Below are 271,435 nucleotides of genomic sequence, written 5' to 3'. Positions count from 1 at the left end.
AATTATGATAAAGAGTCCTGCCTGCCTCTATTTGAGTTATTAAGCACTGAGCGAATAGAGCCTAGGCTGCCCTAGGCTGAAGTGTCCTGTGTACCTAAAAATCACTATATCTGGGTAACTTAACTGCCTTGCCTTCCTTCTCTTGGGAGGCCTGCCCCAGCCTCTGGCTCAACTAGCAAAAAGTTCATTCGTATCTTTTTATGGCCCAGAATACTACCTCGCCTGCCTTTTTTGCCTTGGCACTGTTTTCAGTTTAAAATACCATCAGCCCTATCAGTCTTTTAAATGATTTGTCGGTCTCAAAGTAAAATATAACTAACATCAATCACAGACAGTACTCATCCTGCTATAAATAGTTGTCTGAATCATCAAACTTATAGCTCAAGAGGCTGTTCTGGGATATTTGAATAATTGACGCCAGAAAAAATTATTTCAGAATTATGAAGAATCTAAAGTGACAAGCCTCCAAGAATTATAATTGTGAAGCAATACATTTGCCAGAATATTCAACAACGGAGGTCTCCTGCTTGGAGCACAGTCCTTTTCATTCAGGAAAGCATCAGAAGTATTTTAGAAGCAGGAAGTTGTTAAATTCCTTTCTCTTGTACAATGATAAAACTTCTAAGCAAGCGGTAAAGTTTTTGGGTTTTTTTATATTTGTTTTTGTTTTAAATATACGGTGTTCATAGGCTGCACACCAGGAGACAAAAAAATTCGCAGTCATTTGGCAACTCATAATCCTCCTTGCCCAGTGTCCAGTAGAATCCTTTCCTATACTCTGAAGCAGTTTCTGCAATTGTTTTGCTTCACAAGGAAACTACAGACTCAGCTAATGTTGCTTTTCTGGCCTCCCAATCTCACACTGAGTGGACTGGTGCTCTTACTCAAAGCACTACCCCTTTCTTATACTATGAAACTCTAATAGTTCGATAATAATAGTAAACATACTTCTCTAGCTCCTACATGTGCCAGTTGCTGTGCTAAGTGATTTGGAAATCACAATTCCTTTATTCTTCATAGTAAACCCATGCAGTAGGAGCTATTTTACCATTTTATGGTTGAGGAAACAGACTTAATGAGGTTAAGTAACTTGTTCAGAGTGAGACATCTTTTAGAACTCTAGCACTGGTTATCTATGACTATACCAGTTTTCTTCCTACTCATGTTCTTTGTAAAGGCTTATTGAGGTAAATATAGGAAACACAACAAAGATTTAAAAGTCGACTAGAGTCATTCACTATTGATATTGTGGAATACTTCCTTCTACTCCAGTGTTTTTGTTATATAGAAGCACTGAATCTGGTTGTGCCTTTTTTAACTGTAAGTTTAACCAGCCTTTCCCAAACTGTGTTCCACTGGACGGTATTCTGGGAGATATTAAGTTCATATTACCATTTTAAAGGCTCTGAAGAATCCTGTAGAAAACCTGTTTAACTTTTTATAACCAATAATACAAATATAAGCAATACTGGGTTAAGAAAACAGTAGAGACACAATTTTGTATCCTCCTTTTTTCACACATTTTTCTAACCATAATGCTCTTGGGATTTAAAAAAGAAAAAACATAAACTGCCTTTGCAGTTCACTTTTAACAACAAATAGGCTGAAATCCCAGAGTCGTGCTCAACTCCTCTCAAACTGTCTGCTTACATAGTAGCACCATGATCTCATCTCATTCTGAGATCCTTTCCCAAAGCCCCATTTTTTGCCCATATTCGGGCTGATTACATTTTGCATATGGCCTGCAACATCACTAACGCACCTAGCCCTTTCCCTCTTTATGATTTTAAAGCATTGGGTGAACTGTACACATTTCAGGCCACCCAGCCTGGTAGGTGCATAAGAACGTAACCCCTTCATCTAGGGCCTTTGATCACCACCACATTCCCTGGTCTGACGCACAGCCTTCTTATCCACCCTTTCCATCCTGTCCTCACCTAGCCCCAGACTAGGCCTTCTTCCACCTCTAGCAGCTGACATTTCAACTCCACCCCAATGTCCTGCTTGCTGATCTGATCTACTGAGAGCAGAAACGTGACTGACCTGCTAAGCCCAGCTCTGCTCTGGCTTGTCCCATTCTCAAGTGTGAAAAGAGTCCCCAGGGAGCTATCCTTTCTTGGTAGCAGCTGCCACCTAGTTTTCACATTTTTCCTTTTATCTATCAAATTCGTCAGGACTCTTTGTATCCTGTGCTGGTTTTCCTTAAGCTAAAGTACAACTCATTTGTCTCAGGACAGAATGCTCTCTGTTTCTTGCTCTAAGACATTAAAGACAATGATTTTAAAAGGCCCTGCAGCCCCTGGTAATAACTCACTTTTTAGGTTTCCTGATTAAAGAGGACTCTGATGTGAATAGTTGTAATTTGATAGAGGATTAGTGTTACTATGAACAGCTTCAAGTTCATGTGGCGTTCTGCCCATATATTGCTTCACAACCAAAAGAGGACCATTTATTTCTTGTTGACATGTAGTTAATGTTCAAAGGAAATGTGAGTTCAGAATCTAAATATATCGCAAACGATTACAGTTGGACACTTTTACACCAGCAGTGCAAGCCCTAACTCAGAATAGGATAACTAACAACATGTTTTCCTGGGAATGGCATGGGAATCCTCCTCCCTATGGAAAAGGGCAACAGAAGCAGGCTGAAACAAGTAAGACAACCTGTGCTCAGTGGAAACAGAAGAAAGTCTTACAAACGAGACAAAGGCCAAGCATCATCATAGACAACGGCCTGACATCATCCAGAAAGAGCTTCCACTGTGGAATATTATGAAGCAAAAAGCATAATCAGCGCTTTCTGTAGCTCTTGAAATGCTTTGAAAGAATGAGTTACTCAGGAGAGAAGAGAAATGTGGTTAATAAATATTTTTCTTCAAAGCTGAATGATGGTCCCCTTAGGAATACTGCTTAGTCTATTTTCTGATATTTCCACCAAAGGCAAAATTTTGTTTTTGAAGGAAGATGAAGAGCAGTGACCCAAAAGATTCCAGCTGAATATCTCATTGAGTTCACTACCCTGGGCCCATGAACAGAGCCTGAGATATCTTTGTTTATTCCAATAGCATTAGCACACATTGTGATTAGTCAGGAAGATGTAGCACATCCATATTTGGCCTGCCTATCCTACCCGTGAATTAGAAGATATTCAGGGCCACACCTGCACTAGAGGCTCTCTGGTGGCTTCTCTCAAATGTTCTTTCTTCGGGCTACTCATCTAAAAGTGAAATCCCCTTTCACAGTAAGGGGAACACAATAACAATCTGACATTTCCCTGTGAATGAGTATAAAGTACAACCACATGATTGAGAGGAAGTTCATGAATGAACTATGACATGCAATACAAAGATAAGAAGGAAAGCTGCAGTGGGGAGGGAAAATGGCAAAAGCAAACCTCACCCACTTTACAATTTTACTGAAGGAGCTGGTTATGTTCTATATAATCCAGTTAAGCTAGGCTTGTTTTGGAGATGAGTTCTGAACATAGTTTAACATCAACCACAGAGCCTTTTTTAAAAAATGGAAAGTTAAATGACAGCATACCAAATTTTTCTGAAGATCCCACCATGGGCTAAATCAGTTTACTATACTCTAATTCGTAACCACCAGGAAAAGCTTAAGATGGAACCAAAAAATAGTCAGGCCTTTGAAGACCATGACCTGATTATAGAAGACAGGGTATCTGGCCCAACCGTCTCTCTTCCAGATGCATCATTATTCTTCATTTCTTTGGGTCTGGTCTGGTCAGGTATTAATTAGCTCAGTGTTTAGGGCTCCATGGAGTAACTTAAAGGGGACTCGATGTGAAATTGCAAGCCAATTTGCAAAGGGACTATTAATTTTTAAATTTATAAGTTCAATTGTGGGTTTGTGGACATGAGACACATAACATAAGGAGAGAGAATGTCTGTGGACCCTTCCTGAAGAAAGAAGGAAATAATTTAGAAGATAGAGAAAGAAGATACAGAGCAGAAAACAGAGTGAAGATCAGTGTGTACATGGTTCATTTTCGAAGACTGCTCATTGTGTTTCTACCTGGCAGTTAAAACCCTATAAAACACCAGCCTTGAACTTCTGGGAAGGTCATTTTCAGAAACAAGCCATTCTTCTTGTCCTGCTGCACACAGGTATCTGCAGCCAGCATGCCAGTCTCTGGGGACCCCATAGCATGAGAAGGAGAAGGAGGTGGTTCAGCCTTAGCGCAAGGGGAATGGCCTAAGAAAGAGTAGAGTGGGAAGTGAGTCTCTCCTCCTCTCTCTTCCCCTCTCACCCTCCCCCAGTAGCTCTCTTTCTCTGTCTCAGTATCTCTTTCTCTCCCTGTCTCTTTCCATATACATACACATACACACACACGCATATAGTCACTTACACATGTGCGTACAGACAGTGCTCACCATTTACTTGCTTTCACTTTCCTTGGGTTATGTCTTTCTCTAGGATTTCCAGTGGACTTTCCTAAAGCATGCAAAACGTATTCACCACAACATTTGAGAATTGCTGCAACTTGTGAAGCAAGACCTACCCGTTGCCACTCCTCTGTGATGAGCACCTCTCTTAACTAAAGGTGTGGTTGCTGGCAGCAACAGCCATAACCATCCTGTCAGAACTGCAAGAGGGAACACAGTGTAAAGAAGCAGTAATAATTAGAACTGTAATACCAGCACCAGAAAAGACAGAGACAATTGAGTGCAACAGGAACAAGACAAACCCGAATATGAGAATTTAGTGTCTGATACATGGCATTTCAAACTAGTGGGAGAAGGAGGTGATTTGAGACATTAACTAATCATTTGGGCAAAAAACTTAGATACCCACTCAAGCCATGTGCAAGAATATATAAACCAAATATTTAAAGGTGTACAAATTAAATTTCAAAAATAAAACCCTATACTATAATTACAGGAAAATAAAGGTAGATATATATATATATATATTTATATACACACAGAGTGATCTTTTGTATGCATAATACCAAAAGGTAATAACAATAAAAGCAAGATAGAAAAATTAAAGCAAAAAAGGCCATAAACAAAATGAAGGGCAATGAAATGAAATAACAAAGTAAGGAAAAGTTATCCAAAATTTGGAAATAAGGCAAAAAGATAACTGGTTGCTCTTTCAATACCATAATAAACATTGTCTAACAAGCTCACCTAAGGGTCACAATTCTCTAGGAAGATATAACTTTGTTTGACTTGACATTTTCTATTGATAAGGGCTTAAACTCTGTAAAATTAGATGTTAGCCTGGAGGAGATTGTGATGGTTTGAAACTGTTACATACCCCAGAAAAGATCGTGTTCTTACATTTAGAATCGGTGATTAGGACCCACTAGTGAGAACAAAAAAGTGCTAAGTGCTAACTTAAGCACACCCTTAAGAAAACTGCCTGTTAATTGAAGCCAGCCTACTCCCCAAGAGGGTAGGCAGAAACAGCCTAGAGATTTCCAGTCCATCATACCCCCAACCCCAATTCCAGCCCCAACCACTTCATCCCTCTAATCTCTGTAGGAGTAACTGGGAAGGAGAGGCAGACAGTGATTTGCCTTGTGGAGGGTGCAGAATGATTTCCTGGTGAGAATTTTCTTCTAATAGGAGACAGGTGGAAAGTATTTTCTCTCCAGGGCACACAAGTCAGAGAGAAGGCTTCTGCAAAGATAAGAGATACATGCAAGCAACTTAGGTCTGCATTTTAGGTCTTCGTTGGCCATCTGCTGAGCCAGTGGACTTACCGGTTTCCCCCTTGGAGCAAAGGAGAGACAAATATGAACAAAAGAAAAGAGAACTGAGAGAACTGTCTATAAGAAGGGACCAAGAGAGGAAGGAGGTCTGGAATGATAAGGAAATGTAGATATGCCCTGGATTTGCTGCATACTGAGATACGTAGCTGAGCTAGGATGTCTCCGGACCTTACCCAAGAACGCTACTGGCTAGGAGAGGGGACTCCTGCAATAAGAGGCAGGAGTTGAGAAGGAATGATCAAGCTAGAGCTGTGTTCTCCCTCATCAGAAAATTATGGAGTATGAGGCCTCATGGGGGAGAGGGATCTCTAAGGAATCTTATACTGGATACCTGCCATACAGGGGATGTTAACACAGAGACCCTTCAATAGTGACTAGAAAAATATGAACATGTAAAAAAGGAAGCGTTATCATATGCAGGCATGCATGAAACTTCCAGCCAAAATATCTTAATTAGCATAGTTTCTCTATACACCAGATTTTTCTATCTGTCCATACACTGGCTGCCCCTCAGGTCTGAATGTACATACCTCAGACCCAGCCTTGTGTGGGGATGAGAACTGAAGACTTTCTATTATCATATAAAAATCCCAGGTAAGAGACCCTGATTGGCCTACTTTGAATCAAGTGGCAACCCTGTTCAGTCAAGGGTGGCTGGGGAGACAGGGTCACCATTACTCAGTTCTCAGAAGACTGTCATCCTTAGCTAGAAGGACACTCCAAAGGATGGCCACAGTGTTGATGGAATGGGAGACGATGTTGTGGACCAGAATATCGGTGGGTTGAAGAATCCAGATAGGCCTGTAACAGCTTTGGAATAAACATCATCTCTATGTGTGTGTGAGTGCTACAGAGGAGGTCAGTTACTACACCTCATTCCAGAGGTTTCTTTCCTCTTTCCAGAGAGTTTCACAAGGTGATGCAAAGGTCCTGTGGGCTTTTGGAAGGGACAGAGGGGTGCTGATCTGAAAGGAAGTGAGGGAGGTCATTGAGTACCAAGGAGAGAGATCGGTGATGTCACCTCTGATGTGATGACTTATACTATAGCCTTGAGTTAGTAAAATCATGAAACAGTTGATGTGATGGAAATTCTTATGAATGCCAGTACAAGTGATGTGGGTTCATGTCCAGGTATGGCCTGGGACACGAACAGAGACAAAGAAGCCTAAGGGAAATTAAATCAGTAAATGTGGAGAATAGTCTTTGAGTTACCCCAGGCCCTGGATTTTGGAGCCAAAGGTGACATTTAGGTTGCAATTTGCATGGCAAAAAAATTGAAAAAATCACTTAGATTCCACCAATAGGAGCTTGATTAAATAATCAGTGATTAAATTAAATGCAACTAACTATAAGATACAATCCTGCTCCTTCACAGGAGAGGGTTTTTGTGCTCTGTTTTTGTCTGATGACAAAACATCAGTTGGGCTGATGAAAGATGAGGAGTTTAGTTTCAAAGTCTTCTGTGTCCTTTAGACTCTAAAATATCTGGTCTAGTGCTCTCTTCAGCAGCATGGGTACTAAAATTGAAACGATACAGAGAAGATTAGCATGGCCCCTGTGCAATGATGACACGCAAATTTGTAAAGTGTTCCATATTTTTACATGCCTCTAAGGCAACAAAAAATCATAAAGTACATGAAGATACAGACAGATATAGCCCAACCTCACGACCAAATTAAAACACTGGAAGAGACACAGACTTTGGAAAAACTAATCAAGGATGTTCATACGACTTTAATAATAATTCAACAAATTGGCTAATGATATAAATGAGGTCAAGAAGATACTAGAAGACCACAAAGAAGAATTTGAAAGACTAGAAAGAAAAATAGCAGATATAACAGAGATGAAAAATACTGTAGCCCAAATCAAAAATATACTAGAGACACACAACAGCAGATTTAAAGAGGCAGAAGAAAGAATAAGCAAACTAAAGGATAGAACAATTGAAGATTGTTCTTTGGAGATAAAGAAGGATAACACCCCTGGGGGAGGGAGCATCATGAAACTTGAAGACGGGAGAGAAGGCTGGCAGCCACTGCCATGTTCACCATGTACCTTTCCAGTTGAGAGAGAAACCCTGAACGTCATTGGCCTCCTTGAACAAAGGCTCTGGATGCTTTAGTTGAACATTTCTATAGACTTGCTTTAATTTGGACATTTTCATGGCATTAGAACATGTAAACTTGAAACTTAATAAATTCCCCTTTTAAAAGCCATTCCATTTCTGGTATGTCACATTCTGGCAGCTTGCAAACTACAACAGAGGGAAAAGAATATATAGATCTGACAAATAAAATTAAGGGCTAAGAAGGTAGATTCAAGAACTGCCCTTACAGTAATAACTTTGAATTTAACAGAATAAGCTCACTAATTAAAAGATATAGATTGGCAGAATGGATTAAAAAATATGATCCAGCTATATGCTGCTTACAAGAGACTCATCTTAGACCCAAGGATATAAATAGATTGGAAGTGAGATGAGAGATGGGTCATTACCATGATGAAATTTTTAAAAAATGAAAAGAGGATACTGTGAACAACTACATACCAACAAACTAGACAACTTAGATGCAATGGACAAATTCCCAGAAACACACAAAATACCTACACTGATTTAAGAAGAATTAGGAGATCTCAAAAAACCAATCACAATTCAATCAGTCATCAAAAATCTTCCTAAAAAGAAAGCCCAGGGCCAGATGGCTTCTCAGGGGAATTTTATCAAACATTTCAAAAAGAACTAACAGGGATCCTCTCAAAAACTTCAAAAAAAAATGTGGAAAAAGGAGCACTGCCTAACTCATTTTATGGAGCTAACATCACTCTAACACTAAAGCTAGGCAAAAGTACTATAAGGAAGGAAAACTATGGGCTAATCTCTCTAATAAATATAGATGGAAAAAATCTCAACAAAATACTTGCAAATCAAATCCAATGATACGTTAAAAGAATAATACAGATACGTTAAAAGAATAATACACCACCACCGAGTGGGGTTTATACCAGGGATGCAAGGCTGATTCAACACAAGAAAATCAATGTAATACAGCATGTTAACAAATTGAGAGGGAAAAAATCACACAATCATGTCTATTGATGCTGAAGAAGCATTTGACAAAGTCAACATCCTTTTCGAATAAAAACACTTCAGAAGGTAGGAATCAAAGGAAACTTCCTCAATATGATAAAGGACACAGTATCATACTCAATGGTGAGAGACTAAAAGCCTACCCCATAAAATGAGTGGATAAACACAGTGTAGTATATACATATGATAGAATGTTATGCAGCAGCTAAGACAAAATGACATCCTGAAGCAGATGACAAGATGGATGAAACTTGAGGACATAATACTGAGTGAAATAAGCCAGACACGAAAGGATAAGATACTGTATGATTTTACTCTCATGACCTCGGCAAAGGTGAGCTCAGAAACTTATAATGCGGAATATAGGGGATCTAGAGATACACAGAACCTAGAACAGTTAACTAATGAGGTTGAACTTAAATGTAAGGGGACATATAGATGTGAAGGCAGTTCATTAGTGGGTCTGTAAGTAATACTGCCATATTGAAGGTGAACATGATTGAAAGGGGCTGTATAGAGCCATGTATCCCAAGGAATAATGCTACAAATATAAATAAGCTCTTGCATGAACTACTTGAAAGGTATGAATCTTACACAAAGAGTTTATAATATCGGGTTATAGGGGGAAACTACTATTGCATGCTATGGGCTGTGTTTAACAGGAAGACATCAACAGTACCACAGCAATACCAGGGGTAAAAAATGGGGTGGGGGGAACAAGAGTTAAGGAGAGGTTTGGATTTTCTATTTGGTGAAGGAGTCTTTATTGGTTATTTTTCTCTTAGGAGCAATGAAAATTATCTAGAATTGAGAGCGTTGATGATTATACCACTAAGTAGGAATAACGTGAGACATGGATGATTGACTTTGGACATTAAACATGATGCCCAACAGATGAAGGTGGCTGAAGAATATCCTGACTGAGAAGTAGAATGGCAAACTGTGGTGTATACATATGATCGAATACTGTGCTGCTACAGAAAGGAACAACATTGTGAGGCATGCAATGTGAATGACCCTGCGGGACGTTATGTGATGCAAAATCAGCCAGAAACAAAAGAGCAAATATTGTATAGTCTCATTTAGAAAATACTTACTAGAAAACTGGGACCTAGATTGTAAGCTCTTAAACAGTCACCCTTAGTCTGGAGCTGCAATTGCTTTTTTCTAGATTTTGAAAGGCTGTATTATCTGTATATAACCTGGTATTTTCCTGGAACTTTGAGTACCTATGTGTCACCTAAGACTCAGAGTAGGAGTTCTGGAGGTATGAAAGTCAGTATTGCCGCATACAACAACTGGTAAAGAAATTGAAAAAGAGATTAGGTTTCAATCAGAGATAAGAACAAAACCGATCAGGCTGGCTGGGACTATGATAAACCAGAATACAGGGGTATTATGTCCCTCTCTGGCATAGGCGCGTTAACCTCTCTAACATGTACTCTCTCTAAATTTTTAATAAACTTCTCTTTTAATAAACTTTACTACTTATGCCCACTGGCCTTCTCATCTCTAAATTCTATTAGTTTCAAGACTATTGAACCTGAATTGGGGCTCAGCTGGCACCATTGCCAGCAGGGCACTGGTTATATATTCTTGGGAGCCAGCCAGGAGTGATTTCAAAAGATGCCAGGAGAATAGCATCTTCCACGTAAGACACAGGCCCTCAAGATCTGCATTTCAATAATAGGCAGTGCTTCCAGCATCCCGATGGATAGGCCCCTTGGCTGTACCCTGAAAAATTGGAATAATCTGCTCACCACTGAATTGAGGGGGAAAAAAAAGAAGAGAAGAAAGTAGATATTTTAAATGACCCATTGATAGCTAAATCTCCAAAGTCTGAAACCTCAAAAAGACTTAAAGGAAGAGACCTCCACGCTCACTGCACCTCATCCTTATTCAAGTCTGGCAGGACACACTCACAGTGGAGCCCTCACCCCCCCCCCCACACACACACCCCAGAGAAGGGAAAAAGGACCTCCAAAGGCAATGGAATTGTTTGCAGTAAACTGCAAATCAGAAACTCATTTTCAGCAAAAAGAAACATTAAAAAGGAGCAAGGCGGGGGGGGGGGGAGCACAGTGGCTCAGCAGGCAGAGTTCTCACCTGCCATGCCAGAGACCTGGGTTCAGTTCCCAGTGCCTCCCATGCGAAAAAAAAAAGAAACAAGAGGACCTCTAAGCAGGGCCTGCCTATCTGTGACATGTGTTTGGAACAGCTCAATCTGGATAATTCCTAAAGGTGGCATCCTGGGCACCAGAACTCCTGATTCAACTGCCCACCAGCACAGTTTGCTATTGTTATTAATGCTATTAATAAATAGCATTAAACAATGCTATTGTTTTCTCATTTCTCAGCCTCGCAAGTTGTAAGCCTGTAACCTCCCGTTCCCACACTCAGGGACTAATGCAGAAGAAGTGGCAGAAAGATTGTAAGAGTGGTGGGATAGGGTGGGTTGTAACATAATAATGTTTTTGCATTTTCCCATATTCCCAACTCTTCCAACACTGTTAGCAATTATGCATATTCCTGCATGTACTCTGTCAATTCTATGAAAATATCAAAAATGTATCCCTCAACCTCCCTTTAAGATTAGAGGGATTGAACTCTTTCGGGGAGGGGGGAGTGGATTGAAGCAGGATAAAATAGGACAACTGTAAGTCCCTGATTTCCTATTCAGCTCTGAAAGAGTTAACAGACAACTCCAAGTCCCTTGTTTCTTATCTAGCTCCAAAGGAAGGAATACAGAGCTGCAAACTTCAGCTGCAAACTTCCTGGGACAAAAAATTCCCGAAAGCCTCCAAACTTCCCCAAACCATTGAAACCTCCCAAACCATAAATGCTTGTAAAATTGTAGGCCCAAAGCAAACTCTTAGTTAATAATAGGAAACATAGACTCATAAAGCTTGTTAAGCATTTGCCCAAAGACAAATTTCAGGTATGTGATAAAAAACTATGAATTCTGCTATCTCCTCTTAGAACAAAGAAGACACATAGTATTCAAAGGTTACTATGGAAACCTGCTACCAACAAAACTTTCCTATAAAACAAGCTGGCCCACTCCACTCAGTATGTGTCCCTCTCTAATGTATACTCTCTTTTTAATAAACTTCCCAACTTATGGCTAAAAAAAAAAAAAAAAAACAGAATATGAGGGTAAGGAGGGCATTGTCTGTATTTTAGAACTTCACCTACCCTATGAAACCAAAGAAAGAGAGACTTATTTTGTCTGAAACCTAAATTTTCTGTAGCGCATAATATAACTCTACCTGTCTGGATAGATCGTTTAAACAACCCAAACACTGGGAGCCCAGAATGGGAATGAGGGCTTGTAATGCTCTATAGCTTAATGTGATACCTGGCTACATGCCAGAGTATATTAAACAGATAAACAAAAAGCAGATAATTAAAAGTTCTTTGAAGGATGGGGAAAAAAATTAGAACTATTGAACTTTATCACCAGAGAAACCCCTGATACTGTCTTAAACATTAGGGACTCCCAAATCAATAGGCCAAGCCCTTGGTCTTGAGGCTTGCTCTTGTGAAACTTATTTCTGCAGCAGAGAACCTAAGCCTACTTATGGTTATGCCTGGGAGTTGTATCCAGAGAACCTCTTTTGTTGCTCTTTTGTTGCCAGCTGTCCTAGCTGACAGAGGTTTTCCAGACCTATTGGCTTTTCTTGAGCTAAGGTATTTTTCCTGAGATACCTTAGTTTGGACATTTTTATAGGTTTAGGACTGTAAACTTTTAACTTATTAGATTCCATTTTTAAAAGTCATTCCATTTCTGGAATGTTGCATTCTGGCAGCTTCACAAACTAATACAGATTTTGGTACCACAGCAGTGGGGTGCTGTGGTTTGCTAATAGCCAACATGTGGGAAGAGCGTTTTAAGTGCATAGGGCAAGATTCTGGAAGAGTTATGAGGATCTTGATAAAGAAGGCATAGAATGCTTTGAAGAGACTTAGTAAAAATGTGGACTCTAAGGACACTTCTGACAAGACTTTAAACAGAAATGATGAGTGTCCCATTGCAAACTGGAAGGAAAGTGTTCTTTGTGGATGGAAGGCAGAATTTGAGAGTGATGAACTTGGATATTTAGCAGAAGAAATTTCCAAGCTAAATGTGGAAAATGCAGTCTGGCTGCTCCTTGAAGCTTATAGTAAAACATGACTGGAAAGAGATAAGTTGAGAACTGAACTCTTGTGTATAAAGAAAACAGAAATTGGGGGTCTGGAAAATTCTGGGCTTCCAGGAAATGAGACGCCATTAAACAAGGTCCCATGTGAGGATTTAGCCATAAAGAGAAGTAGTTATCCATTACAGGACAAGCCAGGATTGGAGATGGAGTTATCCAGAAAGGATTTGTGGAAAGCCCTATTGTCTGATGGTTATGATCCCAGAATACTGCATGGAAAATAAACAAGAGTGCTGTGGGATCTGTATAATTTAGTCCCACTACCAGTTGGGACTAAAAGGGACACAAAAGGGACAAATTGAAGGAAAAATTACTTAAGAGGCAGAACCATGGAAACTAGGGTCTGGAGCCAAGAAATCTTGGCCCAAAAGAATGGACCCACCCATACACATGGAGAGGGTGAGTTTGCCCTGGAAGCAGAAGGTGAGGCTTCTGTTTCATTGCTCAGGAAGAGTTGTGCCACTTCAGGCCTCCAGACAGATGAGCACATAAACTGTGGTTGCGGGGAGTCTGGCTTCCACCTCATCGTTCTTGAGGGGTTGAGTATGTGCCCCAGTGCTGTCCTGAAGTTTACAGAGAGTGAGCCAAGAGAAAGGGCATCCCGCTAATCCGCCCCAGTGTTGCAACTCACCCCAGCCTTTGGAGAGAGAGCAGGGCTGCTGCATAGGCCCTTGGAAAGGGTGGGACTGTCACTTTCTAAAGTCCTGAGGATAAATAACTCTCAGACTTTGAAATCCAATGGAGTTTGCCTGCAGGTTTTCAGAACTGTTTGGGTCCAGTGATCCCTGTTTACTTTTCCATTTCTCCCTATGACAATGGGAACATATATCCTATGACTGTCTCTCCTTTGTATGTTAGCAGTAGATAACTTGTTTTAAGTTTCACAGGTCCAAACTTAAAGGAGAAATTTTGCCTTAGAACAGACCATACGTAGACTCTGATGATATTTTGTACTGTTTTTTACTTTGAATGGTATTTGTATTGTTACTGAAGTGGTTTAAGTATTTTGTGATTTTGTGAAGTGAATGTACTTTGTATATGGAAAGAATGTCTGTTTTGCACTCCAGACGGCAGAATGTTCTGGTTGGAAAGTATTATGTACCCAGAAAAGCCATGTTTTAATCCTGATTCAATCTTGTGGAGGCAGCCATTTCGTTTGATCCGGTTTCAATATTGTACAGTAGAAAAATTTTATTAAATTATCTCCATGGAGATGTGGCACACTCAATTATGGATGTGACATTTTGATTAGATACAGATATGACTCCCCCCATTCTGGATGGGTTTTGATAGCTGGATTATTTGCTTATTGGAGTCCTTTAAAAGAAGAAACAGTTTAGAGAGAGCTCAGAGCTGACACAAAATGCCAGAATGTGAAGAGAAGAAATCTCTGGTCCCAGCAGATGCTCAGCTAAGAGATGAAAACCAGAGTTTTATCCTGGAGCAACTAAGTGAAGGCCCACAGTCACTTAAAGAGGAAACAACTGGCATCCGAAGCTGGAAGCAATGGAACCAGGAACAAGGACCAGCCAATGCCAGCCACATGCCTTGCAAGCTGACAAAGGTTTTCCATACCGGTCCAGCCTTTTTTGAATTAAAGTATCTTTCCTGAGATGCCTTAGTTTGGACATTTTTAGAGGCTTAGAACTGTAAACTTGTAACTTAATAAATTCCCTTTTTAAAAGCTATTCCATTGCATTCTGGCAGCTTAACTAAGGAATATATGGTCCTAACTACCTAGAGATGCCCTGCTTCTGATATCCGCCAGTATCCATCCCTTAAGTTCTCTTATTTTCAAAGCTCATTTTTGTTTGAATTCTGTCACTTGGAACCGGAAGAGCCCTAACTAAAAAGCAGCCACATTTAAAACTCACCATGGAAGTTGCATGTGGGGAGACAGCACAATAGGGAGCTCCAGGACTCAGTCCTTTCACCAGCAAAACTATTAAACAGGAAGGAAATGTCTGAAATAAATATTTTGAAATTCCAGAGGCCAGAAGAACACTGCACAGCTTCCAGGGAAGAGCAAGAGAAAGAGGATGATAAGTGATAGCAGCAAAGAGTGGGAGAAAGAGGATGATAAATTATAGTAAAGAACAGGGTCCAGCCCCTGGATACCTCACATAAAAATAAGGTGATAGAAAGGGACATAAAAGTAATCTTCCCCAAGAGCAGGAGTGTGCATAGCTGAGCACTGATCATGGCTTATGATTAATGACTTCCAATTGTTAGGGGCCCGACTCTGAGGGCAGACACTGGTTCGAGACAAAGAAGCTGCGCTTCAAGAGGCCTGCATGGGAAAGCTAGTTGAAGGGCTGCATTTGCTGGGTAGGCCCAGAAAGCCCAACTTTGGGAATCATGAAAAACGCACATGGCGTCCTTCCTGAACCCATCCCCAGGGTACTTTGGGTCCCATCTGCCCCACTTTGTGGGTCCCTGGCCCAATTTCAGCTAGGAAATACTTGCCTTGGGAAACCCTTCTCAGATGTGCCACCTATCCCAGAATTTCCCCTCTACACAAAAGCAGCTTGAGACAAGGAAAAGAGTCTAAAAAACTACAGTGGCAGAGAGTATGGGGCAAAACTTCCCAGCTTCATATACCTGGGAGAGGGAAGCCTGTCTCCTGGGAAACAGAGGGGACAACTAAACTCCCGAGAACAGGAAAGCCAGGACGGGACACGGGCCCAGAAAGACACAAATGCTATTTACTGCATTAGCCGTGGGCAGAGATTCTGATAGGAGCTGAAAACTCTTGTTTTATCACAGTTGGTTAAAAAAATCAGGAAACAGACATCTCAAGAAATAAATTCCAGCATCAACATTAAAAATATTAAGGGTGGGCCACAGTGGCTCAGCAGGCAGAGTTCTCGTCTGCCATGCCGGAGACCCGGGTTCGATTCCCAGTGCCTGCCCATGCAAGGGAAAAAAAAAAAATTAAAAGGTACAGTGTGCAACAAAACAACACAGTACAAATAAAGAAACAATAAATTATGATCCATCCAAAAGAAGAGGATAAAAATCCCAAAAATGACAACAAAAAGATCAGAATGTGGACATGCCAAGCAAAGACTTTAAAAATATATATCTCATAATGGAAAGACTGGAGGGAACTGCCTGAAAATGCAGAGCTGTGTTCCAGTAGCCGTGTTTCTTGAAGATGATTGTATAATGATATGGCTTTTGCAATGTGACTGTGTGATTGTGAAAGCCTTGTGTTTGATGTTCCTTTTATCTACCTTATGGGCAGATGAGTAAAACATATGGATTAAAAATAAATAAATAATAGGGGGAACAAATGTTAAAATAAATTTAGTAGACTGAAATGCTAGTGATCAATAAAAGGGGGGTAAAGGGTATGGTATGTATGAATTTTTTTCTGTTTTCTTTTTATTTCTTTTTCCGAATTGATGCAAATGTTCGAAGAAATTATCATGATGAAGAATATACAACTATGTGATGATATTATGAGTTATTGATTATGTATCAATTATATATCAAGAATGGAATGATCATATGGTAAGAATGTTTGGGTTTGTATGTGGTTATGTTTAATAAATAGATAAATAAATAAATGAAAAAAATCTTAAAAATGGTCAAGGAGATGAAGGAAAATACAAAGAAAGAGCTAAAGGATATCAGGAAAACAATCAATGAGCAATATTAGAATCTTATAAAGAGAGAAAATTTCCAAACTGAACTAATGGAGTTGAAGACCACAATAATTGAAATTAAAAATGCCCAGGAGGGTTTCAGCAACAGATTGAAGCTGGCAGAAAAAAGCATCAGTAAGCTCAAAGACAAGGCAATTGAAATGAGTCAGGCTGAGGAGCAGAAGGAAAACAGAATTACGAAAAGTGAAAATAGCCTAAGACACCTGTGGGACACCATCAAGCACACATTACACACATTACGGGAGTCCAAGAAGAAGAAACAAAGTAGCAGAAGACATACTCAAAGAAATCATGACAAAGAATGTCCCAAACTAATAAAAGGTGTGAATATGCACATTCGAGAAACCCAGAGAATAGCAAACAGGATAAACATGAAGAGTCCACCCTGTCATATATATTGATCCCATTATTGAATGTAAAGGACAAGGAAAGTTCTGACAGATGCAAGAGAAAAGCAACACGTTAAGTACAACGGAGCCCCAACTAGAGTAAGAGATGATTCCCATCAGAAATCGTAGAGGCAAGAAAGTAGTGGGTTGAAATTCTTAAAGTGCTAAAAGAAAACAACTGCCAGCCAAGAACTTTATAGCTGGCCAGACTTCCTTTCAAAAATGAGGCGGAGATTAAGACATTCCCAGATAAACAAAACCTGAGGGACTTCATCACAACTCAACTGGCCCTTGTGAGAAATGCTAAAGGGAATTCTTCAGGTCAAAAGGAAATGACACTAGACAGTTGTTCAAAGTGGCCTAAAGAAATAAAGACCAACAATAACAGTAATTATATGGGCATTAGTCTAAATGTCAGTATTATTGTAGTGTGTTGTTTGGTATATAACTCCATTTCTAACATCCTACAGGTACTAAAATGCAAATGCATAAGATATAATGAGAAATCTATGGTTTCAGACATAACAATGTATAAAGATATAAGTGGTGATAGGTATTAAAAAAATGAGGGGAGAGAAGAGATAAATATTTGTGTATGCTACTGAAGTCAATGTGGTATCAAACCAAATATGATTGTTATATATTTAGGATGTTAAATTTTAACCCCATGGTAACCACAAGGAAAACAGATGAAAAATATATCTAGATAGAAAAGAGAAGTCACTCAATATGGTACAACACACAAAAAAAGCAAATAAATATAATAAAAGGCATTAATGGAAGAATTGAGGGACAAAAAAATTTAAGACTTACAAAGGCTAAATAGCAAAATGGCAGAAGAAAGCCTTGCATTATCATTAGTGACTTTAAATGTAAATGGATTAAACTCTCCAGCCAACAGGCAGAGGTTACCAGAATGGGTAAAAACATGACCCAACTATATGCTGTCTGCAAGAGACTCATTGTAAATCCAAAGACACAAGTAGGTTGAAAGTGAAAGGATAGAAAAATAATAACCAAAAGAGAGCTGGGTTAGATATACTAAAACCAGATAAAATAAACTTTAAGTCAAATACAGTTACATGGAATAGAGATGGTCATTATATACTAATAAAGGAATTAATTCAATAAGAAGAAATAACAAGTATAAATATAAATGTACTGAATAGCAGGACCCGAAATTATAGGAAGCAAAATACTGACAGATTTGAAGGGAGAAATTAATGGTTCTACATTAATAGTAGGAGATTTTAATACACCATTCTCAATAATGGATAGAACATCTAGTCAAAATTTCAAAAAAGAAATAGAAGGATCTTGAAGGATCCTCTAAACCGAACAGAGTTAATAGACGACAGAATACACATTTTACTCAAGAGCATGGGGATCATTCTCCAGGGTAAACCACGTATTCGGTCACAAAACAAGTCTCAACACATTAAAAAAATATTGAAATCATACAATGTATGTTCTCCAACCACAATGGAATGGAGCTAGAGATTAATGACAGAGGGATAAATGGAAAATTCAGAAAAATGTGGAATATACACAAAATATTTTGGGGGGGTCTTCAAGGATTTTTATTTTTAAATGCAATGTGAGTTACCAATATATCCACACCCTCAAAGTTTTTCTTTATTCTTTTACCTTGTAATTCTAAGTTTGAAAGTCTAATCTGTGAAATCATACAAATGCCAAACAACTAACAGAAAACTTTGAGCTGATGGCAGAGAGTAGAGAGGAAGGGAGGAGAGGAGGAGCTATGGTTTACTGTGAAATCCCTGTCAAGACACAGGAGACCCATGTGTGTGCTCCTTTTGTCATGCGTGGTCTCAGCAGGTGCTCGGTGTCTGCCGTGCAGTGGAATAACACCGGACAATTTCCATTCAATGTCTCTAAGTCTTACCATAACTGCGTGAAGTGTTTAGTACTGTTTCTACTTTGCAGCTGATGAAAGTGCGGCTCAGGTAGTGAAGTTAATTTTTTAATAAACTTTTTAGTGAAATATAACCTATATGTGTAGAGAGAGGTGTACATACCATATGGGAAAACCTTGATGGGTTATCACGACGTGACCACATCTGTTGGCCACTAGCAGCAACAAGGGACAGAACATCATTGGTCCCCCCAAAATGCCCCCTTGTGCTCTCCCAGGGGCTACCCCCACCCCACTCCCCAAGGTTCACCATCATCCTGACTGCTAATAAAAACTCACAGTGTGAGTTAAGGGACTAGCACCTTTGCTACTACCACATCCTGTAATGTGAGCCCAAGCATGGGCAATGTTCTTGACAGGACAGGGACGAGAGAGACAGGGCCGGCTCCACAATTGCAACGCATCCTGGAACTGACCTGGCTAGGTGTAGGCGTGGAAGTCCATGTGTCTGGGAAGAAGGTCATGGATGTTTCAGCAGCCAGGTTATCTTTATCTGCTCCACCCAGCCTGGGTTATAGGTGCATGTGCGCGCGCGCACACAAACACACACACACACACACACACACACACACACTCTTTTGATTTAGCTCCAGAATGACGGCTGGTTGCTACTGCAAACCTTTCTAACAGGTCCCTGACCTCTCCTGGAAAGCTGTTGTGAACTCAGTGGAAGGAAAGCTTTTAAAATGACCCTCCATTTAAGCTCTGAGTCAAAACCTTGTGTGTTTTCTTTTCTTTTCTTAACTGGAAGGTTAACACAAAATATTTTAAACGACCAATGGATTAAAGAGGAAATCACAAACAAAATTAGGAAATATTTTGAGGGGAATTAAAATGATAATACAACACACCAAAATTTATGGGATACAGCAAAGGCAGTGCTAAAAGGAAAATCTATGGGTGTAAATACTTATGTTAAAGAGGAAGAAAGATGCTATTACTCCACATCCTTGCCAACTTTTGTGTTGTCAGTGTTTTGTATTTTAGTCATTCTGACTGGTATGTAGTGGTATATCATAGTGGTTCTAATTTGCAATTCTCTAATAATATGACATTAAGAACATTTTCATTTGCTTATTTTCCATCTGGATAATATCTTTGATGAGGTATCTGTTGAGATCTTTTCTTTATTTTGTAATTGGGTTGTTTGTTTTCTTGTTGAGTTTTAAAAAATCTTTTTGTTTTTGATACAAGTATGTTGTGAGATATGTATTTGCAAATATTTTCTTCCAGTATGTGGCTAGTACATTCCTTCTCTTATATGTTTATTTTCATCTCTAAAATTTTCTTCCTTTTTCTAATTTAAATGTCAACGCATAAAACAAGAGTAAAATTGTGCTGCTGAATTATATAAATATGTAAATTATATGACAAAATATCTCAAAGAATAAAGGTAACAGAATTACATGGGGCAAAGATTTATTTAGTATTAAAATTAAATTGTTATTCATTTGAATTAGTTTGTTACAAGTTATAATTTAATTTTAATAAATTTAGAATGATTAAAAAAATAATAAAAAGAAGAGAAAAGACTGATCAGTGACCTAACCTCAAAACTGGAAGAATTGGAAAAAAAAACAAAAAAAACAGACTAAACACAAGGTGAGCAGAAGAAAGGAAATACCAAAGATTATAGTGAATGTAAATTAAATAGGAAAAAAGATATAGGAATAGTAAATTAAGTAGGAAAAAATAGAACCAACAAAACCAAAAGTTGGTTCTTTGTAAAGATCAATATAGTTGACAAACCTTTAGTTAAACTGACAAAGAAAAAAGAGAGAAGATACGAATAATGAAAATTAGAAATGAAAAGTGGGATATTACTACCAACCTCACCATAATTAAAAGGACCAGAGGATGATATATCAACAACTGTATGCCAAAGAATTAGATAACCTATATGAAATGGAAAAATTCTTAGAAATACACAAACTAACTACAATGACTCAAGAAGAAATAGAAGATCTCAACAACTGATTCCTTATAAAGAGATTTTATCATAGTCAAAAGCCTCTCAAAAAAGAAAATCCGAGGACCACACGGCTTCACAGGGAATTCTACCAAATGTTCCAAGTAGACTTAATTCCAGTTCTCCCTAAATTCTTCCAAATTGAAGGGAAGGGAATACCCTACAAGGCCAACATCACCCTCATACCAAAGCCAGACAGATATACCACAAGAAAAGAAAATTACAGACCAATATCTCTTAGGTGTAAATATCTTCAACAAAATACTAGCAAACTGAATCCAACAGCACATTAAAAGAATTATACACCATGATCAAGTGGGCTTTAACCTTGGTATGCAAGGTTGGTTCAAAGTAAGAATATCAATTAATGTAATATATCACACAATGAAGGAAAAAAAAACATGATGATGGGTGGGCAATGGTGGCGCAGTGGCAGAGTTCTCACCTGCTATGCCGGAGACCCAGCTTCAATTCCTGGTGCCTGCCCATGTTAAAAAAAAAAAAAAAGCATGATTATCTTAGTTGATGCAAAAAAAAAGGCATTTAACAAAATCTGGCAGCCCTTCTTCTTTTTTTTTTTTTTTTAGTTCTTTCTTAGGATTTTTTTTGGCAGCTTCTTGACAAAAATACTTAGAGCCGTAGGAATATAAGGAAACTTCATCAATATGATAAAGGAAATATATGAAAATCCTAATATCCTACTTAATGGTAAAAGTATGAAAGCTTTCCTTCTAAGATCAGGAAAAAGACAAGGAAACCCACTGCACCACTGTTATTTAAGATTGTACTAAAAGTTCTAGCCAGAGCAATTAGGCAAGAAAGGGAAACAAAAAGCACCCAAACTTGAAAGGATGAAGAAAATTTCCCTATGTGCAAATGACATAATCCTATATACAGAAAATCCTGAAAAACACACAACAAAGCTTCTAGAGCTAAATAAATGAATTCAGTAAATTGGTGGGGTACACGATCAATATCTGAAAATGAGCAGTGTTTGTATACACAATGAATAATCAGAAGAAAAAATCAAGAAAAAAAATTCTATTTCCAATAGCAACTAAAAGAATCAAATATCTAAGAATAAATCTAATCAAGGATGCAAAGGATTTACACACAGAAAATTACAAAACATTGCTAAAAGAAATTTTGAAAAGACCTAAGTAATTGGAAGGACATTCCATGTTCATGGATTGGAATACTAAATATTATTAAGATATCAATCCTGTCCAAAGCAATTTATAGATTCAACCAATCTCGATCAAAATTCCGTACAGTCTTCTTTGCAGAAATGGAAAAGACAATCATCAGATGTATGTGGAAGGCTATGGGGCTCTGAATACCCAAAGATACCTTGTAAAAGAAGAATGAGGTTGGAGGACTCACAGTTTCTGATCTTAAAACTCATAAGAAAGCCACAGTAGTCAAAACAGCCTGGTACTGACACTAGGACAGATATATAGATTAATGGAATTGAATTGAGTGTTAAGAAATCAACCCTCACATCTATGACCAGTTGATTTTTTACAAGAGGGCAGAGACTACTGTACCTGTTTGAAACTGTTGTATACCCCAGAAAAGCCATATTCTTAAATCTTCATTCGATATTACTGGGTGGGATCTTTTTTATTGTTTCCATGGAGATGTGACCCACCTAGTTGTGGGAGATAACTTTTGATTAGATGGTTTCCATGGAGATGTGTCTCCACCCATTCAAGATGAGGTTGATTACTGGAGACCTGTAAGAGGAAACCATTTTGGAAAAAGCTCCAGTGCCAAAAGAGCCCACACAGCCAGAGATCTTTGGAGATGCAGAAGGAAAACCTTTTGAAATGAGGAGAGAAAGCTAGCAGACATCACATTGAGCCTTCTCAGCTGACAGAGGTGTTCTGGACCCATCGGCCTTTCTTGAATCAAGTATTTGTCCCGGGATGCCTTAGTTTGGACATTTTCATAGCCTTAGAACTGTAAACTTGCAACTTAATACATTCCCCCTTTTTAAAGCCATTCTGTTTCCGGTATATTGCATTCCAGCAGCTTTAACAAACTTAAACAACTACTTAACTGGGGAAAGAATATTTCCTCAATGAATGGTGCTGGGAAAACTGGATCTCCATCTGCAAAAAAAAGGAGGGCTCCTACCTCAAACCTTATACAAAAAGCAATGCAAAATGGATCAAAGGCATAAATATAAGAGCCAGAACTATCAAACTCCTAGGAAACTGTCAAACTCTGGAAAAAATAGGGAAACATCTTTCCAATGTTGTGTCAGGCAACGGTTTTTTAGACTTTACACCCAAATCACAAGCAACAAAAGAAAACAATTGATAAATGGGACCTCATCAAAAATGAAAAAATTTGGTCCTCAAAGAACTGTATCATTTGACAACCTACACAATGGGAGAAAATATTTGGAAACCACATAAAGTTTTAGTATTCAGAATCTATAAAGAAATCGTTCAACTTAACAACAAAAAGACAAAAATCTCCATTTAGAAATGGAAAAAATCTTTAATAGACATCTCTCCAAAGAAGATACAAAAATGACCAAAGAGCACATGAAAAGGTGCTCAATATCATTAGCCATCAGGGAAGTACAAATCAAAACCACAATGAGATACCATTTCACACCAATTACAATGATTACTATGTAGGACAAATAGTTTCATTTGTTGAAACCTTGCTTCCCTTGTTTGATATGGCTTATTTCTCCCTTCGTTCCTGTGGGAACAAAGAAATGCCCAATCCATTATTAATCTTCTTTGAACAGGGAGTTTTGAGTGCATAGAGCAAGACTGGTACACAAGGCTAATCCGAAAGAAAGATAGGGCAAGGGCAGCCATGTGAATCAGATGTAAAAACCCAATCTTGTGGCTTTGGGGAAAAATGTTAAGACTATAGGAAAGACCTTGAGAAAGAATGTTAAGAAAGGCTATACACATTCCATGAATACCTCCCAAGTCCTATGATTTTTATGCTCCAGGCATTGTGCCTTCTTTTTTTCCTCTTCTCACATGTACTGCTGCATATCCCCACTTGAATAACAGAGGGCTACTTTGGGCCCTGCTGTTGCCCCGGACTATATCTCTTGTATGTAAGTTTACCTAAATAAATGTTTGTATGATTTGTCTGTGACTTCCCAAGGCATTCTTTGGGCTCCAGAGCAAGGGACTGACACCCTGAGACCAGATGCTGTAATTTTACAGCAGCACATACTGTTAAAGAAACGGAAAATTATAAGTGTTGGGGGGGATGTGGAGAAATAGGAATACTCATTCATTGCTGATGGCAATGTAAAATGGTGCAGCCACTCTGAAAGACAATTTGGCTGTTTCTCAGAAAGTTGTGTACAGACAATACCATATGACCTGGCAATCCCACTAGAAGATATTACACCCAAAGGAAATAAAAGCAGGGACTCAAACAGATATTTGTGCACTGATGTTCATAGGCATTATTCACAATTGGCAAAAGATGGAAGCAACTCAAATGTCCATTAACCAATGAACAGATAAACATCATAGGACACAAATAAAATGGAATATTATTCAGCCATAAAAAGGAATGACATTTCCCCAAGTGGAGAATTCTTGATATTCTCACAAGCAGTGGGGACAACCAAAGCAATAGGCTGAGTCCCCAATCTTGGGGTTTGTTCATATGAAACTTAATCCCACAAAGGATAGGTCAAGCCTACTTAAAATTAGGTCTAAGAGTCATCTCCAAGAGAAACTCTTTTGTTGCTCAGATGTGGCCTCTTTCTCCAGCCAACACAACAAGCAAACTCACCTCCCTCCCCCTGTCTACATGGGACATGACTTCCAGGGGTGTAAACCTTCCTGGCAATGTGGGACAGAAATCCTAGAACAAGCTGGGACTCAGCATCAAGAGATTGAGAAAACCTTCTCTACCAAAAGAGGGAAGAGCCAAATGAGACAAAATAAAGTGTCAATGGCTGAGAGATTTCAAACAGTCGAGAGGTTATCCTGGAGGTTATTCATATGCATTAAATAGACATCAACTTTTTAGTCAAAATGTAACAGAGAGGCTGGAGGGAACTGCCTGAAACTGTAGAGCTGTGTTCTAGTAGCCATGTTTCTTGAAGATAATTGTATAATGATACAGCTTTCACAATGTGACTGAGTGATTGTGAACACCTTGTGTCTGATGCTCTTTTTATCTACCTTATCAACAGATGAGTAAAACATACAGAATAAAAATAAATAATAGGGGGAACAAATGTTAAAATAAATTTAGATTGAAAAGCTAGTGATCAATGAAAGGGAGGGGTAAGGGGTATGGTATGTATGAATTTTTTTCTGTTTTCTTTTTATTTCTTTTTCTAAATTGATGTAAATATTCTAAGAAATGATCATGATGATGACTATGCAACTGTGTGATGATATTGTGAATTACTGATTATATATATAGAACAGAATGATCAAAAGTTAAGAATTTTTGTTTGTTGTTAAATTTTTAAAAAAATAAAAAAATTAATAAAAAGAAAGGAATGAAATTATGATACATGCAATCACATGGATGAACCTTGAAGACATCATGTTGAGTGGGATAAGCCAGACACAAAAGGACAAGTATTGTATGATTTCACTGATTTTAAACTATTACAATAAGCAAATCCATAGTCAGATTCTAGAATATAGGTTGCCAGGAGATGAGGTGAGGGTAGGGAAAGGGAAGTTAAGGCTTAAAATGTTAAGGGGTCCTATATGAAATAATGGAAATGTTTTGGTAATGGATGGTGGATGGTAGTTCAACATTGTGAACATAATTAACAGCATTGAGATATATATCTGAATGTGATTAAAAGGGGTAAATGTTAGATTTTATGCATAGTAATAAAATAAAAATATTTTTTAAAAATCCATGGAACTGCACAAAACAGTGAATTCCACATTAAACCGTGGACTATAGTTAATAATATGGTTATGAAAATGTGCTATCATCAGTTATAACAAATGTTCCACACCAGTGAAAGTTGTTAGTAATAGGGTGGTATATGGCAGTCCTGTTTTTTATGCATGTTTTTTCTGTAAACAACTAAATTCGCTAATAAAGAAAAATAAATATAATTAAGTAATTAATTTATAAATCTAACTCTGCAGGTGCAATCTGTATCTTCTCTGGGCCTTGGCTAAATCTAACATATCAGTGCTTTAGTTCCTTCATTTGTATCAGAGGAATAAGTTCTACCTCTGGTCATAAAGTCAAGAATCTGTTGGGGGCAAGTTGCAGAAACCCAACATGCACTATCTTAATCAAAGAGTAATTTACTAGAAGAAGCTATGATAACTCAGGGAATCAAAGGGAAAGATAGGTGACTTTGGGAGGTCTTTTTTTCTCTGTCTCTCATCTCTGCTTCTTTCAACATGTCAACTTCCTTCTTTCCTACTGCAGACAAATTTATATCCCCTGAGGGAACGAGCAACTCTCGGACTCACAACCACTCAGCTTTGTGATCTCTGCACGAAGCAATGCCACAGCAAAATGGTGCATGAGGACCCAAGACTGAGAAGCCCAAGCAGCTATGCCTGAAGATAAGAGAACTTGACACAATCTTTAAATATTCATTTTTCAGACCCTCTTAGAAAATGAAAATAACTGAGAGATGCAGCTCCTATCCCATTCCAGGGAGCTTCAAGCAACACACTCACCCTCAAGCCTAAGGTCTTTGGATCATCTTTTAATTTGGAGAACCAGAGCCTCAAACCCAAGGAGGCCCAAGATGCCCTCCCACAATCCCCTTGGACAGCAGCTCCTCTTTTCAAAACAAATGGTCTGTCTCCTTTGACTTTCTCCCTTATGTAGCTAAAAGTCAAGTTGTCCTATACTATTAAAGGAGAATACTCTTTTTTGGTGTATGCAAAGTTATATGAAGGGAGAATCCACATTTAATTTTGTACCAGGGCTCAATTTTACCAGTTACAACATTGAGGTTTCCTGAATAATTACAATAACTAGTTGCAAAACATAAAGATGCAACTCTTCTTCCAACATATGCTTTTTATATCCATCCCTCCCCTCCCCAGTTCTTTAAGACATCATACATAAGACACTTTGGGGAGATTTTTCAAAATAAATAAATTAATCTGCTTAGGACCAGTAAAGTGTTCATTCATTCTTGCCAAATGGAAATTACTTGCATTTTTTCACATGTGTTTTTAATTTTCCAGTTTCTACCAATTAAAGTTTACAAAACATTAATGTCTGAATTTTAAGTTGGGCCCTCTGGACAAAGCTGAGAGTCCCTCGAATCTATGGGCCTCAGTAAGAAACAGCTACAATACATTAGCTTAGAATTGCCAACTGAAAAAGCAAGTAATTGTATTTTTATTTTGTGCCTGGCCCCTGTGTTGTACACTCTAGGAGGTCTGAGTTAATTCTCATAGTCTTTGGAGATGTGCACATCCAAATCATCGCAAACATTGTCATTTGCTTCCTTCTTTTGATTTGTTTTATCTCATTCTGTCTCATGCCTCTTTCCATCGTTATAATAAACTTTCTTTTTTTTAATGCACTTTCTTTTAAAGTTAGCTGACAATTGAAGTAGATCTCAATATTGTTTTATGGAAAACTTAAAACTTTGAAAATAAAGTTCTTCCAGAAGAATAAATGTCTAAGAACAATACAGAAAATTAAGGAAAAAGAAGGATTCGTTAGGAGGAATTTGCCTTTTTTAATGAAATTTCATTGAAATATATTCACACATATATAATCACCCAAACAGTACAATCAGTGTCTCACAGTATCATCATATAGCTGTGCATTTATCATCACAATAGATTTTTGAACATTTTCATTACTCAAAAAATAAAACAATAAAAATAAGACAAAAATAAAAATTAGAAAGAAGACCTAAAACATCCCTTATCCCCATTTCCCCCTATTATTTATATTTTTTGCCTTTTTTTTTTCTTACTTGTCTATCCACACACTGGAAAAAGGAAGAGTCAATCACAAGTTTTCACGATCACATGGTCACACCTTAAAAGCTCTGCAGTTATTCAGTCATCTTCAAGAATCAAGGATGGTAGATTACAGTTCAACAGTTTCAGGTATTTCCCTCTAGCTACTCCAATACACTAAAAACTGAAATGGGATGTCTATATATTACATAAGAATAAGCTCTAGGATAACCTAAAGCAAGAGCACTGAAGAAATAAATAAATAAATGGGAGCTCCTCAAAATTAAACACTTTTGTCCATCAAAGAGGATCCTGTTTTTTAATCCATTCTGCCAGTCTATGTCTTTTGATTGGGGAGTTCAATCCATTAACATTTAGCATTATTACTGTTTGGGTGGTACTTTCCTCTACCATTTTGCCTTTTGTATTTTATATGTCATATCTAATTTTCCTTCTTTCTACACTCTTCTCTACACCTCTCTCTTCTGTCTTTTCGTATCTGTCTCTAGTGCTCCCTTTAGTATTTCTTGCAGAGCTGGTCTCTCGGTCACAAATTCTCTCAGTGATTTTTTTGTCTGAAAATGTTTTAACTTCTCCCTCATTTTTGAAGGACAATTTTGCTGGGTATAGAATTCTTGGTTGGCAGTTTCTCTCTTTTAGTAATTTAAATATATCATCCCACTGTCTTCTCGCCTCCATGGTTTCTGCTGAGAAATCTACACATAGTCTTATTGGGTCTCCCTTGTATGTGATGGATTGCTTTTCTCTTGCTGCTTTCAAGATCATCTCTTTCTCTTGGACCTCTGACATTCTGACTAGTAAGTGTCTTGGAGAACATCTATTTGGATCTATTCTCTTTGGGGTGACTTCTTGGATCTGTAATTTTAGGTCTTTCATAAGAGTTGGGAAATTTTCAGTGATAATTTCTTCCATTAGTTTTTCTCCTCCTTTTCCCTTCTCGTCTCCTTCCGGGACCCTGACAACACGTATATTTGTGCGCTTCATATTATCATTCAGTTCCCTGAGTCCCTGCTCATATTTTTCTATCTTTTTGCTTATAGTTTCTGTATCTTGTTGGATTTTAGGTGTTCCGTCCTCCTGTTCACTAATCCTAACCTCTGTCTCTTGAAATCTACCATTGTAGGTTTCCATTGTCTTTTTCATCTCTTCTACTGTACCTTTCATCCCCGTAAGTTCTGTGATTTGTTTTTTCAGACTTTCCATTTCTTCTTTTTGTTCGTTCCTTGCCTTCTTCATATCCTCCCTCAATTCATTGATTTGGTTTTTGATGAGGTTTTCCATGTCTGTTCGCATATTCTGAATTAGTTGTTTCAGCTGTTCTATCTCATTTGAACTATTGGTTTGTTCCTTTGACTGGGCCATATCTTCAATTTTCCTGGTGTGATTTGTTATTTTTGCTGGTGTCTAGACATTTAATTACCTTAATTAGTTTATTCTGGTGATTGCTTTCACTTCTCTTACCTAGGGTTTTCTTGCTAGACGAATTTGTTGTCTATCTGTCCTTTGACCTTCAGTTCAGCTTTTTCTGGACCTCTAGCTTAGGTTTTGTTTAACAGAGGATAATTTTTCAGTTCTTGTTTTCTTGTTTCTTGCCCTGCTTGTATGGTGCCTTTTCCTTCCCCACCCTTAGGAGGGTCTACGTAGGTATTATAGACTCCAGCCAGGTTTTCCCGGACTACACTGGCCTCCTATCAGGGGGAAGGAGTCACTTGAGTCAGTTTTCCCTGAGGGTGAGACCCAGCAGGTTAAAAGACTGTCCTGTGAAGTCTCTGGGTTCTGTTTTTCTTATCCTGCCCAGTATGTGACGCGTCTGCCTGTGGGTCGCACCAGCAAAAGATGTTGCGGCACTTTTAACTTTGGAAGACTCTCCCTGCTGGAGGCGTGGTGGAGACAGAGGAGAGGTTGTAGGCTGGTTTTAATGGCTTCAAATTGCCAAGCCCTGGGGTCTGAATTCCTTGAGAGAGGGATTCCACCTGAGTTGGGCTACACCCCTCCCCTGGGGAAGGCACAGGTAGGAGACAGCCCTGAAAGCAGCCCGTTTCTGCCAATGCCTGGGGCAGTTGCAGCCCAAGAAGTCCCGCCACTGAATCCAGAGGCTGCCAAGTGTCCGTAGAAACACAGCCACTAAAACCTCCGTTTCCTCCCCTTTTGTCTTTTTTCCGTGAGCCCAATGAGCGAACTCCGCCTTGACCAGGTTTAGAGTCTCTTTCCTTTCCCTCTGGGAAGCCGCCTGTGGGGGAGGGGCACCGGCCACCATGGCTTGGGGAACTCACGGTTTTGGGGAGGCTTGTAGCCGGTCCAGCTGGTCCAGACTGGTGTATGCTGTGTGTCTGGTCACTGACGTGGCTCCGGGAGCTGTTCTGTACTGTTTCTGGTTATTTAGTAGTTGTTCTGCAGGAAGAACTAAAATGCGCACATAAATAAGCCCCCATCTTGGCCCCTCATAAGCCTACTTCTAATGATGCCAAAGAATCACCCTCAGAGGGCCTCTTTTGTTTCTCAAGTGTGGCCTCTCTTTCTCTCTAAGGCAACTTGGCAGGTGAACTCATTGCCCTCCGTCCTATGTGGGACATGACCTTCAGGCGTGTATAGTTCCCTGGCAATGTGGGACATGATTCCTGGAAATGAACCAGGACCAAGCATACTGGGATTGAGAAAACCTTCTTGAACAAAAGGAGGAAGAGAGAAATGAGACAAAATAAACTTTCAGTGGCTGAAAGATTTCCAACAGAGTCAAGAGGTTATCCTGGGGGGGTTTCTTATGCATTATATAGATATCCCTTTTTAGTTTACGGTGTATTGGAGTGGGTAGAGGGAAGTACCTGAAACTGTTGAACTGTATTCCAGTAGCCTTGATTCTTGAAGACAATTGTACAACTATAGAGCTTTTAAGGTGTGACTAGGTGATTGTGAAAACCTTGTGGCTGATGCTCCTTTTATCCAGGGTATGTACAGATGAGTGAAAAAAAATAAGGACAATAAATAAATAAATAATAGAGGAGGATAAGGGGTAAAAAAAATTGTGTAGTTTGCAATACCTGTGGCCAGTGATAGGGTAGCGTAAGGGAAATGGACTGTATGGGTTTATCCTTTGTCTTTCTATTTCTTTTTCTGGAGCGATGCAAATGTTCTAAAAATGAGCATGATGATGAATACACAACATATGTTTATATTGTGAACCACTGATTGTATACTTTGGATGGATTGTATGGTGCATGATGATACCAAAATAAAAATATTTAAAAAAAACATTGGATGGGTACTACCACAAATAGATCATTGGAAGAAAGAAGAATGCACAAACATACTAATTTGTGTATATTTAGTATATGACACGGTGGCATTTCAAACCAATAGAGAAGAAGCAGATTATTTATTAAACGATGTTCCAATAAAGTAAAAATTAGGATTAAGTATATAATCATAAAAACAAAGCTGTATATCAATTACAATTTAAGAATTACAGTAAAATAAAGAAAATATTTCTAAAATAATTTTGAACATAAAAGCGAAATCAAGGACTCCGTAAACAAAAAGATTGTCAAATATGACTATATAACAATTTACTGCATCCTGTTTTTTTTTTTTGGCTGCTAAGCAAATTACCATGCAATGATTCATCTTAAACAATGGGAATTTATTTGATCATGGTTTTGAGGCTAAGAGAAAGTTCAAAGTATGCCATCATCAAGGCAATGCTTTCTTCCAAAGAATGCACTCTGGGGTTGCCTGATGGCCATCCTTCCTCCTTAGCTTTTCGGTCACATGGCAATGCACTTGGCTGCCTCTCCTTTCTCTTCTTTGTTCCATCGCTTTCAGCCTCTGACTGCTCCCTCTGTGTCTTTTTTTCTGTCTGAATTTCATTCAGCTTATCAAGGACTCCAATAATAGGATCCTGATGGAGGTGGGTCATCCTTTAACAGAAATAACCTCATCAAATGTCCTACTTACAAAGGGTTCACACCCAGAGGAACGGATTAAGTTTAATCTATTTTCCACTTTTTCTAGGATACTTAAAGCTCCAAAACACCACTCTCCTTTTGGGTAAATGATCACAAAGTTAAAGGACAACAGACAAATATTTGTAATATACAAAACAAAGGATTTATAAGTAAAATATTTAGCTTTTACACATCAATATGAAAAGAATAAAAATCCAATAGAAAAATAAGTTAAAAATGTTACCAATCATGAAAAAAGTATAATCTATGACGATCATATGAAAGGTACTTAACCTCATCAATATATCACATTGACTTACTAGATAGGTAAATGTTTAAACAGTTTGACCATTCGCTATTCTCCGGAGGGAACAGGTTTGGATATAACTAAATTAAAGTCCAATCTGGTAATATCTATCAAAATTAGAAGTGCATATATCCTTTTATGCAATTCCACTTCTAGAAAGTCTTCTTACAGTAACACTTGAGTTAAGTGCTTGTGGGGGCCCAGGGACCAGGTCCCCTCCTAAAAGGCATGTAGCTGGTCTGCTTTACCTAAGAGCAAAGGTCAAGAAAGTAAACAATCTCCCTAGAGGGGGCAGACATGTAACCAGAGACGTAAACGGTATAGATTGTATCTGAGTCTTAAACACTAATCTTAGTAAAACATCAGGTCCTACGTCCTTTAAAGATTATACTAGGGAGACGCTAATGTCCTCATACTATATGGAATGTCGTTGTCTAAACTCAAACACGCATTGCCATCCCCCACCCCCGCACTCCTATTCCTAGCCAGGCACTATCACTCTGGACCGGCTGCCACTGGAGAATCTTTTCTGTTCATAAGTGCCAATAAATCTGTATCTACTTCTGTGCCAGGCATGTTTTTCGGTCTCACAGCAGCACCAGCTCATGCTTTGCCTGAACTGGGTCTGGGTGGGAACAGTGTTTAAAGATCTATTAATTCTATCATTGTGGTAAATGACCCAATTGTACATCAATAGAGTACTGGTTGGATAAATTGTGCAGTAGATATGTAATCCATACAATACATAAAAAGAGTGAATTAGATCTATATTGTTGATATGGGAAAGATGCCCATAAATCATTGAGGAATGAAAAAAGCTATCCTAACAACAGAAACGTAGTAAGATTCCAATTTTTAATTAATAAAATAGGCTCAAAGGTCACATCATCAGAGACCTTCCCTAATTCCCATAGCTAATCACTCTTTATCCCCTTACTCTAAATTATTTATCCTTAGAATATTCATAAGCTCATTGGAAATAGCCTTCTTGGGCTTGTTCATTGTCTGACGAAAGCACCATGTGTACAAGGATTTTATTTGTTTAGTGTCCTAGTCCCTGCTCTTACAACATTTTAGGTCTCAAATAAGTATTAATTGAAATAAATATTAATGGGAGACGGAGAAACACGTATGTATATGCAAATTTATATGTTTTAAAGAATCTGGAATTAAAGAATAATCTCTCCATAGTCTGACATTAAACGTAGGTGCAGCTAAAATATCCCAAAATAATATTTGTATAACCCTTTTCCAGGTAAAATCATATAGTCTCATCTGATCCTTTTGGCATCCCTGTGAAATGCATAAAAATAAAAATAATTAACACGTTTACACTTTACGGTTCGCTAAAGTCATTCTTTTTTGATGCTCACATTCCTGTTTAATTCTTTCCTTCCTATTTTACTCTGCAGGGTCTTCCAGTTTTCTGAAAACTGAATACTCTTTCATTCTTTTTTGTCTTTGTATAGAAATAGAGTACTCCTTCCAGAATGTTCTTCCCTGCCTTACCTACCCAATATATGTGTACTCATCCCTCAAAACCCTGTTCAGGCCCAGAAGAGGGCCTCACTTATCTTCCTCAAATCAAAGGACCCACGCAAGAGGGGCTTCCGCACCGCGCACCGACCCCCGCCCACCCTGTCTACACTTGGAATCTGCCGTCTGGCTCCGCCCAGGTCCCTGCCGCCGGATCAGAAGGCCCCGCCCCTCCTGAGAAGTTTCCCAAGACCCCGCGCGGCTGTCCGGAGCTGCGCTAAGATGGCGACTCCCATGCATCGGCTCATAGCCCGGAGACAGGCGTAAGTGAGGGCCCGAATTCCGCGACAGGGCGGGCTGGGGGCGGGGAGACTCGCGTCAACCGGCCGGTGAGCGGGCGCTGAGTTTGGAGGCCGGACTTGGATCCCCAGTGGGGAGCGGGGGAGTGTAGTCGTTTCTGTATAGGGCGCCTGCCCCCAGAGAGCTCCGGCCAGTTGGTTTGGTTCCCGTGGGCTGGCGATTTCCGAGGACGTAAGGTACGCGGTGCTGGACACAGTGTTGAGGAGAGCCGCGGTGTTTGGTTCCCTCTAAGGGAACGCTTAGCAGTTGGTCACTAAGTGGTGTCTTGACCGTCACCCTCCGCTCACCCCGTCGCCCACCCCACGCGCGCCCAGATGAGGCCTGAATCCCTGTTCGCACAGTCCACTCCCACCTGGTAAACCTTCAACCCTCCTGAATAGCTTCCAATCTAGCTGGCTTTTCCCACGCTTTCCCAAAGAGGAAGCAGCCTGTTTACAACGCCAACTCTTCCCCCAATTTCTGCCAGAGATTCTGTCCTCCCATGAGTGTTAATTTATTCAGGACCTACCGCTCTCTATCAGAATCTGGGTATAAAGAAAAGGCGGTGTTCAAGACAGAATCCCTGCTTTCACAAAGTTTACATCCTAGTGGTGGAAATATTGGTAAACTAAACAAATTAGTAAACACAGTTGGTGAAAAGTGTTTTGATGGAAAGGGAGAAAAGACTACTTCGGGTTGGGTGAACTGGAAAGTCATCTCTGAAAAGGTGGTACAAAGTGAGACTGAAAAGGTAAGATAGGAGCCAGTTGTGAAAGATTTGAGAGAAAAATAACCAGACAGTGGCACAGTTGATCTGAAGCTGGAAGTAATTTAGTTTTAAGAACTATGAAAGGCCATTTGGGCTAATGAGCAAGAGTGGCACAAGCTGAGTTTACAGAGGTTTACCGCTTCTTGTGAAGCCTTTCTTCTGCCTACTTGCAGACCCGAACAGTGTCTGCCACTTTTTCACTCTCTCCGCATTTCATGCCTTCACCGTTGGCACACCTATAGTCTCATATAGCTCATAGTCTGCTATACTATATATGCATAAATATGCTTGTATTTGTTTAAATTTATTTCCAGAACCCTGTTCTTTTCTCTCCTCCAACTGAGTCCAGCCCAGGTGCCCAATTAAAGCGAGTTCCTTGAACATAAGGTTATTGGGTGCTGGTGTAGTAAAGTTGGTGGTAAAGGGCTTTGAAGTTAGTTCTGAGGTAAAGAATGAGGTGATAGTAATACTTAATAGGAGTGCTAAGTGATGTCGTCAGGGTCTCATTTCTTCCTCTTTCCCAGGTTTGCTCTTTTGGGTGACCTCACACTTGGATAGACTCTCTCCTTTGGTCTCAAGATGGCTGCATTATCTAGGGTTCATTATACCCTCTCAGCTTCAAGTTGTTTGCATCTCATTGGTCTAGATTGGATTACATGCCAAACCCTGAACCATGTGTAGGAGATTGTGAAGCCCTGATTGACTTAAATAGCATTCTTCTCCCAGCACAATTCAGATGCTCACCATCAAGCAAATTGATGAGCTGGGTGGGTAGATAAAAGGTGGTAAGTGAATGCTGGATTGGCAAAAACAATCAATGTCTACTGTAAGTGTGAGGTGAAAAATAAGACTTTTAGCATCTAAAGAAATTTGCTATTACTTTTTTCGTATGTATCATGAAGTTAGTTTAAACAGATGTTCCATTTCTATAGTGTGCCTGTATTTGGTACATGAGTACACAGAAGTAAAAACAAATCTTTACTTTTAGGAGCTTCTGGTCTTATTGAAGGAAACGTGGTATATGATAAAAGATGTCATGGTATACAGACTGTACGTTCCTCAGGGATTCAGACCCGTTCATCTATCCCTGAAAAAAAAACAAAGAAAAAAAAGAAAAAAATTCAACAAATGGTGCTGCAATAACCAGAAACTCACACAGAAAAAGAATGACATGTGAGCCCCAGCATACCAAAAAAAACAACTAGTGGAGTCCAGGAGTCTGGAGTGTATGTTTGTGGGGAAAGCAGGAGAGGAGCTTTCCTCTCTTTTACTTCTCGTTTTATATTCATCAAAAGGGTTTAATCATACCTGTAAGGGGTATATATCACTTCCATAATAACAAGTGTAAAACTTTTAAAATTAGTTATAAAAAGTGAGAAAGTATCTGGATTAATAGAGAAAACAGGGAAATAAAAGGGAAAAAAGCAAGCCTAAATTTGCACTCCCCATGCAGTATATCTCAGTCGATCTCCTTTAAATCAATTGGAATGAAATTATTTCCCATCTTATAAATTGTAATATATCTGCCATTATGTAAATAGATTTTCCAGGGGCATTTCTTCTACTATACCCTCTACTGGCTTCAACTTCTCTCTTTTCAGTATCCAGAGCAGTTATCTACCCTTGGTCTGAAGACCTTCTGTAACAACAAACTTACTCTCCTAAAGTGGCCTTAACACTTAGATTTTTCAAATCTAACAAGAAAAGTTATCTTCATGTTGAGCAGAAAAGAAAATAATATTTATGAAGCCAGAGCCTGCTTCCTTCTACCTTCTCTGCTTTTGGCTCAAGCTGTGATTTCAGTTTTTTCCTTTTCCACATGAATTGCTGTCAAGGCAGAGCTTCTCTATCTTGTATTTGCATTGAGTATCTGGATTTAAGTGTCAGACTTACCTTTATCTTTGTTAAATTTCAAGTTGAGTCAACGCAGAGTTTCAGGCTGTCAAGATCTTTTTGGATCCTGACTCAGTCATCCTCTTTGGTTTGTGTTAATTGCAGATTTGGTAACTATGTACAACTGTGTTCTTTTCTGAGTCATTGATAAAAATGTTGCAAGACCACACTGAGGACCAAACCCTGCAGGCCACCACTGTTCCTTTGTATATATTTGCTCTGACCCATTAAGCAACGCTCTTGGTCTGTGATGTTCCATTAATTGTAAATATAGATCATACTGTGTCCTGTTCAAAAGGATATTGTGAGACTTTCTAGATGGCTTTATGAAGTACAAATACCCAAAGACAATAAAGGTATTATTAGTCTATGATTTGATACCTAGTGATCGCGGCCTCTCTTTCTGAGTGGATTTTATAAATCTGGCCAGAATTTTGCCTGATATGGGTGTCAAATTCACTGGTCTAGTTTGTGAAATCTACCCTTTCCCCCTCTTTCAGAGTCAAAGAGCATTTGCCCACCCCCAGTCTTTCAGTAGCACTTCTGTTGCCAGGGTTCCTCAGATTACCAGTGGCAGTACAGCAGTCTTACCTGGAAAATCTTTTGTGTGTGTAAGGAAGTAATTCATCTGGGCCATGTCACTTGATCAGCTAAGAGCTCAGTTACTGGCTCCTCAGGTGTATTGGGCTTCATTTCTACTCTTTTTAATCTGCAAATAATTGTGTTTGAATGTTAAGATTGAAACATAGTAAAAATAGACCTGCTTTGAGCATTACCAAAACAATAAAATAAAAGTTCTTAATGTTCTTGATATTTTTCATTAGACTCTGTTTATTTTACAAAGGGTTTCAGATAGTTCTCTTATAGACTATGACCATGCTTCTGTACTCCTTAATTATGTGTTCCTTTAAAAAATTATTTTATAACTTAACATATAATCCATGTTCATTGTAGAAAAGTTTAGAAAATATGGATAAGAAAAAAGTATATAATCCCACCCCAAAGATAATCATTGTTTACATTTTATTTTATAAGCTTTTTGAACATTTATAATATCTTAAAATGGCCTCAGTATTCTCTGCATGGATATACTGTAACCTTTTGGCCAGTTCCTGTGCTGTTGGATAGTTAGGTTTATTATTTTTTTTCATGGGCAGGCACCAGGAATCAAACCTGGATCTCTGCCATGGCAGGTGAGCCCTCTGCCACTGAGCCACCGTGGCCCTCCCTGTTAGGTTTATTTTTATAAACTATATTGTACTCCTTTTTGTTTGTTTGTTTTTATAGTTTTATTAACCCTCATGTGAAAAATCTGCGCAGGCATGGATCAAATCCCTGAAGGGTCTTTACTCCTTTTTTGCCAACACCAACATGGCCTTTGCAGTATCCCTGACTTTCTTCATTCTGCTCTTGCATTCCTTTCACTGTTTCCTTGAGGTCTTTTTCTTCTCACATAGGCCATATCTTTAAAGTCTGTGTTTGGGTTCATTTTTCTTTGCATAATCTCAAGGAATAGTAAATCATGTCAAAGACAGTCATCTTGCCGCCAAAAGCAAGCGAGGTTCCGAATCCAAAGACAAAGTTGACATCTGGTGTAGTCTTGTACATTTTTGCTATTTTTTTCCCAAATTTCTGTCTTAAGTACCTCTGTCTTTCCAGGGTGAAAGACATTGATGACTGTTTGTTTCCACTGACATAGTTGGTTGGTCATGAACTTCCTGGTCCAGATGGTTACCATGTCTTTCATGATGGTGGCTAATCCTCAGGCATCCAGGGAGGGGGAACATATATATATATAAAATAATACTTTTAAAGGATATTTCTGTAATTAAAACTTTGCATACAACCATTATTATTTCTAGGTTAAATGCTATGGCCATTTTTTTAAAGTCAGTCTTATTGAAGTGTAATTTGCATGCAGTAAAATTCATCCATTTTAATGTGTAGTTCTAGGAATTTTGACAAATACATATAGTTATGTAACCACTGCCTAAACTTGTCTCATTCCTCTTTGTAATAAACCTTCAGCCCATCCTGATCCTCTAGTAACCACTGATCTGTTTTCTGTCCTTATATTTTAGTTTTATCAGAATGTTCTTTGACTAGAATCATCCTTCTTTCATTAAGGTAATGGCTTTGAGATCCTTCAAGTCCTTCCATGTAATGGTTGCATTCTTTTTTTTCTCATTGTCAGTGGGATTCTATTGTATGGATGTACTTGTTTATTTATCTACCAGTTGAGTGACATTTGAATTGTTTCCATTTATGGGTTATTAAGAATAAAACTTCTAGAAACATTAGTGGGTAGGCTTTTGTGTTAACATACGTTTTCATTTCTCTTGAGCAAATACCTAAAAGTAGGGTTGCTGGGTATATTCTAAGTATATATTTAACTTAGAAAGTAACTGTCAAGCTGTTTTCCAGAGTTCTTTTTTTTTTTTAATAGTCATTCTGTTGTTCCTGTATAACAATATCGATAGCTGAAAAGACTGTCCTTTCTCCACTGGAACCCTGGTACCTTTATCAATAACAATTGTCTATACATATGTACAATCTATTTCTGAACTCTGTTCTGTTTCATTGACTTATTTATTGATCTTTATGCCAGATACTACATTATCATGGTAACTTTGCCTACAAGCTTTGTAATAAGTCTTGAAATCAAGTAGTGTTAGTCCTCTAACTTTGTTCTTTTTTCAGAGTTGTTTGATTATTCTAAATAGGTCGAATTTTAATCAATTTCTACAAAAGAGCCTGCTGGGATTTCACTTATGGTTCATTGAATCTGTAGAGCAATCAAATTGCCCTTCAAAGAGTTTGTGCCATTATTCATTCTTTCCAGCAGTCAGAGAGTCAGAGTGCTCATTCTCCATCTCTGCCAACAATAGACATTAAAAACAACTTAGTCCCCTTTGGGGAATGGTGAGAACCAGGGAAAACTCAACTTCCCCAAGTTGAATTCTTGATATTCTCACAAGCAGTGTGGACAACCAAAGCTATAGGCTGAGCCCCCAGTCTTGGGGTTTGTTCATATGAAACTTAATCCCACAGGGGATAGGTCAAGCCTACTTAAAATTAAGCCTAAGAGACTTCCGGAGAAGATGGCGGCTTAGTAAGATGCGCGGGTCTTAGTTCCTCCTCCAGAACAGCAACTAAAGAAACAGAAACAATACGAAACAGCTCCCGGAGCCACGACAGAGACCAAAAAGACAGCGTACCCCATTCTGGAACGGCTGAACGGGCAGGGAGAATCTGCTGCGGTGAGATACCCGAGGGGCGTGTGCTTTCCTGGGCCGGGGCGGCTGGCAACCGGGGTTCCTTCCACACACGTGGCTTCCCGGTCCGACTGGGAACGTTGGATAGCGGGGCCCTCCTGCCACGCTTGGTGTCTCGGGCCAGCTGGGCAATTTGGACCGGTACTCCCCCAAGCCACGGTGGCCGGCGACCCCCCTCCACGCGCAGTTTCCCGGGCCGACTGCGAGATTTGGATTGGCAAGTTAAAGGAGCCACAGCATCTTTTACTGGTGGGACCTGCAGACAGACGAGCACCACGAGCGCCACCTACTGGGCAGGAAAAGAAAAACAGAGCCCAGAGATTTCACAGAAAAACCTTTCAACCAGCCGGGTCCCACACCCAGGGAAATCTGATCAAATGCCCAGACACCAGCAGAAAATAATGGATCACGCTCGGAAAATTGAAGATATGGCCCAGTCAAAGGAACAAACCAATAGTTCAAATGAGATACAGGAGCTGAATATACGAACAGAAATGGAAAACCTCTTCAAAAACCAAATCAATAAATTGAGGGAGGACATGAAGAAGACATGGGCTGAACAAAAAGAAGAAATAGAAAATCTGAAAAAACAAATCACAGAACTTATGGGAGTGAAGGACAAAGTAGAAAAGATGGAAAAAAACAACGGATACCTACAATGGTAGATTTAAAGAGACAGAAGCTACAATTAGTGAACTGGAGGATGGAACATCTAAATCCCAAAAAGAAACAGAAACTATAGGGAAAAGAATGGAAAAACTTGAGCAGGGGATCAGGGAACTGAGTGACAATATGAAGCGCGCAAATATACGTGTTGTGGGTGTCCCAGAAGGAGAAGAGAAGGGAAAAGGAGGAGAAAAACTAATGGAAGAAATTATCACTGAAAATTTCCCAACTCTTATGAAAGACCTAAAATTACAGATCCAAGAAGTGCAGCGCACCCCAAAGAGAATAGACCCAAATGGCATTCTCCAAGACACTTACTAGTTAGAATGTCAGAGGTCAAAGAGAAAGAGAGGATCTTGAAAGCAGCAAGAGAAAAACAATCTGTCACATACAAGGGAAACCCAATAAGACTATGTGTAGATTTCTCAGCAGAAACCATGGAAGCTAGAAGACAGTGGGATGATATATTTAAAATACTAAAAGAGAAAAACTGCCAACCAAGACTCCTATATCCAGCAAAATTGTCCTTCAAAAATGAAGGAGAAATTAAAACATTTATAGACAAAAAGTCACTGAGAGAATTTGTGACCAAGAGACCAGCTCTGCAAGAAATACTAAAGGGAGCACTAGAGTCAGATACGAAAAGACAGAAGAGAGAGGTATGGAGTAAAGTGTAGAAAGAAGGAAAATCAGATATGATATATATAATACAAAAGCCAAAATGGTAGAGGAAAATATTATCCAAACAGTAATAACACTAAAAGTTAATGGACTGAATTCCCCAATCAAAAGACATAGACTGGCAGAATGGATTACGACCCAGCAATACCATTGCTAGGTATCTACTCAAAGGACTTAAGGGCAAAGACACAGACGGACATTTGCACACCAGTGTTTATAGTAGCATTGCTTACAGTTGCAAAGAGATGGAGACGGCCAAAGTGTCCGTCGACGGACGAATGGCTAAGCGAACTGTGGTGTGAACCTACGATGGAATATTATGCAGATTTAAGACAGACTAAACTTATGAAGCATGTAATAACATGGATGGACCTAGAGAACATTATGCTGAGTGAGTCTAGCCAAAAACTAAAGGACAAATACTGTATGGTCCCACTGATGTGAACCGACATTCGAGAATCAACTTGGAATATATCATTGGTAACAGAGACCAGCAGGAGTTAGAAACAGGGTAAGATAATGGGTAATTGAAGCTGAAGGGATACAGACTGGGCAACAGGACTAGATACAAAAACTCAAAAATGGGCAGCACAATAATACCTAATTGTAATGTAACCATGTTAAAACACTGAATGAAGCTGCACCTGAACTATAGTTTTTTTGTTTGTTTGTTTGTTTGTATCTTTTGTTTTTGTTTTTTCTTTTTCTTTTTATATATATATATTTTTATTATTATTATTTTTATTTTCTTCTCTATATTGACATTCTATATCTTTTTCTGCTGTTTTGCTAGTTCTTTTCCTAAATCGATGCAAATGTACTAGGAAATGATGATCATGCATCTATGTGATGATACTAAGAATTACTGAGTGCATATGTAGAATGGAATGATTTCTAAATGTTGTGTTAATTTCTTTTCTTTTTTTTAATTAATAAAAAAAAATACACACACACACACACACGCAAAAAAATTAAGCCTAAGAGTCACCCCCAAGAGAACCTCTTTTGTTGCTCAGATGTGGTCTCTCTCTCCAGCCAACACAACAAGCAGACTCTCCACCCTCCCCCTGTCTACGTGGAACATGACTACCAGGGATATGAACCTTCCTGGCAGCGTGGGACAGAAATCCCAGAATGAGCTGAGATTCAGCATCAAGGGATTGAGAAAAACCCTAGAATGAGCTGAGACCCAGCATCAAGGGATTGAGAAAACCTTCTTGACCAAAAGGGGGAAGAGTGAAATGAGACAAAGTGTCAATAGCTGAGAGATTCCAAACAGAGTGGAGAGATTATCCTGGAGGTTATTCTTATGCATTAAGTAGATATCACCTTGTTATCCAAGATGTAATGGAGAGGCTGGAGGGAACTGCCTGAAAATGTAGAGCTGTGTTCCAGTAGCCATGTTTCTTGATGATGATTGTATAATGATATAGCTTTCACAATGTGCCTGTGTGATTGTGAAAACCTTGTGTCTGATGCTCCTTTTATCTACCTTGTCAACAGATGAGAGGAACATATGGAATAAAAATAAATAATAGGGGGAACAAATGTTAAAATAGATTTAGTTTGAAATGCTAATGATCAATGAAAGGGATGTAAAATGGCCTGTAAAATTTTTTTTTTCTGTTGTCTTTTTATTTCTTTTTCTGAATTGATGCTAATGTTCTGGGAAATGATCATGATGATGAATATGCAACTATGTGATGATATCGTGAATTGCTGAGTGTATGTGTTGGGAATGTTTGTTTCTTGTAATTTTTTTAAATTAATAAAATTAAAAAAAGATAAAAAACTTTTAAAATATGAAAAAGAAAAAACAACTTAGCCAATATGGTAGGTATATCCTAATATTTTGGGGATCAAAGAAGGCTATTTCTCATAAAAAGGCTTAGTTTAGGGTACAGAAATGAAATATTATTTGAATAGGCAATCCATTTGGATTGAAAAAATACAAATCTTGTTTATTTTGATGTAGGTCTATCTAATATAGCAATCTATTTGGCAGGTAGTATTTTTAGGGGTGATTTCTTAGTGTTTAAACATACATTATAAGGATGTTAATCATAGATGGATTTTAGACATTTGTTAATATTCTGTTTATGACAAAATGCTAACTCTACAATATTTGATGCAATGTACCATTATATATATATATATAATTTTTTTGTATGCTGTATGGCAGGGGTCTTATTTCATTCTTTTTCCATGTGAGTATCCCCTTATTGCAGCACCATCTGCTGAATTTTTTTATTTCTTTTTTTGCTTGTTTGCTTTTTTGAGAAGTGCATGGGCTGGAAATCGAACTTGGGTCTCCCAAATGATAGGTGAGAATTGTACCGCTGAACTACCCTTGCAATCCCTGTAACATAATATTTTTAATGGCTGGGATCTCAAGTTATGAGTTTGTTAGTTTTGGGAAAACAATCTGTGAATTGGAAAGGAATATTTTATTTCCTGGATTCTGAAAGGCTTTTTTTTTTTCATGTTTCCATTGTTAAGAAAGGTTGTGAAAATCTTCACTAAGTAATGGAAGTCTTAAAAATAACCTCTGGATTCTACTTGAAATCTGTCAGCCATTGAAACTTAATTTTTTCTCATTTCTCTCTTCCCCCGTTTGGTCAAGAAGGTTTTCTCAATCCCTTGATGCTGGGTCTCAGCTCATCCCAGGAGTTCTGTTCCATGTTGCCAGGGAGAGTTACACCCTGGGAGTCATGTCCCATGTAGTGGGGAGGGCAGTGAGTTCACTTGCCAAGTTGGTTTAAGGAGAGAGGTCACATCTGAGCAACAAAAGAGTTCTCTGGAGGTGACTCTTAGGCATAATTATATGAAGCCTAGCCTCTCCTTTTTTAATTAATTTTTAAATTTTTCTAAAAATATAACAAACAAACATTCTTAACTTAATGATCATTCCATTCTACATATATAATCAGTAATTCACAATATCATCACATACTTGCATATTCATCATCATGATCATTTCCTTAGCCTCTCCTTTTCAGGAGAAGTTTCATAGGGTCGAAATCCAAAATCAGGGGCTCAGCTGATTGATTTGGTTGTCCCCACTGTTTGCTAGAATATCAGAAATTCTCCAAATGGGGAAGTGGAATATTTCCCTCTTTCTCCCCAGTCCCCCAAAGAGACTTTGCAAATACTTCTTTATTCATTGCCCACATTACTCTGAAATATATTGGGGCATCACAATAATGTGGACAAACCTACAAAACCTCACGTCCTATTCAAAATTCCATGTACTAATGGTGTTCAACTAAACTGACTGTACAAGTTAAATTAGGTAATGCACTACCCAAAATATAAATTTTCACCAAATGTACATATCTTCCTTTGGCCTCACACAGAAATTGAAGTTTTAAAATATGGACAATATCCTTTACCTGTATTCTGAATCTACCTTAATCCCATCCAGGTCAGCTTCGATCATATCTTCATATCATACTCAAAGTCTGATCTCTTTTTCAACTTTTTAAATGGTTCCTGTATGAGGTACTACTGACTTTCATAGCTTCAGAGTTCTAACTCTGAGTCTCAGGTGTCACATGAAGACCCAAAGTCTCTGGGAATGACCAAGTTATATGCAAACAGCTTAGTATCTCATAATTTAGAAATAACAGTTAAACTCCTGAATATGTGACTACTGTAAGAGCTTACAATCTAGGAGCCTTTACAATAGGCCCCAACCTGATAACCCATGTTCTTGACTTCAGTTCACTTAGTTTTTATATTATAGTTAGTCCATATTATTGAGGCATGATAATATTTACCTTTTTGTTCCTGCCGTTTCATTCAACATATAGTCCTTAAGGCTCATACACTTAGTTGCATGCCTCACAACTTAATTCTTTCTTTTGCCCATTCAGTAGTCCATTGTATGTAGAGACAGTGTTCCCCTTTCCATTCCTCAGTGGTTGAGACCTTTGGCCACCTCCGTCCATTGTGAATCATGAACACTACCACCATAAACACCAGTGTGCAAACATCCATTCCTGTTCCCACACTCAGTTCCTCCAGGTATATACTGAGCAACGGGCTTTCAGGATCATATGGGAAACCCACCGCTAGCCTCCTGTGGAACCACCACACTGACCTCCAAATGGCTGCACCTCTCAGTTTCCCTACCAGCAGTGTATAGGTGCGTCTCTTTCTCCACATTTTCTCTATCACTTGTTTCTCTTTGTTCATTTTTAAACAATTTTATTCATGCATCATACAATCCAACCTAAGTATATAGACATGTTTTCACCACCATAATCTATATGAAGACATTTATTTTTCTTCCACAAAGACTCCATATAGCCCTCCCCTATGCCCACCTGTTGACAGTTTTGGAATAATGGCTTTGTTACCTTCAGTGGAAGCATATTACAATGTTATTGTTAACTGTAGACCCTGGCTTGCATTGATTGTACTTTTTCCTGTATACCATCCATTTTCAACACCTTGCATATTGACATTCATTTGTTCTCCCTCATGCAAAAAATGTTTTTTTATTTGTACATTTAATCACCATCATTGTCCACTGTAGGCTTTCCTATAAGTTACACTGTCTCAGTTTTTATCCTGTCTTTCCTGCTGGTTTCATATGTGCCCCCAGCCCTTCCTCAGTTACTCACATTCAGCTTCATTCGGTGTAATTATATTATTGTGCTACAATCAGATAGTATTATATTACCCATTTCTGAATTTTTACAGTCAGACCTGTCACACAGTCTGTATTCCTTCAGCACCAAATTCCCAATTTCTGCTGTTTCTATCTCCTGATAACCTGTGTTCTTAACTTCAACTCCCAAAGTTCACTCATAGTTCATATTAGGGAGACCATACAGTATTTGTCCTTTTGTTTCTGGCTAACTTCACTCAAAATGATACGTTATTTTTAGCTAATATCCATAGTTTACATTAAAATTCATTTTTTCTATTTTTGGTTCTGTGGGTTTTTGACAAATGCAAAATGTCGTCTTTACCATTACAGTATCATATGGAATAGTTCCTCTGCCCTAAAAATTCCCTGTCATCTGTCTATTCATCCCTTTCCCTGACCCTTTGAACTCTGGCAACCACTGTTTTCTTTTCTCTGTAATTTTGCCTTTTCCAGAATCTCATATAGTTGAAATTATATAGTACATAGCTTTTTCAGACTGGCTTCTTTCATTTAGTAATATGCATTTAAGGTCCTTCCATGTCTTTTTGTAGCTTGATAGCTCATTTCCTTTTGTTCCTTAATAATACTCCATTTTATGGATGAAACAGTTTGTTTATCTGTTCATCTTTTGAAGGGCATTTTGTCTGCTCCCAAGTTTTGGCAGATATGAATAAAGCTGCTATAAATATTCGTGTGCAAGTTTTTGTGTAAACATAAGTTTCTATTTCATCTGGGTAAATATCTGGGAGCACAATCACTGGCTTGAATAGTAAGCCTATGTTTAGCTTTGTAAGAATCTACCAAATTGTGTTCCAGAGTGAATTGCAAAAATTTTTTATTATAATAAAAAGCATGAAATTTCCCATTTTAGCCACTTTCATATTACAATTCACTGGTATTAAATAAATTTCTAATATTGTGCTACCATTACTGCCGTATATTACCAAAAAATTTTCCTTACCACAGACAGAAACTCTGTACTCACTGAACGGTAACTCACCATCCACCTTTTCCCCTCTAGCTCCTGTAACCTGTAATCTACTTTTTGTCTCTATGAATTTGAATAGCATGTTTTAAACTTTTCATTTTTAACTTTTATTTTATAGAAGCTCAATATTTGTATTGACCTTTTAAAAAATATATTCACCTTACTAATACAGGGTTTAGTAAACCGTAGCCTGCCAAATCCTGCCTGCTGCCTGATTTTGTAGACTTGCAAGCTCAGAATGGTATTAACATACGGAGATATGCAGTCGATTTGGTGATGGGGAACACTTTGAATCTCACCTGAGTGACATGTTAACCTGAAAAAAGAATTCCATTCTTCTTATTGGTAGACCCATATTATCAAAAATTGACACTCAGTTATTACTAAATTTTAAATCTCATCAAAATATTTGTGGAAATTTGTTACCTAAGTGCCTACAAATTAGCAGCTTCAGTTCTTCCTCTTGGTCTGTAAACTTTAAAATATCTGCCATCTGGGCCTGAAAGAAAAAAGTTTACTGACCCTTAATCTAAAGCTGTTAAACTCACTCATTAATTCTCCCGATTTCAAAATACTTTATCCATTGATTCTTTTGGATTTACCAATTATGTAATATATCATCAGTGAGGAACCACAATTTTATTTCTTCCTTTCCCATTCTTTCACCTGTTTTTCTTCCCTTTCACGTTTTAATCTAATTTTAGGCATGGAGATTTTTGTTGATCTCCTTGATGACTAAAAGCTGGGTTTGCCAACTGAGTAAAGCTTTATTTATTTTTAGGGTACAACCACCAGTGTCCTACCTCTGAATACAAAATCTGTCTTCCTTATTAGTAATAAGTGCTACTTAGCCTCCTGAGATGGTTAAACACTTCTCAAGACAAGAATTGACTTAAATACAGGAATGACCACTCTGGATTTCTACCTTCTCTCAAATCTTGGCTTAGTTGTTCTCTTGTTAGTTCTCTTATGCCTTGAGCAGATTCTTAAAAATGTTTTGACTAAATTTTCTAGTTCTGAGCTAGAGGATTGGTCTGAAATAGGATTGAGGAACAAAGATTTGAACTCAATCCTATCTAACTCCAAGGTCCATTCTTGTAACCTCTTACTATACTTAATGCCTTATAATTAAATCTGATCATATTAGTGTCCTAATATATTTCATGGGTTAGTCCTTAATAATAAACATCACTTTGCACTTTATATTGTTTATGCTTTTCAGGGCAAAAATGTCACAAGTCAAAATTTTAAGACTTTATTCTATTTTTTTGCTTTATAGGGAAGCAAATAAGCAACATGTAAGATGTCAGAAATGCTTAGAATTTGGACATTGGACTTATGAATGCACAGGAAAAAGAAAATACCTGCATCGTCCTTCAAGAACAGCAGAACTAAAGAAAGCTCTGAAAGAAAAAGAAAATAGATTATTATTACAACAAAGGTACGTTTACATGTGATAGCCAAGGAAATATTTTTTGTTTATATTTATAGACTTGATTAAGGAACTAAATGTCTCACGGTGGCTCAGCAGGCAAGGATGCTTGCCTGCCATACCAGAGGACCCGGGTTCGATTCCCGGTGCCTGCCCATGTAAAAAAAAGAAAGAAAAAAAAATGTCTCATGGTGGTTCTCCAGATTTAAATTATAATGCTAGCTAAAGTTTAATGAATGCTTACTATGTGCCATGCACTGTACTACTCTTAAAAGTAAGCTTATTTAAGCCTCATAACTATAGTATTAAGGTAGACACTGTTATTATCCCCATTTTACACATGAAGAAACTGAGGCACAGAGGGGTTCAGTAACTTGCTCAGTGTTACAAAGTTAAGTTTTAAACCAACCTGTCTTTCTTCATAATCCATGCTCTTAATCATTTTGCCTTAATGCCTCAATTACCTTTGAAATGACAGCAGAATACTATAAAGCAAATAATATGAGCTGATACAGAAAGATCTCTAAGACACATTAGGTGTCAAAGCAAGGTAAAGAACCAGTATATATAATACACTGTGTTTAATAAAAGAGGAAAAAAAGAATAATGGAATATTTTTGGAAATATAAACTATTGAGAATAAGAATAGAGAAAGATAGAGACTGAAATATTAGTACTTACTTTTTTACGTCCTTTGAATAAAATTAATCCCTTTGAAATAAGTAAGTATACAGTTTTTAAAGAAATTGAAGAGTGAAGGTCTTGGGTTTGCTTAGTACTACAGATGAGAAGTGGCGACTTCATAAGGACCGTAACTCGAATGATAGTGTCTTAAACATCTGGACTTCCAAGGCAGCAGTATTTGCAAACATGAATCCTCTTCAGTGGTTATGCAGGAATGAATAGATAATCAGTATTTATGTCATTGCATTCATATATACTCTTTCCAAAAATATATCTGTGTAAGAACTTACTTACTGGTTTCTCTTTTCTACTTCCCCTTTCTCAACAACTCATTTCACACAAAAGTGGCATACCTTTCACCCATCTCTGATCTTACCATCTGTGTTAGTTAGATTCTGTTGTCAACTTGGCCAGGTGAGCATACCTAGTTCTGTTGCTGCGGACACAAGCCAATGGTACCTGAACCTCATCTGTTGCTAATTACATCTGCAGTCGGCTAGGAGGCGTGTCTGCTGCAATGAGTGACGTTTGACTTAATTGGCTGGTGCTTAAATGAGAGAACACAACGTAGCACAGCCTAGCATCTTGGCATTTCTCATCTCAGCACTTGCAGCTCAGCCCAGGCCTTTGGAGATGGGGAAAGTTGTTGTAACCCAAGGGCCTGGAGAGAAGACCAGCAGAGACCATCTTGTGCCTTCCACGTAAGAAAGAACCTCAGTGGAAAGTTAGCTGCCTTTCCTCTGAAGAACCAACAAAATAAATCCCCTTTTATTAAAAGCCAATCCGTCTCTGGTGTGTTGCATTCCGGCAGCTAGCAAACTAGAACACCATCTCTTACCTTGGTGTATTGTCCTCATCTTTAAAATCCTTTAGTGGATTTTTCATATTGCTGGTATTTGTATTAAGAAAGTGAATGCCCATAATCGTTGGAAGCACATTCCTTTGTAAATTTCCACCCTCACCCCCAAAATTGAAGGAGAATCTTATTGAAGAGTCAAAAGACTGTAATGATAAATCACTGTGTGATTTGTGAAATATAACATAGGAAGAATTCAAACAATTGAAATGACCTTGCCGTAACAACTCTTTCTGTTCCCATCTTTCTTAGTTTAACAAGGTTTCTCATAGCTAAATCTTTAAAAATTAAAAATAGGAGTAGAATTGATACAGAACACTGCCACATTCTAGCAAGAAGAAATATTTTTATTGATACATAAAAACAAGAAAAAAAATCTACATCAAGCTGGATTTCTAGTAAAATTATTTTAATTATTAAAACAATATATTTTACATTGTTTTAATCAGTTGTGTACTAATAATACATGTAATGATAACTCAGTTCAGAATTTTTACACTTTTTTTTAAATTCAGTGTAACCATATACATTCTTACCATATGATCATTCCATTCTTGATATATAATCAGTAACACAATATCATCATGTAGTTGTATATTCATCATCATGGTCATTTCTTAGAACATTTGCATCGATTCAGAAAAAGAAATAGAAAACAGAAAAATTCATATATACCATATCCTTTACCTCTCCCTTTCATTGATCACTAGCATTTCAGTCTACTAAATTTATTTTAACATTTATTTCCCTATTATTTATTTGTAATCCATATATTTTACTCATCTGTCCATAAGGTAGATAAAAGGAATATCAGACACAAGGTTTTCACAATCATGCAGTCAAATTGCGAAAGCTGTATCATTATGCAATCATCTTCAAGAAACCTGGCTACTGGAACACAGCTCTACATTTTCAGGAATTTTCCTCCAGCCTCTCTATTACACCTTAATTAAAAAGGTGATATCTATGTAATGTAAGCAGAATTTTTGCTTTTGAAACCTTATCACAGGAAGTTAAAAAATTCAAATTATGTGTATATTTTTATTCTAGAGAACTATCATAAATGATCAGTAAAATATTCAGGCATAAAAGTATATTAGAATATTTTTGTAACTGTTCTGTAAGTTTAAAGTGTTTAAAATTAAATATATATAAGGCCTAAGAGTCACCCCCAAGAGAGCCTCTTTTGTTGCCCGGATGTGGCCTCTCTCTCCAGACAACATCACAAGCAAACTCACTACCCTCCCCCTGTCTACGTGGGACATGATTCCCAGGGATGTGGACCTTCCTGGTAACGTGGGACAGAAATTCTGGAATGAGCTGAGACTCAGCATCAAGGAATTGAGAAAACTTTCTCCACCAAAAGGGGGAGGACAGAAATGAGACAAAGTATCAATGGCTGAGAGATTCCAGACAGAGTCCAGAGGTTGTCCTGGAGGTTACTCTTACGCATTAAGTAGATATCATCTTATTATTCAAGATGTAATGGAGAGGCTAGAGGGAACTGCCTGAAAATGTAGAGCTGTGTTCCAGTAGCCATGTTTCTTGAAGATGATTGTATAATGATATAGCTTTCACAGTGTGACTGTGTGATTGTGAAAACCTTGTGTCTGATGCTCCTTTTATCTACTTTGTCAACAGATAAGTAGAACATATGGAATAAAAATAAATAATAGGGGGAACAAATGTTAAAATAAATTTAGTTTGAAATGCTAGTGATAAGTGAAAGCGAGGGGTAAGGGGTATGGAATGTATAATCTTTTTTTTTCTCTGTTATCATTTTATTTCTTTTTCTGTTGTCTTTTTATTTCTTTTTCTGAATTGATGCAAATGTCCTAAGAAATGATGAATATGCAACTATGTGATGATATGGAGAATTACTGATTATATATGTAGAACGGAATGATATGTTAATATTTTTGTTCTTAATTTTTTTAATAAATTAATTTTAAAAAATTAAATATATATATATATAGGAATACATTCTATGGGGAAAGTAGAATTAAAATACAGGTTGAGAGCAGTGCAGCAGTGGCCATACTGGAGACCTGGTTCAATTCCCAGTGCCTGCCCATGCAAAGAAAAATAAAATACAGGTTGAAAAAGTAAAGGACAGTGTAAATTACCAAGGTTCAAGATAACCTTGTTCATATGTTCATATATTTTTAAAGTGAATGATGGTAGGTATCAAATTACTGTGGCATTTAATTTCCAGTGAATATATTTATAAGAATAACATTATAAGAGTTGTGAATAACTCCATCCTAACATTTACTTTTGTTTTTCTACCTTACTTATATCACACAAGTATCTTTACTTGTGTATTTTTTAAAGATACTTTAAAAAAAAGTATATTTAAGACTTAAATATTTTTAAGACTGCATGAAATTTAGACCTGGATCCATTAAATAAAGACTGTTGATTTTTGCTTCAATGATAAAATGATGGATATGTGTAAATTTCAGTGGTCATGAAATTTTTGTGATCTGAATTAATAAATATACTTCTCCCACTTATTTTATACCCAAAATGACAATTCAGTAGGTAATTCCATTGTCTGAGGCAACTTTACATATATATACATATATATATATAATTGCGTTTGAAAATTCAGGAACTAAGAATATAAGTATTTCCTGGTAAATATTTCCTGGTAAATGCAGAAAATAGAAATATTCAATGTATAGGGCGGGGTAGAGTGATAAAAAGTACTGTAATTTGCAAACCTTATTTAGTGTGCATGTTGTTTGACAGAGAGAGAGCAGCAAGCCATTCACACATTTCATTACAAAATCATCAGACTTGTTCTTTGTAAGTAATCTGAGTTTAAAGTATTAGGTGTCTACTTTTTAAACAGTTTACAGCTGAACATTTGGGATACAGGCAGAAAAATAAGTGGTTATTATTATGTTTTTCATCACATAGTTGTATATTCATCATCAAGATCATTTTTTAGAACATTTACACCAATTCAGAAAAAGAAATAAAAAGATAACAGAAAAAAAATCATACATACCATACCCCTTACCTCTCCCTTTCATTGATCACTAGCATTTCAGTCTACTAAATTTATTTTAACATTTGTTCCCCTATTATTTTTAATCCATATGTTTTACTCATCTGTCCATAAGGTAGATATAAGGAGCATGAGACACAAGGTTTTCATAATCACACAGTCCTCAGAGGATAGTGACACTGATGAAAGTTCTTCTAGTCCCTCATCTTCAGCTTCCTCTACAAGCTCTTCCTCCTCCTCTGATTCAGACTCAGATTCCAGCTCCTCCAGTAGCATAGCACCAGTACAAAATAGCAATAGCACAGCACATTGCAAAAGTTATATCATTATACAATCATCTTCAAGAAACATGGCTATTAGAACACAGCTCTACATTTTCAGGCGGTTCCCTCCAGCCTCTCTGTTATGCCTTAACTAAAAAGGTGATATCTATTTAATGCATAAGAATAACCTCCAGGATAACCTCTCGATTCTGTTTGAAATTTCTCAGTCATTGATACTTTATTTTGTCTCTTTTCTCTCTTCCCCCTTTTGGTCGAGAAGGTTTTCTCAATCCCTTGATGCTGAGTCCCAGCTCACTCTAGGATTTCTGTCCCATGTTGCCAGGAAGGTCCACACCCCTTGGAGTCATGTCCCACGTAGATAGGGAGAGGGCAGTGAGTTTGCTTGTTGTGTTGGCTGAGAGAGAGAGGCCACATCTGAGCAACAAAAGAGGTTCTCTTGGGGGTGACTCTTAGGCCTAATTTTAAGTAGGCTTAGCCTGTCCTTTGCGGGGTTAAGTTTCATATGAGCAAATCCCAAGACTGGGGGCTCAGCCTGTTGCTTTGGTTGTCCCCACTGCTTGTGAGAATATCAAGAATTCTCCACTTGGAGAAGTTGAATTTTCCCCCTTTCTCACCATTCCCCCAAGGGGACTTTGCAAATACTTTTTAATTCACTGTTCAAATCACTCAGGGATTTATCAGGGCATTACTCTGGGCAAACCTACAAAATCTCATGTCGTACTCAATGTTCCATGTAGTAAGTGGTTATTTTAAATTAAAAGACTGGCTGTTCTATTTATATGAAATGACCATTTATAATATGAATGTGGAAATTCAGAGTTATTGTTGGGCTATTGTTTGCTTTGTTCTGTTGTTCAATAAGTGGTTGATTTAGCCATATCAAACTGAGTTCCAAACTAGCAAGAGTCAAATTGGTACATAAGTCATCTTAACTACTAACTTTCCTGGTTTTTAAGGCACAAATGATAAAATCTGTCTTACTTAAGTGCTGGGTAAATTGGTATATACAGCCTACAATAGGAGACTTTCCACTTGGTTATAACAAGAAATACTGTACTTGTTATAAAAGCCAAAGTGTTTTTCTAGTGTAAAACTGTTTTGCGATAACAGAAGGATTTGTCTGAGCTGTGTATACAATCAACTTATTAACAGGAGCTTTTTTCCCCTTCTCATGTTTATCAGCATTGGAGAAACCAATGTAGAAAAAAAGACCAAGAAAAAAAGGTATGTGTGACTTCAGGAGTATTATACACTTAATATCTAATATCATAGGAGGGAGGGGAATATTTTTTTAAAATAATAGTTACTCTTGCGTCTCAGTTTTCTCACCTCTGCTTTGTGAGAGTGCCCACATGTCCTCTCACGTGTCCTCAATAAATTTTCTACCTGTTAACTCTAAAATAAAATGAAATGAAATAAAATAATAGTTATTTTTATAAGATTTGGAATAAGGTTTATTGTTAAAAATTTGTGATTAAATGTTATCCTGTTTTTTGTTTTTCCCCATCTGAAATTTATTGCTTTCACTTCTCCCTTTTCGTCAACTGTCCAGAATACTCCTACATGGAAGTTGTTAACAATTGTTGTCGTCTCTTGGCTTAGAATAGAAAATAATTAGATTAGTAAGAATTATAGGTTAACTATGCCTGGTCTGAAGTAGTTAAAATAATGATGAAGAAACATTTACCACTCTGTATGAGGTTTAAATAAACCCAGGTGTTATGTTGCAACTTTAACGTTATTTACTCTGGAGCATGATATACTAGTATTCTTATTTACTCTGAAACATAATATACTAGTATTCTTATCTTCAACTCTATCCAAAAGAGTTAAAATGCTGTAAGACAAAGACCTTTTAAATGGGAGGTTACAACAATAAGGCAATCTCACAAGCATCAAATCTAGGAACAGCATGTTAACAAAGCTTCAGTATATATATATATATATATATAGAGAGAGAGAGAGAGAATGCTTTTAAACATTTTATTAAATGTCAGATTCTTATGCACATTGCTGTTTGTTGTCTAATAGGTCTAAGAGTGTAACCAGTTCTAGCAGCAGTAGCAGTGACAGTTCAGCCAGTGATTCTTCATCAGAAAGTGAAGAAACATCTACCTCGTCCTCCTCAGAGGATAGTGACACTGATGAAAGTTCTTCCAGTCCATCATCTTCAGCTTCCTCCACAAGCTCTTCCTCCTCCTCTGACTCAGACTCAGATTCCAGCTCCTCCAGTAGCAGTAGCACCAGCACAGATAGCAGCTCTGAGGATGAACCACCAAAGAAGAAGAAAAAGAAATAGAATTGCTCCATCCATATTGGACTGATAGACTGAAATCATTAAAGTGATTCTCTAAAGGGAATTTACAATATGTTAAGGCCAAAAAGACTAACTGGTCAAACTTTCTACAGTTCAGATGTTTCTAAATGTTTTACGTTGTAAGAGCATAAAAAGTATTAATAATGGATTACCTATATAAAGACTTCTATTTTAAGGGGAATTTTGTTTTGCTTTTTTATCTTTAAAAATATATCTCTAAAATTTAATCAGAGCTAAAATCCAAATCTCTTTTTGTAATGAAACTTATCTTTTTTTTCCTGTGAAATAAATGCGTATTTTGTTATATGTTAATGGTATGTATCTATCATATGTTTTCAGAATAATGCATCAGAATATCAGACAATGAATTTCTAATGCTTTTGGCTATGTTATTCTGTAAGATTAAATACACTGTTACTGTAAGGTTATGAATTTTCCTACTGTTGATAAATGTGCTCTGTTTTTATGTTTACATTCAGAAAGTTTTTCTGACTTCTTGCCCTAAATGGAAAGTTCAAGGAACTTATTAATATATTTACACCTTTTGAATGGTACATGTTTCACATTGCTTGTTGTATCATTCATTCTGGTTCCTTATGTTCTTAGAGCCACATTTATCTGAGGAAAATCATTCTAGAGGAACCTAAAAAGGGGGAAAAAATCAGAAACTACTTCAGAGTTTAATCTTGGTGCCTTTTAATAAATTCAGTGTATCAGAGAAGAAGAAAACCATGTAAAAGCCTATCTTAAGTAAAAGTGATATAAATATCTTTTAAATGTCTTTGCTGAATGACATGCTTTAAAAGGTACCATTAAAGAGAGAAAAGGTAGGAAGAAGAGGTGAGTTTTGCAGAAAATTAGGGCAATGTTGGTTGCCTATTTTAAAGACTTTTTTTTTTTGTCTTTCATAAAGATTGCTTTTTACCATGTCTGCAATTACTGTATGATAGTGGATATGGTAACTGGTCTCATATGAAAGTCTACTGCGTAAAAATGAATGATTTGGATTAAATCTGTATGTTTACATAATGTAGAAACAATTGAAATCTAGCATAAAAGTCAGGGTTAAAAGCAAATACTGCACAATATTTCTTAAAAGCAAAATAGTTTGTAGTGATAGACTATTTGGTTTAACATCACATTATTCTGTGATGTCTTAAACTTTTTGGAAAGTGATTTCATTTGTGAAAAAAATGTTGGTTTAGGTTCAATATTGTAAAAACTATGACTGCTAAGTCTTTTTTATATTTTTATGAAAAAGTAGAAAATTACTTTTGAAGAAAATGGGCTTCTATTTCATCTTGAAATATATATATGTTGTGAGTTTAAGGAGTCTGTGATTACTTGTAAGGTTTACAGAACCATCTGCTTCCAATGATTATAAATAAACTCTCAAAATATCATTTCATAGACTCCTTACAGAATGTATCAATTGACAGGTAACTAATAAATTATTAAACACATTTTACAGTATTTTTAGTCCGTAAAGGTAATTTTGGCATTTAAAGAAATTGGAAGAGAAGAAAATATGTACATACCTTGCAGTACTTGCAGTTAATAAAGCTCAAAGTTTGTGCTCACTAGCTTAAGCTTCTGTTGTCCCTTTCCCAACTTATTTAATGCTTGTTATTCATTCCTTTTGAGGTTGGGGCATTTAGACAAATTATAATTTTAAATTTTTACTTACTACAACCATTAAAAGTTGTATATGGAGTATAGCGTGTCGGAGACTCTATTCTGTTCTCATCACAAGCAGAATGGATGTGAAAGAAGAAACTAACTTCCAAAGATTTCCCCCATCCTTTCTAAAGGTAGCAGTGTGGAAGATGAGTCCCCACCAAATGTATTCTTTCTCAACTACAACTATATCAAAAGGAGTCACTAAATCACAGGCTTCCATTCCACACAACATTTCATATGAGTATATAAAGTGGTAATTTTTGTCTTAGAATCAAGATAGTACATTAGGCCTCAAGTTAGCACTGAAAATGATTTTTTTTTAAGTGCAGAGAAGGTGACCTTTAAAATGGATAACAATTTTAGCATGCTTTTTTCTATTCATATTTATTTAATTTTATTTTGTACTGATTATAGATGTACAAGAATTGAAAAAATAGTACAGTTTCCACATATACCTCAACTAGCTTCCTCTAGTGTTAACATATAACCATTGTACAATGAACAGAACCAAAAAATTAACACTTGGTGCAATATTATTAAATAAAACTTTTGAGTTTCACCAATTTTCCCCACTGATCTTTATCTCTTCTAGAATACTATCCAAGAAAATCCTACTGCATTTAACTGTTACTTTTCCTTAGTGTCCTATAGTCTAACAGTTCCTCAAGTGTTTCCCTGTCTTTAATGCCCTATCACTTTCAAAGAATATTGATCAATTATTTTGTCTAATGCCCCTCAATTTGAATTTGATGTTTACTTGTGATTGAACTGAGATTATGCTTTTTGGCAGAAATATTACATAATTGAAATTGTGTCCTTGGTTCATTATATCTCAGGATTCATAATGTTGATATGTCTCACTGGTTACTGGATATGTTGACCTTGATCATTTAGATAAAGTTCCTGTCAACTTTCACCAACATAAAGTTGTCTTTCTTATTTTAGTAGATAAATATCTTGGAGATGCTTTGAAACTGAAAATTGTTTTTCCTCAGCTCGCCCACTAAATTTAGTGGATCAGTGGAACTTGTCCGAAACAATTATTACTGTGATGTCTTCTTAATAGTAATTTTCTGTTTCCCCTCTTCTACATTTATTAATTGGCATTTTGTAAGAGAAAGCTAAGAGAGAGAGATGATGACAGAGTAGGAACTTTCAGATATCAATCCCTTCACCAAAACAACAATTGAACTGACAGGAATGTCTGAATCAACTAGTTTGGAACTCTGGAGTCTAATGGAACACTTGCAGCATTTAGGGGAGAGCTGTGTGAAGAGACTGGTAGATTATGGGAACTGTTGTTGAATTTTACATTCCTTGTAGCAGCAACCAACCCCCAGGCCCCAAATACTGGCAGGCATTGTATGGACTGCAGCCCTCATTCCTGGTGCAGCTTGCTGGTGCTAGGATGGGCAAGAAAGAAAGCCATAGAACATTGCTGAAAGAAAGATGATCTAAAAAGGAAATTCCATGTTCACGGATTGAAAAACTATTGTTATTTTTAGTATGGATTGCATTGTCAATCCCATGGTGCCAGGGCCAGGTTCAACCCTGGGAGTCCTGTCCCCCACTGTCAGGGAGAGATTTCATCCCTGAATGTCATGGCCCATGTAGGGGGTGGGCAATAATTTTCCGAGACTCTACAGAAGTTTCATGTACTAAGTTTACTTTCCTATAGCTTATAACCTTTAGAGGGTTCCAAGGCCAGATACATCCTGAAACTCAGAGGGGCCAGCCTCTCCAAGATCATCAATTAATTCCATCCCCCATCCTATATTATTGACACCCCTTTTCAACATGAAAAAAATAGAATGGGGGTAGCCCAAAGACCCCTATAGATTGGGTATAGGAACACAGGAAAGGAAGGAAATATAACAGAGAAGTTAAAATTTAACAAATGAGTAAGATTGCTGAATCACTATAATATTACTTTTAGCTTCCAGTGTTTTGGAGCAGCTAGAAGGAAAAATCTGAAAATGTGGACTAGTAACCCATATGAAACTTTATAATCTGTCCTATAACTACTTATTAAAATGTACTTTGAAAATTAAAAAAAAGCTATTGTTAGGATGTTAATTCTACCCACAACGATTTGCAAATTCAATGCAATACCAATCAGAATGCCAACAGCTTTTGCTGAATGGAAAAGCCAATCATCAAATTCATATGGAAGGATAAGGAGCCCTGAACAGGCAAAGCCATGTTGGAAAAAATAGAACAAAGTTGGAAGACTCACCTTTCCCAATCTTAAAACTTATTACAAAGCATTGTACTGGCACAAGGACAGATGCAGACCAGTGGAATTGAATTGAGAGTTCAGAAATTAACCCTCACATCTTTGGCTTACTGATTTTTAAAAAGGGTACCAAAAGGCTTCACAGGTATCTCTAACAACCTGCTGAGTCTCATCCCCAGGAGAATTTGATACAGATTACACCCTCCTCTTGAGACCTGGGCCTGTCTTGTCTGGGAAAATCTGACTGGGGTTGATGATATCTGGGGAAACCTTCTTTAAAAAATAAATACATAAAAAGTTTCCATTTAGGCAGGGCAAGCAACAAGAACTGAAAAATTCTGAACAGTTAAATAGAAACTATGCTAGAGATCTAGAATAAGTTGAACTGAATAATAATAATAAAAAAAGCAGAGAATGAAGCCAATCAACAAGAAAACCCTAGGTAAAAGTGAAAATGACCTCCAGAATAAACTAATGAAGGAAATCAGATGCCAAGACACCAACAAAAAATTAGAAGTCATAGTAGGAAAAACGAAGATATGGTCCAGTCAAAGGTACAAAGAAACACTTCAAATGAGATACAGGGGTTTGAAACAACTAATCAATGTTAAATCAAACAAGCCAAATCAAGTCAAAAATCAAATCATCAAGTTAAGAGAAGATATGGCAAAAGAGATGAAGAATGTAAAGAAGATATTGGGTAACCATGAATAAGAACTTGAAAGCTTCAAAAACAAATGACAGAACTTATGGAAATGAAAGGCACAATAGAAGAAATGAAAAACACAATGGCTGCTTACAGTAGCAGATTTGAAGAGGCAGAAGAAAGGATTAGTGACCTAGAGGACAGAACATCTGAAATCCTACACAAAAGAAAAGATAGGAAAAATATGAGCAGGGTCTCAGAAATTAAATGACAATATTATGCACATGAATATGCGTGTTATGGGTGTCCCAGAAGGAGAAGAGAAGCGAAAAGGGGCAGAAGGAATAATAGAGGAAATAATAACTGAAAATTTCCCATCTCTTATGAAACACTTAAAATTACCTTCTAAGAAGCACAGTGTAGCCCCAACAGAATAAATCTGTGTATATCTATTCCAAGATACTTACTAATCAGGTAGTCAAATGTCAAAGACAAAAAGAGAATTGTGAATGCAGCAAGCAATCCATCACATGCAAAGGAAGCTTGATAAGATTATGTGCAGATTTCTCAGCAGAAACCATGGAGATGAAAAGGCAATGATACATTTTATATCTTTTTCAGAAAGAGGAAAACTGCAAACCAAGAATTCTGTACCTGGCAAAACTGTCCTCAAAAATGAGGGAGAGTTTTAAATATTCTCATGCAGACAGAGAGTTTGTGACTAAGAGATCAGATCTCCAAGAAATAATACTAAAGGGGGCACTACAGACAGATGGGAAAAGACAGGAGAGAGAGGTCTGGAGAAGAGTGTAGAAATGAAGACTATCGGTATGGGTAAAAAGAGAAAACAAATAGGATATTACACATAAAATCCAGAAGACAAAATGATAGAAGAAAGTACAGTCTTTATAGTAATAACATTAAATATTAATGGATTAAACTCCCCAATCAAAACATAGATGGGCAGAATGGATTGAAAAACAGGACTCATCTATGAGCTGCCTACAAGAGACTCACTTTAGACCCAAGGACAAAAACAGATTGAAAGTGAAAGGTTGGAAAAAGATATTTCATGCAAACAACAACCAGAAAAGAGGGGTGTAGCTATGCTAATATCTAACAAATCAGACTTCAAATGTAAAACAATTAAAGAGACAAAGAAGGATACTATGTATTAATAAAAGGGACAATTCACCAAGAAGACATAACAATCATAAATATTTATGCACCAAGCCAGAGTGCCCCAAAATATATGAAGCATACATTGTCAACACTGAAAGAAGTAGACACTTCTACAATAATAGTTGGAGACTTCAATACACTTTTTTTCATCAATGGATAGAACATCTAGTCAGAAGATCAATCAGGAAACAGAGATTTTGAATAATACAATAAATGAACTAGACTTAACAGACATTTGCAGAACATTACACCCTACAACAGCAGGATACACATTTTTCTCAAGTGTTCATGGATCAGTCAAGGATAGACGACACAAAGCAAGTCTTAATAAATTTAAAAACACTAAATTATACAAAACACTTTCTCTGATCATAATGAATGAAGTTGGAAATCAGCAACAGAAAAATTCATAAATACATGGAGGTTAAACAACACAATTCGAAAAAGGAATCTCTTCAACAAATTATGCTGGGAACTCGATCTCCATTTGTATAAAAAGAAAGAAGACCCCTACTTCATACCTTATCCAAAATCCAATGCAAAATGGATCAAAGACATAAATATAAGAGCAAGAACTATCAAGAAATTAAATACAGGGAAGAAAATACAGGGAAGCATCTTCAGGACCCTATGTCAGGCAATGGTTTCTTAGACTTTACACCCAAAACACAAGCAACAAAAGAAAAAACAGATAAATCGGACCTCATCAAAATTAAAGACTTTTGGTCCTCAACAAAAGGCAAAAAATAAAACAAAAAAACATTGAAAAACGGGAAAAGATGAATAGCCATCTCTACAAAGAAGATATTCAAACGGCCAGAGGACACACGAAAAGATGTTCAACATCATTAGCCATTTGGGAAATGCAAACAAAAACCACAATGACATATCGTCTCATACCTATTAGAATAGTCTCTGTTTAAGAAAAAAAACAACACAGAAAATCACAAATTTGAGGAGGACATGGAGAAATAGGAACAGTCATTCATTGCTGGGGGAAATGTAAAATGCTGCAGCCCTTATAGAAGACAGTTTGTTTCTCAGAAAGCTAAGTTAGAATTATCGTATGAACCGGCAATTCTACTTCTAGGTATATGCTCAAAAGAGTTGAAAGCAGGGACTCAAACAGATATTTGCACACTGATTTTCATAGGCATTGTTCACAACTGGCAAAAAATGGAATCAACCCAACTGTCCATCAACCGATTAGTGGCTAAACAAAATGTGGCATATACATACAATGGAATTTTATTTGCCATAAAGAGGAATGAAGTTCTGATATATATGTCCATATGGATGAACCTGAAAGACATTATATTGAGTGAAATAAGTATGACAAAAAAGAACAATTATTGTTTGATCTCACTGATGTGAAACAATTAGAATAAGCAAATTCATAGTGTCAGAATCTAGAAAATAGTTTACCAAGGAACAGGGTAGGGATAGGGAATGGGAAGTTAAGGCATAAAATATATAGAATTTCTATTTGAATTGGTGGAAAACTTTTGGTAACAGATGGTAGTGATGGTAAAACAACATTGTGAACATAATTAGCAGCACTGAAATATTTATCTGAATGTGGTCAAAAAAAGAATTGTTAGATTGTTTATATGGTAATAGAATAATAATTATAAAGCAAGCCATGGAACTTCACTACACAGTGAATCCTAAGTTAAATTGTGGACTATTATGTTAATAGTGTAATTATAAAAAAAATGCTTTCATTAATGGAAACAAACGTACCACACCAATGGAAATTGTTAATAAAAGGATGGTGTGGTAGTTAGATTCAGTTGTCAGCTTGGCCAGGTGACGGCACCTAGTTCTGTTGCTGTGGACATGAGCCAATGGTACGTGAACCTCATCTGTTGCTGATTAACATCTGCAGTCGGCTAGGAGGCGTGCCTGCTGCAATGAATGATGTTTGACGTAATTGGCTGGTGCTTAAATGAGAGCGCTCAATGTAGCACAGCCCAAGCAGCTCAGTATCCCTCATCTCAGCACTCGCAGCTCAGCCCTGGCCTTTGGAGATGCAGAAAGAAATCACCCCAGGGAAAGTTGTTGGAACCCAGAGGCCTGGGGAGAAGGCCAGCAGAGAGCATCCTGTGCCTTCCCACATAAGAAAGAACCTCAGTGGAAAGTTAGCTGCCTTTTCTCTGAAGAGCTAACAAAATAAATCCCCTTTTATTAAAAGCCAATCTGTCTCTGGTGCGTTGCATTCTGGCAGCTAGAAAACTAGAACAGACTGCATATGAAATTTCTATATTTCACACATGATTGTTCTGTAAACCCACAAATAACCAAAGCAGGAATCAGAGAGGTGACATTGCTATAGATTCTACAGATGTTTTAAAAAATGGTAAGTACAACTTTTCTCATTCAATAAATTAGATGAAATGGACATGTTCCTTGAAAGACCAAACTACCAGAGCTCAAAAATAAATGTCTTTATGTGTGGTTGTGAGAGCCTTGTGCCTGATGCTCCTTTTGTCTACCTTATCGATGGACAAGTAAAACATATGGATTAAAAATAAATAAACTATAGGGGGAACAAATGTTAAAATAAATTTAGTAGATTTTTTGAAATGCTGGTGATCAATGAAGGGGAGGGGTAAGGGGTATGGTATGTATGAATTTTTTTCTGTCTTCTTTTTATTGCTTTTTCTGAATTAAGAAATGATCATGATGACGGATATACAACCATGTGATGATAGTGTGAATTATTGATTATATAACAAGAATGGAGTGATCATATGATAGGAATATTTGTGTTTTTATGTGGTTATGTATCATAGATATAAAATAAATTAATTAAAAAAAGAAAGGGAGGGGTAAGGGGTATGGTATGTATGAGTTTTTTTCTATTGTCTTTTTCTTTTTCTGAATTGATGCAAATGTTCTAAGAAATGATCATGATGATGAACATACAACCATGTGATGATATTGTAAACTACTGATTATATATGTAGAACGGAATGATCATATGTTAAGAATGTTTGTGTTTTTTTGTTGTCATATTTTTTTAATTTTAAAAATTAATTTAAAAATAAAAAAAATAAAAATAAATGTCTTTAAAAAGATTTCCACCAACAGAACTCAATTTAAAAAGATGTGGGTTTTTTTTTTGTTATTCTTTATAGTGAAAACTTTTATTAATAAGCTAAAAGAGAATAAACTACAACTGGGAGTATTATATACACTGGTATGTCAACAATAATTGGAAATGAAATTGGACCAATATTGAAAAATCAGACATTAGTGTTTTTGTTTCCTATACAAAGTGCTTAAAATCATTGCAAATATTGTGAGAGGAAGGTATGATTTGGATTGTGAAAATCAGCCTTCCAGGTGGCGCCCAATGATCTTCACTTCCTTTTAGGCCCTTGGGCAGTCCACACACACACACACACACACACTGAATCACCGCTAAGCTAAGTGACCAATAGAATAGTGCACAAGTGGCAGTAAGTGACTTCAGAGCTAGGTCACAGAAGGCATTACTGATTTGGTCTTGTATCTCGAAGTTCTGACTGTGGGGACAACCAGCCTCCATGCCATGAGGACATTCAAGTAGCTTTGCAGAGAGGCCCAAATGAAGGAGTAAGACCTCCTACAACTAGCATCAAAACCTCCATGATATCCGTGAACCACCTAGGAAGCAGATCCTTCCTCTCCAGTCAAGCCTTCACATCACTGCAACCTACTGAGAGATGCCAAGCCACAACCACCTTGTAAAGCCACACCTGAATTTCTGACCTACAGAAATTGAGACTGAATAAATGGTTATGGTTGTTTTAAGCCACTAAGTTCTGGGCAATTTTTATGCAGTGATAAAGAACAAATGCTCAAATGTTTTAAAGGTAACATTTATTATTAGACTTTATTCAAGTTTCTGCTGACAGTTTTTCTCGTCTGAGAGGTTTTCCCTGGCCACAGGAGCTAAGACAGCCCCCATATACATTATATCTCTTTACCTTGCTTCTTCTTTGCATTTATAGCTGACAGTATATTGTATTATTTTGTGTGTGCGCGTGCACGGGCATGTCTATCTTTCTTCTCCACTAGAATGGAAGCTCCATGAGGGCAAGTACTTTATTTGTTCACTACTGCCTCTAAAGGTTAGAATGCATGGAATGGTAACAGGCACCATAATTGTTGAGAACCTGAATAAATGAATTATAGTAAAAATTAACATTCACATTTGCTTTAGGTATATATATATATATATTTTACATAAGCAGGCACCAGGAATTGAATCCAGGTCTCTGGCATGGCAGGCGAGAACTCTGCCTGCTGAGCCACGGTGGCCTGCCCAGGTATATTTTGATTTTTACTGGGGGGTGGGGGGTGGGAAGTATGGAAGTTATGGGCCATGTGTGAATTTGTACTAACCACTTTTTTAAATGTTTGTGCTGGAATCATTACAACAAAATCATTGTTTAGGAAGTGAAAAGGAAAGGTGATACCTGAATTTTTGTTGATTCACTTTTCTTTACATTGTTGGTTTGTTTGAAGAGCATTGTGCTAACTAGTCTCTGAAATAACCTCTACTGATCCCTTCCTGATGGTATCTGTGCTCTTGTGTAGTCCTTTTCCACACAGAGAAGGGCTGACCTGCCAACCAATAGGATATTACACAAATGACAGAGTGCTACTTCTGAAGCTAGGTTGTAGGAAACATTGCAGCTTCCACCTCACTACCTTGGATTCACTCTGGGAAAGTCAGTTGCCATGTAATAAGGGGACCCAGTTATCTCTAGGTTCACGAGGCAAGGAATTAAGCCTCTTACCAACAGCCTTGTAAGTGAACCATATTTGAACCAGCCCCATTCAAGTCTTCTGATGACTGCACCCCTGGCTGACATCTTGATTTTACTCTCATGAGTTATCCTGAGTCAGAATCACCCAGCTAAGCTATTTCTGAATTCCTGATTCACAGAAACTGAGATAATAGATTTTTTTTTTCTTCAAGGGACTAAGTTCTTGCTATTTATATAGCAATAGATAACTAACAAAAACATCATATAGATTTTCAATTAAACTAGTTTTGACAGGAAAAGAAAAGCAACCCTTCTGAAATTAAAACATTGATAACCTATGGCCCATGGGCCAAACCTGGTTTTGCAGTATCTGAGAGATAAGGATGGTTTTTCTATTTTTAAAGGGTTGAAAAAGCTTCAAAAAAAGAGTAACATATTGTGACATGTGAAAATTACATGAATTTCAAATTTTATTGTCCACAAATGAAGTTTTATGAAGTATTGCTCACTTGTTTATATATCTATTGTCTGTGGTTGCTTTCATGCTATGACAGTAGAGTTTCATAGCTGCAGTAGAGGCCATAGGCAGGGCTCTTATTGCTGGTTGGGGCACTACAAATCTCAATCACACAGTTATAACTTCACAGCTTTGCAAGTACTATTATGTTTTATTACCAGTGCACACCTATCACGTCAAAACAAGAAAATAATAGAAAAGTGGATTTTAAAAGTCATGCTTTTAATTCTCACCTATCATGCAGAAAACCCAGGTTCGATTCCCAGTGCCTGCCCCCCCCCCCCCAAAAAAAGTCATGCTTTTAAGGCACAGTAAATTGTGGAGCATTTTGTTATCAAATTAGATGGCAAAACATTCAGTTTATTATGTAATGGCACACTGTAACTGAACTAAAGTAATGCAATGTATGTCAACATTACCGAACTAAGCACTCATTATAATATGCCCAACTCACAGGAAAGCAGTGGTCAGAAACAGAAAATTTAAAGCGGAATATCTTATTACAGCTGAAGTTCACACAAGAATAAAAAATGAAAAGAAGCCTGCTACCCAAGTAAGCTTCCAAGTGACTCATTGTTAGCCAAGCAAGGAAAGTCAATAAGTGGTAAGTGACTTAATTAAATCATGTTTGATTGTAGCAGCCAAGGAGATATTTCCAGGGAAAATAACGTTCTTTAAGATTAGTCTTTCAGAGGAAAGAGTTGCTTGGAATTGAGGACATTGGGAGCAGCATCAGTAGTCCACTAAGAGTGGATTTCCTCCACTCTTCTTTAAAATAATAGCTCTATTGAGATAGCTCTATTTATATATCTATTGCCTGTGGTTGCTTTCATGCTATGACAGTAGAGTTTCACAGCTGCAGTAGAGGCCATAGGCAGGGCTCTTATTGCTGGTTGGGGCACTACAAATCTCAATCACACAGTTATAACTTCGCAGCTTTGCAAGTACTATTATGTTGAGATGTTTCGTTGATCTTTATGTCTTTGATTCTTGATGAGTTGACAGATGTTTAATGATACTGCTCAGTTGTTTGTTCAAGAAGTCAATGTCAAACTTGGAGTGACAAAAAAAAATTCGTCTCAAGAATAGTCCATGTGGAACTACGTTTACAAAGAAGTTGGGAAAACACTATTTCAGTATAACTGAAAGTAGAATCATATAAGACGTGTTATAATTGATGATGGTACCAAGATGCATGGAGTAGAGAAAGCCTGGTTGGACAAATTTATAAAGCGTGTGACAATGTAAGTTGTTTAAAGCCCTATGGAAAATACATTGACTTATGTGTTATTGAAACAATAGTATCAACAGTGAACATCATTTGTTTTTGTTGCCTTAACTATTATGTGTTCCATGAATTTTTGATAGAAATAAAACTGAATATCCTGACTTGCCCTACCACACAGCAGCTTGAAGCTTAACATTAGTTAGGTTTTTTCATGATTGTTTGAGTTCAAGACTGAAATGGAAATTGTCAGGCATGAGAAAAACTGCCCTCAACTACTATTATTGAACAATAAATGGTTTGGAAATTAGCTTTAGCTGCAGATTTTTTGTTTCTTAGTGAATTTAACCGAAATTACAAGACAAAACTTTATATGTGAAACTTCTATGCAGTAAAGTCATTTTGACAACAACTAACAATAACTCATAATTTAATTTGTTTGAAAAATAAGTAATTCAAGCTTTAAACACTTCCAGCACTGTCAAAAGTTAAAACAAAAAATGAGATCTCCATTCCCACACAAATTTGCAGCAGATGTATTTTCTGAGCTCAAACTATGGTTCCCACAGTCTTTTTCAGACCTCAATGCAAGTGCAAAGGAAGTTTTCATATTTCAAAGTCCATTTAACTGTACAATTGAGAAGCTTCTACCTAATCTTTGGTTGGAAATATATCAATGTAATGATATGCTCAAAAGGCATACATCCAGAGAATAATCTAGTAGATCTCTATAAATTCTTTCTAAGTGATGAATATTCTCAATTATCATCACATGCCACTGGATGACAGGCCAATGGAATGATATCAGTATTCGACATCAGATCTCTAGTAAATAAGGCTGAGAAGCAGCAGCCAGAGAGGGGAGAGGGAAACTAGGAGAGTGGGCCTTCTTGGACACCCAAGAGAGGAATATGTTTCAAAAGAGATAATAGTTAATTGGATTGAAGGGCTCTAAGATAGAGACAGACACATGATTTTTGGATTTGACAGGGTGGGGATTGTGCATAATGTTGGTACTGCTGGGAAAGCCAGAGTGGAAAGAATCAAGAAGGTTAAATATTACGTGTAAAGTGTTTATCACAGTGCCTGGCACTGATGTTCAGCCCTTACCCCCTCACCCATACCATTTCAGGGAAAACCAGTCTTACTTTCACCATGCAGGTATTCCTGTTTTCATTTGCCTAAGAACTTTCTTTGGCTGCTGGAATTAGCCCTGATCACATGCCATATGCTGGAGCTGAAGAATTAATATCCCACAAGCAGCGCTTGACAATGACCAATTGGAGTTGATGCGTACATACTCCGGCTCCTTTGCCCCTCATGTGGGATAATGCTGAGCTGAGATCACCTGTTTAGTCAAGGTGTAATGGAGAGACTGGAGGGAACTGCCTGAAAATGTAGAGCTGTGCTCCAGTAGTCATGTTTCTTGAAGATGATTGTATAATGATACAGCTTTCGCAATGTGACTGTGTGATTGTGAAAGCCTTGTATCTGATGTTCCTTTTATCTACCTTATGGACAGATGAGTAAAGCATATGATTTAAAAACAAATAAATAATAGGGGGAACAAATGTTAAAATAAATTTAGTAGATTGAAATGCTAGTGATCAATGAAAGGGAGGGGTAAGGGGTATGGTATTATGAATTTTTTTCTGTTTTCTTTTTATTTCTTTTTCCGAATTGATGCAAATGTTCTAAGAAATTATCATAACGATGAATATACAACTATGTGATGATATTGTGAGTTATTGATTATACATCAAGAATGGAATGATCATATGGTAAGAGTGTGTGTCTGTATGCAGTTACGTTTCACAAAAACAAAAAAACAACAACCATAACTCTTGTCTTAAGTCCCTTGAAGGATGGAGGAAAAATGGAATTATTAAACTTTACCACTGAGGAAACCCCTGATACTGTGTTACATATTAGGGACTCCCAAGTCAATAGGCCAAGCCCTTGATCTTGAGGCTTGTGAAGCTTATGTATGTACCAGAGAAGGTTAGCCTACCTATAGGTATGCCTAAGAGTTGCTTCCAACTTTGCAAGTGAAATCATTGCCCTCCCCCCTACATGGAACTTAACATCCAGGGGTGAAAGTCTCCCTGGCAGCATGGGAGATGACTCCCAGGGATGAGCCTGGCCCTGGCTCCATGGGATCAACAATGCCATCCTGACCAAAAGAGGGAAAGTAAATGTAACAGATAAAGTATCAGTGGCTGAGAGAGTTCAAATAGAGCTGAGAGGCTACTCTTGGGGGTCACACTTATGCGAGCTTCAGTTAGACATTGTTACTATCATAACTTTCCAAACCCCAATCAAAACCATTCCAGCCAATCCTAAAGAACACCTAGGGCAAGAGATAAGATTCTACAAAGATTCCATGAACTAGGGTAACTTTCCAGAAACCTACAGCCTTTGGATGTGTCCCTCTATCAGTTAAGACCTAAAACCTAGAGTAGTCAGCCTCTCCAGAACATCAACTAATTCCATCCTCCTATCCCATATTATCGAGAGCCCCTTCCAACAAGAAGAAGTTAGGATGGGCATAGTCCTAATACCCCTAAAGAATGGGAGAAAGATCAAAGGTGATGGCAGAGTTCTACAGAGAAAGTAGGGTTTGACAAATGAGTGCTGAATCATTATATTGCTATTTCTTTTAATCTCTAGTATCTTAGAGCAGCTAGAAGTAAAAACTTAAATGATGGAACTGTAATCCATACCAAACTCTGAAATCTGTTCTACAAGTGATTGTTGCGATGTACTTGAAGTTTATTGCTGTTTTGTAGTTATTTTTCACAAAAAAGAAAAAAAAAAGTCGACTGTGATGATAAACGGACAACTATGTGACGATATTGTGAACCATTGCTTGTACACTTTGGATGATTACATGGTATGTGACTATATAATATATATCAATAAAAAATAAGTAATTGAAAAAAAAATCCTTGCCTTGAACACGACTCACGTGGCAGTGCACAGGTTGCCCATTGGCCTGAGTGGCACTCCCAGCCCTGCTCCCTCTGTGCCACGTGGCTACTTGGCTTGTGGTAGGTATTGCTGTAGGTGCTCAGGCCTCCTGCCCGGGGCCTAGAAACACTTTATGGGCTTTCTAAACCCAAACGGTTGAGGCTGCACTCTAGTCCTGTTTTATACCCCTTGGTGCAGATTTTCTGCCAGTTTAGCCCCTTATTTTAATTCTTTTCAAGGGGCATTTCCAGTTTTTCATTTTTTTTGGCATTGGATACATCTCAGCACAGCAGCCTTTCTACTAGATTTGGCACTGTAGCTGTTCCTAACATTTTGTTATTTCACGGCACTAAACCAATGGCTAGATTTAATCACACAGACCGAATATTAGAAATGAAAAATCTTAATTTTTAATCAGACAGGTTTAGAAGCCAAGAAAATGTGGTAACTCAAGATGACTATATAGGCCCTCTTCTCAGCACATTGATAAAAAGTATGGCCCAGTTGTTTGTATTTCCTTATTCTTTTAAATTAGTTTTATTATTTATGCTACCATTTGAACTGATAGTATTCGGTGGCTAATTCCAAGACAAGAGAAGAAACATGCAGAGTAGTGATGGCCTGAATGGAGAAGTTGAAAAAAAGAATTTCAGTCCTTCATTTCAGATATTAATGCTGTGATTTCATACATTTTCTGCAGTGCAGTGTTGAGTTGCAGCTTCACTCAGCTTAAAAGAATCATGCATTTGTTCAACTAGTGAGTGTGTAAAAAGAAATTCTAAATTAGTGTTTAACTAGTATTGTAATAAGCAAATGCAATATTCAATAGAATTCTCTGTTCTTGTTTTTACAACTTGAATATAATACAATATTTTAAGGAAGTAGCCAGTTTAATATGTGAAGACTTTTTCTGGTGGGATGGTTAGAGTAGAATGATAATATGCTTACTGTACAAAAGGCAGAAATAGGACTTTAAATTATAATTTTAGAAACTCTTGATATCCCATATGTCGAAGAAGGTTGGTTTTCTCTTCTTTTGCAATTTTTCTTCCAGAGTTCATCAGCAGGAATGTGCTCTGCTAGGGGAAGAGCAACTAGAATGAATAAGTGTGAGCTCACAAGTAGCAACTGCTACTTGCTGTCTTTGTTGACAGGGAGATGAGAATCAAATACCAAAAAGCAAATAAACAACAACAAAATCTTGCCTTGCTGTCCACCAATCCTAACCTATTATAACATGAACCCTATTCATGGGATCATATCCTAATTAAGTCAATTGAATTGAGAACCCCCTTAAACTAGATCCCCCAAAACTCATAAATATCCTGATTTTGCCCTTCACTCCCCCAGACGCTACAAAGACTCTGTCGAGGCAGTGATCTCTTTTATTGCAGTAAGCAATAAACTCAGCTTTGCCTTCTGGATGGGTTGTTTTGACAGCATTTCCACGGAGTCAGCATTTGACAATTATTTGAACTCCTGTGCCTAGAATATACCTGCTATCTAGTAGGCACTTAATATTTGATAAATAATGAATAAATTATATGATTTTCTGAAAGAATATGGAATAATATATATGAATATAGTTGTGACTTTTTATTTCCATTTTAATCTATATGTGGCTTTCAGGAAAATACTGGTGGAAATCATTTTAAAGCTTGAATGAAAACTTGTGCCTGGATGTTTATTATTCATAATCATTAAAAATTGGGGGGGGCCGCGGTGGCTCAGCGGGCAAAGTGCTTGCCTGCTATGCCGGAGGACCTCGGTTCGATTCCCGGCCCCAGCCCATGTAACAAAAACGGAGAAACAGAATACAATAAAACAAGAAAATGTTTCCCTTTCTTCCTTCTTTCCTTCCTTCTATCCTTCCTTCCTTCTCTCTGTCTTTAAAAAAAAAAAAAAAAAAAATTGGAAGCAATCCATATGTCCTCTAATTGATGAATGGCTAAACAAGCTATGTTATATCCATGTAATAGGATAAAATAGAATAGAATAAAAATAAATAAATACTGAAATAAGTAACAACATGGATGAGTCTCGAAGACATAATGCTAAATGAAAGAAATATTCAAAAGGCTCTAGGAGATAAAACTATAGGGTCAGAAAACAGATCGGCGGTTGCCAGGGTCTGGGCTTGAGGTGAGATTCACTGCAAAGGGGCATGATGGAATGTTTTGTGGTGATGGAAATGTTCTGTATCTTGATTGTTGGTGGTGGTTACACAGTTATATGTATTTATCAGAACTCTTAGTACTGTACGTTAAAAATGTTGAATTTAACTTTTAGTGAATTATATCTCAAAAAACCTGACAAAAGAAAATACTGCAAACTACAGTAAGAATTGCTACTCTAACAATATACATTGAATCCCTTGATTTTCTCATTTGTTCTGGTTTGAAACTGTCGTGAATCCCAGAAAAGCCATGCTCTTTAATACTGATTCAATATTGTAGGGTGGAACCTTTGATTAGATTGTTTCCATGGAGATTGACCCATTCAATTGTGGATGTGGCCTTTTTGATTAGATGGAGATGTAACTCTGCCCATTCAAGATGGGACTTGGTTAGTTTACTAGAGGCCTTTAAAAAGGGGAGAGATTTTGGAAAAAACACATATGCTTCAGAGCTAGCAGAGACACAGACATTTGGAGATGCTTGGAATGCCAACAGACAGCCTGGGTGCTAAGCAAGGACTCACAGAAATAAACAGAACTTGAAGAGAAGAAATCTCTGGCCCTGGGAGATGCTAAACTAAGAGATGAAACCCAGAGTTTTACCCTGGAGCAGCTACATCAGGACCCACAGAAACTTAGAAAGGAAGCCACTGGAATCAGAAGCTGGAGGGAATGGAACTGGGAACAAGGACCAGCAGATACCGGCCACATGCTTTCCCATGTGACAAACATATGCCTTTCTTCTTGAGTCAAAGTATCTTTCTATGCATGCCTTAGTTTGGACATTTTTATGGCCTTAGAACTGTAATCAAATAAATCCCCTTTATAAAAGCCAACCCCTTTCTGGTGTATTGCTTTCAAGGAGTTTTAGTAAACTAAAACACCAGGTAATAAAACAATCATATTTTTCTTATATATTTTTCTCTTATAGTTTTATGGTTCATCGTTTTTGCTATTCCTCCATTCTGTGCAGTAGCCTTAAATTGTTTCAGAATATGAAGTTAGAGAGAGAAAATTCACTGGGTTAAAATGGATGCACCAGATTAAATAAAATGATGGAGTATTGAAATGTTATGAATTGAGAAGTAAATTTAGGAAATTTTTTCTCTCCTTTGCTGAAAGTAAAAGAAATTCTTACATTTGCTGAAAAATGCCTAGAAAAGTCCTTATTTGTACCCTCTGCCTTCCCCTTATTGCCCCTTCTCTAAGCTGGTTCTTTTTGTTTGTTTATAATTATAAATACAATTGCACCCAATCGCACAGCCCCAACATTTATGAACCAAATCCTGTGACAGATTTGAAGGGAGAAATTGAAAGTTGTACGTTAGTAGTAGGAGACTTTAAAACATCACTTTCAATTATGGGTAAAAAATCTAGACAGAAAATTAATAAGAATATAGAAGACTTGAATGATACTCTAATCCAGCTAGGTCCAGCAGACTTATGTAGAACACTTCACCCAACAGCAACAAAACACATATTCTTCTTGAGTGCACATGGATCATTCTCCAGGGTAGACCATATCTTAGATCACAGGACAAGTCCTAATAAAAAAAATATTGAAATCATACAGTATATCTTCTCTGACCACAATGGAATGAAGCTAGAATCCAAATTGGTTCTTATGCAAGGTCTTATTTTGTATTGAAAAATCAGCATAATCCTTCATGGAGCAAAGAGAACATTATCATTTCTGTTAGCCAAGTAACATTATTTGAAAATAAGCAAAAGCATCATCTTAGCAAAAAAAGATTGCTTTTTGCATTTTAATACTTCTTTAATTAAAATTATCGTGTAAAATGACAATAACTTTTTTTTTGTTGCCACTCTTTCCTCCCCAGTATAGCCTTGTAAATCTTCCTAGGTAGATTTTCAAGGAAAGCAAATGAAATTGGTACAATTTTGTGAAAGACAAATCAGAGTCAAGTTTTTTTAAATGCAATTTTATGAGCTATATCATATATTCACATATCATATAATCATCCAGATTGTACAACTAGTGGTTCACAGTATCATCATATGGCTGCGCATTTGTCATCACAATGGATTTTGAACATTTTCATTACTCCCACAGAGTTGAGTTTACAGACTACTAGCATTTTATTAGGAAACTGAAGTTTTGTTGCAGCAAAGGAAGCCAGGATGGAAGCAGCTTCAGGGTTCTAGGGATGGAAAAGAAGTTTTTGGTTTTTTTGGAAAAGGATTATTTATAGACATAGAAAGGCAATTAGCTTGGTGCCTATTGATTAGACAGGGTTTGTCCATTTTGTAGGGGCGGGTTTAGAGCAGGTGGGCTGTATTTTGTACTTGGTCAAAGGTAATGAACTAGGGTCAACTGCCTTGGTGGGGGTTTCAAATTTCAATGTCCATCTGTAGGAGACTAATTAAATAAATCACCATATTTGCACACAATGGAATATACTGCCTGTAGGAAGAAAGAAGCAGTTCTGTACGTACTGATGTGGAAGAATTTCCAACATATTTTAAGTGAAAAAAGGAAAGAACTGAACGTTATATATAGTGTCATATCTTTTGTACAAAAAGAAGTCTCTCTCTCTCTCTGCATACATATATGTGTATATATATTTACTGAAAGTCTATATTTTAACACATTTTATATGTTGGGAAGAATACATTAGAAAATTAGTGGTTGTTTCTGGGAATGTGATAGCTGAAGGACAGGGATGGGAACAGCAATTATCTCTCGCTCTACTCTGTCATAATTTATTTTGAGTGTTTCCTCATTTTATGCACACACACACACACATACATAATGAAAACTGATTGAAGTTTAAAAGAAATAGTGTGGAGGCAGTTAAGAATTTTAAGAAAAACGAAAAATTCTGTACGTGTTTGAAATCTTATGATTACTGGTTTTGATGGCTGATAAAAAAATCTTCATAATAATCTATTACAAAGCACCTCAAAACCCTTTTATTTTATGAAAAACAATCTTTAAAATGTTTGCTTAAAAATTAGAACATAAACAGAACTTCACGAATTTTCTTCAAACAAAAAAAAAACCAGGTAAGAAGCAGATGTTAAGGAACTGTCTTTCACATCATGAACTAAAGGTGGTCTCTGGACAATTACCGCACCAGGTTCTATGGGATTCTTTGAAAATCCTTTCCGGTTTATACTTAACTCTCAAATTACGCCTTGTTCTGACCAATAAAATGTGAAGAGGTGGATGACAAAAGTGTGCAAAATGATATTCTGAAGAACTAGTGACAGAAAACACTCAGACGACGAAGTACGAGGGATGGCTTGGGCTCGTGGGGTCGCTGGGCTATCTACAGATGACAGGGATAAGTTCAAGCGCGTTTCTAAGCTGAATAATGGCACAAGTTTCCTGCCACTTTCAGCTTTCTCAGGAATTCGGTATCAGCTCCGGGAAGCAGGCCTGGAGGGAGCTGCAGGGTTCGGCGGGTTCCGGAGGCGAGCGCTGCCCCCGGCACGACCACAGCCGCGCGGCCCCAGGGGCCGGGCCCTATTCAGTTGAGCCCCCAAACCGGCAGCTCCGGCTCGGTATGGCTCCGCCTTTCCGAACTACACTAATGGGCTAAGCGAAGGAGGGTGTGAGCGCCGGGACGTGCAGGCCGGGTCCTGCCCAGCCCATCCTGCCTGACGCGGCCGCCAAGCCCCGGGGATCCGGCCTAGGCCGCCTCGCCACAACGCTGGTCCCCAAGGAGCACCTCCGGATTCTGCAGGCCCACAGCTCCAGTCTCTCCCGGCCGAGAGGGGCACGTCATCGTCACGTGACGCCCCGCCCCCGCCCGGCCCTGGTCACGTGGGTGGCGCGGCCACTGCGTCAGTCACAGTCAGGGCTGCGGGAGTTCAGTCGCCGCCGCCGTCGCCATCGCAGCCAAGCGGACGGGGCAGGGATCCCGGTGCCAGGTCTCCGCCAGCCCGCCCCCGCCTGCTCCGTCAGCCATCCTGGAATCGGCCTGACAGTCATGGAGCGGGCCCGGGCCGCCGCCTGTTCTGCGTGAGGCGCGTCGCTGCCGCCGCCGCCTTCGCTTCCCGAGGCCTCCTCGTCGCCGCCGCCGCCGCCGCCCGGAGCCCCTCGCCCTTGGCAGCCCGTCGCCGCCCACTCGGCGGGTTCGAATGCGCGTCCAGTGAAGGTGCAGGCCCAGCACTGCCGCTGCCGCAGCCGGGAAATGGTTCGGGCCTAGCGGAGCCGGGACTGGAGGTGAGACGGGCCGTGGTATTGACTGACGGGGGGTGAGACGGGCTGTCGTACTGACTGACTGTGGGCCCGGCTCGGGCCCGAACCCCAGTCCGGGGATGAGAGAGCCCTCGTGGAGGTCGGGAGAGACCCACCGGGTTACGACTGCTTAATTCGGCTTCGCCCCTCTTCTTGGCGTTCCATCCCCTCCCTCCGCAAAAGAAAAAAAAAAAGGCTAACCCAACCCTTATAAAAATTCCCAGAAATTAATCTTTTCGGGATTTCGCCTTTCCTCTTTCGTGGCTTCATCCGGTCCATCCTTTACAATTCGATCGGCCGATAATGGTACTTTTTAATGCCGTCCACAATCTCAAATTATTTCTAGTTAAAGAAAAAATAGGCCCAGATTCTGGCTATCATTACTCAACTAGTTCTCGCTTTCCTTCTCGCGATCCTGCGCACCCCCCCTTCCCTCCCCTTCTTTGCGGAAAAAAAAAAAAAGGGAAAAATTTCCACCTTCGGCTGGCGAAGAGGGTTGACTAATAATGGGGGTGAGGAGGGAGTGTAATACCTGAATGCCCCCTACAACTTCTGAATAGGTATGTTAGCTAGTTATCCCGATAGCTTATTTTCGGGTTTTGATGTTTAGGCCTTTACTCCAGCTGCCTGTGCTCGGGGTTAATCTCGTAATTGACGTCAGTGCTTTGTTCCTTCCACTTTGCTGCTCCTTTCACTCTTTGAAGATGGATCATGGAGTATAGGAGTTTGGGGAGTATCCTTATTGCCTATTCATTCACAAACGACATCATATGTAGAGGGTCTAAAGTGCAAATTGGAAATGCCTGTGTATGGAGTTCAAAATAAGACGAAGAGGTCGGTTTAGGGTTCTCGTAGTTTTGTCAGTTGTAATTCAGAATTGTGTTGTTTATATGTTGGCCATATGGAGATAAAACCAGTCCGTTTTTACAGCGATCAGTATTTTTTCTTGAAGGAATTTAAACTATAGGTGCCTGTGAATAAGCTGTTTGTAAACGTGACATTTAAAATGTGTGCTCTTTTTGGGGACTCATGTTAAAAGCTCAAAACTTTATTTCCTTATTGATTCTGCGAAGTTTTGTAAATTGTCTCCTTTATTTAAATGTCCTTGAACTCGTCAAAACTGAAATATTTATGAGAACTTTATTAATTTGGGATTTGATAAAGAGCCTTGGTGACCTATAAGTATGCCTAGAATCATCTTTCTTCCTGTGTGCATAAAGAAGTGTTGGCAAGTGGCCACTGGGTTTTCCACAAAGCTGGCTTCTTTAAATTTATCACTTTTCAGTCACCAAACATCAAAAACGCCACAATTATTTTTTATTAACTTATTGAAAACCTGGACACTCAAAATTTTTTTCTACTAGCATTCGGTTTGTGGTCATTGGCAGGCTTATGACTGGTTTTTGTTAGCTCTGTAGGAACAGTAGGTAAACTTTAAAATTTTAAAACTTTGCTTCAAGAGGGGACAAGATAGGGTGGCTGTGAATGACCAGACCCTTTCTGTTTGGTTAAAAAAAAAGAACAAAAAAACCTTACTTGTGGTAATTGACAGGTGGTGTGCAATTTGGGGGGAGAGGGGCAGTAGGTAGTGTGTAGTGAAGTGTAATTAAGTATCCTTAAAGATAGAATCTTTTTGTTCAGATTCACTTTTTAGTTTTCAGATGACTACATTCTTTCTTTCTGCTCTTGAGTTATTGTACTCCCTTTGCAACAGTTATTACATTCCATTTTGTATTATAGTTTTCATTCAGGTCTGTTGTAGTGTTTTTATTTAAAAAAAATTTTTTTGACAAATCTTCACAGACATACGTTCCATATATGGTGTACAATCAGTGGCTCACAATATCTTCACATAGTTTGTATTCATTACCATGATCATTTTTTTTAGAACATTTGCATCACTCCAGAAAAAGAAATAAAAAGGAAAAAGAAAAAACTCATACATACCATACCCCTTACTTGGCCCTCTCATTGACCACTAGTATTTCCATCTGTTTTAGTGTCTTTAGAGCAAGGACCATATCATACTCATTCCTCTTTATATACTCCCCAGTATTTTATAAAATTTTATACATTTATGTGATAATGTTTTGAAACTGAAATTATTACTGTCAAGTTATTTCACAAAAGGGTAATCTAAAGAAAGCTGCAAGAGCAAATGGTTAGTATTTGAAGGGGAAAGAAGTGAGTATCAATTAGAACATGACAGAAGATGACGTCTTGTAAAAGTTATTTATCTTACTTTATTTTGAGGGGCTAAGGCAAATGCAGTGGTTTTACATGTACTTGAGAGAAACAAAGAAAACAGGTATTTCTTCTTTTGTGGCCATCTACTGATCCAAAATGTATGAGGCTTTCCCTTTTCTTTGTAGTATTTTTAATAAAATCAAAGAGGAGTTTAGTATTGAGGACATACCTGGATAATGACCCAGAAGTGCAGTATGTATTTTAAAAATTATTGGCTTAGATTTTATTTTTATATTAGTTCTGTTACATAGATATCTGCCTTACTATAAAAACTTTCCTATGTAATATAAAAATTTCCAGCTTTTGAAACCCCAAGCCTCATTATGTTTTATCCATTCCTTTTTTTCATTTTCTCTGATTAGTTGGAACAATTGTATTTGATTTCTGGGAGGGTGTTTGCCAGTCTCAGTTATTGTGAAATAATGTGTAGTCAATGACTAAAGACTGCTTAAAGCTAACCTGATCTGTTACCTTGCTGCATTTTCTTTTAGGGTAAGAAAAACACCTCTGCTTGTAGTAACTCTGCCCATCTTGGTTATTTGAAGTGATATTCTAAGTTCAAGGAAGAGGGCAGTAAGAAACATTGTAGTTACTGTGTTTGGGCTGATCATCTGCATTTCTGTTTGTCTTGAGATTCATTTTCACTGATATAATCTGAAATTTTTAGAAGTTCAGAAATATTAGAACTATAGATTCATCTCTGAAATATTCCAAAACAGTTTCATATTGAGACTACATATTAATCCTATGTTTTGAGGGAAGAATATTATTTACGGTCTACCTGATTTATAAGCTTTACCTTATTTAAAAATCTGTAACCTGAGGAAAGTTCTAAGAGAAGGCACTTCAAGTAACTTTATCCCTCTTGGAGTACCTTATGAACCATGGTGGTGGCTTTTAGGCAGAGAGACGCAGCTTGTTAGTGGATAGTAAAAACTGATTATTTTTGATCATTGTTTTGTAGTACAGGTAAAAGAACGACTTTTCTCACAGTTGTGTAGGGAAATAAAAATTAGGGACTGATTTGAATATGTTGTCCTGTAAGTTAGTATGGTTTCTCAATCCAGAGGTTATTACCATCTGTTTTGGAACCGGGCTCCTTGGCTTGGGGCTGCTTTAGGCTGGGATGGCACTCTGAGGCCTTTGCCAATTTAGAGCTGCCTTTTTACTTTTACTTCTCATTTTATCAGTGGGAAAGGAACAATTTTATGAAGAGGTGAGTACAGATCAATATTCTGCATAGATAGGCCTTCCTGTCTCATTGTCATTGCTGCCTTTTCTTCCATTTTTTTTCTCTTGCTCCCTCTCTGTCAAAATTTCACTGTCTTTTGAGGTCCAGTGCAAATGCCATTGCCTTTCTAAAATTTTGTCTAATTTCCCACCTTACCCCAACTGTGACCTCCCTCCTTTGAATCCCTGCATCACTTTGTATCTCTTTAAATTATTTATTATGCAGCTAATATGTGACTATATAGCCTGTTGGGTGACATGGAGCATAATGTATCAGGGAACACTGACTAATAAAAGAAAGACTGTTACATATTTTATTATATGTCTCTAAAAGATAAGGATTAAAACAATCATAATATTTTATGCTAAAATAGTAACACTAATTCCGTACTGTCAAATATTCAGTGTTCAAAATTTCCCCAAGTACGGTTTTTGTTTTGTCTTTACAATATATGTGAATCAGGTTCCAAAATAAGTCCCATACAATGCATTGGTCGATTTCAGTGTTTTTTCTCTCTCTCTTTTAACCCTCTTTTCTTTTTTTTATCATATTTTTATTGTAACGATTTAACATACAGACGTTATTGACATACAAACATTCCATACATGGTGTACAATCAATGGTGCACAATATCATCACGTAGTATATTCATTACCATGATCATTTTTTTGAACATTTGCATTGCTCTAGAAAAAGAAAGAAAAAAGGAAAAATTCATACATACCATATTCCTAACGACCCTCTCCTTGACAACTAATATTTTAATCTACTCAATTTATTTTCACCTTTGTTCCCCCTGTTATTTGTTTTTTTAATCCATGTCTTGTACTCATCTGTCCATACCCTAGATAAAAGGAGCATCAGACACAAGGTTTTCACAATCACACAGTCACATTGTAAAAGCTATATCATTATACAGTCATCTTCAAGAAACAAGGCTGCTGGAACACAGCTCTACATTTTCAGGTACTTCCCTCTGGCCACTCCAATACCATAAACTGAAAAGGGGATGTCTGTATAATGCGTAAGAATAACCTCCAGGATAACCTCTTGACTCTGAAATCTCTCAGCCACTGGAACTTTATTTTGTCTCATTTCTCTCTTTCTCCTTTTGGTTGAGGAGATTTTCTCAATCCTTTGATGCCGGGTTCTGGCTCATCCCGGGAGTTCTGTCCCATGTTGCCGTGGAGATTTACACCCCTGAGAGTCCTGTCCCATGTAGAAGGGGGAAGGCAGTGAGTTCATGTGTCATGTTGACTTAGAGAGAGAGAGAGAGGCCACATCTGAGCAACAAAAGAGGTTCTCTTCGGGTGACACTTAGGCATACTTTTAAGTTGGCTTAACCTATCCTTTGCAAGGATAAGTTTTATAGGGGCAAACCCCAAGATCAAGGGCTATGCCTATTGATTTGGTTGTCTCCACTGCTTGCGAGAATATCAGAAATTCTTCAGATGGGGAAGTTGACTATTACTCCCTTTCTCCCTATTCCCCCAAGGGGATTTTGCAATTAAACTGACCATACAAGTTAAATTAGGAAATGCACTACCCAAAAAATACATTTTGCGCCAAGTACATATCTCTCCCTTTAGTCTCACACAGAAGTTGAAGTTTTTCAGCAGCTCAGTAGTCCATTGCATGTGTACACTGTAGTTCCTGTTTCCATTCCTCAGTCATTGAACCCTTAGGCCGCCTCCTTTTATTGTGGATCATGAACACTGCCAGCAGAAACACTAGTGTGCAAATGTCCATTTTTGTCCCCACACTCAGCTCCTCCAGGTATATACTGAGCAACAGGGTTTAAGGATCTTGTAACAAACTCACCCCTAGCCTCTTGTAGAACCACCACACTGCCCTCCAAGGGGTTGCACCTCTCATTTCCCTACTGACAGTGAACAGATGCATCTCTTTCTCCACATTTTCTCTAGCACTTGTTTCTCCCTGTTCATTGTTAAATAGCTGTATTCACACATGATACAATCCAGCCTAAGTATATTGACATGCCTTTGCCACCATATTCTATCCGAAGACATTTCCTTTTCTTCTATAAAGAATCCATACCCCTTTCCGAGTCCCTCCTCTTGTTGAGGTTTAGTTTTGGCATACTGCCTTTGTTACATTCAGTGGTAGCGTATTACAATGTTACCATTGACTATAGACTCTAGCTTGCATTGTGTGTATATTTTCCCATATACCATCTATTTTCAACACCCTGTAATACTGACATTCCTTTGTTCTTCCTCATGCAAAAACATTTTTTAATTTGTACATTTAATCACTATCATTGTACACTCTAGGCATTCCTAAATTATACCACGTCAGTCTTTATCCTCTGTATTTCCTTCTGGTTTCCTACATGCCCCCAGCCCCTCTCCTATCATGCTCACATTCAGCTATATTTAGTATAATTATATTATTGTGATACAGTCAGGTGGTATTGTGCTATCCGTTTCTGAATTTTTACAGTTAGTCCTGTTGCACAGTCTATATCCCTTCAGAATCAAATACTCGATCTCCACCCTATTTTTATCTCCTGATAACCTGTGTTCTAAACTGAAATTCTTCAGGTTCACTCATTAATATTAGTTCATGTTAGTGAGACCACACAGTATTTGTCCTTTTGTTTAACTCTCTTTTAATCTCTGGATTCTGCTCCATTTTTTTGTTATTGTGGCTCCCATGCACTTGGTTGATGAAACCCAGGTCTTTTGACCTATGGGATTACTCACAGTCTGGATTGTGTTGATTGTATCCCTGAGGTTTCATTTAGTATGTTCCTTTGTCCCCTGTATTTCTTATAAACTAATGATTATATCTAAAAGTTTGCTTCTATTCATGCTTTGGTTTTTTTTTTTTTGTTAGTTTGTTTAATGGCAATAATATGTTATAGGTATTACTGTGTACTTTCTATTCACTTTTAAACTGTCAGCCTGGTTTTTTAATCCCACTTGCTCATTTTCTTTTTTCTTTTGTGTTTTTACTGACAAGTCTTCATATACATACAGTCTATACATGGTATACAATCAGTGGCTTACAATATCATCACATAGTGTGTATTCATCACCATGCTCATTTTAAAAATATTTGCATCATTCCAGAAAAAGAAAAAAGAAAAAAACTCATAAATACCATACCCTTTACCCCTCCTTCTCATTGGCCACTAGTATTTCAATCTGTCCAATTTATTTTACTCCCTCTCCCCCTATTATTTATGCATACTTTTTTTTTTAACTTTTTAAGTATATAATATAACATATATACAAAGCAAAGAAAGAAAAAAGCAATAATTTTCAAAGCACTTTTCAACAGGTGGTTACAGGGCAGATCCCAGAGTTTGTCATGAGTACCATATGATCCTTTCAGATTTTTCCTTCTAGCTGCTACAGAATATAGGAGGCTAGAAGGAAGAAATTTTTTTTCTCATCACGATTGACTTTTTTTTCTTTTTTGTGAAAAATAACTGTTCTAGTTTGCTAGCTGCCAGAATGCAATATACGAGAAATCGAATGGCTTTTAAAAAAGGGAATTTAAAAAGTTCCTGGTTTACAGTTCTAAAGCCAAGAAAATGTCCCAATTAAACAAGTCTATAGAAATGTCCAGTCACAGGCTTCCAGGAAAGATACCTTGATTCAAGAAGGCCGATCTCTCTCTCAAGTGAGAAGGCACATGGTGAACACAGTCAGGGCTTCTTTCTCAGCTGAAACGGCACATGGAGAACATGGCATCATCTGCTATCTTTCTCTCCTGGCTTCCGGTTTCTTGAAGCTCCCCGGGAGGCATTTTCCTTCTTCATCTCCAAAGGTCTCTGGCTCGTGGACTCTCTGCTTCATGTTGCTGCAGCATTCTCTGCTCTCTCCGAATCTCCTTCATTCTCCAAAATGTTTCCTTTTTTATAGGACTCCAGAAATTTATCAGGACCCACCCAAATGGGTGGAGACATGTTGTCACCTAATCCAGTTTAACAACCACTCTCGATTGGGTTACATCTCCAGGGAGAACATCTAATTACAGATCCAAATATACAGTATTGAATAGGGATTATTCTACTTTTATGAAATGGGATTTTGATTAAAATATGGCTTTTCTAGGGGACATACATCCTTTCATACCAGCTCAATAACATATATACAAAAAAGCAGTACATTTCAAAGCACAGCACCACAATTAGTTATAGACCAGATTTCAGAGTTTGGCATGAGCTACAATTCCACAATTTTAGGTTTGCTTCCAGCTGCTCTGAGATACTGAAGACTAGAAGAGATATCAATTTAAGGATTCAGCAATCATTCATTTGTTAAATCCTGTCTTCTCTGTATAACTCCACCATCACCTTTGATCTTTCTATCCCTCACTTTAGGGGTGTTAGGGAGATGAAACTAGCTAATGTTCTGGAGAGCCTGGGCCCTCTAGGTTTCAGCATTTGTCTGGTTCAAGGACTCATCTGGAGATTATAGGTTTCTGGAAAGTTACTCTAGTGCATGGATCCCTTGTGGAGTCTTACATATTGTCCTAGGTGTTCTTTAGGATTGGCTGGAATGGTTCTGGTTGGGATTTGGCAAGTTATGATAGGTTGCAAGGTCTAACTGAAGCTTGTATAAGAGCATCCTCCAGAGTAGCATCTCGACTCTATTTGAACTCTCTCTGTCACTGATACTTTATTAATTACACTTTTTCCCCCTTTGGTCAGGATGAAATTGTTGATCTCCTGGTGCCAGGTCTGGATTCATCCCTGGGAGTCATCTCCTACATTGCCAGGAAGACTTTCACCCCTGGATATCATGTCTCACGTAGTGGGGAGGGCAATGATTTCACTTACAAAGTTGGGCTTAGAGAGAGAGCCCACATCTGAGCAACAACAGAGGTCCTCCAGAAGTAACTCTTAGGCATGCCTATAGGTAGTCTAAGCTTCTCCACTACCTACATAAGCTTCACAAGAGTAGGCCTCACGATCAAGGGCATGACCTATAGATTTGAGTGTCCCTAAAATTTGACACAGTATCAGGGGGATTCCCTGATGGTAAATTTAATAGTTCCATATTTTTTTTTCTCCCATTCCTCAAGGGACTTTGCCAATACTTTTTTTTTTGGGGGGGGGGTATGTGGTATGGTAGATATATGAGTAGCCCGTTATTGCAGCACCATTTGTTGAATTTGGTGGGTGTGTGGGAGTGCATGGGCTGGGAATCGAACCCGGGTGTCTGGCATGGCAGGTGAGAATTCTGCCACTGAGCCACCATCGCACCACTCCCTGCCAGTACTTTTTGATTATCTACTTAATATGCTGTGGGATGTATCCAGGTATTACATTAAGCTGTACTGATTAAAGCCCTCATTCTTATTCTGGGCTCAGCAGTTACTGGTACTTCCTCCAGCCACTTCAACACACCACAAACTAAAAACGCATATCTATGTAATACATAAGAATAACTTCCAGGTTAATCTCTTGACTTTGTTTGAAATCTCTTAGCCACTGAAACTTTATTTTGTCTCGTTTCTGTCTTCTCCCTTTTGGTCAGGAAGTCTCTCTCAATCCCATGATGCTGGGTCCTGACTCATCCTGGGATTTCTGTCCCACATTTCCAGAGACAGGGATTTCTGTCCCACATTTCCAGGGAGTCATGTGCCATGTAGGGGGAGAGCAGTGTGTTCACCTGCGGAGTTGGCTTAGGAAGAGATGCCACATCTGAGCCACAAAAGAGGTTTTCTGGGGTGACTCTTAAGCATCATTTTAAGTAGGCTTAACCTGTCCTTTGCAGGAATAAGTTTACTAAAGATCGAGGGCTCAGTCTATTAATTTGGTTGACTCTCCTGCTTGAGAGAATATCAGAAATTCTTCAAATGGGCAGGTTGAATATTTTCTCCTTTCTCCTAGTCCCCCAAGGGGACTTTGCAAATATTTCTTTATTCACTGCCCAAATTACTCTGGGATATATCAGAGCATCACACTAACCTGGACAAGCCAACAGGATCTCACGCTCTATTCAAGATTCCCTGTACTTAGGGTGTTCAACTAAACAGACCATACGAGTTAAATTAGGTAATCCGCTACCCATAATATAAATTTTGCACCAACTAAACATCTCTCCCTTTGATCTCACACAGAAGTTGAAGTTTTAAAATATGGATGATATTGTCCTTTACCCTGTATTTTTTTTTTTCTATATTGAGAAGTGAGGCAGGATGGAACACAATAAGGTACTATAATTTTAATTTAGTAAGTTTTGTTGTCCTTGGCAACTTGTGATTGTTATCCGTTTGTCTGGAAGTACTTTGTGATTATTCTTGGCTATAAATGCAGCAGTTTTCCTATGTTCAAAAGCAAGGATTGTAGTGTAATTAGGGCTCCATCAGGGGAGGAGCTTTTGTTTTGTTGTGTTTCTTTGGACTATCTTCTGACTGTAGTTGGGTTTATTGTACTCTATTTTCTTTTAATTGTTCATTGTAATCCTGCTGAATTTATTTTTTGATGTATTTTATCTATAGCAATTCATGAGTTTCTTCTGTGCATATTCTGTGCTGCTATTTTATAAAATAGCCTTAATGTGTTAATTGTTCTTTTACTTTAGCTTTTTCTTGTACATTTTTTCAACTAGTGTTTACCAGTGACCTTCCTTAGTGACTTAGGGGTATGTATAATTTTTTTTTCTGCTTTCAATTTATTTATTTTTCTGTTGTCTTTTTGTTTCTTTTTCTGAATTGATGCAAATGTTCTGAGAAATGATCATGATGATGAATATGCAACTATGTGTTGATATTGTGAATTATTGATTATATGTGTAGAACGGAATGATCAAAATAGGAATGTTTGTGTTTATTTGGGTTTTTTCGTATTAAAAAAATAAGTTAATTAAAAAATTAAAAAAATAAAATAATAAAAAAAAGGTTCTCAATCCTACATCAGGATAACCTGTAAAACTTCAAAAAAATATATAGATTCACAGGTCCTACACTTACAGATTATGAATTCATTAGGTCTGATCTGGAGCCTAGATATCTACATTTTTTTTACAAGTTCCCCAGAATCTTCTGCTTGGAGTCAGGAATAAAACCCACTGCCTTATCCTCCTCTACATCCTTCAATACCTAGGAAAGTAGGCCCTCAAATAGGATAGAGCCAGAGTACCCAGATCCATAATTTCATTTCCCAAGAGAACAGAGGCCTAACAAGGATAGACTGACTAGTCAAAAGCTACGAAGATAGTAAGTAGCAAAGCCCAACCTAAAACTCATATTCATTGCTCTCAATCAAGGAATCCTTCCATTAGAGTATGCATAAATAAATGAAAGTAATAAAGTCCACAACTCATAGATATGAGTGATTATCTAATACAGTGATTACCTAATACTTGACACCAGTGATTTGCAGAGTCCAAGCTCTAAGACAGTACATATTAACTTCTGTATGCTTGAAAAATGTGAACAAACGAACTCACTTTTATCTACCTTGTCAACAGGCGAGTAGAGCATATGGAATAAAAATAAATAATAGGGGGAATAAATGTTAAAATAAATTTAGTTTGAAATGCTAGTGATCAATGAAAGGGAGGGGTAAGGGGTATGGTACCTGGTATTCTGAATCTACCTTAGTCCTAACTAGATCAGCTTCATTTCATATCTCTAATTGAAATCTTATCACTTTTCAACTTTTTAAACAATCCTGTATGGGGTACTGCTGACTTTCATAGTTTCAGAGCTCTAACTCTGAGTCTCAGGTGTCACATAAATAACCAAAGTTTCTATCCCATTTGCTCTGACCAAGGCTACCTGTGTCTTCCATATTGCCAAATAATTGAATGGTTATTGCTTGGTCCTTTACCTCTACAATCGCTACTGTTTTCACCTCGATGTTGTTTTCTTCCTTGACCATTCTGACTCACCATCTTTCCAGGCTTTTTTCCTATTTGATGCTCCTTTGCAGACTCTATTTACTCTGCTAATCCCTTGATATTGGTAGTTTCTGGATTTTAGCCTAGGCCTTCTCATTTCACTCTTTTGGGTGATCTCATCCATTTGGCATTTCCTTAGCTACCATCACTAAGTGTTTCATGAACACCAGGACTCTACATCCAACTGAATACCTCCTTTAGATTATCTGATAGGCATTTTGTTTTTCTTAGAAGAGTAACACACACATAACTTAAGCAGAAAAGGAATTTATGGGAACATGAATTCCAAGAACGAGTTTACCAGTCAAGCCACGGGAGGAGAGCTAGAACTCAGGAACAGCTGGATCAAGAGGCTCAAATGTGGTTAGGAGTATCTCTGTCTCTCATCTGAGATACTGTTTGTGTGTTCAGTTAGTTCTCTTGCTGCAGACCAACTTCAGCACTTGATAATATCTCCTGAGTTTTTTTTTTTTTTTTTTTTTTTTTTTTTTTTGTTGAATTTTTTTTTAATTAATTAAAAAAAGAATTAACAAAACAATTAGAAATCATTCCAATCTACATGTACAATCAGTAATTCTTAATAACATCACATAGTTGCATATTCATCATTTCTTAGTACATTTGCATCAATTTAGAAAAAGAAATAAAAAGACAACAGAATAAGAATTAAAACAATAATAGAAAGAAAAAAAAACAAAAAAAACAAAAGCAAAAAACCTATACCTCACATGCAGCTTCATTCAGTGTTTTAACATAATTGCATTACAATTGGGTAGTATTGTGCTGTCCATTTCTGAGTTTTTATATCCAGTCCCGTTGTACAGTCTGTATCCCTTCATCTCCAATTATCCCTTCTCTCTTTTTTTTTTTTAATTAACGGAAAAAAAGAAATTAACCCAACATTTAGAGATCATACCATTCTACACATGCAATCATTAATTCTTAACATCATCACATAGATGCATGATCATCATTTCTTAGTACATTTGCATTGGTTTAGAAGAACTAGCAACATAACCGAAAAAGATATAGAATGTTAATATAGAGAAAAAAATAAAAGTAATAATAGTAAAATCAAAACAAAACAAAACAAAACAAAACAAAAACCTATAGCTCAGATGCAGCTTCATTCAGTGTTTTAACATGATTACTTTACAATTAGGTATTATTGTGCTGTCCATTTTTGAGTTTTTGTATCTAGTCCTGTTGCACAGTCTGTATCCCTTCAGCTTCAATTACCCATTGTCTTACCCTGTTTCTAACTCCTGCTGAACTCTGTTACCAATGACATATTTCAAGTTTATTCTCGAATGTCCGTTCACATCAGTGGGACCATACAGTATTTGTCCTTTAGTTTTTGGCTGGATTCACTCAGCATAATATTCTCTAGGTCCATCCATGTTATTACATGGTTCATAAGTTTATCTTGTCTTAAAGCTGCATAATATTCCATCGTATGTATATACCACAGTTTGTTTAGCCACTCTTCTGTTGATGGAGATTTTGGCTGTTTCCATCTCTTTGCAATTGTAAATAATGCTGCTATAAACATTGGTGTGCAAATGTCCGTTTGTGTCTTTGCCCTTAAGTCCTTTGAGTAGATACCTAGCAATGGTATTGCTGGGTCGTATGGCAATTCTATATTCAGCTTTTTGAGGAACCGCCAAACTGCCTTCCACAGTGGTTGCACCCTTTGACATTCCCACCAACAGTGGATAAGTGTGCCTCTTTCTCCGCATCCTCTCCAGCACTTGTCATTTTCTGTTTTGTTGATAATGGCCATTCTGGTGGGTGTGAGATGATATCTCATTGTGGTTTTGATTTGCATTTCTCTAATGGCCAGGGACATTGAGCATCTCTTCATGTGCCTCTTGGCCATCCGTATTTCCTCTTCTGAGAGGTGTCTGTTCAAGTCTTTTTCCCATTTTGTAATTGGGTTGGCTGTCTTTTTGTTGTTGAGATGAACAATCTCTTTATAAATTCTGGATACTAGACCTTTATCTGATATATCATTTCCAAATATTGTCTCCCATTGTGAAGGCTGTCTTTCTACTTTCTTGATGAAGTTCTTTGATCTCCTGAGTTTTAAATCTAATATCTTCTGCCTTCAGAGAGAGACTATCCTTACTTTGTAGTTCCAAACCACAGGAAAGGGACTCATTAGGTTATACGTGCACTTTTGGACCTTAAACTTTCACTAGGGTTCTAAATTGTAATAACATGCCCTAGCTGGAATATCCCAGGGGAGAAGTGTAGTAAAGAGTACTCTGAAACCTAGTTACTCATCTTATTCATCACGTAGCTGTTTAGTACATAAACACACACACACACTTCTGCCTTCCCCCAAATATGTATTAAATATTTTTTGTTTGACATAATCTTAGCTATTTATAAACACCAGCAGACACTCTTACTTCTTCTAAGGGAGACAACCCGAATTCATAACTAGCTTCTACATCCAAAGAGCACTACTGTTCTCTGAGTTCAGACTTTTAAGGCCTTTGTTTCAGGCCTGGATAAACTTTTTCACAAACCTGAAAATTATAGTTTAAATACTAAATTTGATCATCCCCAACGTAACATAACAAATTGGTGGGGGAAAAAAATAACTCAAGTACAGCTCTTACCAGGGTAGGGGAGTTATCATTGTTCCAAATCATATACCATATCATACTGGACAGGCACAGTTTAAGGTAAATTATAGAACCAGTAAATTACATGGGACTTTATTTGTTGACTCACTTCTTTGCAAATGAAGTGAATTCTTTGGTTAGCCAATCTACAGATTTTCACTTCTGTCCATTGAGAGGAGTTTTTTCATCTGTAGTTTTTTTTTTTTTTTTTTTTTTTAAAGGAAAGACAGAGAGAAGGAAGGAAGGAAGGAAGAAAGGGAAACATCTTTAAACATTTTCTTGTTTTATTGTATTCTGTTTCTCCGTTTTTGTTACATGGGCTGGGGCCGGGAATCGAACCGAGGTCCTCCGGCATAGCAGGCAAGCACTTTGCCCGCTGAGCCACCGCGGCCCGCCCAATCTGTAGTTTTTTTATGTTACATGTTAAAGTTAACAAAGAGGAAATTTGGGGAGGAGTTTGGGAAGGCTAATTCTATGTTGTTGTTGTAGCACAAGATTCAGGAAACTAAAATCAGCAAGCCAAATGCAGCCTGTTTTTGTACTTCTTGCAGACTAAGAATGGTTTTTTGCATTTTTAAAAGGTAGAGGAAAAAAGAATAATATTTTATGGCATGTGAAAATGCCATGAAATTCATATTTCAATGTCCATAAATAAAGTTTTATTGAAGCAACAGACAACCACACCCATTTGTTTATGTATTGTTATCACTACTTTCACTGCTGTAAAGGGAGAGTTGAGTAGTTGTGACTCCATGGACCGCAGAGCCAGAAATATTTATTGTCTGGCACTTTACAGAAAATATTTGTTGACCCCTGCCTTATGTTTATATTTGGCTCTGGGTATTGCCTTAAGGTTTGAACAATTACAAGGTGTTTATTTAATATTTTTATTTATAGAGTATTGATATAGAATTCAGCTTTTGCAGTATATCAATGACATGTGACTAACTGGCCCAAATAGCAATCTGTTTTTCTTGCAGGGTTTTCCTCATCAGAAGTTGATAATTTTCTTACTCTTTTCTGTTTTTCGGTGAGGCTACCTGGAATGGAATGCTGTCTGACAGCATGGAATAGAATAGTACAAGAAGTAGCCAAAAGCATGATATGTTTTGCTATGCTTCTAATATTTCAGTTCTGTAGGCGCATGGTCTGAATCTTGAGGCATACGTTTTTACAAACAAGAACTGACATTTTTCCAGACCAAGACTGGGCATTCTTATTTCCTAGCTGAACTTGATTCAGCCAGTTGCCCATTTTAGGATCCATTACTACAATTCTTCTTTCCTTTCCAATTTCCGTATTACAACTCTTTTAGAGATAAATGACAGAAACCTTGTCAACAACCTGAAGCAGGAGTGGATTTATTGGAAAGATCTGGCTATACGGAATTGCCAAGTCTTGGAAGGACAAGGATTCACCAGGGATTCTGAAACACCATTGGAACGCTCTCTTTTTCGTTTTTTTCTGTAGATATGCTGCCTCTCTCGCTGTAGACCAGCTTTCTTTAAATGAAAAATATGGCTTCTATAAGCTCCCAAATTTTACGTCTTGGGGTTCTAGCTAATAGAGACTAGCCCAGTCCTTTCTTGATTCCAGGCTTAACATCCTAGACAAGGAATCTGGGTTGATGTTGGTGTAGGTAATTGTTCTAGTTTGCTAGCTGCTGGAATGCAATATATCAGAAGCAGAATGGCTTTTAAAAAGGGGAATTTAATAAGTTGCAAGTTTACAGTTCTAGCTGAGAAGATGTCCCAATTAAAATAAATCTATAGAAATGTCCAATCTAAGGCATCCAGGAAAAGATACCTTGGTTCAAGAAGGCTAATGAAGTTCAGGGTTTCTCTGTCAAGTGAGAAGACACATGGTGAACACAGTCAGGTCTTCTCTCTCAGCTGAAACGGCACGTGGAGAACATGGCATCATCTGCTGTCTTTCTCTCTGGATTCCTGTTTCATGAAGCTCCCCGGGAAGCATTTTTCTTCTTCATTTCCACAGGTTGCTGGCTCATGGACTCTCTGCTTCGTGGTGCTGCAGCATTCTCTGCTCTCTCTGAATCTCCTTCATTCTCCAAAATGTTTCCTCTTTTATAGGACTCCAGAAACTTATCAAGACCCACCCAAATGGGTGGAGACATGTTGTCATCTCATCCAGTTTAACAACCACTCTTGATTATATCACCTCTCCAGGGAGATGATCCGATTACAGTTTCAAACATACAGTATTGAATAGGGATTATTCTACCTTTATGAAATGGAATTTTGGTTAAAACATGGCTTTTCTAGGGAACATACATCCTTTCAAACCAGCACAGTGGTCTAACTGTTAAACATTCAGTTGTGTGGAGTTGAGTGGAGTTTAGGGAAGAGATAGTGATTGGCCCATCTTCCATTTGATCCTGGAGTGAATATGTTAATGGCCAACTGCTGGGATCTGGAGATGGGCCTAGCTTTAGTTAGGGATACAAACCCTACCTGTCAGTGATACCCTAAAGGTACGATCATAATATAGGATGCCTGTAACATGGCTGCTCATACAGCTGTGTGAATGGGGGAGAGAATTCCCAGAAAAGCTGGGGGCAAAATGAGGGTAGAAACTAGTGTTCAACATTTGCAGATGAACCACTCTATTATTCAGCTCCCTCACCCACAAATCCTGTTCTCTTCCTTACTCTGGTGAGTGGCAATACTCTCCAGCTCTTATTACACTTTGTAGAAACAAGTTATCCTTAATTCCTCTCTGTTTTACTTCTCCCATCTAATTGGCTCCCCAAGATTCAATACTTCCTTAAAATCTTTGAATCTAGACTGTTTCTCTCTGTTATCTACATTCCTACATTGCCTTAATTTAGGCCTTCATTTTTCATCTTGATAGTTCCAACAGTCTTCTTGTTTCTTTATTACCAGTCTAATCAACTCTACCCATTAGAGTAGAATGATTTTCCCCCATAAATCACACATCTGATTTTGTCACTTCTTTTCATAAAACTCTGTTGTCATGTTCCTTTTTCTGTGGTAATGTTTTTCTAGCTGGAAATTCTTAGGAATCCATGAGTTTTATGAAACTTCTGAAGGTCTGCTTTATAGCCAAAATATTCCCTTGGGACTTCTATTGCTGTGTTTCCATTTTGTTTATTATTGTGTCTCTTGCAAGTTATAATGCATTTACTAGTGATGATTTTATAGTGGTTCATATAGGGAAAGATACTGGCTTACAACATGGTATATGTTAGTACAGGCAGGCCAAAACCAAAAGAACCCTAGTCTTACTAGCTAGTAAGTAGATGTATCTGTGGAGCCCATGTCTGTAATTAATCAACATGAAACACCTTGCTTGCAGGATGAGTGTTTTATTGTACACTTCAGCAGTGATTATGCTAGATACATATTTTAATGTAAATTTCAATAAGGCACTTAACCACAAAGAAACAAGATAAATTGCCAGAGTTAACACACAAGGCCTCCTTAAAACTGACTTTCAAGAACTGCTAGCTGGTATCAATTCTGATTTCCCTGAACTACACATAAAGACTTGTGGTTATTAAATTCATCTAGTTTAATACATTTAAATGCATTCTCTGCATTAGTATTACTGAAGTTAAGTTGCAGAAATGATTTATAAATATAGAACCAGGCTTGAGACTACATCTGTCCATGATAAAATCCAACATCATTGGTCTAGTTTCTGCAAAGCAACACCAATGTCATATTAATGTTCTTTTAAATTGTTTTATATTTAATTTTTAAAGTTTTCTTTTGATAGTTACATAAGAGCTATAAACATATAGTGAGTTTATACCTAGTTTTTTGTTTCTAAAATTTTATTAACTGTATTAGGGTTCTCTAGAGAAACAGAATGAACAGAAAACACTCACAAATATAAAATTTATAAAAGTGTCTCACGTAACCATGGGAATGCAGAGTCCACAATCCGCAGGGCAGGCTGTGAAGCTGACAATTCCGATGGAGGGGCTGTATGAACTCTACTGGAGAGGCTCACCAGCCGAAGTAGGAAGAAAGATCGTCTCTTCTGAATCCTCCTTAAAAGGCTTCCAGTGATTAGATTAAGCATCACTCATTGCAGAAGACACTCCCCTTGGCTGATTACAAGTGGAATCAACTGTGGTTATAGCTGACGTGATCATGATTTAATTCTATAAAATGTCCTCATCACAACAGACAGGGCAGCAGTTGCCCACCAGACAAAAAAAGTACTACCACTTAGCTAAGTTGACACATGAACCTGACCATGATATTAACATTATGATAAAATAGTATTGTTTTATTAACAGGATTTGGGAGATTGTTTTTTTTGAAAAAGTGTCCTTGTATCTTTCAGGTTTGAAAAACAAACCCACAGGATCAGTTTGATTCCATATGTCTCTCCATCTTATCTTTTATTTATTTATTTATTTATTTTTGCATGGGCAGGCGCTGGTAATCAAACCCGTATCTCTGGCACGGCAGACAAGAATTCTGCCACCTAGCCACCGTCATATCACCCCTTATCTTTTATTTTGTACTTCCCTCACCTTGTTTATCAACTGCACTAATTCACCTTCAGTTCTTAGGTGTGCTGTACACTTTCCTCTTCTGGACCATGGCACATGTTTCCTCTGCCTGGAACACAATGCACACACTCACATATCCTTGGAACACAATACACATGTGCATGCATGCACACACAGGGAGAAAATAGGATAGGAAAAGATGGGTGATGTGTTCTGAGACTCAACTTTTAGTGAGTACTCCCACTCCATGCACATGCACACACACACCCTTTTCTCCAGTCAGGCTAATCATCTTGAGTGTGGGGAGAACTTTAATTTCTATATCCAAATCCTTAGCTGTTGTGCAGTGTCTGGCACAGTATATGGTTAAATAGCTGTTGCGGGAAGGACAGTGTAAAACATTGTACCTTTATATATGGTATATCCTGAAGAGGCAGATTTTAAAATTAGACTTGTAAAGCCTTAAAAATCCGTGTAATTATGTTTAAATATGTTACAAGTCTGAATTAGAAAATGTTAAGGGTGTGTTTACTCTTATAATTAGCCAAATTGATCTTTCAAAAGTAAATACTAATATCCTTTATACCGATATGTAATCCATTTGTAATTTGTAAGTTTGTATTCCTGTGATTAATGTACATTGACCTAAAACATTTTGAAAGTAGCATATTTCACATTTTAAAAGTGATATTCTTGTTTACATTTCAGTGGAACCTTATTAACAGAATTTGGAGTAATTAGGACGGGGCTGGTTTGAAGTTCATAAGCCTTGAGAATGTTTTCTTCATTCGGTACATTAGCATTTTCCCTCTAATCTTGTTTATGGTATTCTGAGGGACTAAATATATTTCAAGAAATCCAGAAATGTACTTTATTACCATTAGTTTTCTAAATATGGAAATCAAGACTAAATTAATGATATAAAATTCCTCTTTAGTGTAAGTAAACCCTAAGGAGTCTTTGCCATGCAATGCTTTTCAAGTTTTAATTTTCTGTACATTTGTCATTTATAAACTGCTTTTGTTTTAATGTGTTTTGCTGTTTACACTTGTCATTATCTCTTGCGTCGTCTGGTAGTACAAATGCAATGCTCTATTGATCATTTCTTTCTGGATGCTGTAGATCTAAAGGTTCAGTTTCACATCTTCTCAGTTTTCCAAGTATGAGTATCGGATTTTACAGTTTAGCACTTATATTTGGTCAACATTAAGAGTACAGGGTTTAAGTAAAATTGGAAATTTTCCATTTCTGTACATGTGTTTTTTCCTTTTTTTTTTGTAGATTTATAGTTTTTCCAAAATTGTTTTAAAAACAACATATTTCATTTTATATAGTTATTGCTTTTATTGGATTAATAATATATTGGAAGCAGAAAAAGATAACCTCCTCTCTTACTGTTATCAATGTAGCTAAAAGTCTTAGGGAGAAAATAGGATAGGAAAAGATGGGTGATGTGTTTTGAGACTCAACTTTTAGTGAGTACTCCCACTAGCTTTATTTGCAGTTGTTAACCCTTATCGAATTTGATTCATCAAACAATTTTGAGTATCTCTTGTATGCTAAGTATTAAGTACTGGAGGGAAGTAAAGGGCAGTTAATTGACATCTCTCTTATTCTCCAGAGGCTTGTGATGTGATAATGAGTAGGGAGGAGAGAGAGAATAACCTCAATGCCAGGCAAGTGTTAATCAGCAAAATTAGATATGCAGAAAGTGTTTTAGAAATGGGTGATCTAGTGCTGCAGAAATCTTGGAGGAGGGTGACTATTTGATGAAATTTGAAATGGTTGTATTTAGAAGTGGGAAGAAAGAAATATGTTGTAGATAAAAGGACTAGTTTTAGCAAAGGCCTGGATCTGAATGTATGTGGGTTATTTTTAGGCTTAGGTAAAGCCTGAAAGTGTTATAAAAGTAAGTGTGACTTGCACTGTGGATAGCTCTAAAAACTGGAATGAGAATTTTGGACTTTAAATTTTTTATAGAGCTTAGAGTTCTTTTAAGGAAAAGGGTGTCTTAATTAGGTATGTTTTATCAGATATGAAAGTGATTATTTTGTATATGCATTATAGAGGTTTCAAATAACATACTTTTTATTTTATAGGTATTTTTATGCTTTTAAAGTAAACTAAGCAGAGGGATTGTTTTCTTCTTTATAAAAGGAATTGTAAAACTTGATTTTTTAATCATTCTTTTCCCCAGTTATTCGTCTTTGAAGATGAAAATAAACTTCACAGTTTGACTTATTTGTCCATATGCTATTGGAGTAAGTATGGTACTGACAGCTTTGGAGATAAGCTTAAACCAATTAAATTTGGTTTATACATTTCTCAAATATTAGTAAAACCCAAAAAATATCATTTGATTTGGTATTGCTTCTGAATCAGCCACATGGTCAATAGCTGTGCAGGACCATGGAGGAGGGAACTACGATGTTTAGATATTAAATATTATAGAGAGAACATTGTTCAAGAGAGGCAGCTGGTCTTGGGTAATATGAATTCCATATTAGGTTCACCATCAAGAGTGAGCATATGTGTGTATGTAATAAGCATTTCTTCTCTTGAATTGAGACTTATATTGTCTGGGATTTTTTAAAAGAATAAATTAATCAGTTTGGTAAATGCTGTTAAAATTATTTGTTGGAAAGTTGAGTTTCTACTTAATGGCATAAACATTGATCATGATACTGTTTCTCCTCTGAAATGAGGAAATAACATTTTGCTTTGTCGGAAAAAGCTTCACAGAAGCTTTACTTCATGGAAGAAGGGAATTTTGAGTTATATTTAAAGAATAAAAGTTATATTGCTTAACAGATGAGAAAGAGATATGTTTCTGTTCTCTGAAATAATTGCAAATGTTAAGTGTTCAAATATCGAGTCTGCTTAATTAAAGTTTGTTGCAAAGTGATGTCTGATTTTAGTATAATATGAAGTGCCGATTATTTCAAGTTTGAAATATTAGTATTTTGTGATACTAGATGAAGAAAATCATGACCTCTAGGTATTGTCCCTTAGTGAATGAGAGAAGCACTCACTCCTTTCTAATAAGGCTGTGAAGTTCATTAGTTTACTCATTCAAATGATTGTCTGCTGTGTTATGGTCTAGGTATACAGTGCTGAATGAAACAAACACAGTAACTGCTTATTATGTACGGAGAGAGGAGATATTAATGAGCCTAAAAATAAGTATATATTTAGTTGTGATGAAATACTCTGAAGGAGAAAGGAATTGTCTGCGTTCATTTCTGGAAGGTGGAAAGAGTGTCTCTAGTTCAGTGAGCCTAAAAAATGGCTCTTGGTGAACTATGGAAAGGGGTGGTAGAGAGACATGAGTGGTGAGCTAAGCAGGAGCTTGTAGGCCATGTTAAGAACTTTAGAGTTTATCCTACGGTAAGTGGAAAGCTATTGAAGAATTTTAAGTAGGAATTGGATGGCATGATTTAGTTTATGTTTTAAAAAGATCACTTTGGCTGTTGTATGGAAAATGGATTAGAGAGAGACCAGAAGAAGCAGGAGTCCAGTTAGCAGGCTGTAGTGTTTGTCTAATTTGGAGATAAAATGGTGCTTGTTTAGAACATTGGCAGTGAAGAAAGCTGTGGACAGATAGATTCAAAATATCTTTTGGAGGTCTTTTGGATACAGCAAAATGACAATGCGTTGGTTGGTGGAGGGTTGGTAAGAGGAAGGTTCAGTGATGATTCCTGAATGTCAGTAAGAGCAGTTGCTTGGATGGATGCACCATTATTAAGATGAAAGGGAGAATTGCTGGAAGAGGCATGGTTGCAGGTTGGGATGAAACAATTAAGAAATCAATTTTGGATGTATTAAGTTTGAAGTTACTCAGTCAAAAGGCACGATCAAACAGGCCCCTGAATATGTGTTTCTCTATGTCAGAAGAGAGAGCCAAGAAGTATGATCTGGAGATTATTTGGATATTTGATGTTTTAAGCCATGAAATGGCAGAGACAGAATGTAGAGTGAATCAAAATAAGATCCATGGCTGAGCCCTGAGAAACATAAACTTTAAAGAAGTCTAGAAGCTAGAATTAGAGGAGCCAGAGGTGCTGGGAATACTCAGAGAGCTGGGTATTATAGAAGCCAAGAGCTCATCATGTTAGCCGTAAGTGGCTGTGAACGTATTGAATTGTAGGTCAAGTAAATAATGAAGTGTTAGTTGGATATAACAACATGGATATTACAACTTTGGCAAAATAGTAGAGTATTGGGAAGTTGCAGATAACTCAGTGTGAGTTGAATAATGATTGGTTACATTTTGGAAAGCAATTTGATTTTATCTACTAAAGTGAAAGATTCACATATCCTGCAACCCAGCAATTCCACTTCTAGGTTTTTGTTTTAGACAACCTCACTCATTGACAGCTTATACACAAGGAGAAATGCATAAGAATGTTTATTACAACATTGTTTGTAATAGCAAAAAAGGGGGAAAACTACCTAAAAATCCATTGACTGCCGAATGGATAAGCAAATTGTGTGGATACACAGCAGTGAAAGTAAATGAACTGCAGCAACGTGTGTCAACATGTATTATCCTCATAGTATAATACTGAGAATTAAAAGGTCTTACGAATCTTTAGAGTATGCCCTTTTTGTAGAGTTGAAAAATATGCAAAATAATTTTATGTCTTATTAGGGATACATACATATTCAGAAAATGTTTTTTAAAATATATGTGCTCCTGGAGACCCGGGTTAGATTCCCAGTGCCTGCCCATGTAAAAAAAAAAAAAATGCATGAGAATAATTAACACCAAAATTAGACTAGTGGCTACCTCTTATGGGGAGAACTTATAGGAGATGTGATCCAGGAAGGGTACCCAGAGACCTTCAGTTATATTAACAAAGCTTTTTTCCTAACGTGTTGGTATTGTTTCTTGTACATAGTTTTGGTAACTTTTTACAAAATCGTTTGTTACTGAGGAAGGGGAGAATCACTGAGAGTTCTTTTGAGAAGCTTGACAATGATAGGAAATAGAGAAGAGATAGGATGGTAGCTGGGAAGAAAATTAGGGTCAAGAAGACTTTTTTTTTTTAAGACCATGTTTTTATGCTGCTGGAAGGGATTCATTAGTGAGCAAGAGGTTAAAGTTGTTGGAGAGAAGCAGTAACTGATAAAGGCCCATGAGATGTCAGATGAGATCATTTTTCTTTAAAAGGAAGAGAGATACTTCTCTGTAACAAGGAAAGAAGGAGAGAATAGATGCAGATGTTTGTAGTTTGAAAGTTGATAGTAATTGATATGAAAGTTTTTCTCTGATGTCTTCTGTTTTTATTCATGTAGTAAGATGTTCATTTGTGGAATGGAAGTTAGGTTAGTGGCAGGATTATTAAAGAGAGTCATAGCTCTCTGAAATTATTAGTATTATTTTTGAACTTTTTTATTGTATAGTATAACATATATGCAAAGCAAAGAAATAAAAATGTATAGTTTTCAAAGAACTCTTCAACAAGGGGTTACAGAACAGATCCCAGATTTTGTCATGGACTACCATACAAGACTCTCGTATTTCCCTTCTAGCTGCTCCAGAATATAGGAGGCTAGAGGGCTTAAATATTTTTTTATCATTGCAATCGACTTTTTTCCTACTTTTTTTTTGTGAAAAATAACATATATACAAAAAAGCTATAAATTTCAAAGCACAGCACCACAATTAGTTGTAGAACATATTTCAGAATTTGAGATGGGTTACAATTCCACAATTTTACATTTTTACTTCTAGCTGCCCTAAGATACTGGAGACTAAAAGAGATATCAATTTAATGATTCAGCATTCGCATTCATTTGTTAAATCCTTTCTTCTATGAATAGCTGCACCATCACCTTTGATCTTTCCATCCCTCACTTTAGGGGTGTTTGGGTTATGGCCATTCTCACTTTTTCATATTGGAAGGGTCTGTCACTAATATGGGGTAGGGAGGTGGAACTACCTGATGTTCTGGACAGGCTGGGCTAGGTTTCAGGATTTATCTGGACCAGGGACCCATCTGGAGGTTGTAGGCTTCTGGAAAGTTACTCTAGTACATGGAACCCTTTTAGAATCTTATATATTGCCATAGGTGTGCTTTAGGATTGGCTGGAATGGTCCTGGTTGGGGGTTGGCAGATTATGATAGGTAGCAAGATCTATGTGAAGCTTGTGTAAGAGCAACCTCCAGAGTAGCATCTCGACTCTATTTGAACTCTCTCTGCCACTGATACTTTATTACACTTCTTTCCCCCCTTTTGATCAGCATGTAATTGTTGATCCCATGGTGACAGGTCTGGATTCATCCCTGGGAGTTATCTACCATGTTGCCAGGGAGACATTCATCCCTGGATGTCAAGTACCACATAGTGGGGAGGGCAATCATTTCACTTGCAGAGTTGGGCTTAGAGAGACTGATGCCACATCTGAGCAACAAGAGGTCCTCCAGAAGTAATTCTTAGGCATGCCTATAGGTAGTCTAAGCTTCTCCGCTACCTACGTAAGCTTCACCAGAGTATGCCTCATGATGACCTATTAATTTGGGTGTCCCCAAAGTTTGACGCCATATCAGGGAATTCCCTGATGGTAGGGTTTAATTGTTCCATATTCTTTCTCTCCTCCCTCAGGGGACTTTGCCAATACTTCTTGATTATCTGCTTAATATACTCTAGGATGTTTCCAGGCATTACAATAATCTATACAGGATTAAAGGACCTCTTTCTTATTCTGGGCTCCCTGTGTTTCAGTTGTTCAAATGAGCTATGCAAATAGGTTGAATTAGATTAAGCACTACAGGAAATTTCAGTTCCAGATCAAATAAACCTTTCTCCCGTTGGTCTCAGAGAGTGTATCTAGTTCTAAAATATAGATACTGTCTTCCTTACCCCTGTGTTTCGAATTGCTTTAACCCCGATCTGATCGACTTCGTTCTTATCTCTAAATATCAGGTTATATATATATATATAACAGCCTCGTGAAATCCAGAGATATTAATCACCATTAAGACCATTAATCCGGTCTTAATGGGTCTGCTCTAAAAGCTTATAATCTAGGCCCTATTTTCTTATAAGCATTTTCTAAAGGTGAACATACCATTGTTCTGGCTTATTTTGTCTCAACAAATATCTCACAAATTGATTCGCAGAGTGCCTCATGACTTTGTTCCTTTTTGTAGCAGCACAACCTGTGTTCATAGGTATATACCATCGTTCGCCAGTCTCCTCTGTCGGTGCATCCTTCAGCCATCTGCATTCATCAGAAATCAGGTAGAAGGCCCAAAGTGCACAGTCTACCAACATCCTCAATTTTAGATAATTTCATTGTTCCCAAGACAAAGAAAACCAATAAACACACCCTTGCCAAATAGGAAATCTAAACCTCCTCTTAACTCTTGTCTATCACTTTTTTATTTACCTCCGCTGTTGCTGCGGTAGTGCTGACGGTTTCCTTTTGAATATATCTCATAGCATGCAATAGCAGTTTTCCCCCTGTACCCTGGACTTAAACACTCTTTATACGAGAATCATATCCTTGAAGTAATTCTTACAAGAATGCCTTCACATTTCAAGTGTGAATCAGTGGGACACATAGGTCTATACAACCCCTTTCAATCTTGTTCATCTTCAATATGGCAGTATTACTTCTAGACCCACTAGAGAATCCCCTTCACTCCTATCTTTTCCCTTACATTGGAGTTCATCCTCTTTAGCTAAAGGTTCACTCATCTCTAGTTTCTATGTATCTCTAAGTCCCCTATGTTCTGTATTATAAGCCTCTGATTATATCTTTATACTGGTCATAAGAGTGTACTCATGCAGTATCTATCCTTTTGGTCTGGCTAATTTCACTTAGCATTGTGTCCTTAAGGCTCATCCATCTTGTCATGCGCTTCAGGATATCATTTCGTCTTATTGCAGCATAATATTCCTTCGTATGTATATACCATATTTTGTTGATCCACCTGTCTGTTGATGGGCATTTGGTTTGTTTCCATCTTTTGGTGACTGTGGATAATGCTGCTGTGAACATCAGTGTGCAAATAACTGTTTGCATCATTGCTTTCAGCTCTTCTGAGTATATACCAAGTAGTGCTGTTTTTGGGTCATAGGGCAACTCAACATTTAGTTTCCGAAGGAACCACCAAACCATCTTGCATAGTGGCTGCACTATTATACATTCCCACCAGCAGTGCATAAGTGTCCCAGTTTGTCCACATCCTCTCCAACATTGATAGTTTCCTGTTTAATAGTAGCCATTCTTTTAGGTGTGAGGTGGTATCTTATTGTAGTCTTGATCTGCATTTCCTGTATAGCCAGTGAAAATGAGCATCTCTTCTTATGCTTTTGAGCCATCTGTATTTGCTCTTCAGAAAAATGCCTATTCATATCTTTAGCCCATGTTATACTTGGGTTGTTTGTTCTTTTGTTGTTGAGTTGTATGATTTCTTTGTATGTACGGGAAATCAAACCTTTGTCCCATATGTGATTTCCAAATATTTTTTCCCATTGAGCTAGCTGTCTCTTCACCTTTTTGACAAAGTCTTTTGAGGTGCAGAAGCATTTGACTTTGAGAAGTTCCCATTTATCTATTTTTTCTTTTGTTGCTTGTGCTTTGGGTGTAAAGTTTACGAAACTACCTCCTATTACTAGGTCTTGAAGATGTTTCCCTACATTTTCTTCTAGAAGCTTTATGGTGGTAGTTCTTATATTTAGATGTTTGACCCACTTTGAGTTAATTTTTGTGTTGTGTGTAAAATAGGGGTCCTCTTTCTTTCTCTTGGCTATTGATAGCCAGTTCTTCCATGCCCAGTTATTAAAAAGACTATTTTGTCCCAGTTCAGAGAATTTGGGGACCTTATCAAAAATTAGTTGAGCATAGATTTGGTGATCTATTTCTACACTCTCGATTTGATTCCATTGGTCAATGCTTCTGACCTTGTGCCAATACCATGCTGTTTTGATCACTGTGCCTTTATAATAGGTTTCAAAGTCAGGGAGTGTTAAACCTCCCACTTTGTTCTTCTTTTTTAGAATGCTTTTGCTATTCAGGGTCTCTTTCCCTTCCAGATGCATATGGTAATTGGCTTTTCCAAATCTTCAAAGTAGGTTGTTGGAATTTTTAACTGACTCCTCAGCTAGGTCATTGCTCATGTATAGAAATGTTACTGATTTTTGCACATTAATTTTATATAATTAAAATGATATAATTATATAATTATAATTTTATATGCTTAAAATTACACATATAAAAGTATATATACATTTATATGTATATAAAAATTGCTGAATTTGTTTATTAGCTCAGGTAATTTTTCTGTAGATTTCTTAGGATCTTCGAAGTATAGTATCATATCACCTGCGAATAATGAGAGTTTTACTTTTTCCTTTCCAATTTGGATGCCTTTTATTTCTTTGTCCTCCCTGATTGCTCTAGCTAGAACTTCTAGCACAATGTTGAATAATAGTGGTGACAGCGGGCATCCTTGTCTTGTTCCTGATCTTAAGGGGAAGAAGCCTTTTAGTCTTTCTCTCCGTTGAGTGTGATGCTAGCTTTTGGTTTTTCATATATTCCGTTTATCATATTGAGGTAGTTATCTTTGATTCCTATCTTTTGGAGTGTTTTTATCAGAAAAGGACGCTGAATATTGTCGATTGCTTTTTTCAGCAGCAGTCGAGATGATCATGTGGTTTTTCCCTTTTGATTTATTAATGTGCTGTATTACATTGATTTTCTTGTGTGAACCATCCTTGCATTCCTGGTATAAACCCCACTTGGTCATGATGTGTAATTCTTTTAATGTGCTGTTGGATTTGATTTGCTAATACTTTATTGAGAATTTTTACATCTATGTTCATTAGGGAGATTGGCTTGTAGTTTTTCTTTCTTATAGCATCTTTACTTGGTTTTGGTATTAAAATGATACTAGCTTCATAAAGTGAGTTAGCTAGAGTTTCTTTTTCCTCAATTTTTTGGAAAAGTTTGAGAAGGATTAGTGTTAGTTCTTTCTGGAATGTTTGATGAAATTCCCCTGTGAAGCCATCTGGCCCTGGGCTTTTCTTTATAGGAAAATTTTTGATGACTGTTTGAATCCCTTTATTTGTGATTGCTTTGTTGAGATCTTCTATTTCTTCCTGGATCAGTGTAGCTTGTTTATGTGTCTCCAGGAATTTGTCAATTTCATCTAAGTTGTCTAGTTTGTTGGCATATAGTTGTTCGTAGTATCTTCTTATATTTCTTTTATTTCTTCAGGGTCTGTGGTACTGCACCCCTTCTCATTTCTGATTCTGTTTGTTTGCATCTCTCGCTCGCTCTCTTTTTGTTTTTTGTCAGTCTTGCTAGTGGCCCATCAATTTTACTGATTTTCTCAAAGGACCAACTTTTGGTTTTATTGATTCTTTCTATTGCTCTTTTGTTCTCCTGTTCATTTATTTCTGCTTTAATTTTTGTTATTTCTCTTCTCCTGTTTGCTTTGGGGTTAGTTTGCTGTTCTTTCTCAAGTTCCTCCAGGGTTGCTGTTAAGTTCTCATTTTTTGCTCTTTCTTATTTTTTAATATAGGCATTTAAGGCAGTAAATTTCCATCTCAGCATAGCCTTTGCTGCATCCCATAAGTTCTGATAAGTTTTATTCTCATTTTTATTCATTTCCAGATAGCTACTGATTTCTCTGGCATTTTTTTTGACCCACTGGTTGTTTAAGAGTGTGTTATTTAATCTCCATATATTTGTGAATGTTCTCACCCTTTGGTGGTTAGGATATCCTGCTTCATCCCATTGTGATCTGAGAAAGTGCTTTGAATAATTTCAGTATTTTAAAATTTCTAAAGACCTGTTTTGTGCCCAAGCATATGATCTATCCTGGAGAATGTTCTTTAGCACTAGAGAAGAATGTATAACCTTGTGCTGTGGGATTCAGTGACCTATATATGTCTGTTAGGTCTAATTCATTTATCAAGTTATTTAACTTCTATGTTTCGTTGTTGATCTTCTGCCTGGTTGTTCTATCTATGGAGGAGAGTGATGTCTTGAGTCTCCTACTGTTATTGTTGAAACATCTGTTGCTCCCTTCGGTTTTGCCAATGTCTGTCTCATGTACTTTGGAGCTCCTTGATTGGGAGTATAAACATTTATGATTGTTATATCTTCTTGGTGAATTGATCCTTTAATTAGTGTATAGTGTCTTTCTTTGTCTCCTATGATGTCTTTACATTTAAAGTTTATTTTGTCTGATACTAGTATGGCTACTCCTGCTTTCTTTTGATTACGACTTGTGTGGACAATCTTTTTTCATCCTTTCACTTTCAATCTATTTGTATCCTTGTGTCTAAAATGAGTCTCCTGTAAGCAGCATATTGCTGAATTATGTTTCTTAATCCATAAGAAATAAAAATTTCTGTCAATCTGTGTCTTTTAATTGGTAAGTTTCGTTCATTAATATTCAAAGTTATTACTGAAAAGGCATTTCTTGATTCCACCGTCTTATGTTTTTTTATCTTACTTGTTGGATCTTTATGTTCTTTCCCTTCTTTCTCTTTGTATTCTTTAAATTACCTTTAGTGGTACTCTTCAATTCTGTGCCTCCTCCAGACCTCCCTCATCTGTCTTTTTGTTTTCAACCAGCACAACTCCTTTTAGTATTTCTTGTAGGGCCGGTCGGTCTCTTGTTGACAAATTCTTTCAGGACTTCTTTGACTGTGAAAACATTAATCTTTCCCTCAATTTTGAAGGACAACTTGGCTGGGTACAGAATTCTTGGCTGGAAGTCTTTCTCTTTCAGCATCTTAAATATATCATACCACTGCCTTCTCATCTCCAGGGTGCTAGTTGAGTAGTCTGAACTCAGTTCTGTTTGATTTTCCTTGTATGTAGTAGATTGTTTTTCTCTTGCTGCTTTCAGGGTTTTTTGCTTCTCCTCAACATTTGACAGACTGATTAGTATGTATTTGGGGAAGGCCTATTTGAATTTATTCTATTTGAAGTTCTTTGGGCTTCTGTGACTTGTGTATTTATGTCCTTTATGAGGGTTGGAATATTTTCCCCCATTATATTCTCAACTACTCTTCCTAGCCTTTTACTCCTCTTTTCTCCTTCTGGGACACCAGTGATTCTTATATTTGTGTACTTTGTTTTGTTTATCATTTCCCTGAGTTCCCATTGAATTTTTTCCACCTTTTTTTCCATTGAGCATTTTTAACATACAAACGTTCGATGCATGTGTGCGGTTTGGCCCAACCGCTAAACTATCGGGGACCCTCTACTCCTCAGCTTCTCACTGCTTGCTAGACGACACTGCCGCACGCAGAAAAGGGGCTCGAGCTGGGGGTCTGGGTCCAAGGGGCGCGCGCAGGAGACCTCGCTGCGGGTCTAAAGGACTGGAGGCCGAGTCAATTAAGGCATGAAGCGAGGTAGCTTTATTGTTGGTAGACGCTTATGCCAGGGCTGCCAGTAGCTAAAGACCACGAGGCTTGGTGAGCCCTGGATTATATACAGTTTGAGGAGAGGCGGAGTTAGGGCGTGGCCTCCAGGGGAGGGTAGCCAATCACACAGGGAGGACAGATGAGTGACTGTGACCATAGAGATGCTGTTCCTGAGTGTACCCGTAGCAGAGGATGTTGGGTAGGTGGAGGACTAAGGAGAAGGCCAATAGGGTTAGAGAGACAAAGCTGCAGCATAACTAGTCACCGGTGAGGCCTGTAATTTAGAGGTCTAGAAGAACCGGACGTGCCAAAATGGCGAGGGAGGGAGAGAAAGAGACTAAGCTACCAGGCCAAAAATAAAATTATGCCACACATGTGTATTATTAATGGCTCACATTTCATCACATAGTAGTATATTCATCATCATGTTCATTTTTTAGAACATTTGCATTACTCCAGAAAAAGAGATAAGCAGAGAAAAGACTCATACATACCATACCCCTTATCTTTCCCTCTCATTGAACACTAGTATTTCTGTCTACTAAATATATTTTAATTTTTGTTCCCCTATTTTTTTCCTATACCCCTTAATACTCCTTTTCATTGTTCACTAGTATTTCAGTCTACTCAGTTTATGTTAACATTTGTTCCCCCTATTATATATTTATTTATTTATTTTTGCATGTGCAGGCACTGCGAATCAAACCTGGATTTCTGGCATGGCAGGCAAGAACTCTGCCGCTGAGCCCCTGTGGCCTCCCCTATTTATTTATTTTTAATCCATATTTTTTTACTCATCTGTCTATGTCGTAGATAAATGGAGCATCAGATAAAAGGTTTTCACACTCACATAGTTACATTGTGAAAGCTGTATCATTATATATTCATCTACAAGAAGCATGGCTGCTAGAACACAGCTCTCCAGTTTCAGGCACTTCCTTCTAGACTCTCTAATACAACTTAAACTAAAAAGGAGATATCTGTATAATGCGTAAGAATAACCTCCAGGGTAAGCTTTCGACTCTATTTGAAATCTCTTAGTCACTGACCCTTTATTTTGTCTCATTTGTCTCTTCCCCCTTTTGTTCGAGAAGGTTTTCTCAATCCGTTGATGCTGAGTCCCAGCTTATTCTAGGATTTCTGTCCCAGGAGTTATGTTTCCTGTAGAGAGGGGGAAGGTGGTGAGTTTGCTTGCCATGTTGGCTGAGAGAGAGATAGGCCACATCTGAGCAACAAAAGAGGTTCTCTGTGGGTGACTTTTTTTTTTTGTATTAATTAAAAATTTTTTTTAAATACCAAAAAAACACTAAACAAACGCAAACATTTCGTAACTTTTGATCATTCTGTTCTACATATATAATCAGTAATTCACAATATCATCACATAGTTGCATATTCATCATCATGATCATTTCTCGGAACATTTGCATCTATTCAGAAAAAGAAATAAAAAGAAAACAAAAAAATTCATACATACCATACCCTCCACCGGTCCCCCTCATCGATCACCAACATTTCACTCTGAATTTATTTTAACATTTGTTCCCCCTATTATTCATCTTTATTCCATATGTTTTACTCATCTGTTGATAAAGTAGATGAAAGGAGCATCAGACACAAGGTTTTCACAGTCATGCAGTCACATTGTGAAAGCTATATCATTATACAATCGTCTTCAAGAAACATGGCTACTGGAACACAGCTCCACATTTTCAGGCCATTCCCTTCAGCCTGTCCACTACATCTTGACTAACAAGGTGATATCTATTTAATGCGTAAAAATAGTCCCCAGGATAACCTCTCAACTCCATTTGGAATCTCTCAGACATTGACACTTTGTTTTGTCTCATTTCACTCTTCTCCCTTTTGGTCAAAAAGGTTTTCTTAATCCCCTGATGCTGAGTCTCAGCTCATTCTACGGGTTTTCTCAATCCCTTGATGCTGAGTCTCAGCTCATTCTAGGATTTCTGTCCCACGTTGCCAGGAAGGTCCGCACCCCTGGGAGTCATGTTGCACATAGACAAGGGGAGAATGGTGAGTTTGCTTGTTGTGTTGGCTGGAGAGAGAGGTGTGGGTAACTCTTAGGCCTAATTCTAAGTAGGCTTAGTATATCCTTTGCAGGGATCAGTTTCATATGAACAAACCCCAAGATTGAAGGCTTGGCCCATTGATTTGGTTGTCCCCACTGATTGTGAAAATATCAGGAATTCTCCAAATGAGGAAGTTGAATTTTTCCCCTTTCTTGCCATTCCCCTGTGAGGAATTTGTAAATACTTTTTTTATTCACTGTTCAGATCAATTATCTGTCTTTCCTTCTTGTTTCATTTGTGCTCCCAGCCCTCCTCCATCATTCTCACGTACAGCTTCATTGAGTGTAGTAGCATTATTGTGCTATAATTAATTGTATTGTGCTATCCATTTCTGATTTTATTTTTAATTTATCATTTCTGAATTTTTACAACCAGTCCAGTTGCACAATCTGTATCCCTTCTGCTCCAGTTCCCCAGTATCTCCTCTTTCTATCTGCTGATGACCTCTCTTCTTAACTGAAATTCTCCGAGTTCATTTCATTGAGACCATACCATATTTGTCCTTTTGTTTCTGGCTAATCTCACTCAGCATAATGTCCTCAAGGTCTATCCACATTATTACATGCTTCATGACTTTATTCTGTCTTACAGCTATGTAATATTCCATCATATGTATATGCTACAGCTTGTTTAGCCATTTGTCTGTTGATGGACATTTGGGCTGTTTCCATCTCTTAGCAGTTGTAAATAAAGCTGTATAAACATTGGTGTGCAAATGTCCATTTGTGTCCGTGCCCTCATGTCCTCTGAATAGGTACTTATTAATGGTATTGCTGGATCATAAGACAGTTCTATACTTAGCTTCCTGAGGAAGCGCCGAACTGCCTTCCACAGCGGTTGTACCATTTGACATTCCCACCAACAGTGAATAAGTGTGCCTCTTTCTCCACGTCCTTTCCAGCACTTGTCATTTTCTCTTTTATTGATATTGGCCATTCTGGTGAGTGTGAGATGATATCTTATTGTGGTTTTGATTTGCATTTCTCTAATAGCCAGGGAAGTTGAGCATCTTTTCATGTGCCTTTTGTCCATTTGTATTTCCTCTTCTGAGAATGGTCTGTTCATGTCTTTTGCCCATTTTGTAGTTGGGTTGTTTGTTTTTTGGTGAGTTGACAATCTCTTTATATATTCTGAATAGTAGAACATTATCTGATATCATTTCCAAATACTGTCTCCCATTGTGTAGGCTGCCTTTTTACTTTCTTGACAAAGTACTTTGATGTATCAAGTGTTTCATTTTGAGGAGTTCCCATTTATCTATTTCCTTCTTCAGTGCTCTTGCTTTGGGTGTAAGATCTAGGAAATTGCCTCCTTTTATAAGATATTTCCCTACATTTTCTTCTAAAAATTTTGTGGTCTTTGATCTAATATTTAGGTCTTTGATCCATTTTGAGTTAATTTTTGTATAGGGTATGATATATGGATCCTCTTTCATTCTTTTGTATGTGTATATCCGGTTCTGCAAGCACCATTGATGTTCATTTCAGTTCTTTCCACTTTTTGGTTATTATGAGCTTGCTGCTATAGACATCTGTGTACAGGTTTTTGTGTGGACATGTATTTATTTCTCTTGGTGTGCTGGTTTAAAAGGATGTATGCCCCCTAGAAAAGCCATGTTTTGATCAAAATCCCATTTCATAAAGGTAGAACAATCCCTGTTCAATACTGTATGTTTGAAATGGTAATCAGATCGTCTCCCTGGATGATGTGATTTAGCCAAGGGTGGTGGTTAAGCTGGATTAGGTGATGGCATGTCTCCACCCATTTGGTTTGGTCTTGATTGGTTTACTGGAGTCCTATAAAAGATAGGAAACATTTTGGAGAAGGAGATTCAGAGAGAACAGAGAAGAACGACATAGCCACGAGAAGCAGAGTTCACCAGCCAGCGACCTTTGGAGATGAAGAAGGAAAATGCCTCCCAGGGAGCTTCATGAAACAGGAAGCCAGGAGAAGAAGCTAACTGATGACGCCATGTTTGCCACTTGCCCTTCCAGATGAGAGAGAAACTCTGGCTGTGTTCACCATGTGCCTTCTCACTTGAGGGAGAAACCCTGAACTTCATCGGCCTTCTTGAACCATGGTATCTTTCCCTGGATGCCTTTGATTGGACATTTCTATAGACTTGTTTTAATTGGGACATTTTCTCAGCCTTAGAACTGTAAACTAGCAACTCATTAAATTCCTCCTTTTGAAAGCTATTCTGTTTCTGGTATATTGCATTCTGGCAGCTAGCAAACTAGAACACTTGGGTATGTTCCAGGGAGTCTAATTGCTGGATCATATGGTAACTATGTTTAATCTTTTGAGGAACTGACAAACTTTTCCAAGCTGCTATTTCATTTTACATTCCCACCAGCCGTAAGTGAAGGTTCTAAGTTCACCACATCCTTGTCCGCATTAGTTATTGGCTCTCTTTTCAATCATAGCCCTCTTACTGGATATAAAGTGCATTTCTCTGATAGCTAATGATTTTGAACATCTTTTCATGTGCTTTTTGGCCATTTGTATATCTTCTTTGGAGAAATAGCCATTCAGATTTTTTGCCCAGTTTTTAAAATTGGGTAATCTGGTTTTTTTTTTTTTTTTTTTTAACTGTTGCAGTGTAGTAGTTCTTTATATATTCTAGGTATAGGTGTTTTGATTTGCAAAAATGTTCTCTCATCTGTGGTTGTCATTTTACTTTCTTGATGGTATCCTCTGAAGCACAAAAGATTTTAATTTTGAGGAAGTCAAGTTTATCTACTTTTTACTCTTGTTGCTTTGACTTCTGGTGACATATCTAAGAAACCATTGCCCAGCTCAGAGTCACAAAGATTTATACCTGTGCTTTTATAGTTTTAGCTTTTATATTTAGGTCTTTGATTCATTTTGAGTTAACTTTTGTGTATGGTGTGAGGCATGGGTCCAACTTCATTCTTTTGCATGTGGACACCTAGTTGTCCAGCACCAATTGATGAAAGAATATGCTTTCCCCATTGAATAGTTTGGTACCTTTGTAAAAAATCAGTTGATCATAAATGTGAAAGGTATATTTCTGTATCTTCAATTGTTTGATTTGATCTTTTTGTTTATCATTATGTCACTGCCACACTATCTTTATTACTATAGCTTTTGTTATGAAACCAGAACCTATGTGTCCTCCTTTGCGTTTTTGCAAGATTATTTTGAATTTCCATATGAATTTTTTTTATAGTTTTTTTTATTAATTAAAAAAAGAATTAACAAAACAATTAGAAATCATTCCATTCTACATGTACAATCAGTAATTCTTAATAACATCACATAGTTGCATATTCATCATTTCTTAGTACATTTGCATCGATTTAGAAAAATAAAAAGACAACAGAATAAGAATTAAAACATTAATAGAAAGAAAAAAAAAAAAACCCTATACCTCCCATGCAGCTTCATTCAGTGTTTTAACATAATTGCATTACAATTGGGTAGTATTGTGCTGTCCATTTCTTTTTTTTTTTTATTAATTAAAAAAAGAATTAAGAAAACAATTAGAAATCATTCCAATCTAAATGTACAATCAGTAATTCTTAATAGCATCACATAGTTGCATATTCATCATTTCTTAGTACATTTGCATCGATTTAGAAAAAGAAATAAAAAGACAACAGAATAAGAATTAAAACAGTAATAGAAAGAAAAGAAAAAAAAAACAAAAACAAAAAACCTATACCTCACATGCAGCTTCATTCAGTGTTTTAACATAATTGCATTACAATTGGGTAGTATTGTGCTGTCCATTTCTGAGTTTTTATATCCAGTCCCGTTGTACAGTCTGTATCCCTTCATCTCCAATTATCCCTTCTCTTTTTTTTTTTTTTTTTTTTTTTTTTTTTTGCTGGTTATTTATATGTTTATTTATTTGGAGCTATCTTGTTAAAAAGTTCCTCAGAGGACTTTTTTTAAACATTTTTTTTTCATCATTTCTTAGTATATTTGCATCGATTTAGAAAAAGAAATAAAAAGACAACAGAATAAGAATTAAAACAATAACAGAAAGAAAAAAAAACAAAAACAAAAAACCTATACCTCACATGCAGCTTCATTCAGTGTTTTAACATAATTGCATTACAATTGGGTAGTATTGCGCTGTCCATTTCTGAGTTTTTATATCCAGTCCCGTTGTACAGTCTGTATCCCTTCATCTCCAATTATCCCTTCTCTTTTTTCTTTTTTTTTTTTAATTAACGGAAAAAAAGAAATTAACCCAACATTTAGAGATCATACCATTCTACACATGCAATCATTAATTCTTAACATCATCACATAGATGCATGATCATCATTTCTTAGTACATTTGCATTGGTTTAGAAGAACTAGCAACATAACCGAAAAAGATATAGAATGTTAATATAGAGAAAAAAATACAAGTAATAATAGTAAATTCAAAACAAAACAAAACAAAACAAAACAAAAACCTATAGCTCAGATGCAGCTTCATTCAGTGTTTTAACATGATTACTTTACAATTAGGTATTATTGTGCTGTCCATTTTTGAGTTTTTGTATCTAGTCCTGTTGCACAGTCTGTATCCCTTCAACTCCAATTGCCCATTATCTTACCCTGTTTCTACCTCCTGCTGGACTCTGTTACCAATGACATATTCCAAATTTATTCTCGAATGTCTGTTCACATCAGTGGGACCATACAGTATTTGTCCTTTAGTTTTTGGCTAGACTCACTCAGCATAATGTTCTCTAGGTCCATCCATGTTATTACATGCTTCATAAGTTTATCCTGTCTTAAAGCTGCATAGTATTCCATCGTATGTATATACCACAGTTTGTTTAGCCACTCTTCTGTTGATGGAGATTTCGGCTGTTTCCATCTCTTTGCAATTGTAAATAACGCTGCTATAAACATTGGTGTGCAAATGTCCGTTTGTGTCTTTGCCCTTAAGTCCTTTGAGTAGATGCTGGGTCGTATGGCAATTCTATATTCAGCTTTTTGAGGAACCGCCAAACTGCCTTCCACAGTGGTTGCACCTTTTGACATTCCCACCAACAGTGGATAAGTGTGCCTCTTTCTCCGCATCCTCTCCAGCACTTGTCATTTTCTGTTTTGTTGATAATGGCCATTCTGGTGGGTGTGAGATGATATCTCATTGTGGTTTTGATTTGCATTTCTCTAATGGCCAGGGACATTGAGCATCTCTTCATGTGCCTTTTGGCCATTTGTATTTCCTCTTCTGATAGGTGTCTGTTCAAGTCTTTTTCCCATTTTGTAATTGGGTTGGCTGTCTTTTTGTTGTTGAGATGACCAATCTCTTTATAAATTCTGGATATTAGACCTTTATCTGATATATCATTTCCAAATATTGTCTCCCATTGTGTAGGCTGTCTTTCTACTTTCTTGATGAAGTTCTTTGATGCACAAAAGTGTTTAATTTTGAGGAGCTCCCATTTATTTATTTCCTTCTTCAGTGTTCTTGCTTTAGGTTTAAGGTCCATAAAACCTCCTCCAGTTGTAAGATCCATAAGATATCTCCCAACATTTTCCTCTAACTGTTTTATGGTCTTAGACCTAATGTTTAGATCTTTGATCCATTTTGAGTTAACTTTTGTATAGGGTGTGAGAGATGGGTCTTCTTTCATTCTTTTGCATATGGATATCCAGTTCTCTAGGCACCATTTATTGAAGAGACTGTTCTGTCCCAGGTGAGTTGGCTTGACTGCCTTATCAAAGATCAAATGTCCATAGATGAGAGGGTCTATATTTGAGCACTCTATTCGATTCCATTGGTCGATATATCTATCTTTATGCCAATACCATGCTGTTTTGACCACTGTGGCTTCATAATATGCCTTAAAGTCCGGCATCGCTAGACCTCCAGCTTCGTTTTTTTTCCTCAAGATGTTTTTAGCAATTTGGGGCACCCTGCCCTTCCAGATAAATTTGCTTATTGGTTTTTCTATTTCTGAAAAATAAGTTGTTGGGATTTTGATTGGTATTGCATTGAATCTGTAAATCAATTTAGGTAGGATTGACATCTTAACTATATTTAGTCTTCCAATCCATGAACACGGTATGCCCTTCCATCTATTTAGGTCTTCTGTGATTTCTTTTAGCAGTTTTTTGTAGTTTTCTTTATATAGGTTTTTTGTCTCTTTAGTTAAATTTATTCCTAGGTATTTTATTCTTTTAGTTGCAATTGTAAATGGGATTCGTTTCTTGATTTCCCCCTCAGCTTGTTCATTACTAGTGCATAGAAATGCTACAGATTTTTGAATGTTGATCTTGTAACCTGCTACTTTGCTGTACTCCTTTATTAGCTCTAGTAGTTTTGTTGTGGATTTTTCCGGGTTTTCGACGTATAGTATCATATCGTCTGCAAACAGTGATAGTTTTACTTCTTCCTTTCCAAATTTGATGCCTTGTATTTCTTTTTCTTGTCTAATTGCTCTGGCTAGAACCTCCAACATAATGTTGAATAATAGTGGTGATAGTGGACATCCTTGTCTTGTTCCTGATCTTAGGGGGAAAGTTTTCAATTTTTCCCCATTGAGGATGATATTAGCTGTGGGTTTTTCATATATTCCCTCTATCATTTTAAGGAAGTTCCCTTGTATTCCTATCTTTTGAAGTGTTTTCAACAGGAAAGGATGTTGAATCTTGTCAAATGCCTTCTCTGCATCAATTGAGATGATCATGTGATTTTTCTGCTTTGATTTGTTGATATGGTGTATTACATTAATTGATTTTCTTATGTTGAAGTATCCTTGCATGCCTGGGATGAATCCTACTTGGTCATGATGTATAATTCTTTTAATGTGTTGTTGGATACGATTTGCTAGAATTTTATTGAGGATTTTTGCATCTATATTCATTAGAGAGATTAGTCTGTAGTTTTCTTTTTTTGTAATATCTTTGCCTGGTTTTGGTATGAGGGTGAGGTTGGCTTCATAGAATGAATTAGGTAGCTTTCCCTCCGCTTCGATTTTTTTGAAGAGTTTGAGGAGAATTGGTACTAATTCTTTCTGGAACGTTTGGTAGAATTCACATGTGAAGCCATCTGGTCCTGGACTTTTCTTTTCAGGAAGATTTTGAATGACTAATTCAATTTCTTTACTTGTGATTGGTTTGTTGAGGTCATCTATGTCTTCTTGAGTCAAAGCTGGTTGTTCATGTCTTTCCAGGAACCCGTCCATTTCATCTAAATTGTTGTATTTATTAGCGTAAAGTTGTTCATAGTATCCTGTTATTACCTCCTTTATTTCTGTGAGGTCAGTAGTTATGTCTCCTCTTCCATTTCTGATCTTATTTATTTGCATCCTCTCTCTTCTTCTTTTTGTCAATCTTGATAAGGGCCCATCAATCTTATTGATTTTCTCATAGAACCAACTTCTGGTCTTATTGATTTTCTTTATTGTTTTCATGTTTTCAATTTCATTTATTTCTGCTCTGATCTTTGTTATTTCTTTCCTTTTGCTTGCTTTGGGATTAGTTTGCGGTTCTTTCTCCAGTTCTTCCAAGTGAACAGTTAATTCCTGCATTTTTGCCTTTTCTTCTTTTCTGATATAGGCATTTAGGGCAATAAATTTCCCTCTTAGCACTGCCTTTGCTGCATCCCATAAGTTTTGATATGTTGTGTTTTCATTTTCATTTGCCTCGAGGTATTTACTAATTTCTCTTGCAATTTCTTCTTTGACCCACTCGTTGTTTAAGAGTGTGTTGTTGAGCCTCCACGTATTTGTGAATTTTCTGGCATTCCGCCTATTATTGATTTCCAACATCATTCCTTTATGGTCCGAGAAAGTGTTGTGTAAGATTTCAATCTTTTTAAATTTGTTAAGACTTGCTTTGTGACCCAGCATATGGTCTATCTTTGAGAATGATCCATGAGCACTTGAGAAAAAGGTGTATCCTGCTGTTGTGGGATTTAATGTCCTATAAATGTCTGTTAAGTCTAGCTCCTTTATAGTAATATTCAGATTCTCTATTTCTTTATTGATCCTCTGTCTAGATGTTCTGTCCATTGATGAGAGTGGGGAATTGAAGTCTCCAACTATTATGGTATTTGTGTCTATTTCCCTTTTCAGTGTTTGCAGTGTATTCCTCACGTATTTTGGGGCATTCTGGTTCGGTGCATAAATATTTATGATTGTTATGTCTTCTTGTTTAATTGTTCCTTTTATTAGTATATAGTGTCCTTCTTTGTCTCTTTTAACTGTTTTACATTTGAAGTCTAACTTGTTGGATATTAGTATAGCCACTCCTGCTCTTTTCTGGTTGTTATTTGCATGAAATATCTTTTCCCAACCTTTCACTTTCAACCTATGTTTATCTTTGGGTCTAAGATGTGTTTCCTGTAGACAGCATATAGAAGGATCCTGTTTTTTAATCCATTCTGCCATTCTATGTCTTTTGATTGGGGAATTCAGTCCATTAACATTTAGTGTATTATTGTTTGAATAATATTTTCCTCTACCATTTTGCCTTTTGTATTATATATATCATATCTGACTTTCCTTCTTTCTACACTCTTCTCCATACCTCTCTTTTCTGTCTTTTCGGTTCTGACTGTAGTGCTCCCTTTAGTATTTCTTGCAGAGCTGGTCTCTTGGTCACAAATTCTCTCAGTGACTTTTTGTCTGAGAATGTTTTAATTTCTCCCTCATTTTTGAAGGACAATTTTGCTGGATATAGGAGTCTTGGTTGGCAGTTTTTCTCTTTTAGTAATTTAAATATATCATCCCACTGTCTTCTAGCCTCCATGGTTTCTGCTGAGAAATCTACACAAAGTCTTATTGGGTTTCCCTTGTATGTGATGGATTGTTTTTCTCTTGCTGCTTTCAAGATCCTCTCTTTCTCTTTGACCTCTGACATTCTAACTAGTAAGTGTCTTGGAGAACGCCTATTTGGGTCTAATCTCTTTGGGGTGCGCTGCACTTCTTGGATCTGTAATTTTAGGTCTTTCATAAGAGTTGGAAAATTTTCAGTGAAAATTTCTTCCATTAGTTTTTCTCCTCCTTTTCCCTTCTCTTCTCCTTCTGGGACACCCACAACACGTATATTTGTGCGCTTCATATTGTCCTTGAGTTCCCTGATACCCTGTTCAAATTTTTCCAATCTTTTCCCGATAGTTTCTGTTTGTTTTTGGAATTCAGATGTTCCATCCTCCAAATCACTAATTCTATCTTCTGTCTCTTTGAATCTATCATTGTAAGTATCCATTGTTTTTTTCTATCTTTTCTACTTTGTCCTTCACTTCCATAAGTTCTGTGATTTGTTTTTTCAGTTTTTCTATTTCTTCTTTATGTTCAGCCCATGTCTTCTTCATGTCCTCCCTGAATTTATCGATTTCGTTTTTGAAGAGGTTTTCCATTTCTGTTCGTATATTCAGCATTAGTTGTCTCAGCTCCTGTATCTCATTTGAACTATTGGTTTGTTCCTTTGACTGGGCCATATTTTCAATTATTTGAGCGTGATCCGTTATCTTCTGTTGGCGTCTGCGCATTTAGACAGATTTCCCTGGGTATTGGATCCAAAAGTTAGGAAGATTTTTCTGTGAAATCTCTGGGTTCTGTTTTTCTTATCCTGCCCAGTAGGTGGCGCTCGTGGCACACGTTTGTCTGCGGGTCCCACCAGTAAAAGGTGCTGTGGGACCTTTAACTTTGGAAAACTCTCGCTGTCCGGGAGGTTCGCTAGCCGAAGCGGCTTGGAAGAGTTCTAGCCGGCCCGGGGACCGAACGCAGGGAGGGTTGCTGGCCGCTGCAGCCCGGGAAAGCGCCCGTCCGAATTTCCTAGTCGGCCCGGGCGACAAGCGTGGCGGGAGGGCGCCAGCGGCAGCGGCCCGCCCGGGAGAGTGCATTTTCCCGGGGAGTCACGGGTTTGGAAGGGGCCTCCCCCACCCGTCACCGTTCTCCCCGGCCTGGGGATTTCCGATCCAATTCTCTCAGTTGGTCCAGGGGGCCACGCCTGGTGTGGCCACCAGCCGCCGCGGTTTCAGGGGACCGCCTCTCCAATTCTCCCAGCCAGCCCGGGAAGGGGGAAGGGAGTTACTCTGGCCCGGGAAGGGGGAAGGGAGCGCCACCCGTGCGCCTCGGCGATCTCACCCAAGCGGCTTCTCTCAGCCAGCCAGCTGTTCCAGGATGGGGTACGCTGTCTTTTTTATCTCTGTTGCGGCTTTGGGCGCTGTTCTGTATGGTTTCTACTCCCCTAGTAGCTGTCCTGGAGAAGAAACTAAGATCCGCGCGTCTTACTAAGCCGCCATCTTCTCCGGAAGTCACTGCATATTGATTTTAATGTGCTAATCATGTAAGTGAGCTTCTTGACAATCTTCCATAGCAGAAGGGACTTTGTAAATGTGATTAAGCTGAGAATCTTCAAATGGAAGAGATTATCCTGGATTATCCTGGATATGTAACCACAAGGCTTCCTAAGGAAAAATGGAGGCAGAGAGTCAAAGATGTGAGGACGAAAGCAGAGCTCCATATGAATTTTAAGATCAGTTTGTCTTTTTGCAGAGAAGCCAATTAACTTTTTGGTAGGATTGCATTGACTCTGTAGCTCAATTTAGGTAGTATTACCATCCTAACAATAGTATGGCTTCCAGTCTATGAACATGGGATGTCCTTTCATTTATATAGGCCTTTTTTTAAATTACTATCAACACTATTTGTATGGTTTCCCTTGTATAGGTTGTATACTTCTTATGTTAAATTTATTCCTAAGTATTCTATTGCTTTTAATGCTGTTGAAAATGGAATTGTTTCTTTAATATCAGTTTTGGTTTGTTTCTTCCTACTATATAGAAATCAGTTGATTTTTGTATATTGGCCTTGTAATTTACAATCTTGCTGAACTTGTTTATTTGTCCTAATGTTTCTTAAGGGATTCTTTGGAATTTTGTACATACAAAATCATCATTTTACTTCTTTCTTTCTAATCTGGATGGCCTTTATTTCTTTTCCTTCCCTAATTGCCCTCAGTAGAACTTCAGAACAATGTTGAATAGCAGTGGTAACACAGATGTCTTTGTCTAATAAAAATTTTTTTTAAAGTATAAAAAAAGCAGATATGATTGTCTTGTTCATGATCTTCTAGGGAAACCATTCAGTCTTTAAATACATAGCTTTCTTACAGATGTTTTTTGTCAGGTTGAAGAGGAGGTTTCCTTCAATTCCTAGTTTGTTAATGTGTTTATTTTTCAATCAAGAAGGGATGTTCAAGATTCTCAGATGCTTTTCTGTGTCTATTGAGATGATCACGTGTTCTTTGTCCTTTATTCTGTTGCTATGGTTTATTACATTAATTGCTGTTTTGAATGTTAAACTAACCTTGCATTCCTGGGATACGTCTCACTTGGTCATGATATATTATTCTTTTTATGTATTGCTGGATTCTGTTTGTTAGTATTTTATTGAGGCCTTTTGCTTTTGAATTCATTAGTGATACTGATCTGTAGTTTTCTTATAGTGTCTGTCTGGTTTTGGTATCAGATTGATACTGGCTGCATGAGTTTGGAAAGTGTTCCCTCCTCACTGGTTTTTTTTTGGGAAAGTTTGTGAAGGATTGATATTGAATCTAAACATTTGGTAGAATTCCCTATTGAAATTTTTTGGTCCTAGGCTTTTCTTTGGTGGAAATTTTTTTTAAATTGTTATTATCAGTTTAATCTCTTTACTTGTTATAGGTCTGTTCTGACTTTCTTCTTTGAGGGTTAGTTGAGAGTGTTATCAATTGATATCTTTCTAGGAATTTTTTTCCATTTCTCCTAGTTTATGTAATTTGTTGGCCTACTTATTTTCTTAGCTAAGTAGAAACTCTTATAATCCTTTTTATTGTTGTAAGTTTGGTAGTAATGTACCCTCTTTCATTCCTGATTTTAGTAATTTGAGTCTTCTCTATTTTTTCTTTGGTCAGTCTAGCTAAATAAAGGTTTGCCAATTTTCTTGGTCTTTTCAAAGAAATAGCTTGATTTTGTTGATTTTCTCTATCAATTTTCTTGTCGGTTTTATTTCCACTCTAATATTTAGTATTTCCTTTCTTCTGCTTGCTTTAGCTTTAGTTGGCTCTTCTTTTTCTATTTTTTAAGGTAGAGTGTTAGATTATTGATTTACAGTCTCTATAGTCTTTTTAAATATTGGCATTTACATCTATAAATTTTTTCTAAGTGCTACTCTAACTACATCTCGTAAGTTTTCATGTTGTATTCTCATTTTCATTCATCTCAAAGTATTTCCTAATTCTCTTTGTAATTTTTTGTTTGGACTATTGTTTATTTAGGAATGTGTTGTTCAGTAATTCTACATAATTGTGCATTTCCTCCTATTGCTTCTCGTCTTTTTTATAGTTTCATTCCACTGTAGCCAGAGAACATATTTTGTATGATTTCAGCCCTTTTAAATTTATTAAGACTTGTTTTATGGGCAAACATACTGTCTGTTGTGAAGAGTGTTCTGTGTATATTCTGGTATATCCTGTTGTTGAGTGGAGTGTTCTATAGGTATCTTTTAGATGTAGTACTTTATAGTGTTGTTCAGAATCAATGCATTAAATCTCTTGAATAACACCAGATTATTTTAATGACTTAAAACTTCAGTTATTTCTGTTAGTGAAACATAGTTTAAGCAGAAGGTTATTAGCCTTCTGGGGTACAGTGATCTGAAGCCCATCAGTAAGGTCATTAGTATAAAGAAAGAATTGACAAATAATAGTAATCTGGGATCTTCTCAAGTTAATAATATTCCTTTATCTTTTCTTTTAAACAGCTTTATTGAGGTACAATTTACATTTCATGAAATTCAACCCATTTTAAGTTTACAATTCAGTGATTTTTGTCAGTTTACAGAGTTGCGAAGCCATCACTACATTCTAATTGTGGAACATTTCTGTAACCCAAAAACGATCTCTTGTATCCATTTGCACTCACCCTTTCTTCTTTTACCCCCCCTGTTCTTGTATAGTGTTATATGTTCAGTAACTTCTTTCATTTGATCTTCATCATCAGATTAAGTATTGTAGACATTTTATAAAAGATAAACCTGTGGGTTAAAGGACTTACCTAACTATGTAGTGTTACTAGTATATTAGATAATGACAACTAAATGACAACACCTCATTTGCTTATAGTTCAGTTGAAGTTTGGACAGTATTTTATTTTTTTTTTTTAAGAATTTTTTATTAATTAAAAAAATTACAAGAAAGAAACACAAACATCCTTAATATGTGCTCATTCCATTCTACATATATAATCAGTAATTCACAATATCATCACATAGTTGCATATTCATCATCATGATAATTTCTTAGAACATTTTCATCAATTCAGAAAAAGAAATAAAAAGACAACAGAAAAATAAAACAAAAATAGAAAAAGAAAAAAAGAATTTTACATACCATACTCCTTACCCCTCACTTTCATTGATCAGTAGCATTTCAAACTGAATTTATTTTAACATTTGTTCCCCCTATTATTTATTTTTATTCCATATATTCTACTCGTCTGTTGACAAGGTAGATGAAAGGAACATCAGACACAAGATTTTCACAATCACACAGTCACATTGTGAAAGCTATATCATTATACTATCATCATCAAGAAACATGGCTACTGGAACACAGCTCTACATTTTCAGACAGTTCCCTCCAGCCTCTCCATTACATCTTGGATAACAAGGTGATATCTACTTAATACGTAAGAATAACCTCCAGGATAACCTCTCGACTCTGTTTGGAATCTCTCAGCCATTGACATTTTGTCTCATTTCACTCTTCCCCTTTTGGTTGAGAAGGTTTTCTCAATCCCTTGATGCTGAGTCTCAGCTCATTCTAGAGTTTTTCTCAATCCCTTGATGCCGAGTCTCAGCTCATTCTGGGATTTCTGTCCCACGTTGCCAGGAAGGTCCACACCCCTGGGATTCATGTCCCACCCAAACTCAATTTTTAAAAAAGAGAGATAATCCACATGAACATAAAAAGTACATGTCTTGGGTGTTCTAGCTGAAGAGTTTTGACAATTGTCCCCACCTGTGGTGGCTTGAAGCTCTGTGTACCCAAGAAAAGCATCCTCCTTAAATTGAATCCATTGCTGTGGGTATGGACCCATTGTAAGGAGGACCTGTGGCCCACCTCCGACAGGATGGGTTTTAATCCTCTTACTGGAGACCTTTATGAATGGAATGAATACAGAGAGAAAACATCCACATAAGCAAGATGAAAGCAAGGAAACCCGGAAGAGAATGGAGAGACCCGCAGATGCCACCATGAGCCTTGCCATGCATCAGAGAAGTCCAGGATTGTGGCATCTGGTCTTCGAGAAGAAAGCCTTGTCTCAATGATGCCTGAATTTGGACAGTCTAACAACCTCAAACAGTAAGCTGATAAATCCCCATTGTTTAAAGCCAACCCATTTCATGGTGTTTGTTTTGAGCAGCCTGGGAAACAAAAACAACCATGGAAACACCACCCAAAACAAGATATGGAACATTTCCATCACAACAGAAACCTGTACCACGGCCCCTCTGCAGAGAACTCAAACCCTCCAAAGGCAGCCATTCTCTGACTTTTATCACGTAGATAAGTCATACCTGTTCTTGGACTTCACGTGAATGGAATCATATGGAACGTATTTTTTGTGTGATGGTTTGGCTTCTTTGGCTCAAAATAATGATTTTGAGATTCACTCACATGGTTGTTTGTATCAGATGTCCATTCTTTTTTATTGTTTGTATCTGATTGTTAGAATATATCACAATTTATCCATTCTTATACTGATAGATTTTATTAGCACTTATGATTTTAGGCAATTAATCCTGCATAGTGATTTAAAAACCTGGTCACCATGTATTTGTGAAAACCTTGTGACTGATACTCCTTTATGCCAGCATATGGACAGCTGAGTAGGAAAATAAAGACGATAAATAATAGGAGGGATACGGGGTGTGGGGTGTTCGAGTGTTCTTTTTTATTTTTATACTTTTTTAAAATTTTATTAATTAAAAAAAATTACAAGAAACAAACATTCCCAACACATACACTCAGCAATTCACAATATCATCACATAGTGCGTATTCATCATCATGATCATTTCCCAGAACATTAGCATCGATTCAGAAAAAGAAATAAAAAGACAACAGAAAAATAAAACAAACAGAAAAAAAAATTTTACAGGCCATACCCCTTACTGATCCCTTTCATTGATCATTAGCATTTCAAACTAAACCTATTTTAACATTTGTTCCCCCTATTATTTATTTTTATTCCATATGTTCCTCTCATCTGTTGACAAAGTAGATAAAAGGAGCATCAGACACAAGGTTTTCACAATCACACAGGCACATTGTGAAAGCTATATCATTATATAATCATCATCAAGAAACATGGCTACTGGAACACAGCTCCACATTTTCAGGCAGTTCCCTCCAGCCTCTTCATTACATCTTGGATAACAAGGTGATATCTACTTAATGCATAAGAATAACCTCCAGGATAATCTTTCCACTCTGTTTGGAATCTCTCAGCCATTGACACTTTGTCTCATTTCACTCTTCCCCCTTTTCGTCGAGAAGGTTTTCTCAATCCCTTGATGCTGGGTCTCAGCTCATTCTAGTGTTTTTCTCAATCCCTTGATGCTGAATCTCAGCGCATTCTGGGATTTCTGTCCCACGCTGCCAGGAAGATCCACATCCCTGGTAGTCATGTCCCACTTAGACAGGGGGAGGATGGTGAGTCTGCTTGCTGTGTTGGCTGGAGAGAGAGGCCACATCTGAGCAACAGAAGAGATTCACTTGGGGGTGACTCTTAGGCTTAATTTTAAGTAGGCTTGACCTATCCCCTGTGGGGTTAAGTTTCATATGAACAAACCCCAAGACTGGGGGCTCAGCCTATAGCTTTGGTTGTCCACACTGCTTGTGAGAATATCAAGAATTCAACTTGGGGAGGCTGAGATTTCCCCCATTCTCACCATTCCCCAAAGGGGACTTTGCAAATACTTTTCCACTCACTGATCAAATCACTCTGGGATTCATCAGGGCATCACCTGGACAAACCAACAAAATCTCATGTCCTATACAAAGTTCAGTGTACTTGAGGTGTTCAATCAACTATCTCATAAGTTATATTAGGAGATGCACTAGTCAAAGTATAGATTTGTACCAAATAAACATTTTTTGCTTTAGTCTCACACATTAGTTGAAATTTTAAAATATTAAGTACCATATATTTTCAGCACACTGCAGTAATGACATTCCTTTGTTCTTTCTCATGCAAAAACATTTTTAAAATTTGTACATTTAGTCACTATCATTATACACTCTAGGCATTCCTAGATTACACCATCTCAATCTTTATCATCTATCTTTCTTTGTGATTTCATTTATGCCCCAGCCCTCCTCCCTCTATCATTGTCATATGCAGCTTCATTCAGTGTTTTAACATAATTGTATTACAGTTAGGTAATATTGTGCTGTCCATTTCTGAGTTTTTATATTCAGTCCTGTTGCACAATCTGTATCCCTTCAGCTCTGATTACCCAATATCTTACCCTATTTCTATCTCCTGATGGTCTCTGTTACCAAGGAAATATTCCAAGGTTATTCACTAATATCAGTTCATATCAGTGAGATCATACAGTATTTGTCCTTTTGTTTCTGGCTAATCACACTCAGCATAATGTCCTTAAGGTCCATTCATGTTGTTACATACTTCATAACTTTATTCTGTCTTACAGCTGCATAATATTTCATCTTATGTAAATGTCACAGTTTGTTTAGCCAACTGTCTGTTGATGGACATTTTGGCTGTTTCCATCTCTTGGTAATTGTTAATAGTGCTGCTATAAACATTGGTGTGTGAATGTCCATTTGTGTCCTTGGCCTCGTGTCCTTTGAGTAGAGACAGCATATAGATGGGTCCTGCTTTTTAATCCGTTCTGCCAGACTATGTCTTTTGATTGGAGAGTTTAATCCATTAACATTCAGTGTTACTACTGCATGGATAGTACTTTCTTCTACTATTTTGTCTTCTGGATTTTATATGTCATATCTAATTTTCCTTCTTTTTACCTTTACTCATAGTCTTCCTTTCTACACTCTTCTCCACACCTCTCTCTTCTGTCTTCGTATCTGTCTCTAGTGTTCCCTTTAGTATTTTTTGCAGAGCTTGTCTCTTGGTTACAAATTCACTCAGTGATTTTTTGTCTGAAAATGTTTTAATTTCTCCCTCATTTTTTGAAGGACAGTTTTGCTGGATATAGAATTCTTGGTTGGCAGTTTTTCTCTTTTAATAATTTAAATATATTATCCCACTGTCTTCTCGCCTCCATGGTTTCTGCTGAGAGATCTGTGCATAGTCTTATTGGGCTTCCCTTTTATGTGATGGATTGCTTTTTTCTTGCTGCTTTCAAGATCCTCTCTTTCTCTTTGACCTCTGACATTCTGATTATTAAATGTCTTGGAGTATGTCTATTTGAATCTATTCTCTTTGGGGTACGCTGCACTTCTTGGATCTGTAATTTTAAGTCTTTCATAAGAGTTGGGAAATTTTCAGTGATCATTTCCTCCATTAGTTTTTCTCCTCCTTTTCCCTTCTCTTCTCCTTCTGGGACACCCACAACACGTATATTTGTGCGCTTCATATTGTCTTTCAATTCCCTGAGTCCCTGCTCGTATTTTTCCATTCTTTTTCCTATAGTTTCTGTTTCTTGTCGGATTTCAGATGTTCCGTCCTCCAGTTCAGAAATCCTATGTTCTGTCTCTCAAAATTTACCATTGTAGGTTTCCATTGTTTTTTTCATCTCTTCTACTGTGTCTTTCATTCCCATAAGTTCTGTGATTTGCTTTTTCAGACTTTCAGTTTCTTCTTTTTGTTCTTTCCTTGCCTTCTTTATATCCTCCCTCAGTTCATTGATTTGGTTTTTGATGAGGCTTTCCATGTCTGTTCATACATTCTGAATTAATTGTTTCAGCTCCTGTATGTCATTTGAATTGTTGGTTTGTTCCTTTGACTGAGCCATATCTTCAATTTTCCTAGTGTAATTTATTTTTTTGCTGGCGTCTAGGCATTTAATTACCTTAATTAGTTTATTCTGGAGATTGCTTTCCCTTCTTTTATCTGGGGTTTTCTTGCTGGATGAATTTGTTGTCTGTCTGTTCTTTGACATTCCGTTCAGCTTTATGTGGACCTTTAGCTTAAGTTTTTTTTTACCAGAGGACAATTTTTCAGTTCTTGTTTTCTTGTTTCTTACCCTGCTTGTGTGGTGCCTTTCCCCCACACACCCTTAGGAGGGTCTACTTAGATATTATAGACCCCAGCCAGATTTTCCCAGACCAAACTGGCCTCCTATCAGGAGGAAAGAGTCACCTGTGTCAGTTTTCCCTGAGGGTGAGACCCAGCAGGTTGAAAGACTTTCCTGTGAAGTCTCTGGACTCTGTTTTTCTTTATCCTGCCCAGTATGTGGCGCTTGTCTGACGCATCATAAGATGATGCGGTACCTTTAACTTTGGCAGACTCTCCCTGCTGGGGGCATGGTGGAGACAGAGGAGAGGTTGTAGGCTGGTTTTAATGGCTTCAAATTACTAAGCCCTGGTGTCTGAATTCCTTGATGGATGGATTCCACCTGGGTGGGTCTTCACCCCTCCCCTGGGGAAGGCATAAGCTCTAGATAAGCCCCAAAAGAGCTCACTTCTGCCTATGCCTGGGGCAGTTGCAGCCTGAAAAGTCCTGCTCCTGTTTCCAGAGGCAGTCAAGCCTTTGTAGATACACAGCCACAAAAACCTCTGTTTCCTTCTTTTTTTCCCCCCCCTTTTTCTGTCAGTCCTGCCCCCTTGGTGCTGGGGCAAAAATGAGCAACCTCCGCTTTGATCAGGTTCACCTAAGCTGGGGGCCTATTTTTAGTAGTCAGAATTTGTTAATTAGTTCCACAATTGGCATTTGATTGTGCCCAGTCCCTGCTGCTGGTAAAGTCCTTTCCTTTCCTCTCTGGGAAGCGGCCTGTGGGGGAGGGATGCTGGCTGCCGCAGCTTTGGGAACTCACGGTTCTGGGGGGTGCTCACAGCCGGTCCAGCTGGTCCAGACTGGGGTATACTGTGTGTCTGGTAACTGTCGTGGCTCTGGGAGCTGTTCTGTACTGTTTCTGGTTATTTAGTAGTTGTTCTGGAGGATGAACTAAAATGTGCACGTTGTTAAGCCACCATCTTGACCCGGAAGTCCCTGGACAGTATTTTAATTTGTTAGGCGATTTAAGAAGTTAATTAGGAAGGAATTACCTCTGTTAATTTTTGGTCACTAGACAGTTTATACAAGGATACCTCTGCATCAAAATAATGCAGATCATCAAATGGTCCCTGCTTAGTCTAAGCCAACTAAATCATCTACAGTTTGAGAAGCTGTTTAATGGGAGATAAAGAATCAACTTGAAAATTAGTACTTTAGCCTCTCTGATATTTATTATATAGGAATAGGGGAACACATTCATCCAACACATAGTTATTATATGTATATCGTATGCTCTGGGCTATTCCTCTGCTTTTCTAAGATTATATTTTTTACCTCACTGTCATTTCTTCCCTTTTCTTCCTAAGAGGTCTTAAGCATCTTGAGAGAGCTACAAAGGGCTGAGAAGTAGCCTTTTCTTAATTTGTCCAGTTCCTCTACAAATGTAGTTTCACTTTGATGGAATTGCTAGCAGTGGCTGGATTATGAGTAGTGGAGGTTACGTACCAAAACCAGCCATTTTTTTCCTTTAATACCCCAATTGCTTTTGTCCATATTTAGATCCACTTTGGCCTCTTTGGACACTAGATAATTAGAAAATAAAAATATAGATAATATGTTGTAGTATAGACATTTAGTTTATTTATGCAGATTAATTATGTTTATACAGGAACAAAGAATGGAAAACTCTCTAGGAGGCTGAACAGATGTAGATCAAGGTGATAGGAAAGAAGGCAGATAGAAACAAATCAAGAGATTCAGAGAGAATATGACAGATCTGAACAACTGCAATGAGGTTTCTGTCTTATTATGCAAAGATTGAAGAGAATTCAGTCATGACCTGGGGGCGGAAATTGGGAGTGGGTGTAGAAGAAAGAGCGGAAGATTTGAAGAGGTGATCAGTAGAATTAGGATCCAAGTTTAATATACGATTTAATCTGGTCCTTAAATTCCTTAGTTAAAATAGATGACAGGTTGGGAAAACACAATTATTACATAACCCAAATACTATGACCTTTTTTAGAAAAATGAACAACAGGTATGAAAAGCCATTTCACAGAAGAACAGGGATGGCCTATTGAAAAATATATCCAATCTGATGAATTATAAAGAAATTCAGTAGAATGAAATTGACTGTAAACTCTGTAAGGTTATGAACCATTAGTGTGTCATTCTCCATTTTATTCCTAGCTCATAGCATAGTACCTGGCAATTGTAGATGATTTTTAGCTGATAACATCACCAGTCTCCTTTTGGGCTCCTATTCCACCACTTCTAGTCCACTGAGCTGACTTCCTCTTGGTCACCTCGGCTGCGGAGAGAACACATGCTGGGTACTGCGGGTGGTGGCTTGCTGAGAGACTTTGCAAAGCTGGGCTACTGGCCGTTGCTGCTCATCCCATCACCTGAACTGCTAGGATCTGCTGTAGCAAGTTTTATTATCTGATATGGCAATTTTTTCTTCTCTCCCTTGTGCCTAGCGTATAGTGGATGCTCAATGCATATTTATTAAGTTAATCAGTACACATAATTAATTATAAATAATAAATCTTGCTTCAGGTAAATTTGGAATGCCTGTTTATGCCTTAGGGAAAAACTGCACTTGGGCATGTAAGATGGTATCCCTTCCTAGTCAAGCATGATGTTGCAGTGTAACTTTCTTGATGTAATTAATAATGACCCAGAGTTGAGAATTGGATGATCAGTGTGAATTTAGAAGGAGGAGGAGGAGGAGTTCCTTAGACATAAGATAAATAGTCTAGGCCCTAGGAAAGGGACAGTTTGATAGTAAATCCCTGGGCTGAAAAGTATTGAAAAACATTTGCAGTACTTTCTTAAGTCAACTTTATCACTGTCTTCCTCCCATCTTTTATTTAGAAAAATTTCTAGCCCACAATTGAAGTATAGTGGATGCCCCATGTACCCTTTATCCAGATATACCATTTAACATTTTACCCTCATTACTTCCCTCTCTCTCTCTCCATATATGTATTTGGATAAGTACAGAACCATTTGAGAGTTGCAGACAGGATGACATTTTACCCCTGTATACTTCAGTATGTGTCTCGTAAGAATCAAGGACATTCCCCTTCATAACCACATACAGTTGAGAAACTTAACATTTATATGACTTATCTGAAATACAAATTCAAATCTCTCCAAGTTTCTCAATAATGGCTGTCACTCCCTCCCAACCCCCCATCCAGGATCTGAGAAGTGAGGGTCATGTCTTGCATTTAGTTATTTTGTGTCCTTGAATGTAGAACTAATCCCCAGACTTTTTTTTTTTTTTTTTTGGTGTTTCATGATATGAACATTTTTGAAGAGTCTAGGCCAGTTTTGCAGAATTTTTCTCAATTGAGGTTTGCTTACTTGAGATTAGAGTCAGGTTAAATGTTTTTAGCTGGAAAATATGTGGTGATATGTCTTCGGCACATCATTTCAGGCAGCACAGGAGTCATTTCAGGCAGCACAGGAGTTCATTAAATTTCTCCATTGTAATGATTTTTCTTTATAATTAATAAGTAGTCTTTGGGGCACTACTTTGAGAAAAGTATTCCATTCTCCCCAAATTTTCACCCAATGGTTTTAGCAGCCATTGATGATTCTTGTCTGAATTACTACTTTAATGGCTGCAACAAGATTTTCTAATTCTTTTTTTTTTCTTTTTTTTATTTTTTGCATGTGCAGACACTGGGAATCGAACCCAGGTCTCTGACATGGCAGGCGAGAACTCTTGCCTGCTGAGCCATTGTGACCCGCCCCCTAATTCTTTTATTTCTTTTACATTCTTCTGTGAAGAAGGTTGTTTCCTCCCAACTTTATTTATCTTATTTATTTATTTTTATCATTATTGACTCAGATTCTTTTTTCCCCCCATTAGGTTATATTCCATTCTTGTCATTATTTGTTTTGATGCTCAGATTTTTCTAAATTTGACCAGTGAGCCCCTCAGACTGGTTCCCGTGTCGCGCTGATAATTTTCTTACTGTTGTAAACAAGGTGTTTTAGGCTCACTTTGTGCATTCCTGTACTGAAGCTCTGGTATCAGCTATTTCTCTTAAAGTTATGGTTTTAGTGGGTAATGATAGTAGAAATCAAAATCTGGATACTGGGTGTGCCCCTTTCTACAGGGGTGTCTTTGCTCCTAGACTCTTTTTTCCTTTTTTTTTTGGTATGCTGTGTGGTGGGAGATCACCTTTCATTCTTTTCCATGTGCATATACTGTTCTCACAGCCTCATTTGTTGATTTTTTTTTTTGTTTTTTTTTTTTTGAGTACAGAGGCCAGGAATCAAGCTTGGGATTCCCACATGGCAAGCGAGAATTCAACTACCCATGTCCACTCTCCTAGATTCTTTCATACCTAAACATGAATTCATAGTAATATTTCTAATTCCTAACCTCTGAAGGGTCTTCTCTTTAGTCTCTTCTATATTTGCATCTCTCTTCTGCAATAAGATCCCAGGTTCCCAAAACATCTCGGTGTATTTACTCATTTGCTTAATATTATGCAGAAAAACGTTTAGAAATTGCTATACCTTACCACTATGAATAGCAAACCTTAGAAGTTTTAAGATTTCTTTGTAGTTCTTTTTGTCCTTAGAATATTGTTTATAATTAATTGTAACAATTTAATGTAAGTACTTGAATAGATACTTACAACTTAAAATGTATCTTAAGTAATTGAAAATTTCAGGTGGAAAATTGTGATGTAACAGTTAATTTTAACTGAATCAGTTTCAGCACAATACTTGTACATATCTTTAGGGATATGCTATAAAATAATTTTTGCCTTTACAACAAAGTAAGTCAGATTGACTTATAGTAAAATTTCATTTTGGTTTTTGTAGAGTAAAAATTACTGGAATTATTCCTTTTGAGGCAAAGTTATTTTTTCTTAGGTAGATATAATTGATTTTTGAAGACACAAGAAAGTAGAACTTAATAAATTTTGTGTGAAAATGAGAGAGATTAGAAAAAAATTAGAGGAAGGAGCTACAACTGGGATATTGGTTCTTTCAAATGAATCAGTTAATGTTGCTTTGAGCTTCCTGGCAGTTTTATTTAAAAAGGGAATATTCAGTTGAACTGGATTTCATTTTTTCAGAAAAGAAAATAAGATTTCTTTGGTATTGGATTATAGAAGGAATTTTATTGTGGGAATTTTCAACAACTTTATCTGTATTTACAAGTGTTTTTTAGTTATTTTAGTGCTGTTGAATGTGTAAAATTAAGTCATACTTTAAAAAGGCATTTCTGTTGTTTTCTGATCTTACAGGAGTTCATTTTAGGAAATTGGTAATAATATGCCCCTTAGACTCTCTCAGGTACAGATTTTTATTTTGTGAGCACCATAGCTCTAGTGGTCTGTTTGAAATTTGATTTTTTAGTGATATACAGTTATTCGTTGGTTGGAGTGTGCTTGAGGGTTCTTTATTTTATTCTCTGACCACCTAAGTATAGATGTATTATTTTATTCATTAAAGCAAGTTTCAAAAAAATTTTTTGTGCTTCTATATGTTGCGAGCTAATTAGAGAGACCAGAGAAAGCACAAATTATTTTCATGCCTTGCAGTAGCTTATATACTTGTCAAAGGTTATTTGAAATGTGTACAAATAAGAAAAACTTAAATATACATTTGGGATATTTCTCTTAGAATAGTTTTTTCAAACATTAGATTGCTGTATATACATACTAAATTATGCAAAGCAGGAAGTTTTATCTTTGGACGTACTTTCACTGTTCTCACCACTCATACGAGTCTTCAATAGTATACTGATTTGCTCCCTGTTCTAATTTTACAATAATAATTTGCCCACATCTTGGTTAACTTTAACTTTTTTTTTCAATTAGATTTAGCTTATGAATCATAAGGCTTAAAATGTTCCAAAGGTATAACCCTTCTTTTTTTTTTTTTTTTTTCCCCTTTCTGGCCTTCAATGGAGCTTTTTTTTTTTTTTTTTTTTTAAATCAAAACCAAACAAGGACTGATAGTTTAATTTATCTCCAGGAATGGGTGCCTCTGGCAACCTCTTGTCCTAGAGTTTGACAATCTTCATTATTATTGTCCGTTTAACCAAAAATTTCTACTCCTACAAATAAGCTATTTCCCTTGGTTTGTTCCTACTGAAAATAGAACCTATTGTCATGATTATAGAAATGGCACTCATTTTTTACTCCCATCCCAAAAGACTTTTTCTTTTTCAATCTAATTTTAACTACTGTTACTAACCCAAGTCAATTTTAGGTACTATTGTTGAAAACCTCAGTTTTGCCATTTATTGAGGTGTTATTTGAAATATTAATATATTTAGAGCAGAAATGTCGTTTTTTAGGGAATCTAGAGCAACAACAAAGCTGAGGTCAAACTGCCATAAGGATGGACACCAAGGAAGCTGTGTTTGGGACAAAAAGAAATCAAGGTAGATGTAAAGTAGAGAAAAGCACTGGACCCTGGGAGGGAGGGGGTGGTAGGTGGGAGTGGGTTGTATCACCTCTAATGGTAAAGAAATAGTTAGATTCTGAAGAGGAAGCTGGGTCAGACTTGTAGGAAGTAATGAGGATTTGGGTTTAAGTAGTATTTTCCCTCTGTACAATTTTAGCTGACTTTTAGCTAGCAGAGTACTTTAAAAATTGATATGGCTAAGTATTTTAATGGGGGTGGGTCCTAATATTTTGAGTTAGTATTTCCTTTCTGAATAGTTGTGGAAGAACTATTGGTATTAATTGATTAAACCATTGCCAAAACCCAACTTCAGTACTAATGCCTGTTATTACTTGGCAGTCAAAAGGGGATCTCCGATTGAAGCCTTAAACTGACCAAATCAGTACAGAAAATTTAATTTTTCCTTTTCTTTTTGTGACGTAACAATTGTGTTTCATTTCATAGCAACATGAACCGTGAAGACCGGAATGTGCTGCGTATGAAAGAACGGGAAAGGCGGAATCAGGAAATTCAGCAGGGCGAAGACGCCTTCCCACCTAGCTCTCCTCTCTTTGCTGAGCCATACAAAGTTGTAAGTTGTCCTTTTTTGACTGTTTTCCCCAGTAAAACAATATTTTTTTGTTTTTAGAATATTTTAAACTTGATTTTTTATATTAGAAGAGAATTATGTATTGTCATTTAATAGTTTTCCGTTCCTTGAAATAGGATGTACTTTTTTTAAGATTAACTTTTCATTGGAGAGTATACAAATTAAGTATTACAGCTGTGCAGGTTTTCACAACATGAATACACTCATGTAATTAGTACCTAGCTCAAGAATTAGAACATTACCGGTACTCTAGAATTTCTTTTCAAGCCCTCTCCCATTGCTACCTGGTACTTTTTTTCTTTTCTTTATTTTTAATTTTTAATTGTATTTTGCTAGCCTGTCTCTTAAAATGTGGTCTGAATTGGCTCACACATTCAGCTCTATATTTCTGGCACTGTCACTAAGCCTAGACAGACATTTCACGTTTCTTAGCCATGAATAAATTAAATTTTTATGCATCGGTATCTGTCATCTGCTGCTTCTGAGGTGCTCTTTGGGTATAAAATCAGTAAGAGATGAATATATTTTATGAATACTTTTGTTTCTCCCTATTTCTTGCCACTTGGCTACTTAGTTTATTAAATTTTACTGAGTATTAGTATGTCTGAATAAATGTGTCTTCAGTATCAGTCTGGCTCTTTTTCTGTTATCATAGGCTAAATTTTCTGATTTTCCTTTTAATGTATTTCTGCCTAATCAACAGTATCAGATTTATATTAAAATATATGCCCCAAAAAAACAAAACCGTATGGCAAAGGTGTTCAATAAATTGAACAAGTTGCTATTTTTATTATTACTAGTTTATTTGATTTGGATTTATATAGAATACTGAATATGGTACCATTTCTGATGACATTAATGTAGTGGCCATCATGTCTCGCCAATATTTGGTTTGGTTTGGATTTCATTTGAACAGTTTTCCTTACTTTTAAAGGCTTATATAGTAGCAGTGACACTATGTATAACAACAGTAATAATCATCATTATTGGCTTATGAGATTGAGAGCATTAGACCTTCTTTTCTGATGAAATATTATAGTGTGACATATTCTAGGTTTTTACCCCTATACCATTTGATGTTTTATAGAAATTATTTATGAGATTTATAAAAGCCATTTATTTGGAGCTTTTAAGGATTTTCCAATTTAAAGTAATCATACGGTCATGATCATTTCTGTGAGTGTAACACAACATCTGTATTAGAGATTTAAAAAGACTTGTTGAAAAAAAACAAGAGTTTTGTCCAGAATCTTCTGGATCCTGCCATTTATTTTGTAATTGCGCTAATAAATTGGATTTGATTCTGATCTTGTTATTCTTTGTAAATGGCAGCATATTTACTCTTGTATAATATAATTCAGACTGATGTTTGAAAAATTTAAAGTCATTATTGATTCATATCAGCCTCCCAATAAACAGCAGTGGTTCCATTTTTATTCCATTTTTCATGTAACCAGTGAATTTTCTTTGTTCCGTGTACATAAATATGAAAGGATCCTAGAGCTTGTAGATATGTTGGTCCTTCTTATTACCCTAAAGTATATTTGTTGATTTCAAAAGTTGGAGCATTTATTGATCATAAGTAATAGCCAGAATTTAAAACTTTATCAGTGATTGGTTTTCCATGTTTAATTTGTCGTTTGAGACATTAGTTAACTTGATGAGTCAAAGGAACAGGAAATGAAGATAAAAAAAAAACAGTTATAACTTGTTACACTAAATTTTGTTTCTGCTTCTAATCATAGGTTGACTTAAAAGGAAAGTAATGTTTTCCTAGCCTGCCAAAATATGAGAGTTGATAATCTGCTGGTCTGATACTTAAATACATAAAGGCAGAGTCTTTATTTTTTATGCTCTTCAAAAGACTTCTGCTGCTGTGTCAGCATATTTATTGGTGAAATTCAGATATTTTTCTTCCTACATTTATTGTATACATTTCTCGATGGCCTTAGAATATTTGTATTTTAGTAAGGTTACCTAGATATTTTCAGTGAATGTTTTTCACTATGAAAATTGTATATTTGGAGTTTGCTTCCAGTTAGTAACCTCATGGGTTGAAATTTCTAACTTTAAAAAGATCCTTTTCCATTTGAACTTTGGAAATTCAGTTTGGATGCAAATTTTATTTCTGGTTTTGTGAATTGTATAATTTTATTTTATCTTTTTATTTTGTAGACTAGCAAAGAAGACAAGTTATCAAGTCGTATTCAGAGCATGCTTGGAAACTACGATGAAATGAAGGATTTCATAGGAGACAGATCTATACCAAAGCTTGTTGCAATTCCCAAGCCTTCAGTACCACCAACAGTGGATGAAAAATCTAATCCAAATTTCTTTGAACAGAGACATGGGAGTTCTCATCAGAGTAGCAAATGGACTCCAGTAGGACCTGCACCCAGCACTTCTCAGTCTCAAAAACGGTCCTCAGGCTTACAGAGTGGACACAGTAGCCAGCGGACCAGCGCAGGTGGTAGTAGTGGCACTAACAGTAGTGGCCAGAGGCATGACCGTGACTCATATAGCAGTAGTGGGAGTAGTAGCCGGAAAAAAGGTCAGCATGGATCAGAACACTCCAAATCACGCTCTTCCAGTCCCGGCAAACCTCAGGCTGTTTCTTCATTAAGCTCCAGTCATTCCAGATCTCATGGGAATGATCACCATAGCAAGGAGCATCAGCGTTCCAAATCACCTCGGGACCCTGATGCAAACTGGGATTCTCCTTCTCGTGTACCTTTTTCAAGTGGACAGCACTCAAATCAGTCTTTCCCACCTTCATTGATGTCAAAGTCCAGTTCAATGTTACAGAAACCCACTGCTTATGTGCGGCCCATGGATGGACAGGAGTCCATGGAACCAAAGCTGTCTTCTGAGCACTATAGCAGCCAGTCTCATAGCAACAGCATGACTGATCTGAAGCCTAGCAGCAAAGCACATCTCACCAAGCTGAAAATTCCTTCTCAACCCCTGGATGTAAGTTATCCTTTTAGAACTTTTAATATAGCAAATATATGAAGCAAGTTGCCATGAAATTATGATCTTACTCTGCCTCTTTGCCTTAACAGGAGGGAATATAAATATTTAAAGAAAGACTTGTGAGTCACTCCTAAGTGAATCCATAGAGCTGTTAGTTTCCCCTCTTGGGCAATAGAGAGAAGGTCATCATTGCTTTCAAAAATTAAAATGACAGGTCAGTTATAGAATGAAAGCATGATCCATGATCCATGAATACCTTTTTTCCCCTTTTAATTTGATGGAAATTTATTCCATCAAATTAAAAGGGGAAAAACAGTAATGCACCTTGTTTTCTTTTGTTTAGAAAAAGAAAATTAACTTCTCTATTACTTCTCATAGTGATACTCTTGAATGAGATGCAAGCTATGACTCATTGTTGTAAATTGTAGGTCTTCTTTGGGTTTATGGAGATGATAATGTATGGTGTGGTTGCTGTGATCCTTTTCTGTGGTTTTACTTGAAGGATTGAGACAGCTGTGCCAAATTCACCATGGTGGTTTGAAATTAACAGTATTTTTAATTGCATGCAAAAGTATGATATTCAGAATAACCATGGAAGTGGGGCATTCATTGTAAGATGCCTGAAATTTTATCTTTAATGTAATACTGGCAATAAAAAAAATTAAACAGTAATGACAGTAGCTAAAAATCAAGCTCATAGCTCAGGGGTAAGGGATGGGTAAAATGCTTTTTGAGAACAGTTAAAAATCTTTCCATGTGACCTTGGTAAACTCATTGCAGTGGCATTTGTCACCTAATTACTTCTCTCAAGAGAACAGTATAATGGTAATTGTTCTTTCTTCAGCATTTATCCTTGGAGTTAGACTTGAGTTTGCATTCCAGCTCTCAGATTCCTTGTTTGTGTTTCTTAGAATAAGAATTTAATTTCTATGATTTAAGAAAGAATATGTAAAATATCCATCATGTTCCAGACAGGTATTTCAATAATGCTCAATTTATCTGTTGATGTGTAATTATGTATCTCAGTATTATGCTGTATTCATATCTAAATAAACTTTTAAATGTTTTGACCAACTGCTCACCTGAAAATTTACATTTACATTTACATTAAATTTACATTTAAGACATCATTTCTAAACTAAAGTCTAAGAAAGATAAAACGTTTTAAAACCTTTGAAAAATACAATTAAATTCCCCAAACATAAACAGTTAAAATTTTTTTAGTACTTGAAAAATTTATATTTGAAGGCAGTTGTCTGAAGATTCTAGTTTTAGTGCTCTGCTTTGGAGTTGTGTGATAAATAGTTCTTTAAATTTTGTTTCATTTCTTATGTTTTATCTCTGTGCAGCAAATCATAAAAATCTAATAATAAATATTTCCCACTGTAATGTATGTTTCTTTCTTCTTAAGGCATCTGCTTCTGGTGATGTGAGCTGTGTGGATGAAATTCTCAAAGTAAGTTGTATAGTTTCAATCTGTTATTTGATGTTGATGCTCTGTAACCCTTTCCTACCTCAACCCCCACTATTTCACAAGGATCTCTAACATGCTTAACTGTGTTTGATCATGTCCATCAAAAACAATTCACTTTGTTCTGCTTATGTTCATACTTAGATTCCAAATCACATGGTTTGTTTACTATTTGCCTACAAATAGTTGGTTTTCTTTTGTAATAAAACAAGTTCCAGTCAACAGTTTACCTTGAAAAGAGGAAAAAAATCAAATATAACTTTGCACTTTCTCAGGTTTACAATTAATAATTTGAGTGCTAAAGAACTCAGTAATGTTATCAACCCATTACATTGAGAATAGCATGCTTTACAGGTGATCTGTACATACCAGTCAAATCCTACAATAAAAGATCTCTGAATACTGCACTTTTGGGGTGTTTAAACTAAAATTACATTCCACTTTTGGGAAAAAAAGAAAGCTGATATAATGTCAAGTGATGAACTAGTATGTGTCAATGACTACTTTTGTCTCAAAAGATAGAAAATGCAACTCAGTCATATAATACTTGTATTTTTTTATTTTCATAACTCCTGCATTTTTGTGTCTATATTTGCATTTCTCTTGAGAGACAGCGCTGCATTGGTTGTTTCCACTCTGTTCTCTCCCATTTCTTCTTTAGCGCACTACAGCCTCTCTTTTGCCTCCGCTTTCTGCTGAACCTGTTTCTCTAAGGCCACTATCTTCCCCTTCATCCAGGGGCTTCATTTAAGGTCTCATTCTCTTCACATTCTCTGCTGCTTTAAAGAGTTTTAGTTTAGCTTTTGTTTTTTCCCTTTGGAAACATCATTTTCCTTCCTTAACTTTTGTGCTGCTTTGTTTTTATTTCACATTCACCTGTCTTTTCTTTCCCTCTCTGCCTTTTTGGAATCTTTATGTCCTCTCTTAATCTCTTAACTGTGGGTACATTTTTGTAGTCTCTCCTCTTCTCTTTCTGCTCTTCAAGTTGCCCTTTCCTTCATTTTCATGGTTGTATCAGATAGTCTTCCTCTCCTGCATTGACCTCTTTTGAGTTTGATTTATGTCTCTTAATTGCCTCCTGGCTGGGTTGTCATTTGAATTTCTTGCTACTGCTTCATACTCAACATGACTAAAGTCATGCTTGCCAGACCTTCCTTCTATTAGTAGTACTGACATTCTCCCTTGTGTGTTAGTTTAAGATACTACTTATCTCTGACTTCTTTCTCTCATAGTCTATTTAATCACAAAACTATTGGACTTTAAATATTCCTTGAAAATATCCATTAGTTTCTTTGCATTCCTATCATTTTGAGCTTGAATACTTGCAATGTGTAGTTTTTACTCTGCCTTTTTGTTCCACAAACTCCCTGCTCATTTCTATTCTACATTGCTACCATCTTTGTTTAAATTTCTGTTCTTCAAAAATCTGTTTCTCTCAGAAATTTTCAGTGGTTTTAAGGACCTTAAAAGGAATACAGCCCAAATTTAACATTCTAGATCTTCCACAGGCCAGTACTAGCCTTTCCCATTATTGGTTGACACTTAGGCCAAACTAGTTTCACTAAGCCATACACTTTCCTGCTCTTTTACCTTCACAATATAAACATTCTTGGAGTGTATTGCACCTTTCTCTTGTTGTATCTAGATTCTGTGTTTCCTTAGAATCCTAGTAAAATCTTCCTTTTCCCTATATCAGATCACAGTGGTAACTTTTTCTTTGAATCTCATATAGCATTCACTTTTCAGTTGCCATGAACATAAAAAGTTTAAGGTAGCATATGTCTTTTCTCCTAAATCCTGAAAAAAATGCATGGAGTTTTAATAGCTGAAAGAAACCTTAGATTTTCTTATATTTAATTATGTCTTTGATATTATTGACCATTTATTCTACATTTTTGGCACATGGCCTTTAGTGTAATAGGTGCTCAGTCATTTGATGATAGTTGGGTAAATTTTCTATTGAGAATATTTTTATATTTGAGTATAAAATGCCAACACGGGAAACCTTGGGTAGATAAGTTTCCATTTCCCTTTTCCTTCCCTGTGTACTGTGTGCAAGGAACTTCAGGTCTGCATTCTCATCATGTTTTCTTGCTGTTTGTAGTTGTATGTTTAAAGGAAAATTTTCTTTACTTCTATAAGTAATATATGTTTATTGTAAAAATACTGATTTATTAATCCAAGACATATTAATTGAGCACCTCCTGTGTGCCAAGCATTGGGAACACTGTGGTGATAAGAATGATAGTCCTTGTACCCTTTGAGCTGATATTCTAGAGAAGAATGCAGAAAATAGTCAACTATATAATATTATTTCAGGAAATTAAATATTATTGAAAAATAAAGCATTATAGAGCAAGAGCAGTAGCAAGTAATGATAGTACAAGTGGCTGTTTTAAGAAGTTCAAGTAGTTCAGACTTGTCAAGTGCCCTTGTCTCTTTCCCATTCTGTTATTCTTTTTGCCTAAAGGTTGTAGTCACTGTTAACTATCCTTCCAGAGATTTTTTTTCATGTATCAACATTTACTAGGACATGGACTACATCTTGTGTTTGTCCCTTAAGAATATACTGTGAGCATCATTTCATATCCGTAACTTTTAAAATGTCCACTTGGTGTTCCATTGTTTGGACTATCTGTTGTTGGACACTAAAGCTGTTTCCATTTTAATTATTAGCCCTTTGAACTTGAATTTTTATATAACTTTATGGTTGTAACTAAAGGATAAAGTCCTAGAAAGTAGTACCATCTTTGATTTTTTTGTATTGTTTTAGTCTGCATGATGGCTTACTTTTGAACTAAGATGCCAGAAGTAAAGCACTCCCTCCTATTTTAAGTCTGATACCGCTCCCTCCCTGCTCCTCTAGCATACACATTATAATCTCATCCAATTCCCCCTTTAACTTATTTGGCATATGTCTGTCTGTTTTCTTCCTCATGTGCTTTTGAAGTTTCTTTTCTGATTTCTTCCACCTGACATTCCCCTATTGGTACAGAACTCTAGCCAGACTTCCTAGGATTAAATTTTGTCTGTCAGTTACTAGATATGTGACCTTGAATAAATAAACCTCTGTGTTTCAGTTTCCTCCTACATAGAAAGAGGTTAGTAATAGTATCTGCCTCACAATGTCATTGGGAGTATCAAATGAGTAACAGGCATGTAAAGCATTTAGCACAGTGTTTGACCTGTTAAAGGTACACAGTAAATGTTAGTTGCTTTCATTATGATTAATGCCCTCCTCCCACTCCCATAGTATATTTTAATGTGTACCTTGTATTTGATTATAGGGTGATTTCTGTGCTTATTCACAGGTGTCATCATCCTAACTGTAAGCTTCCTGAAGTCAAGGAGTGCATATTATTTATCTTTCTATTATCCCATAGTGCCTTGCACATAATTGTGCATAATTAATATTTATTGAGTATGTTATTATTTTGGAGGAGCAATCATGAAAAACCAGCATTTATAAAGACAAATCTGGTTTTAGTAGCTGTATAATTTTTATCCTTGACCTGGTTGAAAACAAACTGTAATAATTACATTTCAGGAGATGACGCATTCATGGCCTCCCCCTCTAACGGCTATTCATACACCATGCAAAACAGAACCTTCCAAATTTCCTTTTCCAACTAAGGTAAGTAAATAAAATGTGTCTTTGGTAATGTAAGAAACTCTCTAAATGGCTTGACTAAAATCATATCAATTCAAAATTGTTTCTTGCCATTCCCATTATAGTGGGAGACAGACAATAAATAAGTAAATAAATAGATTATTTCAGATAGTGATAATTGCTATAAAGAAAATAAAACAGGGTCATGGGATTGAGAATGGTTTGGATTGAGAGGTACTTGAGAAAGCTTTGAAGGCAATATGGGGGAGAGACTTAAAAGGCATTGACGTTTGTTGCAAGCTATTATGATACTCTAGACCATAAGTAATGATGAGGGCATCTCAAACCATTGTCTGAGGCATCTCTTTTCATAGGATATAACAATCATACTTACGATCTATGGAAAGAGTTTCCTCAGACAACAGTTGCAAGATCATCTAAAATCAGCCGATTCATTTATTTATAATTAATTTATACTTACACGAATAATATGAGTACAGTCTCTTTCTGAAGGTTTGACCAGGACCTCTAATAATAGCTTCGTCCAGTTCTGCCCTTTCCATCTCATCAGAGCTACTTTCATATGTATCTTTTCAAGTCTTTTTCTATATATGTACATAACATTAATATGTAATTATTAATACAAGAATTATCTCATTTATTTTATTTCTACACAAATGTATTGTTGTGTATCTTTAATCAGTCAGCTGTATGTGTTGGAGACCTTTCCATGTAATTACATATAGAGGTATCTCATTTCTTTTAACTGCATCCAAAATGTAAATGCATTCCTCTTTGACATTTAAGTTGCTACCAGTTTTTCATTTCTATGAACATTGCTTTAGTGGATGTCTTTGTTCTGCCTTCTTGTTTGCAGACAGGTTTCTTGGGGATTAAAAGGAAGAAGTAGAATTGCTGCGTATGAGAATATATATTCCCTCTGTAGTGGTTGTACCAATTGATATTCTCATTTGCATGATTTATTGTTCCTTACCAGCACAATACCATTTATATAATTACTCACCAATGTTTTGAGTGTAAAGTGATTTCCTATTTCTTAGATTACTAGTGAGGTGCATTATCTGTCTACATTTATCATCCATTTAATTTATATGTTCATGAGCTTGTCCATTCCTTTTGTCTGTTTCCATTGCTTCTTTTACCTATTGAGTTTGTTTTGTTTTGTTTTTGTATGATGTATGGCAGGGATCACATTTCATTCTTTTTCCATGTGAGTATCCCCTTAATGCAGCACCATTTATTGAATTTTTTGTTTGGTTGGTTCTTTTTTTGCTTGTTTGTTTGTTTGGGAAGTGCATGGGCTGGGAATCACGAGTCTCCCGCATGACAGGTATGAATTCTACCACTGAACTACCCTTGCAGTCTCCCTACCCATTGAGTTTTAGGAAGGTTTTTGTTTTAATTCTGGATGATAGTGATTTCTTACACATGCTGCACATATATCTTCCAGTTAGACTCTTGTCTTTTAGTTACGGTCTAGAAGATTTTTACTTCTTGGTGAATAAAATTTATCCTCCTCTTCTTTTATAGCTTTTGCTTTTTCATTTCTTATTAAGGAAGGCTTTTTACTTTCCCAGGTTGATAAACATACCCTCCTCCCTCTATCATTCTCACATTCAGGTTCATTCATTGTACTTCCATTATTGTGCTGCAGTCATGTAGTATTGTGCTATCCATTTCTGAATTTTTACAATCAGTCCTGTCGCACAATCTGTATCCCTTCTGCTCCAGTTACCCAATATCTCCTATTTCTATCTCCTGATGACCTCTGTTCTTAACTGAAATTCTCCAAGTTCATATCACTGAGACCATTACCGTATTTGTCCTTTTGTTTCTGGCTAATCTCATTCAGCATAATGTTCTCAAAGTCTATCCACGTTATTACATACTTCATGACTTTATTCTGTCTTATAGCTACATAATATTCCATAATATCTATGTACCATAGCTTGTTTAGCCACTCATCTGTTGATGAACATTTGGGCTGTTTCCATCTCTTGGCAATTGTAAATAATGCTGTATAAACATTGGTGTGCAAACGTCCATTTGTGTCCTTGCCCTCATGTCCTCTGAATAGATACCTAGCAATGGTATTGCTGGATCATATGACAGTTCTATACTTAGCTTCCTGAGGAATCGCCAGACTGCCTTCCACAGCAGTTGTACCATTTTATGTTCCCACCAACAGTGAATAAGTGTACCTCTTTCTCCACATCCTCTCCAGTGCTTGTCGTTTCTATTTTATTGATAATGGCCATTCTGGTGGGTGTGAGATGATAACTCATTGTGTTTTTGATTTGCATTTCCCTAATAGCCAGGGAAATTGAGCATCTTTTCATGTGCTTTTTAGCCATTTGTATTTCCTCTTCTGCGAAGTGTCTGTTCATGTCTTTTGCCCATTTTGTAATTGGGTTTTTTCTCTTTTTGTTGTTGAGTTGAACAATCTCTTTATATATTCTGGATACTAGACCCTTATCTGATATGTCATTTCCAAATGTTGTCTCCTATTGTGTAGCCTGTCTTTTTACTTTCTTGACAAAGTTCTTTGATGCACGAAAGTGTTTCATTTTTTGGAGTTCCCATTTATCTATTTCTTTCTTCAGTGTTTGTTCTTTGGGTGTAAGATCTAAGAAACTGCCTCCCATTATAAGTTTTATAAGCTATTTCCCTACATTTTCTTCTAAAAGTTTTATGGTCTTAGATCTAATGTTTAGGTCTGTGATCCATTTTGAGTTAATTTTTGTTTAGGGTATGAGATATGGAACCTCTTTCATTCCTTTGTATGTGGATATCCAGTTCTCCAAGTACCATTTGTTGATGAGACTGTTCTGTCCTAGGTGAGTTGGCTTGACTGCCTTGTCAAAGATTAATTGTCCAAAGATGAGAGGGTCTATATCTGAACATTACATTGGTCAGTATATCTATCTTTATGCCGATACCATGCTGTTTTGACCACTGTAGCTTCGTAATATGCCTTAAAGTCAGGCAGTGTGAGACCTCCGACTTCATTTTTCTTTCTGAGGATATTTTTATTCGGGGCACTCTGCCCTTCCAGATAGATTTGGTTATTGGTTCTACTATTTCTGCAGAGTAAGTTTTTGGGATTTTAATTGGTATTGCATTGAATCTGTAAGTCAATTTAGGTAGAATTGACATCTTAACTCTGTTTAGTCTTTCAGTCCATGAACACGATATGCCCTTCCATTTATTTAGGTCTTCTGTGATTTCTTTTAGCATTTTCTTGTTGTTTTCTTTGTATAGGTCTTTTGTATCCTTAATTAAATTTATTCCTAAATATTTTGTTATTTGGTTGCAATTGTAAATGGAATTTTTTTCTTGGTTTCCCCCTCAGATTGCTCATTACTCGTGTATAGAAGCACTACAGATTTTTGAGTGTTAATCTTGTAACCTCCACTTTGCTATACTCATTTATTAGCTCTAGTAGTTTTGTTGGGATTTTGGGGGGTTTTCGACATACAGTATCATATCATCTGCAAACAATGAAAGTTTTACTTCTTCCTTTCCAATTTTGATGCCTTGTATTTCTTTTTCTTGTCTAACTGCCCTGGCTAGAACTTCCAACAGAGTGTTGAATAACAGTGGTGACATTGGACATCTTGTCTTCTTGATCTTCGGTGGAAAGCTTTCAGTTTTTCCCCATTGAGGATGCTGCTAGATGTGGATTTTTCCTATATTCCCTTTATCATGTTGAGGAAGTTCCTTTCTATTCCTATCCTTTGAAGTGTTTTCAACAAGAAATGGTGTTGAATTTTGTCAAATGTCTTTTCTGCATCAATTGAGATGATCATGTGGTTTTTCTGCTTTGATTTGTTGATGTGGTGTATTATATTAATTGATTTTCTTATGTTGAACCATTCTTGCCTACCTGGGACGAATCCTACTTAGTTATGGTGTATAATTCTTTTAATGTGCTGCTGGACTCGATTTGCAAGAATTTTGTTCAGGATTTTTGCATCTATAGTCATTAAGAGATTGGTCTTTAATTTTCTTTTCTTCTGTCTTTGTCTGGTTTTGGTATAAGGGTAATGTTGGCTTCATAGAATGAGTTAGGTAGCTTTCCCTCCTCTTCAATTTTTTTAAAGAGTTTGAGCAGAATTGGGACTAATTCTTTCTTGAATGTTTGGTAGAATTCACATGTGAAGCCATCTGGTCATGGACTTTTCTTCTTGGGAGTTTCTTAGTGACTAATTCAATTTCTGTGCTTGTGATTGGTTTGTTGAGGTTGTCTATTTCTTCTCAAGTCAATGTTGGTTGTTCATATCTTTCTAGGAAGTAGTCCATTTCATCTGTGTGGTCTAGTTTATTAGCATAAAGTTGTTCATAGTATTCTGTCATTACTTCCTTTTATTTTTGCAGTGTCAGTAGTTGTGTCTCCTCTTCCGTTTCTGATTTTATTTATTTGCATCCTCTCTCTTCTTTTTGTCAACTCAATTTTATTGTTTTTCTCATAGAACCAACTTCTGGTTTTGTTGATTTTCTCAGTTGTTTTCTTGTTCTCAATTTCATTTATTTCTACTCTAATCTTCGTTATTCTTCCCTTTTGCTTGCTTTGGGGTTAGTTTACTGTTCTTTCTCTAGTTCCTCCAGAACTAGAGAAAGCAATTAAATCCTTGATTTTGTTCTTTCTATTTATTTAGTATAGCCATTTAGGGCAAATAATTTCCCTCTTAGCACAGCTTTTGCCGCATCCCATAAATTCTGATATGTTGTATTTTTGCTTTCATTTGTCTCCAGATAGCTGCAGAGTAAGAGTAAGATTTCTCTAGCAATTTCTTCTTTGAGCCACTGGTTGTTTAAGAGTGTGTTATTTTATCTCCATATATTTGTGAAAATTCTCATTCTTTGCTAGTTATTCATATCCATCTTCATTCCATTGTGATTCAGAGAAAGTGCTTGGGATAATTTCACTGTTTTTAAGTTTATAAACACCTGTTTTGTGCCCCAGCATGTGATCTATTCTGGAGAATGTTCCATAAGCACTAGAGAAGAATGTATATCCTGTGTTTTGGGGTGTAATGACTTATGTATGCCTGTTAGGTCTAATACATTTATCAAGTTGTTTAACTTCTCTATTTCCTTGTTGATCTCCTGTTTGGTGGTTCTATCTGTAGCGGAGAGTGGTGTCTTGAAGTCTCCTACTATAATTGTTGAAACATCTATTGCTCCCTTCACTTTTGCCAATGTCTGTCTCATGTACTTTTTCCTCCTTGATTGGGAGCATAATATTTATGACTGTTATTTCTTCTTGGTGAATTGTACCTTTTATTAATATATAGTGTCCTTTTTTGTCTCTTATGATGTCTTTACATTTTAAGTCTATTTGTCTGATATTAGTATATCTACTCCTGATTTCTTTTGGCTACAACTTGCATGGAACATCTTTTTCCATCATTACACTTTCAATCTGTTCGTATCCTTGTGTCTAAGATGAGTCTCTTGTAAGCAGCGTATAGTTGGATTATAGTTCTTAATCCATTCTGCCAATCTGTATGTTTTAATTGGAGAGTTTAGGCCATTAACATTCAGAGTTGTTACTGAAAAGGTGCATCTTGAATTCACCATCTTATTCTTTGGATTTTATTTGTCAGATCTATATATTCTTTTCCCTCTTTCTCATTTTAATCTTTAAGTTACTCTTACTTTACTCTTTAACTCTGTGCTCTCCTGCATACCTCTGCTGTCATTTCTTTTTCAAACTGGAAGAACTCCCTTTAGTATTTCTTTTAGGGCCAGTCTCTTGTTGACAAATTCTTTCAGGATTTGTTTGTGAAAATTTTAATCTCTCAGTTTTGAAAAATAATTTGGCTGGATACAGAGTTCTTTTATTTTAAATACCAAAAAACACCAAACCAACACAGACATTCTTATTTTGATCATTCCGTTCTACATATGTAATCAGTAATTCACAATATCATCACATAGTTGCATGTTCGTCATCATGATCATTTCTTGGAACATTTGCATCTATTCAGAAAAAGAAATAAAATGAAAACAGAAAAAAATTTATACATACCATACCCCTTACACCTTCCTTTCATTGTTCACTAGCATTTCAAACTAAATTTATTTTAACATTTGTTCCCCCTATTATTTATTTTTATTCCATATGTTCTTCTCGTCTGTTGACAAGATAGATAAAAGGAGCATCAGACACAAAGTTTTCTCAGTCACACAGTCACATTGTGTAATCTGTATCATTATACAATCATCTTCAAGAAACATGGCTATTGGAACACAGTTCTACATTTTCAGGCAGTTCCCTCCAGCCTCTCCACCACATCTTGAACAACAAGGTGATATCTACTTAATGCATAAGAATAACCTCCAGGATAATCTCTCCACTCTGTTTGGAATCTGCCACTGACACTTGGTCTCATTTCACTCTTCCCCCTTTTGGTCAAGAACGTTTTCGCAGTCCCTTGAAGCTGAGTCTCAGCTCATTCTAGGGTTTTTCTCCATCCCTTGATGCTGAGTCCCAGCTCATTCTAGGATTTCTATCCTACGTTGCCAGGAAGGTCCACACCCCTGGGAGTCACGCCCCACACAGACAGGGGGAGGGTGGTGAGTTTGCTTGTTGTGTTGGCTGGAGAGAGAGGCCACATCTGAGCAACAAAAGAGGTTCTCTTGGGGGTGACTTTTAGGCCTAATTTTAAGTAGGCTTGACCCTATCCTTTGTGGGGTTAAGTTTCATATGAACAGACCCCAAGACTGGGGCCTGAGCCTATAGCTTTGGTTGTCCACACTGCTTGTGAGAATATCAAGAATTCAATTTGGGGCAGTTGAATTTTCCCCCTTTCTCACCATTCCCTGAAGGGGACTTTGCAAATACTTTTTTATTCACTATTCAAATCACTCTGGGATTTATCGGGGCATCACTCGGGACAAACCCACAAAATCTCATGTCCTATTCAAGGTTCCATGTATGTATGGTGTTCAGTTAAGCTGTCTACCTAAGTTCTATTAGGAAATGCACTAGTCAAAATATGAATTTTGTGCCAAATAAACATTTTTTGCTTTAGACTCACGTATAAGGTAAAATTTTAAAATATTAATTATCATCTATTTTCAACACCCTGCAGTAATGACGTTCCTTTGTTCTTCCTCATGGCAAAAACATTTTTTAAATTTGTGCATTTAGTCACTATCATTATACACTCTAGGCATTCCTAGATTATACCATCTCAGTCTTTATCTTCTATCTTTCTTTCTGATTTCCTTTGTGCCCCCAGCCCTCCTCCCTCTGTCATTCTCACATTCAGCTTCATTCAGTGTTTTAACATAATTGTATTACAGGTAGGTGGGTACAGAATTCTTGGCTTGAAGTCTTTCTCTTACAGGATCTTAAATGTATCATACCACTTCGTTCGCCTCCATAGAGGCGTCTGAGTAGTCTGAACTCAGTCTTATATGGTTTCCCTTGTATATAGTAGATTGTTTTTCTCTTGTCACTTTCAGTATTTTCTGCTTCTCTTCAGTATTTGACAGACTGATTAGTATGTGTCTCACACAAGGCCTGTTTGGATTTATTGTATTTGGAGTTCATTGGGCTTCTTTGGTTTGCATATTTATGTCCTTTATAACAGTTGGAATGTTTTCTCCCATTATATCCTCAACTAATCTTCCTAGCCATTTACTCTTCTTTCCCCTCCTGAGACATCAGTGATTCTTTTATTTGCACGCTTTGTTTTGTCTGTCATTTCCCTGAGATCCAATTTAAATTTTTCCATCTTTCTTGCTATTTGGTGTTTTGAGTGTTCGAAATCAGTTATCCTGTCCTCTAGTCTACTTATTCTTACTTCTGCCTCTTCAAATCTTCTGTTTGTTGTCTAGTACCTTTTTTAAATTTGGTCTACAGCATCTTTAATCTCTGTGATATCTCCTATTTTTCTATTTATTCTTTCAGATTTCTCCTTATGCTCTTCTGATATCTTCTTGATCTCATTTTTGTCATTAGCCATACCATTTATTTTATATAGTAGAGTTATATGAATCTTTGATTAGTTGTTCCAAAGTCTCTGTCTCCTCTGGTGTTTTAATTTGGTTCACACCAAAGATAGGCTGAGCTATATCTGTCTGCATCATGATATGCTTAGTGATCTTCTGTTTTCTTCATGGCATGTAAATATATTAATTGGTTTACTTTGGAAGCTGATTTCCTTTAGTAGTCTAAAGCTTTGTATTTGTGGGATGGATGTGGAGTATGATGTGGGGTGTGGCACAATAGTGCAGTAATGCGTTGCAGTACATGTATAGGTACAGGTTGGGGATGCTACGCTGGTGGTGTCTGTGAGTATGGGGTGCAAGTCGCTGGTTTGTAGAGGTGTGGTGTGGGAGCCGAAGTTGTAGGGTGCTGCTCAGGCAGACCTTGGAGTGCAGGAGCATGTTGCAGTGTGAAGGACACAGAGGTAGAGCGCAGTGGGAGGTGGATGGAAGGTTGTGTGGATACACAGGGGCTGATATACAGGTAAGATGTGGGTGGGCATGTGGAGTTTGGGGGTTGTGGGTATCAGGGTCTAGGGTTGGTGGCACAAAAATTGGAGCTGGGCACGGCAGGGTGCGGGTGTGTCCTTGTGCAGGTGGAGGGTTCTAGAGGGCCCTGGATACGGATGTGGAAGTGTGTAGGGGCAGGCACGGTTCAGTGGGATTGTGGGACATGGGTGGGGGGTGGGTATGCCGGTTTGATGATAGGGTTTATGTACCCTAGAAAAGCCATGTTTAAATCCTAGTCAATCTTGTGGAAGCAATGGTTCCTTTTAATCCCTATTCAGCACTCTAGGTTGGAAAGTTGATCAGGTTATCTCCATGGAGATGTGACTCAGTCAGTTGTGGGTATTAAGCTTGATTAGATGGAGATGTGTCTCCACCCATTCTACATGGGTCTTGATTAGTTTACTGGAATCCTATAAAAGAAGACGTATTTTGAGAAAGCTTCACAACACTGCATAACCGTGGAGCAGAGTCCACCAGCCTTTCGGGATGCTTCATGAAGAAGGAAAATGCCTCTCAGGGAGCTTCATGAAACAAGAAGCCAAAGAGAAACCCTGAATGTCATCGACCTTCTTGAACCAAGGTATCTTTCCTGGATGCATTAAATTGGCCATTTCTATAGACTTCTTTTAATTGGGACATTTTCTTGGCCTTAGAACTGTAAACTAGCAACATATTAGATTCCCTTTTTTTTTTTTTTTTGGCTGTACAATTCACTTTTATTTTGCAAATATTTTAAAATTCCTGTCCTCATACAGGTAGATTCCCCTTTTTAAAAGCCACTCTGTTTCTGGTATATTGCATTTTGGCAGCTAGCAAACTAGAACAGGGGTGATGGTGTCAGGTGGGCAGTGCCTTGGGGTGGGTGCACAGATGTGTAGGGGTTTAGAGCAGTTGGGCATGCGTGTGCAGCGCAGGGGCTATGTAGCACAGATACGCCTGTGAGCACCTGCCAGATGTGGAAGCAGGGCAGTTGTGCCAAGGGCGTGGGGGAAGTGTGTGCATTTGTGGGGTGGGGGTTGGGGAACAGAGGTCAAGAAGTCAGTGCATGAATGTGTGGTCCCCCAGTGGCAGGGAGGATGTAGCTGTGTGGGTGCATGGGTCTGGGGGAACAGGGCAGGGCCCTGGTTTGCACTGGTGTATGGGGCAGGGCCCTTTGTGCACATGCGCAGAGCTCAGAGGCAGTGGCAGTGCTTGCATCTGCATAGGCTAGGTGCGGGTGTGGCCTGGCTGGGTAGGTCAGCGCTTGCCCAGGGCTGGGGTGCGGAACTGGGGGCCAAGCATGTGTGCGGATGTGGAAGGGTGTAAACTGATGTACACATGCACTGAGCTTGGGGTCGTAGTGGGGTTGTGTCACTGTATGGGTTGGGAGCATATGTAGCCTGAGTGTGAAGGTATACGCTGCTACAGCCTTTATGCTCTGGTGACACCTGCAGGGGTCAGGGAGAGGCAGGTGGGTCTCAGGAGGGGTGGAACAAGACTGTGCTTGAGGAGGAAAGGTGGTTTGGGCTGGGGCAGGCGTGCGGGCTCTTGTGGTGTGGTTTTAGGATGGTTATGTGCGGGAGGTGGGGTGATGGGGCTGGGGTGCTTAAAGTGCGGGGAGAGGATATGGGTGACAGGTTTCAGGTACCTGGGATATGGGGTGAGTCATGGGTTGCAGAGCTGTGCTGGTGAGGATAGTGCATTCAAGGAACGTAGCCTGGCTTACTTTCTAGTCCCTCTTTCCCCATCTGTGCACTGCTCTGGGCTTCCGTTTGGAAAGGGCGTATTATGCTGTTTGGAGCAGCCGGGATGGTCTCTGGTTTTCTGCATCTCATTTCTTCAGCTTTTGGAACCATGGCCTTCCTGCGTGCTGTAGAAGACCCTCCCAGGTCACTACATCCTGAAATCACCATCTCAGTTGCCTTCACATCCCTTCTTTAGCTGTTCCTTGGAGCAGAGGTGAACTCAACTTATTCTATTCCACCAACTTCATGGAACGCCCTTCATTCCTTTTTACTGCTGAATAATATTCCATTCTCTGTCTCTCTGTCTCTCTGTCTCTCTCTCTCTCTCTCTCTCTCTCTCTCTGTCTCTCTCTCTGTCTCTCTCTCTGTCTCTCTGTCTCTCTGTCTCTCTCTATTTATATATATATATATATGTATATAAACCATGCTTTATTTATCCATTCACCTGTTTTTGGACACTGGGGTTGCTTCTACCTTTGGCTGTTGTGAATAATGCTGCTGTGATCTTTGGTGTACAAATTTCTGTACATCTGTTTACGTCTCTGCTTTCAATTCTTTGGGGCAAATATCTAAAAGTGGAGTTCCTGATCATATGGTAATTCTATATTTAACTTATTAACTTTCTGGAGAACTGCCAAATTGTTTCTCACAGTGGCTCTCCCATTTATATTGTCACTAACAATGAATGAGTGTTCCTTTTTCTCCACATCCTCTCCAACACATAGTGTTCAGTTGTTTTAATACTAGCTATTCTAGTGGGTATGAGATAGTATCTTTTTGTGATTTTGGTTTGCATTTCCCTAATGGCTAGCAATGTTAGCGTCCTTTTGTGTGCTTTTTGGCCTTTTGAATTTCTTCCTTGGAGAGATGTCTTTTGCCTGTTTTTTTTTAATTTTTTAATTTTTTATTAATTGAAAAAAATTAACTAACACAACATTTAGAAATAATTCCATTCTACATATGCAATCAGTAGTTCTTAATATCATCACATAGATGTGTGATCATCATTTCTTAGTACATTTGCATCGATTTAGGAAAAGAACTAGCAAAACAACAGAAAAAGATATAGAATGATAATATAGAGAAAAAAATAAAAATAATAAAAATAAAAAATATATATATAAAAAAGGGAAAAAAACAAAAACAAACAAAAAAAACTATAGCTCAGATGCAGCTTCATTCAGTGTTTTAACATAATTACATTACAATTAGATAGTATTGTGCTGTCCATTTTTGAGTTTTTGTATCTAGTTCTGTTGCACAGTCTGTAACCCTTCAGCTCCAATTACCCATTGTCTTACCCTCTTTCTAACTCCTGATGGTCTCTGTTACCAATGACATATTCCAAGTTTATTCTCTAATGTCGGTTCACATCAGTGGGACCATACAGTATTTGTCCTTTAGTTTTTGGCTAGACTCACTCAGCATAATGTATTGAGATATATAGTCACACAGCATGGAAACCATCCAAAATATATAATCACTGGTTCCTAGTGTCATTATATAGTTGTGTATACAGCCCTATGATCAAATTTAGAATGTTTTTATTACTCCAGAAAATAAATGTAAAAAAAGAAGAAGAAAAAAGAAAACCCTAGTCCTCCCATACTCCTTATCCCCACACATTATTGACCCCATAGTATTGATATGGTACTTTTGTTACTGTTGATGAAAGAGTATTAAAATATCAGTGTTAACTATAGTCCATATCTTTTGCACATTTTTAAATTAGGTTGTCTCTTTGTTGATAAATTGAAGGATTTCTTTATGTGTTCTGGATAGTAAACCCTTTATCAGTTGTGGTTTCTAAATATTTACTCACATTGTATAGATTGTCACTTAAACTTTCATGATAAAATTCTTCGAGACTCAAAAGTTTTTAATTTTGATGAGGGCCACGTATCTATTTTATCCTTTGTTGCTTTTGCTTTGGGTGTGAAGTTTAAGAGATCATTACCTAATATAAGATCCTGAAGATGTTTCCCTGTGGTTTCTTCTAAGAGTTTCATAGTTCTAGTTCTTATATTTAGGTCTTTGGTCCATTTTGAGCTCTTTTTTTAAATTTTTTTTATTGTGAAAAATATACATAAAGAAAGCAATAAATTTCAAAGCACACTGCAACAATTAGTTATAGTACAGATTTCAGAGTTTTTATGGATTATGGTTCTACAATTTTAGAGTTTTCCTTCTGGCTGCTCCAAGACACTGGAGTCTAAAAGAAATATCAATATAATGATTAAGCAGTCACAATCATTTGTTAAATCCTATCTTCTCTGTTAAAACTCCACTTACTCCTTTGATCTTTCTCCTACTCTTTAGGGATATTTGGGCTATGCACATTCTAACTTTTTCATGTTGGAAGGGGCTGTCGATAATATGGAATAGGGAGGTGAAACTAGTTGATATTCTGGAGAGGCTGGCCCCTTTGCATTTCAGGACTTATCTGGTTTGGGACCCATCTGGAGATTGTAGGTTTTGGAGAGTTACCCTAGTGCATGGAACCTTTGTAGAATCTTATATAATGCCCTAAATATTCTTTAGGATTGGCAGGAATGGTTTTAGTAAATTATGGTAGGTGGATACTGTCTCTTTTTGAAGACTGATCTCTTTTTCAATTTAGCAGTTGTTGTATGTGGTAGTGTATTCCTTCAGAACTACAGAGCTCGTACTTTGAGCCTTAGGTGTCACACAGGTACCCAGAGTTCCAGGGAAATTCCAGGTTATACATGTATAGCACGTTGAGCGATTTTTGTTTATGGTGTGGGGTAGGAGTCCACACTCATATTTTTTGCATAGGGATCCAGTTTTCCCAGCGTTATTGGTTGAAGAGACTATTCTTTGCCTGTTGAGTAATTTTTGCCCCCAGGTCAAGAATGAGTTGGCTTTATATAAATGTGAGGATTGATTTCTGAACTAATTTGTTTCCATTGGTCTGTATGTCTGTGTTTGTGCCAGTACTGTGCTGTTTTGTTTACTTTGGCTTTGTAGTAAATTTTAAGATGAGGAAGTGTGATTCCTACAACTTTATTCTTTTTTGAAGATGGCTTTTGACCATTGAGGGCTGGCCCCTTACCCTTTCATATAAATTTGATGATTAGCTTTACAATTTTGATCAAAGAAAGCTGTTGGAATTTTGACTGGCATTGCATTGAGTCTGTAAATCACTTTGAATAGAATTGAGATCTTAATAATATATTTTGTCCTGTTCATGAACACAGAATGTCCTTCCATTTGTTTAGGCATATTTTTATTTCTTTCAGCAATATTTTGTAGTCTTCTTTCTTCAAGTCCTTTATGCCCAAGGTCACAAAGATTTTATCTTATTTTTTTTTTCATGATGTTCTTTTATTTGTAGGTTTTACATCTAGTGTATGATTCATTTTAAATTATATTTTATATTTGGTGACAAGATATTGCTCACAGTTCATGTTTTAGATATTGATATCCAATTATTCCAACTTCATTTGTTAAAAAGACTTTTCTCTTTGCAGTTAATACATTTGCCATTGCAGTTGAGTATATATATGTGAATGCATTTTTTTAGTAGCAGTATATTTTTTTGTTTGACCAAGCTGTTTTTCAGACTAGGCTAGTTATTACAATGTATGAAAACAATAGCCTCTTGTTCAAAGTGAATTACTGTAGATTTATATATATATAGCAAGTTTTATTAAATGCATTTTTAATCCGTTTTCACACCTTCTTATGCTTTCCTCCTAAACTGACAATTCAGTCACAGTTTCCATAGTTTTAACTGTACATGAAGATTGGTAAAATTGCAAATGAACATTACAATTTGAGTTCACAGAAAATATTCAAAATGGCCCGTTCTAAAGAGACCAAAATTCATTTTTGACCTATCACATTTTTGTAAATGTATATTTACCGTCACATTTTTCCATGTGTGTCTATACCCTTTTTCTTGAAAATTATGGACGGGAAATAGGTAGAAGGCAGGAAAAGGAAATATCAAATATTTTTTTGAGAGCCCACAATTCCTAGGACTAAGAAGGTGGATGACATCACACTGTATTTCTTTAGTCATCAAAGAAATAGGACAAATAACTAGTTCTCAGATGGTTATCAATCTCCCCTGATGCTAATGTCATAAGAATTAAGGATTTAAGTGAAAGGTTCAAGCTAAAAGAAAAAAGGTACCTCCATAGATAATCCTCTGGCATTTCCTTTGCTCTCATTTATTTACCTTTTTTTTTAATTGAACTGGAAGTATAATAAAAATAATCCAGCTAAAAGCTGATATATGTTGAAGCCAGAAATTGAATAAACAGGTATTTTAAATATTAAATTTCAGTTGAAACATTAAACTCCAATTTCTTCTGTTACAGAGGAAAAAGATAATACATTTTTACCTTAAAGTCTTGGGTTCCATTTCTTTTCAAACTTTCAGTTCATATTTTTTGTTTCATTAAAAGAAATTGTTTTACATTTTCCCTTATAGAAAACAGATTCAGTGTATTGAAAAAGCTTCATTATTATAGTTAAATGAAACTACTGCTTCAACTGAAATCATGTGAATTTAACAGTATTTCAATTAAGAGCAAATTTAAAAGCAATTCCCCTATTAAATAAGTTGTAATGGATCTCGTAAGAAGAAATGTTCTATCATTTTGATATGTGGCAGAAATAACATCTACCTGCAAAGAATATATTGACATATCAAGAGTAAGGTTAAGCCTTGAAGTTTTTATGTACCATAAAAGTGGAAAATTTAAATGAACACATAAGATTATTCTTGAACTACGATTCTCAAATGTCTCATTGAAAGGAAGAAGCTAGACACCAGTCTGCCTAACTATTCTAACATATAAATAACCTTGACCGTATTTTTATGAAAAAAAGAAACAGGACTATTTTGTTTCCAGTGTTAAACTTACATTCTAGAAATATAATGTATAAACTTCAAATTAGGAGACACCTTAATAAAAATGACCAAAACAAACAAAATCAACCCTCAAAGCCCAAAAAGGTAAAAAACAAATAAAATACAATGTGATTGTTTTTAATCAGTGTTAGTTATGTTGCCCTCTTGCAAAATGACAGGTAAAATCATACTTATTTTAACACTCCCATCCACATATATTACACTGAAAAGGATTTTTATACCCATAACATCCCATATAAGTAGTTTAAGGAATATTGTCTGCAAAATACATGTCATATTACTAGCAGTGATGTAGAAGCTGAGGATCCTGGACTGGCAGGGTGGGGGCTGAAGTCCTTTGCTGGCTATTTCCTAAGCTTAGGGCACTTGTATGGGCACTTTGTTCATTGCTCGGACCTGGTACTGGACTATGGTTCCTTTGACTATGTGGTGGCTGAGATTCAGGACTTGTGGAAGAGGTCTGAGGAATACTTGCTGACACAGCAGAAACTACTAGTTGTACTGAGGGTTGCTGAATCATGAAAGGCTTTTCATCAGAGCAGGGAACTCATCAGAGGATGCAGGGTTCTGGTTTTCAGGTGGCAAACTGAACAGCTGTCCGCTGAAATTGAGAGATGATTTAAAGGGTGGTCAGCCATGAGTTCATGGGGGTCCCTTGGTAGGCCACAAGTTGGTATGGTTTTTGTCAAACTTTCACAGAAGTTCGTCTGAATATTTGGGATTTCATAGATAAAATCATTAAAGTAGTCGGGTCTCTAAACCACCATGGAAGCAAACTCGTTTTCAGTAGTACCCATCTGCTATACCCAAGATTGCTCATTTTTTTCCTGTAAACTCCCCACATGTTCTTGCAGCTTAAGGAAGACCTAATACCTTTAATTGGTACCATTTTATGTTTGTGTCTTCAATAGTGAAACAGGTTACTTTGATCACTGCAGTAGATGAAACATAATTCACATTTGTATGGTTTTTCCTCCAGTACGGGAATGCATATGGGCTTTCAGATGATGTGCACAGGCAGATGAAAATGGACATAAGTGACATCTATGAGGTTTCTCACCATGATGAATGATCATGGGATGCCATGGAGTGCGAAATAGGGCAATCTGACCTGATCCTAGGCCAAAGCAGCACATAGTTAGGATTTCTCAGGAGAGATTGCTAATGTGAGACCTGTGTGGATTCAGGTATGTTCAATAAGCCGGGCTGTCCCATGCTGGAACAGTTGCAGTACTGATATTTCAGCTTTCCTTAAAAGGTCCATTCAAACTCATCTGATAACATTCCTGAATTTTCATACAAGGAAACTTCAAAAGATGGGTGATTAAGTCCATTTTGATCACCATTTGTTCCAGCTGAAGACCTTCTGCTTCTTTGTCCCCACTAACTGATCCAGAAATTGTCATTTGATGGGCTTGCTGAGCCAGGTAATCCTGAAGATCTTTCACGAAGTTCAAAGGCTCTGGTTTCTTTTCATCTATCTTCACTTTTTTTTTTAAGTTTACAGTTTGTTATACCTGGGGGGAGGGAAAAAAAAGCTTTTCACCCAAATCAGTTCCTCCTTTTTCTTGTACTGCTCCAACATTGATGAAATGTAGAGTAATCGAAATTTACTCTGAGACACACCAGGGGCCTCCAAAAGGCCATAGAGGAAATTTTAATCAGTAGCTCACAATAACATCACCTGGTTGTGTATTCATACCATTATTATTTTGATTACATTTGCATCACTCCAGAAAAAGAAAAGGAAAAAAAATTCATACTCCTTACCCTTCCCTCTCATTGACCTCTAGTATTTCAATTTACACAATTTTTCTAAAACCTTTATCTCTTGCTATTATTTATTTATTTTTATCTTTTTTTTTTAATGCGTTTGTCCATACCCTGGGATAAAAGCATCAGACACAAGGTTTTCACAATTACACAGTCACATTGTAAAAGCTATATAGTTATACAGTCGTCTTCAAATATCAGAGCTACTAGAACACAGTTCAAAAGTTTCAGGTACTTCCCTCTAGTCACTCTAATACAGCATAAACTAAAAATGGATATCTGTATAATGCCTAAGAGTAACCTGCAAGATAACCTCCCAGCTCTGTTTGAAATATCTCAGCCACTAATCTTTATTTTGTCTCATTTCTCTTTGCCCCTTTTGGTCAAGAAGGCTTCCTCATTCTTATGATGCCAGGTCCCTGCTCATACCAGGGAGTCAGGTCCCATGTAGCCAGGCAGATTCACACACCTGGGAGTAAATGTAGGGGGAGGCCCTACATGGGACATGACATCTAGGGGTGAAAGTGTCCCTGACGTGTGGGGGATGACTCCCAGGGATGAATCCAGACCTGGGCACTGTGGGATCAACAATTCCATCCTGACCAAAAGGGGGAAAAGAAGTGTAACTAATCAAGTCTCAGTGGCAGAGAGAGTTCAGATAGAGTCAAGAGGCTACTCTGGAACTTGCTCTTATGCAAGCTTCAGTTAGACGTTGCTACCTATCATAACCTGCCAAACCCCATCCAGGACCATTCCAACCAATAAGAACACCTAGGGCAATATATAAGATTCCACAAGGCTCTCTAAGCCCAACTCTGCAAGTGAAATCATTGCCCTCTTCCTCCAATGTGGGACGTGGCATCCAGGGGGAAAGGTCCCCCTGGCAGCATGGTAGATGACTCCCAGGGATGAATCCAGACCTGTCACCATGGGATCAACAATTACATGCTGATCAAAAGGGGAAAAAGAAGTGTAATTAATGAAGTATCAATGGCAGAGAAAGAGTTCAAATAGAGTTGAGTGGCTACTCTGGAGGTTGTTCTTATGCAAGTTTCAGTTACACCTTGCTACCTATCATCATCTGCCAACCCTCAACCAGGACCATTCCAGTCAATCCTAAAGAACACCTAGGGCAATATATAAGATTCCACAAGGGTTCCAGGCGCTAGAGTAACGAGTAACTTTCCAGAAACCTACAACCTCCAGATGGTCCCTGGTCCAGATAAGTCCTGAAACCTAGCCCAGCCTCTCCAGAACATCAGATAGTTCCAACTCCCTGCTCCATATTAGTGACAGACCCTTCCAGTATCAAAAATTTAAAATTGCCATAGCCCAAATAACGCCAAAGAGAGGTATGGAAAAATCAAAGGTGATGGTGGAATTATACATAGAAGATAGGACTTAACAAGTGAATATGAATGCTGAATCATTAAATTGATATCTCTTTTAGTCTCCAGTATTTTAGAGCAGCTAGAAGTAGAAATCTAAAATTGTGACATTGTAACCCATGTCCAAGTCTGAAATATGTTCTACAACTAATTGTGGTGCTGTGCTTTGAAATTTATAGCTTTTTTGTATATGTGTTATTGTTCACAAAAAAAAAAAAGAAGGGAAAAAAAAGTCAGTTGTGATGAGAAGAAAGTATTTAAGCCCTCTAGCCTCCTATATTCTGGAGCAGCTGGAAGGAAAAATATAAAAGGATTGTATGGTAGCCCATGGCAAACTGTTAGATCTGTCCTGTAACTACTTGTTGAAGAGTGCTTTGAAAACTATTGCTTTTTTATTTTTTTGCTTTGTACATATGTTATACTATACAATAAAAAAGTTTAAAAAAATGTGATACTAAAAAAACTAAAACAGAAGTTAAATGTATAATGGATGTGATGATTTATATGTAACAATAAACTATGTGTCAAAAAAAAAAAAAAGAAAAAGATTCCACAAGGGTCCATGTACTAGTGTAACTTTCCAGAAACCTGCAACCTCCAGATGGGTCCCTGTACCAGACAAGTCCTGAAACCTAGAGGGCCCAGCCTCTCCAGAAATAGTTCTATCTCCCTACCCATATTATTGACACACCCTTCCAACATGAAAAAGTTAGAATGGCCATTATCCCAAACACCACTAAAGAGAGGGATAGAAAGATCAAAGGTGATGGTGGAGTAATACAGAGAAGATATGATTTAACAAATGAGCATGATTACTGAATCATTAAATTGATATCTCTTTTAGTCTCCAGTATCTTAGAGCAGCTAGAAGTAAATACCTAAAATTGTGCAATTGTAATCCATACCAAATTCTGAAATCTTTTCTACAATTTTTGTTCTGTGCTTTGAAATTTATTTCTTTTTTGTATGTATGTTATTTTTTCACACATGTACACAAACAAAATTGATTGGATGATAAAAAAAATTATTCCTCCTATCTTCCTATATTCTGGAGCAGCTAGAAGGAAAAATCTGAGAAGATTGTATGGTAGCCCACGATGAACTCTGGGATCTGTCCTCTATTGTTGAAGAGTGTTTTAAACTATTGCTTTTTCTTTCTTTGCTTTGTGTATTGTTACATTATCCAATAAAAAATTTTAAAAAAATGTAGGGGAAGGGCAGTGAGTTCACCTGCCAAGTTGGCTTAGTGAGAGAGGCCATGTCTGAGCAGCAAAAGAGGCTTTCTGGTGGTGTCTCTTAGGCATAATTTTCAGTAATCTTAGCCTTTTCTTTGCAAAAATAAGCTCCATAGGGGCACATCCCAAGTTTGAGGGTTAAGCTTGTTGAATTGGTTGTCCTCATTGCTTGGGAGAATATCAGAAATTCCCCAGATGGGGACGTTTAATATTTCCTTTCTCCCCAGTTCCCCAAAGGGAGTTTGCAAATACATTTTTATATTCTGCCCAGATTACTGTGGGGTATATTGAGGCACCATACTAACCTGTTCAAACCAACAAGATCTCACGCCCTGTTCAAGATTCCGTGTAATTATGGTGTTCAAGTAAACTGGCCATACAAATTGCTTTAGATATAGTGGTACCCAATACATAAATTTTGTATCAAATAAACATCTCTCCCTTTGGTCTCGCATAGAGATTGAAGTTTTAAAATATATGGGCCATATCATCCTTTACCCAGTATTTTGATTTACCTTAGTCCTATCCAGCTCTGCTTCATTAATATTTCTAGATGAAATCTGATCACTTTTTCAACCTTTAAACAGTTGCTGAATGGGGTAATACTGAGTTTCATAGATTCAGTGCTCTAAATCTGCGTCTCGGGTGTCACATAAATACCCGAAGTTTCAGGGAATGATCAGAGTATATAATATCTCAGTATCTCAGAATTTAGAAATATGTTACAAATCCTAAATATATGACTGCTGTAAGAGCTTACAATCTAAGAATCTTTATGATAGGCACCAACCTCATAACCTATGCTCAGTTCTCTGAGTTTGTATATTGTAGTTAATCCGTTTGAGTGAGCCATGATGATATTTGTCTTTTTGCTTCTGACATTTTATTCAACATATAGTCCCTTAAGGTTCATTCACCTAGTTGCTTGTCTCACAACCTCATTGCTTCTTCCAGCCATATGTAAACATCACATTCCCCCTTCCATTTCTCAGTCTTTGTACCTTTAGGCCTCCTCCATCCCCTGGGAATTGAGAATGCTGCAGCCATAAACACTGGGGTGCAAATGTCCATTTGTGTCCCCACTCAGTTCTTCCAGATATATACCTACAAGCAAGATTGCAAAATCACATGACAACCCCACCCCTTGCCTCCTTTGGAACTACCACACTGCCCTCCGCAGGGGCAGCATCTCTTAGCTTCCCTCCTGACAGGTAATAGGTACATCTCTTTCTCCACATTTTCTCTAGCACTTTTTCTCTCTGTTCTATTTTTTTTGATATGGGCAGGCACTGGGAATTGAACCCCCGTCACTGGGCATGGCAGGCAAGAACTCTGCCTGCTGAACCACCATAGCCTTCTCTCTTTGTTCATTTTTAAACAATTTTATTCACACATATACATTCCAACCTAAGTAAATAGGCATGCCTTTGCCACCATAATCTATATGAAGACATTTCCTTTCCTTCCACATAGAATCTATACATTTTCCCCATGCCCCCTGCTTTTATTTTTTTACATGGGCAGGCACTGGGAATCGAACCTGGGTCTCTGGCATAGCAGGTAAGAATTCTGCCACGGAGCCACCATCACACCACCCCCAAGCCCCCTGGTTTTTTGACGTTTAATCTTGACATAATACCTTTGTTACATTCCATGGAAGCATGTTACAATGTTACTGTTGACTACAGACCCTAGCTTGCACTGAGTGTACCTTTTCCTGAATACCATCCATTTTCAACCCCTTGCAATGTTGACATTAATTTGTTCTTCCTCATGCAAAAACCTTTTTTATTTGTACATTTAATCACCATCATTGTCCACTCTAGGCACTCCTAAGCTATACTGTCTCAGTTTTTTGTCCTGTCTTTCCTTTTGGTTTCATACGTGCCCCTAGCCCTTCTCCCTCAAGCCTGCTTGCATTCAGCTTCATTCAGTGTACTTATTTTATTGTGCTACCATCAAGTAGTATTGTGCTATCCATTTCTGAATTCTTAAAATTAGTCCTGATACACAGTCTGTATTCCTTTAGCACCAAATTCCCAATCTTGACTCTCTTTCTCTCTCCTGATAACCAGTGTTTTTGTTTGTTTGTTTCTGTTGAACACGTTTTTTAAAAAATATTTTTATTGACAAAACAGTATACAAACACGAACATTCTTAGCATAGGAACATTCCATACTGGGTGTACAATCAGTGGCTCACAGTATCATCACATAGTTGTATATTCATTGCCATGATCATTTCTTAGAATATTTGCATCACTCTAGAAAAAGGAATAGAAGAAAAAGGAAAAAATCTCATACATACCCCTTCCCCCTCCCTCATTGACCACTAGTATTTCCATCTACCCAATATATTTTAACCTTTGTTCCCCCTATTTTTTTATACCCCTTACTCTACTCCCTTTCATTGATCACTAATATTTTAATCTACTCAATTTATTTTATTTTAACATTTGTTCCCATTATTTATTTATTTTTTATCCATATTTTTTACTCATCTGTTCATACCATAGTTAAAAGGAGCATTAGACACAGGTTTTCACAATCACACAGTCACATTGCAAAAGCTATATCATTGTATAGTGATCTTCAAAAAACATGGCTACTGGAACATAGCTCCACAGTTTCAGGCATTTCCCTCTAACCACTCTAATACACCTTAAACTAAAAAGGGGATATCTATATAATGCATAAGAATAACATCCAGGATAACCTCTCGACTCTGTTTGAAATCTCTCAGCCACTGATACTTTATTTTGTCTCATTTCTCTCTTCCCCCTTTTGTTTGAGAAGCTTTTCTCAATCCCTTGGTACTGAGTCCCAGCTCATTCTAGCATCTGTCCCACAGATAACCAGTGTTTTTAACTTTAACTCACCAAGTTCACTCATTAATATTAGCTCATATTAGTGAGACCATGCAATATTTGTCGTTTAGTTTCTGGAAGCATAATGTCCTCAGGGTTCATCCATATTGTTAGATAGTTCTGACTATTCTTTCTTAACGGCTCATAGTATTCTGTTGTACGTATAAACCACAGCTTGTTAACCACTTATCCATTGATGGACATTTGGGCTATTTCCATCTCTTAGCAATCGTAAATAATACTGCTCTGAACATCAGTATGCAAATGTCCATTTGTGTCCTTGCTTTCAGTTCCTCTGAATATATACCTAGTAATTGGATTGCTGAATCATATGGTGATTTTATACTTAACTTCCTGAGGAAATGCCAACTGTCTTCCAGAGTAGTTGTGCAATTTTACATTCCCACCTACAGTGGATAAGTGTGCCTCTTTCTCCACAACCTCTTGAGCACTTGTTGTTTTCAGTTTTTTTGATAATGGCCAATCTAGTGGGTATGAGATGATATCTGATTGTGGTTTTGATTTGTATTTCCCTAATAGCCAGTGAAGTTGAGCATCTTTTCATGTGCCTTTTAGCCATTTGTTTTTCCTCTTCTGGAAAGTGTCTGTTAATGTCTTTTGCCCATTTTCTAATTTGGCTGTTTGTCTTTTTGTTGTGGAGTTGAAGAATCTCTATATATTCTGGGTATTAAACCTGATAGGTGGTTTCCAAATATTGACTCCCATTGCATAGGCTGTCTTTTTTCTGTCAGAGTTCTTTGATGCACAGAAGTGTTTAATTTTGGGCAGGTGATGCTGGCACAGTGGCAGAGTTCTTGCCTGCCATACCAAGACCTGGATTCAATTCTCAGTGCCTGCCTATGCAAAAAAAAAAAAAAAAAGTATTTAATTTTGAGGAGATCCCACTTATCTGTTTCTTTTATTGCTTGCGCTTTGGGTGTAAATTCTCGGAAACTGCCTCCTGTTACAAGATTTATAAAATATTTTCCTACATTATGCTCTAAAAGTTTTATGGTCTTAACTCTAATGTTTAGGTCTTTGTTCCATTTTGAGTTAATTTTTGTATAAGGTATGAGATACGGATGCTCTTTCATTCTTTTGCATATGGATATCCAGTTCTTCAAATACCAATCATTGAAGAGGCTGCTCTGTCCCATTTGGGCTGTCTTGACTGCCTTATCAAAGATCAATTGCCCTTAGATGAGAGGGTCTATTTCTGATCACTGAGATCAGTTCCTTTGGTCAGTGTTATCTATCATTATGCCAGTACCACTATATGTTTTGACCACTGTAGGTTTGTAATATGCTTTAAACACTGTGAGACCTCCTACTTCATTTTTCTTTCTCAAGATATTTTTAGCTGTTTGGGGGACCCTGCCCTTCCAAATATATTTGGTTGTTGGTTTTTCTGCTTCTTCAAAGTAAGTTGTTGGGATTTTAATTGGTATTGCATTGAATCTATAAATCATTTTGGGTAGAATTGACATCTTAACAATATTTAGTCTTCCATTCCATGTATGAACGCTGTATGTTCTTCCATTTATTTAGGTCTTCCCTGATTTCCTTTTGCAATTTCGTGTAGTTTTCTGGGTATGGACAGATAAGTAAAAATTATGGAGAAAAAATAAACAAATAATAGGGGAACAAAGGTGAGTAAATTGAAATATTAGTGGTCAGTGAGGGGGCAGTTAAGGGGTATGGTAGGTATGAGTTTTTTATTTTTTTTTGCTGGAGAGATGCAAATGTTAAAAAAAATGATCATGGTGATGAATACAGAACTGTGTGATGATATTATGAGCCATTGTTTGTATACCATCTATGGACTGTTTGTATGTCGAGAATGTGTGTTAAGGTTTACAATAAAAATATTTTTAAAAAAAAGGATAGAATTCTCATAAGACCCAGCAATCCCACTTCTAGGTTGTGAACAATGGACTATAATAACTAGTAAACTTATAAAAATGTGCTTTCATCAGTTGTAACAAATGTACCACACTAATACAAGGTATGAATAATCAGGTGGTATATGGGAAGTCTGTTTTTATGTATGATTTTTCTGTAAATCTGCAGCTTCTCTAATAAAAATATTTAAATATAAATCATTGCTCACCTTTGAAGAATGATTGGGAACCAACTCATTATTTTGAAAACTGTCAAATAAAAGGAAAGTATCAAGCAAAGAAATTTTCTTGTAGTTTTCTGTATATAAAGGTCTTTTATATCCTTAGTTAAATTTATTCTTAAATATTTTATTCTTTTGGTTGCTATTATAAATGAAATTTTTTTCTTGATTTCCTCCTCAGATTGGTCATCACTAGTATAGAGAAGCACCATTGATTTTGTACCTTGCCACTTTGCTGTACTCCTTTATTAGCTCTGGTAACTTTGCTATAGATTTTTCAGGATTTTCGACATAATATCATGTCATCTGCAAACAGTGAGAATTTTACTTCTTCTTGTCCGATTTGGATGCTTTTCATTTCTTTTTCTTGTAAGATTGCTCTGGCTAGAACTTCCGACGCAATGTTGAATAAGATTGGTGACAGTGGGCATCCTTGTCTCATTCCTGATCGTAGAGGGAACGCTTTCAGTTTTTCTCCAATTGAGGATGATGTTAGCTGTATGCTTTTCATACCATCGTGTTGATGAAGTTCCCTTCTATTCCTATCCTTTGAAGTGTTTTCATTAAGAAAGGATGTTGACTTTTGTTAAATGCCTTTCCTGCATCAATCGAGATGATCATATGGTTTTTCTACTTTGACTTAATGATATGGTGTTACATTAATTGATTTTCGTGTTGAACCAACCTTGCATACCTGGAATAAATCCCACTTGGTCATTGTGTTAGTTTGCTAGCTGCCAGAATGCGATATACCAGAGCTTCAATGGCTTTTGGAAAAGGGGAATTTAGTAAGTTACAAGTTTACAGTTCCAAAGAAATGAAAGTGACCAAATGAAGGCACTAACAAGAGGTTACCTTCACTTAAGGAAGGCTGATACTGTCTCGAACAGGTTTGTCAGCTGGGAAATCATGTGGCTGGCATCTGGTAATCCCTTGTTCCTGGGCCCCGTTGCTTTCAGCCTCTGTTCCTGTGGTGATTCCTCACTTTTGTTTTCCAGGGCCAGCTTTCATCTCTTGGCTTCCCTTGGCTCTCTGCAGGTTCTGGCTTGCTTAACATTTCGTAGTGACATCTGCTGGGTTCCAAGCATCTCCAAACGTCCGTGTCTCTTTTCTCTGCTTGTCAGTTCTGCTCTGAAGTTTTTGTCATTCTGTCCTTTCTGAGGTTTCTCCAAAATGCGTCCCCTTTTAAAGGCTCTAGTAATCTAATCAAGACCCACCCAGAATGGGTGGATCACATCTGTACCCAGCCAAAAGATTACACCCACAATTGGGCATGCCACATCTCTGTGGGATAATCTAATCAAGAGTTTCCACCCTGTAATAGTGATTCAAGATTAGATGAAACAGCTGCCTCCACATGTTTGAATCAGGATTAAAACATGACATTTCTAGGGAACATAATGTCTTCAGACAGGCACAGTTATGGTGTAAAATTCTTTTGAAGTATTGCTAGATTCAATTTGCTGTATTTTGTTGAGGATTTTTGCATCTATATTCATTAAAGAGATTGGTCTATAATTTTATTTTCTTGTAGTATCTGTTTCTGGCTTTGGTGTTAGGTTGATGCTGGCTTTGTAGAATGAGTTAGGTAGCTTTACCTCCTCTTCAGTTTGGTACAAACAGTAAACTAACCCCAAAGCAAACAAAAGGAAAGAAATTATGATGATCAGAGCAGAAATAAATGATATTGAGAATATGAAAACAATTGAGAAAATCAGCAAAATGACAAATTGGTTCTTTGAGAAAAATCAATAAAATCGATGGTACTAATTCTTGAATGCTTGCTGGAATTCGCATGTGAAGCCATCTGGTCCTGAACTTTTCTTTTTTGGGGAGTTTCTTGATGGCTGATTCAGTCTCTTTACTTATGATTGGTTTGTTGAAGTCATCTATTTCTTTTCAAGTCAGTGTTGGTTATTCATGCCTTTCTAGACATTTACTAGTTTTTTAGCATATAGTTGCTCATAGTATCCTCTCATTTCCTCCTTTATTTTTACAGGGTCAGTGGTTCTGTTTTCTCTTCCTTTTTTTATTCTATTTATATCCTCTCTCTCTCTCTCTCTCTCTCTCTCTTTCTTTTATCAGCCTAGTTAAGAATCCATCGATTTTACTGATTTTTCTCACAAAACCTACTTGTTGTTTTGTTGATTTTCTCAATTGTTTTCATAGTCTCGATTTCTTTTCTTTTATTTGCTTTGGAGTTAGTTTGCTGTTTTTTCTCTAGTTCTTCCAAGTGAACAGTTAATTCCTTGATTTTTACTCCTTTTTTTTACCCCTTTAATATGGACAAGCACTGGGCAATGAACCCAGGTCTCTGGCATGGCAGGCGAGAGCTCTTCCACTGAACCACCGTTGCCTGCTCTCCTCCTTTTTAATATAGACGTTTAAGGCAATAAACTTCTCTCTTACCACTGGCTTTGCTGCATCCCATAAATTTTGATATGTTGTGTTTTCATTTTCATTTGCCTCGAGATATTTACTGATTTCTCTTGTAATTTATTCCTCGACCCACTGGTTGTTTAAGAGTATGTTGTTTAGCCTCCATATATTTGTGAATTTTCTGGTACTCTACCTGTTACTAATTTCTATCTTATTCCATTATGATATATAAGAAAGTGTTTTGTATAATTTCAATCTTTTTAAATTTATTGAGACTTTCTTTATTACCCAGTATATGATCTGTCCTTGAGAAACTTGAGAAAATGTGTATCCTGCTGTTGTGGGGTGTAATGGTCTATAAACATCTGGTAAGTCTAGTTCATTTATCATATTATTCAAGATTTGTTTGCTTATAGATCCTCTGTCCAGATGTTCTCTCCATTGATGAGAGTGAGTTATTAAAGTCTCCAAATATGGTGATAGACATGTCTACTTCTCCCTTCAGTATTGTCAGTGTTTGCCTTATACATTTTGAAGCACTCTGTCTTGTTACATAAATATTTATGATTGTTTTATATTATTGTTGAGTTGTTCCTTTTATTAATGCGTAACATCCTTCTTTGTCTCTTTTAATTGTTTTACATTTGAAGTCTAATTTGTCAGGTATTGGTATAGCTACCCCTACTCTTTTTTCAATTGCATATTCCTGGTATAAATTTTTCTTGGTCCTCATGATATTATCCATTTTATATAATACTGAAATGTATTACTTTAGACCTTTGGCATCTGTGTTCTTGAGGGCTATTGATCTGTAAGTTTTGTATTTTAACAAGAGCTTTGCTTGGTTTTCACATCAGAATAATTCTGCCCTCATAGAATGAGTTGGGACATATTCCCCTCTTTTTCATTTTCTGAAATAGTTTGAGTATAATTGGTATTATTTCTTCCTCAAATGTGTGATAAAGTTCACCAGTAACGCTCTCTGGGCCTTGAGTTTTCTTTATGGGGAGGTTTTAAACTAAATATTAAATTTCTTTTATAGATAAATGTGCTTATGTTGTCTGTTTGTCCTGTAATGAGCTTTAGTAGTTTGTGTCTTTCAGGAATTTGCCCACTTTAAGTTGTGAAATTTATTGGTATAAAGATTTTGTCAATATTCTTTTATTATTCTTTTAAGATCTGTGCTAATGCATCTTCCCTTATTCCTGTTATTGGTAATTTGTTTCCTGTCTTTCCTGATTCCTTTGGCTAGAGGTTTCTTGGGTTTATTGATCTTCTCAAAATAATCAGCTTTTAGGTTTTTTCTTTTTACCTTGATTTCTGTTCTGGTTTTTATTACGTCTTTTAGCTCTGCTTCTTTTAGGTTTAATTTCATCTTTTCTTTTTCTTTTTAAATTTCGGAAGTTAAGTTAAAGTTAGTGACTTGAGATTTTTCTTATCTTTTGATATAGGCCTTTAATGCTGTAAATTCCCTGTAAGTTATGTTTATCTGCACCCCACACATTTGTCTGTGCTATTCTTTCGCCTTTTTTTAATTCAGAATATCTTTCTCTTTCTCTCGCTCTCTCTTTTTTTTTTTTTTTGCCTTTATTTGGTCCATAGATTGTTTAAAATTGTATTATTTCATTTCTACTACATATTTGGAAATTTTCTACATTTTTTATTGATTTGTGATTGAATTCCATTGTGGTCAGAGGATACTTTGCATGACTTTGAATCCTTTTACATCTATTGAAACTTACTTCATAGTCCTGAGTATTGTCTATGTTGGTATATGTTTCATGTACACTTGAAAAGAACTTATATTGTGCTGTTGTTGAGTGGTGTGATCTGTAAATATCAGGTAAGAGTGGTTTATAGTGTTATCCAATGTTTTTGCTCATTTTCATTCTACTTGTTTGATGAGTTATTCAGAGAAGGGTGTGCTGATTTCTGACTATAAATTTGAATTTGTCTGTTTGTCCTTGCTCGTTTATGTCTTTATGCTTTTTCATGTTCTGTTATTAGCTGCATATATACATGGGATTATTATTTATTTTATTTTTTTGCAAGTTGAGTAAAGTTTTAATTACTTTTCAAGAGACAAAAGGGCCATTGTGAGAGAATATCCACAGGCTCACATAGGATTGTTATCTTCTCACATAGGATATTGCTCTTGACTAAGAGCAAATAACAATCCTATATTGAACAGACTACTTTATTATTATGAAACGGCCCCTTTAATACGATAATATACTTTTCTATAAAATATACTTTGTCCTATGTTAATAAAACCATTCCAGTTATTTTTTGGTAATGCTAGCATGGCATACCTTTTCCATTATTCTACTGTTAACCTAGCTGTATCGGTGTATTTAAAATGTATTTTCTTGTTGACAACACATTATTTTATCTTGTTATTTTATCCAGTCTGACTCTCTCTGGTCATTAATTGGGGTGTTTAGACCATTTACATTTGATGTGATTATTCATATGGTTGGATTTAAACCTACCATTATATATTTTTAATTTTTGTTCTATCCTGTCTTTTTTCCTTCTCATGATTACATTTCTTTATTGGCCTATTAGCTATAACTCTTTGCTGTCACTTTTTTTTTTTTATGCATAACGTAAAAACATGTCCATTCTTACCATATGATCATTCCATTCTTGGTATATAATCAGTAACTCACAGTATCATCACATAGTTGTATATTCATCATCACAATCACCTCTCAGAACATTTGCATCAATCCAGAAAAAGAAATAAAAAGAAAAAAAAAATACATCGCATATCCCTGCCCCTCCCCCTCACCGATCACCAGCAGTTCAATCTACTAAATTTATTTTAACATTTGTTCCCCCTATTATTTATTTATTTTTAATCCATATGTTTTATTAATCTATTGATAAGGTAGATAAAAGAAGCATCAGACACAAGGTTTTTATAGTCACACAGTCACATTGCGAAAGCTCTATCATTATACAGTCATCTTCAAGAAACATGGCTACTGGAACACAGCTCTATATTTTCAGGCAGTTCCCTCCAGCCTCTCCATTACACCTTAACTGAAAAGGTGATATCTATACAATGCATAAGAATAACCTCCAGGATAACCTCTTGACTATTTGGAATCTCTTAGCTATTGGCACTTTATTTTGTCTGATTTTGCTCTTCCCCATTTTAGTCGAGAAGGTTTTCTGAGTCCCTTGATGCTGAGCCCCAGCTCATTCTTGGATTTCTGTCCCACATTGCCAGGAAGGTCCACACCCCTGGGAGTCATGACCCATGTAGAAAGGGGGAGGGCAGTGAGTTTGCTTGTCATGTTAGCTCAGAGAGAGAGGCCACATCTGAACAACAAAAGAGGTTCACTTAGGCCTAATTTTAAGTAGGCTTGACCTATCCTTTGTGGGGTTAAGCTTCATATGAACAAACCCCAACACTGGGGGCTCAGCCTATAGCTTTGGTTGTCCACACTGCTTGTGAGAATATCAGGAATTCAACTTGGGGAAGTTGAATTTCTCCCCGCTCTCATCATTCCCCGAAGGGGGCTTGCAAATACTTTTCCAGTCACTGATTAAATCATTCTGGGATTCATCGGGGCATCACTCTGGACAAACCAACAGAATCTCATGTGCTACCTGAGATTCCAAGTACTTATGACATTCAATCAAACTATCTACATGAGTTATATTAGGAAATGGTCTAGTCAAAATATAAATTTTGTAACAAATGAACATTTTTTGCTTTAGTCTCACACATAAGGTGACATTTTAAAGTATTAATTATCATCTATTTTCAGCACCCTGCAATAATGACATTCCTTTGTTCTTCCTCATGCCAAAACATTTTTAAAATTTGTACATTGTACATTTCACTATTGTTATACACTCTAGGCATTCCTAGATTATACCATCTCGATCTTTAACATCTATCTTTCTTTCTGATTTCATTTATGTCCCCAGCCCTCCTCCCTCTATCATTCTCACATGCAGCTTCATTCAGTGTTTTAACATAATTACATTGTAGCTAGTTAGTATTGTGCTGTCCATTTCTGAGTTTTTATATTCAGTCCTGTTGCACAATCTGTATCCCTTCAGCTCCAATTACCCAATATCTCACCCTATTTCTATCTCCTGATGGTCTCTGTTACCAAGGAAATATTCCAAGTTTATTCACTAATGTCAGTTCATATCAGTGAGACCATACAGTATTTGTTCTTAGGCCTAATTTTAAGGAGGCTTAGCCTATCCTTTGTGGGGTTAAGTTCATATGAACAATCCCCAAGATTGGGGGCTCAGCCTATTGCTTTGGTTGTCCCCACTCTTGTGAGAATATCAGGAATTCTTCTCTTGGGGAAGTTGGATTTTCCCCCTTTCTCTTTGCTGTGTTATTTTAATGTTTCCAGAATATGTCTTTTAAGTTATCACAGTCTATCTACAATTAATGCTATGTATTCTTTATCACTATTATTATTTAAGAGCTGATCAACGTTATGCTTGCATTTTTATCCCACCATTATTTGAGCTATAATTGCAAACATTTGATTCTTCTTGGTGTTTTAAACTTCACAATTCATTGTTACCATTTTTTGCTTCAAGCAATGTTCATCTTTTAAAGAGATTTAAATAATAGGAAGAAATCGTGTTTTTCTGTTGTTATCAATTTCTGTATTCTTCATTCTTCATACTGATCCAGATTTCTATCTGGTATCATTTTCCTACTCCCATGAGTACTTTCCTTTAACATTTATTTTAGTACTTATCTGTCAGTGTAACTCTTTATAGCTTTTCTGTATCTGAAGAACAAAATCTTTATTTTACCTTCCCTTTTTGGGGGGACAGATATTTTAGCTACATATAGAACTCTAGTTTGACAGTTATTGCTCTGTTCTCTACTTGCTTGCATTGTTTCTGATGTATAATTGGTTGTTAATCTTTCTTGCTTTGTCTATATATAATCTATCTTTTTTCCTTCTGGCTGATTTTAAGACTTTTGTTGCCTTTTCACTGATTTTAATCTGTTGGAGTATGATATGCCTTGGTTTAGTTTGCTTCATCTTTCCTGTGTTTAGGGGTTGTTAACTTCTTGAAACTTTGAATTTATGACTTTTGCCCATTTCCTCATAATTTTTTTCTGTACTATCTCAATTCTCCTCTTTTTCAGGGACTATAATTACATAGATATTAAGCCCTTGAAATCTGTCACACAACTCACTATTGCTCTATTAATTTGTTTTCTCAGTCTTTCATCTCTTACTGTTTCACTTTGGATAGTTTCTATTGCTATATCTACAAACTCACTATCCTTTCTAGTTTTTACAGCTAGTTTGTCTCCTTCTCTGAATTTTTAGTGGTACAGTGTCTTCGTGTGTAGTCAAGTTTTATTAGGTACTTATTCTCCTTGTGTATCAATCACAGACAGGACTAGTGAGAAGATCAAGTGGGTAGAGGTTGTAATACCTAGGGGATTTGAGGATAGCATCTAAGAAGAGGTGACACCTTCTAGAATTTGAAAGAGAAGTTAAAGGAATGCCGGTTGTACATGGAAAGATAGATATATCAGAGAATTTCATGCCTTTTGACTGGCCTGAAAGAGCAGTTCGCAGGTAGCAAGTGGAGTAAAGTTGAATTCAGCACCTAAGTAAGGAGCTAGTTTAAGTGAATCCATATCATTTGTTTAAGCATTGAATAGGTCCCACTTGAAAACAACAACAACAAAATCATTCTCTATACATTTTCTCATCTTTAAAGCCAGACTTATTAAAGGTGGTTCTTATTTGCTATCTTCTTTCCTCCTGCTTACTCCTCAGCTTAGTCCAGTTTCAATGTATCACCCTCAATATTCCACCAAAACCATTTTCATTACGATCACCAATGTCCCATTTTGACGAATTCAGTTAGTTTTTCATTTCTCATCTTTATTGGAGTTCTTATGAGCATTGCATATTGTTGTGTTTTTTTTTTAACATTTTTGTGAAATATATACATAAAAAGTAATACATTTCAAAGTACATTTTAACAAATAGCTGTAGATCAAATTTCAGAGTATGGTGTGGGTTACAGTTCCACAATTTCAGGTTTTTCCTTGTAGTAGCTGCTCTGTTGTAGATTGCAAGCTGCTGGAACGTAATATACCAGAAATGGAACAGCTTTTAAAAGAGGAAATTTATCAGGTTGCAAGTTTACAGTTGTAAAGCTGTGAAAATGTCCAAATTAAAGCACGGCTATAGAAATATTCAGTTTAAGGCACCAGGGAAAGATACCTTGGCTCAGGAAGGCCAATGACATTCAGGATTTCTTTCTCAACTGGAAAGGCACACAGCAAACATGGCAACATCTGCTAGCTTTCTCTCCAGGCTTATTGTTTCATGAAGGTCCCCTAGGGGCATTTTCCTTCATCTCCAAAGCTCTCTGGCTGGATGGGCTTTAATGGTTCTCAAGCTTTCTCCAAAATGGTTTCTCTTTTAAAGAATTCCAGTGAACTAATCAAGACCTACCTGGAATGGGTGGAGTCGCATCTCATTCTAATCAAAGTTTAATACCCACAATTGGGCAAGTCACATCTCTGTGGAGATAATCTAATCAAGTCTCCAGACTACAGTACTGAAGAGGGATTAGAAGAAACAGCTGCTTTCAGGAGATGGACCACAATTAAAACATGGCTTTTCCAGGGTACATATCCTTTCAAGCCAGCACATGTTCTAAGACACTGGAGACTGAAAAGAAATATCTATATAACGATTCAGTAGTTACACTCATTTGTTAAATCCTAACTTCTCTGTTATACCCCCTCCTCCTTTGATCCTTCTCCCAATCTTTAGGGATATTTGGGCAATGACTGTTCTAAATTCTTCATGTTGAAAAGGGATGTTGACAATATGGCATAGGGAATTGGAACTAATTGATGTCTTTGGAGAGACTGGCATCTTTGGATTTCAGGGCTTACCTGGACTATGAACCATTTGAAGATTTTAGGTTTCTGAAAAATAGACTTAGTACATGCAACTTTTGTAGGATCTCAGATAGAGCCCTAGATGTTCTTTAACATTACTAGGTATGATGTTGGTGGGGGTTTGGCAAACCTTGGCAATTAGCAATATCTAGTTGAAGCTAACATAAGGCCTCCAGAATAACCTCTCAACTCTATTTGAACTCTCTTAGCCACTGATGCCTTATTTTGTTAAATTTCTTTTCCCTCTTTTGGTCAGGAAGGCATTGTTGATCCCACAATACCAGGGCCAGGCTCATCCCTGGGAGTCGTGTCCCATATTTCCAGGGAGACTGTCATCCCTGGATATTATCTCTCGCAGAGTGGGGAGGGTAATGATTTTCCTTGCAGAGTTGGGCTTAGAGAGAGAGAGAGAGAGAGAAAGAGAGAAAGGCCACATCTGATTAACAAAAAAGTTTCTCTGAAAGTAATTCTTATGCATTATTTTAAGTATTAGCTTCTGTGCTATAGAAATAAGTTTCATAAGAGCAAGCCTCAAGGTCAAGAGCTTGGCCTATTAACTTGGAAGTCTCTGATGTTTGACACAGTATCAGGGATTTCCCAGATGGTAAAGTTTAATAGTTCCATATTTTTTCTCCAGTCCTCAAGGGACTTTGCCAATACTTTTAATTGTCTACCCAACATATTCTTGAATGTATCCAGGTGTTCTAGTTTGCTAGCTGCCAGAATGCAATATACCAGAAACAGAATGGCTTTTAAAAAGAGGAATTTTATAAGTTGCTAATTTACAGTTCTAAGGCCGAGAAAATATCCATAGAAGTCTATGGAAATGTCCAATCAAAGGCATCCAGGGAAAGATACCTTGATTCAAGAAGTCCAGTGAAGTTCAGGGTTTCTCTCTCAAGTGGAAGGGCACATGGCGAGCACAGCATCATTTGCTAGCTTCTTCTCCTGGCTTCCTGTTTCATGAAGCTCCCCAGGAGGCATTTTCCTTTTTCATCTCCAAAGGTTGCTTGCTGGTAGACTCTGCTTCTTGTGGCTATGTCGTTCTGCTCTGCTCTCTCTGAATCTCCTCCACTCTCCAAGTGGACTCCAGAAACTCATCAAGACCCACCCAAATGGGTAGAGATGTATCGCCACCTAATCCATTCTAATAACTACACTTGATTTAATCACATCTCCAAGGAGACAATCTGACTATAGCTTCAAATGTACAGTATTGAATAGGGATTATTCTGCCTTTACGAAATGGGTTTGTTTTTTTTTAATGAAACGGGATTTTGAGTAAAACGTGGCTTTTCTAGGGGACATACACCCCTTCAAACCAGCACACCAGGTGTTACATTAAGCTGTACAGAATTGCAAGAACTCATTCCCAATTCAAGACTGCATTTGTTTAGGTTGTTTAACTGAGCTGGCCAGATGGGTTGTTAGATTGTGTGCTATATAAAATTTAGGTTTTGGAGAAACCAAGCTTCTCTTCCTTTGGTCTTATAGAGTAGGTGAAGTTCTAAAATGCAGACAGTGTCATCCTTTACCCTTATTCTGATTTACTTTAGTCCTGGTTAGATTGGCTTCGTTCTTATCTGTAATTGAAACTTGATCTCTTTTTTGGCTTCTTTAACAGTCCCTGTATTTAGTAGTGTTGTCTTTGGGAGCTGCCAAACCCCCACTCTGGTTCTTAGGTGTTACAGAGGCAGCCACAGTTCCAAGGAAATACCTGGTTGTACACATATAACATAGCATCTCAGAATTTAGAAATAACCTTTAAAGCTTAGAAATAAATATGACTGTTTTAAGAGCTTCAATGTAGGTTCCAATTTTCTTATAATATTTTCTAAAAGAAACCATATAATATTTTTTTGTTTGTTTCTGACTTATTTTGCTCACAAGCAAATGTCCTCAGGATTCATGCACCTCATTGCATGCCTCATGACTTTGTTCCTTTTTGTAGCTGCACAGTGTTCTATCATGTATACACCACATTTCCCCTTCTGCTTCTCAGTGTACTCTTTGGCCACTTCCATCCATTGGGTGTTGTGAATAATGTCCCCATAAACATGAGTTTGCAGATGTATGTTTGAGTCTCTACTTGAAGTTCTTTCGAGTATGTTCCCAGTAACAAGGTTGCCTACTCAATATGGTGATCCTATGTTTAGCCTCCTGTGGATCCATTACATTGTCCTCCTGAGGGGCTGCTCTGTTCTCCTAGCCTACCAACTGAATCTCTCAAGCATTTAAGTCTTTCTATTTATTTATTTTGCATCTATAGATTTTATTGAGATAAATTCATATAGCATATATTCTATCCAAAGTAGACAGTGTTTCACAGTATCCTCACTTAGTTGTACAATCATCATCACTCTGAATTTTAGGCAATTTTCATTGCTCCAAAGGTGCATGGTTTTTTGTTTGTTTGTCTTTTGCGTGTTGTTTTGATGTCTATTTGCCTTTGGCTTTCATGTTTCATTGCTCATCCAGGTTTACTTACTCTTTCTCTGTTCACTCCTTTTTCTCTACTACACATACCTTTACTTCTGTCATTAAAAGTAAGTTTTCTAGGCATTGTACTTTGTGTGCTGTAAGGAAATACAAAAGAAGAAATGTGTTTTGTCTAAGTGTACTGAACATTTTGTCATGAAAATATAGTAATACAAAATAAACAGAAAGGAATTATATATTAGTGTTTAATTGGTGTGCAGTTGAATGTACCATACATAGTACTAAATTATCTTGTCTTTAGTTCCTGACAATTATCTTGTCAACCTGTTCCTCTTTACCTAGGTATTTCACATTTTCTTCCTTAATCCCAGATTCTTGCCTGAATTCCAAGTGCATATATGCACCTATATGCTTGACACTTCTTAGATACTGTTTCAAGTACCTTGGAGACATCTTCCAGGAGATCTTCCACGATTTTTCTGCTATTTCTCAATCAAAGGGCAAATAAAGGGAAAACATTATGGTCATTGTCTGCTGTTCTCCATCTTAGTGAAAGGAGAAAACCTCATAGTGTTTGACACTTCACAGTCCATCATGCCACATCTGCAATCCACAACCAAGTCAGAATGATTTTGTTTCCTTTAATGTGTTTCAATTCCATTCATTTTTTTCCACCTTTGTTATTACCACTGTAGTAAGTTTAGTGATACCCAAAGTGGCCAGCATATACTCCAGCATGGTATGCGTTGGGAGATGGAAAAATTTGAACTTTTATTTAGTTTTACTTTTTAATTCTAAAAATGTCAATTTATTTACTTTTCAATCTCAAAGCAAAATCATATAAATATTGCGTCTCTTGGCATCTGAATGGCAGATGTTGACATTTTATTTCTAGGATATGAGGTATTTCAAGGGAAGTCCAGCTCTTCTCAACATCGAAAAGTTGACGTAGTTGCCCTCATTCATTTGCTCTTCCAAGCTGTGGCATGTTGCATTTTAAGTGTAATTGGTTAAGAGGATTTATAGATTGTATTAACTGGTTTTAATTTGACTGAAATTCACTCATTCAGAAGTGGCTTTAAAAATATACCTGCACTGAAACTACTAAATGAAGACAATAGTAAAATGTATTTATGAGCAAATAAGAAAATGGGAAAGCTGCTGTTTTCCTATTCTTAGTATAAGCTGTTTATCAATCACAGTACACAGAAGAAACAAGGATACCAGAAGTAGAAAGAACTTCACCACCTGCCAAAACAAATCCAGGTGAATTTTGTAGTAGTAGTTTGAATATGTATTTACCATTAACTGTGCTTTTAGAGGGCAATGTGCCTTGAGTAGGTAACTAACAAAACTGTGAAAGTATCATGATTGATAATATTTGGTGATACTTCTAGTTATAAGATACCTAATTCAGTTTTCAAACATACATGGAATTCAGGACAATTTTATTTAAGACTTTTTTTTAAGTTCCTTTCACTGCCCTCTACTCTACCTTTGCTTGCGCACTTGGTCTTTCTGCTGTAGTGAAAACAACTGAAACCAATACAGAGCAGACAGTAGGAGTACATACTGAAATGTAGTCCTTTGTGAGCAAACACAAAGCTGAAAATTTCAAGAAACAAATATTAGAATAAATTATGCAGTGTTGGAAGTTAGCTATATATAGATGACTGAAAGGACAGGTGCTTCTGGTATAGCTATGGTTATGATATTTGTTGGATTCATTTTCAGTCATAAAATATTTGAAGAGCTACTTTCTGTACTCCATTCCAGGAAATATATACTAGAAGGTATAACCTCAACTATAATTCCCTTTTTATCAATTGCAGATTTTATTGCGATATATTCACATGCCATATAATCCATTCAAGGTATACAGTGTCTCACAGTATCATCACCTAGTTGTATAATCATCATCACATTCAATTTTAAACCATTTTCATTGCTCCAAAAAGAAAAAGAACAGACATAAAAAAATAAAACCCAAAACAGCCCTTACCTCTTATTCCCCCTATTATTGACCCCTTGTGTTGGTGTGCTACACTTGTTACTGTTCATGAGAGAATATTACGATATTGCTATTAACTGTAGTCCCTAGCTTGCAATAGGTATTTTTCCCCCATATACTAGTCTGTTTGCTCTTTGTACAAGTGTTATGCATTTGTACTAGTTCATGAAAGAATTTATTTTTGTTTGTAGTGTTAATCTAAAGAATGTTCACCTCAAGGTTTACTGTGTTATACAGTCCAATATTTAAATCTCCAGCTTTCTTTCAGGTGACATACATGACTTTAAATAACCCCTTTGTGCTGGTTTGAAATGGTATATGTACCCTAGAAAAGCCATGTTTTAATCCTAATCCCATTTTGTAAAGGCAGCCATTTCTTCTAATCCCTATTCAGCACTGTATGCTTGAAATTGTAATTAGATCATCTTCCTGGAGATGTGATTTAATCAAGACTGGTTGTTAAACTGGATTAGCTGGAGGCGTGTATCTGCCCATTTGGGTGGGTCTTTATTAGTTTACTGGAATCCTATAAAAGAGGAAACATTTTGGAGAGAGATTCAGAGAGACCAGAGCAGAATGACATAGCCATGAGAAGCAGAGTCTACCAGCCAGCGACCTTTGGAGATGAAGAAGGAAAATGTCTCCCAGGGAGCTTCATGAAACCGGAAACCAGAAGAATAAGCTAGCAGGTGATGCCATGTTTGCCACGTGCTCTTTCAGATGAGAGAGAAACCCTGACCATGTTCACCATGTGCCTTTCCAGATGAGAGGGAAACTCTGACTGTTTTCGTTCGTCATGTGCCCTTGTACTTGAGAGAGAAACCCTGAACTTCATTGGCCTTCTAGAACCAAGGTATCTTTCCCTAGATGCCTTTGATTGGACATTTCTATAGACTTGTTTTAAGTGGGACATTTTCGTGGCCTCAGAACTGTAAACTAGCAGCTTATTAAACTCCCCTTTTTAAAAGCCATTCAGTTTCTGCTTAATTGCATTCCAGCAGCTAGCAAACTAGAACACCCTTTCAACCAAATTCAACTACAGTTCAGTGCTATAATTATAATAATTATTATTATTTTTAATTTATTTTTTGCATGGGCAGGCACCAGGAATCATATCTGGGTCTCTGGCATGGCAGGCGAGAACTCTGCCACTGAGCCACTGTTGCCCACCCTCAGCATTATTATTTATAATCCCAACAACAAACTACCCTCACCTCTGTCAATTTCCAAACATTTAAGTTCAACCTTGTTTAAAATTCTGTACATATTAGGCAACTACTTCTTATTCTCTATCTTCAGTCTGTCTCTTGATAACTAATATTCTTCATTTTATGACTGTGAGCTTTTATATTCTAATTAGTTCATATTAATGAAATCATATAATATCTATCCTTGTGAGCCTGACTTATTTCGTTTAGCATTATGTCCTCAAGATTCATTCATGTTGTCCCATGCTTCAGGATGTCATTCCTTCTTACTGCTGAGTAATATTCCATCAGTTGGATATCAGTATGCAAATGTCTGTTTGTGCCCTCCTTTCAGCTCTTCTGGGTATATACCAAGTAGTAGAATTGCCAGATCATAGGGCAACTCAATATTTAATTTTCTGAGGATCTGCCAAAATATCTTCCACAGTGGTTGTACCATCTTACATTCCCACCGGCAGTGAATAAGTTTTCCGGTTTCTCTACATCCTCTCCAACATTTGTAGTTTCTTGTTTGTTTAATAGTGACCATTCTTATAGGTATAAGATGATACCTCATTGTAGTTTTGATTTGCATCTCCTAATAGCTAGTAAAAATGAGCATTTTTAAAATATGCTTTTTAGCCATTTGTATTTCCTATTTGAAGAAGTGTCTATTCATGTCTTTTGCCCGTTTTATATTGGATTGTTTGTCTTTTCATTGTTGAGTTTTAGGATTTTTTAATGCAGTGTTTTTGAGATATATTCACATACCATACAAACTGAAGTATACAATCACTGGCTCACAGAATTGTGCATCCATCCCCATGATCAATTTTAGAACATTTTCATTACTCCAGAAAAGAAATAAAAATTACCGACCCATAGTATCGATGAGGTACATTTGTTGTTACTGTTGATAAAACATAGGATTTCTTTATATACACTGGATAGTAAACCATTAACAGATGTGTGGTTACCAAATATTTTCTTCCATTGAGTCAGCTGCCTTTTCACCCTTTTGACAAAGTCCTTTGAAGTATAGAAGTATTCATTCTTGAGGAGTTCTTTGTTCATTGCTTGTGCTTTGGGTATAAGGTCTAAGAAGCTACTTCCTATCACTAGGTCTTGAAGATGTTTCCCTATATTTTCTTATAGGAGTTTTATGGTACTGGCTCTTAGATTTAAGTCTTTGACCCACTTTGAGTTAATTTTTGTGTAGGGCATGTGGTAGGGGCTTGTGCTTTATTTCCTTTGGATATGGATATCCAGTTTTCTCAGCACCATTTATTGAAGATACTATTCTGTTCCAGTTCAGTGGATTTGGGGGCCTTGTCAAAAATCTGTTGACCATAGTTCTTAGGGTCTATTTCTGAACTCTCAGTTCCGTTCCATTGATTAATATGTCTGTCTTTATGCCACTACCATGCTGTTTTGACCACTGTCGTTTTATAATCTTTAAAATCAGGAAGTGTGAGTCCTCCCACTTCTGTCTTGTTTTTCAGGACATTTTTGTCTATTTGATGCCCTTTTCCTTAGACATTGTGAATAATTCCACTTTGGCTATCAGTATTGCAAATGTCTGTTTGTATTCCTCCTTTTCGTGTTCCTCCTTTCAGCTCTGGCTTTTCCAAGTCTGCAAAATAGGTTGTTGGAATTTTCATTGGTATTGATTGAATTTGTAAATTAATTTGAGTAGAATTGACATCTTAATGACATTTAGTCTTCCTATCCATGAACATGAGTTGTCCTTCCTTCTATTTAGGTCTGCTTTGATATCTTTTAGCAATGTTTTCTAGTTTTCTGTGTACAGGTCCTTTTACATCCTTGGTTAAATTTATTCCTAGATATTTGATTCTTTTAGTTATTATTGTGAATGGAATTTTTTTATAATTACTTCTCAGACGGCTTATTACTAGCATATAGAAACACTACTGAGTTTGACCTGTTGATCTTGTATCCCACCACTTTGCTAAATTTGGTAATGAGCTCAAATAGCTTTATTGTAGTTTTCATGGGATTTTCCAAATATAGGGTCATGTCATCTGCGAAGTATGAGAATTTTATTTTTTCCTTTCTTATTTGGATGCCTTTTATTTCTTTTTCTTGCCTACTTTTCTAGCTAGAACTTCTAGCACAATGTTGAATAACTGACAGTGAGCATCCTTGTCTCATTCCCGATCTTAGAAGGAAGGCTTTCAGTCTCTCATTGTTGAGTTTGATGTTAAGTGTGGGTTTTTCATACATGTTCTTTATCATATTTTGGTAGTTTCTTGTGATTTCTACCTTTTGTAGTGTTTTTATCACGAAAGATGCTGACTTTTGTCAAATACCCTTTCGGTGTCAATCAAGATGCTTATGTAATTTTCCTCTTTCATTAAATTTCATTAACAAATTATTACATTAATTGATTTTCTTGTGTTGAACCACTCTGCATACCTAGAATAAGATCTGCTTGGTCATGGTGTATAATTCTTTTTAATGTGCCATTGGATACAATGTGCAGGTAGTCTGTTGAGAATTGTTGTATCTGAATTCATCAGGGAGATTGGTCTGTAGTTTTCCTTTCTTGTGGCATCTTTATCAGGTTTTGGTATTAGAGGGATATTAGCTTCATCAAATGAGTTAGTTAATGTTTCCTTTTCTTCAATATTTTGCAAAAGTTTGAGCAGGAATGGGGTTAATTCTTTTTGGAATATTTGGTAAATTCCCCTGTGAAGCCATCTGATCTGGGCTTTTCTTTGTAGGGAGGTTTTTGATGATTAGTTGAATCTCTTTACTTTTGATTGGTTTGGTGAAGTCATCTATATTTTCTTGAGTCAATAGAGGTTGTGTGTTTCTAAGAAATTGTCAATTCCATCTAAGTTATCTAGTTTGTTGGCATACAGTTTTTCATTGTATCCTCTTATGATCCTTTTTATTTCTGCAGGGTTCATGGTAATGTTTTCACTTCTCATTTCTGATTTTATTTATTTGCATGTTCTCTCTCTTTTTTCTTTGTCAGTCTAGCTAAGAGTTTGTTGATCTTACTTATCTTCTCAAAGAACCAAGTTTTGGTTTTGTTGATTCTGTTATTTTTTTAATTCTCCTTTTCATTTATTTCTGCTTTAATCTTTGTTGTTTTCTTCTCCTTGTTTGGGATTAGTTTGCTGCTCTTTTTCTAGTTTCTTCAGTTGTCCAGTTACAGGTGTTTGGTTTTAGCTCTTTCTTCCTTGTAAATGTAGGCATTTAGGGCTATAAATTTCCTAAAAAAAATTAAAAAAAAAATTTCAGTATTGCCTTTGCTGCTTCCCATAAGTTTTGATATGTTGTCTACTTGTGCTTTCATTTGTCTCGAGATATTATTTTGAATAATTTCAGGCTTTTTAAATTTATTAAGATGTGTCTTATCTCCCAGCATATGGTCTCTCCTGGAAAATGTTCCATGACCTCTTGAGAAAAATGTATATCCTGATATTTTCACCTGGACAAACTAGAGAAAGAAGAGCAAACTAATCCCAAACATACCAGAAGGAAAGAAGTAACAAAGATTAGAGTGGAAATAAATGAAATTGAGAACAAAAAAAGAAAGAAAGAATCAATAAAACCAAAATAGGGTTCTTTGAGAAGATCAATAAAAATGGTATACCCTTAGCTAGACTAACAAAATAAAAAAGAGAGAAGACTGAAAGAAAGCCTTCCTTCTAAGATCAGGAAAATGATGACGATGTCCACTGTCACTCCTGTTACTTAACATTGTTATAGAAGTTTTAGCTAGAGCAATTAGGCAAGACAAAAATGTAAGAATCAAAATTGAAAGGAAGATTTAAAACTTTTACTGTTTGCAGATGATATTATCCTATATTTAGAAACTCCCCCAAAAACTATGACAACGCTATTAGAATTAAGTAGTTCAGCAAAGTGGTGGGATAACACAAAAATCAGAAGTGTTTCTATACACTAGTAATGAGCAATCTGTGGAGGAAATCAAGAAGAAAATTCCATTTACAATAGCAACTAAAAGAATTGCATATCTAAGAATAAATTTATCCAAGGATGTAAAGGACCTACATTCAGAAAACTACAAAACATTGCTAAAAGAAATCAAAGAATAAGTAAATGGAAGGACATTCTATATTCATGGGATTGGAAGGCTAAATGTCATTAAGATGTCAGTTCTATCCAAATTGATCTACAGAGTCAATCAGTTGATCTACAGATTCAATGTAAGGTGAATCAAAATTCCAACAGCCTATTTTGCAGAAATACAAAAGCTAATTATCTAATTTATTTGGAATGGTAGTAGACCACAAATAGTGAAAAACATCTTGAAAATGACAAATGAAGTTGGAGGATTCATGCTTTCTGACTTTAAAGCATATTATAAACCTACAGTGGTCAAAACAGTATGGCACTGTCTTAATTATAGACATGTTGATTAATGGAATCAAATTGAGAGTTCAGAAATAGTCCCTCAGATCTATAGTCAATTGAATTTTCACAAGGGTCCCATGTCCACATAACTGGGACAGAACATTGTCTTCAAGATATGATGCTGGGAGAATTGGGTATAAGCAAAGGAATGAAAGATGATCCCTACCTCATACCCTATAGAAAAATTAACTCAAAATGGGTGAGACCCTAAATTTAATAGCCAGTACCATAAAACTCCTAGAAGAAAATGTAGGGAATCATCTTCAAAATCTAGTGACAGGCAGTAATTTCTTTGACCTTATACAAAACACAAGCAGTGAAAGAAAAATATATAAATGGACTTCCTGAAAATTGAATACTTCTGTGCTGCAAAGGACTTTGTTGAAAGGGGAAAAGGCAGCCAACTCAGTTGGAGAAGTACTTGGAAACCACATATCTGATAAGGGTTTGATATATAGAATTATAAACAAATCCTACAAGTCAACAGTAAAAAGACAACCTGTTGAAATTTGGGCAAAATACATGAAGAGACATTTTTCCAAAGAGGAAATACAAATGGCTAAAAAACACATGAAAAGATGCTCATCTTCAGGAGTTATTAGGGAAATACAAATCAAAACCACAATGAGATATCATCTCATACCTACTGGAATGTCCAGTGTATTAAAAAAAAGCTGCAAGTTTTGGAGAGGATATGGAGAAATAGAAATAGGAGCACTTAATCACTGCTGATGGGATTGCAAAACGGTATGGCTCCTGTGGAAGACGGTTTGGCAGTTCTTCAGAAAGCTAAGTATTTAACTACCATATAATCTGGCAAACCTGCTACTCAGTTTATACCCAGAAGAGCTGAAAGTACGTACACACAAAGACATTTGCACACCAACTTCATAGTGGCATTATTCACAGTTGTCAAAAGAAGAAAACCACCCATGTGTCCATCAACCAATGAATGGATAGATAAAATGTGGTATATACATAAGATAGAATGTTACTCGGTAGTAAGAAGGAATGAAGTCCTCAAGCATGTGACAACATGGATGAACCTTAAGGACACTATGTTAAGTGAAATAAGTCAGACACTAAAGGACAAATGTGGTATGATCTCACTAATATGAACTAGTTTTAGTATGTAAACTCATAATGATATAATCTAGAATAAAAGTTACCAGGAGTTAAAATAGAAGCTAGAAAATGGGGAATCGATGCTTAATGTGTGCAGAATTCTTAACTAAGTTGAATTTGAATGTTTGGAAATGGTTAGAGATGATGGTAGTACATTATGCCAAGTGTAATTAACAGCACCAAATTGCATGTGATTGTCATTGAAAGGGCACGTTTAGAGTCATACGTTTCACTAGGAGGAAAGCAGAGGTTAAAACATGGAACTGTATAACATAGTGAATCTTGTAGTGAATGATGACTATGATTGACAGTACAAATATTAAAAAGTTCTTTCCTGCACTAAAACAAATAAGCATCAATATTACAAGGAGTTAATAGTATTATGGTGTTTTGGGGAAAAATGCACCTATTGCAGGCTATGGACCAAAGTTAACAGTAATATTTTAGTATTATTTCATCAATCATAACAGGGGCATCACATTATTGCCTTTTTTTTTTGAGTTCTTAATTGTGAAATTTAATTCAACCATTATACTCCATTCTGCCTTGTAAAAATAACACAGTGTTCCTGTTAAAATTATTTTGACAGGTTTTTTGGTTGTTACTGCTCTAGAAAAATGATGGCACTCAAAAAAGGTTTAAGGCTTAATAAAAATACAGATTCTCATAATTTCTCCAGGCAGCTTAGCAGTTGAGAGGTCAGTAATGGGGGGGATTTGGTTGATGCAGTGTTCTGGGTTTTTATTTTTATTTTTTGGAGTAATGAAAATATTCTAAAATTGATTGTGGTAACGAATACACAGCTATGTGGTGATACTGTGAGCCATTGATTAAATACTCTGGATGGATTGTATGGTGTGTGAATCTATGTCAATAAAATTGCATTAAAAAAGGAAAATAATGAGTTAGACGTTTCTCTCTCACACACACACATGCACAAAAGTTGAATTATGCCAGACCTTTCCAGTAATAATGGTGGGCCTAGTAGTGTGCTTGCTAGTGTGTGTATATATGCATGTGTATGTATGTATTTTCTTGAGATATATTCCCATACCATACAGTCCATCCGAAGTGTACAATCAGTGGCTTTTAGTATATTCACAGAGTTGTGTATTCATCACCAGTCAGTTTTAGAACATTTTCATTACTACAAAAAAAAAAAGCCCCATGCCCATTAAGGCAGAATCCCATGCTTCCCAGAGATTTTCCCAGCTGATCTGGCTGGCTGTTTGGTAATCAAAGATAGAACCAGTGCTTACTTAAGATGTTGTTGCATACCTTGTGTCCCTATTTCTTTAGCTTTGTGATATTACTCTCTGGGTGGATAAGACTTCGAAATGTAATTTGTCTGTTTTATTTGTATAGTCAAGAGTACTTCATTAACTATTAAAACCACTTAACCTTCTTATGGCTAAATAAGACCAGTACGCTTACCGAAATAAAAAGGAAGGGGCTGAGCAATCCTAAAGAGCACCTAGGGCAATATATAAGATTGTGCAAGTGTTCCGTGTACTAGTAACTTTCCAGAAACCTGTAACCTCCAGATGTGTCCCTGGACCAGGAAAGTCCTGAAACCTAGAGAGCCCAACCTCTCCAGTATATCACCTACCCCATATTAGTGACAGACCCTTCCAACATGAAGAAATTAGAGTGACCATAGCCCAAACACCCCTAAAGAGAAGAATAGAAAAATCAAAGGTGATAGTGGAGTTATACAGAGAAGATACCATTTAACAAATGAATATGACTGCTGAATCATTACATTGATATCTCTTTTAGTCTGCAGTATCTTAGAGCAGCAAGAAGTAAAAACCTAAAATTGTGGAATTGTAACCCATCTTAAACTCTGAAATATGTTCTACAACTAATTGTGATGCTGTACTTTGAAATGTATTGCTTTTTTGTATATATATGTTATTTTTCACAAAAAAGTCGATTGTGATGATAAAAAGGTATTTAAACCCTCTAGCCTCCTATACTCTGGAGCAGCTAGAAGGAAAATCTGAGAGGATCGTTTGGTAGCCCATGACAGACTCTGGGATCTGTCTTGTAACTACTTGTTGAAGAGTGCTTTGGAAACTATTGCTTTTTTATTTTTTCGCTTTGTGTATATGTTATACTATACAATAAAAAAATCTGAAAAAGGAGAAAAAAATTTTTTTAGATTTTTTTTAAAAGAAGGGGGCTGAGACTGCAGTGGGAGAGCAGAAGTCTGCAGTGCCAGCTTGAGAACCTGGCTGCTTGGAAGATCTTGAGGCCTGGAGAAAAGAAAAGTGCCCCAAAGGCTGCAGTCCGAGGACGGCCATGACAAGACACAGGCCAATGTGCAAAAATTCCAGGGAGGCGAGGTGGGGCCTACATTGACAAGCCCGAACCAGCCCCCACCTGGCCCTACCAGGGCCAAGACCTGCAAATACGTGTATGGGCATGGGAGAGACGTCGTCACCACGGAGCCCTGAGCTGAGCAATGAGCACTTGGTCTTCCAGTTCTTAGAGCAGAAACATAGCTACTGTCACTGCAAAGGACTACAACATCTGATGGGAGCATGCTTATGTATGGTCTGTACAGGCACAAACAAGGTTTACTTCAAGCAGTTTTGCACAACTTGTCAGAAAGCCTGTAATTCTTACCAAGTGGAAGATATCATCTATCAGAGTTGTAAACAGACTAGATGCTCTTTGTCCAGTAAAACTTTGTCATGTGCGTCCTAAAATGCCCCATCATCAAGATTTGTGTGGGAGATACAAAGGCAAATTCCTTTCCTGTGACAGTACTTTCAGCTTCAAATATATCATTTAAATGAATGAAACAATGGTCTTGCTAAACGTGTGCTATTGCAACAGAGAAATGAGCTTTTGTCCATGCCCCATCTCCTTTCTACCTCCCTCTTCTCAAAATACCTCATGAAAGAGCTATGCATTTTGACAAAGCCTTCAAATAAATATATTGTAAAACGATTTAAAAAAAAAAAGAGAGAGGGAGACAGACCTTCTCCGTGTCCTGTGTGTTCTCCTGCCAGACTTAAAGAAGATAAGCCTTTGCCCCAGGCAATCCACCTGATTTGTTTCTTACACTACTTTCATTATGCCTGGAGGACAGATATTGGAGAAGAGTTTCCCAAGTCAGCCTTTCCCAACAGGAACAAGGCCAGGGACTCACTCACAAAGGAAGTAAGCACCAGGCTGGCTCCAAACTGCCTTAGAGAGGGGATGATGGAGGGGCCAGGGGCAAAGAGTTACTCCATGTTCCCCACAACTACACTTACTTGACCTACCCAGCCAATGCAGCCCTTCACCTGTCTTCTTCATCCTTGAGAAGAAGTCTCCTCCACCACCTTTGTCTGGAGTGTTGAAACAATGGCCACCCTCAGAGCCTAGCCTCTATCAACCTGAAATAGTTAATCAAAAGCTATGATCAGCAATTTCCCTGTGCTCACCCTAGATCTGGGGGGAGTGGATTTTTGTATGATATCAGTATTTGGTTTTTTTATAAATACTTTAATTGAGAAATCTTCACACATGTGTATTACATACATGGTATACATCACTAGCTCACAATATCATCACATAGTTGTATACTTATCACCATAATTTTTTAGAATATTTGCATCACTCAAGAAAAAGAAAAAAGAAAAAACTCATACATACCATACCCCCTACCCTTCCTTCTCATTGACCAGTAGTATTTCCATCTACCCGATTTATTTTACCCTTTGTCCCACCTATTCTTTTAGTTTTTCATTCATATTTTTTACTCATCTGTCCATACCTGGATAAAAGGAGCATCAGACACACAAAGTTTTTACAATCACTCAGTCACTTTTTTTTTGGTATGGGCAGGCTCCAGAAATTGAACCTGGGTCCCTGGCATGCAGGCGAGAATTCTGCCATTGAGCCACTGTTGCACTGCCCAATCACACAGTCACATTTTAAATGTTACATTTTTATACAATTGTCTTTAAGAATCAAGGCTACTGGAACACAGCTCAACAGTTTTGTTACTTCCCTCCCTCCAGTCTAATACACCATAAACTGAAAAGGGATATCAATATAGTATATAAGAATAACCTCCAAGATAACTTCTTGACTCTGAAATTGGGGAGTGGATTTTTATATCCCCTTCTTGCTCCAGCAATCAATGCCAGGGCCTGGACCCCATTGCCGCCTGTCACAAAAGTGGGGGTGCCTGGCATTAACCATTGCCCAAAGAGAGCAATTTACAGTATTTCTTCCTGTTCTTCCTGGATACTGTACAGTGTTCTGCTGTACTCCTGAGTTTTAAAATAGTTGATTCAGACAATTCTCCCTGTTGAATAGTTGGTCTGGTAGAGGGACTGATTACTAGAGCTTCCTACTTCGCCATCTTCCTACCTTAACAGCTTGAAGGTAGGAAGGTGTTTTCTTGTTTCAGCACTTGCCAAGTTAATGCAGCCCTTAAACTGTTTTCAGTAGTTTCTAGGAAGGTTACTTTGTTTAAGATTCCTTTGCCAACTTTGCCCTAGTGGAGTTAGAACAATGGCTACCCTCAGAACCTCGTCCCGACAGTCTGAAGTAGCTGATCAAAGGTACAAAGATTTGAATTCGATCACACAACCCTGGAGTTGGAGGAATTGGTATTTATGTCCCACCCTGACACCAGCTAGTTGTGCAGGAGCTCTTGCTGTAGTCCCCACTGCTGCCTGCCATGAGGCTAGGGGATGATAGGGGATGGTAGCTGCTGCAGGGAGGGTAAAACTCATAGGTATTTGTCTCAATTTATCAGCCTCTTTCTCCCGCTCCTCCTTGAAATTGCAGTGTTTCACTAGACTCTGGAGTTTCAAAGTTGATTCAGTTTCTGCCAGTTTAATAGTTGTTTTGGTGGAAGGGACTGATTTCTGATGCTTCATACTCTGCCATCTTCCCACAGTCTTTTTGATCTTCCCTCTTTTAAGTACCCTGTTTCTTGCGTAGGTACTTGCCCTGTTTACTGCAGTCCTCAACTGTTTTCTGAATCTTTGGGAGAGATGTTTCTACCAGTTCTTGTTGGTTGGTCAGTGCTTCTGTGGGTGAATGGAGCCCTGAAACATCTCACTCTGTCATCTTGATCTCTGGTCACTCCCACTTTTTTTTTCATTAAAACATTTTCTTAATAATCTTACTAAGATTCCTAAGAATCAGTTTAAGAATCTTAAATTGAAATCGTTTGCTTCTACTGAGCTCTAAATTAGGATATGAGTACCATGGATACTGCTGAAAAGAAATGAGTGATAAAGTAAAACTCTTAGGTAGCTTAAAGCCTTTTCTATTACGCTCTGGGAAAATCTACTGTTAACCACAAAATGCCAGGGCTGATCATATGGGATCATTAAACTCTTTGTATGTTTTTTCTTTTATGTACTCTTAGAAACCTAATGGGATCTTTCATTGAATTTGCTGAAATTGAATGGTTTGAATTGAGGCATTTTTCACTAATGAACCTTTTTTGCAATCACTTTGTGTAATTTTATGTTCCTTTTTCTTAGGAGTCTCAACAATCCAGTTTTGGCCCTGGAGAGCAAAGTGAGTATTTCTCTTCCTCTTGGGGTATTTTTTTTTTTAATTGAGAAATATGCACACACGTGTAGTCCAACCATATTATACAATCAGTGGCTCACAATATCATCACATAGTTGTGTATTCTTTACCATGATCACTTTTAGAACATTTGCATCACTTGAGAAAAAGAAAAAAAAGAACTCAAACATGCTACAACCCCTTGCCCCTCTTGTTGGTTTTTGTGTGTGTGTGTGTATGTGTGTGTGTGTGTGTGTGTCTGGCATAGGTAGGCTCCCCTCTTGGTTTTTAAATTAAGCTGTTTATTGAGCATTCTAATTCTCATGGTCACATCAGATACTGCTTTAATAACTTTTTTGCATGTTTTATCCCCAATTTTTTGATTTGTTTGTTTTTTGGATGTGTAATGGGTTGAGCTGTATCTTGATGTGCTTTTTAAAAATTAAGGCTCTTAGGTCATTGTAGATATAAATAAAGTATTTATATTGTATATTTGTACTAATAGTTGAAAGTTCATGAATTCGATTTGATGGACGTCTCATAAACGTAAAAGCTGTTGTTCTGTCTTTTTACCTTTCCTTCATGAAGATGACTTGGTTCTATCATGATAAAACTCCAGACACAAAAGGGTTATTGTAGTTGACCATGACCCTTACCTTTTAAATCTACAGTCTCCCTGTTTGTTCTTTTTATATCTTCCTTTCTGGGAAGAAAGGCTAATTCCCCTTCCACCTTCATACCCATTCTCTTAGCTGCTTAGCAGAACTTCAGGAGGATTGCCTTAGTGAATTCGAATGTGGTCCCAAAAGATAGTAGCTGTCCAGAATTATAGCGATAAGGTCAAGAATTATTGCTAATACCTAGGTTTTATCATGTAGCTCCATAACAAAACAGGTGTTTTTTTTGCCAAAAGCAGTCACTTCTTAAATAATTAAGGCAGGTTTTCACTCCTAGTAAGCTATTTTGGGAGGTAGAAATGTGAAACTTTTTGATACTTTGCTTTGTTGTCTTTAGTGATCTTTAAGAGAAGAGGTGAAACTAGGACAGTATCTCTTTAATGTTGTTAACAGATTTTCCGTAACAAATTTCTTAGTTCTGTCTTGAAGATGCATTTACAGGAAAAAATGATGTGGCACTCTTAATATACAGGAAATAGCTGGTTACAGGCCAGAAAGCTTAGTTTCTCCCCTCTTTAGGAATGTGTCATCCTTACTTCCAGCTTTCTCCATGTTCCCTCTCCTCAAAGCTAACTATCGGCAAATGGGATGATAAGCTACATCCACTTTTTATTTAGTGTTTTTTAATTAATTTATTTTAGAGATGATTCTGTATCAGAATAAAGCTCTAGCTTACTCTTTTATCATTAAAATTGTGTTGTATTATATGAAGGTACCATAATTTATTTAACTAGTCCCCTGTTGATGGACATTTGTTTCCAATTTTTGTTATAACATACCGTGCTGTAATAAACACCCTTTTGGGTGTGTGCATATGTATCTGTATTCCTCCTGGTATAACTATAAGGCAAAATCCTTCTATTGGAGTGGATATGTGTATTTTCAGTATTGATAAGTATTGCCAGATTGCTCTACAAAAATACTGAGTTTGTGAGTTTACAGTCCTACCAGTAGCTTATGAGCATACCTGTTTCCTTCCTCATACTCACCAGCATTTCATATTATCTGATTTTAAAGTGTTGCCAATTTGATGGATGAAGAATTATATCTCAGTGTTTTGATTTGTTATTTCTGTGAGGGTAGATTGATAGATACTTTTCAGTCTTAATAACCATACTTCATTTCTGCATTCTTTTTGTTCTAGAAAGATATAATCCTTCTTCTAAAACTTCAAATGGGCACCAGTCTAAATCGTAAGTTTATTTCTTAATAAGTTTAATGTTCTTTTTTGCTGAAGGTCTGTCTGTGGTATCTGGATATTTTGAAGAAAACTTATTAATGTATATTTAATCCTTAAAGATAGGGATTGCCAAACTTTTATGTTAAGGACCAGATTTTAGGCTTTGTAGGTACAGATGGTCTTTGTCCCATTTACATAACTCTGCCGTAGTAGCTTGAAAGCAGCCATAGACGATGGGTGTGGCTGTTTCAATAAAACTTTCTTTTCAAAATAGATGGTGGGCCATAGTTTGCCTATCCCTGCTCTCAGATGACAATTCTTTCTCATCTCTCAGAGTTGTGTGTGTTTGTGTGTGTAAGTTTTTATGTGTATGTTCATACTTTGTTTAATAAAGAAGACATCAGAAAAGACAAAATCCTCTTGGTAGCCCTCCATTTAACCACTAAATGTGAAATATTAAAGCAACATAGTTTGCTCTGTCTTTTAGTTGTCCTGTTCTTATTTTATGGACAGAAACAGGAATACATACCATAAAATAGTGGGGTAGATGATAATCAATCCAGCTTAAACAATGAGTTCCTGAGACCACACATTATCTCATTGATTGAAACTGATACCCTCAGTCTGGTAGTCACTTTAACTGAATATAAGGAGAACTGAATGAGAACGAAAATATATGAATACAAGACATATTCTACCTCACTGCTGAATTATTCAAATTATATTACTGTTAATCACTTACATTTATTTATATGCAAGGAACTGACATGTGCCTACCATGCATGTACATATGATTTTGGTTGTTGAGGGAACAAAAGTATGCAAGTCCTTGAGTAGCCTGGTAAAAGCTTTGACATTCTCACATGTGTAAACAGGTTCATTGAGCTGCCATTATTAAATCATAAGATCTGAGAGAATTTATTTCCTTACCAGGAAATCAGTCAGAGAGATGTACTAAGTAAGCATTTGTCCAAAGAAAAAACTTGGTCTCGTTTAATTGAACCACTCTTAAAACACTTTTCAATATTCTGTCATCATTTGGCTAATTTATTTCAAGGGGATCTTTTGTGTAATGCTTTGAACTTGGGGTCAGATTTATAAACTCAGGTTAAACTTTGAGGAGAGAGAGTGTGAATAGTTACTGGAGTGAAAAAAAAGTTCCCACTGATTGGAGACTGCCATGAAATCTTAAGAAGAAAGGTAACATTTTTCTATTTACAGTTCTTCCTTAAGCTTTGTATATGTTTTCCTCTCCTATAAAAAGATGAGGAGTGTTTTCTAGTTCATTCCTCACATTTTAATTTTAATGATTTTGGTTTTATGGTCTTAGGGAAAATTTAAGTTTTAAATTTTACTTTCAAAAACAAATTCCAGAAATTAGCATCTTACAGTATTGGTGTATATATGTGTTTTTAAATTGATATAAATTTTTTTTATTAATTAAAGAAAAAAAAGAAATTAACACAACATTTAGAAATCATTCCATTCTACATATGCAATCAGTAATTCTTAACATCATCACATAGATGCATGATCATCATTTCTTAGTATATTTGCATCGATTTAGGAAAAGAACTAGCAAAACAACAGAAAAAGATATAGGATGTTAATATAGAGAAAAAAATAAAAATAATAATAATAGTAAAAAAAGGAAAAAGAAAAAAAAGACAAACAAACAGACAGACAAAAAAAAAAAACCTATAGCTCAGATGCAGCTTCATTCAATGTTTTAACATGATTACTTTACAATTAGGTATTATTGTGCTGTCCATTTTTGAGTTTTTGTATCTAGTCCTGCTGCACAATCTGTATCCCTTCAGCTCCAATTACCCATCATCTTACCCTGTTTCTAACTCCTGCTGGACTCTGTTACCAATGACATATTCCAAGTTTATTCTCGAATGTCGGTTCACATTAGTGGGACCATACAGTATTTGTCCTTTAGTTTTTGGCTAGACTCACTTAGCATAATGTTCTCTAGGTCCATCCATGTTATTACATGCTTCATAAGTTTATCCTGTCTTAAAGCTGCATAATATTCCATCGTATGTATATACCACAGTTTGTTTAGCCACTCTTCTGTTGATGGAGATTTCGGCTGTTTCCATCTCTTTGCAATTGTAAATAATGCTGCTATAAACATTGTTGTGCAAATGTCCATTTGTGTCTTTGCCCTAAAGTCCTTTGAGTAGATACCTAGCAGTGGTATTGCTGGGTCATATGGCAATTCTATATTCAGCTTTTTGAGGAACCACCAAACTGCCTTCCACAGTGGTTGCACCATTTGACATTCCCACCAACAGTGGATAAGTGTGCCTCTTTCTCTGCATCCTCTCCAGCACTTGTCATTTTCTGTTTTGTTGATAATGGCCATTCTGGTGGGTGTGAGATGATATCTCACTGTGGTTTTGATTTGCATTTCTCTAATGGCCAGGGACATTGAGCATCTCTTCATGTGCCTTTTGGCCATTTGTATTTCCTCTTCTGATAGGTGTCTGTTCAAGTCTTTTTCCCATTTTGTAATTGGGTTGGCTGTCTTTTTGTTGTTGAGTTGAACAATCTCTTTATAAATTCTGGATTGATATAAATTTTGATCAGAAAGATTTGGAATCTGTTCTTTGTTGTTGTTGTTGTTTGTAGGTGGTCATTTCCAGTATATAGCCAAGGCTCTTAACCAAAATTGTTACTTCTCAAGAGGACATTTGTCTTTCATAGCAAGGTGCATTGAAAGACTAGAAATTTGATGTAGGGTGTTGTGTTTTGAATTTTAATTACGCAGTTGTCAACAGTTGTACAAATCTCTCTTCAGAGAACATTGGAGACAAAGGAAAAATTGCTTGATACGTCCATTTTATCTTCTCCTTCTTTTTAGGAGTTATATGTCTCTAGTGGGCTGTTGGATATGACTATAGTAATTTGTCTTAATGAATGAGCGCACATGCTTGTGTGTGCGTGTGTGTGCACAATTAAAGCTGGACATAACAGAAGTGAATATGAGAATTTGTGAAAGGTAGATTTTGTTTAATTATGAAAGAAATATGAATATTTTATTTATGGAAAATTAGAGCTTGTAAAATGTTACTATTTTCTCAATTTTTACTCTGGATGTAAACCAGACAGAGAGAGTAAGACTTACTGGTTTTTTTTCTTTGATTTACAACTAAATCTTTGGTTACCACAATAATTATTTCTGCAATTATTGGTAGATATTTAATACTTTGGTATGCCATTATAACTGTTCCAAAAATGATGATCCTTTCTGCTTTTTCCTTCTAGTATGTTAAAAGATGACTTAAAACTAAGCAGCAGTGAAGACAGCGATGGGGAACAGGTGTGTGTACTTCTGTGTGATTTTTCCTGTCTCATATAGTATTTGTTTTCTTTGTATTTTTTTAACATTTTTTATTATGAAGTATAACATATATACAAAAAAGCAATTAATTTCAAAGTACATTTTAACAAGTAGTTCCAAACAGATTTCAAAGTTTGGTGTGGGTTACTATTCCACAACTTTAGATATTTCCTTCTAGCTGCTTTAAGACACTGGAGACTAAAAAGAAATATCAGTATAGTGATTCATTCGTCATACTCATTTGTTAAATCCTAACTTCTCTGTTATACCTCCTCCTCCTTTGATCCTTCTCCCAATCTTTAGGGGTATTTGAATTTTGCCCAGTCTAACTTTTTTCATGTTGAAAAGGAGTATGGGATAGGGGAATGGAACTGGTTGTTGTTCTTGGAGAGAACCTCTGGGTTTCAGGACTTAATCTGGCCTAGGACAACCTGAAAATTTTAGGTTTCTAAAAAGTAAACTTAGTACGTGTGACTTTTGTAGGGTCTCAGATACAGCCCTGTGTATTCTTACAGGATTAATAGGAATGATGTTGGTTGGGGTTTGGCAAACTTTGGCAATTAGTAATATTTAGCTGAAGCTTGCCTAAGAGTAGCCTCCAGTATAGCCCCTTAACTCTATTTGATTTCTCTTAGCCACTGATATCTTATTTTGTTACATTTCTTTTCCTCTTTTGGTCTGGAAGGCAGCATCAGTTGTATGGGCCAGCTCATCCCTGGGAGTCATGTCCCATGTTGCTAGGGAGATTTTCACCCCTGGATATCATGTCCCATGTAGTGGGAAGGATAGTGATTTTCCTTGCAGAGTTGGGCCTAGAGAGAGGCCATATCTGAACAACAAAAAGGGTTCTCTGGAAGTAATTCTTAGGTGTAATTTATAGGTAAGCTTAGCTTCTCTGCTACAAAAATAAGTTTCCTAAGAGCAAGCCTCAGGATCAAGGGCTTGGTCTATTAACTTGGGAGTCCCTAGTGTTTGAGAAAGTATCCAGGGTTTCCCAGGTGGTAAAGTTTAATAGTTCCATATATTTTCTCCAGTCCCTTAAGGGATTTTGCTGATACTTTTTTTTTTTTTTGGCATGGGCAGGCTCCGGGAATCAAACCTGGGTCTCTGGCATGGCAGGCAAGAATGCTGCCACCATTGCACTGCCCTGCCAATATATTTTCATTGTCTGCCCAACATACTCTGGGATGTATCCAGCTATTAACTTAAGCTATACAGAATTAAAACCCCTGTTCCTATTCTGGCCTCCATGTATTTGGCTTGTTTAAATGAACTGTCCAGACAGGTTGAGTTAGATTGTGTGCTACAGAAACTTTAGGCTTTGGCCAGAATAAATCTCTCATCCTTTGGTTTCATATAGTAGGTAAAAGTTCTAAAATACAGACACTGTCGTCCTTTATTCTGTATTCTGATTTACCCTAGTACCATCCAAATCCACTTCCTTCTTATCTCTAATTGACGCTTGATCTCTTTTTATGCTTCTTTGAGAATTCCTATATATAACAGGGAGCTGCAGAACTCCAACTCTGAGATTTAGGTGACAGGCAAGCACCTAAAGTTTCAGGGAAATATCAAATTATACATATATAGCTTAGCATCTAAGACTCTAGAAATAACACTTAAAGCTCAGGAATAAATATGACTGCCATAAGAGCTAACAATATAAACCCGAATTTTCTTTTCTTTTTTTAAATTTTATGAATAAAACCAATCAACATGCAGTACAAACATTCTTAACATATGAACATTCCATACTTGGTATGTAATCAGTGGCTCACAATATCATCACATAGTTGTATATTCATCACCATGATAATTTCTCAGAACATTTACATCTCTCCAGAAAAAGAAATAAAAAGAAAAAACTCATACATACCATACCCCTTATGAGTATTTTCTAAAAGAGACCATACAATGTTTGTCCTTTTGTTTCTGGCTTATTTTGCACAACATAATGTCCTCAGGGTTCATTCAGCTCATTACATGTCTCACAACTTCATTCGTTTCTGTAGCTTTACAGTATTCCATAATATGTAGACACCACAGTTCACCTTTCTGCTTCTCTGTCATTATATCCCACAGCCACCTCCATCCATTGGGTAGTATGAGTAATGTTCAAAATAAACAATTCTTGTCTCACAGTATCCTCACTTAGTTGGATAGTCATCATCACTCTCAATTTTAGACAGTTTGCATTGCTCCAAAGTGAAAAATAACAGATAAACACATGCTTACCAAAGAAAATTGAAACTCCCCTAACTCTTGTCCTTCCCCCCATTTATCCCAGTGTTGCTGTGCACTGGTAATGCCTTCCTGTTAAATATAGGCCATATCATGCAATAGGAGTTTTTCCCTATAGCCTTCTAATATTGACTCTTTGTTCAAGAGTCATACCTTTGAAGTTATTCATGCAAAACCTGTTTATATTTGTAGTATTAATTGGTTAACAACATAGCCCTATACAATCACTTTCAATCATGTTCACCTTCAGTATGGCAGTATTACTTATAAACACACTGATGAACTACCATCACTTCTATCCATTTCCATACACTTAAGTTCAACTTCATTAGATAACTGTAACACCTATCTCTAGCTTTTGTTTATCTCTAGGTCCCCTATATTCTACATAAGCCTCTGAGTTTACCTTTACCAGGGTCATATTATCAAAATCATATGATATTTATCCTTTTGTATCTGTAGTATTTCAGTTAGCATTGTATCCTCAAAGTTTATCCATATTGCCATAAGCTTTAGGACGTCATTGTGTCTTACTGCTGCATAATATCCCATTATATGTATATACCACATTTAAAATATATATATATATTTATTGCGATATCTTCATATACCAAAATATATAATCTGTGGCCCACAATATCATCACATAGTTGTATATTCATCACCATGATCATCTTGAGAACATTTGCATCACTCCAGAAAAAGAAATAAAAAGAAAAAAAAAACATACAGCCCATACACTTCTTACCTCCCCCACTTATTGGCTACTAGTATTGGAATGTACCCAATTTTTTTACACCTTATTTCCTCCCATTATTTATTTATTTTTTGTCCTTATTTTTTTTTAATGTATGTTTTTGAGAAACCTTCACACACATACAGTCCATATATGATATACAGTCAGTGCTCACAATATCATCATGTAATTGTGTATTCATCACCATGATCATTTTTAGAACATTTGCATCACTCCAGGTGTTGGTTTGCAAGCTGCCAGAAAATGTGAGATATACCAGAACTGTAACAGCATTTAAGAGGGCAAATTTAATAAGTTGCACATTTACAGTGCTAAGCCTATAAAATTGTTCAAACTAAGGCATCCAGGGAAAGATACCTTAATTCAAGGAAGGCCGATGGGTCAGGAACACCTCTGACAACTGGATAGTCACATGGCTGGCATTTGCTGGTCCCTTGGCTTCTGTGCTCCATTGCCTTCACCCTCTGTTCCTGTGGGGGTTCCTCACTTTTCTTCTCCAGGGCTGACTTCATCTCTTGGCTTCCCTTGGCTCTCTCCAGGTTCTGTCTTGCTTAATATCTCATGGCAACATCTCCTGGTCTCCAAGCATCTATGTCTCTGTTCTCCAAGTGTTGGCATTTGTGTTGCCACTGCTCTAAAGTTCCTGTTGGCGCTGACGTTTCTGAACTCTTTCCAAAGCGTTTCCTCTTTTAAAGTACTCCCGTGAACTAATCAAAACCCATCCTAAAGGCGAAGTTACATCTCCATCTAATCCAAAGGTCACACCCACAATTGGGCATGCCTCTTCTCCATGGAGATAATTTAATCAAAGTTTCTGCCCTGCAGTATTGCATTGAGATTGAAAGAAATGGCTACTCCACAAGATTTTCTCCGGTACAAAGTATTTTCAAACCAGCACACTCCAGAAAAAGAAATACAAAGAAAAAACTCATACATCCCACACCCCTAACCCCTCCGTCTCCTTGACCACTAGTATTTCAATATACCCAAGTTTTACCCTTTATCTCCCCTATTATTTATTTTTTATCCTTACTTTTTTACTCATCTGTCCATAGCCTCTTTAAAGGGAGCGTCTACCACGGGGTTTTAACAAGCACATGGTCACGTTGTAAAACCTATATAGTTATGCAGTCTTCTTCAAGAGTAAAGGCTACTGGAACACAGTTCAACAGTTTTAGTACTTCCCTCTAGCCACTACAATATATCATTAACTAAAAAGGGATATCTATATTATGCATAAGAATAACCTCTAGGATAACCTCTCAACTCTGTTTGAAATTTCTCAGCTGTGAAACTTTATTTTGTGTTGTTCTCTCTTCTCCTTTTTGTTCAAGAAGGCTTTCTCAATCTCGTGATCCTGGGTCCCAGCTCATCCCCAGGAATTATGACCCACGTTGCCAGGGAGATTTAAATCCCTGGGAATCATGTTCCACATAGAGGGGAGGTCAGTGAGTTCACCTACTGAGGGAGACCACATCTGAGAAACAAGAGAGATTCTTTGACAGTGACTCTTAGGCATCATTTTAAGATATACCGCAGGAATAAATTTTTCAGGGGTGAGCCCCAAGATCAAGGGCTTGTGAGAATATCAAGAATTCCCCAGATGGGGAAATTTAATATTTCTTCCTTTCTCCTCAGTCCCTCAAGGGGACTTTGCAAATACTTTTTTATTCTCCGCCCAAATTACTCTGGGATATATTGGGACATCACACTAACCAATATATACCACATTTTGTTTATCCACTCACCTATTGATGGGCACTTGGATTGTTTCCATCTTTTAACAATTATGAATAATGCAGCTGTGAACATTAACCTGCAAACTTCTGTTCATGTCACTGCTTTCAGCTCTTCTGGATATATACCGAGTATTGGTATTGCCGGGTCCTAGGGCAACTTGATATTTAGTTTTCTGAGGAACCGCCAAATTGTCTTCCACAGAGGCTGTACCATTATACATTCCCACTAGTAGTGAATAAGTGTTCCAATTTCTCCACATCATCTCCACCGTTTGTAGTTTCCTGTTTGTTTAATAGCAGCTATTCTTACAGGTGTGAGATGATAATTTCATTGTAGTTTGATTTGCATTTGCCTTATAGCTAATGAAGATGACATCTCTTCGTGTGTTTTTTAGTTATTTGTATTTGGTGTTCTGAAAAATGTCTATTCTTATCCTTTGCCTATTTTTTTTGTTTTGTTTTGTTTTTTAAAAATATTTTTATTAATGAAACAACAAACAAACACAAACATTCTTAACATACAAACATTCCATATATGATGTACAATCAGTGGCTCATAATATCATCACATAATTGTGTAATCATTACCATAGTCATTTTTTTGAAACATTTGCATCATCCCAGAAAAAGAAATAAAAAGATAAAAGGAAAAAACTCATACATAAACCCCTAACTCCTTTGCCTATTTTTAATTGGGTTGTTGTTTTGTGGTTGAATTGTATGATTTCTTTGTATATATTGGATATGAAACTTAACTAATACGTAGTTTCTACATATTTCTCTCTGAGTTGGCTTCCACTTCACCTTTTTGAAAAAGTCCTTTGAGGCATAGAAGCATTTGATTTTGAAGAGTTCCCATTTATCTACTTTTTTCTTTCATTGGTTGTGCTTTGGGTGTAAAGTTTAAGAAGCTACCTATTATTGCTAGGTCTTGGAGATGTTTCCCTCTATTTTCTTCTAGAAGTTTTATGGTAGTGGCTCTAATATGTAGGTCTTTCTTCCACTTTGAGTTAATTTTAGTACAGGGTGTAAGATAGTCATCCTCGTTCATTCTTTTGGCTATTGATACCCAGTTCTCCCAGGCCTGTTTATTGAAAAGACTATTCTGTCCCAATTCATTGGGTTTGGAGGCCTTGTCTGAGATCATTTGACCATAGATTTGATGTTCTGTTTCCACACTCTCAATTCAGTTCCACTGATCGATGTGTCCATCTTTGTGCCAGTACTATGCTGTTTTGACCACTGTGGTTTTATAGTAAGCTTTAAAACCGGGAAGTGTTTGTCTTCCCACTTCATTCTTCTTTTTTACAATATTTTTTGCCTATTTGAGGTCTCTTTCCTTTCCAAATAAATTTGATAACTGACTTTTCCAAGTCTTCCAGGTAGGCTGTTAAAATTTTGATTGGTATTGCATTGAATCTGTAGATCAGTTGACATCTTAACAACATTTAACCTTCCTATCCATGAGCTTGGAATGTCTTTCCTCCTGTGTAGGTCGTTGATTTCATTTAGCAATGTTTTATAGTTTTCTGTGTACTGGTCTTTTACATCCCTGGTTAATATTATTCCTAAATATTTTATTCTGGTAGTTGCTATTTTGAATTGCTTTTTTTCCTTAATTGTCTCATCAGGTCATTACTTGTGTATGGAAACATTATTGATTTATGCACATTAATCTTGAATCCCACCACTTTTCTAAATTTATTAGTTCAACTAGCTTTGTTACAGGTTTATCAGGATTTTGCAGTGTAGGAACATGCCGTCTGTAAATTATGAAAGTTTTACTACTTGCATTCCAATTTGGATACCTTTTATTTCATTTTCTTGCCTGATTGCTGTAGCTAGAATTTCTAGCACAACGTAAAATAATAGTGGTGACAGTAGACATCCTTGCTTCTTTCCCAATCTTAGGGGAAATGCTCGCAGTCTCTCACCATTAAGAATATCCTGGCTGTGGGTTTTTCATATATACCCTTTATCATACTGAGAAAGTTTCTTTTGATTCCTACCTTTTAAAGTTTTATCAGAAAAAGATGCTGAATTTTGTCAAATGCTTTTGCAGTGCCATTCGAGCTGATACTTGATTTTTCCCCCCTTTTTGATTTGTTAATGTGTTGTATTATATTGATTTTGTGTTGAACTATCTTGCATGCCTGGTATAAACCCACTTGGTTGTGGTGTATAATTCTTTTTATTTGTTGTTGGATTCATTTCACTAGTATTTTATTGAGAATTTTCGCATCTATATTTATTAGGGAGATTGGTCTGTAGTTTTCATTTCTTATAGCACCTTTATCTGGTTTTGGTATTAGAGTGATGTTAGCTTTGTAGAATGAGTTAGGTAGTGTTCCTTTCTCCTCAGTTTTTTGGAAGAGTTTGAGCAGGAATGTTATTAGTTCTTTTTGGAATGTTTGGTCAGTGCCCCCTGTGAAGCTATCTGGCCCTGGGCTTTTCTTTGTAAGAAGACTTTTGATAACTGATTGAATCTCTTTACTTGTGGATTGTTTGGTGGGATCTTCTATTTCTTCTTGAGTCAATGTAGGTTGTTCATGGTTTTCTAGGAATTTGACAATTTCCTCTAAGTTGTATGATTTTTTTGGCATATAGTTGTTCATAGTATCCTCTTATGGTTTTTCTTTTTTTTTTCCTTAATTTCTTCATGGTCCATGGAAACAATCCCAATCTTGTTTCTGATTTTGTTTATTTGCATCCTCTCTCTCTTTTTCTTTGTCAGTCTAGCCAGGGGTCTGTAAATTTACTGATTTTTCAAAAAAACAACTTTTGGTTTTATGGAATCTTTCTGTTGTTTTTTATTCTCCAATTCATTTATTCCTACTTTAATCTTTATTTCTCTTCTTCTGTTTGCTTTGTGGTTGTTTATTCTTTCTGTAGTTTCTCCAGGTGAACAGCTAAGTCCTCAATTTTTGCTCTTTCTTCTATTTTAGTATAGGCATTTAGAGCAATAAATTTCTCTCTCAGCACTGCCTTTACTGCATCCGTAAATTCTCATATCTTGTATTCTCATTTTCATTCATCTCCAGATATTTCTCTTGCAGTTTCTTCATTGACACACTGATTGTTTAAGAGTGTGTTATTTAATCTATGTATATTTGTGAACATTCTGATTCTTTGGTGGTTATTTATTTCCAGCTTCATTCCATTGTGGTCAGAGAAATTCCTTTGAATGATTTCAGCCTTTCTAGAATTCATTAAGACCTGCTTTGTGTCCCAGCATATTATCTATCCTGGAGAACGTTCCATGAGCATTAGAGAGGAATGTGTATCCTGGTGTTTTGGGGTGTCACAATTTATATATAACTGTTAGGTCTAATTCATTTATCACATTTTTTAGGTTCTCCATTTCTTTATTGCTCGATCCTCTGTCTGGTTTTTCTATCTATAGAAGAGAGTGGTGTATAATTGTTGAAATGTCTTGTGTTCCTTTCAGTTTTGCCAGTGTTTTCTTTATGTACTTTGGAGATCCTTGATTGGGAGCAAAAACATTTATGATTGTTATTTCTTCTTGGTGAATTGTCTCTTTTATTAATATGTAGGGTCCTTCCTTGTCTCTCATGACGTCTTTTTATTTAAAGTCTATTTTGTCTGATATTAGTATAGCTACTCCTGCTTTCTTTTAGTGACAGCTTGCTTGGAACATCTTTTTCCATCCTTTCACTTTCAATCTATTTGTATCCTCGGGTCTAAGATGAGTCTCTTATAGGCAGCATTTGGATGAATCATATTTTTTATCCATTCTGCCAATCTGTATCTTTCAGTTAGTGAATTTAGTCTGTTAACATTCCAGGTTATTACTATAAAGGCAGTTCTTGAGTCTACCGTCTTATCCTTTGGTTTTTATTTGTCAGATCTATATATGCTTTTCCCTCTACCTCTTTGTATCCTTTAAATCATCCTTAAGTGATATTCTTCAATTCTATGTTCTCCTCCAGACCTCACTCTCCTGTCTTTTTGTTTTTTCTTTCAGCTAACTGAAGACTTTACTATTTCTTATAGGGCAGGTCTCTTGTTAACAGATTCTCTCAGTGTCTATTTGTCTGTGAAAATTTTAATCTCTCCCTTACTTTTTAAGGATAGCTTTGCTGAATAAAGAATTCTTGACTAGAAGTCTTTCTCTTTCAGAATCTTAAATGTATCTTACCAGTGCCTTCTCACCTCCTTGGTGCTTATTGAATAGCTTGAATGTAGTGTTACATGGCTTCCCTTGTACGCGGTGAATCATTTTTCTCTTGGTGCTTTCAGGACTTTCTACTTCTCTTTCATATTTGATAGTCTGATTAATATGTGTCTTGGAGTGGGTGTGTGCCAATTTATTCTATTTGGGGTTTGTTGGACTTCTTTGGTTTGCATATTTATGTCTTTTATAAGGGTTGGGAAGTTTTCCCCCATTATCTCCTCAACTAATCTTCCTCACCATTTACTCTTCTCTTCTCCTTCTGGAATACTGATGATTCTTATTTTTGTGCACTTCTTATTGTCCATCATTTCCCTAAGATCCGATTCCAATTTTTTCATCTTTTTTGACATTTGTTCTATCATTTGCTCAAATTCACTTGTCCTGTCCTCTAGTTGCTTATTTTTTCTTCTGCTTCTTCAAATCTGCTATTGTATGGCTCTATTATATTTTTAATTATGTCTAAAATATCTCTCATCACTGAGAGAGCAACTGTTTTTTTATTTATTCCTTCAGATTATTCTTTATCCTCTTCTGGTGTCTTCTTGACATCCTTTATATCATTAGCCAAACCACTGAATTTATTTAGAAGATTTGTATGAATGTCTTTGATTAGTTCCAAATTCTGTGTCCCCTCTGGTGTTTTAATTTAGTCATTTGGCTTGGCTATATCTGCCTTCATCTTCATATGCTTTTGTGATTTTCTGTTGGCTTTGGGGCATATGAATATCTTGGTTAGGTTATTTTCAGAGTTTACTTCCTTCAGTAGCCTCAGGTTTTGTATTTGCTTGGGTTTGTATATCTTCTTTTGTTCTTGGTTTGTCAGTAATTTTCCGCCAAACCAAGCCCAAATCTCATGCAGGAGCTGCAACTCTACTTGAAGATTTGTTGAGAGATAGCCATACAATTGGACTGCACTTTCTGTGTATTCCCAGCAGATTGTGTTCTTGGACCTCCTCTTCCCCTCAGGCCCACCTCTCCCCAACTGCATCAGTCAGGATGGAGATTTGTTGCAATTCCGGCCAAAGCTACTGATCTCTGTGCATGCTGAAAGCTGCCCACCCTGGAGCTGGGAGTTGGGGGCTGGGCAGTATCCACCTCAGCAGAGAATCCTCTTGTGGGCCTGTGGGTCTGGTGGTCACTGGGCTCTGGCTTGACCTTGGGCTGTGGGACTGATTATTTCACCTGTCCCTGCCCTCAGCCAACCCAGAAAAGCCTGCTGGTGCTGAGTGGCTCAGCTCACTTTCTGAGCTGCGCCTTTCTGCCCAGGTATGCCTGAGGGCTCCTTGCTGAGCCTCTCTGCCTGTGCATGCCCGAGGGGTCTGGGCCTCAACGGGGAAAGGGAAGTGGGAGTGGGACCCAGCGAGTCTCTGAGTCTCTTTCACCAGCCATTTCTCAGACCAGCTCCATTTTGCATCTCTCTCTCCTCCTGACAGGAGGGTTACCAGTCTCTGCCACAAACCAGGCACCTACAGTGGCCTGTCTCAGGGGTCAGGGGCAAGCACTGTGTACTTCCTGGAAGTTCTCTGCAGGCAAACCAAGTCTGCTGGCTTCCAGTTTCCCGACAGGAGCTTCCCGCTGCGGAGCTAAGAGAGAAGATCTCCCAAGCTAGTTGCAGAGGCTAGCCCGGTTCCTCGGAACCTGCTCCTTCCTGTGCACCGCCACTTGACCCAGGTGGAGTCATAACCAAGCTTACTCACCCTGTTCTCTCTGTCTCAGTTTCTCCGCTTTTTCATCCAGGCTCTCCCTATTTAGTATAGAAGTCCCTTTCTGGTCATTCACACCCTGGAAATGCTGTCCTGGTCATTTTTCTGTCACTTCTCTGGTTGTTCCATGGAGCAGGGATGAACTCAGCCTATCCTATTCTGCCGTCATTCCTGAAGTCCCTTCATTGTATTTTGTAAGAATTGATAATTAATATATTTTTGATCTACTTATTTAAAGTAAGCTTATTTCCTTAGCTTTCTGACTCTAGAATGTTGTGGTTTTCTGATCTGTTTTCATTTTTCTAATTTTTTTTTTTTTTTTTTTTTTACTTTTTAACTAATCCGTTTTTAAACCTCTTTTTAGGGTCACTTTTTAAAAATTACTTTTTCTTAATACTTATCGAGAATGAGAGTACACCTCTAAAGCATGGGCTTTTTGACAAGAACTGTTAACAAAGCTTTTGATCCTATCCTGACAATTCCATTATTCTTTAGGTTAAAACACTGTTGCAAGTATTGTTGAGTAAATACTGATGCAGACATAAGAATAGCCGGTTTTTCTATTAAGATTTCAGATACTGTTCACATTAAACAGAGTTCTGTTTATTCACATATAGATTTCCCTCTCATGCTTTAATTTTAGGATTGTGATAAGACAATGCCAAGGAGTACACCAGGAAGGTAAGCATCCTTTTATTTTTTGTTTGTTTTTTTGAGGGTTAAGTCAGCCTGCTAACATTGTAGTGATATAATAAATACACTATAAAAAAGTATTATTGATTATGATGATTTTCACAATTCTGTAAATTTACTAAAAATTACTGAATTGTACTAAAAAAATTGGACAGACTTGATTACATTTAAAGTATACCTCAAAAAAAAGAAAAATAATAAATTACAGCTCAGTAAGAAACTTTTTTTAGTAAAAAATTGTTTTAAGTTAAATATTAATAGCTGAGTAGCACCAACAGAAACTTAAAAGTATTTATTTCATTTATGATGAAATTCTTGATTTATGAAATTATAACAGCTTAACATATGGTAAATTTGAAATAAAATTGTTTTCTTATTGTCACTGTAAAAATATTTTCAGTCATTTTTATATTTATCTCTTTTAGCAATTCCGAACCGTCACATCATAATAGTGAAGGAGCAGAAAACTCTAGGGATGACTCTAGCAGCCACAGTGGATCTGAAAGCAGCTCTGGATCTGACTCAGAGAGCGAAAGTAGTTCCAGTGACAGTGAGGCAAATGAGCCATCCCAGAGTGCATCTCCTGAGGTAAAAGGGATATATGGGGTACTTCAAACCCCTTGGTGAAAGCCACTTAAGAGTTGATTTAAATATAAAAGGTGAAGGAAAGAAAGTTGCATATTCTGATACAAAGACATTGAACTGTTTGTATCTTGGAAGAAACTCAGATAATTCAGTTTCCTTGCTATTTGAGCATTCATTTGGTCTAGATTAGGAATCACTTGAAGTCATATTGCAAGTCACTTAAAATACTGTATTTCTTTAGTTTGGGCTTTTTGTTTCTCAGCATGGTAATTCATGTTATTTAGTTATTTTAGGTAAAAACAGCTCTTATATAGTATAATTTTATTATAGCTTCATAAAATGTGATTGATAACATCTATTGAAACCTGTATCAGTTGTTTACTTCCTGGAATTACATATACTATATGTATATTTGTAATATTGCTTTTGGAGTTGGATCCCTAACAGGAATATTTGCTATTAAAGATTGTAAAAAACGTTAAACTTATTTTCTCATGCAAATGATCAAGCCTAATGATCAATATTCAGCCCTTTGCTTTGGGTCAGTCAGAGCCATGAACCTGTTCCTCTTTATAAGACTAGCTAATGCTTTTATGGCATCAGACATTATGTTTTTCCTCTTCTTTGAGTGTATAGGGTAGAGGAGGGGGAATCTACGATATCAAAAAAGAAATGCTTATGTTTATGTTTTCCAGCCTGAACCACCACCAACAAACAAATGGCAACTTGATAATTGGTTGAATAAGGTGAACCCACATAAAGTATCACCAGCTTCTTCTGTAGACAGTAACATCCCATCATCTCAAGGTTATAAAAAAGAAGGCCGAGAACAGGGCCCTGGGAATAGCTACACTGATCCAGGTGGACCTAAAGAAACAAGTTCCACTACTCCTGGACGAGATTCCAAAACTATCCAGAAGGGATCAGAAAGTGGGCGAGGGAGGCAGAAGTCTCCTGCACAGAGTGACAACGCAACACAGAGGAGAACTGTAGGCAAAAAACAACCCAAAAAAGCTGAGAAGGCAGCTACTGAAGAACCCCGTGGTGGTCTAAAGATAGAAAGTGAAACCCCGGTAGACATGGCTACCAGCATGCCCTCTAGCAGACACAAAGCAGCCACCAAAGGCTCAAGGAAACCCAGTATAAAGAAGGAGTCCAAATCTTCCCCTCGACCTACAGCAGAGAAAAAGAAGTACAAGTCAACAAACAAATCTTCCCAGAAATCGAGGGAAATCATAGAAACAGATACCTCATCCTCAGATTCGGATGAAAGCGAGAGCCTTCCTCCTTCCTCACAAACTCCTAAGTATCCTGAGAGCAATAGGACTCCCATTAAGCCCTCCTCAGTGGAGGAAGAAGACAGCTTTTTTCGGCAGCGAATGTTCTCTCCTATGGAAGAGAAGGAACTTCTTTCACCCCTCAGTGAGCCTGATGACAGGTATCCACTTATTGTGAAGATTGACCTGAATCTCTTGACTAGAATACCAGGAAAGCCTTACAAAGAAACAGAGCCACCCAAGGGGGAAAAGAAAAATGTGCCAGAAAAACACACAAGAGAGGTTCAGAAACAAGCCTCAGAAAAAGTTTCCAACAAAGGCAAAAGGAAACATAAGGTTTGTAAAGGGTTTTTGTTGTCATCATTGTTTTTTTGTTATCTAAATCTCAGAATCTGAAATACTATGTAAATCTCAGTAAGCAACACAATAACAATGTGGATAATAAGCTGTTATGACAAAAAGAGAGTGAGCCCATTTTCAGTACCAGCTTTAAACAAAAACCTCAGTCCTGGCAGGTTTGTAGATCAATTTTTATCAAGGAGTAATAACAAAAAATGTTATTGTAGAGTCAGTGTGCTTTTATGTATGAGAGCAGCAACAGCCTTTGTAGAGGGCAGTTTATGAGAATCTGTGAGACACTTCTTTATTAATCACCAAAGAAATGGGTAATCTATCAGTCTACTCTTTATTCTTACCTTTATACAGGGTTTCTTGAACATTGTCACTACGTCTCCTCCATCACTACCTTACTCCATTCCTTTTACCGCAAGCTATAAAACGGATCCACAAATCCAGCTATAAAACATATCCCCAAAATTCAGGAGGAGATATGTACAGGATCTATTTTAGATTACGGTTGTTATTTACATGAAATTAGGATATATAAATGACCACAGATATTGCCTTAGCCTTAAAAATACAAATAGTTTCAAACAACCTTACTCTATTTTTTAGGGGATCTAATTAGAATTTATAAAGGCACTTTCTTTGAGAGCTCTTCCCTCCATGCTAAATCAAAGGCAGCTAATCCTGTCCCTGAAGGAGCAGTTAGGGGAATTCGAGGACATTCTTGAAGAGGGTACACTGCCAAAATATCAGAACAGCGTCAAACCAAACCAAGTATGTGGTCTACACCTTCTCTAGGGAAGGGTTTCCATGTAGACACCTAAGAACCCACTGTATGCTCAAGTCTCACTTGAGAGAAAGGGGTGGACTTCAAATTAGAAAGGGACCTTAAAATGTAAGTCAATGCCTCTATTTAATCAAAAATGAGAATGGTGATTCCACATGGTTTTTTAAGAGTTCAAACAAGCATCTTTCTGGATAAACATTTTTTTAGCAGAATCTTTTTATTATTTTCAAAAGATACAAAAATGACTACTCCCATTAGTAGCAATACAAAGTTATACATTTTAACCAGATTTTCTCAGGCCTTTTTTGGATACCTTTAGTAGTTAACTATTTTGTCTTACCCTTCTGTAAATAACCACCACACAACATAGAGAACCCTGTGGAATACAGCCGAGTGCCCCTTTACTCTGGCACACTCCCATAGGCTATACTGATATTACCTAGTAAATAATATCCTCCTCCATTTTGTATCTATTTCTTATCTGTTATGCTTCTTTGGGGATAGGAAGAGAGGAAAAAAACTACAGTTCCAGTTAATATCTGGATCATCTAGTAAGTGTTGCCAATTACAATGTTTCTAGTCACAAAGAATTTTGCTTTTAATTCCTTGTAATTATCTGCTTTTTTTGTTACGGTCTGACCAAAATTCCTTTTCTGCATACAAGGCCAATATAAGCAACATCACGTTTATTCCAAATACACATTTTGGCTTTTTGTTTACCTTGAGCAAAGGTGCTTCCTGGGAATGGCTGCCAGTTAGGCCACTTTTTTTACTCTCTAAGGTGAACCATAGGTTATTTCGTTTTGCTTTCTATTACCCTGCCTCCCAATGTCTTTGACTTTATCCCCAGGCAGTAGATTTAAAAGGGGCTGAGCACTGTGTCAGCCTGTTGCAACATTTTTCATAAATATGTTCACTCTTAAACTGCAAATAAAGTCTGCTTTCTAGTGAGTGCTCATACAATTAAAAAAAGAGAGAGAGAGAAAAAAAGAGAGTGAGCCTAAGGTCCCAAATGCGGCTACATACAGAGCAGTTCCCTGAGGACCTTTAGATAAGAAGGACAGTATCTTATCAAGTAAAGGAACAAGACAGCACTTCCGGTTAGTTTGTGTTCTGTCCAGTTTGCAAGTAAAGAGTAAAGCAGAGACTGCTGACTGACCTTTGTGACCTTAAAATTTTGGTTTTAAATGTCTTTAATTGGAATATATACTCTCCAGATTGTTATAATCCCTGCCACTGTCTTCTGTCTTGCACCCAAATTAATATTAAGATTAGGCAGTTTTTAAATATTATTGTCTAATCTGCATTTCAACTATAAAACGGATCCACAAATCCAACTATAAAACATATCCCCCCAATTTTTCCTGCTTCACTCCACATATCTGTGGCTGAAGTTATATACTTAATTGAATTCATATTGCTATGTTCAGAAGTAAAAATATCTATTGGCACATAGCTAGTTTTCATCCCTGAATACTTCCAAGTTAATTAGGATTTAGAGACAAAGCTTATACATGTTTATGGTCAGTTTTTTTTTTTAACCTAGGAAATGAGGAAACTCAGATATCTATGATTGGAGGATATTAGTCATATAAGGAAAAAAAGTTAAACAGCTTACATATATAGACAAAAAGCCTCTAGAAAAAAACAGCTTGACTTTTTTCAGCTCTTGTAAAAAATTTTTAGAAGAAAGGAAATTTAATCTGCATTGAAGAAAGCTATGATTTCCCTAAATGGGTATGGGTTTCTTGTTAGGGTGATGAAAATGTAAAACTGTGGTGATGTGGCACAACAAAAAAACCATGTACGTATGTGAACGTGATTGTAAAAGAATGAAAGTTAAACGTGAGACAGGTAAACAGGTAAGTTCAACAGTGGCTTCACCAAGTGGGTTTAGAACCCAGACACCAATCTCAGACCTGAAAATCACACGTAGGGGAACCATTTTCTTAAAATGAAGTGAACCAAAGGTTTTTACTCTTTCCTTTTCTTAAAACTTCACTACCATGTGCAGGTGACATATATTTGAACAAACTAGAGTTATGTTGCATTGTGTTGGTGGATTTTTTTTGGTTTTTGGTGGGTTTTTTTTTGCCATCTTTAGAAGTTGAAATGGTCTACATTATTTGAATTTTTAGAAAACCGAAGCTTACTGCCTTCACTGCTGTAGCTAATGAGTTTCTTTTGTAGTACAGGGATGTCTTACTAGAGTAGTAAATTGTTTGGCTGCTGGCTTCTGCAGACACGGCCTCCAATTGCTGGACCTGGTTATGGAATTTATTCATAGAATTACATGAAATAAGACTTTCATATGATAGGAATTAAAAATATTGGTCCTCTTTTGTTTAAAAATATAGTTCGTGTTCTTTATAAGATATTCAAACACTAAAAATATATAGGAACTGGAAGTCCTTTTTGCTTTTTTGTTTTAATTTTTCATAATATATATATAACTTATAATTTAAAAATCCCCTTCTTCCAAAAGAAGTGCCCTATACCTCCCCCTATCCTCTGCACCTCATTGGCAAATGTTATTCCTAAGTTTCTATGTAAATATCTGTAGATCAAATTTTTATTTTATAAACTATATAATATTAGGAAACTCAGTAGTAGATTTTTGAGATTCATGGCTTTGATAAAATAAAGTGTCTAAAGGAATTCCTGCAGTTAAAGTAGGTGGTTCTGATAAGAGAAATAGTAAAGGTAATGAAGGATGTAGATTCCTTTTTCTTGTGTCTTCATTTGTCCATCTTTAGTTATTTTTGTAGGGGAACAAACTATTTTGTTATATTTGAGTTCTTGTGCTCTAATATTGGAAGCAATAGGAACACTTCTGAAACCTAGAAGGTAGCATTCAATATTATAAATGAGGCAACAGCTTTTCAGCCAAAAAGTTTCTCAAAATGATTAGGCTTGGCTATAATAAAAAAAGATGGCTAAATGGATTGTGGTTGATGAATGTACAACTATGTGATGATACTATCAGCCATCAATCATATAGTTGGGATGGATTTTTTGGTGTGTGAATATATCTCAATAAAATTACATTTTAAAGAAAAGATGGACAATAACAGATGGTGGCAAGGATGTGGAGAAATTGGAACCTTCAGACCTTGCTGGTTGGAATGTGAAATGGTGCTGCTGCTTTGGAAAACAGTTAGGGTGTTTCCTCAGAAAGTTAAACATAGAGTTACCATATGATCCAGCAGTTCTGTAACTAGGTATTTACCAAGAGAAATGAAAGCATAGGTCCACACAAAAATTTACGCGATTGTTCATAGTAGTATTCTTTACAGTAGCCCAAAGTGGAAATAACCCAAATGTCCATCAACTGATAGTTAAATAAACACTATGAGGTATTTCCATACATTGGAGTATTATTCATTCATACAAATGGATATAGATGAAGTACATGCTACAACATGTACAAATCTTGAAAAACTGTTAAGTGAAAGCAGCCAGACATAAAGGGCCATACATATTATATGATTCCATTTATATGAAATATTCAAAGTAGGCAAATCCATAGATAGAATATTGAATCATGGTTGTCAGAGGGTAGGGAGAGGAGGGAACAGGAATGACACTAAATGGGTATGGGTTTCTTGTTAGGGTGATGAAAATGTAAAACTGTGGTGATGTGGCACAACAAAAAAAACCATTGAATTGTATACTTTTTAAAAGGGTGAATTTTATGATATGTGGATTATATTGCAGTTAAAATTTCATGACCACCACCCACGCACATACGCATGCACAAAATCATTAGACTGGAAAGATCCCATCTGAAAGACTGGAGGAAACCTGTTTCAAGGCTTTGGTTCTGTGTGTCTAAAATGGGAGACAACTTCTTACCCTTAAAACAACTTACTGAAATTGTCTAAATGAGTTCTCACTTTATCTTCTTTCCAAAATAAAATCAAATCAAGTACTTGCTATTTTCTGTTATTCATCCAGAATGAAGATGACAACCGACGAGCCAATGAGAGCAAGAAACCTAAAACAGAGGACAAGAATTCGGCAGGCCATAAGCCATCCAACAACAGAGAGTATGTCCCCAAACACGTTGTACGCCCGTGTTGATATACGTGTGTCATTTGCTATTGGATACTTCCTGATGTGCTTTTAATGGTGCCTTTTAGTAAGCATGTCGTATACTGCACACGCAGACATAAACCAAAATAGTGGAAGTTTCTGCTTTTAGTTAAAGAGATGGAAAGTATTTAAGATTCAGTCTCACCTCTTCTGTTCTTTTAGAATTAAGGTCTTTACCACTTTCTGAGTATATGACAAACTTATCTATAATATCGCAAGATACTAGTTACTAACCTATGAGCATTAATTTCTTCATTCGCTATTCATTTATTCATTAATTCTACAAATATTTATTGAGTACATCTTACGTGGCAGGCCATATTTTAGGCACTAGTTATACAACTGTAGAAAGAGAACCAGACAAGATGCCTGCCCTCACAGAAGTTATGGTTTTATTATTATTTGCAGAAATCGTGTGTCTTAATAATCAAGTGGGGAAGAAACAAAGTTGTCTTAAAAGCAGACAGGAATGAAAAATTTCAGCACCCCCTTAGTGGAGAATTGAGGGCATTTGTTTGGTTTGGCAGGTCATCTAAGCAGACTGCTGTAAAAGAAAAGGATTTGTTGTCTTCTCCTGCTGGACCTGCTCCTTCAAAAGATTCAAAAACAGAGCATGGCTCTAGAAAGCGGACTATTAGTCAATCTTCTTCCTTAAAGTCAAGCAATAATAGCAACAAGGAGAATAGTGGCAGCAGCAAAAACAACAGTTCCTCCACTTCAAAGCAGAAGAAGAGTGAAGGGAAGACTTCCAGTAGCTCCAAGGAGGTCAAGGTAGGGTGTTGGGGGCCTGAGCCTTTTGAAAATCTCTCTTATTGTCATGTAACTTCTCAAAGGTGATTCTCTGTGGTTTGAAATTTTTGTAAACACCTCATTAAATTTATAGGCTTATATGTTTTACTCTCAAAATGTCATCATCTTGGGAGTGCAAGGGTAGTTCAGAGGTAGAATTCTCACCTGTCATGTGGGAGACCTGGGTTCAATTTCTGGTCCATATACTTCCTAAAAAAAAAAAAATTCAACAAATGTTGCTGCAGTGACAGGATAGTCACATGGAAAAAGGATAAAATGTGACCCCCACCATATAGCATACAAAAATAAGTCATCATCTTGATGACAAACATGTGTAGTAATGAGACCATGGAAGCAGTAAGTTAGCTGGTCAGATGCATATTAAGATAGAAACCCATAGTGGAAAAAATTTTTTTAATTATTTTAATATTTATTATGAAAATGTCTATACATACAGATAAAAGTATAATAAACTCTCACAAATCCATGGCCTAGATTTCATAATACAGTACTTCAACTTTTGTTTCATGAAGTATTAAAGTAAATTACAAATGTCAGGATGTTTTCAACCTTTAATATCCACCTCTAAAAAAATAATTTCCTAAGAACCACAATATTGCTATGAGATCTAACAAAATTTACAGTAATTCCTTCATAACATTTTTTTTTCCTTCATAATATTTAATACCTCGTCTGTATTCTGCTTCCCCACTTATCCAAAAAATATCCTTTATAGCTGACCAGGATTTGCTCAGTAACCACACATTCTGCTTGATTATTATGTTTCTGAAATCTCTTAATCTAGATTCCATGGCCCCTCTTTTGCCTGTTTCATTATGGTGTCATTTAACCTGAGGACTATGGAAATTTTTAAATTTAAGAACTTATCTTAAATGGCTCCGTAAGATTGAATTCTTGTATGTATTTTGAAATCCGCTTTGAATTTTTTTGAATTAGGTTTTTCAGATAAATTTTGTTTTACATAAATTGAAAAAGAAAACATTCAGTTTTGATTTATAATATAGAAAAAAATCTTCGAGTTAGCCTCAGAATTATTCCTAGAGCAGTACTCACAGTGTAGTGAAATATTCTTCATGTTTGTAGGTGAGGAAGTAGATCAAAGAAGGCTTTTCAAGGCTGTACTTTAATAGATAAACTCTTACTTCCAGTTGTTTTATTAGATTATTTGTATTGCTTTCTTAACTGTTATGATCAGAAGGAAATTCCCTGAATTCAGAGTAAACAAGGAAATACAAAGATTTTTAAGAACATAGTTCAGTGAATTATACTTGTGACTCAAGTAAACATTTGAGAATTGAAAAGTTAGACTGTTTAAGGTACTTCGTCATGCTTATTAAATGTGATAATTAAATCTTTTAAATTGAGGTAGTTTTAATTATAAACAACTTCTCAAGTTGAGCTCTACATAAGGCTCTTCCTCTAACTGAATACTCTTCTTTTGTAGTAGTCTGTAGAATTAACCCCAGCCTCCTTAGGAACCTGACTGTTCCCAGTTCCCCATCTATCTGCTGACTAGCTCTTCCTCTATTTCCCGTCCTTTTATTGTAAGAATTGAGGCCTTCATGCTTGTTTCTTGAGGCCTCTTACTCTTTTTATAAATATGTATTCATTAAGTGAGCTCACCTGCTCATTTGGCTTCTGTTATGTCATTGCTAAACTCACTGGGTAATGAGGGAATATTAGTTGAATTAATGTAGGCAGTTGTTACTCTGTCTTTATTGACAAGCTATCTAAAAATAGATCCTGACCACTTTGATTTCAAAATCTTATGCACTTATCAGTTGTTAATGTTATTAATGTAACTTTTGGTAGTTTCCCGTCTAGGCAGTTACATATGAGTTTATTAAAGAAAAATCTATAATTTAGTTAGAAGATAATTCTGTTCTTAATGATATTAACTGAAGAAAAATTAGACAATCTGGAAAACCAGAATCACATTTTTATATAAGAAAAGGGTATTAAAATACCTGGAAGATTGTCTTCCTTATTTGCCAGAAAACAAGTTTTCCTCAAACGAATCTAAGCTTGAATACTTGCAGGTCATTCATAATACATAGAGAAAAGCTACTTAGTAATGTTGTTATTGTAATATAACATTCAGGAAACCATTTCATAAACATGCAAACTTTCCCATAAAACACTTAGTATTTCCTCCAGTCTCAGATCTTTTATTTCCATTCCTTGAAGTAAGCTGTAATGGACGGAACTGAAAAACTCTTATAAGTAAAGAAAAGAAAACAAAATATTACATGGTTTATTTTAAATAGACCTTAAGCAATAAACATTAAAATTGTTTCATGTATTACTGGATTAAAAAAATTCTTTACTAGAGAAGGTATGGGTTTACAAAACAATCATATATAAAATACAAGATTTCAATATGCCACCCTGTTTATTAACAGTTTGCATTGGTGTGGAATATTTATTACTATTGAATTTTTATAATTGTACTATTAACTATAGTCCATGGTTTAACTTACAAATTCACTGTTTGCGTAGTGTGGTTCCATAGATTTTTTTTTCTTTTTTTTTTCCATCATATAGTTATATATTCATCATCATGATCATTTCTTAGAACATTTGCATCAATTCAGAAAAAGAAATAAAAAGAAAACAGAAGAAAAATTCATACGTACCATACTCCTTGCCCCTCCCTTTCATTGATCACTAGCATTTCAATCTACTAAATTTATTTTAACATTGTTCTCATTATTTTTTTATTAATCCATATGTTTTACTCATCTGTCCATAAAGTAGATAAAAGAAGCATCAGACACAAGGTTTTCACAATCACACAGTCACCTTGTGAAAGCTATATCATTATATAATCATATTTAAGAAACATGGCTACTGGAACACAGCTCTACATTTTCAGGCAGTTCCCTCCAGCCTCTCTGTTATGCCTTAACTAAAAAGGTGATATCTATTTAATGAGTAAGAATAACTGCCAGGATAACCTCTCGACTCTGTTTGACACTTTATTTTGTCTCATTTCTTTCTTCCCCCTTTCGGTTGAGAAGGTTTTCTCAGTCCCTTGGTGCTGAGTCCCAGCTCATTCTAGGATTTCTGTCCCATATTGCCAGGAAGGTCCACACCCCTGGGAGTCATGTCCCACGTAGAGAGGGGGAGGGCACTGAGTTTGCTTGTCATATTGCCTGAGAGAGATAGGCCATACCTGAGCAACAGAAGAGGTTCTTTGGGGGTGACTCTTAGGCCTAATTTTAAGTAGGCTAGCCTATCCTTTATGGGGTTAAGTTTTATATGAACAAGCCCCAAGACTGGGGGCTTAGCCTATTGCTTTGGTTGTCCTCACTGCTTGTGAGAATATCAGGAATTCTCCACTTGGGGAAGTTGAATTTTCCCCCTTTCTCACCATTCCCCCAACGGGATTTTGCAAATACTTTTTATTCACTGTCCAAATCCTTCTGGGATTTATTGAGGCATTACTCTGGGCAAACCTACAAAATTTCATGCCCTACTCAAAGTTCCATGTACTTACAGTGTTCAATTAAGCTGTCCACATAAGTTATATTAGGAAATGCAGTAGTCGAAATATAAATTTTATACCAAATAAGCATTTTTTGCTTTAGTCTCACACGTAAGTTAAAGTTTTAAATATTAATTGCCATCTATTTTCAACACCCTGCATTATTGACATTCCTTTTTTCTTCCTCATGCAAAACATTTTTAAATTTGTACATTTAGTCATTATCATTATACACTCTAGGCATTCCTAGATTATACCATCTCAATCTTTATCGTTTATCTTTCCTTCTGATTTCATTTGTGCCCCTAGGCTTCCTCCCTCTATCATTCTCAGATTCAGCTTCATTCCGTGTTCTAACATTATTGTATTATAGTTAGGTAGTATTGTGCTATCCATTTCTGAATTTTTACAGTCAGTCCTGTTTCACACTCTGTATCCCTTCAGTTCCAGTTACCCAATATCTACCCTATTTCTATCTCCTGATGACCTCTGTTCTTAACTGAAATGATCCAAGTTCATTCATTAATATTAGTTCATTTCAGTGAGACCACACAATATTTGTTCCATGGATTTAGAAAAAATTTTTTTCTGTTTCTGTATATACAGTCTAACATTACTTCTTTTAATCACATTCAGATATTTCACATTCATATATTTCAATGCTGTTAATTAAATTCACAATGATTTGATATCCACGTGGGTTCGAACCCCACTTCTGGTACCAAAATCTGTTCTAGTTTGCTAGCTACTGGATATAATATAACAGAAACGAAATGGCTTTTAAAAGGGGGGATTTAATGAGTTGCTAGTTTACAGTTCTAAGGCCAAGAAAATGTCCCAGTTAAAACAAGTCTATAGAAATGTCCAATCTAAGACATCCATCCAGGGAAAGATACCTTGATACAAGAAGGCCGATGAAGTTCAGGGTTTCCCTCTCAATTGAGAAGACCCATGGCAAGCACAGTCAGGGCCTCTCTCTTGGCTGGAAGGGCACATGATGAACATGGCATCATTTGCTAGCTTTCTCTCCTGGCTTCTGGTTTCATGAAGCTCCCTGAGAGGCGTTTTCCTTCTTCATCTCCAAAGGTCGCTGGCTGGTGGACTTTCTACTTTGTAGTGCTGCTTTCCCTGAATCTCCCATTCTCCAAAATGTTTCATCTTTTATAGGACTCCAATAAACGAATCAAGACCCACCCAAATGGGTGGAGACATGTCATCACCTAATCCAGCTTAACAACCACTCTTGACTAAATCACATCATCCAGGGAGATGATCTGATTACAGTTTCAAACATACGGTATTGAGTAGGGATTATTCTACCTTTATGAAATGGGATTTTGATTAAAACATGGCTTTTCTAGGGGGCATACTTCCTTTTAAACCAGCACATTCCACCCTGTGGCCCCTAAAAAAGACATGTTTTTCCTACCACCATCCATTACCTAAACATTTTCACATTCAAATAGGAACTCTGTACATTTTAAGCCTTAACTTTCCATTTTCTGTCCTTACTCAGTACCCTGGAAACCTTACTAGATTCTGACTCTATGAGTTTTCTTTTTCTAATTGTTTCAAATCAGTGAGATCATATAATATTTGTCCTTTTGTGTCTGGCTTATTCCACTCAACATTTTGTCTTCAAGGTTAATCTATATTATTGCATGTATCAGAACAATCGTTTTCTTTTTTTTTTTTTTGTTTTTTGAGATCATTCCTTTTTCTGGCTGAATGATAGTCATTGTTTATCTTTTTTATTGATCCATTCATTGGTTGATGGACACTTGGGTTGCTTCCGTCTTTTGACATTTGTGAATAGTACCACTATGAACATTGGTTGCAAATATCTGTCAGAGTCCCTGCTTTCATATCTTTTAGGTATATACTGATTAATGGGATTGCCAGGTCATATGGTAATTCTGTACTTAACTTCCTGAGGAACCACCAGACTCTCTTCCTTAACAGCTACACCGTTTTACATTGCCACCAGCTATGAATGAGTGTTCCTATTTCTCCACATTCTCCTCAAAACTTGTAATTTTCTGTTTTTTAAATATAGCCGTTCTGGTGGGTAGGAAATAGTATTTCATTGTGGTTTTTATTTGAATTTCCCTGAAGGCTAATGATGTTGAAGTGTTTTCATTTATAGCCATTTGAAGAGATGTATGTTCAAGTCGTTTGCCCATTTTTTATTGATCTTGGGGAGAATTTTTATGTCCCTTTCAGTCCCTGGTGAGCTGGATGCCATGGTGGCCTGCCTCAATAGTAGGGGGTAGTCACCAGTAGACACCATACAGAGAGAGCAATTGACTGTTCTTTACTGTAATTTATCAGCCTCTTCCTCCTGCTGTTTCCTAGATGCTATCAAGTATTCAAGGCCTCTGGAGTTTCAAAGTATTTGTTTCAGACAGTTTTGCCTGTTTAATAGTTGTTTTCAGTGGACATACTAAGTCCTGGAGCTCCCTACTCCTCCGTCCTCTCACAGTCCATATTATGGAAGTTTTTACTGTTGAAATCTTCATGCATTTGTGGAATAAATTCTACTTGTTTAGGTGTTTTATATTATAGGGAAAAACATGTACTCATTTTATCAAAGTGGAAAAGACATAGGAGTCAGAATAGGAGTTTAAGAAAGTAGCTGTGCTCTGAATAGATAGACCTGGATTTACAACTCATATCCCAGGACTACCACTTAAAAGTGGTCCCAGCTTAGGCAAGTTATTCCACCTCCTTGAGGCTGTTTTTTATTCTATCCTAACAGTAGCACCTGTTCATAGAGTTGTTGAAGGATCACCAACCATGCTAAGTATTTAGTTAACTTACTGCTTGGCAAGTAGTAAGCACACAATAAATGTTAGATATTATATATTGGTTCTTTCTTTGATCTATAATTGCCAATAGATTTAGCCCTAAGTAATACTGCCATTTTGGTATTAGATTTGTGTATTCCTTGTTTTAGCAAGTGCCTAGGTCAGTGCCTGGCACGTGGTAGATCCATAATATATATTATAATAAATATTTTGTTTATATCAGATGCACCCTTTCTAAAAAGAAGTTTTATTTTCTGAAGTTTAAAAGTTTCATGACAGTAAGTTTTGTTTCTTTTTTACCAGTGGCTGAAAAAGTGCTTTTGGTCTAATTTTTAATTTCCTCACAATTTTCAACATAGTTATGAAATTTTTTTGTCAGGAAAAGGCTCCAAACACTTCCTCTAACTGTCCTCCATCTACACCAACTCCTGATGCTTCTAAACCTCGGAGAACAAAGCTTACCTTTGATGACAGGTAGGATAAAAATTCTTTTTTATGCATTTAAGAAATTGTTCCAGTCAGCATATGAATAGCTCATTTTAATTTCTGTCAGTGCCCAAAAGAATTAGTACTTGTAGATGTTGTGGTTCACTAAGTATTCAAATTTTTTTTTAAGTATTCACATTTCAATTTGAAAGTAGTAGTCCCAGTAGTCTAAGTATTGAACTAGCTCCATGACTTTCATGGGGGATGTGGATAATGTGCCTTCCAGTAGACCCCTACTGCTTCTGGCATAAGATAAGGGGCTTTCTTAGCCACATGCAAGCAATTTTGATAACAGATCATTTCTCCTATGTACATTTTATTTGCTTGAAAGATTTCAGACAACTTGGGTTAGTATTTAATGCCAGGAAATTTGATTTCTGTTTTCTTAAATAGAAGGCTTGCCGTGAGGTAGCCCAAACAATTTATGCTGTTCACCTAATTTAAATATTTGTCAAGAAAAATCGAAACAAATGTTTAGTAGTAACTTATTTCCTTCAAAGACCTGAAAACTGAGAGATGCTAGAGACTAAAATGAACTAGTATTATCTTAGGAAAATGTTACCATTTTATTTATAATAAAATTCATATTGCAGAAATTATTCAGCGGACCATTATTTACAAGAAGCAAAAAAACTAAAGCATAATGCAGATGCATTGGTATGTACATATTCTTTTCACTTTTGTGTATTTAATCAAATTACCTTAAATCCTAATTTGTGGTATATGCTGATAATAGATCTGTTCAGTTCTCATTACCTTTATTTTCCTTTCTTCAGTCTGATAGGTTTGAGAAAGCAGTATACTATCTTGATGCTGTGGTATCTTTCATTGAATGTGGGAATGCATTAGAGAAGAACGCTCAGGAATCCAAATCCCCATTCCCTATGTATTCAGAGACGGTAGACCTCATCAAGTAAGTGAAAAAACTAGCTACATCATTGACAGTAGCAGTGCTTCTCTGGTCCATCCAAGAAGGGGCTCAATAAACTATATATAATAAAGCTGAAGAGGTTGCGTAATCCTTTCTTATCCTTAGATGAGGAGAATTAGATACTTCAGTGGATATCTTTGCCTTTTTCCAGGTTTGATTCTAATGTTTTGAGGACAAAAAAGTCATAAGAGCAAAGTGACGTATTATATTCTGCTTATCATTTGTTTGCCCTTTTAACTCACAGATACACTATGAAGCTAAAGAATCACTTGGCTCCAGATGCTACAGCTGCCGATAAAAGACTTACAGTACTTTGGTAAGTGTGTTTGTGTTCTACCCACTGCTGGATAACAGCAGTCCCATATTAAATTCTTCTGTGTATTCTCTTCTGAAAGTCCTTGAATCAGCAGTCCATAACTCTGTCATAAGTCTATTCTTGATCAATAGAGCAGGAAATAATTCATAATTCCTACTGAAAGATTTTACTTGTCAGTTTTTGATCCATTGCCCTCTTGAAGAAAGCCTAGGTAAGGTGGGGCTGGTATCAGGACCCTCCACTATCTTCATTGGTCACTTTTCTGGGCTCTTCTTTTGGTACCTTCTCTTCTCCATTTTCATATGTACCTTTCTTTAGTGAGCAGCAGATATCAGAAGCAAATTTGAAAACTAAGTGTCTAACCAGACCTGGAGTTTGACAGTTCTCCTTTAGCCCATAGTGTAGTAGGCATAGTCCCATTCAGAACTATAGTGAGCTACTATTGTTCAGAATAAAGAATGTGACTTGATTATTCTGTCGTTGGGAAATAGTATCAGTTCTTTTATTATAAGTACTTACTTGTAGACTTAGAACTGTGTTTAACACTGGAAATGCCACTGTGGATAAAACAGACATAGTGTTCCTCCTAGAATATTTAATGTAGTGTGAGAAGACAAATTAATCAAATATTCACACAAATATGCAAATTAAGGACTTTGAAAGAAAAATGTGTGTAACTATAAGAATGGAAAATACGGAGACCTACTCTCTAGGTAGAGGGAGCATCATGTACAAGAGCTAGATGGTATAAAGGAATTGGAAACATTAAAGGTGCTAACACAAGACCTATGAAAGATGAGTGATTGAATAGGCAGGTAGGAATGGTCATGCAGGGCCTTTTGTGTTTCAAATCAGACACAGTGGAGCCAAGATCACATCTTACTGAGATGTGAGATTTAGTTTGTCCTCCAGAGCAGCTAGTAAATAGCCAGGAACAGTACAGAACAACTGCTGGGGCCATATCAGTAACTGGATACACAGCGTATTCCAGTCTGGACAAGTTAGACCGGCTGCGAGCCCCCCCAGAACTGTGAGTTCCCCACCGTGGCGGCTGGTGCCCCTCCCTCACAGGCTGTTTCCCATAGGGGAAAGGAAAGAGACTTTACCAACAGCAGGGGCTGAGTTCAACCTAACTCCAATTGTGAAATTAATTAACAAATTCTGACCACTGAAAATAGGCCCCCAGTGCAGCTGAATCTCGAGTAAAAGCTGAGATTGCTGGGTTTTGCCCTGGCGCAGAGGGGCAGGGCTGATGGAAAAAGAAAACACAAAAAGAAAAATACAGAGGTTTTTTTTAATCGGATAGCCCATAATACTTGAAAGTGTCTGGGCCCTGAAGGAAAGGAGGGGGCACATAGGACCTGAAGATACACCAAGCAATGTACCAGCTTAAGCTCTTGATTGGCAAACCCGAGGAAGGGGGTCCTGCTCTTAAAAGGATTTTTCTTTTCCTTTTTTGTAGATATGTTTCTATGGCTTGTCTACTCTTTGGATACAGCTGCAAGGCTTCTCAGGCTCCAACTGCTCTTGGCATAGGCAGAATTAAGCTTGTTTGAGTGTTTGGAGCCTATGCCTTCCCCGGGAGAGGGGTGGATCCCAGCTCAGAATTCCTCCCTCAAGGAATTCAGACCCCAGGGTCTGTAAAAGTGAAGCCATTAAAGCCACCCTACAGTCTCTCCTCTGTCTCAGCCACGCCCCCAGTAGGGGGAGTCTGCTGAGGTGGAAGGTACCACATCACCTTATGCTGGTGGGACCCACAGGCAGGCTAGCACCACATACTGGGCAGAATAGGAAAAACACAGAGTCCAGAGGCTTCATAGGACAGCCTTTCAACCTGCTAGGACTCACCCTCAGGGAAAACTGACACAGGTGACTCTTTCCTCCTGAGAGGAGGCCAGTTTGGTCTGGGAAAATCTGGCTGGGTCTGTAATACCTAAGTAGACACTCCTAAGGGGGGGAAAAAAAAGGCCCCATACAGGCGGGTCAAGAAACAAAAAAATAAGAACTGAAAAGTTCTGATCTGTTAAGCAAAACCTAAGCTAGATGTCCAGAATAAGCTGAACTGAATGTCAGAGAACAGACATACAAGAAAGTCATCCAGCAAGAAAATCCTAGCTAAAAAAAAGTGAAAACAATGTCCAGAATAAACTAATAAACTAAGGCATTAGATGCCTAGATGCCAGCAAAAAATAACGAAACATACTAGGAAAATTGAAGATATGGCCTAGTCAAAGGAACAAACCAACAATTCAAATGAGATACAGGAGCTGAAACAATTAATTCAGAATGTTCAAACAGACGTGGAAAACCTCACGAAAAATCAAATCAGTGAATTGAGGGAGGATATAAAGAAGGCAAGGAATGAACAAAAAGAAGAAGAAATCGAAAATCTGAAAAACAAAACACAAAACCTATGGGAATGAAAGGCACAGTAGAAGAGATGAAAAAAACCATGGAAAAAAACCTACAATGTTAGATTTCAAGAGAAAAAACATAGGATTAGTGACCTTTAGGCTGAGACATCTGAAATCAGACAAGCAAAAGAAAATCTGGGGAAAAGTATAGAAAAATATGTGCAGGGATCAGGGAATTGAATGACAACATGAAGCACATGAATGTATGTGTTGTGGGTGTCCCAGAAGGAGAAGAGAAGGGAAAAGGAAGAGAAAAACTAATGGAGGAAATTATCACTGAAAATTTCTCAACTCTTACAAAAGACTTAAAATTATAGATCCAAGAAGTGCAGCATACCCCAAGCAGAATAGATCCAAATAGATGTACTCCAAGACACTTACTAATCAAAATGTCATATGTCAAAGAGAAAGAGAGAATCCTGAAAGCAGCAAGAAAAAAGCAATCCATCACATACAAGGGAAGCCCAATAAGACTATGTGTAGATTTCTCAGCAGAAACCATACCATGGAGGTGAGAAGACAGTGGGATGATATATTTAAGTTTCTAAAAGAGAAAAACTGCCAACCAAGAATTCTGTATCCAGCAAAGTTGTCCTTCAAAAATGAGGGGGAAATTAAAACATTTGCAAACAAAAAATCACTGAGAAAATTTGTGACCAAGAAACCGGCTCTGCAAGAAATACTAAAGGGAACACTAGAGACAGATAGGAAAAGACAGGAGACAGGAGTGTGGAGGAGAGCGTAGAAATGAAGACTATATTAGTAAAGGTAAAAAGATGAAAAATTAGATATGATATATAAAATCCAAAAGGCAAAATGGTAGAAGAAAATACTGCCTGTACAGTAATACATTAAATATTAATGGATTAAACTCCCCAATCAAAAGACATAGACTGGCAGAATGGATTAAGAAACAGGACCTAGACTTCCGGAGAAGATGGCGGCTTAGTAAGACACGCGGATCTTAGTTTCTTCTCCAGGACAGCTACTAGGGGAGTAGAAACGATACAGAACAGCTCCCAAAGCCAGAACAGAGAAAAAAAGACAGCGTACCCCATCCTGGAACGGCTGGCTGGCTGAGAGAAGCCACTCGCTTGGGTGAGATCACTGAGGCACGCGGGCTTCACCGGGCGGGGCGGCAAGCGGCCGGAGTCACTCTCTTCCCCCTTCCCGGGCCGGCTGGGAGAATTGGAGAGGCGGTCCCCTGAAACCGCAACGACTGGCGCCCACACCACGCGCGGCCCCCCGGACCAACTGAGAGAATTGGATCAGAAATCTCCAGGCCGCGGAGAATGGTGACGGGTGGGGGAGGCCCCTTCCAAACCTGTGACTCCCCGGGAACATGCTCTCTCCCGGGCGGGCCGCTGCCGCTGGCGCCCTCCCACCACGCTTGTCGCCCCAGGCCGACTAGGAAATTCGGACGGGCGCTTTCCCGGGCTGTGGCGGCCAGCAACCCTCCCCGTGTTCGGACCCCGGGCCGGCTCGCACTCTTCCAAGCTGCTTCGGCTAGCGAACCTCCCGGATGGCGAGAGTTTTCCAAAGTTAAAGGTCCCACAGCACCTTTTACTGGTGGGACCCGCAGACAAACGTGTGCCACGAGCGCCACCTACTGGGCAGGATAAGAAAAACAGAACCCAGAGATTTCACAGAAAATTCTTCCAAACTTTTGGATCCAATACCCAGGGAAATCTGTCTAAATACGCAGACGCCAACAGAAGATAACGGATCACGCTCAAATAATTGAAAACATGGCCCAGTCAAAGGAACAAACCAATAGTTCAAATGAGATACAGGAGCTGAGACAACTAATGCTGAATATACGAACAGAAATGGAAAACCTCTTCAAAAACGAAATCAATAAATTGTGGGAGGACATGAAGAAGACATGGGCTGAACATAAAGAAGAAATAGAAAAACTGAAAAAACAAATCACAGAACTTATGGAAGTGAAGGACAAAGTAGAAAAGATAGAAAAAACAATGGATACCTACAATGATAGATTCAAAGAGACAGAAGATAGAATTAGTGATTTGGAGGATGGAACATCTGAATTCCAAAAACAAACAGAAACTATCGGGAAAAGAATGGAAAAATTTGAACAGGGTATCAGGGAACTCAAGGACAATATGAAGCGCACAAATATACGTGTTGTGGGTGTCCCAGAAGGAGAAGAGAAGGGAAAAGGAGGAGAAAAACTAATGGAAGAAATTTTCACTGAAAATTTCCCAACTCTTATGAAAGACCTAAAATTACAGATCCAAGAAGTGCAGCGCACCCCAAAGAGATTAGACCCAAATAGGCGTTCTCCAAGACACTTACTAGTTAGAATGTCAGAGGTCAAAGAGAAAGAGAGGATCTTGAAAGCAGCAAGAGAAAAACAATCCATCACATACAAGGGAAACCCAATAAGACTATGTGTAGCTTTCTCAGCAGAAACCATGGAGACTAGAAGACAGTGGGATGATATATTTAAATTACTAAAAGAGAAAAACTGCCAACCAAGACTCCTATATCCAGCAAAATTGTCCTTCAAAAATGAGGGAGAAATTAAAACATTCTCAGACAAAAAGTCACTGAGAGAATTTGTGACCAAGAGACCAGCTCTGCAAGAAATACTAAAGGGAGCACTAGAGTCAGAACCGAAAAGACAGAAGAGAGAGGTATGGAGAAGAGTGTAGAAAGAAGGAAAATCAGATATGATATATATAATACAAAAGGCAAAATGATAGAGGAAAATATTATCCAAACAGTAATAACACTAAAAGTTAATGGACTGAATTCCCCAATCAAAAGATATAGAATGGCAGAATGGATTAAAAAACAGGATCCTTCTATATGCTGTCTACAGGAAACACATCTTAGACCCAAAGATAAACATAGGTTGAAAGTGAAAGGTTGGGAAAAGATATTTCATGCAAATAACAACCAGAAAATAGCAGGAGTGGCTATACTAATATCCAACAAGTTAGACTTCAAATGTAAAACAGTTAAAAGAGACAAAGAAGGACACTATATACTAATAAAAGGAACAATTAAACAAGAAGACATAACAATCATAAATATTTACGCACCGAACCAGAATGCCCCAAAATACGTGAGGAATATACTGCAAACACTGAAAAGGGAAATAGACACAAATACCATAATAGTTGGAGACTTCAATTCCCCACTCTCATCAATGGACAGAACATCTAGACAGAGGATCAATAAAGAAATAGAGAATCTGAATATTACTATAAAGGAGCTAGACTTAACAGACATTTATAGGACATTAAATCCCACAACAGCAGGATACACCTTTTTCTCAAGTGCTCATGGATCATTCTCAAAGATAGACCATATGCTGGGTCACAAAGCAAGTCTTAACAAATTTAAAAAGATTGAAATCATACACAACACTTTCTCGGGTCATAAAGGAATGAAGTTGGAAATCAATAATAGGCGGAATGCCAGAAAATTCACAAATACGTGGAGGCTCAGCAACACACTCTTAAACAACGCGTGGGTCAAAGAAGAAATTGCAAGAGAAATTAGTAAATACCTCGAGGCAAATGAAAATGAAAACACAACATATCAAAACTTATGGGATGCAGCAAAGGCGGTGCTAAGAGGGAAATTTATTGCCCTAAATGCCTATATCAGAAAAGAAGAAAAGGCAAAAATGCAGGAATTAACTGTTCACTTGGAAGAACTGGAGAAAGAACCGCAAACTAATCCCAAAGCAAGCAAAAGGAAAGAAATAACAAAGATCAGAGCAGAAATAAATGAAATTGAAAACATGAAAACAATAAAGAAAATCAATAAGACCAGAAGTTGGTTCTATGAGAAAATCAATAAGATTGATGGGCCCTTATCAAGATTGACAAAAAGAAGAAGAGAGAGGATGCAAATAAATAAGATCAGAAATGGAAGAGGAGACATAACTACTGACCTCACAGAAATAAAGGAGGTAATAACAGGATACTATGAACAACTTTACGCTAATAAATACAACAATTTAGATGAAATGGACGGGTTCCTGGAAAGACATGAACAACCAGCTTTGACTCAAGAAGACATAGATGACCTCAACAAACCAATCACAAGTAAAGAAATTGAATTAGTCATTCAAAATCTTCCTGAAAAGAAAAGTCCAGGACCAGATGGCTTCACATGTGAATTCTACCAAACGTTCCAGAAAGAATTAGTACCAATTCTCCTCAAACTCTTCAAAAAAATCGAATTGGAGGGAAAACTACCTAATTCATTCTATGAAGCCAACATCACCCTCATACCAAAACCAGGCAAAGATATTACAAAAAAAGAAAACTACAGACCAATCTCTCTAATGAATATAGATGCAAAAATCCTCAATAAAATTCTAGCAAATCGTATCCAACAACACATTAAAAGAATTATACATCATGACCAAGTAGGATTCATCCCAGGCATGCAAGGATACTTCAACATAAGAAAATCAATTAATGTAATACACCATATCAACAAATCAAAGCAGAAAAATCACATGATCATCTCAATTGATGCAGAGAAGGCATTTGACAAGATTCAACATCCTTTCCTGTTGAAAACACTTCAACAGATAGGAATACAAGGGAACTTCCTTAAAATGATAGAGGGAATATATGAAAAACCCACAGCTAATATCATCCTCAATGGGGAAAAATTGAAAACTTTCCCCCTAAGATCAGGAACAAGACAAGGATGTCCACTATCACCACTATTATTCAACATTGTGTTGGAGGTTCTAGCCAGAGCAATTAGACAAGAAAAAGAAATACAAGGCATCAAAATTGGAAAGGAAGAAGTAAAACTATCACTGTTTGCAGACGATATGATACTATACGTCGAAAACCCGGAAAAATCCACAACAAAACTACTAGAGCTAATAAATGAGTACAGCAAAGTAGCAGGTTACAAGATCAACATTCAAAAATCTGTAGCATTTCTATGCACTAGTAATGAACAAGCTGAGGGGGAAATCAAGAAACGAATCCCATTTACAATTGCAACTAAAAGAGTAAAATACCTAGGAATAAATTTAACTAAAGAGACAAAAAACCTATATAAAGAAAACTACAAAAAACTGTTAAAAGAAATCACAGAAGACCTAAATAGATGTAAGGGCATACCGTGTTCATGGATTGGAAGACTAAATATAGTTAAGATGTCAATCCTACCTAAATTGATTTACAGATTCAATGCAATACCAATCAAAATCCCAACAACTTATTTTTCAGAAATAGAAAAACCAATAAGCAAATTTATCTGGAAGGGCAGGGTGCCCCAAATTGCTAAAAACATCTTGAAGAAAAAAACGAAGCTGGAGGTCTCGCGCTGCCTGACTTTAAGGCATATTATGAAGCCACAGTGGTCAAAACAGCATGGTATTGGCATAAAGATAGATATATCGACCAATGGAATCGAATAGAGTGCTCAGATATAGACCCTCTCATCTATGGACATTTGATCTTTGATAAGGCAGTCAAGCCAACTCACCTGGGACAGAACAGTCTCTTCAATAAATGGTGCCTAGAGAACTGGATATCCATATGCAAAAGAATGAAAGAAGACCCATCTCTCACACCCTATACAAAAGTTAACTCAAAATGGATCAAAGATCTAAACATTAGGTCTAAGACCATAAAACAGTTAGAGGAAAATGTTGGGAGATATCTTATGGATCTTACAACTGGAGGAGGTTTTATGGACCTTAAACCTAAAGCAAGAACACTGAAGAAGGAAATAAATAAATGGGAGCTCCTCAAAATTAAACACTTTTGTGCATCAAAGAACTTCATCAAGAAAGTAGAAAGACAGCCTGCACAATGGGAGACAATATTTGGAAATGATATATCAGATAAAGGTCTAGTATCCAGAATTTATAAAGAGATTGTTCATCTCAACAACAAAAAGACAGCCAACCCAATTACAAAATGGGAAAAAGACTTGAACAGACACTTCTCAGAAGAGGAAATACAAATGGCCAAAAGGCACATGAAGAGATGCTCAATGTCCCTGGCCATTAGAGAAATGCAAATCAAAACCACAATGAGATATCATCTCACACCCACCAGAATGGCCATTATCAACAAAACAGAAAATGACAAGTGCTGGAGAGGATGCGGAGAAAGAGGCACACTTATCCACTGTTGGTGGGAATGTCAAAGGGTGCAACCACTGTGGAAGGCAGTTTGGCGGTTCCTCAAAAAGCTGAATATAGAATTGCCATACGACCCAGCAATACCATTGCTAGGTATCTACTCAAAGGACTTAAGGGCAAAGACACAAATGGACATTTGCACACCAATGTTTATAGCAGCGTTATTTACAATTACAAAGAGATGGAAACAGCCGAAATCTCCATCAACAGAAGAGTGGCTAAACAAACTGTGGTATATACATACGATGGAATACTATGCAGCTTTAAGACAGGATAAACTTATAAAGCATGTAATAACATGGATGGACCTAGAGAACATTATGCTGAGTGAGTCTAGCCAAAAACTAAAGGACAAATACTGTATGGTCCCACTGATGTGAACAGACATTCGAGAATAAATTTGGAATATGTCATTGGTAACAGAGTCCAGCAAGAGGTAGAAACAGGGTAAGATAATGGGCAATTGGAGTTGAAGGGATACAGACGGTGTAACAGGACTATTTACAAAAACTCAAAAATGGACAGCACAATAATACCTAATTGTAAAGTAATCATGTTAAAACACTGAATGAAGCTGCATCTGAGCTATAGGTTTTTGTTTTGTTTTGTTTTGATTTTACTATTATTACTTTTATTTTTTTCTCTATATTAACATTCTATATCTTTTTCAGTTATGTTGCTAGTTCTTCTAAACCAATGCAAATGTACTAAGAAATGATGATCATGCATCTATGTGAGGATGTTAAGAATTACTGATTGCATATGTAGAATGGTATGATTTCTAAATGTTGGGTTAATTTCTTTTTTTCCGTTAATTAAAAAAAAAAAAAGAGAGAAGGGGTAATTGGAGCTGAATGGATACAGAATGTACAACGGGACTGGATATAAAAACTCAGAAATGGACAGCACAATATTACCCAATTGTAATGCAATTATGTTAAAACACTGAATGAAGCTGCATGTGAGGTATAGGTTTTTTCTTTTTTTTTTTTCTTTCTATTATTGTTTTAATTCTTATTCTGTTGCCTTTTTATTTCTTTTTCTAAATCGATGGAAATGTACTAAGAAATGATGAATATGCAACTATGTGATGTTATTAAGAATTACTGATTGTACATGTAGAATGGAATGATTTCTAATTGTTTTGTTAATTCTTTTTTTAATTAATAAAAAAAAAGAATAAAGAAACAGGACCTATGTATATGCTGTCTACAGGAAACGCACTTAGACCCAAGGATAACCATAGGTTGAAAGTGAAAGGTTGCAAAGCGATATTTCATGCAAATAACAATCAGAAAAGAGCAAAAGTAGCTGTACTAATATTCAACAAGTTAGACTTCAAATGTAAAACAGTTAAAAGAGACAAAGAAGGACACTGTATTAACAAAAGGAACAATTCAGCAAGAAGACATAGCAATTATAAATATTTATTCACCGAGCCAGAATGCTCCAAAATACATGAGGCAAACACTGAAAACACTGGAATGTGAAATAGACATATGTACCATAATAGCTGGAGACTTCTAATTCCCAACTCTCATTAACATCTAGACATCTAGAGAGAGGATAAATAAAGAAACAGAGAATTTGAATAATACAATAAATGAGCTAGATTTAACAGACATTTATAGAACATTACACCCCATAACAGCAGGATGCACCTTTTTCACAAGTGCTTATGGATTATTCTCAAGAGTAGGCCATATGCTGGGTCACAAAGCAAGTCTCAATAAATTTGAAAAGATTGAAATTATACTAAACGCTTTCTCAGATCATAAAAGGAATGAAGTTGGAAATCAATAATAGGCAGAGTGCCAGAAAATTCACAATATATGGAGGCTCAACAACACACTCTTAAACAAGCAGTGGGTCAAAGAACAAATTACAAGAAAAATCAATGAATATCTCAAGGCAAGTGAAAATGAAAACACAACTTATCAAAATTTATGGAATGCAGCAAAGGCAGTGTTGAGAGGGAAAATTATTGCCTATATCAAAAAAGAAGAAAGAGCAAAAATGAAGGAGTTAACTATCCACTTGGAAGAACTAGAGAAAGAACAGCAAACTAACCCCAAACCAAGCAAAAGGAAAGAAATAATGAAGATTAGAGCAGAAATAAATGAAATTGAGAACATGAAACAATCGAGAAAATTAACCAAACCAGAAGTTGGTTCTTGAGAAAATCAGTAAGATTGATGGACCCTTGGCGAGACTGACAAAATGGAGAAGAGAAAGGATGCAAATAAATAAAATCAGAAATGAAAGAGAAGACATAACCTCTGACCCCGCAGAAATAAAGGAGGTAATGAGAGGATACTATGAACAACTTAATGCTAATAAACTTGACAATGTGGATGAAATGGGCAATTTCCTAGAAAGGCATGAACAACCAACATTGACTTCAGAAGAAATAGATGACCTCAACAAACAAATCACAAGTAAAGAAATTAAATCAGTCATTAAGAAGCTCCCCAGAAATACAGATTGTGCAACAGGACTGAATGTAAAAACTCAGAAATGGACAGCACAATACTACCTAACTGTAATGTAATTATGTTAAAACACTGAATGAAGCTGCATGTGAGAATGATAGAGGGAGGAGGGCTGGGGACATAAATGAAATCAGAAAGAAAGATAGATGTTAGAGATTGAGATGGTATAATCTAGGAATGCCTAGAGTGTATAACAATAGTGAAATGTACAATGTACAAATTTTAAAAATGTTTTTGTATGAGGAAAAACAAAGGATTGTCATTATTGCAGGGTGCTGAAAATAGATGATAACTAATACTTTAAAATGTCACCTTATGTGTGAGACTAAAGCAAAAAATGTTTATTTGTTACAAAATTTATATTTTGACTAGAGCATTTCCTAATATAACTCATGTAGATAGTTTGATTGAATGTCATAAGTACTTGGAATCTCAGGTAGCACATGAGATTTTGTTGGTTTGTCCAGAGTGATGCCCCGATGAATCCCAGAGTGATTTGATCAGTGACTGGAAAAGTATTTGCAAGCCCCCTTCGGGGAATGATGAGAGTGGGGAGAAATTCAACTTCCCCAAGTTGAATTCTTGATATTCTCACAAGCAGTGTGGACAACCAAAGCTATAGGCTGAGCCCCCAGTCTTGGGGTTTGTTTATATGAAACTTAACCCCACAAAGGATAGGTCAAGTCTACTTAAAATTTAGGCTTACGAATCACCCCCAAGAGAGCCTCTTTTGTTGCTCAGATGTGGCCTCTCTCTCCAGCCAACATGACGAGCAGTCTCAGCACCCTCCCCCTCTCTGCATGGGACATGATTCCCAGGGTTGTGGACCTTCCTGGCAACGTGGGACAGAGATCCTGGAATGAGCTGAGACTCAGCATCAAGGGACTGAGAAAAACCCTAGAATAAGCTGAGAATTAACATCAAGGGATTGAGTGAACCTTCTAGACCAAAGGGGGAAGAGTGAAATGAGACAAAGTGTCAATGGCTGAGAGATTCCAAACAGAGTTGAAAGGTTATCCTGGAGGTTATTCTTATGCATTAAGTAGATATCACCTTGTTGTTCAAGATGTAGCGGAGAGGCTGGAGGGAACTGCCTGAAAATGTAGAGCTGTGTTCCAGTGGCCATGTTTCTTGATGTTGATTGAACAATGATACAGCTTTCACAATGAGACTCTGTGAATGTGAAAACCTTGTGTCTGATGCTCCTTTTAGCTACTATATCAACAGAAGAGTAGAACATATGGAATAAAAATAAGTAATAGGAACAAATGTTAAATTTAGTTTGAAATGCTAGTGGTAAATGAAATCGAGGGGTAAGGGGTATGATATGTGTAATCTTTTTTTCTCTGTTATCATTTTATTTCTTTTTCTGTTGTCTTTTTATTTCTTTTTCTAAATCGATGCAAATGTTCTAAGAAATGATGAATATGCAACTATGTGATGATATTAAGAATTACTGATTGTATATGTAGAATGGAATGATATCTTAATGTTTTGTTTGTTAATTTTTTTAATTAATAAAAAAAGTTAAAAAATAGAAGCTCCCCAGAAAGAAAAATCCAGGACCAGATTGCTTCACAGGTGAATTCTATCAAACATTCCAGAAAGAATTAGTACCAATCCCTCTCAAACTCTTCAGAAAAGATTGAAGAGGAGGGAGGACTACCTAACTCATTCTGTGAAGCCAACATCACCCTCATACCAAAGCCAGATAAAGATATTACAAGAAATGAAAATTACAGACCAGTCTCTCTAATTAATATAGATGTAAAAATCCTCAACAAAATTTTTGCAAATCGAATCCAGTAGCACATTAAAAGAATATACCCCATGACCAAGAAGGATTCATCCCAGATATGCAAAGATGGTTCAACATAAGAAAATCGATTAATGTAATACACTAACTATATCAACAAATCAAAGCAGAAAAACCACATAATCATCTTGATTAATGCAGAGAAGGCATGTGACAAAATTCAAAATCCTTTCCTGTTGAAAACACTTCAAAGGATAGGAATAGAAGAGAACTCCTCAACATGATAAATGGAATATATGCAAAACCCACAGCAAACATCATCCTCAATGGGAAAAAACTGAAAACTTTCCCCCCTAAAATCACAAACAAGACAAAGATGTCCACTATCACCACTGTTATTCAACATTGTATTGGCAGTTCTAGCCAGAGCAATTAGACAAGAAAAAGAAATACAAGGCATCAAAATTGAAAAAGAAAGAAGTAAAACTCTCACTGTTTGCAGATGATATGATTTATATGTGAAAACCCCAAAAAAATCCACAGCAAAACTACTAGAACTCATAATGAATACAGCAGAGTGGCAGATTGCAAGATCAACACTCAAAATCTGTAGTGTTATATACAGTAATAATGAGCAGTCTGAAGGGGAAATCAATTAAAAAATTCCATTTACAATTGCAACCAAAAGAATAAAAGTTTAGGAATAAATTCAGCTAAGGATACAAAAGACCTATACAAAGAAAACTTCAAAAAATTGCTAAAAGAAATCACAGAGGACCTAAATAAATGGAAGGGCATTTCCATGTTCATGGATTGGAAGACTAAATATAGTTGAGATGTCAATTCTACCTATATTGACTTACAGATTCAATGTAATAGCAATTAAAATCCAAAAAAATTACTTTTCAGAAATAGAAAAATCAATAACCAAATTTATCTGGAAGGTCAGGGGTGCCTCAAATAGCTGAAAATATCCTGAGAAAGAAAAATGAAGTTGGAGGTCTCACGCTACCTAACTTTAAGGCATATTATGAAGCTACAGTGGTCAAAACAGCCTGATTCTGGCGTAAAGGTAGATATACTGACCAATGGAATCAGATAGAATGTTCAGATATAGACCCTCTTATCTATGGATAATCGGTCTTTCATAAGGCAGTCACGCCAGCTCAACAGGGACAGAACAGTCTCTTCAATAAATGGTGCCTAGTGAATTGGATATCCCCATGCAAAAGAATGAAAGAGGATCTATACATCACACCCTGTACAAAAAGTAACTTGAAATGGATCAAAGACCTAAACATTAGATCCAAGACCATGAAACTGTTAGAAGAAAATGTAGGGAAGTATCTTATAAATCTTATAATAGGAGATGGTTTCCTAGACCCTACACCCAAAGCACTAGCATTGAAAAAAGAAATAAATAAATGGGAACTCCTCAAAATTAAACACTTTTGTGCATCAAAGAACTTCATCAGGAAAGTGAAAAGACTACCTATACAATGGGAGACAATATTTGGAAACGATATATCAGATAAAGGATTAGTATCCAGAATATGTAAAGAGATTGTTCAACTCAACAACAAAAAAACAGACAACCCAGTTACAAAATGGGCAAAAAGACATAACAGACCCTTCTCAGAAGAGGAGATACAAATGGCCAAAAGACACATGAAAAGATGCTCAACTTCCCTGGCTATAAGGGAAATGCAAATCAAAACCACAATGAGATATCATCTCACATCCACCAGAATGGCCATTATCAAAAAAAACAGAAGACGACGAGTGCTGGAGAGGATGTGGAAAAAGAGGCACACTTATCCACTGTTGGTGGGAATGTCAAATGGTACAGCCACCATGGAAGGCAGTTTGGCGGTTCCTCAGGAAGCTAAATATAGAATTTCCATATGACCTGGCAATACCATTGCTAGGTATCTACTCAGAGGACATGAGGGCAAGGACGCAATCAGACATTTGTACACCAGTGTTTATAGCAGCAGTATTTACAATTGCCAAAAGATGGAAAAGAGCCCAAATGTCCATCACCAGATGAGTGTCTAAACAAACTGTGGTATATACATACGATGGAATATTATGTGGCTGTAAGACAGAATAAAGTTATGAAGTATGTAAAAACATGGATAGACCTTGAGGACATTATCCTGAGTGAGATTAGCCAGAAACAAAAGGACAAATACTGTATGGTCTCACTGATATGAACTGACGTTAGTGAATGAACTTGGAGAATTTCAGTTGGAAACAGAGACCATCAGGAGATAGAAATAATGTAGATACTGGGTAATTGGAGTTGAAAGGATATAGACTGTACAACAGGACTGATTGTAAAAATTCAGAAATGCATAGCACAATACTACCTAACTATAATACGATAATGTTAGAACACTGAATGAAGTTGAATGTGTGAATCATAGAGGGAGGAGGCTTAGAGGCACAAATGAAATCAGAAGGAAAGATAGATGATAAAAACTGAGATAGTATAATCTAGGAATGCCTAGAGTGTATAATGATAGTCACTGAATGTACAAATTTGAGAATGTTTTTGTATGAGGAAGAACAAAGGAATGTCAGTATTGCAGGGCATTGAAAATAGATGGTAATTCATATTTAAAAATTTTAACTTATATGTGAGTCTAAAGCAAGAAAATGTTTATTTGGTACAAAATTTATATTTTGACTAGTGCATTTCCTAATATAACTTATGTGGACAGTTTAATTGAACACTGTAAGTACATGGAACCTTGAGTAGGGCATGGGATTTTGTAGGTTTGCCCAGAGTAATGCCCTGATAAATCTCTGAGTGATTTGAACAGTGAATTAAAAAGTATTTGCAAAGTCCCGTTGGGGGAATGGCAAGAAAAGGGGGAAGTTCAGCTTCCCCAAGTGGAGAATTCCTGATATTCTCACAAGCAGTGAGGACAGCTGAAGCAATAGGCTGAGCCCTCAATCTTGGGGTTTGTTCATATGAACTTAACCCCACAAAGGATAGGCTAAGCCTCCTTAAAATTAGGCCTAAGAGTCACCCCCAAAGAACCTCTTCTGTTGCTCAGATATGGCCTCTCTCTCTCAGCCGATAAGACAAGCAAACTCAGTGCCCTCCTCCTCTCTACGTGGGACATGACTCCCAGGGGTGTGGACCTTCCTGGCAATGTGGGACAGAAATCCTAGAATGAGCTGGAACTCACCATCAAGGGACTGAGAAAACCTTCTCAATGACCAATTGGGGGAAGAACGAAATGAGACAAAATAATGTGTCAATGGCTGAGAGATTCCAAACAGAGCCGAGAGGTTATCCTGGAGGTTATTCTTACGCATTGTATAGTTATCACCTTTTTAGTTAAGGTGTAATGGAGAGGCTGGAGGGAACTGTCTGAAAATGTAGAGCTGTGTTCCAGTAGCCATGTTTCTTGAAGATGATTGTATAATGATAATTGCTTTTGCAGTGTGACTGTGGTTGTGAAAACCTTGTGTCTGATGCTCCTTTTATCTACCTTATTGACAGATGAGTAAAACATATGGATTAAAAATAAATAAATAATAGGGGGAACAAATATTAAAATAAATTCAGTAGATTGAAATGCTGATGATCGGTGACAGGGAGGGGGAGAGATATGGTATGTAGGTATTCTTTTCTTTTTCTTTTTATTTCTTTTTCTGATTGATGCAAATGTTCTCAGAGGTGATCATGGTGATGAATATACAACTATGTGATGATATTGTGAGTTATTTATATACCAAGAATTGAATGAACATATGGTAAGAAAGTTTGTATATTATGTTTAAAAAAAAATTTTTTTTTTTTTTTACATGGGCAGGCACTGGGAATCGAACCCGGGTCCTCTGGCATGGCAGGCAAGCGTTTTTGCTGCTGAGCCACCGTGGCCTGCCCAAAAAAAAATTGTTTTTAATATGTTTCATTAGTATGATAGTAATCATAGTTGAGTTTCTTAGGTTATTTTTTTGTTTTAGTTTTCGATTTTTTTTACATTTTAGATTATTTGTAATTTGATCTGGAAATTCAGTCCCTTAGGGATTTTTTAGTGCACGTTACAGTAACATTTTAGTGTCATATGGGTGAAGTTTCTGCTTTTGGATTGTGAGCTCATAATGGGAGGCTAGTCCCAGGCCTCTTAGCTGTCTTCTCCTCTTTTGGGTACATACTACCATAAGAACATATTTTTGGATTTTGCCTATGAGTTAGTGTTGTTGACCTTGTGATATGGTCTGCTCACATGAGCCAGCCCTGTACTCTAACATGACAAAGATTGCCTGTGCAGATGTGGCCAGAATCTAATGTAAGCTGCCCTTTCCCATTGGCTAGCCTGCGATGCCAGTCCTTGCTGTACCTGAGGCTATTCAAGCTGAAGAAGGAGAATGCTCTGAAGTACTCAAAGACACTGACAGAACATCTGAAAGTAAGTACAAAAGAGGAGGGTTCATTTTCTAGGAGATAAAATTTGAGAAGTCCCCCATCCCTACCCCAGAAGTGCCCTCATTATTTACCCCATAATTTATCCATAGCAAGGCAGGAGCTACTGTTTACGAACTTTTAAATAAGTTTGAGATATCTTGGAAAGTTTTTATACCCACGGTAAATGCACATAGATCTGAATAGAGAACCTCAGTAGCCCTCTGTAGCAGCTCTTAGTAACATTTCAGTTGGTGTACTCTGTTTTTATTATGAAACCCAACTTATACTTTAAAAAAATGGCCTTTTGTTTTCCCTTCCATCCTTTCTTTAGACTATTATTATCTATTTCCTAAAATGTTTTCCTGTATTTTTTTGTGACAGCACCACATAAAACTTCCTAAAATTCTGTTCTGATATCACTTTGAACCCTTCCAAACTCTTTACTCTGGCTGCAAGGCTTTTAGGGTCTCTCTATCTCTAGTTCCTTGTCTAAATCTCTGCTTTGCCAAACTGAATGGGTCACATCCATTCTCTTTTCTTTGTATGTAGTATGACTCATTTCTCTATGCCCTCTCCCCTTCTCTCTGAATGTAACATTCTTCTTTGCTTCTTCTGTGAAGTCTTCCAGAACCTCCCAGTTCTCAGCTAAATAACTTTCTTCTGCTGCATATTTTCAACACCCACACATTTTGTTAAATTTATAAAGCTTCTTAAGATCACTTGTATTCTAGTGTTTTAAAATATATACTTCAATAAGTAGTGTTTTGTTTCAAGTACAGTTTATTTTCTCTGCAGAATTCTTACAATAATTCTCAAGCTCCATCACCTGGCTTGGGAAGGTAGGTAAATTTTTATTCTATAAAATAGTGTTTGTGACAAGTTTGTTTATGTAAAAATGGAACAGGTAGGTCCAGTTTCCAAAAATAGAAAAGTGATTAAATGTTTATATTAAAACCATCAGAATAAAGTATTTTTATGTAATCTGTCCTAGAAGTCATTGTTTTTTTCCTCTTATTTTTTTGTAAGTTGAAAGTATAAATGAACATACTCTTAGAAAAATTCGAGATGGGACATTTCACCTGCAAAAATAAGAGTTTTTCATTATACTTAGTGAAATAAGCCAGACACAAAAGAATAAGTATTATGTGAGTCCTTTTATGTGAAATATCTAAAATGAACAAATTCATAGAGACAGAATGTAGAGGGTCGCAGGAAATGGGGAGAGGGGAAAATGGGGAATTGTTATGCTTAAGATGATTGAGTTTCTGTTTGGAGTGATGAAAAAATTTTGATAATGGATGATGGTGAAGATAGCACACATTATAATTATAATTGATGCCAGTAATTGTACATTTAAAAATGGTTGAAATATAATGTTATATATGGTATCACAATAAAAATTTTTTTTAATCTGAATTTTCTACAAGAGTACCTCAACCCTTCTCAGTTTGATTTCCATAGTTACTTGGGTTTTTAATTGTGGAATTGTTTTTACTCAAGTCTTAACATTTAGAGAATTTGTTAATAGTGGCATGATTGGAGTTTTTCCTTCATCCCTACACTACCCCATTCCACTCATCCCAAAAGGTGGAAAAATACCATCAAACCTTTTTTTGTTTTTAAAGTTTAGCTGTTAAATTACCATGTTTATGTGAATTGACATTCTTTCTTTGCTCATTACATATTTTCTTAACCAAATTTATAGCACTAAAGGAAAACAGGTAAAATATTCTTAATAGCTTTTTTCCCTACTTTGTTCAATTTTCCTTTTTTTTTTTTTACATGGGGAGGCACAAGGAACCTGGGTCTCCAGCATGGCAGCTGAAAACTCTGCCACTGAGTCACCGTTGCCTACACTTTCCTTTTTTTTTTTTTTGTATGTGATCCTGTGCTTAGGCATTTCCAAAAATTTTAGTACGTTTGAACTGAATCCTCCAAAGTTCAACATGTATTTTCTAGTAAATATTTAATTGTCAGGAAGTCTGAGATCATTGCAATTTATTAAGAAGGCTGTCAACTTTGTAACCTTTGAATTATTTGATTAAATTAGGAAAGTGCCAGCAATTATGGAGTCAAAATAAAATGTTCCCATTTACCATCACAATTTTGGGGGTTAATTGTTAACTCCACTTACCCTCATATTGAAACAGTTTGAAAAATACATAATCATATGTCCTAATAGGTGGGAAAGTGTGTTGTACTGGATATGAGGAGATCTGGTTTCTAAGTCTTCAAACAGCTACTAACAAGGTCTGCAACTTTATTTCCCAACCTTTGTTCTGTTGCTGTTCATTAAAACAAAGGTCTAAATAAGATCATTGTTCACAGTGGCCTTTAGGGAGGTAAGTACGTATTCAGAAGAACTTGTTCGTCTCTGGGAAAACTTTTTAGTTTAAAGGAATCTTTAAGTTTTTAAAAGATTTTTTAAAAATCTGAAATAAAAAACTTTATTTAAGAAGAACCAGTACTACTTTGATTTCATAATGTTCACCATATCCATATGAACTAGTTTCCTGTTTCTCTGTGTGTAGCAAAGCAGTTGGGATGCCTTCTCCTGTTTCTCCAAAGCTGTCACCAGGCAATTCAGGAAATTACTCTTCTGGGGCCAGTAGTGCTTCAGCAAGTGGTTCTTCAGTGACTATTCCACAGAAGATCCACCACGTGGCAGCCAGCTATGTTCAGGTTACATCCAACTTCCTCTATGCCACTGAAATTTGGGACCAAGCTGAACAGCTTTCCAAAGAACAAAAAGGTATGAAGGTTTCTGGAAAATCTTTGATTGAGGGATAGAATTAGTAAAAGGAACTTTTATGTCTTAATACGTGTCTGGTCCGTATCTAATTTATTATCTAGTGTAGAGTCAGTGATGATCAGTTTGCTAATATCCATTGTTTATCAGTAATACTGAATGAACTTGAATTTTTGTGGAAATACATATATGTATCTTTTATGATACTGCTGACAGAGAGACTAAATTAAAAGTAGTTCTTGGTCTTAGACAAATATGCTTCTATTCTGGCACTTTAAATGTAGCTCATACTATACTATGAAAATAGCAAAATATATTTTCTATTCTAGAATTGTTAACAGTAAATTTGGTTTTAGGCATTGGATTATATCTAGATATCCTGCACACCTGAAATGTTTAATGTATAAGAAAGCCTGTATATACTGAATTTGTAGGTGTATTGAAAGAGACTTAACATGATTAAAGAGTCCTTGAGATGAATAGATATCTTAGTATTCTTTAAAATTAGGTCATTTGAACCTTGCACGTTGTTTATTATCTCCCAAACTAAGGACATAAAGTATTTAAAGATCTTAGGGAAAGAGTACTGTTTAAATACCGTCTTATTTTAGTACATGTTGTTAGCAACATTGTATGTGCAGCATTCAGGTAGATCCTTTTTAGAGAAACACTAAAGTAGCCAATCAGTCAAGTGTTCTTTTGTCACAGAGTTTGTTTAAATACTTATATTATGAGATTATCAGATGGGAAATGAAAGATTCCTTTCATTAGGGCTAATGGTGATAGAATGGTAGAAAAGAAGGTAACAGTGATAGAATGGTAGAAAAGGAACTGCTACATCTGCTTAAAGTTGTATTTTTTTAAACTTAATTTGTTCCTAATTTTTTTTAATGTCACTACTGATCAGAAAAGGTTAATTCATCTTAGTCTCCTCTACTTTCCATTATTCTCTCTGATAACCAGTTTTCCTGCCTCTTTTTTTTCTTTCTTTTCTCTTTTTTCTCACTGTTATTGTTCTTACTCTTTCTTATGGTAATTTTCAAGCACAGAGAAAAGGAAAGAGAATGATATAATGAACCCCGTACATCTTTAACTCACCATTAGCCTCAAGAACACATTTTGTCAGTCCTGTTTTGTCTGTTACCCATATACATTAGCCTTTTTTTTCCTGAAATATTTTCAAGCAAATACCAGGTATCATCACATTTCATCTGCATCCTTTGGTATGCGTCTTTAAGCATTAAGTACTTTTCAAATCCATGACCACCATGCCTTTATCCCAGTTACCAAATTTAATAACTCCTTTGTGTCATATAATACCTAGTCTATAGTCACCTCTCTCCATTGTCTCAAATGAGCCTTTTTTAAGGTTAGATTTGTTTCACACAGGATGCAAGCATAATCTGTACATTGCATTTCATTGATAAGTTTCTTATGTATCTTTTATTCTGTAACAATCTTACCTCCCCCTCCTCCACTTTCATTTTTGGCAATGCCATATATGTCCAGGAGGAACTTGAGTTGTAGAATGTGTCATATGCTGAATTTAACTGATTACTTCCTTGCAGTATAATTTAACTTGTTTTTCTGTCCCCCTACTTCCTGTCTGCTGGTATTATATCTTGAGACTTGATTAGATTCAAGTTCAGTATTTTAGGTAAGAATATTTTGTAGGGGGTACTCTCTGTTTACTGTTGCATCATATTAGGAGACATAATGATTACCCCTTTCTAAGTGATAGTAAGATTACTGAGTGGATTCAGGTGGTGTCAGCCTGATCAGTTTGATGTAAGATTCCCTGTTGAACTTTAAGGTTGTTTTTTTTTTCTTTTTCTTTTTTTATTAATTAAAAAATATTTTTTTAAATACCAATAAACACCAAACAAACACAAACATTCTTAACTTTTGCTCACTCTGTTCTACATATATAATCATTAATTCACAATATCATCACATAGTTGCATATTCCTCATCAAGATAATTTTTTGAAACATTTGCATCTATTCAGAAAAGAAAACAGAAAAAAATTCATACATACCCTTACCCCTCCCTTTCATTGATCACTAGCATTTCAATCTGAATTTATTTTAACATTTGTTCCCCCTGTTATTTATTTTTATTCCATATGTTTTACTTATCTGTTGATAAGGTAGATAGAAGGAGCAGCAGACACAAGGTTTTCACAATCACAGTAACATTGTGAAAGCTATATCATTACACAATCATCATCAGGAAACATGGCTACTGGAACACAGCTCTACATTTTCAGGCAGTTCCCTCCAGCCTTTCCAGTACATCTTGACTAACAGGTGATATCTATTTAATGCTTAAGAATAACCTCCTGGATAACCTCTTGACTCTGTTTGGAATCTCTCAGCCATTGACACTTTATTTTGTCTTATTTCTCTCTTCCCCCTTTTGGTCGAGAAGGTTTTCTCAGTCCCTTGATGCTGAGTCTCAGCGGACTTGAAAGGTTTTAACATCCATTGATGATCACCACCTAGATCTATTATTTCGTTAGGAAATAGATATTCATTAGAGGTTTTCTATCTTGACATTTCTTCTGCAGTTATTAGCTAGAATTCTATAAAGAAGATCATTTCCTCCTTGACTGTTCATTTACCTCTGGTCTTGTTTGAATAAGCTTAGATCTTTATCATGGGAATGATTCCTATATCTCTGCCTTTCTAAAAACCCTCTTCTTATTATCTAGGTCCTGCATCCCAAAATGCTTAAAGGCTATAGTTAATAGTGCTGTTATAAAAATGTTCCTTCATGAATTATAACAAACGTACCATACTAAGGGAAGGTAGTAATAATCAAGTGGTATATTGGAAGAAAAAATAATATACCCTAATGCAAACTATAGACTAGAGTTAATATTATAATTATAATATTCTTTCATCAGTTGTAACAAAGGTGCCACACTAACAAAAAGTGTTAATAATAGGGGGTGGGATATATGGGAATGCTGTATTTTTCACATGGTTTTTGTATAAATCTACTACCTCTCTAATTAAAAAAAAATTTTTTATTACATAGAGATCAAATCTTAGCATACTGACATTCCCTGTTCTCCTCTACACTCCCTTCATATGCATGTATTTGTTCACATAGGAAGACTCCTTTTCTTTCCATCTCGTAAATATTTAAACTACTGTCTAAAATAACAGGGGATTTAATTTATTAATGCTGTGTGGCAAATTGTTATAGCGGAAAGATTGGACACAGGCTGTCATAAGTATCTAACCTCCCAGGGGATCTTATGGAGAAGCATACACCCCAAACAGACAAACAAACAAAAAAACTCCCTTTTTGTACCATTTGCTTCTTATACAAAAACAGTACATAGAGAATGTCTTGAATAATCAAATACTACATTATAATAGTAAGCCTGTATTTTAATGTTTATTGCATAATAGCAATTAATAATTTCCATCAGTGGAATTCTGCTTATATGTCTAAAACTTAATTCCTAACCATGCATTCTGTGTACAGTGTGGGGACCTTGAGAGATTATGGGGTGATTTACTCTAAAACATGGACAGTAACCATTTTAATGGGGGAGTGTTTTTTACTTTATATAAATACTATTTTACAGGCTGGACTCAAGAATTTAAAACAGTGATTCAAAGATATTCATCATTTAATGAAATTTTTTTTTTTTAATTTTCTAGAATTCTTTGCCGAACTGGATAAAGTAATGGGCCCTCTCATCTTTAATGCAAGCATCATGACAGACCTTGTTCGTTACACCCGGCAGGGATTGCACTGGCTTCGCCAGGATGCCAAGTTGATATCTTGAACTGAACACATTCTTGTTGCCTCTGATTTTCTCCACAACACTGTGTCACTTCACGAAGGAAAACTGCCATAACATGCCACCTAGTCGACACTAAGAATGAGGAATGATTTTCTCCTCCCTGGTTCATGTGTTGTTTTTTAATAACCCAGAGCCTTCATGTCAGTTGACCCCTTCAGTATTCCCAATATGAAAAAATTATTTAAATACTTTGAAATCTGCAGCACATTGATAAGGTGGTTTAACTGATCCATAATAAGATTGAATTTCCAGTTGTAATTCATAACTAATCAATTGAAATTCTATTTATTTTAATTTTTCTTAAGTTCTCAGATTGAACTAGTTTAAAAAACTTAGTTATTTCTTCCTAGAAAACTTAATCTGTTGAATATTTAGCATTACAATAGATGTTTTTATTTATATAGTTTTTGAGCTTTGTTACTTAATGTCTTTTTGTGGTATCTCTTATAAAAAGAGTAACAGTTGGTTCATCTAAAATGTAGACATGTTCTGTACACATCTACTACCCAATATTATTTCAAATCTCAACTACGATTTTATTACTTCAGAATGTGTACTTAGTGTTTTCTACACATGAAAAATCACTTAAATATGAGAAGATGGAATTCTACATGAAGGAGAGATGAAATGTGTCTAATTTGGTATGCATTATTTCAAGAACTGTGAATGTGTGTTAACACTATAGCTATCACAAGGTGACTTTAACTTGCATTTAATGCATTACAGAAAAGGGCAGGCAAACTTTCTAGGAAAAATACATTAGGCGAATCTTTCATGAAAGGACAATCTTGGACTTAACCAATTTTATTAAAACTGTATGTTCTTTTTTGTTGCTAGTCACTTGAAACAGAATGCATTGTTGTTGAAATAAGGGTAATTCAATTCCTTAGGGTTGCTGCCTGTATTTCTTTAATTGATAATGTTTCAAGGTTAAAATTGTTCTTCAAAATTTTTATTTTTATTTTTCCCATACGAGATTGTGATGCTCTGCTGTGAGCATGCAGCAACTGATGTAGGAATGGGCTAGAGCTATGGTGTGTGTGCTTTTGCTATACAACTTACAGTTCTAATGCCTGATTAAGAGATGATGAATTTCTCTTTTTAAACCTACCTTGTATTTTCTGCCTTTGTATTATGAAGCCCCCACCCCCCATGAATGCTGTGTGTTTCTGAGAGAAACAGAAAATTTACACTAGTAAAGTACCTAACTTGGTTCAGTGTGAGCTCTCTCGGAAAGGGGACGGGAACAAGGGTAGAGTTTAAGAACTCAGCTCTGTAAGAGTTGTATATCAAAATACTTTTCCCTGTAAGGTGCATATAGGAGACAAAGGTGAGAAATGTGCCCTCTATATTTTGTTTTTAGTGCCCCTATCATGTCTGGTGTGCCTTAAATCTTACCTTTGGATGAAGACTCTGTGGATTGTTTACAGATGAAGTTTTACACTAGGACCAGGTCGTCCACACATGATTGGTCTCCTGCAGGAATCGTGTTAAATTCTCTTTCCTTTTCTATCTTCCTTTAGGGCCACATGAAGATTCTTTCAGAAAAGCTAATGCTTTGGTACATGACTTAGTCTAGCCTGTTGGGTAACACTGCTTCAAAAAATAATTTGTCCTTATCCCCATTCCAAAAATGAATCCATCCCATCAAAAGAAAGGATTGCCTACTATTTATAGATGATTGTCAAGGCTCTAAGTAGGAAATGGAAGAAAGGGATAGAAAATTTCCAAGTCCAATGGTGCAGTGAATCCTCTGTGTTTGAGGGTCTTTTGCCCTTTTTTCTGAAGCTAGTAAACTTTCATTGTCCTATGGCTTTATATTTTTAGAGCTTCTTTATATTTTGTACCATGTTGTATTTTACATATCATTATAGATTAAGATATACAAATTGTGTTCAATTTAACCTTTTTCCCTCGGAGAAATGGTCTCTGATACCTTTCTAATTTAATCTTACTGTGTGTTTTATCAACAGTTTTCCTTAAGAGGCCACCTTCTCATCAATCGTGATAGTTATTTAGTAAGATCCCTTCCATTGATTCCAAGTAGATGTATGTCCTGTTCTTCTCTGATTCCTCTGTCCCTGCTTCCTTAATTAGCAGTGATGTCTTAAAAATGGAAAAAGTATCCTCTGGGCTTTTAGACTTTCAGCAACAACATTGAGTGGGGTGCCTCCAAGTCCAGTGTGTTCTAGACTCTTGTGTGTCCTGAAAGGTAGCAAGAGTATTTCTGGGGTCCCATTGATATTCAAGCAGAGTTTCCTGCATGTTTTATGGTGCTGCTCTAAGATATTCTCTTTAAAACTGTGTTAATTCTTGAAGAATGATTCTTTCAAGATTTTCATTGTGGAGGTTTTTTTCCCACCAGGTGGTAATGGACAGTGGATCAAAATTTAATCCTAAATAATTGAATATTCAATGCCATAGTCTGTGGAAACACCACTCCCTCTCGTCTGGGTCCATCTTCACAAATATTCAGACTGTGTGATCTGCTCCAGCACATATTTTATACTCCTGTACAGCTGACTATTCCTCCCTTCTCAATAGGTGTCTTCAGTGTTTTCTAACTATTGAAAGCTGAATTTGACAACTGGTTAAAAACTTTAGTCTGAGACTTGTACTTATTATATAGTTAAATATAGAAATAGCAACTATTTTAAAAATTACTGTATTGACTGCTCTTTAAGACCACACTTGTATGCCAGGAGGCAGCAGCCTGCGACATTGGACTCTTTGCAAGCCACCAACTTACAGATTGTGGTGGATAAAGTTATCACGTTAGTCTTGCCCACCTGGGCTGGGCTGCAGGGAGTCCTCCCCTCCAGGTGAGTCGAGCTTCCACATCCCAGCCCAGCCCATGTTCTGGCCCAGTTCTTGCCTCAGTGCTACCTTTTTCTGGGCAAGTACCCAAGTGGCTTTATAGGTACTTTATGAGTACTGATATGTTCAGATAGATTTACAGCTATAGCTGCTGAAGAGTGGAGAAGGTTGACAAGCACTGACTTAATTCTCCAATGTAAAAGCAATCTAGAGTAATGTGTGCACGCACGTGTGCCTCTAGGAAGCTCTTGCACTGATGGAACCATAGGTATCTGGGCTGTACTTTGAATGACACACTTGTGGCTTTATTAAATTCACTGTGTTTATTTAAATTGTTATTCGTATCTTCTCATTACAGAAAGGTTTAATCAGACTAGATCAGACAGCATCATTTTGTAAAGACAGAAACGTTGCGAAATTAACTTTTAATGAATTGAGCTCTCATAAAGCAAGAGCCTAGAAAAGGCACCTGTTACAACTGAAAGTTCTGGCTGTGGAGGCCAGCATTCTGTGGAGTTGCAGAGCAGCTGAGGTCACTCCAGTCAGTGATGCCTAGTTGTGTAGAGGAGGAGTATACTGTGTACTCTTCTAGGCGTGAGGGTATGCAACTTTGGATTTTAAAATTATGTACACATACACACTTTATATATATGTATGTATGTATGTATGGAAACATGAAATTAGTTTGTCAAAAATGTGTGTGTTTAGTATTTTAACTTAGTGCAACTATTTCCACATTATTTATTAAATTGATCTAAGACACTTTCTTGTTGACACCTTGAATATTAATATTCAAGAGTGCAATGTGTATTCCTTTTAGATTGTTAAAGCTTAATTACTATGATTTGTAGTAACTTTTAAAATATATTTGAGCCCTTCTGTAGTATAATAGGGCTTCACAGGGTGGGAAGGATTTTAATTTTCCAGTTGCTGATTGAACAAAATGGCCTCATTATGTGTTTTTAATTATAAGGGACCCCAGGAGCATCTACTGGGGATAACTGACTGTTTTAGGCAGATTGTGATGATGTTTTTTAAAAAAATGAAGTAACTTGGGGAGCAAAGCATTTCAAATTCTTCTAGTCTCCTATAACTAATTTCCTAATTTATGTGGAACACAGATTTCATTTCAACTTCATGTATTAATGTACTGGAGAGGGAGATTTTTTCCAATAATATTACACATCAAAGGTTGCTATTGAGTAAAATAAATGGAAGACATGACTAACTTTTGAATGACAGTAAACAGAGACCAAATTTCCCATATGTTTGAGCACATGTTTCATATATTCACTAATGAAATTGACATCAGAGCTTTCTGTATCCTAGAACTAAGCAAACAAGTGACAAGAAGTTGTTGATAAGTGTTATTAGTTGGTGGATGCCACTCTACAAGGCTCCTATTCAAATGAACCCCATGGTTCATTAAAAAGAACTTGTTTCCGTGAAGTAAATGGAAAGAATATCTAAATGTCTTCTTTTTCATGGAATTTGGTCACAGAACCTCAAGGAATTAGGGTTAGGGATAAACCAAGTCTCATAGATTTGTAAGCATCCTAAAATAGCAGCTTAAGTAATCTTCTTGTAATGAAGTTGACTCTTAAGAATGTCAGCACTGACCTCTCCTTGCCACCATTGCTCAGCTAAGCATAAATTGCTGTTTTTAGAAATAAACAACGAAGTCCTCCAAATGAGAATGGAAAGTCCCACCCAGAAATGTTAGTAATATTCAGTTTTGACCTCTTCCTGCTTCCATGTGGGGTTTCTTTTCAGCTTATAGCCATTGGAATTTTCTACCTGCTGTGTTCTCCCTAAAAAATATATATTTGGAAATGCTGCCTTTCAGATCAATGCCATGATTATCCATACTGTTGAGTTTGTTGTTAGTGTTCAAGAAGTGTCCCCATCTTACAACTTTATGCACACACCTAGCAAATCATTGACTATGAGCATTCATCAATACTGGGGGGTTGGGGGTGGGAAATGGGGAGGAGAGGCTCACCAACAGTGCTGGCCCAATTGGTAGCAGTGCATGAAAAAGCACCATCTTTGAGGACCAGATAAGGGGTTGGTAAGCACAGAATGAAAATTTCTATCTAGCCTCCGTTTTGAAAGGTTTTAACAAATTTTGTATATGGAGGATGGAAATGCTTATATATTTATTAAAAGTCCTTTTATTTGAAATTAAAATTATTTGGTGAATAATGGTTTGATATTTGGGGAGGGTTTTGAAGGGGAGGTAATGCCACTGATAAATTAAAAGCCTTGTTGATTCTGCAGAAAGGTACTGTTAGTGACTGATAGGATGCCTTTGTTTTGTACATGATCCAAGCCTTTGTTTTACATTTCTTTTATCCAAAATATTTAGGCATCTGACATTTTCAACCAAATTTCAATTACATACTGTGATTTTTATTTGTTGCAATACATTAAAATTTCAGAGGTACTTTGGGGCTCAAAAGCTAGGATTTCTAAGTCAGTATGTGCATTTCACATAATAAAGCTGTTAATGGTGAGCAAAGTATTATATACTAACTAGATTTTTCCACATCTGTATAATATATGTATTTTGTGGTATTGAGATTATAGAAAGTTTAGAGTGTCAAACATGCATTTGTGTATTTTTAAACAAATTTATGGCAATTAAAATATTTGGAGACAAGGGTATCACATTTCAATTTGTAAAGATCTTTTTAACTCTATTGTGTCATTAAGATGCTTTGTATAATGCCAAACCATAGCTGGAGAAACTAAGTTTAATAAATATCAAATAGATTTTCTGTATTAAAGTTTACATACAACGTGCTCTTTACACTTCTTCAACTGTTACTTTTGCCCTTTTCATGTAATTTTTGTTCTGTATTTTAGGGTCCAATGCAAAGTCTGGTCCCAGTATTTGAGGTCACATTTTCTGATTGCAGAAATTCCGAACTTGCTGCAAAAATGGAAGTTCACTCTGCTTCAACAAAGATTTCAAACAAATCATTTTTGTTATTCTTGGTGAAACTTGGGCTTTTGTTCTTGGACATTTATGGTTTTGTTACATTAGATTTTTCTTCCAGTTCTGCCTTATGTTCAGTTATATATAGACATGGGTGTGTCATTAGGTGATAAGTGCCAAAATTGCCCATCTTTGACACCGCACTCAAGAGTTTCTTACATGAAGAGTGAAGTCTTAGGATCCAGGGCCAGAGTTTATGAAACTGTCAAGGCTGATTACTTAGCTATTGCTGAACTTTTGCCTTTAGTCAGCACTTGTGTTCTATATTCCTTGAAGAATATCAAGACCTTTACACTTTTCAGATTGAGCAGTTAACACATCATTTTTAGGCAATGCTGGTTTTTTTTTCTGTAATGCCCAGAAGTTATTTCTCTCCTGAAAAGCTTGAATTCCAGGCTGCCAAGATTTCACATTTGAGACATTTAATAGTACACATATAAAAATAAGCTCAAAGTTGAAAAGTTTAGTTATACTTATCCATATGCTAACATTCTAAGAAGAAACGGAGACCAATTAAAGCATACATGTGTCTTTAAATATTAAAAATACAAGATTGCTTCACTCGTGTCTCCAGCCAAAATGCAGTTAATCAGCATTCCATAGAACGGAGCATTGGTGGTGAGGGCAATCCTCTCTTCCTCTGGTTTGTATGTCATTCCTGGGCCACCCTTAGGGAACAGCGTCTTTTTCTGGGGGGGGGGGGGGGGGGGGGGCCAGGAGGAAAGGTTTTGTAAGACAAAGATTTAGCAGTACCCAAGGCCACCTCTGCTGCATTTACTTCCCCTCTGCTTGATCTCTTCAGTGTCAGGGAAGACCAAAGAACCTATTTCAAGGTATCTGTGTAGAGCATTCCTTGGCTGTTAGCTCCTGAGGGATTCTTTTCCATGGGCTCCATTCTCATCCCAGACATCCCCCAATCCCAACTTTATTCCTTGGCTTGTCTGTTTCCTGGCCTCACCCTTGCACAACTTCCCAGGGCTCTCTGCCCCAGCCCTGCTCCCAGTTGAAGAGTACCTGCATAGCCTCGTGATACACTCAGAGTCATCCAGGCAGGAGGCTCCAATGCGCCTGAGAGAGACCCCTCTCCAGAATGGGGTCATTCGCCTCAGCCTTCTCTTTGCTGAACTTAGTTCGGGTATTGGCAAACCATCGACCTTTAGGGCAAATACAGATGTGCCTCAGTTAGGAAAGAATTGACACCCTGCTTGCTAACCATGGGAGAATTCTCACCCCTAGGATGCTGCAGACTGCAAAAGAACCGACAGGACTGAAGTCTGGTTCCCTGCAGCTCCTAGTGTCTCTGTTCTGCTTAGAGTTCTACCACACACACACACACACATGCACACTTACCTGGCCCAACAGAAGCAGGCAGGTCATAAGCACCGCTAAGAGTTTGAGGTACCACATCTTGACAGAGGGGAAAATGTTGGACCCTGAAAAGCCTCAGTCAATCTCACTTTTATAGGCTAAGATCCCACCCCTTTAATGTTTGCCAGGTGAGATGGGGGCAAAGTTTATATTTGCAATCAGGGTCCATTTAATAAGTTAATGTCTGCCAGAGGAAATGTGTTCAAGGCCTGCCTTTCAGGCACATTGTATTTACTGATCCTTCATCTGGACTTTGTGTTGCTGGCCTGGATTTCTCATCCATTTTGCCAAATGTCAGCACTGCCCCCACCTTCCCTTTGAAATCCAGGTGAAGTGATGGAGGGAAGCCAAACACCTGGCCACATTTCAGTTCCAAAATAGCTCAGTGAGATCACTTTAATTAAAATAGAATTCTAATAATGTCTTCAGAAATAGCATTGGCCCCTTTCAGCCTTATCCAGGAAAGGAAAACTGATGTGTTCTGTGCAGGGAATTGGACAAGGCCCTTATCTCCCTTCAGTGAGAGGATGCTTTAGCAAGCATAATCTACAGTGCTCAGATCCTATGTTTACATAGATGGACTGTCACCCTGTCTGCTCCAGATCACCTCCTTAATAGAATGAACGCTCAACTATGGGAAATTGAATGTCTAGTCTGCCTGCCATCACTCTCAGGGCAATCAGGATGGATGTGGAAGCTCTTTGACCATGAGCAAATTAAGTTGATGATTATAGTTAGGCTTTTTATTTAAACATATGTGAATGAGAAGATGGCAGTAGCTCTTATATCAGTGGGAAAGCTTGTGTAGTGATGATTCATATTGCAAGTCTTGAGTTATGGGCTTTTCTTCCAGTAATGGGTAAAGCCTTCTTTTCAGCAGACTCAGTGAGATAGGCAAAGGCCTGGGAAATCTCCAAAACCCAAAACACAGCCAACAGCTTAAGCAGAAACTGCTGCAAGTTTCTAGACCAAGAAAAGGTTTGTATCTTCATTTTAATAAATGGGGGAAAGGTGTAAATTCTGGGTAAGGGGGTTCATTGGAATTTAGATATTCTATGACCTGGAAGGATAAGCCAACCAAAGACAATTGCAACAAGATTCTCCTCCCTGGTATCTCCCTAAAAACTTGGCTAATAGCTCTTCCTGAAGCCATTCTAATCTGAGTTTGGGTATTTGGGTAAGAGCCTTCTTGTTCTCTAGTCCCAAGAAAGAAGACAGCACAACTGATGGTGACACAGGATGGTTGCCAATCCTGTTGCCAGGGCAATAGAGGGTGCCTTTCCCCAAGGGAGAAGAGGGTGGTGGGGTGATCTTCAGAAGCTGGTATTGGGTGTGGTGTAACTCATCTATCTTGCTTCCAGTCCTCTCAGGACCATGCAGTTAGGCCTGGAAGGGCACTCTGCTGCTTGCACCTTACAGACATTGAGAAGCAGGTCTATGCCCAACCCACCTCATCTGTAATGCAAGTTCGAGAACCAGCTAGCTGCTCCCTCCCTTTACCCTCAGCTTGGTTGGATGCTGGATGGCACCAGGTAGGGGCTTAAGTAGGAACTGGAGGAGCTAAGTGGTGACCTACTGAACATTGGGTAAGAACACAAAGCTGATTAGATAAGCAAAGGCTAAGCAACGTGATGTCCTAGAGCCATTTGGGTTTGTGGACCCAGAGCCAGCTTCCACTAAACCAACATGGAGTGATGTGCCAAATGGGCTTTGAAAACTGCTCATCCCAAAGATGGGATGAGTACTTTGTCCTAATTTTCTATGTCTTCCTTCTTGTACTTCAGGTAAAACCAAATTAATTTTTTGCAGCACTTTGTAAAGCAAAGATCACCGTCAAGGGAAGAGCCTGTATATCTTAGGCCCACTGTGTGGAAAAATGGACCATTTATAACCGTAAGTGCAACACTTTGAAAAGCCTTTGTGCCTCAAGCCCCTATCCTGTGTGTCATTCCCCATCCCAAAAGAAAAGACCCATCTATTATTGCCTGTGGAAATAACTGGTGTTAGGAAAAGTATTTCACAAATATCTACACTAACTCTGTAGTTATTTTATTTAAATGAAATATAGAGCAAAAACCAAACTTATCAAAACAAAGCCACATTCAAGCAGTACTCAGCTTAAGTGGCAGCAGTTGTGCACGGATTTCCCACAGCTGTAGCTGTAAACACCTATTCCTGAAAAAAAAAAATCATGGATTCTCTGCAATTAAGTAATTTGGCTGAATGAATAAACACATGATTTCATGCTCCTTCCTCCAGCAGTAAGGGGCTCACATCTCTTTAAGGATTTTAGTCATAAGGAGAAAGAATGCTTGGCTGAGAGACAGGAGCGTAAGGTCTAGGCAGTGACTGGCCACAGGCCACCCCTATATAAAGCCTCTCTGGGCTTTATGGTCCCCTGTCAGGAGACGGGAGTAGATCTTTGAGGCCTCACAGGCACCAACATTAGTGCGTTTGATTAGTTTACAGGAAAAAAAATGAGACTAAAGCAGGTTTGATGGCTGAGTGCTTGGTAAGTCTGGACACAACTCCTAGGGATTTTCTGCTTCGAAAGTATGTGCCCAGGATACAATGGGAGAAAGAGGATGTAGAGACCTAAGTGGTGGTTTAAAACACATTCTAGGTGAAGAGATCATTAGGACTTGGTAGTAATTGTAAATTGTTTTGCTGTCTCTGAGGACATGCCTAATAAAAGATGAAAGACCCTGAAATGGAAAAACTTTTCCAGGTAAAATTTCAACAAAGGGTCAAAGTGTATCTGCTTTATTGCTGGCTGGAACTGGCACAGAAGCCTGGACCTGCACTAGGCCTGCACTGAGACGGCCCTTCAACAGGCTGTGTAATACGGAGATAGGAGGGCCCCATAACTGTGGGAGGCAGGACTGCTGGGGAAATGGCTGCACCTCAGCAGGGGGAAGGAGCCACACTCAGGGCTGAAGCCTCCAGAGATGCATTATAGGCATTGAGGCCCATGCAGCTGTACCTCCTCCTCAAAAGCCTTTAACCAAGTTCTTGTCTTTGTGGGTTTCTTTGTAGATAGAATTATCTACAAAAATCCTAGATCCCTTTGTGTACAGGCACTGAGCTATTAGCTCACCACATTCCTACAGGTGCGATCCATACCCCCAAGCGCAAGAGTGGGAAGCCCCCGCATGAGACACAGACCTAAGCAGCCCCTAACAATTTCAGCCAAAAGCAGAAACTCAGCCAGATCAAAGGATTTTCTCAGTACAGCCCTCCTGGGATAAAATAGGATTTAGACCAACAAGTTGTTACCTGGTCTGAGGAGGGGTAAATTTGACTTTTGTGAGCCACAGTCTCCAAAGGAGTCAAAGAACCAAAGTCGAAGGATAAAATCAGGCCAGGAAGATGGGCGAGCTAGTCATCTCCCTTAGGAAGTTTCGGGCTAAAATCAAAGAAAGGAAAGACAACGAGAAGAGCCTGAAGCAGGCTACCGAGGCTGTGGTCCTCCCTGGCCTGTGAACCTGCTGAGTCGATGCAAAGTTAGATGGGTGCATTTATACAGCCTTCAGCACCACAGTTTTCATTAGACCCTCAGAGGAGTCGGCGGCCCAAATATGTTGCTCATCAGGTAGCAAGCCTTGGAGAAAAATCTAGACACAGCCAAACAGGAAAACCAGATCATGTTTGGTGAGGCAAGTTTTCATCAGAGAGTGGTCTCTGTTCAGTCTACACCAACAGTACCTTAGGTGTCTTGTTTCACCATCATGCTAATCCTATCTAATTTATGGATGAGAAAGCTAAGGCAAGAGTAGTGGTTACTTGCCTGTATTACCATGAGGAAGCAAGTTTAAAGGTGTGGACCCAAAGGCTGAGACTCTTATTCAGGCTTTGCCTCTTAGTCTGCCTCACAATCAACGCAAATATTTCCTTATGGGTTTTGTTTTGAGGTATTTTTAACTCTGGTCCTTAAAAGGCGACAGCAATCTTTAGAATAAGAAGATACCACTTGAGGCAAAAGCTAAGTCAGATGGTGAAAGGTGTTGCCCTGGTCCAGCAGGACATATCCTTGGAAGAGAGGAAATTTCTAGAAACGGAGCAGGGGACCAGAAGCATAAAACAAACTGCCAACCAAACCTGCCCCCCATCTCCTGAAGGTAAAAGGGAGCTTTTTAACTTAAAAGATTAAAAACAAAGTTTTTTTTTTCTAGATAAAGTCTAGAAAACGAAGTTTCTAGAGTAAAGTGGCAAACTTTTTCCACAAAGGAAAGGGACACAGAGTAAATATTTTAGGCTTTATGGGCCACATTCTTAGAAAACCATTCTTGGCTTCCTGGTACAAAAACAGCCATAGTTTGCCACCCCTGCTCTAGAAGCCGAGGGATCATCTCATCTCCTTTCCTAACTGACCTCCCTGGGGCTGAGGAAGGCCTGCCTTAGGAGGAAAGGCAGTACAGTATAGCCTTTAAGAGCGTGAACTCGGTTGCCAGACGCCAACCACTCACTTGCAATACAATCTTAGGCAAGTTACTTAACCTCTCTTGTGCCTGTTTTCACACCTGCCAAAAAAGTATAATAATATATGTACTTCAAAGATTGTTGTAGAGGCTTAAGTGAGTTAATTTGTATAAGGGGCTTAGAAGAGTTCCTGACACAGTTAACACACAATATAATTACACTATTTTATTGTTACTGGGGCAGGAAGCAAACTTTCCCGCGGCCCACGCCACCCACAACTGGTCAGGTGCAGGAGGCAGGTAGGCATTTTCTTGCAGACTCCAGAACAAGGGATGAACCCCACTCCTTCACCCAACCCTCAGACTAGCCAGAATTATTCAGCCCTCCTGCTGGGGAAGGGAGCTTCATGAGCTTGAATATCAGCAATTCACACAAAAGATTCTACTCATAAAATTCAACATTACAACAATGCAGCTCATAATAATTTATTGTGTTTTCAAGTCACTACAATGGAGACTCCTCTCCCAAAGAAGGGTCCTTCTCAAAAGGACATCATCCAGGTGAGTTGCTCATTTGTCATTTTCATAGGCAGCAGGATTCTTCCTCTTGGACTTCTCAAACTCCTCATTCCCCCATGTGTAGATCAGATAAAATGCTACAAATGCTTTAAAAACCAAAAGTGAGAGTAAGCAGTGGGCACACATAAGATACAGGAGTCCAAGTTCCTTTCTTCACACTAAATCATGCCCTTCTGACTCTTTCAAAAAAACATTTTTAAGCCAGATGATCAAGGAAGGTTACATGTGTCACCCACTTGTCACTTTCTTCTCTTCCCTGCTGTACATTTAAGATAAAAACATTGAGATAAAATTCAAGTAGTATTACAAGAGCCACTGTAACTAGTTTAAAGTGTGCAATTCAGTGCTTTTTAGTATTGTCACAATGTTATTCAACTCACTGCTGCACACTTAAGACAAAACGTTTCATCACTGACTAGGAAAGAAGAGGATCAAGATGACCTCAGAGAGAGGGGCGGGAGTCACACAACCTTGAGCCATTCACTTAAGTTCTCTGTGACTCGGCTTCCTCATCTGTAAGATGGGGAGGATGCTGTGACTCTATGACTAGCTCTAAGGGCCCTCACGTTTCATTCGGCGAGTACACTGGGCCTGGTCGCCGCAGTTCTGACCACTGCTGCAGGGGGTCCCGCCTCTTGCCCTACCCCGCCCAGGGCACTCACGCGGCGCGACGCGAAGGATGGACGCCCGAATGCGACGCAGCATGTTCGGGATGCCCTTGCTGAAGTAGTGCGGGAAAGCGCGCTGCTCGAAAGGCGACAAGCTGTAGGTGATCACATGCCGCATCCGCATCAGGTTCCCAAATTCGCGGCCCATCGTCGCGGTGGCACCTGCAGGATAGGGGCGGAGAGGCGCTTGGGTAGGTGCGGGGACGCATCGCCGCCAGCGCGGGGCTCCCTGCCCGAGAGACCCTCTCTGGGGCTGGGTCGTTCATCCTTCCCAGCCCAGGCGGCGCCCTCAACCGCGACCGCGGGCCACCCGGGAGCTAGGCGCTCCCAGTATCCCAGGAGCCACCAAGGCCGCACCGGCAGATGCCAGGCCCTCACCGGGGTCACGTCGCCCTCCACAGTTGCGGGACCTACTGGCTTCCGTCCGTCACTTCCGGCAGGCTCGGAAGCTCCTGTTAGCGGCCATGAAGTCACTTCCGGAAAATACCATTTTTCCCGCTATCTGGAGGGGAAGGTACCGTTGGCCCTGTGAGACCGAGTATTCTTTGGGCCGCGGCGGGGGCTATCGGAAAGGATGGGAGTGAGCGGGCAATGGGACCAGGCGCAGCCACACCCCGCCCTCAGGTGTCACTTGACTCCGCCAGCCGTCGGCCTTTCTGTGGCGCCTCGGGCGGGCAGGAAAAGCTGGGTGCCCACGAGGACTGAGGTGAAGAGAAAGGACGTCGAGGGCCGCGCGGGCCCTCACAGGCCCTGTGAGTCGTCACAGCCCTGACGAGCGCCCCTGAGGGGCTGCCACCACCGGGCAGCGGGATGGGAAGTTCTCTGTGGTCCAACAGCTAAAAGGGGCCTCGGTTATTTCCGGACAGGCTGTCAGCGTCTCCGGTATAAAATCAAGGACCCAGACGGAGGGCTTCTGTTAGTAACCGCTGCCTTAGAATTAACTGGCAGACTTTCCCAAGACATAATAAAAACGGTTTCTTCATTTTCAGTAACAGGAGCCATCAGAGAATCACGGCGTTGGTAACTGTCTGTTAGTGATGGTAGGCGGGCAGGCAGGGGCCGACCCGGCAGCAGCCGGCTTCTCCCCAGCTGCTTGACCTCGTGACTTGATGTCAGGATGACCACAGTTCTCCATCGAGAAAGCGGGAAGGTTGTGCGTGAGGTCTTCTTGTGTTTTCCAAGTAGGGATGCTGTTGACCTATGGTTGACTTTGTTTGATTGCAGTTGTAACCGAGAAGTTAGGATTTAAGGGGTGGTTATGATTACTGAATCATTATAGAGATATTCCTTTTTACTTTCTGGTATGTTAGGGTAGACAGAGGGAAATACCTGAAATCTTTGAATTGTAATCCAGCTGCTTCGATCTCTGATAAAGATTGTATAGCCTTTATCTTGTGCTCTTGTAATTGTAAAAACCTTGTAACCTTCGCCTGTACCTATTTATCCAGTTTTTCGACTTCAGAGTCTTGTCTTCACTAAAGATAGCCTCTAATGTTTATTAATGATGGGTCTTGTGTCAGCCCAGAACTAACCCACCAAGTCCAAAGTTACCTTGCTAGCCAAAGACTGGAACTATCCAAAATGGGCCTGTCTGACATGTGCAGTAGCTTAGACTTTAACCTACGAGTCACTTAAACCTCATTTTAACACTAAAAATCATACCCGTCATATTAAGTTCGCCATTTTCTACATACTTTCTGTGACTAAGCAGGCAGTCAATCTGCATGTGCTCAATAATTAAATTACTGCTAATTACATCATCAGGGGCCATTGTGCTTATTATCCTAAAACCTGACCATCTTCTAATACTATAAAACTGTCAGAATTATTATAGTTTGGGGAGGCAGATTTTGGGTCTGATTAGCCATCTGATCTATTTTGTGCCTAATAATAAATTGTGTGTGTGTGTGTGTGTGTGTGTGTGTGTGTAGGCACCGGGAATTGAAGCCAGGTGTGTGTGTGTGTGTGTGCACGCACGCGCGCACTGGAAATTGAAGCCAGGTCTCCAGCATGGCAGGTGAGAACTCTGCCTGCTAAGCCACCATGGCCCACCCATAATAAACTCTTTATTTCTTTGAAATCATGGTGTCTCAGGAATTGGTCATTTGAGCACATGTGCAAAAGCATCTTCCACCAGTGTTGGGTAACACATTGTCTGTAAATGTTCTGTAAATGGAATCACTGGCCATATATAATCTAGGACTGAGTTCCCATTCAGTAGTTTAGATGTCCTTGATCAAACCCTGCTTTCCAGCCACACATCATCTTAAAGGGTGGTGTGTCAGGCAATGAACTTAAATACTGTAAATACACCTCCATTCTATCAGTCCAGAACTGCACAAACTGGCTCTGTTTCTAGTACTGAATATAGGTTGATCTTCAGCAAAAAGTCTCCCTTGTATTGGCACTTGGATAGCCCCTCATTTTTCTAAAACAATCTTTATCCTGGTCAAAGCCCCAAGGCAAGAACATAAACGCTTTGATAGTTAAAGACAAAAATACCATATAATCACCATTTAGATGATTAGTAAAAATAAAGCATTCATTTATTATATAGCACATGCAAACATCATTAAACCTTTTAACAAAAACATGAATATAGATGAATGTGCAGGCCAGACGAAATAAGGACATCAAGATATATTTAAGAATAAGTGAAGGTTAAAGGTGATGTCCTCCTCTTTTAAGCATATTGCAATATTTCAAATGCATATTCTATACTAAGTTACCTGGGACAACTGGACAACCTAACAGTTCTCTGTTTTCTGAAATTTCTATGCCAGTTGTGACCCTCATCTTCCAAGTCATCATTCAGTAAATAATTACTTTAAAGTACTTACTCTGAGCACCTGGAGATTGGAGAGGTGGTGAAGTTGGAAAGAGAGGAAGAATAAACTCAAATCTTATAAATTGCATACTGACAGATCTGGATTTCATCATGAATAATTAGTTAGCTTTTCCACATGCTTTGGAAGTTTCAATAAGCATCTAGAAAACATTTTAAGAATCCCAACTTTTTTCAAAAGAAGGGAGGGTTTTTTTAAAAAATATTTTTATTATAAACAACGAACAAACATGCAAACATTCTTGACATGGTTACTATCAATGGCTCACAATATCATCACAGAGTTGTGTATTCATCACCAAATCATTTTTTGAACATTTGCATCTCTCCAGCAAAAGGAAGAAAAAAGAAAAAACTCATACATGCCATAGCCCTTACCACTCCCTTTCATTGACCACTAGTATTCAAAAAGCTAAAATAAAATAAATCTTCTCAATTTATTTTAACCTTTGTTCCCCCATTATTTGTTTATTTCTTATCCATATTTTTTACTAATCTGTCCATACCCTAGATAAAAGGAGCATCAGACACAAGATTTTCACAGTCACATAGTCACATTGCAAAAGCTGTATCATTATACAATCATCTTCAAGAAACATGGCTACTGGAGCACAGCTCTACAGTTTCAAGCACTTCCCTCTAGCCACTCTAATACACCAAAAACTAAAAAGGGGTTATCTATATAATGCATAAGAATAACTCTAGGATAACCTCTTGACTCTGTTTCAAATCTCTCAGCCACTGACACTTTATTTTGTCTCATTTCTCTCTTCCCCCTTTCAGTCAAGAAGGTTTTCTCAATCCCTTGATGCTGAGTCCCAGTTCATTCTAGGATTTCTGTCCCATGTTACCAGGGATGTTTACACCCCTGGGAGTCATGTCACACGTAGAGAGGCAGAGGACAGTGAGTTCACTTGCCATGTTGGCTGAGAGAGAGGGGTCACTTCTGAGCAACAAAACCTAATTTTAAGTAGGCTTAGCCTATCAAAAGGGGAGATTTTAAGATTATTCCTCAATTTCTCTCAGCCTTCAACTACAATAGTAGCCCACTAATATAACCTTAACTTAAGAGGTTTTACAGAAATGCCAAGAAAAAGGGAGAGGAAAGCTAAACAACCGTATCTGTATCTAATAAGGACAAATTGGAGAACTAGGATGCTATCAGCTGTTTGATATAGAACTGATAAAAATTATCTTCAGCTGGGCATCCTTGAAGTCTGACTATAGAAGTAACGGTAGTCTACCCACACACCTAAAATTATTTAACAGATCAAGCCAGGCTCCTCCTGGCTTTTAGGGAGAAGACTCGTATGGGGAATGAATGAGTTCCTTGCTAGTTCTTCTGAGCCATGGCGCTTCCTGGCAAATTTCTTTGGTTTTGGTTTTGCTGCCTTGCCTGGCTGGGTTTTTCTGTTGGCCTTGGTTCTCAGGCTTTTAGAGGAGAAGCTCAGATTGCAGCCAATACTGAGTTGGAACCTGAGGCTAAGCCTTGGTCCTTGCCGCAACCTTTAGATGGAAGACACAGATCTGGCCTCCTTCCCCCTCTCTTCAAGGTCCTGTCTGATGAACGAGAAGGGATCCCTAGGCTGCAGCCAGACTCCAGGGCTTTACACTACATGAAGAGGCTCTATAAGGCATATGCTACCAAGGAGGGGATCCCCAAGTCCAACCGAAGTCATCTCTACAACACTGTTCGACTCTTCACCTCCTGCGCCCAGCACAAGCAGGCTTCTGGGGATGAGGTGACAGGTGTGTGGGAGCAAAATGCTTAACTGGGTGGGGGCAAAATGATAGAAGCTTTTGCTTTTCTCTTATAGAAGAGAGCTGGGCCTTGCTTCTTGAAATGCATAGTATTCACTATCCAAATTCAAGCAAATATGATAGTTGAGCTTATTGTTTGTGCCTAAAGAACTTCATGGGTTAAGGTGGGCTAATGTGATAGAATTTTAGCGCTAGAAGAGACTTAATGACACAAAAGTCTGAAGAAAGTGCTGCTGGAGCACAAAGTCAAGACTGGGAATCAGGTATTCTGATTTGTAGTTGCTTATTCTTTCTACTCTGTCAAGCTACTGCCCTGGAAATTTGCCTAAAATATCTCTTAGAGTAGTTGGTGTGCTCCATTATGAAGCTTGTTGCCTTCTGTGAGAAGATAGGTCAACTTCCCATGTTAGCATGTGAATGGCAGGCCTTTACTAGAAGAAAATGTTGGTCAACAATTTAACTCAGCAGCTAAGTGGGAGAGCTGGAGTGCTTAAAAAAAAGAAATCTATCTTCATTAGCTCCTGACTTAAGGAAGACTGTTCCATCCCAACAGGTCAACTGTGGCAGTTTAAAACTATTTGACCTTCCACTTGTGTAGTGGTTTTAGAGCTGCCATTTGTTTTCAACCTCAGGTGTTCTAAATTAACTCCGATAATTAAGTTTTCTTTAACTTCCCCCTCCAGGGCTTAGAATGTCTTCTTAATAATCCTGAAAGAAGCCTGATGCTTTTCCCTCTAGAAATTCCCAAGAGGAAAATACTACTTTCTTTATTAGCTTTTTCTATGTTGGGGGGGGGGGGGGGAGGCAAATTATCAAGACCCTGAAACTTTAGAATTTAATGATTCCCTGTTTCTTTAACTCTCCACCAAAGCTGTTCTGATGACCTTCTGGTTATAAAATAGCCACGTGTAGTTGCTAGGACTGATTACCTTCGTTTTCAATATAGCACAACCTATGCACACAACTGTTTGTTTTGCAGCTTGAGTTAAGTGGGGTAAAGGAGGGAGAAGGCATGTTAAATCCTAATCCCCTGGCTTGACTTCCTGTTATGTTTGATTTGTATTCAAGTACTATGGTGGTTGTTTTTCTCCTCAGGAGTTCGTCCTTCCGTGGACCTGCTCTTTAACCTGGATCGTGTTACTGCTCTTGAACACTTACTCAAATCAGTCTTGCTGTACACTTTCACCGACTCCGTTTCTTTCCCCCCTGCTGTTAAATGTGTGTGCAACCTTGTGCTAAAAGACTCAAAGTCTTCCGGCAAGACTCTCCCTAGAGCTCCGTACTCATTTACCTTTAACTCGGAGTTTGACTTTAGGAAGACACGCAAATGGATTGAGCTTGACGTGACTACTGTGCTTCAGCCTCTCGTGGCCTCCAACAAGAGAAGTATTCACATGTCCATAAACTTCACCTGCTTGAACGACCAGCTGCAGGAGGGTCCGTTTACCAGGTCTCTTCTGGCACCTCCCTCGCTGCTCCTGTACCTGAACGACACCAGTGCTCAGGCTTACCACTATAAAAGGGGGCCTTTGAGAGGTCCTGAGCAGAAAGTAGGACTGTCTGCCTATCCCCTGGGACAAGTGGCTGCTCAGGGTGGAAGATCTCCCCGTCACCGGAGAGGTCAGGAAACTGTCAGCTCCGAATTGAAGAAGCCCCTGGTTCCATCTTCCTTCAATCTGAGTGAATACTTTAAGCAATTTCTGTTTCCCCAAAATGAGTGTGCGCTCCATGACTTTAGACTTAGCTTTAGTCAGCTGAAGTGGGACAACTGGATCGTGGCCCCACACAGATACAACCCTCGATACTGTAAAGGGGACTGTCCCAGGGCAGTTGGGCACCGGTACGGCTCTCCGGTTCACACCATGGTGCAGAACATCATCTATGAGAAGCTTGACTCCTCTGTGCCGAGGCCATCATGTGTACCTGCCAAATACAGCCCACTGAGTGTCTTGACCATTGAGCCCGATGGTTCCATTGCTTATAAAGAATATGAGGACATGATCGCCACTAAGTGCACCTGTCGCTAACAGAGGGTCCCTAAAACCTTGAGTCTCTCTGGGCTAAGTAAATGCTGTGTGTCTATCTGTGCCTTCAGGAGAAAGCTTCGTGTTTCAAATCCCTAAATAGAATGCAGTGTAGCATTGTGTGAGGAGGTGCCGATGTAGATAATGACTAGCACGGTCTGTGGTGCATCAGTTGTTGCTTCTGTGCCTTTTTTGTGAAATGTGATGACTTTGGAGGTTTTTAAGTCTTTTTTTTTTCCTTGAGTGCAGTTTCTCTTCCTAGGAGTCTTGTTTTTGTTATTGGGGGGGGACTCAATTAGCATAAATCTTGGATGGAATTGCAGCTAAATGGACAATTCAGAGTGCTATAATCTTGTTTAATGGAAGAATAAATACTCATTAGTGGCGTAAGTTTTCTCATGTGTGTGCTTTATTAAAGATTTCTTTTTTGGTCATTTTTAAATGGCCATTTGAGAGGGAGCGGAAGTTGCCTAAAGGCTGGTCTTTCCTCAATTTTTTATCTTTATTCAGAATAAAAGGTCAGCTAACTTCTCTAGATCCTGATGAAATGAGATTCACTAAGACTAGAGAGTAGGCAATATAACCTATTGCTATTGTCTTAGTGTGATGGCTAGGCGTACTAATTCTGTACACTAGCTGGTTGAAATAAATCAATCGACTTAAACATACAAAAATAACATATGTGTCTGTTTAAGGAGATTGCCTTGCAGGTCTTTCCAAGAAAACTCAATGGACAAGATTTTTAAAATGCATTTTCTCCTTTGTGTTTCAAACCCCTGACCCGATGGAAAGAAGCCAAGAAGGGCTCCCCTGTCTCCCCCCCCACCCCACCCCAATTCCCTCGGCACCCTCCACCCCACAGATCTTTTTCACCTTTGTCCCTCTCAGTATAAACTGAAGTGCTGACTGTCAACCAGTGGAGTGGGGTAAGGGTCAGGGCACACCTGCTCTGTCCCTCACCCTCCCAACTGCAACCTCTGGTTATACCTTTGCACCTATCCTAACCTTCCAGGTGAACTTAGGACTGTTCTGCTAAACCGAGCTGGCAGTGATTGGGGTGTCCTATCCAGCAGGCCTTGTTTGGGTAGGAGGGTTTTTATACGGGTTTTCAATATTCCTCTTACCTTGAGAGAGTCATGGGGGGCACAGAATTGGGGCTGATGTTGCTCATTGGTGTTTCAGTGTTTCTTAAACCCTAATACATAAGCCAAAAGTAACAGCTAGATACAAGGAGCGTTTTTCATTCTTGTTAAATGATCTTTTCCTGGTTTTATCTTGTACATGCTAGCAACCTGTGTGTACTGACATGCATGACTTTTTCCTTTCAAACTTTCTTCAGAAATGGAACTGAAACGAAGTTTTAGGTGACCCAAATTCCAAAGAAACTTTACCATCTTGCTGTATAACTTAGAAGAATCGTAACTCTTTTGTAAATGAGGCTGAAAGTCTGAGATAGATGGTGTTCCAAAGGTTTTGTATCATTTTTTTGTATCATTATTAAAAGTGAAAAATATCTGGAGTGAAGGGTATGAGGAATGTGGCAATGTACAATTGCATGTATTTGAAAGTAAACCTCTCTTAAATAGGCCTGGTTTCAAATGGAACATATGAAATGTATATGGGCTTAAAGGATTTCTCCAAGATTCTCACTTACCTTAAACTGATTTATATATTTTGTCTGTTTTATTTTTTTCCTGGCCAAGTTCTGTGGTTGAGAATGGAATTGATCTGAAATCTGAAGATTTCAAAA

The 271,435-nt window shown here is 37.2% G+C and overlaps 5 protein-coding genes, 1 non-coding gene and 2 pseudogenes across 13 annotated transcripts; 5 read left to right on the top strand and 3 right to left on the bottom strand.

The window, feature by feature from the left end:
* The first annotated feature begins 7,232 nt into the window (after nucleotides 1-7,232).
* On the top strand, nucleotides 7,233-7,339 carry LOC143665094 (U6 spliceosomal RNA). Its single transcript, XR_013166767.1, has one exon. It is a non-coding gene; the product is annotated as a U6 spliceosomal RNA (small nuclear RNA).
* A 26,538-nt stretch (nucleotides 7,340-33,877) lies between these two features.
* On the top strand, nucleotides 33,878-57,105 carry ZCCHC10 (zinc finger CCHC-type containing 10). Its single transcript, XM_077138431.1, has 4 exons — nucleotides 33,878-33,982; nucleotides 48,207-48,368; nucleotides 54,382-54,423; nucleotides 55,231-57,105. Exons 1-4 carry the CDS (start codon nucleotides 33,942-33,944, stop codon nucleotides 55,496-55,498), a joined length of 513 nt encoding a protein of 170 aa, XP_076994546.1. The 5' UTR covers nucleotides 33,878-33,941; the 3' UTR covers nucleotides 55,499-57,105.
* A 13,760-nt stretch (nucleotides 57,106-70,865) lies between these two features.
* On the top strand, nucleotides 70,866-71,346 carry LOC143664275 (thioredoxin domain-containing protein 15 pseudogene; annotated as a pseudogene).
* A 5,622-nt stretch (nucleotides 71,347-76,968) lies between these two features.
* AFF4 (ALF transcription elongation factor 4) lies at nucleotides 76,969-251,412 on the top strand. 3 transcript variants are annotated; one of them, XM_077138427.1, is made up of 22 exons: nucleotides 76,970-77,100; nucleotides 134,609-134,695; nucleotides 135,163-135,289; nucleotides 137,483-138,277; nucleotides 139,692-139,736; nucleotides 143,299-143,385; nucleotides 193,891-193,927; nucleotides 195,743-195,791; nucleotides 199,055-199,109; nucleotides 210,409-210,446; nucleotides 210,884-211,046; nucleotides 211,739-212,656; nucleotides 217,410-217,501; nucleotides 218,075-218,318; nucleotides 225,031-225,125; nucleotides 225,731-225,794; nucleotides 225,914-226,050; nucleotides 226,313-226,384; nucleotides 243,543-243,636; nucleotides 244,428-244,471; nucleotides 246,164-246,384; nucleotides 250,059-251,412. In XM_077138427.1, the coding sequence occupies exons 3-22, from the start codon at nucleotides 135,167-135,169 to the stop codon at nucleotides 250,184-250,186; spliced, it is 3,501 nt and encodes a 1,166-aa protein (XP_076994542.1). In that variant the 5' UTR covers nucleotides 76,970-77,100; nucleotides 134,609-134,695; nucleotides 135,163-135,166; the 3' UTR covers nucleotides 250,187-251,412. The 3 variants fall into 3 exon arrangements, with proteins under 3 accessions (XP_076994543.1, XP_076994542.1, XP_076994544.1); XM_077138428.1 differs by lacking the exon at nucleotides 134,609-134,695 and having other exon boundaries at nucleotides 76,969-77,100; XM_077138429.1 differs by lacking the exon at nucleotides 143,299-143,385.
* On the bottom strand, nucleotides 158,648-159,995 carry LOC143664942 (zinc finger protein Pegasus-like; annotated as a pseudogene).
* On the bottom strand, nucleotides 245,394-257,493 carry LEAP2 (liver enriched antimicrobial peptide 2). The gene is made up of 3 exons (XM_077138430.1): nucleotides 257,373-257,493; nucleotides 257,037-257,176; nucleotides 245,394-256,711 (listed from the first exon to the last, which is right to left on the bottom strand). The coding sequence occupies exons 1-3, from the start codon at nucleotides 257,427-257,429 to the stop codon at nucleotides 256,675-256,677; spliced, it is 234 nt and encodes a 77-aa protein (XP_076994545.1). The 5' UTR covers nucleotides 257,430-257,493; the 3' UTR covers nucleotides 245,394-256,674.
* A 4,785-nt stretch (nucleotides 257,494-262,278) lies between these two features.
* On the bottom strand, nucleotides 262,279-263,597 carry UQCRQ (ubiquinol-cytochrome c reductase complex III subunit VII). 3 transcript variants are annotated; one of them, XM_077138426.1, is made up of 3 exons: nucleotides 263,470-263,597; nucleotides 263,050-263,217; nucleotides 262,279-262,473 (listed from the first exon to the last, which is right to left on the bottom strand). In XM_077138426.1, exons 2-3 carry the CDS (start codon nucleotides 263,201-263,203, stop codon nucleotides 262,379-262,381), a joined length of 249 nt encoding a protein of 82 aa, XP_076994541.1. In that variant the 5' UTR covers nucleotides 263,204-263,217; nucleotides 263,470-263,597; the 3' UTR covers nucleotides 262,279-262,378. The 3 variants fall into 3 exon arrangements, with proteins under 3 accessions (XP_076994541.1, XP_076994539.1, XP_076994540.1); XM_077138424.1 differs by having other exon boundaries at nucleotides 263,434-263,563; XM_077138425.1 differs by having other exon boundaries at nucleotides 263,413-263,504.
* Nucleotides 262,829-270,126, top strand: GDF9 (growth differentiation factor 9). Of its 4 annotated transcripts, none has more exons than XM_077138421.1 (3): nucleotides 262,836-264,075; nucleotides 267,454-267,649; nucleotides 268,757-270,121. In XM_077138421.1, the coding sequence occupies exons 2-3, from the start codon at nucleotides 267,517-267,519 to the stop codon at nucleotides 269,686-269,688; spliced, it is 1,065 nt and encodes a 354-aa protein (XP_076994536.1). In that variant the 5' UTR covers nucleotides 262,836-264,075; nucleotides 267,454-267,516; the 3' UTR covers nucleotides 269,689-270,121. The 4 variants fall into 4 exon arrangements, with proteins under 4 accessions (XP_076994535.1, XP_076994536.1, XP_076994538.1 ...); XM_077138423.1 differs by having other exon boundaries at nucleotides 262,837-263,807; XM_077138422.1 differs by having other exon boundaries at nucleotides 262,837-263,937.
* The last annotated feature ends 1,309 nt before the right edge of the window (nucleotides 270,127-271,435 follow it).

Source organism: Tamandua tetradactyla, chromosome 20, assembly GCF_023851605.1.
Source record: "Tamandua tetradactyla isolate mTamTet1 chromosome 20, mTamTet1.pri, whole genome shotgun sequence".
NCBI lineage: Eukaryota > Metazoa > Chordata > Mammalia > Pilosa > Myrmecophagidae > Tamandua > Tamandua tetradactyla.
The sequence above is the reverse complement of the archived record's forward strand: the minus strand, read 5'-3'. Positions and strand labels throughout refer to the sequence as shown.

Bases quoted from the DNA above. Each gene is read 5' to 3' on its own strand.
- AFF4 (XM_077138428.1), top strand. From the start codon at position 135,167: ATGAACCGTGAAGACCGGAATGTGCTGCGTATGAAAGAACGGGAAAGG. The intron at 193,928-195,742 runs GTGAGTATTTCT...TTTTTGTTCTAG, and splicing joins TTTTGGCCCTGGAGAGCAAA to AAAGATATAATCCTTCTTCT. The intron at 217,502-218,074 runs GTATGTCCCCAA...TTGGTTTGGCAG, and splicing joins AAGCCATCCAACAACAGAGA to GTCATCTAAGCAGACTGCTG.
- GDF9 (XM_077138420.1), top strand. From the start codon at position 267,250: ATGGCGCTTCCTGGCAAATTTCTTTGGTTTTGGTTTTGCTGCCTTGCC. The intron at 267,650-268,756 runs GTGTGTGGGAGC...TTTTCTCCTCAG, and splicing joins TTCTGGGGATGAGGTGACAG to GAGTTCGTCCTTCCGTGGAC.
- ZCCHC10 (XM_077138431.1), top strand. From the start codon at position 33,942: ATGGCGACTCCCATGCATCGGCTCATAGCCCGGAGACAGGC. The intron at 48,369-54,381 runs GTACGTTTACAT...CATGTTTATCAG, and splicing joins AGATTATTATTACAACAAAG to CATTGGAGAAACCAATGTAG. The intron at 54,424-55,230 runs GTATGTGTGACT...GTTGTCTAATAG, and splicing joins AAAAAGACCAAGAAAAAAAG to GTCTAAGAGTGTAACCAGTT.
- LEAP2 (XM_077138430.1), bottom strand. From the start codon at position 257,429: ATGTGGTACCTCAAACTCTTAGCGGTGCTTATGACCTGCCTGCTTCTG. The intron at 257,177-257,372 runs GTAAGTGTGCAT...TTTGCCCTAAAG, and splicing joins GCCTGCTTCTGTTGGGCCAG to GTCGATGGTTTGCCAATACC. The intron at 256,712-257,036 runs GTACTCTTCAAC...CCCCCCCCCCAG, and splicing joins TGTATCACGAGGCTATGCAG to AAAAAGACGCTGTTCCCTAA.
- UQCRQ (XM_077138426.1), bottom strand. From the start codon at position 263,203: ATGGGCCGCGAATTTGGGAACCTGATGCGGATGCGGCATGTGATCACC. The intron at 262,474-263,049 runs GTGAGTGCCCTG...TGGTTTTTAAAG, and splicing joins CATCCTTCGCGTCGCGCCGC to CATTTGTAGCATTTTATCTG.